General features: G+C 40.6%; 1 protein-coding gene across 1 annotated transcript; it reads right to left on the reverse strand.

Annotated features, from left to right (window-relative positions):
- Positions 1-108012: 108012 nt before the first annotated feature.
- On the reverse strand, positions 108013-229457 carry PDGFC (platelet derived growth factor C). Its single transcript, XM_063135760.1, has 6 exons — positions 229027-229457; positions 175297-175492; positions 145258-145438; positions 116820-117027; positions 110691-110908; positions 108013-109928 (listed from the first exon to the last, which is right to left on the reverse strand). The coding sequence occupies exons 1-6, from the start codon at positions 229142-229144 to the stop codon at positions 109812-109814; spliced, it is 1038 nt and encodes a 345-aa protein (XP_062991830.1). The 5' UTR covers positions 229145-229457; the 3' UTR covers positions 108013-109811.
- Between the last annotated feature and the right edge of the window lie 39575 nt (positions 229458-269032).

Below are 269032 nucleotides of genomic sequence, written 5' to 3' on the forward strand. Positions count from 1 at the left end.
GCTCAATACTGTCCATACTAGGACAGGTCAGTGCACCTCCTCCATGCCAGCCCAGTGGCACCATTGGATACTCTCCACGCCCATGATGGAACAGCTGCATGCACATAGAAGTCCCATTCGCATCTTCCTCTGAATGCACAGAGGTTGGGGCAAGTCCAGACTCTAGTAGCTGTGATCCCGCTAGATTATGTGTTCACGTAGCATGTAGCAATGGTAAGAATAGGCCTAAACAGTAATGAGGCAGGATACTCATCTCGTATACACAGTCACCTAATACTCCTAGAATAGCATAAGACATTTTGTGAGGCTATGTATGTGTCCTGTATATTATTAATCACTTATTCCTTCAAAGTGATATGTTCTTTGGATGTTGTGGAAGTGTGAAATTATTCTTAACTTTATTTAATTGTGCATCCACTTAGAGCTGGGTTTTTTAAAAAAAATTCATGATGGTTTAGAGCAGGGCTGCGCAACCTACAGCCAGAGAGCCACATGCAGCCCTCCAAGGCACTTACTGTGCCTAAGGATGCTGGGGGGAATTTGAGACGGAGTAAAATGAGTGTGGATTTCAGAGAACCCAACCTGCAGAACGGTAGGAAAATATGCCAGTTTCTGCGGAGACTGGAAAATATATGCAGGGGAAAGTTGAAAGGAATGGGGGTGGGGGTAGAATATGCTAAATGTTATGTGGTAATGTAAATTAAGTAAATTGTTATGGAATTATCTGTGTATTTTTTCTACATAATGGATTTTAAAAATTCAAATCCGTCTGTGAATAGATGCTGGAATAAACGATACTGCATAAACTATAAAATACACATGGGACTAATTTCACAAACTCCGAACATCCCTGACTGTGCCCCCTCAAGGGTGCTCTGAACCCCACCCCAGACACTGCTTTCCCCTTCCTAGTCCCCCACTGCCTACACTCCCTTCTCCTTCCCCCTGAAATCCTCATACAGAACACTCTTTTCCTGTCACTGCTAACAGTGAGGAAAAACCCATCAGTATCAGGATTGCTATTATGTGCATCTCTCTCTCTCTCTCTCTCTCTCTCTCTCTCTCTCTCTCTCTCTCTCTCCATGTCTGTATATAATTGTGTCTCTGTGTGCATGTATGTGCAACCCTCCGCCCTTGAGACAGCATCAGATGTAGTCCTAGGTTGTGCACCCCTGGTTTAGAGTAACAGAGGTAGGAGAGGCAATGCAGCCACTTTCCTGCTATAAGCCATACACAGCAGGGTTTCTTTTACAGCAAACAATGCTCGGTTTCACTTGTCTGTTGGGGCACATGTACGTGGGTCTCTCCTTGCGCATAGATTTTCACCCCAGTGAGATGAGGAGGAGGAGGAGGAGGAGGAATAATAGTAGTAGTACAGCCTTCCCCAACCTGGTGCCCTCTAGAAGTACTGGATGACAGCTCCCAGAACCTCCCCAGCCTTCCATCTATGTTGGCTGGGGGATTCTGGAAATTGTAGTCCAACACATCTGAAGGGTGCAAGGTGGGGGAAGATTGTAGTAGAACAAGGAGAAATATTTGTGTTTCCTTTTGGAAAGGATACTGGTGTGGAGGGTGGGGGGAATGGATTTTCACATGATTAAAAAAGAAAGAAAAGATAATCAAGCTCTGGCCATTTTAAAACTATGTGGAAAAATGGGACCCTTCACAGTTTTAGAAGACATTTGCAACTGGCTAATAGGCAAAAGGAATTTTCTCTGAAATTTCTCAGAACAGTTTCAAACATCTCTAAATATATATGGGGGGGGGGGTTTGCTTGGTTTTAATTAGTGGCAGTAAGAAAAGAAAGAACTATATAGGAGACCAATGAAAGAAACTGTGGTGCTGTTAATTGACCTGGCCACTGGGTGTCATCCTAAGAATACAGTTTGGACAGCTTTGAACCATTACTATGGCAACAAAAGTGCTATTTTTGAGAGGGCAAAAGAACACGGCCATGTTTTAACAAGCATAGTCTGCTCTGGGAGCACCTCTGACGTGGTTTCCTTTATACCTGTTCTATCAGCTTGTGGTGTACAATAAACTGAACAGTGAAAACTAATTCGATAGGACCCCTTGGCAATTGTCCAACCTTCGGAGGGCAGAAAGGTCTAGGAAAGTGGGGGACAGACCAAGGAAAGGAAAAGAAAGGACGGCAAGGAGAGGATAGATGTGAGCCCTTTAGAATGATTCAGAAGTGCATTTAATGAATGGGTGCACCATAAATGATAGCATTGTGGCAGCAGGATCCACCCCCAACCTATGTGCTTTCATTAGAATGCCTGAATAGATCAGAGCCGCCATGTGTATAACTATACTCCACCCACATGACTGGGAACCCTGCAAAATGTTATGTGTGGGAGTTCCGTTTAGGCATTGTTGGGAGTGGGAGGAGCCTGCCAGTCATCCCACACCAGGACCAGCCCTACCGTTAGGCAGATTGAAGCGGCTGCCTCAGATGACAGACTCTGGGGATGGACAGAGCTCTGTGTGTACAACACATCCCCCTAAGCTAACCTGCTGCTGTCAGCAGCCAGAGTTCAAGGAACATTCAGCTGCCAGCCTGGTTGGTTTCTGTACATGGAATTGGAGGTCACCATCTGGTCCTTTGTCCCAGACAGCAAACATCTTGGGACATCCCTGACCCAAGCATATTCATTCTGTAAGTAGAATGAAAAGGATCAGTGACACTAAGGCCTCAACTAGCACACGCAGGTCACCTAGACCAGGGCTGGGCAGGAGGTAGAGCTCCAGATGTTTGAGACTTCATCTCCTAGAAACTCCTGCCAGCACAGCTAATGGGTCAGAAATGTTGGAAGTTGATGTCCAAAATGTCTGGAGATCTACTTTCTGCCCACCATTTACTTAGATGCGGGTTTATCAGCTTGTCCACACCCAGGGGTTGTCTGTACATGGAGAAAGCCCTGTGGTGACTGTTAGACGATGCAAGTGCACCTTCACAGCCACCACAGGGCTTCCCCATGATGTTGTGATTTGAAAAAGTCAGGGATTTACTATTTCCAATATGTGACATCACTCCAGGGCTAATCTAGGGCCAGTGCCTGGTGGAATGTGACCATTGGCTGCCTTCTACCAGTAAGAGGGTGGCTCCAGGACCCAGATGGCTGCCCATAAACCCCTCTCTCCCTCCTCAGGGTCAGGATTACCCCACACTGCCCACGAGATGGAAAGCATGGGATTGAGGGCAGTCCACTAGACTGGCAGCTGGCCCAAATACTAAAAACCTAGATGGGCTGAGAGCAACCCTACCAAACACTTGTCTTGCAAATGTGCTTCCCAATACTATTATTTACAGATAAACTGAGCTGGCAAGAAACTTCAGCTTAAAAATCTAAATACCTATGTTTAACTGGTTCAGTAATTGATTGCATAATGATAGGAATATTTCTTTTGCTATTTTTTGAACAGCTGTGCATTACACTTTGACTGGATTCAAATGACGTTGACTATTTAACCCACCTTGGGTTATCGTGTTGTGTGGAGGGAGTTTTTTTAACCAATGGTTAGTTATTTGGCCAAAATAACCAACATGAATAACCAACACTGTGCAGAGTTGGCTATCTGAACCACCATTGGTTATTGAGCTGTATGGAGGGCACCTTTGGCTATTTCCTCGGCCACTGACGGTTATTTTTTCAGCCCCAGGGTCGCAAGGCAAGAGCAGTCAAAGCAGCAGCAGCTGCTGCTCTAGTCCAGCCAGCAGGATAGATTTTTGGCAGCAATGGCTGATGGGATACTAGTGAGACGACTGAGGGGAGAAGAGAGGATGGGGGATGAGTGAGGCAACTCAGCGTGGACTGACAGTCAACTCATCGCTGAACCTAATCCACACCAAAGTTGATTATCATGTCGTGTGGAGAGTACCCCCTAGATAAACAATAGTTGAGTTGATTATTACCCCACCATTGACTAAACTGCGTGCAGGTTCATCAGGTAACTATGGGGGCCGGGGTACAGGAATCATCCAGCACCACATGGTTCCCATTTGTGTGACAGATCCCCAAGCAATGGCACCCCTGTCTTTTCTGGATTTATTCTCAGCTTGTTTACCATCATCCAGCCCATTATCAAACTCAGGTAACATACATAAGAACATAAGAAGAGCCATGCTGGATCAGACCAAGGGTCCATCTATTCAAGGGTGTCAACTGCTTCCTTCCAACACAGTGCCTCCAAGACCCAGCCCTACCAGACAGTCCAGAGGGATACGATTGTCAACGATGTCAAAAGCCACAAACATTTTTAAAACTAGTAAGGGCCATGCTCTCCCTGTCCATTTCCCAGCAAAGGTCATCCACCAAGGTGTCCAAAGCTATCTCAGTTTCAATTGGGCTAAAAGCTGCCTACGACTGGTTTGTTGGATTCTGTTATCTTCCATGATCTCTAGACATTCTTGACCTTGCTGAGGGGGGTCGCTGATGCCATACCATGTACATCAAGAGCAATCAGCCACCAGTGGTTGGCCTAACCCTTGCACTGCTCCAATGATGCCAAGATGCATAGCCATAAGGATGTGGACTGGAGGAATGCATGGTACCATACCTGACCTTCCTGTTCCTCAAGCAGTGAAAGTCACTATGAGCCAGACCTAAATGATGGCTTTGTTCATAGCCATCTTCCAGCCTCGTGACTCAGTAGTAGCACTGATTTTAGACCTGAGCGCTACAGCACAGGAAATCTGGCTTCAGGGTGACTTTAGATCCCTCATTTCTCATGCCAGTGGGAAGATGACAACTACCTTTTAACAGAACCACATCCTAGCAGGACAGCTGGTCTTTGTTCTTTGCAAAGGCTGCCGAGAACTTGCCCCACCCTCTCCCACTCACCACAGCCACAGCTGTTTGAACAGATGCAAAAGAATGAAAACAATCTTTAAAAAAAATCCAAGCCACTGATTCTCAGCAATGCTCGGTAGAGGATTTTCAGGACTATTCAATTTTCACACACATTTAGGGAACATTTGCAGATACACGCAAACATGCATGCACAACAGAGTTTAGATTATTCAATGAGAGCCCAAATATTACACCCAGAATCACCTATAGTCATTGTCTTAAATAAATAAATCTGCTTAAATAAATCAGGGTCCCTATTTTAGGGATTCCTTAACACATTCTCTCCCCCCCCCCCCATCGTGTTCTTTAAAACACATTGTGTGAATGGAAATCTTGGTGGAATGAATTGGGGATGGTTCTGACCAAACCCACTAGCCCTGCCTCTGATCTCTGCACCTTCACTGGACTTGCTGAACAGACTCTATATGCATATAAGCAAACTCAAATCTATTCTACTAGAAGATACTGTTATTTGTTTTTAAATCTCATTAGTATCCTCCTTCCTCTACGGAGCTCAGGGCAACATGCATTGGTTATCAAAGAATGGGTTCATTCCGTCATACCCTCACAACAACACTACAAAGTAGGTTAGTCTTAGGCACTGTCTTACTTAGCTGTTGCTTTGAGGCTCAATGGGTATTGAACCCAAGTCTACCTGGCTTTGGCTTCAAAGGTATTTCAGAGTCCAACTGTGGCTTAATCTAAACCTACAGCCCTTTTGCAACAGAGGAAGGATATTCACGAGGTTTCCTGCTTCCACGATCGTTGCTCATGGGGCACACGCAAGGGAGTCGTTGCGGGAGGACATGGGCCCCATGATGGCGGTTCCAAATGTGTATCAGGAGAAGTGGGCAGGACTGGACAGATGGGTACATGGCATGGATTTTTTTTAATACCTCCTCCAAGGTGCGCAGTGGCACAGACACATAGCAACGCAGGGGGGGGGGGGAATAGGTACTTCGTTAAAGATGTGCTCCTGCACAGCAATATGTTTGTGTTAAATATACACATACACACAAACACACAGTTGGCACCAAAACACACCGATAGTCAATCAAAAAATGTGCCTAAAATGGCAGACATCCACTCCTGCACACCTCCGAAACCGCAGGACATACCCCTGACATCGGGTTGTCTGTTCACTGAACCGGGAGCTCGTGCCAAACAGCAACAGCTTCGGGAAGGGGGGCCACCCCAGCCACAGACTTCGGGATTGTAGCAAGACAGCCGGAAAAGTCGCTACAAATCCAGTCAGTGATTTTCCAGGAAAACTGAGTGGTCAACCCAAGATCACTATGGGAGTAGGTGAACATCATGTTGCCCAGTAGGGACAACTTCGATATAATCCCTGAATAAATGGCTGGTGTAGACACAGCCACTTTCTAGCCAGTATACCATTCTGGCCCTCAAGGTGTGTTAGGTTGGAGCCATTGGTTGTGTTTGGACGTCATGCTAAATTATGGGTTAGCAAGACCCATAAGCCCAGCCTGCTCCTGAGTTCACACACTACCCCCTCACCTTTCTTTGTCCTGCTTTTGCTTCTACTTTTGTTTAGCCATGGTTTGTGGTGTTGTCCTGATCAACGAAGTGTGGTTAGCATTATCAGTGGTTAGTTTAAATTGCGGTTTCTGAACCTGGCTCATTTAAACTAATAATCAAAGTTAATGGTAACCACATGCTGGGTTTGGAAGACATAACAAGGTGTGGTTAACTAAAAGTGGAACAAGGCAGGATCTACACTACTGCTTTAATACATTTTAGAACAGTAGTGACAACCGTTGGGAACCCAGGACTTACTCCATATACCGTTTTCAAACCATTTTCAAAGTGTCAGATCCTGCTTGGTGTAGATCTGGCCCAAAGTTTCCAAACTCATCCTGTCAACCACATGGAAGGGGAAGACTAGGAGGTGACTACTGGGAGGAGGGCTTTCTCCGCTGTGGCACCCCGGTTGTGGAATGAGCTCCCCAGAGAGGTCCGCCTGGCGCCTACACTGTACTCCTTTCATCGCCAGCTGAAGACCTTTTTATTCTCTCAGTATTTTAACACTTAATTTTAACTTAAATTTAAATTTTACTGTTCTTACTCTGTATTTTAATCTTATATCAATTTTGCTGCGTGGTTTTATCCTGGTTGTGCTTTTCATACTGTATTTTGTATTTGTGCTTTTAACATGTTGGTGGTTTTATTGTGGTTTTAATTTTTGTGAACCACCCAGAGAGCTTCGGCTATTGGGCGGTATAAAAATGTAATAAATAAATAAGAAAAAAGGGGGAGTGCACAAACCCAGGAGGAAGCAAGTTTCACTCACCTCTCATTAAATCATAATTTAGTGTGACATCTGAATGCAGCTATTGTTTGTTTAATTAATTTCTAACCTGCCTTTCCATCAAAATGGTGCTGTGACAGAACAAGTCCTAAAACAGAGGCTATCCAAAGTCACTTTTCTTTTGCTTTTATAACTTGTCGTTCCCTCCTCCACCTCCACGTTTGGGCCTGTTGCAATATTTCAAAAATCAACACAGGCAAGATGAGGAGAGACAGACATTTTGCATATGCATGAAGTTCCTATATTTATTGTCCCTCAAGAGTGTAGCAAACAGAGCTCTACATGTTCAGGTTTATTGGAATGCATTGACTCTCTTTCTAGAGATTTTTTCAAAGGGAAATAATGATGCAGCTTGACATTATGAAAACAGTACCAGGAAACAAATTAAGTGATTTACTCTCTTATTGGGAAATACTTATTGGATACCTGCACTAAAGTGTTTGTAAAGGCATGCTGGAGTGCAGGCCTGTCTCTTAACACATCTTAAATGGTATCTCAATGTAATCTCCTTTAAGGCTCACTTGAATTCTTTAGAAGTGCTTCCCAGATTAGCTAATGCTCTTCCCAGAATTGAGAATTCTTTTAGTTTCTCTCCTACAACTACAACTCTAAGACTAAAAAAAATTCAATAAAATAAAATGAACATTTTAAAATGTAATATTCCAGGGTAGTCTTCAGAGACATCAAGATCAGGAGGTCGAAGGTTAAATAACTGGTTTGAAACACAGCTGAGAATCAGGGCCACAGACCTTCTTACCTCCTTCTATTTAGAAAACAAACTGGGACCTGATTATCGAATCTGGATGGAAACAAAATGATTTTCTTTAATATAGTTGATCTGCTTGTGATAGGGTCAGGTAGCTGGGAGTATGCAACTTGATCCCAAACTAAATAAAGTATTTAATGGAATTTAGTCCTATCTCATGCAATGCAAAAGCAACTCATAGCGTACATGATGGAGAGAGTGATCCTTTGGCCCCTAGGGGAGCTATATGATAGTTTGGATTTCTGGATCCGAGCTTGGAGTAAGTGCTCCAAACTCTGACCCAGGAGACTGAGCACCTGTTCCCCTCTGCCTCCCAGCCAGCATGGAGAGTATCATGCCAGCTGCTTCTCCAAGGTTGCAAAAGTGACCTCGGAAGAAGGTTAAGGGGGTGTTTTAAAGGAGAAGGAGGAGACTGGGAAATCTGGCTTACAAAGAATCTTTTGGCCTCCTCAGCCTCCTTACCTCTCCCTCCCTGATAACTGAACTAGATGGGAGGTGGGGTGGGGGGGTTCCTCTAGATGAAATGCAGAACAGAAGGACCACAGAGGCAAAGATTGCCTCCCACTCTGCATTGCACCTTAATATACTTTGGGGCTGTGACTTCAAATAGAACTCATAGTCCACTTTATTCTTTGTCACTTGTTAAACTACTCAGCCAATGAAAGGGCTGGGGAATGACCAAAACCCCAGAGATCCGCTTTCAGTCAGTATAGAGCAGTGGTTGCCATACCTCCCTTCATCCCTGATCATTAGGCATGTTGACTGGGGTTGATAGCGCTTGCAGTCCTACAGTATCTGGGGATCCAGGGTTGGGAACCACTGGAGACAATACTGCATTGGATGCTCCATATGGTCTGATTTCATATGAGGTCCCTTCCAGTGAAAAGCCAATTCTTTTTATCAGGCTTGTGCCAGCATAGAATGCTGAGCTTAGAGGGACCACTTTTAGTGACAAACTGACTGGAAAATATTATTATTGCTATTATTTTAGCATAATGTAAGACGGTATGTTTGTGAGGAATCACGTTTTGCTCATTAGAATTGTGAATCAACATTTGAATTGATCTTGTGTCATTTTTGGTCATTGTCACACCTAACCAAAACAGTCAAGTAATTCCCTGCAGCTCAGTAGTAATAACTCTGGGAATGACCCATATCTACACCAAGCAATGAAGCATAACCTTGGCTTTAAGTATGTGAATTCAAATCAATGGTGTAGGCGTTATTTAAATGCAGTAAACTCTTCCCACATTCAGGCACGTGAGGAGAATATAAAATTTTATCTGCATTGAACAATGCCCAGAATAGAAATGGACAAAAATAGATTTTCATTAAGGGTGCAAACCTATGCATAGTTTGATAGAAAAGGGTTCTACTACTTCCACTTTGCCCAAGCCAGCATGGATTGCATAGGATTGTGCCCTAAAAGGCAAATTGTGTATGTGTGTAGGAGGGGGTGTTATAAATCATGCCCACAAAGAAAAAAATCCTGCATATAGCTAAGCTGGATGAAAAGTACTTTAAAGATTTAATTATAAATGTTGGCATTATTCTTTGTAAAGTGCATACACTTTTTTAAAACAAAAACAAAACACTGTTATAAACATATGTAGAAATATAAGGGGAAGAATCATTATAACAAAATACAATCCAATAAAAGAAATATAAGTGAACATTAATACTGAGGTATAAACACAGAACCATTTATTGTACAGTTGAAATATTAGCAAAACATTCATGCTGCAATCCTATACTCACTAACCTGGGAATAAAACCCCACTGGACACAATGGGGCTCACTTCTGAGTAGACATGTATAAGATTATACCAAGGTGGGCATTTTGTGCCCCAGAAGATTCTTTTGGCCTACATCTCCCATCAACGTGTTGTAATGACAGTAGGAACCAAACTATTCCATGAGTGAGTACATGCAGGGAAACAGTTTTCAGTAGGGCTGTGCAAGCCTCGGGCCTCAGACTTGGAAGTCCAAAGCACAGAGGCCATTTTATGATGGATCCACCATTTTCTTGCACAGACCTAGGCTGATAGGGCCCCATGCAGCTTACAACTCCCAGCATCTAGTGCATGGGAGAGCTGAACATTCCGGGGCCTCGCCGCCACCATTGCCTACTCTTTGCCGCCACCATCAATCTCCTCCTCTTTCACCTTCTCTTCACTGACGCGATCGACTCCTCCTCGCTGGTGCGATCGCTGGCTTCTGCATGTGATCACCAGCTTCCCCGCGAGATTGCCGGCTTCCCCTGGAGATCTCATGCAGAAGCCGGCGATCGCGCCAGCAAAGAGGAGGTGATCAATGGTGGTGGCGAAGAGGAGGCAGTGGTGGCGGCAAGGCCCCGGTATGTTCAGCCTTCCCATGCACTGGATGCTGGGAGTTGTAGGCTGCATGGGGGCCTACCAGCCTAGGTCTGTGCAAGTAAATGGTGGATCCGTCATAAAATGGCCTCTGTGCTTTGGGCTTCCGAGGCTTGCACAGCCCTAGTTTTGAGTAGCACTGGCAGGAGAACTCAAATCTTGAGCCGAAGCTATTTTGAAATCAGTATTAGTAAACATTTTATAGTATTAAATCACATTTGTTCCTCCCAGTGTCCCAACAAAGAGCTGAAGGCATTCTGCTAAGGTTTTGTGGGTCCTTCAGCTAGCTTTCCTTCCTGGCCTCCTTTCCCTTGGTTTAATTATAGAGATTTTTATCCTGCCATTAAACCACAAAGGCTCTCAGACCGCCTTACACAGTTAAGAGATAAGACATGTCTCTGCTCACAGGCTTACAATCTAACAGGCACAACATAAAAAGAAAGGTGATTGGGAGGGAGGAGGAAAAAAAGGAACTACAGGCATTAGATTCTTAGTTTCAAAGTTCAGCAGGTCATGGAGTTGGATCTAAACATAGTGGAAGTGCTGCTGCTTCATCATCTGAAATCCTAAGCAGTGACAGGTGGTAGCAGGAGGGAGGGGAGCTCTCAGCCACAGCTGTATCGAGGCATGATTGAATATGCCTGTCTGCTGCTTCCTCTCCTTCTAATCGCCTCAGAAGTCAAAGGTGTACACAGATGACTTAAGCCAAATATTTTCAGTTTAAGTAGGCTGTGGATTTAGCTGGAACTGTGTGCAATTTACATCCTTAAGAAAAGAATCTTGTTTTCATTGTTGCCATTGTGAACACAATTGTCCCTGTACTGCAGTTATGCAAGTTGTTTTGTATAACAGAGATTAAAATCATGATTATTAATAATAGGTATGATTCATGAATTAACCAGTGTCCCATTTCTGCTACAAGGATCTTGAAACACCTGTACTATCTTTCTGTCTCTCTGTTGCTGGAATATATTTTCTGTCTGTTCTCATGACTGTAGAGCATGTGCGCGCTAACTAGTGAGAAGAAGATAAATTTTTTTAAAAATATTATTATTATTATTATTAATAATAATAATAATAATAATAATACAGCTATCTGGAATTCTCTTTAGAAACTGGAATAAACAAGAATGAGATTTTGGATTGTTTGTTGTATGGGAGGAACTCCTTTTTGCAGTATTGAGTTTTTTAATGGAATAATTGGTTAGTTTATTAGTTAAAGTGCACAGTTAATTGACTAGAAAAAATCTTTAAGCCTTTGAAAGCCCTCATATAAGCACATGAGAGCAGAAAGATATCAGGGGTGAAATCCAAATCAGATAAAATCCTTGCATAGATTTCAGCTAAGTACTGAAGAAAAGGGAAAGCCAAGTAGTTTTCACATATAAAAGTCAAAGCAACAGCAAAATTAAGGTGGGATAAAGAAATATTCTCAAGCAATCAACCAGGAGAAAATACTCACTGGGTCATGGAAAGATGTTCTCAGAATACAATAGAGCAAGGCCTTCACAAAATAGATAGTGGTCCAATAAATGGTTGAAGTGAAAACCACAGGAGCTATTTGAACAGGAACATTAAACAGTAGATGAAGGTGTACAAAACAAGTTGAATAGTCTATGGAGCAACATGATTCTCCTGGGCTAAATGCAGGTCCCTGAGATACTCAGTTGCCGATCTAAACAGAAAAGTGACGAGAAAATTGTGTCCTCTGAACTTCCAGGCAGATGACCTTTGGTGGTGGAGGCTGAGGTACCTTTGACTCACGGTATCCATTGGCCCTCCAAGAAAATGAGTTGCTGACTAGGGTGTCCAAAGTGCATAAAAATAATTTATATAGTTGTCACATTTTTAAATGATCAACATAGAAGTTATAAATCAGAATTGCACTTCACCATCTGTGATGGTCTCTCTCTCTCTCTTTCTTTCTGTGTGTGCGTGTGTGAGAGAGAGAGAATTTCTGAAATCTTTGGATGGTAGATTCTTAAGAACTGTCCTAAATTATATTAATGTAGTGATATGGAACTCTTATCAATTTGACTGAATTTAATGAGCCCTTGCTGTGCCAAACTGTGTAAGATACAACTACATTTTTCTTTTCAACAGAACGTATTTCTTTTCATCGTTGTTTGTTTAGCTCATCCTCAGTAACAAGAGATCCTTTCTTGGAATGCAGAGGCTGCTGGAATGTGCGCTTACCGTGCTGTTTCAGAAAGTTCTGTTCTCTGGGAAGCAGAATATAAGAAATTCTTACATAGCTTATAAAAACTGGAAGGCGTCATAAAGTTCCTGAGGCACCATTTTACTTCCAAATTGAAGGCTGTAAAAATAAGGATTCTGATCTAATCTAACATTAAAAGTCTGCAGAAGTATGTACTTTTGGATCAGTGGCCGGGGTTCTGACAAAAGTAGTTTTGTTTGTTCTGAAGTTTAGCTGTCTTCATGCATATCAAGACTTATACCATTCTTCTCCATAAAGATCTCTGTAAAAATTACAAATAAAAAAATAGGGCAAGTCTGAAACTTAAGAAAACCAAAGGAATTGTGATTCCCCACCTTCGCAATGTACCGATTTCCATCAGATCTCTTTTATATATCGTTATGAAATCATTATTGCATACAGAATTATTTAGCATCTTCTCATACATTTAACCATTGGAGCAAGTGCTTGCTAAAAGATGCCCATTATAGCAAATTGTAAATAATATGATCAAAATAATAATAATAACAATCATGAGCTCAATCCAGAGTTAGGTTGTTGCATTTCGCGGTGACTAATTCAAGTCCCATTGATTTCCAAAGTATTTAGGCACAACTAACACTAAACTGGATTAGGGCTATTCATACTTCTTATTCTCTAGGCTGGCTTTACTATACCAGCAATCCAAGCAGTTGCTTGGGGCAGCAATATAATTTAGGCCATGAAAAATAATCTGCCGTCTGATTATGGCATCCCAAACATTTCTTGCAATATTGATTGAATGCAACCATCAGAAGCAACACAGTCACACCCAGTATCAGCACGCAACACACTTGGGCAGCTGCTAGGGCCCCAGAAGGACCATTAGCCTGATGATTGGACAGGACCTCCATGGTTGGCAGCCATTTTAATTTCCCACAATGCCGTGAAGCAATGCTACATCAGGGACATTATGGAAATGTTTGATCACCATATGCACCTGTGGCCACCTGCTAACCTCACAGCCAGGGGCCCACCAACTGACAAAGGGCCACAAAAGGGGACTTTGCTGAGGGCCCACTCAGATCTGGAGTCCATCCTTTACACCATTCAAGAATTGTAGCTTAGCATCCTCTGTAACATTGCAAGAGATGCTAATGCTTGCTCACCAATGACAAGGTGAGCTGTAAACAGACATTTCTATCCAACTGGTAGGGTGGCTAGGTGTCCTCTTTTACAGATGGCATTCCTCTCTTTGAAGGGCTGCCCAGTCCAAACATAAAGATAAAGAGCCACCAGAAGAGAGAGAGAGCTCGGTTTGAGGGTGAGGGTTTTAATGGAAATGTCTTAATGTGGGTTGAGGGTTTTAATGGAATTGTTTTATATGTTATTGTAAAGCGCCTCGATGCCAGAAATGGTGAGGCGGTGCTATAAAAATGCTTTAAATAAATAAATAAATAAAGTTGTCCATTAACAACATCTGTGCCCAATCTATATGGAAACAGTTTTAGAAGCATTTTCAGGTTGTATCCAGACTTTCATGAAATTGCTTCAGTCCATCAGGAGCACATGAAACAAGAAAAGCAAAGTATAGGCTACCTAAAAATCCGCCAAACGGCACTTGAAACTGTGCCATACTTCAGGGTTGGGTGGGCAGAGTCAAGCGAGTAGAACTGAATGTCATCAACTGCATAGGTGCTGATCAGCAAATGAGAGAAACTTGATCCACCCCTGTCCATGCTGTCCTGCTCAGGGAAGTTTAATGGAAGCACTGAATTAAGCTCTGGTATTTACCCCACTCAGGCCTCTCCCCTCTCATCCACCATAGGAAAATTGTGAAAGTTAAAACAATGCTACTGCAATATTGTGAATGGGTAAAAGAGGCTAATATTGTGAATAGGTAGAACTGGCTATTGGGATATTGTGAATGAGTAAAACAGTGTTACTGCAATATTGTGAAGGTAAAACAATGCTACTGCAAGATAAATTATTAAAGGTCCTGCTCCTCGCAGTCTTTGTACTGGTGGAGAATGAGTTAAGCAGTACAGCTGGGTATCTCACACCTTTTTTGGTCAGCCTCCATTCTTAAACAGAGCAACTGTGATATGGTGAATGGTTGAAACAGAGCTACTGTGATATTGTGAATGGAATGGTTAAAAGAGAGCTACTGTGATATAGTGAAAGGTTGAAGCAGCACTACAACAAAGTAGTGCTAAGTGGGAAAAGAAGCCTGTGTCCAAAGGCACTTTCCTGCCAATGGGGAAAAAGAGGGAATGGGGGGGGGGGAGGGACGACCCCACCCCTTGACTAGGTGACAACCAGATCACAGAAATGAGGCATGCCCAGGATTTAATGCAGGGGTGCAGGTTACACTGCAGTTGAACCACACATTTAAGAAAAATTAAAATTACTTTGCAAAAATATGCCTTTTCCAGAGAGAAGCTGCAAAGCAACAGTGGCAACAGTGTCATCTGTCATGAACAACCCCGACGTGCTCTTACTTCACACTAAGTCAGGCTGAAGACTGGGCCCTGGACAGCAGGCTGAGCAGGAACACAGGTCACTTGGTCATTGTCTTCCACACTATTTTTTTGATGTACTGCATTTCATTTTGAATTATGATAATTGTTTCTAAATTTGCATCAATACATATAAATTAGCATATGCAAATCGATGTCTTCTTTTTGGTGCTGCATGTTCTCTATTTTTGGCAATTCACGTGGCCACGCCAAAGGGATACTTTTTATCCAGAGGTCCATAGGGCTCTGGCCAGTAGCAGAGGCCAGAATGTCCGTCCCCTCACTACTGCAGTCACAGGACACCTGATGGTTGGAGCTGAGTGATCTTTCTGCCAGGGAGGAGGGAAGGAAGCGCCCTGCTGCTGCTCTTCCTCTGCCCAATGGCTAGGATCAGGCTGGTTTTCCTCTTGCCACCGAGTTCCTCCTTAGAGAGGAAAGCTGTAGAATCTCCCAAGAGGCTGTACGATGGTGTTATTTCAGTTTCCCGAACAGAAACCACTGCCAAAGTTTCTTGAAAGAAGAATGGGACAGAAGTGCACTAAAAAATAAACAATACATTACTTTTAATTCAGAATAGCGATTATCACAGATAATCACAGCTTTCAGTGGGTGGGTGGGGGATATACCCAGCAAGAATAGGTGAAATGCTTTCTTTATCACAGTGCCAATGTTTCTTTTATTCCAACCCCTGCAGTCCATGTTTGTTACATATCAGCTTGTGTAATAATGATGAAGTGTGCATAATATCTCTTTCATACTGTGACCCTAATCTACAAGTAGCCATAGAACGTGCAAAGATATTCACCCTTGTTTACAAATAGAGCTAGAACAGCTACTCATTGTAATAGATCTGGCTTTCCCCCAGTGTGCCATGAATGTAAATAGATTTAGAAGAGACACCTCAAGCAACAAAGTGCATTACCGCTTCTATGACACTATAGTTCCTTCGCGTCACCAAGTCTCACCCCCTCCTCCCCCAGCCTTCAAATTAAAACCCTCAATTAGCCTGCATTTAGAAGTAGTCTAATGAACTCATTTCCATCCCCAATAGTAATCATGCAAAGTATATTTAAGGGCACTTTCAGCACATGCTAGCCACATACAGAGAGGCCGGGGGGATTCTAGGCAACATCATAACATTCATCTCACATGACCATGATACCAATAATGGTTTATCGATTGTGATCCCAGAGAGGGCAATTGTTATCTTTCCCCAGCCTCTGTATATAAGGATCCCCCCTTCCAGTTTTCATGCCATGGCAGCTTATGCTCTCTTCACTGTCTGTTTTTGGTGGGGGAAATGGGCCAGGAGCAGCAAACACCCCGATCCCATTAGCCACTGTGATGGCAAAAGAAAGCTTTGGATGTCACAGAAAGATGCCTTTTCCAAGGTTTTAACACGTCATCAACCATGATGATGCTTTCATTTCATGACCCCCCAAAACGGCTGAGCACTGCAACACCAACAGTAGCTCTCAAAGGTCCACAAAGCTGATCCATAGCCCTCAGATGGGTGGAAAGCTGGCACTCTGGAGAATGAATCATGTAGCCGCCTGGAGACAGATCACCTATGCAGCCTCTTTAAAATATTTACTCCACCCTGGAGAATCAGGTGCATCCACATAATTTTATGCACACAGATAAGGTAGAAACATATTTCATTAAGACTGTTGATGCATGCTAAAATATGGGATGGGCCTCCTCTAATTTCTTTTCATAGGGTTCCACCATGGCTATGTCAGTGCAAAGCACACATGTTTATAGGATTGTGATGGAAGGTATTATAAATGTACATCAGTCCCTTAAACCAGCCTTCCCCAACCGGTGTCCTCCAAATGTGTTTGACAACCATTTCCATCATCCTCAGCCAGGAATGGTCAATGTTGGACTACAGTTCTCATCACTCCAGCCAGCTTGTCAAATATGACTGGGTGTCATGGGATATGTAGTACAACAAATCTGGAGGGTTGTACTATAGTACTGTGACATTGATGTTATTTTTATTGTTTCGTGCATGTGGCTAGTCAATCTTGCAGCAAGTAAGCCAAGGGTGGGAAACATGTGGCCTTCCAGAGGTTGTTGGACTACAATTCCCATCAGCCCTCCCCTGTAGTAGACCAAGGGATGATGATAGAACCATTACCATTTATGAGGTACTCACTCATTTTTATTGTCCCACATTTATGTCTCTGGTCAATCAAGGATTGGAAGCTTATGAAGTACTAGAAAAATGTGTAAAGTCTACAAATAGAGATGGAAGTGACATGAATATGCACAACACAAAAATATTTCTACCCCACCACCAGCTGCAAATTGTCTTAGCTTTTCCCCATGGGACACTTCTGGAGTGTGGTTCCCCCCCCCCTCCCGGCACCATGTTTCTCTTTACAGTTAGAGCTCTATATAATCCTGAAGGATGCTAGTCAATTTTCTTCAGTATGAATAAACAGACATTGGCCCCGTTCAGACACCACGCTAAACCATGCTGCTTAACCACAAAATGGTTAATGTATTCCGTTAACTATTTTTGTGGTTAAGCAGCATGGTTTAGCATGTTGTCTGAATGGGGCCTCCATTTCATGGCAGAGCACATGATGTGTATGCATAGGATCCAAATTTCAATCCCTGGCATCTGCAGTTAGGGCTAGGGAAAGTTTCTGTCTGAAATCTGAGAAAGCTACTGCCAGTCAGTGTGTACAATAGGGAAATGGTCTGACAACTTCCTATGTTCCTAGATGATCAAACATGTGAGTTGCCCAAACAAACTCATGCAAACCCCGTCACATTTTAGCAGAACAAAATGGCCAGAGATGTTCAGCTAATTACTGTATAGGCAAGTTCTTTCAGTTGGGCCCAGATTCATTTCAGGTTAATGACATCCTCAGTGAAAGAGTATATTACCATGAGATTAATTTGTGCCTCTAGAACTTGTGTAAGTAATAGGAAGTTATTCATGAATGTATTCTTCCTAGAGCATTAACGTTGCTATAGAAACAAACAAACAAAAATCCACCAAGATCATAAGTTAAGCTTAGAATTTTACTAAGTGAACCGCCCCCTGAGCCTTGGCATAAAAAGTACCTTTCCAACAAAAAAGAAGATGCTTTGGTCATCAGAAGTAAACAAAAATGCATAGGATTTTTTAAATATGTAACAAAGACAGGCCCACAAACAGCTACGCTAGTCATTTTTTCCATATAGCTATTCCAGACTACCTCAGGAAATGATTTTTAATTAGCCAGGTGTCCAACTCCTGATTTTTCTGCTTTTGAATGAAAAAACAAATCACTGGAATTTAAGTTCTCAGGATCAGTTTTTCCAGTCTAGCTGATTAATGTTTGGCATAAAACCTGTGAAGGGAGTGTGCAAAGATGGCTTTAAGCTAAATTTGCAGTCCTCTGGCTCTGGACTAGGACAAATTCTCAGGTAAACCTTTTCGCATACATTCTTCAGGCCAGCATGGACTGTTCTAAGGACACAAACAAACCAGAACTACAGGAAAAGAACTGCTTCCACCCCCCAAATCACTGAATAATTTCTTATGATTTGTGCCTCTATAATGAGATGCCTACCAGAAGAGGGGGCATTGAAACCATGGAAACATTTGTCCACATTGCCAAGGAAACACCTTAATTTCCACAAAGGACTACAGTGTCTCTTCATCTAAATCCATGCCTTCTTCAGTGGGATGCAGCGTCATCATCAAGTCAAGAAATATGTATCTATTTTTTCATGTTTCAAACTGTTTATTTATTAAAGTTATACAAATTGCCTTTTTGGTGGCAATGCGCAAACCATTAAAAACACAAAACACATACAAAATAAAAGCTAATCCAAACAACCAAGTTATTAAAATCAGTGTGAAAATGCCCTGTAAATACTAAGTGCCTGGTAGAACAGGGGCTTCCATTTCCCTAATACTCAATAAAATGCAGCAAATGGCCCAATCGGGAACATGGGGGATGCCATCTGGACACACTCTTAACTGTTTTTGCCTCTCTCATAAAGGCATCTCAAAGCTGCATTGCCAAAACATAAAAAGGGTATTCTACACTCTGATGGGAAAACCTTCCTAAGATATGAAATGCAGGATCACCATGCCCCAAGAAGAACTCAGGCCTGGTAAAGGATTTCCTCCACAAAGGGCTCATCTACACCAAGCAAGATATTGCACTATGAAAGCAGTATGAAAGCGAAATATAAAAGGTAGGACCAACACTATTGCTTTATAGCGGTATTGAAGTGCACTGCAGGATTTACACTACTGCTCTATAGTGATAATGAAGTGCACTGACAACTGTTGGGGCCCATGACACATCTAATATGGGGAACCTGGTGAAATTCCCTCTTCATCACAACAGTTAAAGCTGCAGGTGCCCTGCCCTCTTTTAAATCTGGTCACTCTAGTATAGCTCCTGCACTTTTAAATGTTGTGATGAAGAGGGAATTTCACCAGGTTCTCCATATATACAAATGACACTTGCTGAAATTCCCTTTTCTATGCAACTGTTAAAGATACAGGAGCCCTGTCCTCCTTTTCATATGGTCACCCTACACTGAACCTAATGGAATGTACTTCCGAGAGGACATGTATAGAACCTCTCTGTAAGAGTGCATCCAGATGGTATGCTCCCCTGCACCTGCATCGGGTGGCCATGTGTTCCTTTTACAGAGGACAGTCCTCTATCTGAAGGGCTGCCAGAGGACTGACCTCTATTTTGTCCTCTTTTTAAAGGGCTGCACAGTCCAAGTGTGGTTTAAAGATAAAGACTGATCCGAAGGAAGAGCTGGCCTGGAACCTCTCCATCAGCAGCACGGAGACAGCAAACTGAGCAAGGCGTGGAGGGTGCCTGCTCACAGTCTTCCACACTGTGGCAAGATGAAATGTACTGTGTCTCGATGTGAAGTATAATAATAATTTCTATATTTGTGCATATGCATATAAATGAACATATGCAAATATTATGCAAATCAATGTCCCTTTTTTTTTGGTGATACATTTCCTCTCTTTTGAAAATTTGTAGGTGGCAACCTGGCACTAGATGGGCCTGGTAACACAAGTGGGAACACCTAAAGTGTGCCAGAAGAGGCGAGCATTGCGCATTCCGTGTGTATCCTGCACGAGTCTCCATCAGCCATGTGGATCAAGGTTTTGGACTGTAGAAGCAGGAAGTGCCAAAACTGCCTGCAGTGTCTGTAGTTAGAACTGTCTGTAAATTCCCTAAGAGGATGCAGTAATGAAGACAGGCAATCCTCTAAGGCAATGCAAAATAGAAAGGCAATGGACTAGAAGTCGAGATGACAGAGACGCAGGCAGGCTCTCATTAGCAGTAGGAAAGGGTGCAAAAAACAAAAACAAAGAAGGTTCAGAATGAAAAGCATTGCTAGGGAATCTAAGGGCATGGGAGGTGATTATAACAGTAGGATGTTTATTTCCAAGTTTGTATTTTTCCCTTGCAAGTTGCAGACTCATCTGATTAACTCAGAAAATATTGCAGCCTCTGCCCAACTTTCTGCGGAAAAGAAACATTGCTTTTCACACTTTTAAGGAAAGCTATAAAGTGTTTCGCAACTGCCCAGCTCATTTCCAAAGAAAAGCCCAATGTCAGTTTTCCCAAAACATCTTGCTTCCCCCCCCACAAAACACCATAACCACAAAACAGCTGTCTTTGCTTTTTTTTAAAAAAAAAAATAGCCATCGTTCTAAATATCTGAACTGATATCTTCAATTAGGTTGAAAGGTTTCCTCCACCTTTGTGTTTTAAATGCAGAACAGCATGTTTTCTTCCAGTTTCTGTAGATCTGCACATCATATTTATGTGGGCTGCTTTCATTCTCTTGTAGATTGGAGCAGAATATGGGAAGATTACCAAACACTAAGTGGGAAACTGTAAGGCTGATTTGCCAGTGTATTATCCCAGAATTATAGTGTTTCCCCAAATGCAGTGCCTGACAAGAGGAGGACGTGGCATGAGAAGCCAAGAGGGAGGATACAAAAGGGGGTAAACAGAATGGAAGAAATTGTAGCTGTCCACATGAAAGTACCCAGGAGGCATATATCATCAGAACTGAGATGAAAAACAGTGGGATCTAGGATGCCCCTGGGCTTGATTCAGGGCCTGTGCTGGTATGTACATGGAAATATGGGCTATTTTAGATTATTTATTTGATGACTTTCTCTTAAAACAGATCCAAGGCAACTTACAACAACCTTATTTAAAACAAACAATGTATCATACAGCTAAAAACAATTTTCATTAAAATACCAAAGCATGATAAAGACAACAAAAACATCAGTAAGGACCATAATCAGGCAGGCACGTAGATTACCCAATCGTGCAGTTTGTTCTTGGAGGACAAAACAAAACCAACAAGGGCAATGGGAAAGTAGTCTTCATTTAACTATCAGCCCCTTGTACAAACTAAACTGAACAGCTTGAAGTTCTGCCAGTTTAGTCCTACCAAAGTTAAATTCCTCATATTCCGAATCCCAGTAGTTGCGGATGCGCTTGTGGGTGATATAGGTGTTGAAAACTTGTGTGCACCTGATGGTCCTTTAAAGTAGGGGTGTGCACGGACCCCCCACTCCGCTTCACTTTCAGATCCGCCATTTTCGGATCGGCCCGCTCTGCCCCGCCCCCACTCCGCCTGTGCCCACTCCGCTCCGCTCGGAGCTCCGGATCCGGATCGGAGCTCCGGTCCCCCCCCATAGGGGGGGTTACCGGGCCCTGCCGCCATCGCCGCCCATGCGGCGATGGCGGCAGAGCCCGGTAAGGAGGAGGGGGGCCTTACCTGCCTCCGTCCGTGGTCCGTCGCCGTCTTCAATTGAGCCCGTGGTTCCACCAGGAAGTCTGGGCCGCAAGTGCGGCCCAGACTTCCTGCTGGAACTACGGGCTCAATTGGAGACGCTGACGGACCGCGGATGGAGGCAGGTAAGGGAGAGGAGGGTGGGGGGCGTTACCGGGCCCTGCTGCCGTCGCCGCATGGGCGACAGCGACAGCGGCAGGGCCCGGTAAACCCCACTTACCTTTCCGGCGGAGCTCCGGATCGAGGCGAAGGTTCTGTTGGTGTTGCAGTGCTCAGCGGCAGGGCCCGGTAAACCCCACTTACCGCCGGCCCCCCAATCCTCTTCGCCTCCACCTGAAGGGCAGGCGAAGCCCCCCGCTCTGCTACTGCTTCTCCGGTCCGATTAGAAGCGGAGCACATCCCTACTTTAAAGCATGCTTCAGTTGCTTGAATGACGTATCCGTTGTCAGTCAGAAGAGGAAGGGTTCCCCCACCACCACTCCTGCATTTAAAAGAATCAACTCGCCACTGAGTCTGGAAAAGAAAGTAAATGGTTGAGATATATGCTGAAACCTTCATACAGCAGATCAAGCTTTGTTACAGTAATTTCTTTTTAAGGACTTAGAGCAGACCTTCAAGTTTTAGAATACTGAAAATGATACTTTGGCTTCACTGTAGAGCAGCTGTTTGTTAAGGAGTTCCTTAATAATTTTTGGAAAGTTAAGAAATGTCTATGCTTTTAAAAACAAAAAAAAGTTTGTTGCTAATTTGATTGACTGGCTCATATGGTTTTTAGAGACCCATTTGGCTACATTGGATTATACCATATCTAAAAGATTTAAATGTATTCCATCAGCACAGGAGATAAAAGGCAAGAGGTTTTGGATCTGATCAAGCAGGCCACAGGCAATTAGTCACATGTAGCAACTAGTAACTCTAGATCAGAGGTGTAGAACCTCTTTCAGCCCGAAGGGCAAATCTGATTTTGGATAAGCTCTCAGGGGCTACATTCAGGGTGGGTGGGGGAGAAGAGCCAAAAGTGAAAGAGCTGGGACAAAAATACCAGCATATTTTACCTTAAAGCTCTTACTGCCAGTAACGAAGCCTTAAGAGGGGCATTTCATCTTTTCTGAATGGGTAAAAATTATACAACAGCCAGGAATCCACCCATCGATCAGTAGTTAGAGGAAAGGGGCATCACTTTTGGGGGAACATTAGATCAGAACCCCTCAGAGAGCCAGATTTAGGCCCCAGGCCTGAGATTCGATGCCCCTGCCCTAAATGCTGATGTGCACCTCTATGTGCATTAAAAAAATGCATCTAGTCTCCATTACACATTTATTCCACTTTACACACGTGCATTCAGCAAGTGTGTGAAGTGGCCCTATATGTGCGCCAACACACAGTTCAGAGTGCCTCCATGCAAGAGGGAATCCTAATTGACCCAGAATTTCCCCTTGCATGGAAATACTCTCTGGGTGTGGGTTAGTACATACATAGGGTAGCTTCATACACTCGCCAGCCACACCATAGCAATGACAAGAATGAGGATGAGGAGGTGCAGCAGCTATTGACAATGGTGGTAAGAAGACAAGACTCATTGAGAGGGAGGCCACATTGTAGGAGTCTCGCCCAAGGGCCCTTCTTTGTACTACACCTACTTTTGAGAGAGAGAGAGAGAGAGAGAGAGAGAGAGAGAGAGAGAGAGAGAGAGAGAGAGAGAGAGAAGGAAGGAAGAGACAAACCAGGGCTTGAACTGTAATCCAAAACATTGTGCATGCCCTCTGGACCATAGCTTGTGACTGTACACACTATCCTCAGCAGGAAATTGGTGGGAATAATGGGTAGTGGCTTCTCGCCTTGCAGGTAAAAAATCAAGTCCTGAGTCAATCAGCAGAGAGAGAGGTCGAAAGTGTTTGCCCTTTTACCAGCCAAAACCTCTCATCTACAATCACGTGATAAGCAAGGGCACCTTCTTGGGGAGAGAATTCCAAGGCAGTGAAGATGATGGCATCCAGACTATTTTTCTTCAATGTGTGTGCGGTGGGTGGGTGTCAAAAAGAGAGAAAGAGAAAACGAGAGAGAGAGAGAGAGAGAGAGAGAGAGAGAGAGAGAGATAATAATAATAATAATAAGAGAGAGAGAGAGAGAGAGAGAGAGAGAAAGAGAGAGAGAGTTAGTTTACACAACAGATGCATGAAACTAGCATCTAAATTAAAACTCAGGTAATTCTGCATTCCAATAAAGCTGTCTTGGAAGTGCAAAGTCGTAGAAGAAATTATTTCAGCAGTTTGTTACTCTTTGTTCTATTCCCCCCCCCCCCCCGGCGCATGGTCCAAACTTTATGGATACCGTTCATTGAATCACTGCTATCAGGGAATCTTTTGTTGCAGATGGTCTCACTACGTGCGTTTGCCTGCTCAGACTCCCAATAATGTCTCATGCTTTGCTTCTTTAGGAGTTTAAAACTAAGTGATCTGAATCTACCCCCGCCCCCGCCCCCCGCTCTGTGAATTCAGTTAGACCTCTGCCACAGACTTCAGCAAAAGCAGGGTCAGGCTCTGAATCATCCCTCAGCCAAGGACAACTTTCTTTGAAGGGCTGTTTTCATGAGGCAAGTGAAAACTGACTGCCAGCTTCCATATGACCAAGGGAGTGATTAAATGTTAAAAATATGCAGAAGTCAACTGCAGGGTTTTTCCCTGTTAAATCTTTTATTTTTATTTTTATAGGCAATGGATAATACTTCTCAATTTAAAGACTTGGGTTTCTCGCCCTCCCCCCTTTCTTTCAAAAACACCTGGATATTTATTTAGAGTCTTCATCCCTTTCAAGTCCTATTGGATGTGTACCCTAAACTAAAGCCTCGCAAAGGGTTTTTTTCTTTTGCTGCAGTAGCCAACAGACAACAGCATATTGTGAGGAATACTGGCTATTTTGAGAGGTTAACGATGAAATATATTCCATGATTCACAGCTCTCACATATGTTTACAAGTCCACTTCTGAGTTCTGAGGTAACCAAATAAGGACTGAGAGTTTCCCAAATGGAGGCGAGTGTCACTGTACGTCTGTTGCAGCCAACCCAGCTTCTTGGCAGCTGCTGTGTGACCAGTAGCACTGGAAGGCTGGCCCAAAGATAATTGTATATGTTACAAAACCACTGAATATTATGGTTGCTCAAGAAAGGCTTGGCACTGGGACAGCAGGAATGTTGCATGTCAGGAGTGATGTGATTTGGCAGGGACATATGGAGAAGCTTACACAATGCTTGCCCACCCTCTGTTCTGCTCACGCCAAAGAGCTTTTAGTCTCCCCCACCTCCCTGTCTGCCATGAGGGCTGAAATCACTCTTAAAAACATCCAATATGTACTTAAAAATAGACAGAATCCCTACCTCATTTTTCCTTCAGCCTGAAACCAACCAGTTTAGGCTGCGCACATGTGAATAGCACATCCAAACACATAAAGAAACCACAATGTTTACCTCTCAAATATCAGTCGCACGCATGTGGTAGTGGCTGTGTGGTAAACAGATGTTGCCCCCACTCACTTAAGCTGGAGGGAGGGATGGGTGAGTCTGTTCAGCTCACATCTGTACAGGTGAGGTGGGAGGAGCCAATGAAGCACAGCGGATTGGACCAACTGCCAAGGTAACTGGACACACATCAAGAGTTCTAGCTGTGTGGGAAATGTTGACCTGGTTGCCTTCATGATCTGGATGCATTGTGCTATTGCAAAACTTGATGGTTTTGAGACATCAGAGAAATAAGGCAGCTACTCATACAGTGTGAGATGTGGCAAGCTGAGAAAGAATCCTCTGATGGCTTGGTGGAGAGCTGACCAATGAGCTCAAAGAGAAGGAGACAGGAGAAGCACTGGAGGTGGCCCAGGGCAGAACTCTACCCCAACATAGGCATAGTAGATAAAAGACCAAGAAAAATGAGCAATGCCATGGTTTCGTTTACTATTCATAGTTGTAGTTCATCCTGGACACCAAATAATTTGGGATACTTCCTCGCCTGCACCTTATCTGTAGCTCATTCTAGGCATCAGAATATAGAAGCAGTGTAACATCAGCTATAACAGCCTTCCCCAACCTGGTGCCCTTTCAGACTGCAGCTCCCGGCATTCCTGACCATTGGCAATGCTGGTTGGGGATGATGGATGTTTAAGTCCCTCTAGATGTTTAAGTCACAAATATCTGGAGGGAACCAGATTGGGTCTTGTTGGACTATGGACAAGAAAAAGTGGAATTGGGCATATTTGAAAACTGTAGCATTAAGCACGCAGATTATAAATGGCATTTGCCCAAAATGGCAGATACATACAGGATAGTCTCAATTTGTGCTATAGTAAACTGAGCATAACGGCTGGGATTGTGATCCCTGAGCATGGGAATTCCTGGTTCAAATCTCACCTTCACTGTGATTCATTAGGTTGGTTTAGGGAAGCCAGTGGTTAAAAGTGCTTCGATGCTGGGGGGTTTGCAACAACAACTGCTGAACTAGGGTAATCTTGGTCTGAACTAGTGAGGCACATGGCTTTAAGCAAAGGTGCACACTTAGTAAAACCTAAAGCAGATTAGTTATGCTTCAACTGCTTGGAGATCCTGAGTATGCACATCTTCTTTGTAGATTTGAAATACATCAGTGTGGCATGGTTGTACGAGTAAGAGTAAGAAAAAGCAGATGGTGTAAGACTAACCTTATTGTTCAGCCTGTCCACACTCCACAGACTGAAGGATCATTCCCCTTGTAATCTTCAGCTGCATGCTGATGGTAAGTAGCAAAATACAACAAGCCAGCAATATTTCATACCTCTCTTTCCAGAATGCCCTTGTTTGTGCTTGAGCCCCCAGCAGGTGCTCCAATAACAATTGCATTAAAACTTAATATTTGCTGCTTCTCATTCTGAAGCAAGCCAGCCATTTTTCTTCCAAATTACTGCAATGAGTTAATGTGCCTTTTAACCTTTAATAACATTGGCTAAATGAAATTCTGCAGTCAGGTTTTACAGGTTAAAAGAAAAGAGGGCCAAAAGCTGGTTAGAATTCAGTTTTCCTTTATTCAAAGTTCTATCTGCAGTTACGGATTTACGTCCTGGTTCTTTTCCCGGCCAATTGTATTTTGACATCCTGCAATGTAATCAAGTGCTGATTAGGAATATAGTGCCTTATGCTAAGTCAGACTATTGGTTCATCTAGCCCGGTATTGCTGGCGCTGACTGGCAGTGGCTCCCCAGGGTTTCAGGCGGGAATTTTTTCCAGCCCTAACTGGAGATACCAGGGATTGAAGCTGGGACCTTCCTCATGGAAAGCAGGTGCTCTACCACAGATCCCCAGCTCCACCTGAGAGCTAACATCAATGTACATTGATGGTGCTATATAAATAAATAAATAAATAATAATAATAATAATAATAATAATAATAATAATAATAATAATAACTTCAAACCACAATTTGCTAACGACTTTACCTATCATTCTCTGTCAATTCATTAAGAAAACATACATAGACGTTTGCTTATAGAGCTCTCTAAATGAAATAAAACAGGTTATACAGATTCAGCCATTCTAAACTCCATCCGACGAGCGTTTTACTGCATGCTTGTTACTGGGCACTCACGGATTGCTCACATGACGTCGTCTGCCTCTCACACATCTTCCGACCCTTCTGGCCTTTGCTGCTCTGCAACCAGCCCACCCCGAAAAAGTCCTGTTGCTGCTCTCTCCTGCTGGACTGAATGGGTCTAATTACTTCCTGTTTTTAGGAAGCAATGTCAGAGTAACGACAGGGAAGCAACGGGAGCCTTGCATTTCAACCGAGATGTAATGGGGCTCTCAGTCACAATAAGCAGAACTTGATAGACAGGAACTTTGCTGGAGTGTTACTTTTCTTCTGCATCACAGTTGAATTGGGCTCTATGAAGGCTCACCATGTTTCAGGGTTTTATCTTTTTCAGTGGCAAACGACATGCGCTAAAGACATAGTTTTGGCTATTTGTCACATTCTGTGTTGAGAATCAGGTAGCAAAAAACAACCACCGTCCCAGATTTGTTTGCTCATTGCCACCAGGTTTATAAACTATGAAATAAAATCATGATACAAAAATAACCACTGTTTGAAATTCCTGCCCCTCTACAAATATTAATTGGATGGATTTCAGTTTAAATATATGTGTGTTATATTCAAACAGCTATGCTTTTCTTGGTTGGCATGCTTTGATACACTGATTCTCATTACTATCTAACATTGCAATGCATTATTAAGATTTCTGTGCTGGCTGAGAGATAATAATTTTTCTGTTTTCCATGCCTTTGATTTTTAGCCTTTAAACTTTGCAGCCTTATACTTTAAACTTAATGGAGCTTTTGCTAGTGAATTTCTCATGTTTTGAGGTTCCAACTACTACTAATAAATGCACAATGCATACAAGTGTTTCCTTGTATGCAGACTGCTAAATAGAGTAAATGGCTGCTAGCTGAGTAATGTCTTACTCCCTTCCACCATCTACAGGGTTGGTCTTTCCACAAACTGATTTCCTGGTTCCCCATTTTAAATTCCTCCCCATCCAATTTCCCTACTAGGACATTCCATGTTTAGAATCATTTTTAAGGCTAATGCAAAACTACAGAAATAGCAGGTGCTACAGTTTTCCCTGGACTGTTCCACTTCAGAATAGAGGTGATTAATTACACATTTGATGCTGCTTCTCCATGTTTAAAAAATATTTTTTAGAAGTGTCTGTGTACAAAAATTTAGCAAATTAGGAAGGATTTGCTTTCAGACCTGCTAGCTTTCCATGTGCAGTGTTTTTAGTATTGGCCCTCAATCAAAATCAGACCACTACCTGCCATCTGAAATGGTACAGTTCTGAATGGACCATATCTTGTGTTATTTCTTCATGTTGATGCATTAAATATATAAATCCTGTCAATGTATGTATTCATTTCAACCTCACGGTGACAGCATTTACATCCATTTGCTATCTAAACAGAATATTGATTCTGTAAGAAACACTGGCTTTGAAAAAAAGGAAGAAAGAATCCTATACTTAGTGATCTCTCTCCCGATTGACTATCTATGAGGGAATCTACACGTCGTTGTGAGGGCGCTTGCATGCGCCCCCAGTGTGCCCCCCAAAACGACTGTGTAGATTGTGCCCCTGAAGAGATGGAGGAAGAGGCGGAGGAAGAGGCGGCTGGGGAATCCGGCCGTGTCCTTGCCGCCGCCGCCCACCTCCCCGCCGGTCTCCTGCTGCCGGCGGAAGAGCCAGCCAGGTCAGAGAGCTTCTTCCGCTCTCCGCCCGCCTTCTTCCGAAAAGCTATTCCAACCCGGCCAGCGGGGAGGTGGGCGGCGGCGGCGGCAGCAGCAAGGACGTGGCCGGATTCCCCAGCCGCCTCCTCCTCCGCCTCTTCCTCCGTCTCTTCAGGGCCGGCTAGGTTGGAGAGCTCGGCGGAAGAAGGCAGGGGGGAGAGCGGAAGCAGCTCTCCGACCCGGCTGGCTCTTTCGCCGGCAGCAGGAGGCCGGCGGGGAGGTGGGCCGCCTCCTCCTCCGCCTCTTCCTCCATCTCTTCAGGGGCACGATCTACACTGTCGTTTTGGGGGCGCACTGGGGGCGCATGCAAGCGCCCTCACAACGACGTGTAGATTCCCTCTTAGAGCTCCATCACTCCGGGGGTTAACATGCTCCCTACCGTCGCTTCTCCGCCCATGTTTTCATGCCTCAGTTACTTCCTCTTTTCAAAAGAGGAAGTACCCAACGAGCACGAGTCCCATTGAGTCCGCTGTTCTAAAGGCGCTGCTTCTCCTGCACACAGCAGGAGAGAGCAGCAATTCCGAGTTTAAAAAAACTATTGGACATAATGAGGTTTTTTTTGTTGTGCCAGGAAGGCCAGAAGGTGCACGGGAGGCAAACAACGTCATGTGAGGGACCTGAGCAAACTCCATGAGAGCCCAGTAATGAGTGTTCAATAAAATGCTCATCGGATGGAGCTTTTAGATGACTAATATTTTTTAAGTACAATTAATGCTGCAGCTCCTATTTTCCCCAAATCCCAAACCTCATCTCTCTCCCAACTGCCTAAAACCTTAACTGACATAATAACTCCCTCCTCTGCTGCTCCCCTCCTCCGCTTCTTCCCATTCTGTTCTGTTTCCCTGGTAACCAACCGCACTCAATGGCATTAAATCCTCTCCCTCATGCAGGATCATTCTGAGCATGCCCAGGGACAGACCTTATGAACTTCTGTAGGATAAAATGAGCTGAAAAGCATTTTGAAGAAAAATGACAACAAGTTACACTACAACTAGGGCACATAACATACTAGACCTTCCTCCTGACTTGGCACAACAAATGGTTTCCTGAAAGATGCTGTACAAATAGAGAAAATGGCCCATGAAGTTTAACCCCAGCAAAGTCTATGAGAATGAATACAGACAAATCCTCAAACTGATGAAGGTCACTCTTCACATTTTTAGCTCCCATAAATAAGCCATTTCTTATCTTTTCTACCTCAAAAACTACTCTCCTTGTGATTTTTTATTATATTGGTGGAATGTGATTCATCCAACTCACCATTACTGTGGGCCATATATTGCTGGGAATATTTCTGTGAGTGGGTGTCAGCAAGATATGAACGTAGTTTTGGAATTTAGCAAGAGATCATCCAAGTATGATAATGGAACCAATTATCTCAGGAGGTAGTGGGCTCTCCCACACTTGAGTTAGACAGCCATCTGTCAGGTATGCTTTAATGTGGATTCCTGCACTGAGAAGGGGGTTGGAATCGATGGCCTTATAGGCCCCTTCCAACTCAACTATCCTATGAACTCCCATTTAGGCCTTTTCTACACCGGCCTTTTTTCCAGGGATCATCCCTGTGCATCCAAATGACACACAGGGGATCCCAGGAGCAGGGAGGGATGATCCCTCCATTTCCCCGGGATAACTGAGACCTCAGTTATCCCGGTTTTACTCACGGTCCCGGGACAATCCCAAGGACTGCAGATGGTGTGGGGCCCATCCCGGCTTCTTTCCCCCTCCCCATGAGTAGCATGGGTCATAGAGGGAAGGAGCCAGGATGGGGGGAGTACAGGGTCATTGGGGAAGAGGTGGGGATTGACAACAGGGTGCATGTCTTTTGTACGTACTTTTGCGCTAGAGCACAACTGCGCTCCAGATTCTGTTTTTTTCTTTAAAAAAAAATGGTGGGCACAATATCCCTCCTCCCAGGGTCCTACAGATCAGAGTCTTACATGACTGCTTTTTGTGGGATGGGTGGGGATAGTGGCCAGTGTTAAGAACACCTTTATTTTTAAATGTAGAGCTCCGTTAGATGAGAAAAATCAGGTTTGCGTACCGTCACTTTTTCACCCGTGCATTTTCCCGCATTACTTCCTCTTTTGAAAGAGGAAGTAAACAACATGCACATGGCCCATTCAGTGGGCTGTTTTGATCCCTCTGCTTCTCCTGCACACAGCAGGAGTTAGCGGCAACTTCTGTCTTTAAAATAAATTGGACTTACTGGGGGTTTTTTTTGTGGCATGAAGAAGGCTAGAAGCAGTGGGAGGCGTATGGGAGGCAGACGACGACGTGAGAGGAACCTGAGAAAATATGTGAGTGCCCAGTAATGAGCATAAAATGCATCAGATGAGCATTTTATTTATGAGTAATAAAATGCTCATCTGATGGAGCTTGTGGTTTGACCCTAAATTAAATTGAAGAAGTTAAAAGGCAAAAAAGGAAGTGTTAGTGTTTACATACCAAAGACGTACTTTGAGTGTTCAATTTAAATGGGATGTGAATTTGATTTGTATAACTATTAAAGGCATGTAACTAAGAGTTGAAATATAAATTACATATCCAAGAGATGACTGGTTTTGACATCCTCCCTTAGGAAAGGCACTGTACTTATATTATGCTCCATATATAAAATATATTGTAGAGATGGACATTGGAAATTCCTTAGTTGTATGATTTCTTTTTATAGGGACCTTTAATAAGAAGTGGAATAAACATATTTCAGAGGTGGCCTGACAAACAGGTATTATAACACTAAAAGAAAACCAATAGCTTTCTATGTCCTCATTACTATGTATTTGGACCATGGACTTCCCACTCCAGACTTGATTTGCATTCAAAATATACTCCTAACCTTAGATCCCTGATCTCAAGTCTCCCTTTCCAGGGAAACAGATACTACCATTAGGCACGATCTACACTTCTGCTTTAAAATGGTTTATAACAGTAGTGATAACTGCTGGGGCCCAGGAAAGTTTTCAAACCATTTTCAAAGTGTCATACCCTGCTTGGTGTAGATCTGGCCTTAGGCTGAGTGAAGCCTAAGCCTGATTTTAAGTAGGGCAGGAAGTTGATAGTTTTTTTTTATTTATCACTGAATTATTATTGCCAGGGTGTGGGAGAGGCACATGTGAGATTTTCTGAGTCAGGAGCACTTTCAGTCAGGTCTATGCACTTTGACTTGGGAAGGGCAGCAAACTGTCTTAGGTCAGCCCTACAGGGAAGATGCGTGTGTGTGTGTGTGTGTGTGTGTGTAAGAGCGAGAGAGAGAGATTGTATTTTGTTCTGTAGGCTTGACTTCTTCCCCAGTGTTTCCTGCTGAATGACCTTGATTTTTCAGAAACATAAGCAGTATTGACATTTAATTCTGCTTGATTATAGTTATTATGGTTGGTATATAATCAGTCATACATACCCAAATGCACTCAGATGCATGTATGGATCTATTGCAAATGAAAGATCCATCATGGATTTCAATGGAGGAAACCAATGTACACATGCAAAGAAATGCACACGTATCATCTCCTTTAGAGAAGAAACTCTTCCAGATGTGGGATCACAGTGCAAGCAGTTGGAACCCCAACACCTTAGTTTGAACAAACATTTTCATGACTGTATCACAGCACTGTTGGAGAGTGTTACCCAATTGCACATTTACTGTTATGTGTCTTAAGCTACTGCTGCTGAAGTATATCCGCCAAACTTTTCTCTATCCATGAATTCCATCGGTGTAATTGAAATGTCAGCATTATTCTGGTACAACAGTAAAATGAACTCTCCATTTCACAGCCCACATGCAAGCTATAAATCCACCTCTTACTTATCTTCATTTATTGTGAGTGAAGGTTGCTAAATACTGCATGCATACATTTCATACTTGAAGGGCTTCTTTCTTTGGGGGAACTGCACTCGTTCACATCTTGTAGTTCTTTTTATTAAGCTGTTGAGTATTAGGGCCTGGGCAGACAGGCAGGAGGAGAGAATTTACAAGGACTTTTGGCCTGCACAGAAATCTTCTGTAAATCTCCACCACACATTTGAAAACAGAAAACTGCTACAAAATGCAGATTAGTGGAATGATGAAACACAAAGCTTCATCCGATGAGCGTTTTATTGCACGCTTGTTACTGGGCACTCATGGAGTTGCTCAGGTCCCTCACATGACGTTGTCTGCGTCCCGCACCCCTTCCGCCCCTTCTGGCCTTCCTTGTGTGACAAAACAACCCTCATTACGGCCGATTTTTTTAAAAAAACTCATAATTGCTGCTCTCTCCTGCTGTGTGCAGGAGAAGCAGTGCCATTAGAACAGCAGTCTCAATGGGCCTCATGCTTTTTGAAAGAGTAAGTAACTTGAGGAAGGAAAACACGGGCGGAGAAGCGACGGTAGGGAGCGTGTTAACCCCCAGTGTGATGGAGCTTTCAGTCAATATTGCTACTAGGATCATGACTTATGTTTAAGGCAATTGCTGTGGAAACGATCTGCAGGATATATGTTAAATAATTCAAGAAACACATATAGAAGCATATATCATTATTAGAGCTTTCTACTGAATAAGTCATACCTGTATGGTAAATACACCAGTGGCAATCCTAAACCACACTTGGATGGAGATTTCTCATTTTATCCTTTGAGAAGAGAAATGCTGCTGCATAACTATATGGGCTATCCAGCTTAGTAAACATTGATAATTTTCTTCCATGCATACAAGAATGATAGATATGGGTTTCCACATGTGCAATCAGAGACTGCAAATCGTCTATTCATTGCATTATTTAGTTACAGCTTTTTATTGATTTATTTAGTTAAGATATTTATATCCCACTGTTCAATTCAGAACTCAATTCACTTTGGGAAAACCAATCATAAATAAAAATAAAACATCATAAAATAAGCAGAAGAGGCATTAAACCAAGAAAAAATAAGATAAAAACCTGGAACATAAAATTTCCATAGCAGCAATAAATGCCATCACTGTTTGATGAAAAGCTCAAAAAATGTTTGGACCTGGGGCCTAAAACTAAGCTGGTGTTGGTGTTGGTGTCAGCCAAATATCTCTGTGCAGAGATATGTTACAAAGAGAACTCTGCTGCTGAAAAGACCCTGGTTGTTACGCACCTCACCTCTGAAGGCACCTCACCAGTCCAAGACATTTTTCTGCCTGAGACAGATCAGGAAGTGTCGCTTCCAAAAGTCAAGGTGAATAGTACCTAAAGCCAGCCACGTTATTTTGGCACATGCAGCAAAAAGTCTCACAAGCACTTCTCTCCAACCCTGGCAATAAAAATACAGTCACAAAATAAATAACAATTTGCTGCACTTTCATGACACCTCAAATCTGCTGCCTGAGGTAGCCACCTCACTCTGCCTAATAGTAGGGCCGGCCCTGCTCAGCAGTTATACAGATCGATAATGAGAGCACACTGGTGCTGAAATCCCAAAATTGCAAATCAGACAGGGCTTTAAAGATACATAGAAGTGTACTTATAACATTCCACTACATGTAAGCTATTACATGTCATGGCAATGCAGAGGTACTGTATCAGATGTCTACGGTGAATGATTTGAAGGCGTGAGGAAAGAGATTACCTGAAAGTTTTAAGATTGGGGGGCCCCAGCCTTTGGGGGTCAGTGGGCACATTTGGAATTTTGAGGGAGTGCTGCGGATGCACACACAAAATGGCTGCCGTGGTGGGCATTGGCAGTCACAAAGTGCTAATTTCCCAGAAGGCAAACTGATGAAATGAAAAGAAAGTTAACTTGCTCAAGAATAAGTACAAGGCAGAGATCTAAAACAGAAAATGATTCTTTTGAAATAAGGATGGCACAGGAGGGCAGCACTTTGCTTTGAAGCATGCCAACCTCCCAGTAAATTAAAAAAAAATCTTAAGAAGTAAAATAAAAATACGAAGAGAGCCTGGCAGGCATCAAGAGAGGTGCCCATGGGCACCGTGTTGGAGACCTCAGGTTTAAGAAATGGTTGGAGTACCTTTTTATGTTAAGGAACACATTTTGTTTGGGAAAATCTGTCAGAGGCCACATGTTGGCATGGCAAAGCCAAAGACAGTGGTGGGTGAAGTCAGTGTCAAAGTGAGGAGGGCACCCCTTTCCTCTCTTTCATCCATTCCTTTTTCTTTCTGCCTCTGATCCTCTCCCTCGTCCTCCATGCTGAGCATCCACTGTAATTGCACAAGGAAATGTATTTTAAGAGAACTAAGCATGAGAAAGTTAAAGGGGAAGTCCCACCACCACCTAAAACATATTTAAAGACCACACCATTAATAACTTAATTCTGGCATTTAACTAGGGACATATGAAAAAATCATTTCAATTCATTTTTGATCAGGATTTGTCCAGTTCACAACTTCCAGATTGATCACAGACTCAGAAGCAATCTGCACACAAAATCCTTACATTTCCAAGCTTGCAGTGGGATTCATGGTCCAAAAAGATTGTGTTCAACACAGTATACTTACATTTACAAAATGTGCATGAAAAGATATGTACTTTTGATAAATGTGCAAATACGCTTTAATCAATGGGAGAATTGATGTTTACACTTGGAAAACATGTATGGATTTCCGTGCGAAAAGATTAAAAAACAACACTTGCAATCAGACTTAAGGCGGAATGAGCGTTGAGATGGAATTAAAAATATTTTGGCAAGCCCAAGTCTGGCTGATTCACACATCCTTACTTTTAACTGATTTACTAGTCAATTCTAAGTTGTGTTTAAGTTGAGCGTCTTTATACAGTGAAGGCAACCATTTATTTCCTCTTGCATGAATTATCCATTCAGTTATGGAAAAATAACTAAAATATCAGTTGTACATGGAGGTACCAATCCAGAGAATGCCTTTCAATTCATGACCAAACTTGTCTTTTGCATTGCCTTTCCCCTGATTTGTGCATAAAATTCACACACATATGTGATTATGTCATACACACCGTGGGGAGGCAGATTTATATCAAGTGCCCCACCAAGAAAACAGGATCTCTGGCCCACAATTGTGTAAAATGGTCCTCTGAAAGTCTTGTGAACAAACTGTTAGCATTTTCCCTTTTTCTAAAAGCCACCACAAGGGGATCACCAAGAGCTCTCTTTGCTTACAGAGCAGCCAGCCAGCAAAAGGAAAGAAAGAAAGAAAAGCAAAAAACAATTGCAGTTTGTACCATTAGCTGTAAGTTCTCAGGCTAAGTAAGCACCCCCAGACAGACATCCGTAACTACAGAGAATTTAATTATTCACTTCTGTTACAGATGGACGTCTTGCACTGGGACTGTGCCAATGATGAAAGAATGTTTGAGCACCCTCTGAGAAATCAATATACATGATGAAGCTATCAATATGTTACTTTTTAATTTCCTCTGTTAATAACTTCAAAAGGTCACATTTTTAACAAGCCTAGTACAATATAATAAGACCAGAATTATAGATAGCCAAAAAATTGGCACCTTGAATATTACACATCCAATTACATTACCAAATAAAGCTGTCTTTTTGAGCGGAGTCAGGTGAATCATGTACCTTTCCCTCAGTCATTTCTTATTTTTATTCAAATTGGAAAGAAGAGAAAAAGGCCTTTCTACAAGACAGGTAGCTTAGAGGCATGATGGCTATCGGTAACCTCCTTGGGGTGATTCCAAATTTCCTCCCATTTCTCCACATTTGGTGAGGGATAAAAGCCTTCCACTATGATAGCTGTTTTAATTTCCCCACCTTCAATTTTCCTCCCATGGGGGCAGCTACATTTTTCAAGGGGTGCCCCCTCAGGGCTGCTGCCAAGCTGCATGCCTGAAGCTGAGATCTGCTTTTTAAAATATGAAAGGAAGAAGGAAAATTTAAAATAGCCCTCAAACCACACAAACACACACACACACACACTATTTGACTTCCATTCCTCCTCTTTTGTGGGGGCCAGAAGCTTTGTGGGGAACATTTAGATCAAACTTAGGGCATCCATCTTGAGAACCATTAGGCCTTTGGATACCAATTGCTCAGTAGCAACAGGGAGAGGCCTATTGCCTTCATGCCCAGCTTGTGGGGTAGGGTAGCCACTTATGAACTCCCACCTGAGAGGAAATGCATCACCAAAAAAGAAGACAAAAGAGGGCTCCAATTTGCATAAAATGTGCATGTAGACGTCTATACAAATTTAGAAAGAATTATTATTCTTTAATAATAATTACATTAAAATTAAATTAAAATTAAAATTTTAAATTTAATTAAATTTTAGGGTTTTATTCTTTTTTTATTCTTATTTTCATTTTATCTTGTACACCACTCCGAAATTTTTCAATGGGGAGTGGTATATAAATATTCTAATTAATTAATTAATTAATTAATTAATAATATACTTTAAACAGAAGTACAGTACATCTCACCAGGTGCTCTGGGTGCCTTGCTCAGTCTGTGTGCAGGTGCTGTTGATGAGCAACTTCTTGGCCAGTGTGGGAAACAGGATACTTGATCGATGGACCATTGGTCTGATCCAGGGAAGCTCTTCAGATAATGGAAGATAAGTAGGCCTCTCACTTAAACCAATTTATCCAGATAGAATACCGAGATGTCATTTCCCACCTAAGGCAATCAAAGCATTTAATATGTGATATCAGGGATCTTCACAATAAACATGCAAAGGAGGGCAGTATTAATAGCAGCATATTGTAAATGGAGGTGGCAGCTAAGTGACAGGCTTTCTGAAGGCCACCTCTTGCTTTAAGGCTGCTTCAGGCAGCAGAATGAAAGGGGTGTGATAGATGACGGAAGTAATAGATGTTTAAATGGTGCAGTAAGACTTTTAGAACTGTTTAAATTCGTATTTGGGTCATGTAGGAGGCAGGACAGATATGATGCTGTTTTGGGCCAGCACTGCACAGGACAAAATTCTATCAGTCATTAATTCTCAGTATATAGCTTTCCACATGAGCTCTTGTGTTTTTGTTATTTGGTACAGTCCGGGCTGACAAAAGCCAGCAAGAGATGGAAATATGTACTGGAAGAAGGGCATAGAACAATTGGAAGTATGCCAGCAGTTCATCAAGTTTTAGATTCATCCTGAAGCCTGGTCATTGCAGCCATACAATGGAATCCATGAGAGATGCAGGCGTATTATTATTATTATTATTATTATTATTATTATTATTATTATTATTTAAATAGCACCATCAATGTACATGGTGCTGTACAGAGTAAAACAGTAAATAGCAAGACCCTGCCGCATAGGCTTACATTCTAATAAAATCATAATAAAACAATAAGGAGGGGAAGAGAATGCAAACAGGCTCAGGGTAGGGTAAACAGGCACTGGGTAGGGCCCTAGTTTTAAAAGAACCCTCAAGTGATACAGACCCAGCACCAGAAGCACATGGGGAAGTAACATAACTTAACTTATAAACATCGATCACCTTGGTGGCCCTGGGCAGGATCTATACTGCTGCTTTAAAAAGGTTTATAACAGTAGTGACAACTGTTGGGCCCCAGGACACATTCCCTATACAGTCTTCAAAATCCTGCTTAGTGTAGATCTGGCCTTGGTCACATGATCCTGTGCCCATTTTTGTGGTAGAGAAATCACATCAGAGGGCTTCTGGAAGATCAGACATCAGTGTGAACGCTTCATCTAAAATGTTACTTTCCCCATGTGGATATGGAAATGAGGCTGCTCCATCTGGAGCATGTATAGACTGGTGCAGAGACATAGGCAGACATCTTAAAAGCTACTTGAGGCATGCCCATGTCTAATACAATGCAGATTCTCTGAGCAGCAGCAGATCACTTTTGATGAGTCCCCTAACTTTGAAAAGCAGTTGACCACACAGCATGGAGAACTGCTATTTGAGAAATACAAGCCCAAAGCTAGTGCTGTGATGAAAATTTCTCCCACTTTTTTAGATCATTCTCATTCATTTTGGTAGAAAAGAAATTGCTTTGGGGTAGGGGGAATCAAAGGAGAGCAAAACTTTGGAGAAATTCTCATGACTTGGGTTTGGGCTTCTTGTGCTTATTATTTATTTATTTATTTATTTATTTATTTTATTAAAATATTTGTATCCCACCCTATTATCACTGGGATGTCAGGGTGGTGTACAGATAAAATCAGAACAATACAAACATAAATAACTTACACAGCTAAAAATGTATTAAATCATTAACAAATTAAAACCGGTAGAAAAAAAATAAAATCAATAAAATAATTAAAATTATGTGTAACCATGGGGAATTTAGCCCTTGAAGGCTTTGATAAAAAGCCATGTTTTAACTTGGTACCAAAATGAAGCCAGTATTGGCGCCAGTCAGGCCTCCAAGGGGAGGCTATTTCCCAAGCAGGGTGCCACAACAGAGAAAGCCCTCTCGCACGTCCCACCATAATGTATGTCTCATGTTGGTGGGACGCCAAGGAGGGCTCCTCCAACAGATCTCAAATCTCAGGCAGGCATATATAGGGAGAGGCACTCCCTCAAGTACTGAGGTCCCAAGCCGTTTTGGCTTATCTTACATAGGTGTAGCTGACAGAGTGCACGTGTGTCCTGTCTTTTATTCTAACATCATCTCTCTGGCAGCCTGTAGCTTTCTCAGCTTCTCACACTTCAATTATGGCCCAGGGGAAGACATCATGAGATAATTCCTCCCATAGGGCTTTTTTCAGATCAGAAAGTGCAGGCAGCAGAGCTATGGAAAGATGTGTAATAGAAAGAAAACACACAACACCCTCAGTCACCTCACAGCGATTAGGTGAGCTCAAAAATAAATTATAAAACACCCTGAGAATGAGGCAGAACAATGGAAACCTCTTTCATGGGGGAAGAAAACTTCCAGGAAATTAGAGGGCAGATTTTGGCTCAGCAGTAGCTCCATCTCTTCCCTGGTGCTACACACAACACTGTCCCCCTCACATCTGCATTGTGGGGGATGCAAAATGTAGCTAGCCTGCCAACACAGTTGGTGGTCTTTCCAGTTGTAGTGGCAGGACAAACCTCCCCCCCCTGATCACAACACCCCATACAAAAAAGGAAGCTGTGTTACAGCTCCTACCAATGGTGGGCTCTACCTGTAAGAAACTGTTGAGAATTTCTCCTATCCCTGGATAAATTTGGTGTAACTGCCCCTGATTTCTCTGCCCACAAAAACGATGGGGGATTTTGCACACAGCTCTGCCCAAATGGGTGTACACAAATCATTTTGTGGTTCTTTAGCTTCTAGCCATAAAAAGAAGGGGAAATCCACACTGTTATAGATGAGGGATAGTCGACCTGGTGCCAACCAGGAGTTTTTTTTTGCATGCACCAGGTTGCTTTCTGCTGCTATAAATGATACAGTCCCTGCCTATAGCAATGAGAACTTTTGCTCAAGACCTGGGCCATAGCTAGACCTAAGGTTTATCCCTGGATCATCCAGAGGTCAAACCTGTTCATCTAGGTGACACACAGGGGATCCAGTGATCAGGCAGGGGCGAACCCTGGATGATCCCAGGATAAACCTTAGGTCTAGCTGTGGCCCTGGTGTACAGAGTTCTGTGTAACTTAAACCTCACCATCCTAACTCTACCAACTTAACTGCTCAACCCAAGAGTATCTCTTAAACTATTTTGAGAGCCATTTGACTTTTTTGTACAGACATGTCCTTTTTTTACAAAATAGCTATTCCTACTAAACATTTTATATTTCTGGTATTGCTACTGCTTTTTAATACTTAACTTCGCACCAATAGAGCACTAAACATTGAATTAAATGTGGCATGTTGCTATGGAAAGTTTATTAATATCATTTTTCCTACTTAATAATTATGATTTTTTAATTTTATTCTACTGTAAATTAATCCATACAATAGTTTGCGAAAAACAAAACAAGAAACCTTCATTGTACTCTTGACCCTGTAAATTCTTCTATCTGAAAACAGCCAAACATATTAGAATTACCCTTGGCAATGTACAAAAGGCAGAGAAAACTTGCTAGGTTGTGGGGGGCACTGTAAAATAAGACTTCGGCATTCTTGTCCATTAAATAAGCACATAAGCACCACAACGATATGAATTTCTTGGCCTGAAATGGTGTTATATTTCAAGGGGATTAGAGTTTTCACCTCCAGGGTAGCTGGTGGAAAATGGTAAAATAAACCCTTTTGGGACAGATGGAGATTTGAACACATGTGAACTGACAGGTTTCACAACTACAAATTTATATCCAGGTCCACAACAGTGTTGAGGCAGAATACTGGAATATTAACAAGTTCTGTGCCATTCGCTTCCATGAGATTAGCTCAGCTTATACCAAAGTGTTTTTACATAAATGAGTCATGGATCTAGCTTTCTAAATAAAGAGTAAAAAATGAAAAGCACTTCATTGTATCCAGTCCAAAACTCAACCTTGTGAGCGCGCCGCCATGAAGTCAAGGAATTGTTGTCTCTGGGGTAATGACGAATTCACCACTCTTTCCTTCAGCAAGGCACACTGATATCATGCATACTTTAAGTGTTAATGTCCTCTCGTTAAATTGCTTGCCCAGCAAATTATCAGATGCAGGGTGCTTCCAGATGGAGGGCTCCTAGCACTACCAGTCAAAAGGCATTGCACAATTATTTTGAGTTTACCCCTTAGCAGATTCTTTTGTGGAAAGAAAAAAAAGATGGGAAAAGCAGTGGAAAAACACAGGAGGGTTATGAACCAAAGAACTGAAGACATTGTCTGGACTCTTCTGCAAAATCCCATGAACAAAGAAGGGCAACTGCACAAGAAACACCCACACCCACACACCAGTCTCTATTACAGTTGCCACCTGGAAATGTGTTGTTAAGGGTTCTCCAAGAAACGGGCAGCCTTAAATCTACTGTGCCCTCAACACTTTGTGGAAAGCAAGATCATCTTGCAGAAGTCTGATCTGGGAAGTGAGTGAGTGGTTGCGGCGGGAAGAGTGAGAGCGGATGAGGATTAAGCATTCCAAATAACGGAACAAAATGTATGCTCATACATGTCAGGAATACTGCTGGATCAAGGGTATTGAGGATCTCATGCCTGTGGCCAACTAGCTGCATTGGAAGTGTGGTGATCCCCCAATAGATGGTGGGCTGCAGGGCTGGCATTAAGGGCAGTGTTGTTGGGCACCTGCTGAAACCCCACACCTCAGTAGGGGGCCCAATACTGACAACACCTGGAGTCCCCCGGACCTGCTTTCCTTTTTCTTTGTTGTCACTGCTTGTTTATTTGACAAGAATGAGGTGTACAAAATTATGCCTGGTGTGGAGAATGTGGATAGGGAGAATGCGGATTTTTGCATGGTGTGGAGAATGTGGGTTTTTCTCCCTCTCTCATAATACTAGAACCCAGGGTCATCTGATGAAGCAGATTGGTGGGAGATTCAGGACATCTAAAAGGAAACACTTCGTCACACAGCCCATAATTAAACTACGGAATTCACTACTACAAGATTTAGTGATGGACACTAATTTGGATGACTTTAAAAGTGGGTTAGATAAATTCCTGGAAGTGAAGGCTATCAGTGGCTACTAGACCTCCGATTTAATGATTTTTATTGTTTCAAACATCACAGACATACATACCATAAGATCATTACATAAAATACGAACAGAAATACAAACATAAAATACACACGGAAATACAATAAAAAAATCTAAGGTTAAGGTGTACTTTCAGCCTTCTTCATATCAGAAATGCAAACTATCTTCTCTCATTCCTTAATTACATTTAACACAATAATCAAATTAATTTCTTTCTTCTATCTTAACTATATCTCATACATTAAATCCACAGACAAATACACTTTCAACCTCGCCCCACCTCACTCATGTGTTGGCCTGCAACTCTCATCATGGCCAGTCAGCATGGGGAAGACCGAAGGGGGTCTTGGGTCTGAGAACATTGATGTACACCATTTCTTAAAACAGAATATGATATTTTATTTTTATTCATTTATTTATTTATTATTTATCATATTTATACCCTGCTCCTCAGCCAAAAAGGCTCTCGGAGCGGCTTACACTTAGCAAAAAAGACAGTCCCTGCCCTCAGGCTTACAGTCTAATAAAGACATGACACACAAGGAAAAGGAGTTCAGGAGGGAAGAGGTAAAGAGAGGATATCAGCTCAGTTCAGACAACACATTTCTCTACAGTGGTTTTAGAACTCCACAGTGGAGGTTTTACACTACCATTGAGAAATGTGTTGTCTGAAGGGAAAACTCCACCCCACGGTGGAGGTTTTTTTGTTTTTTTTTAAAAAAACACTCCATGCAGAATATCCATGCTGTGCAGAGAAGAGTTCCTTCACAACCAGTGTGTTGTGTGGAGGGCTCCGTGGAGTTTCCCGTTGCTTTGAGTGGACTTTTCCCACTGGCTACAAGAGCAACAAAAGGAGGGCGTGCCACTCTAGAAGAGCCACCAGGATTGGGTTTTGGGTTTTTTTTTCCCAACAATGACTGATGGGATACCATCAGGATGACTGGGGGAGGAGAGAGGGTAGAAGAACTGTCAATCAAATGTTGCATTGCATTATACCCAACTCCATGGGAGCCCACAGTCACCCAACGGTGGAGTTAGAACATGTTGTGTGGGGAGAACCCCCTACAAACTCAGCCATTGAGTGGAGTTTTCCCACTGCGCAGAGAAACGTGTTGTCTGAACTGAGCCATCGTCTGCCTTGCCCTTGGTTCTTTCGTTGGTTGTCTTTTCAACTTTACTGGGACAAAAAAAGAAAAGAAAAGAAATTGGCCTTAATCCAAGCACCTCCACTTCATGAGCTGTGGAACAGGGTGCATCTGAGCAAAGATACATTCTTTTCTCCCCGCTCTCTACAAAGCCCCATTTCTTCATTATCTGCTCTGCCAGCTGGCTGCCCTCCAAGATTCTGCAGAAGCAACTTAGTCCTAACGCTATTCCATGCACAGCTGCAGCAGGAGTCAGCCTGTCAGCACTCAAGAAAGAAGGTAGCGAACTGAAATGACAGTTTAAGAATATTTTGCCTTCAACCATTTGGTGCCTTCAAACCTAGACTGCATTTGTTTTTAACAGATATAATTCACGTTCTAAGCTTTGTACAATGGATAGGCTCTGATGCTCTGGGTTTACAAGGCAAATAATTGTAACCAGTGATGTCTTTAAAATTGACCTTTATTCATTTCAATTCCCAGCATGCAGATTTCAGGGGTGGATGGAAGAGGAATATGCTACTATTGCTCTGTTCTATAGTACCTCCCTTCTCTTTAGCCATTACATTTTATTTACCTCTCACGAGGAGTGAGAGGTAAATAAATCCTCTCCCATCCCAATCCTGAAACAAAGCTGGTGCCGGGGATTGAGTTGGGGCAATTATGCCCATTTGCCATATCGACCTTGCTTAGCATTAACTTTTATATGTAATTAATACTAGTTTTGAAGTGAAATTTTATCTGATTGTGGGCATTGCTAATGTTGACCTGATCCTTATCTGTCGAAAGAAAAAAGCAGTTGGTAACAGGCATGCATAACCCTTTTTATGATTGCCCACATACCTTACTGAAAATTATAAAAGGCCTATTGTGTGAAACGGACACTAAATGGACACTTGAGGTCCCAAAGACATGTTTGCACTTTCAGCTAGTGTGATCCGAGAAACCTATTAAATTGCACTTTGTTCCAAAAAGTCTGTAAAGATCAATGTTTGACTACAATATTTGAAAACACTTTTCCTATCTGTGGTCATTATCCTTTGGCCCAGAAAACATCATCCAGTGATGAAGATATTCTGGAAAAGATATTGCATCTTGATGCAACCATTGCAAAACATTTTAATCTCTGTCTGCACCAAATGTTTCACAATTTGTAAGTGGTCTCTGTGTTTGTGTTGTTGTTGTTGTTGTTGTTGTTGTTTTAAAAACACACAGAATACAAGTATAAACTTTGTTCATAATGCCACATTCCATGTTTGGTCCAAAATGTTAAGCTACATGCAAAACCAAAAAAACCAAAACCAAAAAAACTCACTTCCAGGAAGTTTAAACTGGATGCTTTCCCAAGGTTAGAGGAAGAGTGTGCTAATGTTTTCCACTTTGCAAACTCAAAATCAACTAATGTTCACATTTAAAAAGCAAATACAAAGCAGAATTTTCAATAGCTTTGCAGATGTTTTTATCCATATTAATTCTATAAATTGTCATTAGCTATTTAATATGCTAGAGATCCTGAATATTTTAAGGTTTTGGATTGTTGTTTTAATTACAGTTTAATACGAGATATAAAATTGGTTGAACGGTTAGAAATTCTTTATAGTCATGGCACTATAAAATGAAAACTTATACATATTCCATTGCCTGTTTCAGAGCAGACCACCTACTTTTAAAAAATAAATAAATTCCCGAAATAATGTTTTCTCTCACCTGGGCACCATGCCGGGAAGGTGAGAACAATTCCCTCCCCACACTTCATTTCACAGAGTAAATAGTGCTACATTTAAGTTTGTGTTAACTGAAGTACCGGTATCTTCAGACAGCTCACTAAGGCGGCAATCCTAAACACACTTACTAGGGAGTAAGCCCCATTGCAGACCATGTAAACACACAAGAGATTGCCCTGCACCGCACATCAACATACAGAGGTATGAGCCAATGTTCTGTGCGCACATCAAAGGCAGACACCCCTTTGCTTAAACGGAATAAATTTGCTCTGCATTGCCAAATGCAGTATGAGATATATCATACTGCTTTTTGTTGTCATTTTGCGTTAAATTTTGAACCATATCCAAGGGCAAACCTCTGTGTGCACCTGCTTCCCAGAGAGGGCCAAAATAGTCATTACTTTAAACGTGTGTCTAACAGCTATGTCTTGTTTCCATTTTTTAGCTTATGGTAAGTGCAAGGAGCACAGATCTAGATCTGAAAAGCCTCCTGGCCCCCATGACCTTTTCTTACCAATGTAGTTTGCAACAGTAGATCTACAGCAGGCTAGAGCCACCTGTCCTCCAGGTGAGCCGCCATCTTTAAGGAAGATGGCAGCTCTTCTAGAGGATGGGCAGCTCGCTGGCATAAGCTTCAGGTAAGTCCCCCAGGAGGGCAGGGGCAGCAGCTGGCCATTGGGCCGAATTCGAGATTTGGGACCGAGGCACTGCACACCTCCAGTTTCAATGAATCACTTTGGCAATGCAAATTACAGCCAAGCTCCCCTCCTGATCAGAATCAGGACCACATGGGGTGGGGCAAAGGGTTAAAGCCCACGTACTCCCCTCCCACACACACACTAAGGTTCCAATCTAGATTGGATCCCTTGTGCTTACTTTAGAGTAAGGAAGGAAGGAAGAAGGACACAACTGCTAGCTACATCTTCAAAGTAATGTGTAGTTTGGATAATTGCATCTTTGCCCAGGCAGGGAGTTGAACTTCATGGCCTTGTCCATGGCATACTGGCTCCTAGGGACAGCCTTTCATCCATAACCAGTGGTGACTCCTAGCTTCCTGCTTTTTAGAAAACATTCACAAATGATCCAAAAAGCTCAGAAGCTTAGCCTGACAACATTAAAGTGCTGGGGCAGGGGTCAGAATCACCAGCTGAGCTTGTTGGCTTTATAAATTTGCTCACCTCACTGGAAGTGTGTGTGCATTCAAAGGACTTCAATTAGATTAATTAGATCTCATCATATTCAGAGACTCATTTTACGTCCGAACAACATCACCCGTGTTTCAATCGTTTCTGGAAATGTGAGCTCCTCAACAATAAATAATCTGGACAGTAGATGTCCTAGTAGTCCTTTGGCAACACCAGATTGATCCATTAGCCTAGTTTTAGTAAAGCAACCAGCAATTACTGACCAAGATTTAGTTCATAAAGCAAAACATGTTTTCCATGTTCATGTTAGATCTAGTGAACAGAAACAGCAGAAGATGTGGTAATTTGCAAACTTGGATCACTCAGGCTGCAGGTGGAGTCGTATCATCTTGAATACTATTTTATTATACACACACACACACACACACACATACCTTCACACAGGATCACAGCTCCTGGGTCCAGCTTTCCTCAGGCTGGCCATGTATCCTCTATTACAGAGGACAGTCATCTATTTTAAAGGCTACCAGAGGACCATCCCCTAATTTGAAGGCATCCTGGCCCTGCATGAAGGGTTATCCAGTCCAAGTCCTGTAAAAAGATAAAACAAGCTGGGCCTTGAAGTAGACTGAGCAGACACACAGGCCACCTGGTCATGGCCTTTTACATTATGGTGAGATGTCCTGTATTTCGGCTTCAGATTTAATCATTCTTTCTAAATTTGCATCTATGAGCATATGTGAATACTGTGCAAATAGGCATCCTCTTTTTTGGTGATGTCTTTGTTGGGGAAGTTCATAAGTGGTCACCCTATTTGCCACATGGCCGGATCTACTGTCATTTCAATTTCTCTATGAGAAGCTATGTCAGGGTCATTGTGGACACTCCATAATTAAGCCTGGCCTAACCATCTCACCTCCTTTTTTCCTCCCACTTCAGAACCAAGTGCTCCTTTACCATTGCCACCACCATTTATGTACTAATTGTGGGCCATTTAAATGGACCCAATGGCCCAACACTATTCAGAGCACTAGTCCAGATTTTTTTAAAAAAGGCGGCCCAGGGCAGGTATACACTGTGGGCCCTTCCAAGGTGCTGTGGCCCTAGCAACTGCCCAATGATGCTGGCCCTAACTGAAACACCAAAAAATGAGCAGGTCAGGAAAAAAGCTAGACTAGAACCTTTCTCCCAACCATGACATCTGGTTGACCTAAGAACAAGAAATAGATTTGGAGGGTATCGAGGAGTGTTTTGAAGACATCAGTTCAAGCCCACAGCCTGAGGTGGACTAGATGTCCAGATGTATAGCCATGTACAATATGTGTCTTCAAGTGCAGCCCAAGAAGGACTCAGTTGGGTGTGCCCACACAAAAGGGGATGCCCACACAAAACCTTGCTTCTACAGTCACATTCCCCACCCCCACCCCCAGATGGAGTGGGACGTTCTGACTTCAGGCTCAATGATTTATACGACTGCAATGCCTGTTGCCAAGCAAGGTTTACTAGTGGGCGAAAAGGTTACATGACAAAGTGCAAATCAAAGTGAATTATACAAATTATACGGTACACTGTACAAAGCTAAGACTCTATTCCTGAAGCTGGTATTATGCATTTTTTGTATAGAAAGAGTATGTCTAAAAATAACAGCTGGGATTTCACCTGATCATTTTCTCAGAAACAGCTATTTGGAATCTTATTGTGTATGAAAGACTTTTTAAAATATATTGTTAATCACTGCATAGCGCTAACGAGCCTCACCACTTTCAATAGTTCAGATAATGAGGGCTGGTAATGCGTCACACAACAAATTCACTCACGTCTTCTAAAACAGCATTCTATGTCAATAACTCCAGAAGAAAATCACGCATGCACAGAATCATCTCACAGTCACTGACATGAATTAAAATCACTGCTCAGCGTTTTGGAGTCACCAATTGACAATCTGCAGGAAACCTCACACCCACCAGGAGTCTTCCTCTCCCCTCTGCATCCTCAGTGGTGTTAGCTATCAGCCCTTATGGGCAGAACCCTATGCGTGTTTAGACAGAAAAGTGTCTTCCAACCCTCAGCAGACCCCAGCCAGCGTGGCTGGCTGGGAAATTCTGGAGTTGTAAGACTTTTTTTTCTGCCTAAACATGTGAAGGATTCTGCTCTAAGTCTTGCTTGCCTTGTTTTATTATGGCACAGGCCTGGGGTGGCAGCAGCAGTCACTGAGGAAAACAAAGACATAGTTATAATAAACATTTTATTTTAGAGGTATAGCTTCTACCAAAAGACAGACACCAGCTTCTTATGAAGAAGACCCAAACTGTGTTACTTTTGGATATAAGACAATGGAGGTCCAGAAGAGCCTCTAGCTACAACAACTCCAACAACCATTTTAACCACAAGGAGGCTCTTCTTCCCACAGTGCACTTGGAAATGGATGGATGAGAGCCAGTGTGGTGTAGTGACTAAGCTGTTGGACTGGGAGTCAGGAGATTCTAGTCCCCTCTCGGGGTTCTAGTCCCCTCTCGGCCATGGAAACCCACTGGGTGACTTTGGGCCAGTCACAGACTCTGAACCCAACCTACCTCACAGGGTTGTTATTGTGAGGATAACATGGAGAGGAGGAGGATTATGTACGCCGCCTTGGGTTCCTGGGAGGAAAAAAGGTGTGATATAAATGAAATAAATATATAAATAAATAATAAACAGATGGCTCCTACTCCAGATATCAGTTCACAACTCACCACAGTAATGTTTGCATGTTCTTTACCACATGCCCAAGACAAATGATGGCCCAGTGTTTCCAGTCAGGCTATACCATTGGACAATACAACTAGCTATCAGTGCAATTCCACAAATATTCAGCTGGGAGTAACCCCATTAAGCTCAGTGGGACTTACTTTCCGAGTAAACATAAAAAAGATTGCACTGTTACAGTGGATTAGGGCACCCTTAACATACTTTTATCTAGGGTGACCATATGGAAAGGAGGACAGGATTCCTGCATTTTTAACAGTTGTATAGAAAAGAGAATTTCAACAGATGCCATTTTATGCATGCAGCACCTGGTGAACTTCCCTCTTCATCACAACTGTTAAATCAGCAAGAGCCCTGCTTAGTGTGGCCAGATCCAAAAGAAGGCAGGGCTCCTGCAGCTTTAATTGTTGTGATGAAGAAGGAATTTTACCAGGTGCTTCATGCATTCAAATGACACCTGCTGAGATTCCCTTTTCTATACAACTGTTAAAGATACAGGAGCCCTGTCATCCTTTTCATAGGGTAACCTTAAAACTGTATTTGTTTAGAATTTGATCTGTAACCTGAACGGCTTCAACATAGGTTGAAACTATCATGGTTTTATGAGTAAAAATAGCCCAAACTTCACATCACCTTTTTATATTTCTTAGGCCATTTGTATTTATCCAAATGCCTATATCCCATGTTACTCATTGGCATGCAGATTCCATCCATTCACACAAAAGAATCATTAAGTGTTATTACTAAGGGAGAAGAATATTCTGGAAGAGAGACATCTGTTTTTAGATCTGACCCAGGTCAACCAGCTGATCCCTCTGGTGGTTTTTTTCCCCCTGCCCGTGTAGCTGCTCCACCAACCCAGATAAACAAGACTTGTTATAATGCTTCTATTTTGGGTTTTATGTGTTGACCCAGGGTGTTAATTCAGTAGAAGAGCCCATTATAAATTAAAAAGGCAGCATAGTTGTTACTGCATCCTTCGTGGTTAACAAACATTCTTTTCTTGTCAGTGCGGAATCAAAAATCCAAGCTGTGGGTAAGTTGGGAAGGCCCTGTCATTTGACAAAGAAGGATTTGCAAAGGCCTTGGCTGCTGCAACTTTAACGCTCACAAGTCTTGCCTTTTGCAGCTAAAGCCTTTTCCCTTTTTCAGTAACTCACATGGGAGGGTTTAGCTGCTAAATCTAATTTAAACTGTTCCAGTTTCCCCCACCCCCACCCATGCTGCTGGTATGCTCCGACTAGCAGCACGAAAGGCAAGTAGCAGTCAGCAAACCGGGAAATGGCAGATGCCTGAAGACCATTTTCCCCATTTGCTTCAGTGTCCTTGACTCATGCATCCTGTCTGAGCTAATGTTAGTGTTCTGATTGCAAAGTGTCTGGTACACTGTAGACTCTCATCAAGAGCTAGAAGTGACCCAGAAAGTTCCTTCCTAGTCATTAGGAAATTTTGCTCTGCCCTCCAATATGACTCTAATTTCGCTGGCTGCCCCTGGCAGCAGAATCATTGGAGCAGATTATGCTCTTAGCGGCATACCTGGAATTCCTTGGAAAGTGAAGGCCAATTCACTTAACCATTGGGGCTTATTCCTTATATCTGTGAGCCTGAGATCAATAGATAGATAGATAGATAGATAGATAGATAGGCTGTCATATGAGCAAACACAGACCAATGACTTTGAAGAAGACATTTTGGAGTAGGGATGTCGCAGGGAACTGAGAAGGGGGGGGTTGGCATCTGGCAGACTACATCCCACTTGGCCTCCAGGACACTGTTCGCTGAGTTACCAGGCCCATTTGCCGAGCACCGCGAGTTCCAAGCAGCCGCTCGGCCCCCTCAATAAGCCATAATTTTGCATAAAATGGCAGCTTGGGTTCTCTGGAAATGTAATATTACCTAAATGGTGGCCATAAAGGGACCATTTATGCAACATTATAGGTGTAAAAGGGCTATGTACACCTGTAATGTTGCATAAAGGACCCCTTTACGACTGCCATTTACACATTACATCTCCAGAAAACAGCAAGATGCCATTTTTACACAAAATGGTGGCTTGTTAAAGGGATGGGAGGCCCCAGTGCTTGCTGGGCCATCTATCCGCTCAGGTGGCACAGCCAGCGGGGGCAGGTGGCAGTTCGGTATGAACCCGGCGAGCACAGACAGAGGTGAGTCTGTACAGCCCTATTTTGGAAAGTTTGTGTAGTGGTTTAGAGCATCATCCAGGAAGACTTCAATTTAAACTTCACCATAGCCATAGACTTACAAAAATCCTGTTCAAAGAACAATTCCACATGCAATCAATACACAGAGTAAGGGAAGCAGGATTGTGACTTGTGCCTCAGCCCTTGACCATGTGTTGAATGGGTTTTCTAGATAAAGTCTGTGTGAATACGAATTGAATCAGGCATTTTTGCAGGATTCAGAATATGCAGACCTCCTCTTCTGCTCAGCAGATGAGATCAAAGCACAGTGGGAAACAGTGGGTATAAACTTGGGATGGATGGAATTGTCAATTTCATTTTCTCATTTTCCAAAGAAGTTCAGTTGATACAAACACTGAGAATTCTTTCTAAAAGTTTGCATGAAAATTAATAAGCATTTCTCTTAATTCATTTACTTTTGTATGCATTTTTCCTAACATACACATCTTTTTCTTTTCTTTTGTATGTGATTTTCCTAATAGAATGAATTTTGGGGTGTTATTTCCCCTATTATATGCATGTTTGTATGCAGTTTTTATTGAAGAACCCTATTGCAAAATTCTGTGAAATGCAATTTTGTAGGATAACTGACTTTTGTTTTGCGTTGTGTAAACGTGCATTTATTTCTCCCCTTCCCTAGGATAACTCTCCTCCCTCCTCCCTGTGTTGATTTTACACTGAATTATTGTCTGAACAAGACTTGGGTCTCTTGCCTTTGCAAAGCCACAATCTCCCAGCTTCAGGTCACCATATTTCATATGGGGTAAAAATCATGACCTACATTACTAGGTTGTTGTAAAGCTTATTGAGGTCATATATGGGAGAAGACTAGAGTGAGAACCACAGTTTTCACTGAAACATCAGAGAGGAAAGTCCATATTTCCATAGCATTGTAAAGCAAGAAATGATATGATGTAGTGATGAACTGAATATTTATTTATTTACTTATTTACTTACTTATTCCATCTCTATACTGCTCAATAGCCTGAACTCTATATGGGGAATCATCTTCTTTAACAGTTATTGTACTGTACCTAATGATTTTAGGCACTTGTAATATCCTGGTGACTGTAATGATATTGAGATAATAGAATTGTTGCCTCGTGGTGTTAGCAAACATTCAGGCCCCAGGAGAGGAAAAAGAGAATCTGGGAATCTAAATGGAAATATATTATTGCGGGAGATAATGGCACACCCATCCTATTATATTTATTAAACTTTCCTATTATTATCTCCATTTACATGTGGGGTCCCAACAAGAAATGCATAATAGACCATCCACCTGCTGCTCATCTCTTCCATCCAGACTTTGGTTTCCTACTTAACGCAGAGATTTCCCTCTAGAGCTGTCCTTGTTTCAAAGGCATTCTGAATTTTGCAGTAGAGAAATCACAGCATGTGAAACAAGCATTGAGGAACAACATTGTGTTTCCCAAACGGTGGACCAGAACCACCAGAGTGCCATTACCGTCTGATGAGTTATAGGAGCTGCAAGGAATGAGCATCAGGGGGATAATGTAGCAAAAGGGCTTTGGATAGTAGTCAAAGTCAGTGGATATTACATGCGGCTTTGCAAAGCTCAAAGGCAAGGCCCCTCTGCAGTGGAAGCTGGTGGCTCCAATGTCAGTGGGGAGGTGAATCCACTCTGGGTTTCAGTCAGAACTCTAACGGAGTTATCCAAGGTGAATAACTTCTTTAGAGTTCCAACTGGTTTTCACAGGAACCTGGAGCAGGTTCACCACCCCACTGACATCAGAGCCACCAGCCTCCACTGCCCATCTGGGGGTCAAATTCTGATTAGAGCTGTGCACAAACAGCCTATTTCCCCACTCGATTCGTAGGCAGAGAAATTGGGTGGACCATTTCAATGAATTTCTCCAGAGGGTGGAGAAATTCTCCAACAGTTTCACACAGATAGAGCTCACCATCAGCAGGGTTCTAGCACAACCTTTTTTCCTAAGGCATTGTAGCTTTTTGCACTGCCTCTGCAAGTGGCAACAGCAGCAACTGTGTTGGCAGCATGGCCCCCATTTTGCATCCTCCACAATGCCCTGTACCCAGGCAGGTTGGAGAAAGCTGCAAGGGATTCAAACGAGTTCCATGAGCTTTTCTACATGAGACATTTATTGTGTGCTCATCATTCCTCACTCATGTTTTTAAACAGGTGCTTTAGAAGACACCGTGACCATCTAGTTTTGAATCTGTTTTTGAAGAGCACTTTCCCAGTGTTTTTTTAGATCAGGCAAAATGCAATATTATTTCTGAAAGCAAAACAAAACACATTTCCCCAGTTGTGTAATTACACTATTCTGGTATTCCTCAGTCCCACCTACAGATTATGTAGTGGGAAAGCAGGAAAGGAAAAGCTCTTTGTGTAGAGCTCAGTTCTTCAGTCTGCAATAAAATTAAAGTTGATACAACAGATTAACAGGTTTGTATAGAAAGCTTTATTTGTGTAGATTCTGCAGCAGCCCATCTTTTTCTGAGTAGTGCAGACAACACAGAGTTGCAGACTGTGTGTGTGTTTACTTTTGGGGAGATTAGTACAAATGTGCATTTGCAAACAGGAATGAAATTCTCATACATCCCCAAAAATAATCCGATTCCAGCAGTGAATGGACGATGGGACAAAATACACCTAACATTTCACAAAACACAGACAGAACAGTTTTAATAAAATCCTACACATTCTAGCAAAATCCTAGCATCTTTTCAGGTCATGGTGGGGAGGAGATGAAAGGCAGCCACTACACTATACTCCCCACTATCAATCTGACTGCCCTCATTTTGCACAAGCTGCATTTTGTAAATCACCTTCATGGGTAGACCCACATAGAGCACATTGCAGTGATAGAAGTATGCATTTTTCTTTTGCAGATGTTTGACTGCAATCCATGATAATAGCAGTGCTCAGTGAATGGCAAAGGAGATTATAGTGGCTGCCATTTTAAATTTCCCAAAATTAAAAAAGCACCTTTCTAAGCAAAGCAAAATGGTGGCTGCTCCCATTTTCTTCCTCTCAAAAGAATTTCACCTCTCCCAAAATACATCTGAAACAAACAACTGATTTTGAGGTGGGGGAAATGGTCCCTGTCAATTTGGTACAGCCCTAGTTGCCAGTAAATACTTCCATTCATTTCTTGTTTTCTTCTGCCAGTACTCCAAACAGATAGATGTTACACCCATTCCCAGTAATTGGCACGCTAGGGCTGTGCTGGTCCTCCAGGAGAAAGATGTAGTTTTCAGATACAGGGCTTCTCTAAACAAGCTATTTATAACAGGCTCATGACTAGGCCCTCAAGGAAGTTGCCTGGTCAGTTACATGATGCTGCAATCCTCCAGTGCCTCTCTCTCATTCTTTCTGTGGTTTAATTGAAAACAGAAAAGAGTAGTAACAACCCCCCTTCCATTTCACCATGAAAAGACAAAAAAGAGGCAGAAGACAGCGCTATCTTGTGGCTGTATAAATGAAACATATAGAACTCCTAGTTAAACAGGGGAAGGGAAGTAAATGGGTGGCTGAAAACTGCAGTGAAGTTGCAGGATTTACCCTTGCCATAGAAATACAGTATAAATCTGGAGCGCCTCACAGGAATGCATCTCTATGTGCCTTTATTGTGCTAGAATTTTGTTTAAATGTATGAAGAAAAAATAAGTTATGGTGAAAATGTTACTTTTACATATAGAATGAAATTATCTGAGATGCTGAGTATATAGGCAGGGGGGAGTTTATGAAGCTGTTATTTATGAGCTGTCAAATGCCAAATATGCCTGAACGTCTATATTTGAGATATAGTTATCTCCATTCTCCCGCAAATCAAGAATGTTAAGAATACAGTTATATTAATGCTTATAAAGTTTTCCAATCGACGGTGGACTATTGCCCAATCAGTCAATAAAACTGAATTCCAAGATTTTGGAATTGCTAAGTCTACTAAGTCTGTAGTCAGTCAGCAAACTCATAGTCTCAGCTGAGGATTTTAAAATCTGAAACACTGCAATATCTGATGCTGGTATCATAGAAAAGCTAAGAATGTGATATGGGAAGGCCTTATTAAGTCTATAGGTGGACTTATGCAAGTCCCAGTGCTCTTGGCCTCAGCTTTTCCCTTCCCCTAACTGCAATATGGGGTTAAGTAATATTAGTTGCTCTTAATAGTTATAAGACAAGCCAGTACTATTGTATGTGAAGCCCTTTGAATGCTCCAAAACAGCAGTTTTCAGGTGCTCATCTTGCACACCAAAATGTCACAGAGCCTTTTATGTGGCACCTTACAATATAATGGCAAGTGAGCTGTTTATTTATGGCAGCCTTCTCCAACCTGTGCCATCCAGGTGCTTTGGACTAAAACCCCCAGCAATCCTGACCATTGGCCATGCTGGCTAGGGCTGCTGGGAGTTGAAGTCCCAGACACTTGAAGAGCGCCAACTTGGAGAAGGCTTTTCTGTGTTCTCATCTATGGTGTTGCCGTAATATTAAAGGCCCAGCACTGCATGGATAGGTGGGTCCATGCAATTGTATGGATCTTTTTCCACCACATGATCACCTGGCTGGGATCAAGGAAAAGTCATGCATGACAGGCCTTCCCATGTGGTGGTGCTGGGCCTTTGAATGTTGAAGCAAATAACATGGTGTAAAGAAGGATCCCCAGATGGAGAATGCTGGAAAACCCCACTGTTTTAGAGTGTCTGAGTGTTTTACATGCATTATCCAGTAATTCTGACAACCACTAATACAATAGACTAGTATTATGGGTTGGAAATATTGCAGATTAGCAGCACGGTGTAGGGAAGAGGCGAAGGTGAGAGAACGGTGCCTTGCAGCTTGGGATAAAAAATCCGATAAACTTACAAAGGGCAGCTATGTGGCAAAGACTTCTGGAACGTGTTTGAGTGTACTAATTGTTGGTCCTTGTCCTCACCACCCTGAATGGAATGCACCCCGAATGTCAAGTTTTCATGACAATGCTGTTTTCTTAGATTATGATTTACTCTGATACTTGTACACCAGCTCTTGATCAACAATATAGCAAACCCAAAATACTACTAGTTCAACTTAAACAAAGCAAGACAACAATTAGTAAGGATGAAAGTCCCCCTCCTCACATCCCAGGCCTTTGTTGTTCCTTGGGTCATTCTGACCTACATTCCACTGCACATGAATTCCAGTTTACTGAGGCCTTTCCTTAAAATTATGTGCAGAATTGGGGGATGCAGAGTTTGCTGCAGCTTTCTGTTCCCATTGTTGTTCCATCATGTCCCCCCCTTCATCTTCTGCATGACAATATGCCAATGTATATTGATAAAACACTGGAAAAAAAAGCCATCAATGCAATAGTATGCATGTTTCCAATAAGGTTATTTTAGTGTTGTGTCTTCATGAGACACATATGGAGTTGTGTGCATTAATAAAAACACAGCACACAAAGCAAACTTGATGTGACTGCATATAGCTGCAGCTTGTGCAAAATGCAGCGGCCAGATTGATTTCGGGAACCAGAAGGTTCGACCATATAACACCTGCTCTGGTCTGCTTGCACTGGCTGCCTGTATGTTTCCGAGCCCAATTCAAGGTGCTGGTTTTGACCTATAAAGCCTTACACGGCTTCGGACCACAATACCTGACAGAACGCCTCTCCCGACATGAATATACCCGGTCACTACGTTCAACATCTAAGGTCCTCCTCCGGGTGCCAACTCCGAGAGAGGCTCGGAGTGTGGCAACGAGGGACAGGGCCTTTTCAGTGGTGGCCCCCAGACTATGGAATGATCTCCCTGATGAGGCTCGCCTGGCACCAACGCTGCTATCTTTCCGGTGCCAGGTTAAGACTTTCCTCTTTGCCCGGGCATATGGTGGCACATCTTAATCACCCACATATTTAGTTTTTTAACAGTTTTTAATGCTTTATGTGTGTATGTTCTGTGTTTTAGAATTTTAAATTTTGTATACTCGTTTTTATCTTAATTTTAGAATTTCTGTAAACTGCCCAGAGAGCCCTGGCTATGGGAGCGGTATATAAGTGCAATAAATAAATAGCATTCTATCAAGATTCTTTCTGTGGAGTGAGTTCAAGCAAATGAGTGTCAATAATGCATACAAAAATAATCTTGTTTGCTGTGTTTGCTCACAGTCTTTAAATGTGTATTTCCAAATTCTTGTAGCTCAGCTGTTGAGTTGTGTGGTCAAGATCAGGGCCAGGCCAGGCCTGCCATTAGGCAGACTGGAGAGGAGATACTGGGAGGGGGGAGGGGCAGGGTGTTAGAGGACAGACCTGTAAGTGCCACATGGCCTGCTCTGCACTCCCTAAGCTTGCCTTGGCTTCAGGAATGGTGGAGGATGCTGTGCTGTCACCAGCATTGAACTAAGGTTCAACTGGCAGCCAATGCGTATGTGGATTGGGGTGGAGGCATCTTGCCCTTTGCCCTAGGTAGCAAAATCTCTTGGGCCAGCCTTAGCCAAGGGCCATGGTACTCCGTGAGTGCCCAGCAAGAAAAAAGAAATCATACCCATCATCCAGCAACTACTAAAAAGCCAGAAACAAAACCCTGCAGCCAAAGAGGATGAGAAAGAAATGACCTGGTTTTAAAAGAATGATAAAGATCCACTAGCTTAAGCAAGCAGCTCTAACCTTCCCTAGTTGAGAAAATAAGTGCAGTTGTAATAAGATGACTGAGCAATTACTATGATCCCCTGTGGATGTCAATTAAAAATGTGCTTAGGGTAAATGAAATACCTTAATTAAGACATGCTTTGACCTTGTTTTGTACTGTTAAATGCAAACGATTTGTTTTGTTTTTACAAAGGACTTTTTTAAAAAAATGACCTGGCACACACAGAATCTCAGGGATGGTTTCTCTCACATTTGTGCAATGCAAGAGGTCACCCCATTAAAAGGACTGTGCACTATGGACTAGTTAGAATTAATGATTGGGTAAGAATTTCGTAGGCATGGTTGCAGAAGAAGACTTAAGCTGAAGCAACAACTGTTGCTTGAAGAAAATGGCTTCATGCCATAAATCATCTTTTGATGCTCTCTTTTGTGTGGAAACAACTGAGACTAAAAAGTGAGGATGACCACACTGTTTATTCCACCTTCTTTGGTTGTGAATGGACACACACCACACACACACACAATGTCTTTCGGAATTATCAGAAAATAACGAAGCAATGAGACAATGCTGTATTCCTTTATTTAATTATTACTTTTTATACAAATCTGGCCTGGTCTTGCCATGCTGAGTGATTCCTTTATTTCCACCCTTTGTTAATTTCTGGTCCTTCTTCTCAAATGCAAATGTGGTATCAGCCATAACTTATAGAAATCCCGCTCTCCGGTGGTTTGTTCTTGCTTCTGATGTGTTTGGGGGTAAAATTGATGGTTTGTTTTAGGATGTGCTACCCAATCCATGCACATTCTTATTCTTGAAACCTTTCTACACTATGCCATAGGCATGAAAAGAATACCTAATTGGGATGAGTAAGAATTTCATTTCAGTTTTGATCAGAATTTACAAAAACTTTGCAAACTTCTCCAGATCTGAAAGAAAAATAAATTTATTGTTATTTTTTTTTAAAAAAAAATCCTGAATGTTGGCGAAACTGAAAAATTATTTTATTTATTTATTTATTACATTTCTATACCACCCAATAGCCGAAGCTCTCTGGGTGGTTCACAAAAATTAAAATCATAGTAAGACAACCAACAGGTTAAAAGCACAAATGCACAAATGCCAGATTTGCCCATCCAGTTCCAGAGCTTTGAGTGCTTAGTTCTTCAAAGTGTGGATTTGAATATTTGGGCCAATCTACACCAAGCAGGATAATAACACTTTTTAAATGCTATGAAAACGGTATATGTAATGTGTCCTGGGCCTGAACAGTTGTCATAACCATTATAAACCATTATAAGCAGTAGTGTAGATCTTTCCCTTGTGTATTCAACTACATTAGTGGTGAATTAGGGCTGCCATTTGTTTGTTATTTTTGTTTGTTTTTCTGAAAGGCTCTTGATCTTTAATAGCTATATGGTAGGCAGGTGCAACATGGTCCTCTTCATACTGGGAATAACTATACTTACTTAATTTGGCTGTTGCAGATGGGTGAGAATTTTATTTTAGTCTGTATTTTATAAGAATTTACTAAATTTGCATATTCAGGAGAGTAAGAATTTAAGATTTTTTTTAAAAAAAATCAAATGTGGGAGAAAGTGAAACTGACAGGTTCTCTTATCCCTATACCTAATGAAGGCCATCCATTATACACTGTGAACTGCTGGAGGCTTTTAATGCAGAGCATCCTCATGAAGGACCACTTTTATTTAAATGTTGTCATATTTGTATCTTGTCCTTCCTCCAAGAAGCTTGAGGTTTGCCCCATCTGAATGGTCCATGACTGAATCTCCTCCCAGTTTTCTCTTAGCTTAAAACAGGTGAAAAGGGCTTCCAGCTTTGATCAGATCTATAGCTAGGGTTGGGGCAGAAAGTTATTTGGTTTGCGTTTTAATACAATCTGACCTAATCTGCATTTCCTGAACTAATATGCAAACTGGAACACAATTACCTTTAAGTTCTGTTCCTCTCTGGATGTTGTGATACATTTCTCTGATTAAAAAATGCATGTATTAGAGGAAATCATGCAGAAAGTTGAATACCTTAGCAAAAATTCATGCGTCTGAAGAAAAACATATAAAATTGCAAACATTAGGAGAAATGCATACTTTATTTTTGTACACATTTCTCTAAAGTATGCATTTCCCTTAATGTCTGCATTAGGAGAAATATTTACAAAAATGCATACAATGGGAGAAATGCATATGCATTTCCATGCTGAGTTTTAACTAAAAGAAATTGCAAAATGATGCAGAAATGGGATTGAATGAGCTTTTGTTTCAAACAGTTCAAATTGTAGAAACCGAAACAGACAGATTCCATCCATCCCTCACTGTGGCCACAGCTAGACCTAAGGTTTATCCTGGGATCATCCCGGGTTCACCCTTACCTTAGGTCTAGCTATGGCCTATATCACAGATGCTCCATGCCATTCCCCATCTGTAAATTCACTCTGCTGAAGCATTAGAGCAAGGAAGTTTACCCACTTCCTTCTCCAGCACTGCTGCTGTGGTCAACTTCAGAGCTCGCTCCTCCCTGTACCTATTTAACAAACAAAATCAAAACAAAACCACTGGGATTTCTGATTCCAGGACTCTCATAGGTCTGGTTTGGCCCTGAGCAAATGAATGTTGGTAAGTCTGGTGGATGAAGCTACCAGAAAACCAATGGAACAGAAATTTGTTTTAGCTATTGTCAGACATACAAATTACGAGGCAGGTATTGTAATTTTTGTTTTGTTTTTAAAATATGGCTGGTGAGAAACTGCATTTGGGGGTTTAAAACAATTTCCCAAGAAGCAGAGTGAGGTATCCTTAAAAAAACCCACAATACTTTATAAACCCTTTACCATCTCAGGGCTAAAATACGTTTTGTTTGCACAAGTATTCTTGAACCATGTGACATGAGCGCATGCTGCATTTTAAAGTTCAACACAGTTCTTGCACCTCTGGAGTAGCTGTTTGCCCCCATTTCTCCTGTACAATCCACCCCGCACACTCATGTCCTCTGGGAAGAATTTACTCCAGTAAACAAAAATAAGGCTGACAACTATTACCCAGAGGACCTTTTCCTCTGTCGCTCCCAGATTATAGAATGACCTGCTGGGAGAGATTCGTCAACTTAACAGTCTTCCGGATTTTAAGAAAGCTATAAAGACTGATCTCTTTCGGCAGGCCTACTCAGTTGAATTTTAAGATGCCTTTTAATAATGTGCTGCTTTTAATAATGTATTAGTTTTAAATGTTTTTATTATATGTATTTTATGGCGTTTGTATTTGTGTTGTGCCTCGATCAGGAGGGAGAGGCGGGTAACAAAAACAATTATTATTATTATTATTATTATTATTATTATTATTATTTTATCTATGCAACACCTATATGTAGTAGCTTATGCTAGGGATAGTGACGTGGCCAAGACTACCTGGTTTCTTCATATTACCATCAGATACGGAATTTTCACTTTAAGCCATTGGCATCTTTCTATGACATGGATCGGTGACTGAATATAATGCCCTTGTGGTTGGAAGGATGAGTGTGGAAATAGGATATAGATATCAACAGCTGCTTACATATGATTGAGATGGATACATCTAAATTCTGAACTTCCTCCAGACAGCTAGGTAAAGTAAACTTGGAACATTTATAATTGATCTATACAGGAAGCAATGGACATGTTCCTCAACTTTGTTTTGTTTCCTGAGGGACTCAGCTTTGCACATATAGTGAGGTTCCTCCTTCCCAAAGATGTCTTCTAACATGTCCAAACCATAGTTTTCAATTCCAAATGAAAACTACTGGAGCCTTGCAAAATATTGCAGATTCTCCAAAACATGAGGTTATACCCTCTCCCATACCCTTCCAATGAACAGTAGGATGTTATACATGTTTCCTCTGAAGTAAGCCCTATTTTATTCAAAGGGGCTTACTCTCATGTAACCATGATAGGATTACAGAAGAAATTGATTTTTTATTAAATTTTCACCCAAGTTCCGCACTCCAGAATTTGTAATACTACTGAATACAACAAATCTGAAGGTAGGCTTTCAGATTTCCAAAAATGAGGAACTTCACATAGACATTAAAAACTTCTGTCCAAAGTAATGAAGCAAGATTATATAATGAAATATGCGCAAGCCCGTGCCTAAAAGGCAAAAAAGCTTGGCAATCTACCAGCCCAATAAATGTAAAGGGAAGATACCATAACAGAAGTTGTTTCAGATCTGGTGCACACAGCAACTGATGTTCATGGTTGGAAAGTACATATTGTACCTTGTAAATATATATGTAGATTATGGAATTAATTAAGTTCTCCATCAAACTATGATGTTAACTACCTTTAAAGTAATTAGGGAGAATTAAGATTTTACCCAAATGTTTAAATGATTTCATCCTTGCCTACGGGTGTGCAGAGTTTTCCGGTTTCATTTGAAGCTGATGGGAACGCGAGAGCATTGTTTTTTCCAGTCAAGAACCTGGCTCAGCTAGGTCTTTGGATTTGTTCAGAACTCCGTATCTCTCTCTAGCTCATATAATGATTGCTAGGCCAAGAGATCCACAGGGGGAGCTAACATGAGTACCTTTCATATGCAGAAGCTTGCTGAGCTACAAAGCACTCCCAGAACGGAATGGATCTGGCAAGGCATTGCTCAGCATTTTAAATCCAATCCTGTGACGGAGTCCCAGTGTCTAAACATAGGTCCTTTTCAAATGCACTCAAGATTTATTCCCTGTGCCTTGAATAAGTGAAAATGGGTTTTGTTGAAACCTCCTGGGAATTAAATTGATTTACTATAGAATCTCCGCATTGTTTATGGGCTTGATGAAAGCATTAAGCACTTAATGATTCCCAGACTGCTCCAGGTTTTGGACCGGTGGGGGAGGGAGGAGGCTAAAGAGAGAAAAAATGTGGTAAGTGTGAAAATGTTTTCCTTACAGCAAGCTTAATAAACGGGCTTGCTTCAGGTGTTGAACATTGTTATGGCAGTCTAATAATGACTGACCTGCTAGATGCACTTTAAAGACACCTTCTCTTTAAAAAAAATTAAATGAAAAGAAATGCATTGGAAAATTTCATCCCATACAGGTGGACTTTGAAACCTAACCCTTTTCTTTTCATGTCCTTATAATTATCCATCTCTCTTCTTACACTCAGATTCCCCCACAAAAGAAAGTACTCCCATTCGGTTTCACAACCTGTTGACTCTTTGACCACATTTGGGTGGAAGGAAACGTGTAATGAATGGAATTATGCTAAACAAATTAGCCATAATGTGTATGGACTTCAAACTCTGTGACTTGAGTGGTAATAGAGATGGAAGAATCTGTCAATTTTCTCAGTTTCCCATTTTTCCATTCTTAAGTTCAGCTTGCCTTGAACTTCAATAATTTTTATTTTATGATTGCATGAAAATATATAAACATTGTTGTACATATTTCTCTCAATATATGCATTTTGTATGCATTGCTGCCAAATATACACATTTTAGCAAGCTACTTTCCTGATATAATGCATTTTGAACAGTATTTCCCCGAATATATGCATGTTTGTATGGATTTTTTAAAAAACTGAAAAACTTAAATACAAATATCAAAGAATAGCTGAGGCTTGGTTTGGAAAGTTCAAAATTAGATAATTTAATCTTAAAATGTGACCTGAATTATTTTCTCCCCCTGGACTATCTAATGTGTGCCTGTGTGCAGTCATTTTTGTCATATCTCAAAGAAGATACTGTTGAGATGGAAAAGCTACAGCAAAGGGCAGCCAAAATGATCAGTGATAAGAGCAACTCCCTAATGAGGAAAGGATGCAATGTTTGGGGCTTTTTCATTAAGAAAAGCCATCCGCAACCTGGTGCCCTACAGATGTGTTAGGCTATAACTCCATACACATCTGGAGGGCATCAAGGAGGGTAGTTGGGGGGAAGACAAGTAATAGGAGACATGATAGAGATTTATGAAGTCACACATGGTGTGAAAACCTTTTTCTTCTTCTCTTATAACACTAGAACCTAGATGCCATCCAACAAACCTGATTGGCTGGAGATTCAGGGTAGATTAAAGGAAGTACTTCTCCAGAAGAGGATTAGACCAATTCATGGAGAATAAGGCTATCAATGGCTAGTAGTCATGATTATATGCTTTTATAATCAGGCCCGTCATCTTATGATCACCCCATTGTTGAGTAAACTGTCCAGAAGTTCAGACAAATTTTATGTTAAGTTTCTGTTGGAAGATAAGTCCTCAAAAGTAACTTTGGCTGTTGCTAAATTTCTTTAAGTGGCGGCCAGGATTAGAGCTCTCTGTGTATTAGACGAAAGTTGACAATAGCTCTGTCTGATGTTTCATGTTTGATTCTTGTTTTTTCATGGATCTATGGATCGCAATAAAGATGTATGAGGGCTTTCTCTGCTGTGGCACCCCGGTTGTGGAATGAGCTCCCCAGAGAGGTCCGCCTGGTGCCTACACTGTACTCCTTTCGTCGCCAGCTGAAGACCTTTTTATTCACTCAGTATTTTAACACTTAATTTTAACTTAAATTTAAATTATACTGTTTTAACTCTGTATTTTAACCTTATATCAATTTTGCTGCGTGGTTTTATCCTGGTTGTGCTTTTTATATTGTATTTGTATTTGTATTTTTAACTTGTTGGTTGTTTTATGATGGTTTTAATTTTTGTGAACCGCTGTGGCGGAACCCGAAACCACGGGTTCCTGTGTGGTTCGCTGAGTGGTGGTCAAAGACTCTCAAGACACAATTTCTCTCTCCTTAGAAGGTTTATTACGAGCAGCGCTGCAAGGTGGCAGTCTGAGGAAACTGCCCAATAATTTCAGGAAATGTCAACATATTTATAGAGTCAGTTCCCCTTAGATACCATGGCAGAACTTTCTCACCAATCATAATACAGTTCTGAAAATGCAACAACCAATAAGAAGCTAAGCATTTAGGCATGTACAGAGTATGAGTGCTTCTCTGACTAGAAGATATCACAGTTACAGAAAAACAGAAAAACATCTCTATCTGTTATTTTCTTGGTTATCTTTCCTTGCAGGCATCCTCCACCCTCTGACTGCTGGGGTGGACAACGCCTATGTTGTCACATAGTTTCTGCATCAACTTAACTCTAAAAGCAAAAGCAATTGCAGCATTAAAAACAAGGTTTAAAGGAACAGGAAGCCATGAACTTTATGAACTATAGCTAAGGATGATAGGCCATTTTCTCATACCTATGGGCATAGCAAAAGAACCAGCTAAAATTCCGCGACACCGCCCAGAGAGCTTCGGCTATTGGGCGGTATAAAAATGTAATAAATAAAATAAATAAAATAAATAAATATGGTAAATGCTACTTCCAGGATCAGAGACAGCATGCCTATGAATAACAATTGCTGGCGAGTAACAGCAGAAGAGGAACTTATTGGACACTATTTTGAGATTGCTTGATTACTGGCTCTTCACTACAGCACCATGAGATCTTTCTTAAGAAATCTGGCTTAGCAGGAGACAGGGCTACAAGTAACTTTGTTTGTTTGTTTGTTTTTCCAGACTCGGAGCCTGATCTCATCCTAGACCAGGGGTGGCCAACTTGTGGCCCTTCAGATATTTGGCCTACAACTCCCATCATCCTTCACCATTGGCTCTGTTGGCTAGGACAGATGGGAGTTTTACACAAAACATCTGGAGTGTCACTAATTGCCCTAGACAAATCTTGAAACTGGCTTACAGAGCAACCCTATATGTGTTTACTGAGAATTAAGTCCCACTGTGTTCAATGAGGAATTCAGAAAATTGTGCTATTTCCTACCTGTGGATCCCTGATTGCACTCATAACCAAATAAGTTTAGCCACATTCTTATACCTCATTATTCTTTAAATAAAAAATGCCTTAAGATTATAGATATAAGCAAGTCAAAATCATTTTCCATCATCACAAGACATTCTTTCACTTTCAGGAATGTAGTTTTTGCATATTAAAGAGATCAGCCATTGGTGATTTCTCTTCTATCCTACATATCTTTGTCACAGATTCATATAATGCTGTGTTTACAACAGATGGTTCAAAAACCTCTGAAGCAAATTTTGTATTGAAAAAGTTGTTATGAAAAGCTTCTGTATCTCTTTGTGGTTTCATTGTAATGTTTAACTCTTTCTGAATGTACCTCAGATCCAAAGAATTTTCTCTTAAGGCTGTTGATGGTTACAGAAGCCATCTGGCAATTGAATCTACATGACATCTAAAAACTCCAAAATTCAGTGTCTAAAATGTAAGACTTGGACGTTTCAGTCTGTAGTTCACTCACTCACACACACAAGCTTGAGAACCTCACCATAATTTTAAGCCAATTGATATATTCTGTGTAATTAATCATTTTATGGTATCCAGAGTTTTTGCTGAAAATATGTAAATTTGTATTTTAAATTAAGGCTGTGCACAGTCCCCCTGACTCACCTTGGAAGCCATTTCAGAGCCTCCAAAATGCCCCTGATTTGACTTGGAGTGCTTCAGGGAGTTTTGGCCACTGTAGTTTGTGGCCATAGATATACTAAAAGTGAAGAGCCCCTGTGATTACTTTTACTCCTGGCTCTCAGGAGGAGGGCGCATTTGCAGGTAAGTCCTGGTGGCGGGGGAGCCTGGGAGACAGGGGAGGGTGGGTTGGGAGAGGGAAGTGGGTCCGGTGAGTACAATAGATTCACCTGGACTTATGGCTTGCCTTGTGCTGGCTTTCCTGGGTGGGTGTGGGGGAGCAGCCCTGCACTGCCCCGAATCGGCCCAAGGCACCAAAGCTTTGGGAATGATCTGCTTTGGCCTTGGGGCATATCAAGCTGACCTGGTGCCTAATTGGCCCACCTCACTTCAGATCCAAGGAATCAGCCTGAGGGGGTGCACAGCCCTATTTTAAATGCTTTGGTTCTTAAATACATGTTATCTCTCAGTTCTGCATACTTTTATATGATTATAGAACATATGCATAGAGAATTTTAATATCACTTTTAGGGTTGTCTAGTAAAAGTTTTTAATCAGTTAATTCACGGCAGTTTGGAGATGTGCATATTAAATGTTTTTATGTATATATTTTATATATAATTTTCCATGTATTTAATATTTTATATTCTCCAGTTCTCTTGATAAAGACTCACATTGAAATGCATTGGGAGCAACCAATCCAGCTGTCACTTGGGGGGGGGGGTTGGTCCCTGCCCACATTCCCTTGCATGGTACCAGGTGGCGGGTTTACATTAACCCAAAGGAAGAACTTCATTGAACACAAAAATAATGGCACTGTGCAAAGTCTTACACAAGTCAAATTAATGGATGGAGAAGAAGCAAGGCAGGCAGGGAGGAGTGGGCAACATGGCTACCAAATTTGTACCCTTTGCAAGACCAATTCATACCAAAGTCCAGTGCATACAGCAAGCAGGAAGCTGCCACACCAGAGTTCTGGCTTCCCTGGCCTGACGTCTTCCAGCTATGCTGACAGTTAAGGGCATTGTAGTCTTATCTGTTGGACTATGGATTATGAATGTTGTAGTCCAACACATCTGGAGGGCACCATGTTGGGGAAGGCTGCCAGAGATGTTTCTGAGAATCAGTTGTAAGTGTAATGCTATCCACCTCAACAGGAAAAAGTAATTATTGCCATATACTTGGCCAATGCTTCAGATATATATATATATATATATATATATATATATATATATACACACACACACACACACACACACTGTACCAAGCCCAAACAGACTATAGGATTCTGATTATGAACAAGATGATGAATAAATAGATTGCACCAGGAACTTTGGGGCTTAAATTAAGAGCCTCTACATTGGATTCTGTGAATTCTGGATCCTGTTCCTTTGCCAATTCTGCCTTTTATTTCAATCCTATAGATGGCTGTGAAAATAAAAAGTGGGACTTGAGCCAATCTAGTTACAGCAGTATCTGGTGAATGGACCAGGCCAAATGATGAGTCTGTGAGTACCACATTCTGTAGCAACGGGGCAGAGAAGTGATCAGTGCCTTGTGATCAGGAGATAGGAAAAGGAAGGGAACCTCTCGTGCAAGCACTGAGTCATTACTGACTCTTGGAGGGATGCCAGCTTTCGCTGACGTTTTCTTGGCAGGCCTTATAGCGGGGTGGTTTGCCGTTGCCTTCTCCGGCCACTATTACCTTTCCCCCAGCTAACTGGGTACTCATTTTACCGACCTCGGGAGGATGGAAGGCTGAGTCGACCAGAGCCGGCTGCCTGAAACCAGCTTCCGCTGGGATCGAACTCAGGCCGTGGGGAGAGCTTCAGCTGCAGAAACTGCTGCTTTACTGCTCTGTGCCACACAAGGCTCGATCAGGAGATAACCAAGCTCAAAAGCTTGAGATCAATTCCGAACTTAATACCAAATTCCAAAATGCCAATCCAGGCTTGTTAAAAGGATGAGCATTATAAACAGACGCGGTTCAACCAGTGAGCCAACTACCGTATTTCTTCGATTCTAAGACGCCATCGATTGTAAGACGCACACTAATTTCAGTACCACCAATGGAAAAAAAGCTTTGATTCTAAGAAATAATAAATGACCCGCGATTCTAAGATGCACCCTGTTTTTAGAGATGTTTATATGGGGGAAAAAGTGCGTCTTAGAATTGAAGAAATACGGTAATTATAAAAAAAATGGCAGCATCCCTACATGTAACACAGAACAGAGATGAATAATGTGTGGTTTCTCAGAAGTCTTCCAGCACCTTTCTCAAACCTGGTGCCCTCTAGATGTGTGTGGACAGCCATTAGCCAGCTGGGTCTGGGTGATGTGGGTTGCAATCCATCACATCTGGGGGCACTGGTTTGGAGAAGGCTGCTTTACAGAGACAGGAACCTTTACAGGTCTTCAAACTTTGTACAACAGTCAAAAATCCTAGTAATACTGCTGCAAGTGGGATGTCAAGAGCATAAAACTGAGCAAGTGGACAGTGCTTAATAGGTAAGGCAGATGTCATACTGCAAAGCATGAATCCTGTATCTTCTTCATCCAGCCCCCTCAAGCCCCATAGAAAACGTAAAATAGTACTTACTTGTTGTCCAGATTTGATTTCTTCAGCCAATTCCGCATGTCAATAGAGGATGAGCCTTTGCTGTCTTCCTAGGATTGTGTGTTTGTACTTGTGGTCTTTAATCTCATTATGCTCACTAATATAAAAATCTGAAAATCATTGTTAAGGGGACATTTGGCAATCTGACATGTATAAGTGTAGACAGAATCAAGTAAAATGTGAACCGATAATACCTTGAGACATTTCCTATGTCACTTTTCTTTGATAGTTATAGTCAATGGTTATAACACATTGGATTACATAGACCATCCAATCCTCAACACAATTAAGCAGAAGTTCTTGGATATGAGCCAGTTTAATCCCACTACAGTCCAGTAGAACTGAATTAATTTAAAGCGAAGAGCTTCAGCTTAACTGGGATGGGGATAAGTCTGGCCTCATAATTGCTCTATTTTTTTTTTCCCAGAGAGTGCAGAACCTTTAATGCGTGTTAGTGATTCTTTACACAAAACATCTGTAACACTTTTCTAAAAAATTATAAATGCTTTGGGATTGGGGACTCCAGCTGTTGCCTAACTAAAGGAATCCCCATGACATCAGCAGTCAGGAATTAAGTTTCATTTACCCCTTTTGCCATGGTAAAAAAAGAAAGAAAGAAAAGTCAACATGATCCAGATGGTCGTTCTGGGTATTAGAGTGCGCCTGCTTTGTGACTGTGGCCTGAGACACAAACCCTCTCTTTATAGTGCTGAAAGAATTGATTTCACCCTGCTTTCCAGAGAGGTAAAGAACCGAAGAAAGCAAAAATCTTCCATTACTCTTAAGGGTGGAGTACCATCTAAATGGCTTTATTGTTCTTCAAAATTCACAGGCTAAAAATATGATGTCATGTCATTTTCAGAGATGCCAAATCTTTAAGAAATAATATATCACAACTTCAAGCTTAGGTTGTTAAGCAAAATCACATTGAAATGCTATTTTCATTCTCGGATCCGGATTTGGTCATACATAGAGTAAACCCATTGAAATCAATGAGACTTAACTTAGTCAGGATTCGAAGTATGATTAAGTCTGGAATTATTATTTTTTAAGTTCCTTGTTGATTTATTTTTAGTACCACCAAATGCCACAACAAGACTCACTAATGGGTTAAGGGGCCCTTGGGAGAATGGCACTGGGCACTTTGTGGGTTTTACCATATTGTGCCTACAACTGGGAGGTGTATAAAACTGGGGCAGTGTTGTACAAATAAAAGACACCTGAAGTAGTTACAACTTAATCCAGGAATGAAAAATACTCTCACAAAAGAAAGGTAAGAGCAGATGTGCTGTTACAGCTAACTAACAGCTGCCAGCCCCTCTGGTGCTTTTGAGCCTTCAGTAGTAACCCCTTCTGCTTTCCCTCTGGAACTGACATGAGTTTGGGAAAACATTTCTTTCAAGCAAATTTACCCAGTGTCAATTTGCTTAGGAAAAATAATAATCAAGTAACGTGCCTTGTTTTTAAAAACAATATTCATTAGTACTGAGAGTGTTGGATTTAGTGATTTGAGAGGGAGCAGAGGGACATGGTGTAAAGCACTGAAGTCGGCATGTAAAAAATATTATTGCCTTACAATTTTATCAAGAAGACTAAACATTTAGGGTTGTTTTTTTTTTAGTTGTAGTTGATATTACATAGAATCATGGAGCTGGGAAATGACATGAAAGGGAAACTAGTCCAACCTCCTGCAGATGCAGAAAACCCACTGCTCCAGCATTCCTGATAGGTGACCATCTAACCTCAGTTTGAAAACCTATCAAAGTCCAAAGCAGTCTTTCCCACTATCAAACAGCTCACACCATCAGTTTAGTGACGGTCCCCTTTCTTGTGATTTGCACCTGTCAGTTCGGGTCCTATCTCTGGAGCAACAGAAAACAAATTTGTGTCTTCACCTAAATGACAGTCCTTCAGATACTTGACGATAGTTATCATATCTTCTCTGCTAAACATACTCAACTCCTTCAAGCTGTCTTCGTAGGACTTGGTCTCCAGAACCCTCACCAACTTTGTCACCCTCTTCTGAGACATGTTTGAAAGATCTATTTGTGAAAGGAGCAAAATGTGAGATGGAAAGAGGGCACTCAAATATGTCATAGTAGACAGTCTCTATGGGTTCTGCCTACACATTATGCCACCCTGTGAGATTCCACTCCCTGGGAAGACAATGCATCAAGAAATGCAGCTGGACCCGTCTTGTTCTCACTGTAAATGTGCTCTTCTCCAAGTAGAGATGGACAAATCTATCAATCTGGGTTTCTCTCAGCTGCTCATTTTTTCCAGTCTTAAGTTTGGTTCATCGGGAAGTATTGCCGGTCTTAAATTCAGTACATCCCAAACTTTGAGAATTTTTATTTTAAAAGTTTGCCCAACAGAGCAGTACAATCCTGTGCATGTTTAGACAGAAAAATGTTCTTCAACTCCCAGCATGTCCCCCCAGCCACCCATGCCAGCAGGGGCATGCTGCGAGTTTTAGGACTTTTTTTTCTGTGTAAATAAATATGCATAGGATTGCGCCCTTAATCCATATCCTTATTTGACTACACACTTCTTGTAAAAGAATGTGGTTTGGAAATTATTGTCATCTGGATATGAGTGCCACAGTGATAACATCTGTTTATAATTATCTTGTTGATGAATTAGGAACAGGATGTCCTGGCTGCTGAGGATCCAGTACAGTGACTGGCATGAGGGCATTACTGATCTAGATGGCATGGTCTTCTCACTCTCAACACACCTGCAGCATATAATAATGGCATCAAAATATTGTGGAGGAATCTGGATTCCTTTGAAGTCATGGATCAAGTTCCTCTCAATGCCAGCAAAGACAGAGATTCACCTGAAGAGTGTTGTAGGATTTGAGGCTGAGTTTCAGAATTTACTGATATAAACGAGCCTTTTGTTTACAAAGCACAGGGTAAGTTGCTCTGAGCAAGGAACCAAATTGACAGAAGCTGTGAAATTGTCTACCCACATCAGAGGAAAGGAATTGGCATTAAGCAGGAAGTGCTGCAAGGCTCAAAGCATGGGCATGAAAAATTCTATGGCAAACCAGAGATTCATTGCCAGCTGCATAAGCTACTGGAAGAACTCCCACAGAAACCTCCCTCAGGTTATCAGGAAGTGAAAAACCGCAATGCTCTTGAAAAATCTAATCTGTCACCAGCCAGATTGCCAAATTGCTGATGCAATGAAACTTATGTAGGTAAGCAACTGCATGTATAGGGTACAGGGTTAGAGAAGTAAAAGAAAGAGAACATGAGAGGATGTCAGAAGACAAACACCTCGAAGTTTGGACAAAGTCTCAGGTGCATCTGCACTGAACCAGTATGGCATTCTTAAATACATCAAGTTGTATAAAGACCCAGTGATGTCAGTGGAGTCTACTTTCGAGTAGAGTGGTTATTGGGCTGGCCGAAGAGGCATTGGACACTTAAGGCAGGAAGACGTAAGCATGTAAGTGGAGCAGTGCTGAATCAGATGAAGGTCCATCTAGTCAAGCATTCACACAGTGGCTAACCAGCTGTTGACCAGGAACCAATAAGCAGGAGGTGAATGCATCGGCACCCTCCCGCCCATGTTCCCCAGCAGCTGGTGTATAGAGGCATACTGCCTCTGATAATGGAAGTAGCTTAGATGCATCAGGACTACAGCCATTAATAGCCCTCTCCTCCAGTAATTTGTCTAATTCCCTTTTAAAGCCATCCAAATAGGTGGCCATCACTTCATCTTGTGGAAGTGAATTCTATAGTCTAACTAAAGCTCCTTTCATCTGTCCTGAATCTCCCACCAATCAGCTTCATGGGATGACCCTGGGTTCTACTATTATGAGAGAGGGAGAAAAAATGTCTCCCTTTCCATGCCCTCTAGATGTTTCCAGCTCAGAAACCCCAGCAGCAGCAGCCAGCATGGCCAATGGTAAAGGATGGGAACAATAGTCCAAAACATCTGGAGGATACCAGATTACCTACCCCTGATTTAAGGCATAACTTCTGGCCAGGGGAATCCATATGCAATAAGGGCTGGACCTTAGATCCACCCATAGAGCAGCAGGTGATGAAGCAGCAGCAGCAAACTCTATTTTATTCCTGCAGTCATGATGGTACTATGATTTCAATGAGTTTGAAATGCAAAACTGCACAACCTCAGAGAATAATTTTATTTTTATTCAGGGTTGGCAGACAGTTTTGTTGCTCTTCAGGCATGTCAGGCATAGAGAAGCAAGTGTAAACATTGAATGGTGTTTTGATGATGATGTTGGGAAAGAAAGATGTTAGTTGTGTAACACACATGAATGTCCTAAAATTACCTAGCTGCACTACTGAGGCAACAGCTTCCTATGCATAGATCTCAAGCGATCTGGAACTAATCTGAGAGCAGGGGCAGGGGAAAGAGGGCAGCTTCAAAATGATACTAAAATGATAGGGAACTTTAATGAAATAGTAAATTCCCTATCACATTTCAATGGATAACTTCCCTGGGGCAGTGAAAGAACAACAAAACATAATCAAACAACAATATAATAAATTATCCACACTAAACATCGTACATAATATTCACTGTCGGTAATTACACTCAGACGAACCATACAGTATTAACAAAATACTGTACAAAATATGGAATATCTGTTACCTGTACTCGTCATGTCCATCTAACCCAACATTCTCCAAATAATAGAATAAGTTAATAAGAGAAGGAGCGTAAGGTGGAATGGTAGGTGGAGTCAGAGTGAGAAACAGCTAGGGCGTGTCAATCAAGAGGAGTTAGAGGAAAGAGTAAAAAGGAGCAGATAAAAATGCTGGTAATCAAGGTGGTAGAAGGGGTAGTCAGATATGTTGAGTCATTATATTAGGTAGAAAAATTATTTCCTATTCTTACTTGAATTACTGCATGCTCCTTGTCATTGTGTTCCCTAAATTCAGACACTTGATATGTTTTTGTCTGGGTGGATTCCAGGGTAAAATATCTCACCCCACATTCTGGCCTTTGCATGCACAGTAAAACATGTTTAAGGAAAGGCCTACCGTTCTTGAGTTCAGTAGGGTGACAGTGGTTTATTTTGGATACGTTCATGGGAAGTCTGGACTCAGTGGACAGGCTGGGCTACCAGTCACCTAGGGAATCATCAGATGGCCGGGTGGGGGGGGGGAATCGTGTTTCCTTACCATCACTCTTGCTTCCTGCTGCTCTTCTGCTATATGGACGAGAAGAATCACACAGGAGAGAAAGGGGAAAGAAGCTGCAACCACATCGCACTGGCCCATGGCCGATTCAGTGTAGTGGGACAGCACCCCATAGTGGGCATTTTATAGTGAAACTTCACGGCAGGAAATGGCGACCAATTTCATTATAACTCAGAAGAGTCACATTTTGTTTGGACCATTTTACTATGAAAAAAATGGCAGAAGGAGCAGGAAACCAGCAGGAGGTGTGCAGGAGGTGGACGGCGTCATGAGAGGGACCCATGGAAATCTGTGAGTGCCCAGTAACGAGCATGCTATAAAACGCTCGTCTGATGGCGCTCGTTACTCTGGCTTGCCCAGTGACATGATTTGACAATGACTAGGGCCGACACATAATTGTTGTATGACAAGTCAAGGTCCTCAAACTTTCTACCTCCAATGAACCCTGCTGAGGAACTCTGAACATCTGCCATGGAACTCTTCTGCATCACACAGGACTCTATGGGCTAGTTTTTGGAAGGCCACACGCTTGAACGAAAACATGCTCAGTGTTCATCCATAGCTGTACATTGCAGTGGAAAATCAGAAAGGCTTTCTTTTGAAGAAGATTATCTGCCACTACTGACCTTTTCATTGAGGAATCTGTAATAAATTTCTGAAGGGTCCATAGTTCCTTAGAATGCCGTTTGGAAACCACATAATGAGCAAACCTTTGATTCAGCATACAATTGATATGATGCAACGATCACCGCAGTTATTTTCAGCATTCCAAGTTCCACTGAAATATAAAGGTTAATATCTGTGTTTATGAGAAGGGCACATGGAGATTTACAGAATGAAGATAAGAAGAAATACATACTTAGGCATTCAACAGTGCAAGGAAAGACAGAAACTAGTTACCCACACTTTCAGGAGAACTGAAGAATAAAATTCTTACATTCCTGAAGAGGTGAATAACTTTTCAGACCAGAAATAATTATCTATATCCTGTAGACCTCCCTGGTTGTTTCTCAGATGGTTTTTGTGCCACAAAGCTGGCTCATGCTGGTGAGAAGGAAATCAAAGGAAACAAAACGGTGTTACTCCTTTGCCAAGTGAACGTATTTTATAATCTGCTAACAGTGCAATCCTGTACATGTCTAGTCAGACATAGGTCCCATTGGATTCAATGGAGCTTCCTTCCCTGGTAAGTGGGTATAGGAATGCAGCTAATAAATCTTAACATAACATAACACATCATTTCAACTAGTGCTGTGCTGAAAATTTTGCTGCTCCCATTTTTGGCATTTGGGGGCGGTGGGGGTACACAAATGAAAACTCTGTTGGAAGAGGCTGGGGAGGTGAGGATTTTGAGTAACTTTCTCCTTGGGGAAGAGGACAGGATTTCTCCTTACCATTTTAAGGTGGTGGCTAAGGATCTGCTTTCTATTGTTTATTTTATTTTATTTTTATTTTAAAAACAGCTCCCTCCACCTCCAGCACTTGGGAGAGCCCAGGACTCTTCTCTAGCCTGGCAGCTCTTTCTGAATTCTCAGGAGACCACAGGACCGCACCCTCTCCTATAGGTGTTGGGGAAAGGCTCCCAGGCTGCAGAAGTTCTGGAAAGCAAGGACAAATGGGCTTTTAGAGCTTTGGAAACATTCTCTTCTTCCTTGCAGCAACATAGAGCCAGCACGATAGGAGTGTTTTCAAAAAGTCCATAGGCCCCATTTGTTTTTGGTTTGCCACAGACCTGGACTTTTTGCAAAGCTTCTGCAGCCTGGGAATTCTTCCTGAATGTCTATAGGAGAGGGTGAGGTCACGTATTTTCACAGGAGTTCAAGAAGTGCTGCCAGACTGGAGAAGCCTCTCTCCTGCTGGGGACATTTTCAAGTAAATAAGATAAAATAGAAAGAAGATCCTTCAGTCACCTCCCAAATTTAAAAATGTATATAGAAACCCAGTCCCCCTCCCAAAGGAGAAAAATCTCCAAAATTCTCCCCCTCCCTCCAGAAGAGGCAGAAAAAAACCAATGTCTATTTTGCAGGGAGAGAAAAAAAAAACCCAAAAAATAGGGGGCAGGATTTGGCACAGCACTAATTTGATTCACACATATCACCCAATAAAGACATATATATCACATGATTACTTAAACAATTGATGATTCACACCTGAACTGGCTCTGTCAATAAGTAAGGTTGCACTATATGCCTGCAAGCTATCAGCATCAACACAAAAGGGAGCTTTCAGAGGGAATGAAAATTACTACAACCCCTTCCCTGCAATATTTACCTTTCTCATACCTGTTTTCTGCTTCTTGATGGCCCTGTCAAGAGCTACGTCAACACATTTTTTTAAAGCTGCAACAGGAGCTTCATTCTGGGTACATGAGCCCAACTAATCAAATTTGGCTTCATTCCGATTTCACAAAGTCACTTCAGAGTGAGGGCAATGCTTTCTGCCCTTACTCTGAATGGGCAAACACTTTTGCCCTTGTTCACAATTTCTCCCCCCACCCACACACACACCAAATAACAAATGGGAGGCACAGCTCATGGGGGTAAAAGTATTCCTAAACGCTCCTCTGTTTTTGTCTGTATAACTGCTACACTGACCATTGTCTGTGCTTATGCAGTCCATTGTATGTTTGTGAGTTGTTGTTATTCTATTGTTTGGTAGTAGCCAGAATGGTTTTAGATAGGAATACACCCCTCTGCTCATATTACACACTCTCAAAGCTTATTTCTGCAGTTGTCATTACTGTGACCAATTCCAACATTCTATGCTAGTCTAAACACTCAGAAAATCCAGGAGTGGATACAATTGCGTATCATGGGGCTTTCTGCTGAAGCTGTGGAAAAAGAAAGTTGGAGCCGCAGCGGAGGCATGTCCGGGAGGTGCCTGGTGGAACGCGACCTGTGATTGGTCACCTTCCACCAGGAAGAGGGGGGGTAGCTCAGGTCCCTGCATGGCCACCCAGAAACCCTGTGCTCCCTCCTTGGCATCGGGATCACCTGACACCACCCCAGGGGAGGGAAAACGCGCATTTTCTGAGGGATGCAGTGCCAACCTGGTGCTGTGAAGACCAGCTGTGGAACACCATCCTGGCAGAGGTACAAGTGGTGCCAACTTTATATTCTTTTCAGTACCAGGCAGACAAAAGCTGTTTGTCTGCCCAAGCATATTAACCTGGTTTAAACTGAGTGGTATAGCTGCCTGTTATATATTTTTCCTGACATTTTTTTGTTGTAGTTTGTTGTAGTTTTATTCAGAATTTTTAATTTTTCAGTTATATGTTTTAAACTGGTACCATAAGATGAAGGGTGGTATATAAATATTTTAAACTAATTATAATGAAATAAAATTCCTCACAGAATTGTTGAAAAGAATTAATAACAGAATAATCTATGTATGCCTATTCAGAAGTAAATGACAATGCGTTTAATGAAGTTTACTCCCAAGTAAGTGTGCATTGGACTGTGCTGTGAGATAATTAATGTGAAGCATTTTGAAGAACTATAGAAATACTAAATATTATCATTATTTATTTCTGTTTATTGGAGAATCCCATTCTCATAATCGTTCCTTCTGTTACATTATTCCTTACTACAGTATTGTTTAATTTGCTTTATGTAATTCACAGATAGAGATGTCATGTGGCACTTCATTTGAAGATATCAGAAGGAATTTGCAATGTTAAAGTCTTAAAATTCTGCGACTGTGTTAATTTTTGTTTAAACAATGACTCCCTGAGATATTTCACATAGTATGGAAGATGTTTATTCAGCAAAAGCTATTTATCTCCACATTGTTGCAGGAACGAAACCCTTGTCCTGCTTATCCCCAAAGAAGTAAATCATACATACTTTGCTTTGAGGGCTTACTCTATATTAATCAATCAGATTTCAAGTCACTGAAATAGTTTCATAAATAAAATGAGATGAGGAAAAAGTTGCTTCTGGTGTAGAGCAATATGGAACCTTTTAGTTTAGAAATATAACTTATATGCCAAAAAACTTTTTTATTTTGCTTCAAGTAGCTATTTCTTACATTAAAACATTATTTTGGATATAGGGCTTTAAAAAATAGCAATAGTTTTATTGAAGGCAACTGGTTTGAGATCTGGGAGACATGAAATCTGAAGTAAATACCCATCCTCATTTCAAGCTAGTTCCAATTAAAGTTTCCTTCAAAAACAAGACCATAACAGTTATGCCAAAATCTGCCCTCCAATTTCCCCCAAATTTTCTTCTCCTGTGAAAGAGGCTTCCATTTGTCTACATCGTTCTTGTCTTTTGGTGGTGTTTTTCAGCTTACCAAGGCTTATGGCCTTTTTCTTTCTTTCTATTACACATCTCCCCAATGTTCTGCAGCCTTCTTAGCTGCCCACACTTCCTGCATAGCATCTTACCCTGGACTTCAGCTGAAATGCAACTCCAAAGAGCTCCAAATGTAACTTTTGTGCAAAATGCGCAAACGTCTGAAGAAGAACCAGGTGCACAGGAACATTGGGAGGTGGGCTTGCATGTGTGCTGTCTGCCCCCCACTACTTTTAAGCAGGCTGAACATCTGTATATGACTTCTCTGACTGTTCCTCTCCCTTTCCGCCCCCTCTCTCTTAGCCCCATCACATCTAGGTCAAAACACGCAGTTCCCGTTGCTTCTCTGTCATCGCTCCAACGTCGCTTCCTGAAAACAAGAAGTAATTAGGCCCATTCAGTCCGGTAGGGGAGGGCAGCAACCAGACTTTTTCGGGGGGGGGCGGGGTTGCAGTGCAACAATGGCCAGAAGAGCTGGAAGACGTGCGAGAGGCAGACAACGTCATGTGAGCTATCTGAGAGTGCCCAGTAACGAGTGTGTAGTAAAACGCTTATCGGATGAAGCTTTCTTTCACACACACACACACACACACACTCACAATAGCCCCAGAATGTTGTGTATCACTTGGAAAGAAAAATGGAAAGGCAGGGGTGGGGGTTGCACAAGCTTATTTCACGCACATACACACATGCTATAGTAGGGTATGGCTGAATGGAATGTACTAAATTAAATAAATAAATAAACAAACAAACCATGAACTGGAGCATTTTGTGTGGGAGTGAAAAGTAGTGCACCATTTTATTGCAGGGATTTATCTTTGTAACTGTATTGAATGCCAAATGCTTAGAGCAAGTAATAGTAAAAGAAAAGAAGAACATTCTGGATGGGATATTTAAAACCTAGAGGGTAGTTGAGCACATAATACTATGAAAGCAAAAGGCCTTTATCTATAAACTATTTAGAAGAGTGTAATGCACTTCACTTATGAACCAGGATCTACAGTATGGAAGAACAGTGCAATTACGTCACAGTTTGGGAAGAGTTTTAAAAGCAATCTGTGATATGACATAGGAGTTTGCTGTTCAAAGTCAAGAATCCCACAAGGCATAGAAAAGCCAATGGAGCTCTTTGGATCTTAGCCACAGTGATTAACTTCAGATTTAATGCAAAACCAAAGTTTAGGGTTATGTGAACAAGCTTGCTTCCCTGCACTACTCCTCTTCTGGCATGGCCACAAGAAGACTGGAAGCATCTGCTTTCTGTTTAACACCAATTTATTGTTATGTCTAAAATACCATGTTAGTGATAATTAAACTACAGGTTATATAATCATAAGCCCTAGATTGTATCCAGTGTTATTCCTACTTAGAGTAGACCCATTGAAAAAATGGGACTTCAGTTAGATTAACATTTATTTATTTATTTATTTTATTACATTTATATACCACCCCATAGCCAAAGCTCTCTGGGCGGTTTACATTGCATACAACCCCATATTTTAAATTAACCAACATTTGTCCTTTTGAGACATAATGATAAAATTAACCCACTATTTACTTCCCTGGAATGCCCCAGAAGAACAAACGATCTAGGGCATACTGGGAAAAAATGGGTGGCTGCCAAAAGATGGCAGCTGAAATCTAGAGAACATAAACCCACCCCTCTCACCTCCAAATGAATGACAAATAGGTACAAGTGGAATAAAGAAAAGGCAACCCACTCATACTTATTACTCATGCCATTACTTTTGTAACAAACGAAAATTGAACTGATTGGGGACCATTGCATTCACTTTGGGCTCCTTCAGATGGGGGAAAATTGTGTTCCCTTACCATGGCATCGTGGCTGTACTTCCTGCTTCTCTTCCACTTCTGCAACGAGCTGTAATTACATGAGGAAGAGAACGGTGACCACGTGGCTTGTATAGCCTCAATGCAGTGGAATTGGACACCACCCTCTAGTGGCCATTTTATAGCACAACTTTGCCTCCCTATGGCAGGAAAACCCAACATTTATCGATATATCCTAGAAAAGTCGGATTTTCTGCAGTTTTATTTTTAGCACTAAAACCAGAAAATGGAGCAGGAGATGCACAGGAGGCTGACGGTGTCGTCAGAATGATACACGAACATCCATGCGTGGCCAGTAATTGGCATGCTATGAAACACTTGTTTAAAGACACCCTTAATCAATTGTTATGAAATGAATGCACATGTCTATCAACGCCATCAACTAAGTTTAAAAAAACAAACAAACAAAAAAAACACCTTAAGAATGAAATCTACAGGCACCCAGTGACTAATATGGAAGAAATTGAAGTTTTCCATCTAACTCTCTCCTCCTTCTGCCAAGTGAATGCTTCCTACACTTACTGGTCAGAATAAAGCAGCCTTTCCCATCCTGGTTCCCTCCAAATGTTTTGGCCTTCAGCTCTGATCAGCCTCAGCAGCATGGCAAATGGTCTGAAATCCTGGGAGTTATCGTCCAAAGCAACTGGAGGGCACCAGAACGGGGAAGTCTGGAGTCAAGAATACCATCTGAACTCTTCAGAGTTTAGCTTTCTTTGGGAGTGCAAAGGCTACTAAAAAATGGCACTCACACATACATGGAAGAATATAACCTCTACTAGAATACAGGAGGGAAAAGGAAGTCTTGTGTTGCCATTTTTAAATAATAATAATAATAATAATAATAATAATAATAATAATAATAATAATTCTTACCTGCCTCTCTGTTTGGATCGAGGCAGGGAACAACAATAAGTATAAAATACATAAAACTGAATTAAAAACATAGTATACATTATTACAACTTCCTAAAAACATCCTAAAACCACCCTAAAATTCCACTGGATAAGCCTACCAGAATAGATCAGTCATTATAGCTTTCTTAAATGCTAAAAGACTATAAAGTTGATGAGTCTCCTCCTCCGGCAGGCCATTCCACAGTCTGGGAGCAGCAGAAGAGAAGGTCCTCTGGGTAATACTTGTCAGCCGAATTTTGGCAGACTGAAGTAGATTCTTCCCAGAGGACCTGAGCGTGCGGGGCGGATTGTATGGGAGAAGGCGATCCCGCAGGTAGCCTGAACCCAAACCATATAGGGCTTTAAAGGTAATAACCAACACTTTATACTTCACCCAGAAACTAATTGGCAGCCAGTGAAGAGATTTTAAAACTGGTGTTCTTAAGACTGGTGTAATGTGGTCACCCCTAGGTGTACAGGTGACCAACCTGGCTGCTATATTTTAATTAATTAAAGTTTCCGGACTAGGCACAAAGGTAGCCCTATGTAGAGTGCATTGCAGAAGTCGAGCCTCGAAGTTACCAGCGCATGCACTACCGACTTTAGGTCTTCCAACTATAGGAAGGGGTGCAGCTGACGTATCAGCCGAAGCTGATAGTAGGCAATCCTGACTGTTGCATCTATCTGAGCTGTCATTTGGAGCGACGAATCCAGAAGCACCCCCAAGCTGCAAACGCAGTCTTTCAGGGGCAGTGTAACCCTGTCCAGAACTGGTTGACACACCTCCAAACCCAGGTTGTGGCCTTTGACAGCGAGCACCTCCGTCTTGTCTGGTTTCAGCTTCCATTTGTTTTTTTCATCCAGCCCATTACTGCCTCCAAGCAGGTAAGCAGGGCCAGCCTCAAGAGGAGGCATGGTTGGGCTCCTGCTGAGGGACCGCACTCCATCAGGGGCCCACTGAAGAGCCCCCTACCTTGATTTACTCTTCCTCTTCACCATTGCAACCTGCTTGTTTGCCTTCCCCTTGCTTTGGCCCAGACAACAGTGGTGGTGAGAAAAAGAACCAGTATGCCACTGTCTCCTTGCTCATTGGCTCTCTGCCTGTCAAGCAAGCAAATGGCAGCAATAATGAGAAAGAGGAGGAGGAGCAACAGCGGCTGGTGACGATGGCAGTAAGAAGGTAAAATCACTGAAGGAGGGGGCCCGTTGAAGGTGCCTTGCCAAAGGAACCTCAAAAGAAGGAGCTGGCACTGCAGGTAGTCACAAACAACTCAAGGGAACCCCATGAAAATAATACCAACATGCTTTTATTTGTGGGACTGAGGCCAAAGGAAAAATACAACAGGTGTGAATATTTGAAAGCTGGAAGAGAAGGGGCTGTCCGGGAAAGGAGCCAGCCAACTATATTGCAGTCTACAGCTGCCTGTTATCAGTCTCTTCCCAGAAAAGCACACCTGGGATAAGTGCCCATGGAAAGTCAATCTTGCATTCTGTGTAGCCTGGTAGCAGTAAGACCGCAAGGCATTTCACACAAACTGCTACGCCCCTCACAAAAGCAGGTTTCCATTGGTGCTTTGCCACCGCTGTATCGCTTTCCATGATTCCCAGATTTTCCTATGAAAGAAAGCCAAATGATTTTTCATTTACTTTATTAGCTGGAAAGAATTTTACAGAAAGCGAAATACTGGCATCAAAAGAAATGGAGATTTCCAGCTGATTTTCTGGCTGTGTCTAGTATTGAGCTGAGAAACGAAAGCATATATATTGGACTTAAAATGGACTATGGGTAGGATATATGTCATGCATCATTTTGTTAATCGGATTTTGCACACTATGCTGCCCCCCTCTGCTTCCCCACTTCAACAACAAAGAAGGTTGTTTTATCACAGCTTTGCTCCAAATTTGGGGAAGCCCTTGGGCAAGATGCCCCAAGTAGACCCATCTCCTCCTTGCTGCTTTCCCTGCTTAGGGAAACTCATTTCAGTACATTTTTAAAATCAGGATTTATCCAGTTTGCACCTCACAGACAGATCACAGATTTGGCCACAATGTGCAGATGAAGACTGTATATTTCTGAGTTTGCAATGTAATTTGTAGACCCAAATAAATAAATGTGCTCGACAGCATATGAAAATGCATGCTTTTGAAAATGCTTTAAACTGTGTGAGAAGAATTGCATACATTTAAAAGATGCACACTGCTGATGTATATGTTTGAAAAAAAATACATGACATTATGCACAAATTTTCATGCAAACCAAAACACCAAAACACAAAGCTCGTAATCTGATACAAATATGAAACGGAAGGAGTTTCGAGGTGAAATTTGGAGAACTGATATGCTCGGGTTTTGCTGGTTTGCACATTCCTAGCCACACACCATCGCCTACATGTGGGCTGCCCCTATCCCAGGCCAGATGCTAATTTTAAGGTCTTCAGATGTTTTCATGAGTGCTGGCATCAGGACTAGGTACTATTGGGCATGCGATGAGGTCCACACCCAGTGCCAAGGTCCGACTGGTCTTGCTGCTGCTCCTCCGTGTTGTCTCTGCTTGATCCCCAGATCTCACTGAACATGCAAGCTGAGGCAAGAGTAAGGAGATATAACAGCATCCTTTACATGCCTGGCATTATCCCTCTGGGCAGTGGAATGGCTTGGGTCCAGGGGGAGAGGGAAAGTGAATAGGCAGCAGAATAGGGATCAGCAAATCAGAAAAAACTTGAACTCATCAAAGTTCTCTGAATTCCACCTTGAAACTCGTTCAGTCTCATGTTTCTATCATATCGCGAAGTTTGGGGGGTAGTTGTTGCATGTGCCTTGAGCATATCACCTCAGACTGCCATTTTCATTCATCAACCAAAAAGATTTTAATTACTGCATGTGAACAGGGCCTATATATCAGACAAGGAAATAACTTCAGGAATCCAAAATCAAGGGAATCCAATGAACAACGTGCACAGCAAAAGAGTGCATGTCCAATGCTAAGACCACAGAGCCATGGTCCTCAGCACTGGTAATCATTTCAAGAGGCACAAGGGAGTCTAATGGACTAGTGATTGTGACCATGGTTTGGCAGCACTGGGAGAATCAAGGAAAGGCAGCCAGCGTTTCTCAACTTTCACCTATTGTGTGCAATCTTAGACAAGTCAGACTTCTTTGAAATTCCATTTCCATGTCTGTAAAATGAGTCATTTTTAACCTCAAAAGCTGTGAAGTCATCCATTCATGGATCTGGAGAACATCACAGGGAGTATAAAAATATTCATGTCACTTATTGGTATTCTATTATTGAAATAAGCAAAGCAATACTGAAATGGCCAATATCTGATTTCAGCAAGTTCTCAGACATGCGGCGATGATGTTTAGTTGTTTCTTCTTCTATTCTCTCTGCTCTGTTGTGTCTTGATGTCTGAGGCAATCCCTTGGCTCTGTATTTTGAATTACGGATGGCCCTGCACAACTAGCCACTGTTTTGACTCATCGGGACAGCAGTGAGACATTTTAAGTAGGCTCCAAAGATGCTCAACGTTTATGTGTGGTTTTCAAAGGAAACGGCCTAACAGCTGCATTGGTGAATGATGTATACAGCAGGAACCCAAACCTCAGGAGCATTTTAGGGGTGTGGTTGCTAAGGCATCCAAGCACAATTTTTATGCTTGCAGACAAGAGATGCATAAAGCGACGTGCTTTATCTGGACTGCTAAAGTGTAGATTGTGCAGACGAAAGGAGACAGTACCTGCAATGGCAGCTCCTAGTCCCAAAAGGGAGTTGTCCAGACTGATCCATGTCCTGGCAGATTACTCAAAAGAGGGTGGCAGAGAATTTTCTCATGGTTCTCATTACAATCGCTTTTAAAGCAACCCCAGAATGAGGGACACTTCGAAAGTAGAGCAAGGAGCATGAGTCTGAAACAAGGAGTCTCGGTGTTTGTTTTGTATCTTGGAGAAACAGCAACAGGCTGCTGTAAAATCACACACTTAGTGGCTTTAATTTTAATTACAGTCTTCAACTCGAGAGGCAACTCTGATAGCACAGGGTTCCTGATCGTTCAGAGGACTGTAACCATGTTCTGATGAAAGCAGCTACAAGTTGTGGGCGAAAGAGGCAAGACTTGAGCACAAGTACCCATTTTCCCACCTTGATTTGAACTTTGAATACCCAAAAAAGAGCTTCCCAGGTCCAGCTGGTGGGGCAGAAAACGAGTTGAGGAGATAAAGAGGGTGCAGCCCTGTGCAGTTCTACAACTTCCAGCATTCCCCAACCAGCCATGATAGCAAGGAGTTGTAGGGCTTTTCTGTCTAAATATGCAATAGGATTGCATTCTAAAAGGCCCTTGTTCCCTTGCTACTAGGGTTGGACTAATATATCAGTTTTGGTTTCTCTTAGATTCTAATGTTTCTAATCTTAAATTTAGTGCAGACTGAAGTTTAAGAATTCTGTTTGTAAGTCTGCATGATTTTTTGTGTGGACATTTCTCTAATATACACATTTTGTATACAATTTTGCCTAATGTACACTTTTTTTGCAAGCCATATTCCACATATAATGCAGTTTTAATGCTATTTTCTCTAATATATGCATTTTTGTGTGCACGCTTCCCTACTATACACATTTTTCTGTGCTTGTTTTGATTGGAGAACTCCATTGCAAAATTCAGATAAGTGTGAATTTCAAATAACAACTGAGTGTAGATTTTTTGTATTTGTTTTAATGTGCTAAATTAGACAAATATGCCTAAAAATATGAACTAAACTAATTTCTCACCCATCCATACTTGTTACACAATCACACCTGCTACAGCTAAATTTTGAATTGCACATTCCTTCTTCTATGTTGTGTGAGGCTTGGCCTCATTTACCAATTCTGGGATCTTTAAGTTTAGCAAATTCAACATAGTTCTAGTGTTTTTGCTCCTGACATTTCTAAAATGGAAATGAAAAAAACATTTAGCTCGGTGCCCTGGATTCTGGCTTACTACAGTCATGTCTTTCTTTTCAGTGACCATTTATTCAGTTGGACTCATTGCATGCCTTTGCATTTAAGCAGTCAAAGAATTCCAAACATTTATCATTCAGAATGGTGCCTGGTTCTTGTCTCATTTGTGTGGTACAGCTTTTAACCCTATGTTAACTAATTGGACATGATTGGAGTTTATTTCAACTCTTAGTTCCTCATTTGGAGACTTCCTAATTCGGAGAAATTAGTTCCTAATTGAAAGAGTTGAATCTTTCGCCTTAAGTACATCCCTCCAAATAAAAACCTATTTCACACCAAGGGGAGCAGGTGTAGCTGAAAATAAGCTTAGTAGTACATCTTAATTGACTATCTATGGGCTGTTTCTGTGGTCTAAAACTAACACTTCTCAGGCTGTAGCTAGACCCTAAGGTTTATCCCTGGATCGTCCAGGGGTCAAACCTGTTCATCAAGGTGACACACTGGGGATCCAGTGCTCAGGCAGGGTCGAACCCTGGATGATCCCAGGATAAACCTTAGGTCTAGCTGTGGCCTCACTATTCCTTCAATAATGCAGATGTCTTATTTAAAAACAAAGCAAGAACAGTACTCATGAGAAGGCCATGCATATTTACATGGGGATGGTGTTCCAAAGGTGTAGGACCATTATTGAAAAGGCCCCATCTTTAGTATCTATCAACCTAACTAGGGATGGGTGAGAAATTTTCTCCATTGAGGGTTTTTGTTTGTTTTGTTTAAAGCATTTATCTACAAGGCCCGGAACCAAAGATTAAAAAAAATAATGAATGCCTTTTGCAGGTGGATATCCATACATGGATGCTTTCCGTGTTGCATTCTGTGAAAGCAAAAATGTGCTCAACAACATGCACACGTTTGAAAAATGCACATGGAAAAATGCATACAATTCTAAAATATGCCTTAGTCAATTGGAGGTACATCCACTGATGCAGCCATTAATGTGTCTATTTGAAAAATGTGCCCAAAAATGTGTACATAATTTTTTCTTTAAAATAAAACAAATATGCACAGAACTGGCCTGAAGGAGACATCAAGATGGGAGAAAGAGGAAATCTGCTGATCTGCCCACACCTCAATCTAAGAACTCTTACTGGCGGCCCACAGATCAGGGCTTCAGACACTGATTTTAATGCTTGAGCAGGCTTATAAAAGTGCAAGTGGTCCTTCAGATAACTTGGACCCAAACTATTTAGGGTTTCAAAGACCTTTGAATAGGGCCAAGAAACATATATGAAGCTAATGTAACCAGCAAAGAATAGTTTGCAACATTGCCCAAATGCTTATCTCCCACAAGTGTTTTAAGAGAAATCCGCACGTCGTTCTCAGGGCGCTTCCATCCGCCCCCAGTGCACCCCGAAAACGATCGTGTAACTCGCCTGCAAAAGAGCCGAGGAAGAAGCGTCCTTGCCTGCGCCGCCGGTGCCGCCACCACCCACCTCCCTCCTCGCCAGCCGGCTCAGAGAGCTTGGCAGAAGAAGGCGGGGTGGAGAGCGGAAGAAGCCAGCGAGGAGGGAGTTGGGTGGCGGCGACACTGGCAAGGACGCTTCTTCCTCGGCTCTTTTACAGACGAGTTACACAATCATTTTCGGGGTGCACTGGGGGCGGATGGAAGCACCCTGAGAACGACGTGCGGATTCCCCCACAGATGCCACCTTCTGTAACCATCTTCAAGGGCAACTCCATGTAGTCTGTTTATTCTCATTCATCAACGTTTACCTCTTTCTGTCCATCCCTTCTGCAAATAAATATTTGCTTTGAACATTCAAAAAACCTAAGAGCCTCTTGCTACAGAAGTGGAAATTTGAGGGGAAATTTGGGGATTGTGTGCAGTGAAAGAAAGACCCACATTCACATTTATTACACAATAAAACTGTTTGGGAAGTAGCTGCACCATTCATCCAGTATGTGCCACAAATACTTGGCAGAACATTTGTTGCAGTTTCGAGTATAAGGAATGGGACATAAATGAGCAAACCTTAAATAGTACCTGTGGAATAGTCCTAATCTGGCCTTACTAAATGTGTTCCTAAAGATCTGACAACTAATACTCTCTTGTTTTAAACTTTAGATAATTTAAGTAGAAGGACCTGGAACTACCTCAAAGGAAGTGGGAGGTCGAATGACAAATGATGGGTCATTTTAACTGGCTACACAAAGCACTTGGTATCTCTGCCATCAAACCATAAAAATGTTAATTTTATATGAAAGCCCTCTATGGGGGCAGTTACATCCCTGAAAAAAGTCTGGATACTAAATATCCGCTTACTTACAGTACACAAGAAGGTGCAAAATGAAACTGCGCCTTCTGTGAAGTGGCTAATTTGAAATCTAATCCGGCGTCTCTTAAACGTTTTGATCTTGCCGCCCCTTTTTAGGAACACCTGCAGCTTATATCGCACACATTTCCATTCAGGACAATCTGTAAAATTGTTATAGTGTAGTCCCGTACCATGTCACATTGTGGCAGTACCTTTGATCTCTGCCCTTGGGAAAGATTTCTTCATGTGGGCAGCAGCAGCAGCTGTAAATACAACAGTTAATACTATTGAGGTATTGAATTTCCCATTTATTTTGCTGGCTGAAGTCAAAAGGCTGTACTGCATTTCCCATACAGCTTGCTTTCAAGTTTTTGAAACTTGAATATAATCAAGTAAATGGATGGCCTTAGATACTTTTTCAGTGGTGATATAAAGGGGGCAAGCCCTCTTGATTGTTATTTTTAATCTAGGGAAATAAACGTGGGTGCTATATCATTACATATATCTCACCCCAAATTCACAATTTTTAATTTTTGACTTAATGGGAAACAACCAGTTGCCCAAGAGCATCATCAGGTGAGCGTTTTATTGCACGTTCATTACTGGGTACTCACGGATTTGTACGGGTCCTATTTGCAACATCTTTCACCTCCCGTGCATCTCCCAACCATTCTAGCCTTCTTCTCACAATAAAAAAGACCCCAGTAAGTCCAAATTGTTTTTAGAGAGAGAACTTGCCACTATCTCCTATTGTGTGCAGAAGTAGAGGCGTGATGAAAACGATCCACTGAATGGGCCACATGCATGTTGCTTCCTCTCTCTGAGAAAGAGGAAGTATTGAGCAACAAATGGAGCCAGGTAAGCCCCCCTCCCCCTCTTACCTGGCTCACCCCCTCCCCCTCCCCCTTACCTGGTTCCACCGCTCTCGTTGCCGCACGGTCTGTGGCGGCAGCCTCAGGTAAGTTCCCCCCTACTTGCTTCCGGCCTGATGCCTGGACCTCAGTTGAAGCCGCTGCCCGGACCGCGACGGAGCGAGGTAAGCCCCCTCCCCCCTGCCCCCTTACCTGGCTCTGCTGCCGTCACCGCATGGACTGCGGCAGCGGCAGTGCCAGGTAAGCCCCCCTCCCCCCCCACTTACCTGGGTCCAGAGCTTCGGAATGGTCTGAATAGTTTCGGACCATTCTGATCCACTCCATGCCGATCTGGACCTCCCCTGATCGGCTCCGGAACCGGGCTTCAGAGGTCCGGATCGGCCCGCTCCACTTCGGATCCGGGGATCCGTAACAGAGCAGAGCACAGCCCTATTCAGAACCTGAAGTGGAGAGCCTCCATGAATATTGGGAGTTCTTCCCTTCAGGAAACCACACTCCACCTCTGGAGGGCGATGGATAGAAGGCAGCCTCCCACTCACATGTTTACTTTTCTCAGTTTCATAATGCCTGAATAGGGCTATAATGTAGAATAACTACTTTAATATGAGAGATGAATTCTAATAATTGGGATGGGGGAGAGACCTCAAAAGGGAGAGCCCAAAGTCAAACTCCCTGCACAATGCATCCCTCATTGAGGTGTTCCCTTTTTGAAGAGACATCCCCCCCCCCCCAAAAAAAACTTTCATCATGAAAAAAACGTTTAGAGAGGAGGCAAAACTTGAAGGATACAGGCAAGGCACTGCAGGGGCTCTGCCTGGCTGAAAATTATGTAAAAAGCTTTATTTCCACAGGGACTTTCCTGTGTGGAAGGAAGCCCTTCACCACCTGTTACCTCTTCCCCTGCTTCTACCAGGTAAAGCTTTTTTTAAAGGTGGGGGAGGCAGGAAAGGGGGAAATGTGGGAAAGAAGTAACTGGGCTTTTTTCTGGTGTTTATATTAAACTTGCAAAAAATATCCCTTGAAGCATGAGTGCTCAACTAGAACACTAGAAAAGCCCAATTAATTGGAGACCTGCTGAAGGGAGCTCACACATCCCTAGATACTGTGGGAACAATATTTAAAGTCAACAGAAAGCTGCCATTGAGTTTAACAGCTTCTAGAAAGCATAACTGGAACAAGGGAGTACGTGAGCCTCAAATGCAAAGAACTGAGCCATGGCAACGAAGTGGCAACTTTTTCAGCTGTACATACTGGAACTTTGGTGCTTGTAGAAGCTGCTGAGGTTGAGGGCCAACAGAGGTCGTTTAAAATTTGTATCTGTCTAGCAGTGGTGACTCCCTCCTTTTCCTCCTCCTCCTCGATTAGGTGCAGGGTGTGTGTGATTTGGATTGGGACCCTAACTTGGAGGGTATTGGGGCTTTTAAGATCCAGATACCATAGTCTCTATTTATTTTTCAGGGATTAAATACGAACTGTGGTTTCTATGCACATTATAAACATTCTCATGCACCTTGTGCTTTGTAACTTCTGCTTTAAGATAAAAGAAAGCTTACTGCAGATCTAGAATCATAGAATCTTAAGTTGCCACTTGATACAAGTTTCTACATAGGAATAAATAAAAACCTCATGTCATGTTAATTTTCAAGTTGGAAAGCTTTGCATAATTTCAAACACACGTCATGCACTTCAACATGCACAGCTCTCATTTGCTCAGGAAACAAAATCATAAGCAGAAGAATTTATTTGCCCATTAGTTACCTGAACACTATTTAGGAAATGGTTACAGATAAAGCACCTCTAATACAGCAATATTCATTAAGTTCCCTTCTGTTACTATGAAGCTAGCAATAGAGATATGTTAGGTTCTGAATTATAGGAAACAATAGTGTGTTAATTATTATAAGTGGCTATATTTCTTCAGTAGATGCCTAATCCAAAGAAGGTCAAGGAACGTGGTATTTTTGGAATGCTTTGTGAGCAACTGCCAACTTTCGTTCTGAGGCATTGTGGCCTTTAATAACCTGCTTGAATACACACATAGTTTTGAAGTCTAGACTTTGTTTTTTTCTTTTTTAATGTAAACTTCAAGCACCCATTTATTATCAGCTTCCTAGTTATAGCTTTTTGTTCTACATGGGGCATATTATACGGCATGGTTCCTTTGATACAAAACTGTTTGTTTACACAATACTTCTACCATCTTTGGCTATACAACAAAGGATGTATTTCTAAACTGAAATCTGCTTCAGTCTGAAACATGTCCCTTCTGTCTTACTTTTATCTAAGATAAGAATCTTAAGATTTTTAAAAAAGCATATTTAGTATATTTCTTGCTTGATTTTGTAAAGAAATGGTATCTCTTATGTATGTTCTGTTGTGCAAGAAAGCTAGGGGGGAAACCTTAATTAAAATTCTTATTACTATATTGTTTTATCCTTCAGGTCTCTGTGACCTTTTTCAGCTCAAGGCCCAAATTTTGTTTCAGAAAAGCACTTGGGGAGGTTCATTCCAACGGTGGGTGGGATTGAAGGCAAACAATTGTGGGGCCAAAGGCAAAGGGGCCGGGGCAAAATGCTGAAAATACTAGCACAATTTAGCTTAAAACGCTTTCAGTCGGATTAAGTTCTAGGAGAGACACAATAACCTTTTAGAATGGAAAAGAAAAATGCAGAAAAGCTGGGAAACCAGCAAACAATCAGCAGTCAGGGGGGCAAAGCTACCTGGGAAATAGCTGGATTGGCTATGCCAGATTCAGACGAAGGGCCTGAGATTCAATTTCCCAGGCTCCTCCAGGGATACAGGAGGCACTCCTCTTCGGACCATCGCCCTACACAAGTACAGGGTGAGGGAAACATGTGAGGAAGGGGATAGGTCACGAGCACACCTTTTCCTTGTGCATGGAGTCTCCTCCTCAAATTCTGAATGCCTGAATAGAGGTATAAAATATAAAAGTTGGAAGCTTAAAAATACTATATAAAAGTACACCGTCTGGGAGCGGGTGGAATTTCCTCCCATCAGTATTTACAAGCAAGGCTAGGCCTTCAATCTTATATACTAAAGCAAACTCATTCTTCAAGTGTAAATCCATAAGTGGCCCTAACAGCACCACCCATGCATAAGAGGAAGATATCAGCAGGCTGTGGGTAACCTCCAAGCCTTCAGAAATACCAACAACAAAACAAACAACAAATCCTAAATTGGAACTCCAAAAGAAGCCCAATGAAGAGAGAATATGGACTGACTGTTGAGACTGACTCAGATAACAAGGGCAGGGGAGAGAGATGGAAAGGAGTATCCTGGAACATAATCTGGCTGGCTGGAACCCTGAACAGGAACATTCAACACTGCAACATTTTTTGCAGTTCCCATTTGTATATGTGCATAGTAATATATTATTACATTTATATATGTAAATATTATCATTTATATATCTATATCTTACAAGGAACCCAAGACAGCTTACCTAGTACTCCTCCACTCCAAGAACTTCCATAGGACTGTTGTTATCCTCACAACAACCCTGTGAGGTAAGTGACTCACCCAAAGTCAACCAATGAGCTTCACAGTCGAGTGGGGGCTAAAACTTGGATCTCCTCTGTCCCAGTCCAATATTGGCTCCCCAGTTAGTAATTAGTTGCAGACCAGTCAAATTTAATTTTGGTGGAATTGAATCACTAGTTTATCGAGGGTCAGGCCTTCCGGGGCGGGACGCAATTTTGTATGTGTATGTGACAAGGGTCCCCTGAAAATTCCATTGCCCCAGGCACCCAGATTACTTTTGCCTCCACCATATTACTTTTGCTTCCTTCGTGTTCCTGGCTTCAGCAGAGAGTCTGAGAATCACTGTGAGTTCACAATATTATGATAGTTGAACATTTTAAAAACACCACATCCTTCTGTTTCCCAAGCCCTTATTGATGTTGAGTTTCTTACAGTATGGAACACAAAAAGCAAAGGCATCTGTATTGGCCCAGGAGCAATATTCCAAAATAAACAGCAGGGTTTCTCTCTCTCTCAACCTAACAAGGTTGCGTTTTTCAGCTACCCGGTAACTGCTACATTTAATATTTTCAAAAATGGGGTATCAGCCATTGTGTGTCACTTTGTCCCAGTATCCCTACATGTAACCTGAAACCTTCCTAGCAACTAGAACAGCCTAATCGAATTAAACCTGCAATCCTACTCAACACTGATTTAGGACTAAGTATACTTGAGCTCAATGGAACTTACTTCTAAATAGACTTGTGTAGGATTACACTGTGGCCTTAGCTAGACCTAAGGTTTATCCCGGGAATGTCCTGGGGTCATCCGTGTTCATGTACGGATGACCCCGCTTGCATTGTGGCAAGCGGGCCACAATGCAAGTGGCCCGCTTGCATTGGCTGCCTATATGTTTCCGAGCCCAATTCAAGGTGCTGGTCTTAACCTATAAAGCCCTACATGGCTTGGGACCACAATACCTGATGGAACGCCTCTCCCGACATGAACCTACCCGTACACTGCGCTCAACATCTAAGGTCCTCCTCCGAGTGCCTACTCTGAGGGAAGCTCGGAGGATGGCAACAAGGGAGAGGGCCTTTTCAGTGGTGGCCCCCCGACTGTGGAATGATCTCCCCGATGAGGCTCGCCTGGCGCCAACATTGTTATCTTTTCGGCGCCAGGTCAAGACTTTTCTCTTCTCCCAGGCATTTTTAACAGCATTTTAACAGCATTTAACAACGTTAAGTTTGTTTTTAATGGACCCCACAATTGTTGTTTTTAAATGGATACTGTTGTTTTTATACTGTTTTTATGTGTGTGTGTGTGTGTGTGTGTGTGTGTGTGTGTGTGTTTAAATTGTATACTTTTAATGTTTGCTATTTTTAAATGTTGTAAACCGCCCAGAGAGCTTCGGCTGTGGGGCGGTATATAAATGTAATTAAATAAATAAATAAATAAATAAATAAATGACACACAGGATATCCCAGGAGCAGGCATGGACGACCCCAGGATGATCCCGGGATAAATCTTAGGTCTAGCTAAGGCCCGTGTCTTTGCCATCTCTTCCTACACTCCATCTTGACTTGGGACCAATGCAGACTTTAAGGCTTCAACACCAAGCCAGCTCCCCATCCCCATTGCACTTTGCCTGATGAAGTGTTCTGAAGAATTTGAAAGCTTGCTCACTGTTTTGTGACATTTTAGTTGGCCCCAATAAAGCTATTGCATTCCTGTGGATTTTGGAAATACATTATGGATGGTATTCATCATTTAAAAGAGTCATAGCCTAGAGGTTCAAGTCTGTCTTAACTCTCCCTTTACACTTACGTATTTGTTTGCAATAGCACAGGGATAGTTAATCTGAAATTAATGTTTTCAACCAAAGTAACAGCATAGGTTCTGCACAGGTTTCCTGTGTTTATTTCAGTCTCCTGGCCTGGCATCATTGGTTGAAGGGGTCACCAACTTCCTGGGTCAACCTGGTTTAAATTTATTGCTTCTTAGAATGCTTTAAAAAAAAAAGCCTTGTTGCCAGTAATTTAGCTTTGGGACTACATTCCTGTCATTCCAATTTCTTGAACAGTTAAATCTTGCCCAGAAGCAACATTCTAGGATAGAAGTAGCTGTTGATTTATAATTGATGTGTAAAATTGCAAAGGGAGATGTAAACTACTTTCCTCCTACTGAGAGGAGCATGATGAACTATCACTATATATGAGAAGTGGCTTAAAATATTATCATTGTCCCTCCAAGAACCTTGCTATACAGACTGTGAACGAAAAGAACTATGTTTTTGGACCATTGACCTTTTACCTTAACATACCCTTTAGGAGAGCTCAGAAGTGCTCAGGAGGAGGTGGCTGGTTCTTCAACGGAACATACACAACATCACATGGCTACAGCTTGTAGCTGCGACTGAGAAAGCAGCTGCAATCCCTAAACTGCAGACCATACCAGATAATGATAAAGGTCAGCTCTAGGTGTTTCACTACCCAAGGCAGGGTAGGGTGAGAATGTTCCTGTGTGTAAATAAAAAATACATGCAGCACTTACTTCCGCAACATTGCAGAGAATTCTGAGTACATCCACAATTTATGGCAGGAGCTAGGCATGACCAAGACAGCAGGAGAGCTCTGATTTGTGGGCAATTGTAGCATTATGTGTGCTTCCCTTGAATTATGTTGAACTTAGGTGACTGTGTGGTCTGGTTGTAAAACTCACTATCACAAAGAGCTGGCTGTAGATCCAACTGAACTGCTACTACAGCAGCAAATGCTAGAGCAATGGTGTGTGTCGGGGAAGGGGGAGATATCAAGGGATGCTGAGAGCGGAGGTGGATCAAGGATCCTTAACCATCTGATCTAAGAAGTCTGCCTTAAAGCGGTTTAATATAAGAGGTTGCTTTTAATTCTAATTCCAGTTCAAGATGCTGGTTTTAACCTATAAATCTTTACACAGCTCAGGATCACAATACCTGATGGAACCTACCCATACACTATGCTCAACATCTAAGGTCCTCCTCCGGGTGCCTACTCTGAGGGAAGCTCGGAGGATGGCAACAAGGGAGAGGGCCTTCTCAGTGGTTGCCCCCCCCCCCATTATGGACTGATCTCCCTGATGAGGCTCGCCTGGCGCCAACATTGTTATCTTTTCAGTGCTAGGTCAAGACTTTTCTCTTCTTCCAGGCATTTAACAACATATGCTGAGTTTTTTAACTGATCCCAGAATAGTTGTTTTAAATGGATATTGTCTGGTTTTGTTTTTTGTTTTCTGCTTTTAATGGTTTTAAATTTTGTATATTTGTTTTTAATGTTTACTGTTTTTAACTTTTGTAAACTGCTCAGAGAGCTTCAGCTATGGAGCAGTATATAAATGATATAATAATAATAATAATAATAATAATAATAATAATAATAATAATAATTGTTAGTCTCACTTAAATCCTATTCATTTCAATGGGTTTATTCTAAGTAGGACTAACATTGGATTCAACCCATGGTTAGAGAACACAATATCAGTAATGTTAACATTACTAGTACTGTACAACTGTAACATTTCCGGGGCACAATTCATTAAAATGCTCTCCTGTACAAAGTTCTCCCTCTCAAAATTAATTTGCAGCCCCATTCTTTTCAATAGTGGCTTTAATGGTGAAGGGGGGGGGGGGAAACTTCTCATTGGATTGTGCCCGTTGTATTTTTGTTTCTGTTACCAAAAGTTATCTGATAGCAAATCAGTACCTTATAGTCCGATATTTCTTCTGGTAGTCAAACTTGTTCTGATCTACTGAAAACAATTACAGAATATGGTAATGTTATCTACACTTTTTCTCTTTTTTTTTACAAACGACGAGCAAGAACTGACATGCAGCGAAACATTTCTAGGAAAGCCATTCAGCCACTAATCGAACATCCAAAGCAGCACACTTTAAATAAGCAACTAACAAGGAAAAGACACAATGGAAAATTTGAAACTCTACTTCTTTCTTATTATGTTCCCAGTGATTTCAAGGGCTATGAAAGTTTTGGGAATAAAATAATAGTATATTATGATTTATTTTATTTATTATAGTTTCAATATAATGAATACTACTTAGGAAGGCATTCCATAAATAGGGCACCACAACTTTAGGCAGAGAAAGGAGGTTTGTGAAGGTGGGGGATTGTGTGTGTATGTGTGCATTCGTGTGTGGTGAATGCACATGTACCTTCCCAGCTAACACTGGATTGAGTCCCTAGGATCAAAAAGGCAATACACCCCTCTTCTACATTATTGGTGTACACTGTGAAAAAGAATTCTTGATCTTGCACCACATTGTTTTTTTATCGAGTTTTTATCTGTGCTTTCTTGATGCACATATGCACCTCTTGTGCCTTAGTAAAATGCCACAGAAAAATAACCTCCATACAATTGACTACACCATCACATCAAGATTGTTTTGCACTTTTTTCAATGGATGTGCACATCACTAATGTGTGTGCATGTGATCGGAGATATGTTAATAAACTGAAAGGTGTGGCAAACTGTGTAAGCACAGTGAACTGAATGAAATTTGGAATAATGGGAGATTCCTAAAGCATTGTTTCCACTTCAGAAATTAAGTCTTGATTGCCAAGGCTAGATAATCTGGAATTCTAAAAATCTGGAGAGAAATCCAGTATTCCTTCTACAATTTTCTCTTGTTCTGTGTGCGTGTGCGCGCATGCCCCTACACACTTTTAGGTACTTTGTTTCAGTATACACAGCCAGATATATTACATTCTTAATCAAGTACAAATAACAACTATAAATGTAGCATATATTTTTAAAATGCCTCACATCAGAACTTTTGTTGAATCATGACTGCCATCGTGCTCGAGTAAAGACCAAACATTCAAGTGGAGAGAAGGCTGGTTCCAGCCATTTGACCATATAACATGGCTTCCAAGAAATGTCTTCCTTCCTTTCAAAGCTATTCTGCTTTCCATGATGTATACTTTGTTACAACGGAAGAGCATTATAGCTGGAGTTTGTCAGATGAAAGCCATGCCCAAATTTAGGAGTTTATGCTTGTTGGATTTATGGATTTGCTTTAGTAATCTTGTTTTAAAGCACCAGGTGTTGAAAGAACTGTATCATTTATTACAATTCGATTACAGATGCGACTCCATTGTTCAGGCTTCACTTTTAATCACTACAAGACATGAAGAACTAAAAGACTGAATAACTTTCCTTGATTGTGGTCTTAAGCATACCTATGTAAAAGTCAACTCCATTGAAATCAGTGAGGTTCCAGGCCAATTAAGTGCATTCAAGATAAAGATACGAACTGCAATCTTCAAACCATTTAGTCCAGTATAGACCAGTTAGAATCAGTGGACTCTTAGTTTAGACCTTGCTTCCCCACACTTGCATCCTCCAAATCTGTTGGTCTGTATACAACGCCCCGCAACCTCAGCCAGCAGGGTGGGGAAAGATGGCTTAGACTACAGACACTGAGATATTTTTGGGACATTGCTCCCACAGAGTATAAAAAATTATCTCAAATTCATTTTTTTTAACATTTATATCCCACCCTATCTATATCACAAGTATCTCAAGGATTTATATTATATCATATGTATCTACTTATATATACAAGAATATGTACTCTACAGCCTTCCCAATTTCACCACCCATTTCTCCGTCTCCCCAGAATACTCCTGGATGGTGTCCAGTATAGGATTTCCATTCTCCACAGTTTTTAGGTTTGCCCACTAGCTGAGAAGATTCTTCAAGAGAATATTAAATGTCAAGGCCAACCATCTGGACTTGGGCAAGGCATTTTGGAAAAATTCCTAGTGGGGTGACTTGATTGCCAATAAGTGGCTTAATTGTCTGTACAGATAACGTGTTGTGTATTTATGCCTAGTGCATGAGTGTTTCTTTACTTCTCTCTTGTATATGCTGTTATGTTGTGTCTATGTCTTATGATATTTTATGTGCCACGTATGCTGTAAATATATTTATCAAAAACAAGTTAAGCCTCAGTAAATGTTATTGAAGAAACTGAAGTGTCTGTGGTCTCTGGTTATCTCATTGTCTCTTCGCACACTAAAAAGCTTCCAGCTATTCTCTTCTCTTACAAGAGAAATATAGCCATCTCGACAGATGGAACTTCACTATTTGTCTACGTAGTGGCATTCAATCAATGCTGAAAGATATGGAAACAAAAGACCAGTTTAAATTAGGCATGTGCTCCGCTCCGATTAGAAGCGCAAAAGCAGGAGCGAATTGGCCTGCTCCGCCTTGCCCAGAGGCGGAGTAGAAGCGGACCGCGGACCCCTAGAAGCAAGGCGAAGAGAAGCGACCATTTTTCGGAGCTCCTCTTTCAGGCGGACCGCTCCGATCGCCATCTTGAAACATTTCGCCCATAGATAACTGGGTTGTTTTTGAAGCTATCGTTCTTGTGCTTAGACAGTCGTGGATGGGGGTCATTTTGAGACTACTCTCACCTCTCTGCGTCGTGCGGGTCGCGCGCTAGAATTTTTAAAAAATCGGGTCAACAAACAGGGACAGCACGGGTCAAACGGCGGTTTTCGCCCATAGGATTGCATTGCGGAAAAGAATCGGGGATAACTGGGTTAATTTTTAAGCTATCGTTCTGAAAATTTTTGTGCTTAGACAGTCGTGGATGGGGGTCATTTTGAGACTACTCTCACCTCTCTGCGTGGTGCGGGTCACGCGCTAGAATTTTTTAAAAAGTAGGGTAAAGGCGGGAAAAAGATTACCTTTTCGATTGCTGAGGGGCAGAGTCAACTCCCGGTCATGATCACATGATCCCAAAGTTGGAGGAGGGGATAGGCAAAACGGGTAACTTGGGATTCTGGGAAACTTCTCTTTCTTAGTCTGAACGGACTTTTCCCAGTGTTTTTTTAAAACAGTAGCCCCACCAAATGCACAAACACAACCTGTGAAATCATATACTAAGCCAATAATAAGAGATAGAAACACAGCACTGCTACCCACCCTAACTTAGGGGAACAACTGAAAAGATGTGGTGCAAGGGGATGAGCTCCCCTAGGGCATCTCATTGTGGACGTGCCCCTACTCTCTCCTGTACTTGGAAGGCCATCAGAGCCTTCCAAAGAGAGTAACCCGGTGGAGCAATGCCTATCATGAGTTGAAGTGACAGTTCCACTTTTCTGTTGTGGTGGAGCAATGGCTTTCATGAGTTAAACGGACAGCCTTGCTTCTTAAAAGACTGGTCACTACTAGGACCAGTCAAATTGGCAGCTGCTTCCCCCTCCCCTGGGCACGTCCCCCTATTACTGGTAAAAGACAGATATAACCTTTTTAAAAAAGTTCTTCTTGTTGTTTATTCAGCAACACTGCTGCTTTTAATTCCACCCCTCCTTCGTTTATTTATTTATTCCATTTTATATGCATTACTGGCTTATCCTTGGCTCACTTCCTTATGCCCCCAGAAATGTCTGCTGCCTGCCTGCCTGCCTTCCCTCTCTCCTCCCCTGCCCGCCTTGCAGGGATGTTGTGTGTGTCTGGCTTTGACTCAGGGGAGAAGTCCTTCCTGCGCTCACTTGGAGTTTTGGAAGTTCCAAATCCATTTTTCAAGTGTGGAAGAAGATTCATATAGGTTGATCTCTACTCCCCAATTCATGGCATGTTGGGATTTCCTTTGAAATGGCCCCATTGAGAGGACTGCAGGTTTAAGCCTCGCCAAAAAACAGGGGATGATGGGACTGCCTTGAGTCTCGGTGTGCATATGTATCCCTGGATAAGCTTTCATGGTGGCGAGTTTGAGGTTTCTAACGTGCAAATTGATGGAGCTATGGAAAGGGGTCTGAATGGGGTGCCCGATTTTCAAAAATTCCCAAAAAATCAGGGGATGATGGGATTGCCTTGAAACTTGGCGTCCATGTGGACACATGGATAAGCTATCATGGTGCTGAGTTTGAGGTTTCTAACGTGCAAATTGATGTAGTTGTAGAATGGGACAATTTGGGGTGAGTTAAGCCTCGCCAAAAATCAGGGGATGATGGGATTGCCTTGAGTCTGGGCGTCCATGTGGACATATGGATAAGCTGTCATGGTGGCGAGTTTGAGGTTTCTAACGTGCAAATTGACGGAGCTATCCCAAGGGGTCTGAATGGGGTGCCCGATTTTCATAAATTCCCCCCAAAATCAGGGGATGATGGGATTGCCTTGAAACTTGGCGTGCATGTGTATACCCCCATGAGGTGTCATGGTGCCAAACGTGAGGTTTCTAACTTGAACTGAAAAAAAGTTGTTTACTTTTTTAGCTTTCAATGCAACCCTATGGGGGGGGAAACGGAGCTCCGATCCAGATCCGGAGCTCCGAGCGGAAAGGAGCGGAAATGGGCGGAGCGGGGGTGGGGCGAAGTGGCCCGATCTGAAAATCGCGGATCTGCAAGTGAAGCGGAGCGGGGGGTCCATGCACACCCCTAATTTAAATACCTTAAGTGTTTTTCATTCTATGACCATTGGGTTCTTTACAGTTTCAAAGTAGCCAGGATGCCCAAGGTATTTAAAGATAGTATTTATTCAAATGGTCTGTTCACAAAGCATTTGCATTTTATTTCTAGGAAGAATGATATTAAAGCGCAAACTAATTGGAATCTACATGCCACTTTTGCTTACACTAGTGAGATTAATAGGAAAAAATATAGGGTGTATCTACACAGATGCAAATCTACATCAGTTGTGGATTGCCAGTATACCACTGTGCAACTGAGCCTTCCTGTAATCACTGTTCAGACAACATGCTTGCTAAACCATGATGATTAAGCATTTTGAGCCAAACATTATGGCTTAGTATGTCATGCAAACCATGACTTAGTGTATCATGTGAACCATTCCTAACCATGGTGGCTACATAACCACATTTAAGCACACTCATAATCACTTGCTGCAAAAGGGTTAGTGGCCTAACCATGGCTTAGCATGTTATCTGAATGGGCTCTTTGTTAACAAATACTATTTTTATTTATTTATTTATTTTTATTTAAAACATTTTTATAGCGCCACCTCACCATTTCTGGCATCGTGGCGCTTTACAATCACATATAAAACAATTCCATTAAAAACTCTCAACCCACATTAAGACAATTCCATTAACCCTCATCCTCAATCCATTAAAAGCCCTCAACCCGGTTTAGACCACCCCTCCCCAAACTCTTGTGAAAATAAAAACGCCCTACAAAGGCGTTTAAAAGACTTGAGAGTGGGAGCCTGTCTAATCTCCAGTGGCACATTGTTTCATAACTGGGGGCCAGCCACTGAAAATGCCCTGGTCCCCGCACATTCCAATTTGTAGCGGGGGACCATCAGGGCGCCCTGCACCTGAGAGCAAGTCTGCCAATGGTGAGACACAGGACAAAGCTGAGTACTCAGGTATCCAGGGCTCCAGCAATGCAGGGCTTTATACGTGGTTAACAAGACCTTGTAGTGCACCCTGGCAGCCACCGGCAGCCAATGGAGCTTCTGAAGCACCAAAGTGATAGAAGACCACTTCGGGAGCTCCTTGACCAACCTGGATGCTGCATTTTGTACAGCCTGTAGGCGTTGGATTTACTTCAAGGGAAGTCCTGTACACAACAGGTTGCAATAGTTCATTCTGGAGGTAACCAGGACATGGACTGTGATTGTAAGATCAGCCTCTGACAGAAAGGGGCAAACTTGACGGAGCATATGTAGTTGATAAAAACAGCTCCGGACCACAGCCCCCACCTGTGATGACATAGTTAGGGACTGGTCAAGAATAACACCCAGGTCCCGCGCCTCAGTCACAATCCTTGGTTGGATTCCTGAAAATGACAGATCTACGAGCTCCTGCATCAAATCTGCCAACCGCTGACCTTGGTCAATCACCATCAACTTAGTCTTCTCCGGATTGAGCTTTAGCTTACTTCTGGACATCCAATTACAGATCTCAGCCAGGCACGAAGATACTATTATTTTGTCCCTTGTTTTAGTACTGGAATTAAAACTGCTGCTGTTAAGTGTCACCCACAAATGCAAAGGGAATTATATAAAGTTTTTTTTAATGCCACACATGTGTGATGAGATATCATGATCTGTAAGCTTTCTGATAGTACAATCAGCTTTATTTTTATTTAGGAAAAGAAACAGATAATGCCATCTCAGGTTTTAAAAAAAGGATTTGCTCTTTTGGAAAGCAATACTGAGTGGGGATGAACACCACTTCTGGAAACATTGCAATACTAGCAGTGGATGGAATGAACGCTTGGGCTTACCTTCCTGTTCCAAAAATCAATTAACTATGCAGCTTTTAAAGGAAAAAAATGTAGCAGATATTAAACTGATAAGAACAGTTTAATTGAGAAGAATGTTTCAAGTTACAAGTTTACAGAAGTCCATTACATCAATAGCCAAATTACAATTAGATGTAGAACAAAGGTTGTATAGACTGATGGTTATAGAACTTGATATTAGTTCCAAGATAGAGAGAAATGATATACCATCTCAGTTTGAATAAGCTGTCAGCATGTGTTTTGTAAGACCAGCTAGATCCTAGCCTGAAGAAAAAGAAAACCAACATGTCTTCCAAACTCAGCAATTCCGACATATGAATCTTATGTAAACTGCTCAGAGCGCATCAGCTATGGGGCAGTATAGAAATGTAATAAAATAAATAAAATAAAACATACAGATGCAGATAAGCCCCATCCATACTCATACTTAGGATATTTAGTATATTCATCATTTTAGGTTTAAAATAATATGCCAAATAATTTCAGAACAATGATAGCAGCAATAATATTAGGTAAACAAAACAGATGGTATTTTACACATGTCTGACTTAGTTTATACCTGGCCATTTTGGAACCTGAACCATGATCTAACCTTTTGCATCACTTCAAAATCAGGCAACTTAAGGTAGGACAAGCAGGACTCAGTTGTCACAAAACTCAGTTGCCAGAAAATGCATGCATAGAAATTAGCTTATAGCAGCCTTCCAACACCTGGTTCTTTTCAGATGTTTTAGATTTCAATTCCCATCATCCACAATTGTTGACTATGCTGGGGGAGGGTGATGGGAGCTGTGGTCGAAAACATTTGGAAGGCAGCAGGTTGGGGGAGACTGCTTTATAGGCTTTACCAGTTGGTTCCCTGCGAAAAATCAAATCTAACGAAAGGTGTTTAAGAAAAAAAAGCTTTGTGGACATAAATAAACCCCCAATTTTGAATTATATGTGGAAAACTGTTGTTATTCATGGAATCTGCATATCAACACATTTCCCATAAGTGTACTTCATGAGAATCCGTCAACAGGAAGGTAATCAAAAATGGATGACAGACTAACTCTCAACTTGGAATTACATATAAGCTTGTTTGTAAGGTGCACTCAAGATTCATTAAAACTGTGGGATTGTGCCACTGATTTTCAAGAGCAGTCGTTTTTCCTCATAGGGTCCTGTATATGAACTGACCATTCCCCAACATACATCAAATAATTCTTCCAATTATTATTTCAGCAAATAGCCTGCTGCTAACTATTAAGAATGGTGTGATGGAGTAGCATTTTCCAAAGTATCAACAGCTTCATTCTATGACTTTATTCCTCTTGTCTGAAGATATTGAACTCATGGTTCCTAGATGAAAACAGAAAGAGTTAAGTGCACAATCCATACCCTTTGAAATAGAAAATTCCCATTGATTTGCATTGCTCTGGATTGCACCCTATATTTTCTTTATTCTCTGTATTTTATTTTCCATGGGAAGCAGAATTGCATGGGGATGTTATCTGGCAATAGTTCAAAGACTATCTTTCCTTCTAGAAACCTAAGCCAAGTTGAAAAATAAAGGTGTGATTTCACATAGGATTATTTTTCTAGGCACAGGTTCTCTGCTATCATGAGGCACACAGTAATCTCACATTCTTATCTTTAAGTTTTAACTCTATAGTAATGATTAACAAAGCAGATACAAACATCAGAAGGATACTGCAAGCTAAACTAAAGAAAAACTCTTCAGCAGCTATCAGATCATAAACATTACAAGGCAATGGAACACTCCAATTCTCCTTTTCTTAAGGCACAAAATGAATTTTAAATATTAATTCATAACCTTGTGAAACTGGAAATATTTCATGACACAAAGGTGCAAATTCATGTTACTCAGAAAGTTAATTTAAGAGAGTGCAAATTATTTGCAGTGTTGCTCAATTCAAAAACTACTCAATTCCTACTGAAGTGTTTCCTCCTGCAATACTGCAGTTACTTTTTTTTTTAAGTTTACTTGTTCCATAAGTACTGCCATAGATAACTCTGATAGGTTGGAATAAATAAATATAGTTACAAACAATAAGGAAAGCTGAATGCTTGTAGGCTTCACAGCTATGGAAGAAACGGAAGTACTTACCTGAGAACACAGAGAGAGGAGGTATTAGAAATGCATTGAAAAATATGATTGCATCTTTTTCTTTTTTTAGGAAGAACAGGTTTAGTCCATTCAAAGAATGACTAAAATTATATTATATACTATCTCAAGAGAACACAGGGTAGTATTTTTATAAGCAATCAAGTTCCTGTGGAAGGTTAATTCCCCCTTTTAAAATGACATACCTAAAAGAGCACAACCAGCCCAATCTAAAAAGATTGGGCATATGAGAATGTGTGTTAAATTCATCACCAAGCTTGAAATTGTGCCCCATATTCCAGAGATGTTACATGAACACGCCAGGGAGATATTTCATCATAAAGATATAACAGATATATACAGTCGTAAAGACTGTTGACAAATCTTTTTCAGATAATATGACATACTCAAGGATCATCAAATCATTTACACTAGCATATTTGCATAGACCACTTCTTAGGAGCTTTTAACACCTAGATGCCATTCTTAGGAACCTTAGTAAGGCTAAATTGCACCTTTTGTTGCAATGCCTTTAAGCAATGTGTGGGATGGAATTCTCTAAGCAATCTTGAATGTAAATTTCATTGAACTGAACAGAAAACTTGTGGCTTGAAGTGTGTTTGGGGGATTAAAACATCAGGCTTCTAAGGCTGAAAGCCTTAGGTTGGGAACAGAATAAACATGTAAAGGATTGTACTGTAAATGTACCTTCATATACCCTGTCAGTTATGGGACAATTTACATTATCATCTGTTAACTGGCATGGAACGTGATGGCATGAATGCTTTATGGTGACCACACATCCATCTTGGGGCAGAAAATTAAGCAATGATTTGGGAATGTGTGAAAATATAGAAACAACCATTTTCAGGATACAAAGCATATTTCATGGCATCTCAATATTACATACCTCCATATGCAAATATTATTATCATAAGAAACTGTACCCAATTAAAGCCAAACCACTCATAATTGTATTGCTTCTAAACACTGTAATGATTTAAATTGTTGATCAATACAACACATGCCACTGGAATGATGAAAACACAAATCATACATTCTGTTCCTAAACATTACAACATTTGGGAACAGCATCTGGCCAAAATTTTCTCTAAAAGCACACTACTATCTCCATTGTCATAACCAACATGTGCTGCCATATTCCTTATTTGAGTTAATACTAGGCATGTACAAATCAGTCTATATGTGGTCCTTGTCAATTTATCATGTATTCAAAAAAAACCTCATGAAAATGTGTGTTTATTTTCAAACACAGCTTTCTCTAGTACAATATATTGTGTGTCCCTAATATGCATATTTTTATACATGATTTTTCAGCGAAGAACTGTATCACAAAATTTTGGGAAGTGCAGAGTCCAAAAGATAGCTGTATTCCAACCTGCATCATAGTTGAGGAGGTATAAATTTGATTGGTTTGCTTAAAAATGTGGACCAAATGAAATCCTCCAGAATCCTTAGTTAATACTACATTTTGAGAAAATCAAATAAGAACTGCATACGGACATAGATATGAGCTCACTGTAGGTCTGCTTTCATGATGTTTTCATCTTCCTATTAGAATGAGTACAGGATTCTTTTAAAAGATTCTTCCTGTGTCCAGAAGCCAACTGTGCATAGTACTGATCTGCTGGCCCTTGTGATAATCACAGAGCCACTCCCCTATCCTAAGTTCACTTTTTTAAAAAAGTAACATATTCTTTTCTTTTTTTAAGCACCAAATAAAAGTTTAAGTGGATAGACATCTAGGCAATGGAAACTATTGGATTAGAATCAAAGTTGCACAAGTGGAAAGTCACTGATACAATGGCACACTGGTTTCTTCTTCTATCCCCCTGCAGCATCCTGAACTCCCCAAAAACTTCTCTGCAGAGTCACCAAATAGTGTGCCTCTAAATGAGCAGAGATGCCTCATGTAAGTAGGGGGAATGGGAAAACCCATTGCATGAGAAGCTCAAAGAATTTTGGATCCAACTTTTTTAAAAAAAATAAAACAAACCGTGAAGACTTGTCTAGGCCATGGATCAAATCCATGCTGAATTCAGCCAGATGTATGTGCCAGTAGAATAGAAAAGATGCCAGGGAAAGCAGAACTCAGTGGTGCAGAGCAGAAATGTCTGCACTGACTTCTGTGTAGAGGTAGGTATCTATATGTACACTAAGATGTGTGTACCCATCTGTGTACACACTATACTTGATGCTTCTTGAAAGTTATAATGTCACTGAGTAGGGTTTAAAAGGTTTCATTGGTAAGGGACAATTACAATGACAACAAAGCAGCATATGCTATGTGTGCTGTGTCCTTATTAAGCAATCTGTAAAAGAAACCAAAGCCAGTCCATTTTTATAAACCATCAAGGATAAAAATCCTTTTTCTGAATATGAACCACATGCCATGTATGGATATGGATAGCATTTCCTCTCTCCCCTAATGAGTACAATTACTTTGTGGAATTGTTAAAATAAATAAATCCAAACAGTAAATAGAAACACAGAAAAACACACTAGACAATGTTAAAGCATTTTACAAGCAAAATATTTTACTGCTTTTTCCCAATTGGCAAAGGGTGGGATAAATGTACTGGTTTACATATAGACTGTACATGAGAAAAAACACATTTCATGAAACTGTACTATACATCATTAAAATACTGGAAGCCCATTGTCCTTATGTAGAAATAACCATCAATAATAATATAAAAAACCCTTACACCTGTAGCAATAAATATGTGCGCCTTTTTTTCATGAACACATTATGTATTCTAGAGGCAAAAACACACTGAAATATCAGTGGTTCTGATGCTCTTGTCAAGATCTTTCACTTGTTAATTTAACAACAAACTAAGACTTCATTCTAAACATATTTACTAGAAAGCAAGTCCCAATGTACCCAATTGGACTTTATTCTGAATAAATCTGTTAGAACTTGGGCTGTAAAACAGAATGGGCTTCTCCATTCTGGATTTATGATTGTTTTGAAAGACATCGACATCCTGCACCATCATGTTACTTTTGCATAAGTAATTGATATTATGTATGATAGTTATGCATTAGCAATTGCACCAGAATGTGGATGGGAATGCACATTCAAATGTACAAATATGCATCCCACTGAAAACAATGGAATTTGGGCAAACAATATCTGCCCTCTGGTGTGTATCTTGATGTTTATCAGATTTAGACCAGTGGTCCCTGATCCAATAACTGATAGTTAGTTACTTATTTATGCGTGCTGAAGCCTGCTTCCGCGCGCAGACCTTCTTATCTGGATCGAAGCACTCGTTATGAAGAAGATGGATTTAACAGCTATTATGTGCACTCTTCTTATACCAGCATCATGGAGCTAGTTATACACAATTCTAAATTCAGATTAATATTTTCACCTCCCTTGTTTACCTTTTTACATGCAGATGCACCATTGATCTCCTTGCTTTATAGAAACAGCAATTCTTCCTTCCCTCTTTCTATAACTCTGACTGCAAAGTCTTACAAAACTAAAATGTAGTTTATCTAGGCTGTAATAAAAAAAAGAATATTAAATACCTTTGGTAAAAAATAGATATATTTAACAAGATTAGAAAAGCAAATAGTTATGCTGTTGAAGAGAGTATAAAAATGTACACAATAAAAAATATAAACAAACAAAAATACTTGCAGGCCATAGTGAGAAGAATAAAGGCACTCCTTGGGTTTCAATCTTTTCCTTCTTGCTCACATATACTGACCATTCAGCTTTGCTAAACAACAAGAACATTACTGGAAGAAACCACAGGAAAGTGTCCAGTTTTTTTCCTATTGTATCAGTGAAAAATGAAGTTTAACTCAGAACAAGACAGTCTGTAAGACAATTAACACTTTGATTTAGAATATACAGGAGTTGCTGAGTTGAGTTAAGAGAGAGAGATTCCAGATGTTCTGAACTGTAAGCCAGAAGTAACAGACCAGAAGCAAGACCACCAGAAGAGTCCAGGCTTTGGTTGAGCATTGTCTTTTGCCATACTCCTAAACTTAAATCTTTTAAAATTCAAGGTGAGTGAGAGAGATGATATTATATAGTCGTGAATACTTGGAGGAAAAAATCACATCCCTCATCAATGCCTTCTGTTCATCCTTATGGAGGGGCCTTCAAGTAACAGTGCTGTTACATTGCATACATAATCCCAGTTTGATTTCTTCTTCCCCCCTGCCCAGAATTGTCAATTCTGAAGACTGAAGATTCTCAAAGCAAACAACTGAGATTACAGAAGATTAATGCACAAGCCCCAGAACAGAATCAGCCATGGTTTGAACGTGCTGCAAAAGGAAGAAGCACATTTAGTTCATTTTATCCTTCTGTATTCCCTTTACACACACAATCACACTCCTCATGATGGTCCAAAGGTACATCTGTTAGAGATTTATGCAATCCTCTTACACCACTCCTGGGCTTCAGTTGTAGGATCTGCAAGGGGACAATACAACTATCATTTAAAATTCCATAAAATAAAATAATTTTACATAGACCAAGAAGCAAGCTACTAAACCTACTACAACTAAGGAAGCAGTGCCTGCAGAATTTCATTCTGCAACCATGTGATGATAACCCATGCGCCAGTTGTTCCCCATCTATTAAAAACAGGGCTGCTGGTGATTGTAGCACAGTATGATTATAAAGGTGATATTGCTTTTTGACCACAGAAACAAGCATAATGAATATTTCTGGGGAAAGCTGAAGCTTCCATAGAAAATTAGAATGAGCCCATGGCCTAGGGCCTATCAGGGGGCCCTCTACTAAGAATCTACTGCCTACTGCTGTTGCCACCTATTTTCTCACCCATCCTCTGGCTCAGAGGGGATGAGCAAGCGAGCAGCAAGGAGGAGTAGCAACATCTGTTGCCACCTGCTTACTCACCAGTTCTCTCCCTAGCAAACAGGCAAGCAGCTGGCAGTAATGGAGGTGAGACAGAAAAAGGGCCACTGATGAACATGGGATGCACCCTAAGACCATCTTGCCTGAAGGCCCCCCAAAACCTGGAGTTGTCACTGGCTTAAGCATGTTCAGACTCCCCCACCCCACAATCTGAAGAAGAATTCTTTGTAACGTGAAATCTCAGATGATACAATGTGAACATTGTTTGGTCGAGGTATTCTGCTAGCCTCTAAATTCTATGGCTGCATTTATTTATTTATTTATTTATTTAAAAAGGTTTAAAAAGCATTATACCTCATGGTATTTTTTGGTGACTTTTGTGGGGACACACTGGCACTCACTACAAGAATGCTGACAGCAGGCACAGTTTCCACCACAGCGTTTAACCAGCAGACAAGGTGGCCAAAAAATAGTATCAGTTCTCTTCAGCTCCTCCCGCAGTGACACCGAGTAGTTGCGTGGAGTGCAGCTATACATCCGTACTTCTTCCTTCAGAAGGTTCAAATCTACAGCTGAATAATTTTAAAAAGCAAACAGTTATTATAATTATTCATCAGATTATCTCAGTATAAATATCTGCTAGGAGTGAATGCTATGCAACTACTTTTTAGGAGGTATCAACTCTGTCCATGTCAACAGGCCTCATAGTGGGTTATTGAATTACTGAATTGTCAATATAATGAAGTCTACATGCTGGTAACACCACATTTTTCTAAATTAAGAACCCTAACCAATAAAACCAACATGCCAGAATGCCTGTGGCTGGTATATAAGTAGTTAGACATTATTTGGGGGTAGGGAAACAAAATTAGTTCTGTGCCAAATCCTGCCCCCTATTTTCATGAAAATCTTCTCTCCTTGCAAAAGAGGCATTGTTTTTTCTGCTTCTTTTGCAGGAAAGGGAAGAATTTCAGAGAATGTTCCTCTTGGTGAGGGATAGCATCACCACATATTTTTAAAAAGTGTATTGAGTTGTTTAGGGGTCTTCTTTCTAATATATAACACCTCTGGCACTTGGGGAGCCTGGCAGATCTTCCTAAATGCCTACTGGAGACCATGTGACCTCTCCCTCTCCAATAGGCATTCAGGAAGAATTCCTGGGCTCCTGCCAGGGATGCTTTTTTAAAAAAGTAATTAAAAATAGAAAAATACCCCTCAAAATTTCATACATTTAAAAAGGCATGTCCCCTTCCCTAAGGAGAAAATTCTCTAAAATTCTCACCTCTCCCAGCTTCTTTCACCAGAGTTTTTGTTTCCCCCCGCACCCTCCACAAAATGCCAAAAATTGAATAATTGTATTTTTTGGTACAGCACTAATCAAAATAACGAAAGGCTATTAACTGCAGCTTTTTGGATTAGATAAGAGCTTCCCTTCCCTTTCAAAATGTCCAGGTGAAAGGGAGGCCTGTGGCTTTCACCAAGTGGTATAGGGTTTTGTCTGGGTAATGTAGTTTTAGGGCTACAGCTGGACAGTGACCATACAACAGTAATGAAGACTAGCTGACAGAGGGCTAAGCTATATGATATGTTACAATACATAGCATGCAGCTTAGCCCATCTTTCTTTATAACTTTGAAGTAAGCATATGGGCCCCCAGTCCAGATTGGAATCACCATATGCTGATAGGAAAGGTAAAAACCTTCACCGCTTAGGCATTTGTTCTCCCTAAATTCTCCCCTCTCTGCTAAGAGCTTTTAAAAAATCCCTGTACCCTACATGGGCAGGAAAGCAAATTTAGGAAAATAAGGGCATGTCTAGACCTCCCGGCATTCTGGGAAGTAGTGGGGAGGATCTCGCGGTATTCTGCTCATGAGATCCTCCCCCTCAGTCCACATGCAGCACACAACGTCCCGGGAAGAAGGAGGACGTCGCGCCCACCATTTTTTAAATTTAAGATGAGCGCACGAGCACGCCATCGAAAAGGTAAATTGTTTTTTAAAAAAGATCCCGCTCCTCCCCTCCCACTCCCAATGGGCACAGAGTTCCTCCATGCCCGGTTCCCCGTGTTTACTCGTGAGGAGCCGGGGTGAAGCCGGGATGGCCAACCACACGTCCCGCGGTCTCAGGCCGATCCCAAAACAGTGAGAAAAAATGGGGTAAAAGCCATCCCGGTTATCCCTCCCTGTCCCTGGGAAGCCCTGTGCATCATGTAGATGCACAGGGATGATCCCTGGGCGATCCCTGGGATAAGGCATGGTGTAGACATGCCCAAGGAGGCTGGGAGGTGATAGTTTAAATGTCCCCTACCCATGCACAATGGTCTGGATTAGGACCCCACACACTTACATGGAAGTAAAAAAATAAAAAGGACCTAAGCTACATACTACTTGTTTAACATATTGTGTAGTTTGTGTCTGAATATGACACAATGCCAACATTGCTATCTTTTCGGCGCCAGGTAAAACTTTTCTCTTTTCCCAGGCATTTAGCAATATGTGACAAACTTTGGCTTTGGGGCGGTATACAAATGCAATAAATAATATTAATTTAACTTGGCTTTGATAATATGTTGTGCCCAGTTGTTGTTGTTGGTGGTGGTGGGGTGTTGCATATTTCCTAAATAGTAATAACCGCAAACTTTGAACCAACATACAGATTCTACATAAAATTATTTGGGTTCAGAAAACTAGATTTCATCAACTTGTCAAAGCACAGTAGGATAATGCCATACGCACCTTTCCATAATACATTTTACACGAATAGGCTACCAGCAGTTTCACATAGAGCTTGCATACACAAGCCTTTGAAATGAAAAGTTGTTCCATCCCCCCTTCTTTTCCATATCTATCTTACCCCCAAAATATGCTTTAACACATTGTAGGGCATAAGACTACATGAGAAAATGTCTCTGTGTGTGTGTATTCCTTTAAAATGTTTACTCAACCAAAAGAAAAGGTTATATGGATCTACAAAGTGAGCTGAGCTACAAAACCTATTATAAAGTGAAAATTTAAACACCCTTTGAACTGGGCTCCTATTCATTTATCAAGCTTGACACAGTAGTCAAAGAACTTTTTTTTTTAAATAACAACCTCAGAAAGAACACAGGGTTGTTTGCAGTGGCAAAGTGACTGTATGAATCAGAGCTATTACCTAAATCCAAATCCAACCCAAACAGGGAAATGCTCATACTGGGTGGCGTCAAATAAAAATGTTTCTCACAAACACTAATTATTAAAAACACAAACACTAATGACTAAAACAAAGTGGATATTTAAAAAGTGTGTGGAGCTTTCTGAGTAAAGGCTCATAATTTTGTTGCCATGCGGGATTCTAGCTCTTGCTGCATATTCTATATCATAGCACCGTAGGAAGGAAAGATTTTTTTTTTAATTTTTCTTAGAACTTTCTTATTATCTGTATGCAATTACTTTTCAATGAAGTTGGGGAATTAATATAGGATGCGGTATTAATTTCAAGCGGGAAATGTCTTTTTTTAAAAATAAAGGCCAAGGGCTGCCTCCCACATTAAGAGAAAAACAAGTGACTGATCCTTTCAGAAGCTCAGGGTTATGACTGCCAAGGAGATCTGCAGCCCAACTACCCCCAGTATAGTAAAAAAATAGGGAAATAAAAGCATGTCTTCTTAATAATGAAACATTAATGATTTCAGTAAAAAGTACATCCCAAAAGATAACTTGCTCATTTTAGTGCATCTTGGCCACACCCTTTTGCAAGATGCTTAATGTGAATTTTTAAAATGTTTTTATTATACATTGGTAGGCATTATACATTTAATAAATAAAATTACAAGGAGCCAACTCCTAATCTATGGATTTAGGACATTCTACCTTAGTAACATATAAAGAGACTGAAGCCATGACAGGGAATGTATTTTATAAAATCTATAATTACCACTTGCCTTCATATTATACAAAGCAGGTAATATCTGAAAGAAAATCATATACCTCCAGTCCCAATCCTAATTTTATTCACTTTAAAAGAGAAACAGTTTTCTTTTTAAGACTGGAATAACTCTTTGACCTTAGCATTCAACGTTGTATGGAGCTGGAATTTTACACTGGAAGAGGCAATAATATTCACCAAAACTCTTCAGCATTTCCAATGGATACAAAACTAAGATGTGCACAGACAAATATCAGAATAGCCTTTTCATGTCTCTTTACATTGTTGCCAGCAAAAGAATTGTTACAAATATAGTTATAATATAATGATAAAAAACAATTTATTTAAACATTTTCTTGTCTACCTTTCAGGGCAAAAGTCCTCCCAAAGGTGTATCTTATAAATTAGGATATTGGAAGCCAAAAGGGTATTTTCTATTAAATAATCAACACACTCTGGTTCCCCAAACCATTCCGTTCAGTTAGATTTTCAAAGAAGTCACCATATGATATTAAAAAAAAACCCAATTATGTCATTTCTGTAACCATTCCTTATGTCAACAATTAATAGTATGTCATCTCAACAGGACACATTTTCTGCCCTAGGCTATACTAACTCAGTAATGCAGTCTGAGGGTGGTCCTTTTAAGATGGATGTGGCAATACTTTCATATGTTTATTCAATGGCAATTCTGTATTTGTGTCTAATTAGAATTCTTTTAAAGATTTATTCTGATAACGTTTCCTTCTTTTGGGAAGTTGACGGTGGTGTGGAAAATCATTGTTTTGCTGGAGTTAGTTTCATATAGATGTTAACTAATGTCTGTGCTTCAATAGAAGACATTTTATTTGTATGTGTATACTATACACACACAAAATAGCAATACTCTAATAAGGAAAGAGCTATATGCATATTTAAAAAGATGGTTAACAACACTTAACCACCATGTCTCCAAGTGCAGGGTACTGTAGTTTTTGTGTACATGCTAGAAGCAATAATGTAGTCAGGAAGACAAACATTTACATGGCATCCAATATCTAAAACATAGTTTTGGAAGATTTCACTTAGCTCCCTTCTTGGCAGATAATCACTTGAGGTTTACCAGGATACTAAATTTAAGTTTAAATGCAACTCATAGGAATGCTTACATATTGTCAACGATCATTGAAGGTGATAAGCAGGGACAAGAATATTGTCAGCATCACTATCATTAATAACTAATACATTAAAGCTGCAATCCTATGTACACTTACCTGGCAGTAAGTCCCATTGAACAAAGTGGGAGATACATCTGAGTAGATATTCATAGGATTGCACTGTAAGTATGCAGTAGTGCCCAGCTACTAAAGCAGATTTTGTCTGGAACTAACTTCAAATGGAAGTGAAAGGAAACTCTTTTCCAGTACTGCATGCAGGTAAAGAAACAGGTTTTAACATGAAAACTGAACCCTATTGATTCAATAATGTAATTGCCTATCTTCATGAATGACATGATTATTGTGTTGGATAAGATGGAAGAGCAGCAGTGGAACAATCTGCCCTCAAGGTTTAATACAGCTATGATCCTACTTGCCTCCTTTACCATTCCAAGAAAGAAAATCTTTCACTAGTCAACATACTTTTGATTTATTTTATGTATGTTTAAGAGCATAAGAGCAGCCCTACTGGAACAGGCTAAGAAGCCTTTAGTCCATTCACAGCACAATCCCCTACAGCACAAACACAACACAATCACCTACTCAGAAATAGAACTATTGAATTCAATGCAGCTTACTCCCACCTAAATGGTATAGGATTGCAGTTTAAGATGTATTCTCCATGGATTTGCCCAATCCTTTAAAGCAAACTACTGGGCATCACCCATCACAGATCAGATCAGGAAAGGATCAGGTTTGACAGTTTGAACAAAGAGGAACTATATAAATCAGAGGTCCATTACTTCTAGCTTCCAAAGTATTCATTTTTCAGTCCTCTTTGCCTCTCATAGGTCAATTACATTAAAGGCTATGGATAATTACCACAAGCACTGTCTCTTATTCTGATATTAGGGATGTCAGAGAAATCCGGACCACAATCAAATAAGTTTGGATTCCTATAAATGTAAACTGGGGATTCCAGAGTGGACTGGCTTGTCCCAAGTCCCATGGATTCCATATATTTGCAGAGCAGTTTTTTTTTCCTTTCCAGAATTTTACACAAATTTTATCACAGAAAAATACGTGAAATTAAAAAAAAAAAACCAGCTGAAAATCTGCATTGTCCCCATAGGCTAAATCATGAATACGCACATTTGGGGGGGATTTATTTTGGGGGATCTGCACATTTTTGTAACAATTTTGGTAAACTGGAAAAAATCTCAGCAGACGATGGACCAAAAGGCACTTGACAATCTGCAAAATGTAGACAGAACATATTTTACAAAATCTGTATATCCCTAGCTGATAATGACTCTACAATTTGTAATGAATACATAGAAAAATACTTGACTCCTTCAGCTCTCTCAAGAGATCGAATATTTGTGTGCTAAAACAAAACCTGATAGAGCCAGAAAAAGAGAGAGAGGAAGAAGCTGGTTACCTTTAGATTTTCTCCCATGAACATATGCTTTTCCAAGAAGCTGCCAAGTTGGTCTGTATAGGTCTTCCAAATCTAATTGCCATCTGTCTGGCTCAAGATATCTGATAAGTTCCTCCACAGTACTAAATCCAGCAACAGCATTGTTTAGCAATTCTAATGGTAAAGATGAGGGTGGTAACACTGTTGGGCTGGCAGATTCTGTGTGGCGCTGTAACGAGACAAATTGCATCTTAAATGTATATATAATGATAGTAGTTAAAAACTACTTCTCCATAGCCTGATTTTCACAGAAATGAGAACTGTAAGACAAGGACTTGTACCTTTTCTGTAGTGATGCACATTGTTTAAAATGTGCTCCCACCAGATCACTTTAAACTACCCTCTTCAATCAGCAAACTAAAACTTGTTTTTGCTAGGATATCTTCTGTGGTTGGCTCAGAGTAACTGAACCTGGCGTAAGCAAACATCTTGACATGAGAAGAAATAGTTGCATCTTAATGGGCAGACTATAATTTGTCTCCAAGTTGTATTAGGTCATATAAAATAAAATAAGAATGGATGAAGATAGGTTACTGTATAAAGCAGGGGTGGGTAAGCCCTCCAGATGTTGTTGGACTGCAACTCCCATCATCCCTGACAATTAGCCATACCTGCTGGGACTTGGAGTCCAACATCCAAAGGGTCTCAGGTCACCCAACCATGCTATTTTTTAAAATGCTATAATTTGAAAGGTTTACATTCATACATCCACGGTATCGCCATATTTTAGTGTTCCCAGAAACTCTAGAATGCTAATTCTCTTCTGATCCAGAAGATTCTGAAAGGGCTTCAAGTTAGGAATCAAAAAGGAAAAGAAATTCTTAATGGCAGTGTATTCACAAAATCTAAAATGGCAGAGGATTCACCAAATCTGAAATCCATATACAGATATTCCTACCAGTGACAAAGTATTTGGAGATAGGAGTGAACAAAGAGCTAGTCAGCCAAGTTTGCAGATAGATGATTAAAATCGAAGAAGTAATGCAGACTGGATATATTTATTTATTTATGCCAGATTTCACATGTATGCTGTTAGAGGCTAAAACTGGATGTGATCACTAAGGAAAGAAATATTGCAGTTGTAGTGAAAAGCTCATTGGATGAGTCAACTCAGTCGACTGTGGTGGTGGAAGAGGCAAAGTCAGTCATAGGAAAGAGAGGAAAGGGGTTGAAACATAAAATAGTAGTCAAATGGCATCCTATTTTTGGCAGATGAGGCAGGATGTAATAAAAATATGTCTATAAATTGCCATTTTACTTCTCATATCTTCCATTCAAAAACAAACAAAGCTTCCATATTTCTTATTTTTATATAAAAATGCCATTTACATTTATTTTAATATGGGGAAACAAGTTTAAACACTGGATAGTTCAACATATTTTACCTCAGCCATCGTAGTATATATGAATAGGATAGCATACTAACCCATGCATAAATATGTTAGGCCTTCCACTGCCTTAAAGTGAAGCCAAAAATGACAATTAGTGTTGGATCAAGTGGTATTTCCTGTTCTCTTATTTATACTGTATTTTCCTGCATACATTTGAAGCTATCAAAATATAGTTGGTTTCAGCGCAGAGCAAACCTTTTCCTGCAAGACCTTTGTGCTTTCATTGAGGGCAATAAAATTATGCTCTGAAAGCCTAAAAGGAGCACAAATATTAAAATAAAGATTGTCTTGATTATTTTTACAGGAAAACCCTTCAAAACAAATAAAGATTCTGCTATTAGCAGCTTTTAATAAAACAAGTACATCAGTCATCAATCCACTTATTGTGCAACAGTCATATTTAAGACACTCCCACTATGCTGAAATATATAGTTTAGGAATTGCAACTGAATCATTCTGTATTTCCAAGCCAAAGCAGGAGGTTTGAGCACAATCGGGAACAACAATGAGGTTTGCTGATGCCCAATCATTTTTGCAAAAATCTCAAAGGGAGGAAACCCCCAAAGAGCCCCATAAGGACTCAATGGCATGGAATATTAACAGACTGAGTAATAGAAGAAAAAACTGACAACCAGAAGGGAGAGGCAATGGAATGAAGTGTCTGGAAAGGGAAAATAAAACATATGAATAAAAAAGTCTTGAATGAACCACTTCAATTACCTGGTTCACACATAATGATAACCCATGGTTTAAACAATCTATGGGTTGTCATGCATGAATAGGAGAGAGTCAGTGTGCTGCCTTGCACATGCCGGTCACTTCTGCTTTTCCTCAATAACCTAGGATTGGTTCATTTTGTAGGTTGATGAGTACAATGCATGAACCCAAACCAACGGGTTGTTTATGGCTAAACAACCCAGCTGTTAACCCATGGTTTGTTGCATTCACTCTCTCCCATTCATCCCTGACAACCCCTGGTTTCTTTAACCCATGGGCAGTTGTTATATGTGAACTGCCCCATTGGTCATTTTCCAGTTCACACTTGAAAACTATTTAAAAATATTTCCAGAGGCAAAAGTGAGAATGGCCCACTGTCATCAATGGATAAACGTACTGAATGTAGCTGCGAGTATGCACAAGTGTATTCACCCCCAAAATGGAGAACCCCAACCCCCACCTGCCCCAAACCCAATGAGACCTAAGCATGATCAGTGGGTATGGAATGCTGATTGAGTGTTAGGCCAAAAATAAAGAAAAGGGAGGGGGAAAGACTGATACTTTGCCTAGAGTGGCTGGAATCCTGAACAGAAACACTACACTCTGCAATGTTTTGTTGCAGATTCCCCCTGTATTTTATAATTTTAGAAGCATATTCTACAGTGCCACTGTGCTGGAATATGTTATTTGGGAATTGCAAGTACATACACTTACAAATCAATTTTATCAGCTGAATCTGCATTCAACACCAGGATAAAAATCCCTGGAAAAGCCAGATGTATTAAAGGTAGAAGTTATAGCCACACATTCTCTGTAAAATTGTATCACCTTGATGAGTCACTACTTTATTAAAAGGGCACAGTGAAAAAGGAATGGGAAATGATGATTCAGTCCAAGCAGCATGGCACAACCAATACTCTTTTTTGCTTTTGAGCTGCGACTGACAGTCATTAGTAGTCCCAAGTATATAGCCATTTTTTTAAAGGCAGCCAATTAATGAAAAGTTTGGTAAACAAATGGTCAAAGAACACCTAATTTCCTTGAATGAGTTCAAATCTCCAGGGCCCGATGGACTGCATCCTAGAGTAATGAAGGAGCTAGCGGAAGAACTCTCAGAACCTTTGTCTATTATTTTTGCAAAATCTTGGAAGACGGGTGAGGTGCAGGACGACTGGAGGAGGGCTAACGTTGTCCCTATCTTCAAAAAGGGCAAAAAGGAGGAACCTGGGAACTACAGACCAGTCAGTCTGACATCCATCCCTGGGAAAATTCTGGAGCAGATTATAAAGAAGTCAGTCTGTAAACACTTTGAAATCAATGCAGTGATTGCTAGAAGCCAACATGGATTTGCAGGAACAAATCCTGTCAGACTAATTTGATCTCATTTTTTGATCGGGTAACCTCCCTTGTGGACTGTGGGAATGCTGTGGACGTCATATATCTTGACTTCAGCAAAGCTTTTGACAAAGTGCCCCATGATATTCTGATTAACAAACTAGCTAAAAGTGGGCTAGATGGAACAACTATTAGGTGGATTCACAGTTGGCTACAGAATCAGACTCAAAGAGTACTTATCAATGGAACCTTCTCAAACTGGGAAGAAGCAACGAGTGGGGTACTGCAGGGCTCAGTCCTGGGCCCAGTGTGCTGCAACATTTTTATTAATGATTTGGACGAGGAGGTGCAGGGAACGCTTATCAAATTTGCAGATGACACAAAATTGGGTGGGATAGCTAATACCCTGGAAGGCAGAAACAAACTTCAAAGTGATCTTGATAGGCTGGAGTGCTGGGCTGAAAACAACAGAATGAAATTTAATAGGGATAAATGCCAAGTTCTACATTTAGGAAATAGAAACCAAATGCACAGTTACAAGATGGGGGATACTTGGCTCAGCAATACTACAAACAAGAAGGATCTTGGAATTGTAGATCACAAGCTGAATATGAGCCAACAGTGCAATATGGCTGCAAGAAAGGCCAATGCTATTTTGGGCTGCATTAATAGAAGTGTAGCTTCCAAATCACGTGAGGTACTGCTTCCTCTCTATTCGGCCCTGGTTAGGCCTCATCTAGAGTCCAGTTCTGGGCTCCACAATTCAAGAAGGACGCAGACAAGCTGGAGCATGTTCAGAGGAGGGCAACCAGGATAATCAGGGGTCTGGAAACAAAGCCCTATGAAGAGATACTGAAACAACTGGGCATGTTTAGACTGGAGAAGAGAAGATTGAGGGGAGACATGATAGCACTCTTCAAATACTTAAAAGGTTGTCACACAGAGGAGGGCCAGGATCTCTTCTCAATCCTCCCAGAGTGCAGGACACAGAATAACGGGCTCAAGTTAAAGGAAGCCAGATTCCAGCTGAACATCAGGAAGAACTTCCTGACTGTTAGAGCAGTACGACAATGGAATCAGTTACCTAGGAAGGTTGTGGGCTCTCCCACACTAGAGGCATTCAAGAGGCAGCTGGACAACCATCTGTCAGGTATTGCTTTAGGGTGGATTCCTGCACTGAGCAGGGGGTTGGACTCAATGGCCTTGTAGGCCCCTTCCAACTCTGCTATTCTATGATTCTAAGAAAATGATAATAAGTCAGCTACTGAACATGTGGTCCCCAATTCATGAATCCCTGAAATACATGTGATTGTGTGACTTGCTGAATATATCCATTTGATTTCAAACATTGACATGCAAACCAGTGCAAATGTAAGGAAGTGGGGAGCAAGTCAGTAAAGAATATGGTCAAGTTTCAGTGGCCTTGATGAAGAGAGAGAGAGAGAGAGATGTCACAATCATGGCCTAAAATGTACTAGAAGAAACAAGCCAGAGTTAGCAGGAGTAAACTCACATAGATGCTACTAACTTATTTTTCAACAATAGTAAAATGTAAATCTTAATTAATTAAGGTCTGCATTAAGATGTAATTGTAAAGTATGGTTTAGCATTATGAGAAGCTTGAGCTTTCTCCTCCAGGAGAGGAGTTTTTCACTTCTATTTTTATCTAACTGCAGTTTAGTGTTATGTCCAAACCCAGACAAAGGTATGGTTTGTGTTAGCTATGATTAACTTCAATATGAAACAAAACAACTTCATTTCTCATTTATGAAGATAATGTTTTCCCCGTAAACTATAGTTGAGACTAAGCTGTTTTCTGAACTAGGATGTAATGCTATATAAACTCTGTTTGATTGAACATGGAAGCAAAATCTCCTGATCTTTTCCTTGAACCATGCTGGAGAAGAATGCATGGACGGTGCACAAACCCAAGCCTTATGCATGTAACACTAAACCATGTTATATATTAGGGATGCTTTAAGGTGGATTCCTGCATTGAGCAGGGGGTTGGACTTGATGACCTTGTAGACCCCTTCCAACTCTACTCTTCTATATATATCTTAATTCTTTACTGAAAGAGACAGATTTTCTCTTTGCAGCTATTAATATCTGAATTATTACTGCCTTTATAAAAATATTGTTTATCTTCCAGTAAGTACATGGACTTTCCTTAGCTCTTTTCTTGCCAGTATAATTTTAAAATAGCTCATTTATAACGAGCCATTCTTTCCCACCTCAGACATAGACATACCCTTCCCAGAGAATGCAAGTTTACCTTTTGTGTCCTAGCAACAAGTGCAAAATATTTTGGTCTCTGAACTTCAAAAAGATTTATGCCTTGGCTCTCCTAAGCCAAATGTATACAGCGAGTTTAAAACTGATAAGATGGCTTTTCACCTCACACATACCTCCTGCAGGGTTAGTTAGGAATGCTGATTACCCTTACTGTATCCTTTGTACAGTAAGAAATGAAAGATTAATGCGGTAGGGATGCTGAAAGAGAGTCTTCCAAGTTCATTTCAATGCAATATATACATCTATTCATATTCAGTCATGTCAAAGCTTTATGCATTAACCTACATTTTAAAGAAGTTACGAGGAAGATGGGGCACTAATATGTCTGCCAGGAACTACACTGCAGGTCATGCTGAAGCATAAGTAGTTTTTTGTGAATTTATTTAACACTCTTCGGCCTTAGCTAGACCTACCTCATGGTCCGCGACGGAGGAGGGAAGATCTTGCGTTGTGATTAACACGAGATCCCTCCTCCGTTTACACATGAGGTGCAACGACCTCAGTAAGAGAGGCGCTGAGCCTGCCATTTTTTTATTTTTAAAGGAAGAGGAGCGCACGAACGCTCGTGCACTAAAGGTAAGGTTTGTTTTTTTAATTTTGAGTACTTTTCCCGCTCCCCCCACCCGTGGAGCCGGGTCAAACTGCGGCAATGGGCCACACGTTCCACGGTCTTGGGCTCAGCCCGAAACCGCGGAAAAAGCGGGCCCAAAGGGGAGGGCGAGATCCCAGGGCAAGGGAGGCATGATCCCTTCCTGAACCCAGGATCCCCTATGCATCATGTGGATGCACAGGGACGATCCTGGGGTTTGCCCCAGGATTTTGCCCGGTCTAGCTAAGACTTTCTTTTTAACCTCCCTACTTCACTAAAATGTTTCATTTGGAAGAGCAAACAGCAATGGGTTGTTTTATGTTGTCACTTTTTATCAAGGGAAACAAGCCAAAGTCCTACAAAAGCATATGATCTCTGTTCTTATCATGGGACTTGGAGGGCTATACCTTTAACAAAAAATGCACGCTTATTCTAAGTAACAGAAACAACCTAGAAATAAAACGTGATAACAGCAGGAATGTGTGGCCTATAAAAAGCATTTGGCATTGTCAAGTTTAGATTTTTTTAAAAAAGTTCTAAGGAGGTTTCAATAAATAGTGGTACCATGTCTTAAACCAAGTCAGACAACCTCTTTTTTCATTTTTTTTTAAAATAATGACATGTATCTTTATGCATAGAAATATTAAATAGGCAATTTGAGTCCAAATGCCTAAGTTATTACACTGGATAAAAAAATAATTAAACAGGCCATTATAGTTGAATAATTCACATCCCAAAAAAAGATGGCCTCAACCTCATAAACAGACTATACGCTGGAATTCTGGACTGATACAGGCTTAAAGCACCAGCTGTCTATACTCAGACAAACAATGTCTTAATCCACACCCATGCAGGACAATCTTGTTCTTTTTGGTAACAAGGTGAACAGATCAAATGTTAAGAATTAGGAAGGTAAAAAACAATAATGTTTAAAATGAAGTACTGTTTTCTTAAAATGAGTATTTGTAAAGCTGGCAATTCTAGTTAAAAGAATAAAATGAATTTGGATAAAAGGGGGCACCAATTGTACTTAAAGCAGAAGAAACATGCTGTCTAATATTTCACTCAAATGTATCAACATGCTTTGTACAGAAGTGGTTGGCAACTCTGCAGCATGTCATGGAAGACAATAGTAGAGCCAACACAATCCAGACTCAAATGAGTGAGTTCACATAACACAACAACCCACCCTGGTGAACAACCCACAGTGAGCCTGACAGACAATTCCCTCTTTCATTCATGTTCCTCCATTTAGCTCTCTTCCTCCTTCCTCCATGGTCCTCCCAGGAGGCTCTGTTGCAGAACTTGTCTTGTTTGTCCATCCTGTCCCTTCCCGATTGTATCCCCGTTTTTCATTCCCTGACTTATATTCACACACACACACACACAATTTTGTCAGCTTTTCGGAGTTGTGCAAGTGCACAGTTCCGGCTGCCAAATTATCTTGCACATTGCCTTGTATGTTTTAGTTGTCAAAGGAAATGAACTGCAGGATGAAACATGCAGCATAATTGACAAGACAGGACTGCATATAAGCGACTTTGACAGCTGTTGACAGTGGACAGGTGGTGAAAAGGGGTCAAAATTCTCCCCTTAGCAAAGTGATTCCCAGGGTTTTAAGTGTTGAGCTGACCCTTGGGGGAGCCCTGCTTCCGTTCCACGCTTGCCCAAGCCTCCAGCAAGTCCTTTTAAAGAAAGGTTGAGGGCCCACTCCTTTTTCACAGCTCTCATTCACAATAACTGCTCTGCTCAAGTAGAACAACAAGTGACTAACCCAAGATCAGCCCATGAATCTATGGCAGCGAATTTTGTAAAAGAAAGTTAATGATAGTTAATGATAAGTAAAACCAATTATTCCCCCTACCCCTAACCAGCTGCAGCAGCTGCCTTCTCCCCACACTTAGGCCATAGCTAGACCTAAGGTTTATCCCTGGGTCATCCAGAGGTCAAACCTGTTCATCTAGGCGACACACAGGGGATCCAGTGCTCCGGCAGGGGCGAACCCTGGATGATCCAAGGATAAACCTTAGGTCTAGCTGTGGCTTTAGAAGAACTGGAACTCACAGAGTATTGACTCTCATGGATTTAACTCTCACAGAGATTTAAGTTTCAGCATAATGCTTTAGATATTAACTTCATGTCCAATGTGAGCAATATAAAACTAAAGAACAGGTACATTCTTTTCCATATGTAAAAAGTCCATTGTTTTTGCCTTTCCTTGCAGAAAACACAATGTTCCCCCCCCCCACACACACACAACTGTCCTCCTTTACCCTTTCTTCTGATAGCAAAGTTTGCCATCCTCCACCTCCCAAAGATTTGATTTGTGCCATGACTCAATATATCTGCTTCCAATATCCTGATTGAATGTTCGGATATAGGACCAAAAGTAACACTTAGCATGTATAGAGTGCTTTCCTCTCTTGTTTGAACAATGCTATTTCAGCAACATACTTTGAATTCAAAGCAAGTTATCTCCAAACATATGCTTAGCAAGCAGCTTTCAATAACATAATTTACTAACGCAGTAGAAGTAATTCTTTTCTTTTTAAATATTCAACATTCAGCATATTAAGAATGTTAATATGGGTGGAAGGCTAAAGCAAGAAGTTTTGTTGTCCAAACTTCTCCTGGCCTCCGTGACCCACCCTTGCACAAGTTTGTTACAACTCCAGTTGGCTTTTTCCTTTATCACTCAACTAAACAGTTAGCTCTAATTCTCTATCACCCATTTATCTCCTCCATTTTTACTAATCTCAGTAGGTTGGGAGAAGCAGAGAGCATTTGCCAGTATTCAAAGCAGCTGTTTTGCATTGAACCCTGACGCTTTGGGATGAAATGTTCAGGGGAGTGGGAATCAGCTTTTAGAAGACTACATTTTAGGCCAGTTTCAGTGAAGAATATTAAGAATAAAGTGATTTTTATACAACTTTGGTAAACAGTTCCATTATGATAACAATTCCTTGGCTTCAGCTAACATAAGCATGTAAAATAAAAAAAAGGGGGGACATAGTTGAAGCAGAAAAAATATATAGATAAGAGTTATTTCAAAGAGAACATCTAAAAACTTAAGAACAAACAACCCAGGATACCACGTTATTATCATAGATGGCTATAATTGAACTGTACCCAGTAACTAAGTCAGTGCATACTTATATTATGGGGGATGTGGTCAGCCACAATTAAAGGATGCTTTCCTTTCAAGGCCTTTTCAAAATTACTCATCTGAATAAAAATATGGGAAACTTTATCAAAGCTAAACCAAGCTAAGTGGCTAGCTGCAATGTACTTGGAGTCTGAGAATGTGTTTGTCTTTCTCAGATTTCACATAGCACACTGCCTGTGAACTGATTATTTTGCAGTGCCACTGGAAGGTAGTGATCAATGTATCATATACCACAGGAAGGATGCACTAATCACTGATAAAACACCCATCTGCATATAAAATTGAAAGATGGTTGTACTTGATGCCACAATGCACTGAACCAGATTTATGATTAGTGCTGTTTAATGCCTAACTATTTGCGTATCTATTCGCAGAATCAGGAAGTGGGCAACAAATAGAATGTGAATTATATGTGATCTTTGAGGCACTTTGTATACCCGTTAAGGCTCTTCAAATCACACCTTCAAGACTGTACACCCTGTACACAAAAGTCAGTCTTCTTCCTTCACCCCCTGCTTGCCATTCCCGATGCCCACTCTTCTTCCCTCGCCCCCTGCTTGCCATTCCCGATGCCCGCTCTACCCCCACCCGCCCCCGCTTACCATTTCCGATGCCCGCTCTTCTTCCCTCACCCCCTGCTTGCCATTCCCGATGGCCACTCTTCTTCCCTCGCCCGCCGCTTGCTAGTCCCGATGCCCATCCTTCTGTCCCCCTCTCTCCTGCCGGGTCCGGCCTTCCCCCGTGGCCCCTATCTCCCCCCCTGGGATCCCCCCCAGCCCGATGGGCACAGCACTCCTATGAGCGCTGTGCCTAGTCTGTGACTTCTCCCAGCTACTCACGAGTAAGCGAGCAGCCACAAAAAGCCTTGGACCCTGCTAGACGTTCCAGGCCATAAGCAAATCCGGGCCATAAGACCCAGAAAAACCGGGCCATAAGCGAATCCGCTTATGCCGGGTTAAGGCAGGTTTTAGCGCGGCCTGACCCCAGATTCCCCTGTGCGTCATCTGGATGCACAGGAGGGAAACCGGGCCTCACACTGTGCTAACGCCTGGTCTAGCAACGGCCTTAGAGCAGTACGACAATGGAATCAGTTACCTAGGGAACTTGTGGGCTCTACCACACCAGAGTCATTCAAGAGGCAGCTGGACAACCATCTGTCAGGGATGCTTTAGGGTGGATTCCTGCATTGAGCAGGGGGTTGGACTTGATGGCCTTATAGGCTAGGGTGACCTTATGAAAAGGAGGACAGGGCTCCTGTATCTTTAACAGGAATGTAGAAAAGGGAATTGCAGCAGGTGTCAATTGAAGTGAGTGAAATTCCCTCTTCATCACAACAGTTAAAGCTACACTAGCTATAGTAGAGTGGCCAGTTACAAAAGAGGGCAGGGCTTCTGCAGCTTTAACTGTGTTGATGAAGAGAGAATTTCACCCTCTTCAATTGACACCTGCTGAAATTCCCTTTTCTACATTACAGTTAAAGATACAGGAGCCCTGTCCTCCTTTTCATATGGTCACCCTATTATAGGCCCCTTCCAACTCTACTATTCTATGATTCTATGAAATTATACAGGTCTCCACCACCACCGCCTGTCCATTTCATGTCCTAACGTGAATACTGTAGAGGAAGCAATATGTGTTCCTCAACTACAGTTTGGCTTAATTTAAGAGTCTTTTAGGAACCATCCTGCTGGATGAAATCAAAGGTTCTTCTGTGATCCTCTTGTTCTAATAGTGGCTAGACAGAAGTCTCTGGATCATCCTTTCCAAACCTTGGGTTCCCAGTTGCTGTTGGACTGCAACTCCTATAATTCCCAGGCAGCATGGCCAATGGTCAAGCACAATGGGAGTTGTAGTCCAACAACATTTGGGGACCCAAGGTGAATGGCTGTTCTGAATTCTCATAAGCAAATCATTAAAGTGACAACTATCCTATTTGTTCCCTGCATCCCGAATTCAAAACTATACCGCTACTGTACTGCACCAAAATGGTCCATTGCTATTGCTATTCCTGTATTCCATGAATTTATCATTTAAGTAGTAGGCATCCTCACAGCTTACAATAGTGAATTCCATGCATTATATGAACATATAATTTTGCCTATCCCAAATTCACCACATATTAACCCCATTGGCTAATCTTACATTCCATTATTGTTTGTGAGCTAGAAGAGTTTTTCCTCTCTATGCATTATCTGCTATTAATATGTCTAATTGTTTTTCAAAGTCATACAAGGAACTAGCATCAGCACACCCAGTGGTAGTTAATTCTAAAAATTATGTTTTGTGTGATGAAGTCCTTCTTTTTGACTCCCTTGAAACAATTGCCAATACATTTCATTGAACAAACCTGACTTGTAATGTTGTAAGAATATATATATGTAAAACCTACTATATGTGTATGTGGGTGTGCATGTTCCAATGTGTTTCATTTTGCATTATATTGAAAGCAAGCTACTATTAGCCAGATCCTTTCCGAATAATCAGTCTACTTAGAATAAATGTTCTATATTATAATACTGTGCACAATGAAACTATTATGCACGAATTCATGTGCAGGTAAGAAGCAATGGAGTTCAGTCCAGCTATTCATTGTGTAAAGGCAAAAGGTTGAAAGAGGAAAAAGAGAAAGCAGAAGGCAAAATCTCCTACCCTTTTCCCAGTTATCTTTACAGCATTAAAGAACAATAAGTTTATAAGAGCTGGGACCTGCTGCAAAAGGTTGAAAGGAAACCGATGAACGAATTTTGCTTAAAATATTAATTTGAATGCCATTTTGTTTGCCTTCCTAGGCAGGAGGAGAAAAACGATTTATGGCGTCTTGAGCAATAAGGGTTAGGATGTTGACATATTTTTCATTGAGAAACTATTCTTGATCATCGTTTATATAAGGTTTTTTTTTTGGATTTGGTAATGGACTATAAAAACCAACTTTTCTAGTGGTTTGGCACTTATTTCTAAGTGCTTTATACAATTCTAATGATTTACTATGTGCTTTACTATATAGCCTTCTTTCATGCAATTCTGTATTCTATATTGTGACTTCATCCTACCTTAAGGCTGTTCCTCACCTTGCTTTTAAAAATATACATACTTTTAAAAATACATAAAATTATCATGGATCTTTAAAAAGTAGTAGGCCCTTTCTACACCTAAGGATTATCCCAGGAAAATGGAGGGATCATCTCTGCCTGCTCCTGGGATCCCCTGTGTGACATTTGGATGCACAGGAACGATCCAGGGACGATCCTGGGGGAAAACTGTTTTTATGTTTTTTAAATTTTTGCACACTTTTAATGTTTACTATTTTTAATTGTTGTAAACCGCCCAGAGAGCTTCGGCTGTGGGGCGGTATATAAATGTAATTAAATAAATAAATAAATAAAAGGCAGGTGTAGAAATGGCTGTAGAGTACATATGTAAATTCATTTGTATGAGTACCCATTAGCCTTTCATTCTCTCTGACATTCCTGCTTACAAATACACACCTCACTCATTTACATGTACTACTCACAGGTAATTCACATACTGCTGTCTCAGTGCTGTCATAGACTTAAAACAGAGCCCAAACATTGGTCAACACTGAAATAGTACTGGCTGTTCCCTCCTCTGTTGAATCCCTTTCCGCAAAGAGAACACACATACACATCTGCCCCCTAGGCTTGTATTCACATAGTAGCTTAAGATTCAGAGAAGTTGGAATGTTCATAAACATTTCATTAACTCCTCAACAGCTGGGCCAATGGGAGGGCACATTTTAGTGAACTGAAGCCAATGATCTTATGGATAGTAGCCTAAGTTTACCTCATTTATTTTCTCCATTTGCTGACCATCTGATTTGGGGGTGAATTGGCAAACACATTATTTTTCGGCTAATGTCTGTGTTCAATCACTTTATATGAGGTCTTGTTCTTCTATGTCTTTAGAAATGGTCCAAACCTGGTTTTGATTCTACTGTCTTTGCTCGAATATCCATGAAGAGGACTGAGATGAGCAAAGGAGCTGCTCAGACTAGAGTTCCGGGGGGGGGGGGGAGTGAGCATTGTCTGTGCCTACCTTAATTCTATGACTTCTGCTACCAGCTCTCCATGTCCAATGGCTAAGTAATTTGCCTTTAGTTGGGTGAATTTAACACTCATACCAGAGCCAGGGTTTACCAAGGGGAAGGACACAAACAGCATCAGTTTCCTGCATCAGTCCAGCAATTTTCAGACTGATAGCCACAGTGCCATCCCAGGCAGGAATGTATCTTGGGGCTAGGCTCCCACCTTCCTCTGCTTGGCCCCAAGATACATTACTGGCCTTGCAGCAAGGGAAGGTAGCAGCAAGGCTTTGTGAACATGTCTGTGAGTATTCAAATACAATACTCACAAAATGTTGCATCTGAATGCTCACAAAGCCTTAATGTGTGAGCATCCAGAATGTAATCTATGTTGATATGATTTAGAATATCTACTGTGTGTGTATATATATATATATATATATATATATATATATATATTTGTTGAACTGATTTTCATCTGAATATGGATAATCACCAGTAGATTACATCCAATCGTGATCGTACACCCAACATTCCTATACAAAACATATTGCAAATCAGAGCTTGTCCTGCCGAAGGTAGAAAATGTCCCTTTTGAATCTACATGAAAAGAACTTCAATTCCATTATCACGCATCATCCCTGAGTTACAGGGAACTCCTCAGTATTCTTGAATTTTGTAAAACAAAATGCCACTATAATTGGAGGGATTTAGCCTGTAATCCTAAAACACATTTACCAGGGGGAAGCCTTATTGAGCTAAATTGAAGCCCTGGTTAGGCCTCATCTAGAGTATTGCATCCAGTTCTGGGCACCACACTTCAAGAAGGACGCAGACAAGCTGGAGTGTGTTCACAGGAGGGCAACCTGGATGATCAGGGGTCTGGAAACAAAGCCCTATGAAGAGAGACTGAAAGAACTGGGCATGTTTAGCCTGGAGAAGAGAAGATTGAGGGGAGACATGATAGCACTCTTCAAATACTTAAAAAAATGTCACACAGAGGAGGGCCAGCATCTCTTCTCGATCATCCCAGAGTGCAGGATTCCTGCTGGACATCAGGAAGAACTTCCTGACTGTTAGAGCAGTACAACAATGGAATCAGTTACCTAGGGAGGTTGTGGGCTCTCCCACACTAGAGTCATTCAAGAGGCAGCTGGACAACCATCTGTCAGGGATGCTTTAGGGTGGATTCCTACATTGAACAGGGGGTTGGACTCGATGCCCTTATAGGCCCCTTCCAACTATACTATTCTATGATTCTATGTTTCTTCTTCTGAGTAAATGTGCTTAGGAATGAACTGTTAGTGTGGAGTGTTCCTTTTTTACAACAAGACAGCTTGAACATATAAATACAGATGAAGTACATAAAAGACAAAAATACTATTGTCTCAACTGCCCGTGATTCACATGACTATAAATAATGTTTGGGTTTTTTTTTTTTATCTATCCACAACTTTTTGTATCTACAGATTGGATATGTGCATGATGAACAGTTTATGTGAATTCCTGAGAAACACAAGGGGCTGTATTGTCTGTGATGAGATCCATGACGAATCAATTTAGGAGATTAATATTCAACCTTTACATACACATTTTGAACCAAAAGAAAAGCAAGCCAAGCTTATAGCAGTGTGAGTCAGGCCATTTTTCTTTTACTCATCTGTACAGCTCGTGTGTTCTGAAAATTTGAAACTCCCTTATAGTGAAGCCAAATTAACAGTCCATCTACTAATTATTTATTTCATTTCTATAGCATATCAATGTGTATGGTGGTTTATAAAGCACAAGAGGATAGACTCCTGACCGAGGAGCTTCAAACCAACCCCTCTAGGGTTCCTCAGATAGCCACATACCCTTTTCCTGCCTTGTTCCCTTTTTCTTAACAAATACTCATTTTTGTGGTCCCTAGCTTTTGTGCCAGGAAACACCTCTCCGAAGATTGAAATGTTTCTCCTAAGGCCTAGCTACTGGCAGTAAGAGTTTTACGCTAAAATACAATGGTATTTTTGGCCCCACCACTTTTTGCCTTCAGCCCTACCCACCACCCACAGAGCCTCCTGGGCATTCGTACCTTGGGCAGAAAGAGGTTCAACATTCCTGATCTAGAATTTGACACAGAGGAAACAACAGAGGAAGGAGAAAGAAAGGAAGACAGGGGTAAACAGGGCAAGAATGTGTAATTTTAGTTACATGTCCTTAGGCTTAGTAAAAGGCTTATTTACAGTAGAACATGGGATCTAGCCTAGGAGCGTCCCTGTAAGATCCTTCTGTTTATACTATTTGTAGCTATTTTTTAAAGAAAGAAATTGATATTATCACCATTTTGAAAATAGGGGACTGGAACTGCATTGTACAAAAGTTACTCTATTTTCTAAAGTTCATGTATATAGTTGGTTGAAATTAAATTTCCAAGGTAAAAAGCAGAATTTTTCAACCTGTACAGAGTTACTCACTGAAGAGGTAATTCATACTATTAGCCTAGTAAAGTATCATATGACTTTTGAAATTCATTATTCGTCATATAGACAATCTATGTGTGTCTTCTGTATGATGGGGCAAAATGCCCAACATGAACAATGTAAAGCTCTGTAAATTAGCAACAGCATTCCTCAACGTATTGCTTAAGGACTGCATATTAGCTTTCAATAATAGAATAGAATACCGAATGACTGTTTTTCAGGAGTGGCATAGACATATGTGATCAAATGGTCTCCACATCACTTTCAATTGCATTTACTTATTTATTATTTATTTATTACCAACAGCTGTATGTTGCCCACAACAGAAAGGTCTTTGAGTTACTTATAGTAAATATAAAACAAAACAGTGGCCAATATTGTGTGTCATCTCTGACCCGCATCCGATATAGTGAACACTGCCTGTTTAAATGCCTATTTTGTTTGGAAGCTGCTGAACCCATGGCGGTGGGAACTTCCCAAAATATGTCTTTTCCGCTTAGACCTAGGTCAATAAGCTGATCAAACCTGCATTGAGTCTATGGGCATAAGCAGCTTGTCTGGGACATTAAAAGAGTCAGCCTTGGAACTAGCAGGGCCTGCCATTGCTGACACGAAGAGAAGGGGCAGATGTCATTTTTTGTGGACCACACAGTGACAGAAAATTGCAGCAATGGTGTGTGTCATGTATTTGTTTTGTCTGCCCTAGTCATGCAATTTTGAAATGCTGTGACTTTGCATATGTTGCTCAGATAGTGTGTGCTATACCTGTGCATGCTTTATATTGTTATATGTATAGTGCATAGATTAGGCTAAAATTAGGAAACTTCAACTGCTTACCAAAATTAACACTTCTACTGAAGTTCTCGTTACCCTTGTGTCTAAACTTCCAAGTTCAAACGTTTTTGCAACCACCTAACTATTTATATTGTCAATATAGCCACAAATTCATTCCTAATGACCTTTAAGCCTGCACTCTCAAGAAAGCTGGAGGCATTGTACTAATGCCATTTCCCTTCATTCATGTCATTACATGTTCTGTAATGTGCAAAATCACACAAAAGAATGAGTTCTCATAAAATGTTCCCCTTTAGTGGATATCTCAAGCTATCTTCCTTCCTCCATCAATCCCAGTATCTGACCTTGTTGACCAAAGGTTCTAGTTATCTGAACACATTTTATTTATTTAAAGTAGTTTTGTAGTTCCCTTTTATGTAAATGACCCAGAGATTTTTTTTATTGAAGGTGTTACAAGAATATATGAAATAAAATAGATATTTGTACCTTGATTTTTTCTTGAACAGTGCTCAAAGTGTCTTGAAAACTTTTAAAATAAGAATTAAATTAATCATGTAGGAAAACAGATCTGGAATGAGGAGCACAACTTGTTTTGGACAAAGTTTCACTTTCCTTGAAAATGCAAGTTCACAGCTTGGGAAATGCTGTTAGGAAATAAGGAAGCTTCCTTATATGAGTCAAACCTTTGTTCCTTTTAGCCTGATACTGACTGGCAGCAGTTCTCTGGAGGTTTCAAGCAGGATTCTTTCCTAGCCCTACCTGGAGATGTCAGTGATTGAGAACCTGGAACCTTCTGCATGCAGAGCATGTGCTCTACCACAGAGCATTCTATTACTCCTTCTGACTTAACATTGATTCTGGGTGTTCAGGTGGCAGTTGTGAAGGTGCTTTAGCACAGTTTAGACTCCTACACCAGCTGCACCTTTTGTTGGAAGTAGGAAGTCTGGTCAGTGTCACATATGCCCTAGTCCAGGAGCAGGCAACATGGTCCTCTCCAGATGTTTTGAATGACAACTCCTAGAATCCTTGATCATTGGCTTTGATGGTTAGGGCTTGTGGGGAATAGCAGTCCAAAGCATCTGGAGTACACTTTGGCCATAACGAGACCTAAGGTTGATCCCTGGATCGTCCAGGGGTCAAACCTGTTCATCTAGGTGACACACAGGGGATCCAGTGCTCAGGCAGGGGCTAACCCTGGATGATCCCAGGATAAACCTTAGGTCTAGCTGTGGCCCAAGTTGCCTGCTCCTGCTTAGTCACATCCAAGTTGAAATTTGCAGTGTACTCCATGTGAGGTCTTTGAAAAGTTTTTGGAACCTTCAGCTCATGCAATTTCCAGTAATGAGTTATTTTAGATCTAGTGGCTTCTCTCTTGATTGGCTCCTGGCTTGTTTCTATGCCTAACATATTATTTTATTATCTTTATATCCCTAAATGGCTTCATACAAGGGTACAGGCAAGGGTACAGGCAAAAGCCTCCTCTCCCCATGATTCTGCCCACTTACCTTGGTCTTAGTGGAGGCCCTGCTCCATGTCCCACTGCTGGTGTTTTTTTTACTTGATGGGTATGGTTGGTGAATACATGGGACTGGGTATTCTCTGTTCCAGCGACCAGACTTTGCTAGCACTGTGCCAAATTTTTCAACCTACTTATTTTCAAACATTGGGTGGAGGGGGGGGAATTTCTCACAACTGCACCCAAAAATTGTGGAAAGGGATGAGAATTTCTGATATTTTTTTCTGGGTACAGGACTTCAGTGGTTACTGTAATGTAAAGAGGTGGCTGGGGGGTTCATGTGTGCTTTTTCTTTTACCATTTCCTTCCATTCTGTCCTTGCAGCCTCTCTGGCTGCTTGAACCTCTTGGAAAACCCGCTGGAGGACTTAGCCAGGACTTCTTCCCTTGGGGTTTTAACAAGAACAACAACAACAACTCCTCTCTCAGCTTTCAGGCATTGAGAAGGCAGCAGCACTGAAAGCCCCAAGGGAGAGAATCCTGGCTAAATCTCTAGAGGGTTTCCAACAAGCTCAAAAAGCCAGAGAAGCTGCCAGGGCAGAATGGGGCAGGGGGGAAATGGTAAAAAAAAACCAACCCTCAGCCACCTCCTTAAAGTATGGTAAGCCATGAAGCCCTGCACCCAGAGAAATTTCTCCAAAATTCTCAACATCCCAACAAAAGAGGCAGAAAAACAACTGTCTCTTTTGCAAGGAAATGAAGAGCTTGTGAAAGTGCAGGTGGGGATTCGGCACAGAACTACTTTCTACCCTGTGATCCGTGACTGGCCCCATCATTTGTGGAGTGTACATTCATTGCAGTAAGTAAGTAAGTATATGGATTACAGCTAAGGCAGAGATCACTTGCCAGGGGAGGCCATGTTCAGTGGCATCTCGAATGTATCAACATTATGTGTATCAAAATTATGAGAGAATTCATAATAAAGCAGGGGAGGAAGAATTATACTATGTTTCAACAGTCAGATACAAAGAACCAAATCTGGCAAACAAAGGAGTTTTACTGTGGACAAAAGCTATTTTAGGTCTGGATGCTAGCTGCAGTAAGCCTATGTACACCAGTTGCTAGGGAACATGGGTGGGAGGGTGCTGTTGCACTCATTTGCATGGTGTAATGGTAGTAAATCTCTTTTTAATTTTGGAATGAGCTAGAGGCACTGCTAGGGGCAGTGATTTCACAGGAGCACCATGTGCTGAAGCTGTGTCTATCTAGCGTTCCTTTGCACATTTGGCACTCTGGAGGATGGTAGGATGTAGAAGCTGTGGAGATGTAGGGTGCTACCTGGCAATATAGCTTCTGCTTCATGCCAGTGAGTGCTGTGCAAAAAGGACAGATATGAACCATTTCTGTAGATAGTGCGTAGCTGCATGGGGCTGAACCATTAATTAGTTTGTTGAAAGGTTTAGTATAGTATAGAATCCTTGGACTTGAAGGATCATTAAACCATTCTTCACAACTCTCTGCCCACATGCAGACTCTTGCAAGCTAATTTTGCACTCTGTAGCTGCGGAACTCCGTAGCTGCGGAGAGACAAATTTAGCTTATTTGTAAAGTTAATTTTGACCATTTCAGTGCACTGTTGGTTCCCCTGCAGGAGTCACACTGGGTGTGTGTGCTGTGGGACTACTGTAGCAACAAGACCAGGGAGCAAGATAGTTCTTCCGTAAAGGCCAGAAGGGTTCCCATTGGCTTCCAAAGTCATTGCCAGGGTGGCATAAGGCCAGCCAATCCTGCCACCTGAAAGCTGTACTCAAGATACAGAGAGCACATTTTTATATAATTTACACACATATGAAAGAAAAGTAACTTCAATGACAAAAACATAAGACTTGGTCAAACCTGAAGAGATTGCCAGTAATGTCAATTAGACCAAATAAGGATACAGTATGCCACACCAAACTAGAAATTTATATTCTTCAGGGGACTGTTGGGGCATGCGTTATTGGACGTGGGGGAGGGGTTCCCACCTAAAACAACAACAATACGATTAGCTGTAGAAGTTTCCTGAACTAGGTCTCCTCACAAGCACAGAGCCCATATGTGCGATGCACAGAGACCATGAAGAAGAATCTGAAAACAGTACACTACCATCAGAGACACTGACATGCCTTTCCTGTCCCAAATCTGCTTGTTTATTTAGGGGGAAATGACAGGAGAAGTAGAAAGATGTTGCAAACGCCTGGACTATTTCAAGGTGTTGGTTTTTACTAAGTAAATGCCTGAGCTCTCTTGACCATACCTTTTGTATAGTTATCACAGGTATTTTGCGCATTTGTGAATGGGGAACAAATGACAGATCAAATCATAATCCTTCTGTACACTAATACAGCTCACATACTGCAGAGCTATAGCAGGTGCAAATCTAAACATTTCCACAACCTCTCTGGAGAAACAAAAGAGTTTCTTTTACCAGCCCTAACAATATCTATGCATTAATCTTCCCGTAGCCAGACGTTTGCCCTGGAGCCATTCTACGGTGTTATTATTATGCCAAGAATTTCCCATTTCCAAATGTGCTTTTAGCCCTTTTAGGCTGATATGTTCAGATACAGCTGCAGTATTTGATCTCTCATCTACTGAACTGTATTTTATTTCATTTCCACTATATATCTGCTCTTCCCTGAAAGTTCCTCAGAGACAATATGACAAATTATTAATTTATTTATAATAAATATCTTATTTTCATTTCTGTTCTCATCTTACTATCTTTCCATATTGAAAAGTAAATCTTATTTGTCTCAATAGTTAATTAATTACTATTTGCAGGATTTGTTATAGGCAAGAGCTGCTTTGACATGAATAGCATCTCTTCCAACAAGTGAATAGGAACTTCCTAGTAATACAAAAAAATGTAATTGCTCAACACAAAGACTATTTCAAAAACCACAACTAGGCTCATGCTACGGCATTCAGGCTGGCCCTGGATGTCTGTTTATTTATTTATTTATTTATTTATTTATTTATTTATTTATTTATTACATTTCTATACCGCCCAATAGCCGGAGCTCTCTGGGCGGTTCACAAAAATTAAAAATTAATTTAATTTTTGTCACCTTGGATTGCTGATTCTTTAAGCTAGAACTTTTCTGGGTGTCTGGAATTCCTTGATGAAAGTAAACCAAGAAAACCTGCTGAAATGTTATTTATGACAGGACATCTTCAAGATAAATTGTAGTTAGTGGTTCAGTAAGTTTCCCATACATGAATATGAATTAATTGCTAAGTACTCTATGGTTATTACTTTATGTGTAATTCTAACAAAGTTAAGCACCAAGTTGATGTATTTGCTTGACTTCAAGTATCATTTCAGAATAGGAGTTTCATGTATTTGGGTAGAGGCGCAATGAAAATGGTTTGAGGCCACTATTTGTTACATTTGAATGCCACTGGTCATATGACCTACTGTGATGATAGAAATCATTCACAGAAATGAATGATGGAAAACACTATCACAGGATATTTATTTTGGTTTATATTTTAATACAAGATTCCCCAATTCACCCTTTGGAAACAAAAGTGCAAACTAGAAAAAGATAATCCTTCAATTTACTCTTCCAAATTTTGCAAACCAGTTCTCCAATAAATATATAAAAAATAAAATATGTGTACAACAATATATACAGGTTTAATTGTGTATTTTCCTATGTACAAAAATGCTGCCAAGCATTTTCTGCCTGTAGAAATATATGCCAATTTTCCTGCATACAAAAATGCACATGAACTTTCATGTGTACAAAAATGTATACAATTTTTCATGAAGACTTTAAAAACATATGCAAAGTGATACAGGAATGGGATGAAGCAAACTCGCCCTTCAAAAATTGAAAACTTTATAACAGAGAAAGATATTTGTACATCCCTACCCACGGCAGCTGGTGTTGGTCTTGAACCTCCCAAAAATCATGCCTTGGCCCTGTATGGTACTGTTGGGATACACAAAGGCATTCACACATTCTGAAGAAGTTGAGCTATCACAGTGTTTCCTGAAGCTGATTTCTAAACAGTATGAAGCTTAAGTTCTTCTCAATCTCAGTAGTCAGGAAATTGCATTTTTCTATATATATCCCCCATAACAGTGTCAAATGGATAAATACCACTGCAAATATATCAGTGCAAATACATATACCAAGTATGTTATGATATACATGCTATACAGTGTCTTAGAGCAAGAGTGTGCAGCCTTTTTTCCACTGAGGGCCACATTTCCTTCCAAGTAATCTATCAGCGTCTGCATGTTGATGGTGGGTGGGGCCAAAGCAGCAGCGACCAGGGCCAGAGCTTAAAGGGGGGCTGTCCTTTTTCTTTCTCCCTCTTTTATTCTTTTTCCTCTTTTATTCCCACCCAGCAGGCTTAGAGGAAGGGACACATCACAACTGCAAAAGGCCTGAACAGGTCACATGCCGAGGGCTTTTGAAATTAGGCTGAGGAGGGCATCATGGAATTGAGGGCTACATTGGCTCACCTCTTCCTTTCAGGCATTATAAACCTAGAGGCATTATAAACAGCCTAGTATAGGCTAAGCACCAGGTTTGAGAGGCTCCTGGACAAGGCCAGCATGACTATTTTCCCTGTTTCAAGGGCTGACACCAAAAGACGAATTCCACAGGGCAGCACCCGGGTTCATTTGAGGATTTGCTAGCTCCTGTTGTGCAAATGCCACTGGTGCAACAGAACTAACAGAGGCACAGAAGCAGTAGTAGATATAGTTCACTGAGTACAATCCTCTGCATGTCTAATCATAAGTAAATCCCTATGCATTCAATGAGACTTAGTCCTAGGTAAGTGTGCATAGGACTGCAGACCTAATCAATGCACAGCAAAATTCCAATGAACATTTAACCTATGCAATGCTCCTTTCCTCATTGTCCTCTCAAAGTTGTCCACAAGACCTTCCTTTTCCTGTAAGGCCTATATTGTTATCTCTTAGCTCTCATCCTCAACTGAAACAAAATTTAAGGGTGGGCAGTTAAACTTGTTGCTTTATGTCTTGTTACCTGGCTTCCCTTCCAGTGCCCCAACTATCAGAAACAACTGTATGTTCTTGGGGCTGGGATCACTTTGTCCTTTTGCCTGTGTTATTTTCTAAAACAGCAAGTTCATTGACAGCATAATCATCATAATAAAAAACAGAAACAACATAGCTACTACATGTAAGGTACATGATATGAGTTCCTTCCCCATAATGTAGCTTTACAGCTGCCTTCAGTTATTTTTTAAAAAAAATTGTCGAGAAAAACAACACAGATAATTTTTCACTTCAACCTCTCACCCTCTGCCAGTACTCCTTGTCCTTACTGCTTGGAAAAGGCATCCTAATTCCCTTGTGCTGTGCATATAACAGCACAATGGTATCTTGGCTGCCTCCTCTCATCAACTATGAAAGGCAGCAACATTCAGTCCCTGAGCTTGTAAACAAAAGAAAAAAGGAGTGAATTCTCCAGATACAAACAAATAACTTGTTCACCCTAGTATAATAATTACTAGCCCAGAAGAGTCAGGTATAGAGACAATTAGAGTCCTGGATGCAACAGGGAGCTTTGGGCAAATACTATCCTCCCACTCTATTTTAGTCCCATACATTGCAAATGGTTGTAAAACAGCCCAGTCACAGAATCATAGAATCATAGAATAGCAGAGTTGGAAGGGGCCTACAAGGCCATTGAGTCCAACCCCCTGCTCAATGCAGGAATCCACCCTAAAGCATCCCTGACAGATAGTTGTCCAGCTACCTCGCCTCTAGTGTGGGAGAGCTCACAACCTCCCTAGGTAACTGATTCCATTGTCGTACTGCTCTAACAGTCAGGAAGTTTTTCCTGATGTCCAGCTGGAATCTGGCTTCCAGATATATTAACAGTCATATTAATGGAATAAAGATTTAAATGGCTAATATATTAACTGAGAAATACTAGGCAATACTAGGTAATAGAAATTGTTTTTTCCATCTGAAAAATGAAAACAAATCTCTTGATAGCAAAGTACTACATTTTAAAATCAATAATGTATATCAAACTATTTAAATAATTCATAGATGTTTCGTATGGAATTATTTCATATGGAATTTGGGGAAATTCTTGAATTCTATAGGAGATATTCTTGACTGATAGATCTCTTTGGAGTTTAAAGTCTAATCGCCTTGGAATTTAAAGTCTCTCTCTCTCTCTCTCTCTCTCTCTCTCTCTCTCTCTCTCTCTCAACTCCCCCACCACCACACACACACGTAAAATGATATTTTGAAATATTAATCTATTTCATTTCAATGCATTCTTATATTTCATAGACAAACCTACCAAATTATAGAAAAGACTTTTGTGTTCACACCAATTGTTACTTTGTTCATTTTAACTAATATTTAATATTTTGAATTTTAATGCCTGCTATATTCTCACTGAGGGCCAATGTACAACTAAATGCCTTCCTTTGAAGCAAGTGTGGGGATGGTCCTATGGTCATTGGTATCACAGCGAATGTGGAGGTGATATTTATCCCTTTCCTCCTCTGCCATAATACCAATGAAAATTATCACTTGCATGCCTGCTATTAGCTCCAGGAGGAAGCTCCCACTGGCACCAATAGGAGTCTCCCTACCCTGGGCCTAATAGCAGTATGTGTGTGTGAGTGGGAGGGGGGTAATCCAAATAGCTCGTAAATGGAAATCTACTAAAGGGGATCTATAATAAATTGGCCAAAAAGATCTGGCTTAAATTTGTATATAAAATCAAATTGACAGATCTGGTCAAATTTAAAGAAGGATGAGAAAATATATATGCTTTGACTATATACCATAATGCTACATATTCCACAGAAGGTTAGCTTCATTTAGAGTGTAATCTGGGAGTTGTAGGACTTTTTTCTGTCTAAACATGTATAGAATTGCACTCTCACTGATTTTTGGATGAGAATACTAATCAGAGCATTGACAATATTATAATTCCATGAAATACAGGATTAAAATCCATTCCCCCATCCCCTAGCACACACAATTGATCAGAAATGTGCAAGTCACCCAAATTCACAATGTTATTTTGACACACTACAGCTGACACAGGTCACCCACAAAGAACAATGTGGACAAAACACAAATTTATCAAAATTCAAGGAATCACATCAAGAATTATGTGATACTAGGTTTTTTTAATGCGAATATATTCTTAAAATGTTTGAAAAGGCATGGTAAGTCAAGTGGCTGATGTTATACTACTGTTTGGTTGTGCAAGTAATAAGGAGCGAATAATTAGTTTTATCCTGAGTGTCTAAACTGAGTATCTAAACTTCAGCTCCAGTTGCCTCAGGTTGAGAAATGGTTCTTAAGCCAATAATAACTACCTACCACAAAATTACAATCTCTCAGAATGAATGCTTGGTACATGTACAAAGCTTAAAACATCTGACAAAACACATTTCGAATTAGGGTGGTCATTCAGAAGCTTCTTGGATTTCCACCTTCCATCTCAGTTTCCACGCAAGAGGGTAAAGTGAGTTTCTTGTAAAGACATTTTGGCATGATCTTGAATGACAAATGACATACTACCAGGTGCCAAGATAGACTGGGGGGGATATAGTCACCCCCAACTTCAGCTTCAACTGGAGCGGCTTTGTTCTCAGTGCCCTGAATAATTAATAACTCCTTTGGCAATCAGTCATGCATTTCTTAATGGCACCTCAGGCATCAAGTGTCCCATTCACCCATTCCCCCCCAAGTAACAATAGACTTTACTACACTGGGTGTTCTATGCCAAGCTTGTAACTGACATAATTTAAACTAAACAAGTCACTAGAAGGAATATTACCCAGACCCAAATTGGAATCTTTTATCAGGTTTGTTTACATAGCATACGGTTGCTATGTAAATCATATCAGTATCGAAGAGATTTGGGGTAGACTTTCTTAACATATTTTTTTGGCAAGTCACTTCCCTTCTTGCATATCCAAAAGAACTTAAGTACAAAAATTCTATTATATAGCCCAAGACTTAGAATGATTGCATGGATGCAATAGATGAGAATGTCAATATACTTCATGGAATTCAAAACAATGTTTTCCAAGAGCTTTATTTTAAGCATGTTATTTCCAGGATTAACAAACTGATGAAAGGCTAGGAACCTGAGGTCTATATACATAGAAAATCAGATATTTCAATGTTTAATTTCTTCAAAATATTAATGTATGTAAGTTCATTAGATATACTCAATATCTGGGAATATACAACGTGTAGCACTTGCATAGAGGCCTTTTTTTTAAACTACACTTAGTGATTTCAGCTTTGCTCATTTTCCTCTCGTCTGGGCTAAGTCTAGGCTGATTTACCAATATCCTTCAGATGCTTAATCAACATAAAAGTTGTTTCTTTAAAAAGTTTACTAAAATTAAATAAATTGCAGTAGAATTAAACAAAAGTGCTTGTGAAAGAGCTCTAAGATGTTCTTCTCACTGTGTGTGGCCTCCAATAACAAACACAAGCTTGCACTGTTTTATTTCATTTTTACTTCATTTCTCTTCAAACAATCTTTCTTTGCTAATCCATCCAGTCCTTTCATCTGGCAGAATGTGAGAGCAGAGAGGGATGTATCTCTATTTATGGCCAATTCATAAAAATATGATTTGGATAGCTTTTTCTTAAAGAAAAGAAGAGAAAAGAAAAGAGAAAAGAATTACTTCTATAACAATGGTTTTTAAACTCTTTTCACTGGAGGTCTTCCTTTAAAACTTACCTCCAGTCAATATGCAAAGTTGTATATAGGTGGGATATAAACTGAATAAATAAATAGAATTTAGGAATTCCAGGTTATTATAAACTAAAAATTAACCAGTTTTAATGATGCAATGATCACGAAAGGGTCTTTTAGCATGTACAGAGTACCTAATTTCTGAGCAACATATGTCCATCCACAGACATATACAATTAAAGGCTGGGGTACAGTGGCAGCAAGGTTTCTAGGGTAGATGGTACGCCTCCTCTGACAACCACCTGAGGTGCAGGTGATCCTCCCAATTTGAGAAACCAAGTTTTATAGCAGGAGTGGGGAATCTGTGGCTCTCCAGATGTTGGACTACATGTCCCATAATCTCTGACCATCAGCCATGTGTTGAACAACAAATGGAAGGCCATATGTTCCCCTGTTCTATAGATATTCAGTCCACGTTTCTCAACAGATCATCCCTTGAATGACACAGGGGTATTTTAAAATTTGCGGTATCAATTCCAATTATTGTGATTGAGTAGGACTAGTTCTGAAGCTATTTATATAAAGCTTTATTGGCATCATATGATGATATCATGAAATTAACAGTACAGATTACACTAATTCAAACCAACTCAATCTTTGTTGAACTGATCACTACTATTCTTGGTAAAAGAAGTATTTTCAATTGGTTAATCATTCTAAGCACTTTTATGTCTTTGCCTTCAGAGCAAACAGAAAACCAACCCACCTCAAACACACACATACTACTACCTGCAGTGTCAGAGCTAACAATTCATTCTCTTTAGTGTATAAGGAACTACATTTTAAAGAATACTGCAAACAAAACTTGAAAATGTACAAAACTTGAAAATGTATGTCTTCACAGTTACACTGTATTAGCAAAGCAGAAGTATAGCATATCATTGAATCACAAGGATGACTGAGCCATGACTTTTCACAAAACCATCTACTTTCCAGGAAGACATTTGGTTAATTATGATACAGGCACAAAACTGCTTCTCTGGGTGCTAAACGACACATAACTTCCTTCAAACTTCTTTTCCAAACAAAAACAGCCTCTGGTGGTTGCAATCAGAAGTAAAGAAAAATAGATGGGAAAATCTCCCCCTGCCCAAAGATACTTTCCCTCTTACAAGGAGGAAACTAGGTAAACTGAAACAGGCTGGTGGTACTTCTGCGGATGGGGAAATCTCGTTTAAATGCACAATAAGCACACATGTTCCAGTGCTATGGATGGGAAGATTGCTTAAGGGCTCTGGTTTAAAACTCTAAACAAGTTAGACAGGATGAGAACATTTATTACAGTTATCTTTACTTATGAGTATTTTTTACAGTTATCTTTATTCCTTCATCAATACATCTTTAAAAATTCAGGAGGTATAAATATGATAGTACTTACTGGTGTGAAAAGAGTATAATGGATACAGAAGCCAGGTTCAGAAGGAAAATATTCATCAGAAACAAATCTTATCCTGATTTGGTTTCCTTTGGAAATCTGTTTGCCTGGAACAGAAGTTGAACCACACCATCGCCCTAAAATAGTGCCATCACTAGGCTCTTCAATTTCTATAAAGTCATACCTACAATAAACAAGAAAAAGAGACAGCATTTACTCAGTTATACTTTACATATAATCTCTGTACAGTATAGAAATAGTCATATAAACAAACACCAATAATTTCACTTCAAACTTTTTGTTGGCACAACCTTTTTGGACAAGGTTATTACCCACCCTGAAAGATTATGTCAGGGGTGCTCTTTAATTTATCTCTGCTTTTAGAGGCTAGGATGGCAAGACAGAGAATGCATTTTGTCAGTTTCAGCTTCTACATCAGCTACATTCTTTCCTACAATCGCTGGATCTTGCCATGGTCATTCATGCTCTAGTTATCTCCAGGTTTGGTTACTATAATGCTGTCTATGTGGGTCTGTCCTTGAAAGGCATCTGGAAAACTTAACCTTATCCAGTTGTTGGTTGGTACAGAACAACACAGCCAAAATTGTTGTCTGGAGTTAGTCATTCAGAGCACACTGGTCCCATTTTTATTTGATCTACATTGGTTATGTTTATTTCTGGATTCCATTCAACACATGGGTACCTAAGAGACTGTCCTTCCCCAATTAAGGATTGATGAATCTTTCAATTCCATTTTCTCTCAGTCTCTCATTTTTTCAATCTTAAATTGTTCTGTCCCATTTCTGTATCAGTTTGCTATATATAAAGAGTTCATGGGGGGGAGTACACACTTCTGTGAACATTTCTCCTATCATACACATTTGTGTATGCAATTTTGCCTAATAAAATGCCTTTGTGTACATTATTTTCAATTGTATAGGTACATTTTTGACTGGAAGTGCATATTAGGAAAATTCCCATTAAAATGTTAATTTCTCCCTTATTTCATGTACTCTGTTCAAAGTTACAGGTCTTGCTCTGTCTACCTCTTTTGAATGTGTTTTCAGTTATGGTGCCAATAGTGTGGAGTTCCCTCGACAGGATGGCTTGCCAGGCTCAGACCCTACACAGTTTTAGACTAAACCTTGTCTCTATTGGATTAAAAATGAGCATTTAGTTTAGTCCTGTTTTTGTTACAGCTGGCTGTTATGGATACTTATCTTTTGTTATTAATTCCTGCTGGTTTTTCTTATCTGTGTTTATGCTGTTTTTAACTTCTGTTCTTTTGACTGATTTGTTGCTGGTTCTTTTAATCTTTGTATTTTGTTAGCTGTGTTGAGGTTTCAGTGTTGCTGTTGTTTTCAACAGGCTATACTTGTCATCTAGGCCATGTCTAAACCATGCAGTTATCCTGGGATCAGCTCAGGACCCTGCGTGACCATTTCTTGCACAGGGAATCCCAGGAAAACCAAGGATGGGCAGAGCCTTTCCCCAGGATAACGGAGACCTTGGCTATCCTAGAAATACTGTTGAATTGAGTATACAGTTTCTGCTGTTTTCTGTCTTCTCAGGAGACGGTATAGCACTCTGGGCAAGCAGAACTGTTACTGAGATGTGGCTAGGAATATTAGTTAGAATGAAGACACTCCGGTCTATAGCATGAGAGGGAACATATTTCAGTGGCAGGCCACATGCTTTGCATGTAGTGTGAGGTGTGAGGTTCCATTCCCCTTATCTTGACTTGAAAAAGAGCCTCCAGTAGCTGGGCTGGAAAGACCTAAACCTGAATCAGAGGAGACAGAACTGCACTAGATGGGCCAAGGAGCTGATTCAATGTAAGGGAGATTCATGTACTAATCAATGTGATATCCCACTGCAATTAGCATGATGTGAAGAGCAGCAGCAGATACAATTAGTTGTGTGTCATCCCCTGCAATTTGCACAGAATTTTCCTTCTCTTATTATTATTATTATTATTATTATTATTATTATTATTATTTATATAGCACCATCAATGTACATGGTGCTGTACAGAGTAAAACAGTAAATAGCAAGACCCTGCCGCATAGGCTTACATTCTAACTGCATTTTGAAAAGGATGTAATGTAAAGTAGGTACAAGAGTGGCTTCCAATTGTTCTAGGAAGTACCACTAGTTAGTAAAAGTTAAAGTCAATTTTATTTATTATAACTTTGGATTTAATCAATTATTTAGAAGTTTGCTACTAACTAGCAGTCCTCCTAGGAACTATAGGAGGCAGGGGATAACTGCAAAGTTTATTTCTCATATATTTCCAAATAAATGCAGGTTTAACTGTGTCTCCAGACACATTAGCTTGATAACAAACTTTTTCTCTTTACAGACTGAACACACAAAGGCTTGGATCCTAACTTTCCTTCTGTAAATGGGAATCTAAGTTCATGAAATGGGAGTCCAAGTTCAGAAATACGTGTCCAAATCCATGGCTTTCTTGCCATCACCCCTGCATAACTTGTTCTGGGGATTGAGGGGTGTATGGGCTCCTTCAGGTAAGAGCAGAATATATTGACAAGCAAAACCAAAATTAAGAATTATAAATAATATGGCCCATTTATGATTATTACTTGGCTCTCTTGCATCACAATTTCTGTTCAACAAGTTATTAGTGTTCAACGTTTACAAATAAAACACTCTTAGCATCTATTTAGTACATATATTATAATTCTTTATTATAGTTCTCTTCTCAAAGTAGCATGTAGAGATCAAACACACACACCATCTATAAAAATCCAGCGAAATGGAAAAGTGATATGACATAACACCTGACACATGAAATGAAATGAACTATCACTGACAACCAGAACCACACATGTCCCCAGGTGATCATTTCAGAGACTTCGTAATCCCTGTAATACACCCACTGGTATTGTATTGCACTGTCCAAATCAGTATTTAAAGGATTTACTAAACCTGTTTTATTAGCCAATCAAATGCATGTTTCTCATAGCAACATGATACTATACGTACATAACTAAGTGTCTTATAATGACTACTTCTCAGACATCCTTGGGGACCTACAGAAGATTTATTTTCTTTCATACTTTAGAAACAAGTCTGTTTTTGCAGACAAAATGCCTATTCTGGTTTTGACTTCATAATGTTTCAAGATGGAGACTAGGTCTGCTCAGTCAAGGTCCTTCCTGAATATCCCAACTATATCAAATTAGAACAATGAATGCATGTAGACTGGAGGTCCCAGTGGCTGACTTCCAAATCTGTCATTTTCTCACCCCAGAGATCCACTAACATTTGAATTTTTGCAAGAGGGGGAAATAATGTTTTTAATTGTCAATTTTTTTAAAAAAAAACCTCCAAAAATCCTACATATTATATCACAATTAAAATTACTTGTAATAGCTACCAAAAATTAGTCCTAAGCAGGTTGGCTTGGAAAACCTCAAGAAACATGCTCAGACTTCAACTTTGGCAAGTCTCCAGAAGAAATGGGTTCTACAGGTGTATAGATCAACATCACAAAAAGGAATATGGAACATATTAAGTTGCTTTATACCAAGTGAGACCATTGGTCCATCTAGTTCTGTATTGTTTTTATTGACTGACAGTAGGTTCTCCAGGGCTTCAGTCAGGAGTCCTTCACAGCAAGGGACTGAATTTCTAATCTTTTTCATGCAAAGCATGTCCTCAACTATTGAGCTGCATGACTTCCTAACTAGTGATGTCACCAACAACTGCAGTGATCTTAAGTTTGGAAAAATGAGAAACAGAGCAAAACTGTAATTAACAGAATCACCCATCTCCAGGTCATGATGAGCAAGACTCATCTAGCTCTAGTCAGGATAAGCAACATACCACTTACATGTAAGAAAAGGCCACTTACTCCTATATTAAGGTGCCTGTATCCTAAGATAATCATTTCAGATCCTGATCTGGGTGCTCCCACCTTTAGCAGATAGGCAAGTGGTGGCTCAATATATACCTTTTCAATTATTGTGCCCTGCACCTGAAAGACCCTCTGTTCACCTGACACCATCCCTGTTGAGCTTTAAGAGCCAGATCAAGACTCTTATTTGGCCAAGCCTTAACAAAAAATAAAACTGTAGGCCAATTTTCTTTTAACTCCTTTGACTTAGTTTGGGTCAAAGCTAAACCATAGTAGTATATGCATAAGTTTGCTCCCAAACACCTTGCTCCAACGCTGACACAAGGGGGAGATCAAAAACTTTGCTTCCATTTCCATTTAAGTACAATTACCATTTTATCCTAACCGGGAACTGTAGTTAAACTGTAATTAAACCAAGGTTTGATCTTGGATAGTTTGGATAGACTATAAACTAACCACACAATTTGTTACAACAAGCCTGGTCTAGATGACCCTGAGGTTAACTGAAACAAGAAGTAGATGCTTCCAATCTCCTCATGGTAGGGATGTCTGATGTGGGGAATTCCAGCCCTCTTGGTGCTTGAGCCGCAGGCTCTTAGCCAGAACTTGCAGATTTCCTCTTTATTTTTCCCCCTGTAAAAATGGCAAGATATGCAAATTACTGCTGCAATTTTCATAACTTGGACATATTACAGCCAAACTAGCATTATTTGCACAGACTGAGGCTGTAAAGTGCATAGGTACGCGCAAACTGCAGCTGCAATTTGCACATAACGAAGCACTTTATGGTTGCAATTTGCGCAAATTACACTAATTACGGCAGCTACAATTTGCATGTCTTGCCATTTTTAGAGGGGAAAAAATAAAGTGGAAGTTCAGAAGCCAGCCCAACTCACATAGACTAAAGTCAGAGTCCAGGAGGCTGAGAAGCAAAAAGCTCTATGGACTTCATCCCCCGGAAGGAATCCTCCAGCATCCCTATCTCATGGCTAAACCGGAAAAATGTGCTCAAGGGAATGTGCTCAGGACTCATTCGTGCAACATTAAACTATGGTTTAGTATTATGACTAAACATGGGACATTAAGTTACTTTCATAGCTGTTTTCTTTTGCTCTTTTACTGGTCCTTTATTATTGTTGTTTAAATGAACTTATTCCTGATAATAAAAAAATCATTTTTCCCCTAAAACTTCCACCACCATTGTTTCTTAAGAGCTTAATCTAGGGATTGCTCCTTGATAGATAGATGGCTATGATCTTAGAACCCTGTGTCCATCCAAAGGCCTGTCAGCAAGAGTCATGGGCCTCTCAGCCCATCTAGCTGGTTTACCAGCAGTGGATGGTGATGGAGATGCTCTTGAATCAAGCAGATCCAGGCCTTTCTTCTGCACACCAGAATGACTTCTTTTCACCCTTCCTGATGTCTTCGGAGGACACTTTTGCATCCCTGGAAGAGAAGACTCTGTGGTGCTTTCCACAGGCTGCAAGGAATGGGAGGTACTTGAGTTCCTGCGCCTGAGGTCTTAGCTGTGTCTATGGCATCAGAGAGAGGGAGGAATCCACACCATCCTATGGCTCTCAGATGCTGCCTGAAAAGCTATAAGATTGCTCTAGTCACTTTCTGCATAAGGTATGATGCCATTTAATGGTTCAGGCTGGATGGACCTTCTTATTAGTAACATGAAATATGGCAGCTAGAATAGTCAGATAGTGGACAAAAATATGTAGTTTCCTTAGGTCTGATAGAGGTCAGTGAAGTTTTAAACATAATATGTCTCAATCTTCAATTAAAAAATTGAATATTCAAAACCTTTCAAAAATACCATAGCTCATTACCTACAATCTCAGAACTTCATATCAGATTTATACTAATAAAATTTACCTTAATTAAATTCACTTTCATGTAATTCAAGTCTGGGTAATTTGCTTTAATATCTAATTTACTCAGTTTATGTAATTTGTTTCCTCTGTCTTTGCATAAATGAAATTAAAATTGAACCCAAACCAATTTAGCAGAAACTGTTATAACTTAGTCATTCATGCAAGTAATCTGCCCTTCAGAATATGATTCATTATCAACCAATCATAAGTATGTAAATACATTATGTAACTCCAAATATGAACACAAAATTCTGCTTAATTTTGTCATCTCTATATGTAATGTTTCATGGCATTCTCAGCTCATATTAAGGGAGTTTGGTTTGCACCATTCAAATCCATTAATTTAGTAATAAGTCTCACAAAGCCATACAATTGTTAGATTATTCAATTTTAACTCTGGACCTAAAACATGTTTACTCAGAATTAAGTCCCACTGATCTCAAAGCAATTTACTTCCCAGTAAATACACTTAAGATTGTAGCCTTAAGCAACTGTCTGACATTTCAGATAGCTTTTTTTTTAAAAAAATATATCTAGGCAGTGTTCATGTATTGTTTGTTATTTCTGTCTAGCTGCCAAGTAGAGAATTGCCCTCAATACATATTATGACACCATGATAATATTTCCCCCTCTATTAAAGCAGCCTTCCAGTTAGCCACTCACCCGAGGCAAATAATTCCTTCTGGATGAGGTGCGCTGGCAGACCCACCAATCAAACTGCACTATGACATACAGGTACAGGGGAGCAGACTAGTACAAGGCAGTGTGGCCTGGGATTTAGTGGTGGTAGTGGTGCTTCGGTACTTGCATGCAATACTATATTAAAAGGAAGAATAAATCTTAACATAGGGATGGAAAAACCATCAGTTTTCGAGCTTCCCAAAATTATGTGAAATGCAGTTTCAAGCACATTTTGCCTTACTCCCATTTTCTATCTATTTTTCAACTCAGCTGAATGGGAAAAGTTCATATTTCAAAATTGGAAAATGTACATTTCTGTGGATATTTTTCATAAGTGGGCACTTTCTATCCATTAACTAAAGCTTCCCCCCCCCCCCATGAATTGGTGAACCTTTCTCAAAACAAATCTACTGCTCACACTCACATTCAGGATTAACATGATATTTTTGGATGATTTGCAAACATAAATGAAATTCTTGTTCAGCGCCCTATCTCAAACTATGAGGAAAGCCAACACAAACAGGGACAAGAAATAGAAGTGGAAAACTAAATAGAAATGTTAAATAGATTCAGAATTTCACACGTGGAAGAGTCATAGGCCTTAGCTAGACCTAAGGTTTATCCCGGGATCGTCCCTGGGTGGTCCCTGCCTGCTCCCTGGATATCCTGTGTGTCATTTACATGAATAGGGATGACCCTGGGACAATCCTGGGATAAACCTTAGGTCTAGCTAAGGCCATAGAAACAAAGATCTGTGTAGAGCAATATAATAGTAAAGTTACTGCTCCCATCCAACCACTATGATAGTGAATAGGGAGGAGACTTGTCAGGTTTGCAGAAAAAATTACTTCATTCACAACCAACACAAAACATTTTTTACATTGCGGTTTAAGTTTTATTCTTTAAATTGTACTTTACAGCTTTAATTTTTATGAACCGCCCAGAGAGCTTTCATTTATAGAAATGCAATAAATCAATCAATAAATAAAATCCATACACACAACAAGGAGACAAAAAACAAAACAAACTGTCCTAATGAGGACTGCAAATCCCTCCCATAGAAACAGAATGTTAGAAACAACTGACAGTGACAACCAATTTGCTCTGAGGAGAAAGCGATCTACCATCCATTTCCTCCTATCTCCATGCGCACACACAGTTGTGGTGGCTCCTCACTGCCCCCCAACTGCCACAACCCTATTTTTAGTACGGGAGAAAAGACGGAACAGCCTATCAGATACCCTGAATGAAGAAAGAGCAAAGAACAATGGAAGCAAACATATATTTAATTGCAATTGGTCTATCAACTAAGGCCTTTTCTACACCTAAGGATTATCCCAGGAAAATGGAGGGATTGTACTGGCCTGCTCCCAGGATCCCCTGTGTGTCATTTGAATGCACAGGGATGATCCCGGGACGATCCCGGGGGAAAAGGCAGGTGTAGGAACGGCCTAAGCCAACAATTAGTATTTTGACAACCTCAGAAGGCAACTATTATAAACACAAGATTTTGAACTGTGTTTTTATTGCAAGTTGCCTATGTCAACTTAAAAGTGGAGAGTAAATAAATACATAAATAAACAATGAAGGACAAAACCAGCTACACAATAGGCAGCCACAACAGAGGCATGGCTGTTGTGTTAGTTCATTACAACAAAAACAACAAAGTCTTGTGGCCTCTTAAAGAGTAGCACACCGATTGTGGCAGAAGCCAGGGGTGAGCAGCTTGTGGCCCTTGAGATTTTTTGGCCTGCAACATCCTTCACCCTTCACTATTGGCTAATGGGAATTGTAGGCCAACAACATCTGGAAGGCCACAAGTTGCCCATTACTGGCATAAGCTCTTGTGGACTGAGTCCACGTCATCAGATACACCAAGTGTTACCCTCAGCTGCAGGTTTATATAAATATATTTGGCGGCTTCCATAGCTGAGTGGGAACTAGAACCTGGAGCGGGAAGGATTAAATCTCCCTGAGCTTGGTGATCCTGATTACTTTACTTTAGAGTAAAGAAAAACAAGAAAGGAGCCACATGCTAAATATTTAACGAAAGTGTAGCTTGACCTAATTTATTGAATAATTAGGTAAGCTTATTTTGTGATAGTGTTAATATTCAGTACAATAGTAGTAGTCTTTAGCAGAGGAACATGTGTACATAATAATAATTATAGCAATAATATTTAGCATTTTAAAAAGTATAGAGTGACCTCCATAAGACAATTATGCATTGGGTGACATAGAAGTTGCATTCATCTATCCCAAATCAACTGTAAATCAATTTCATTGGGTAACCCAAAATTCCAGTATTATCAGAGTAGGATTCCCCACCCCCCATAAATGGTGTGTAGATATATTTTCTGCAGAGCGTGGGCTTATCTGGAAATTTGAACTCAGGACCTTTCATAGGGACAAACAAGTATCTGAGCATTAGCTCAGTTATCAGATGTACCTATGAACAACAGCCCAGATAGTAAAGTGTGATATGCCAGCTGCGCCCCTTCCTAGAGTTGGAAGACCTAAAGATGGTAGTGCATGCACTGGTAACTTTGAGGCTTGACTTTTGCAACGCGCTCTACATAGGGCTACCTTGGTGCCTAGTCCGGAAATTTCAACTAGTTCAAAATATGGCAGCCAGGTTGGTCACCAGTACACCTAGGGGTAACCATATTACACCAGTTTTAAAATCACTTCACTGGCTGCCAATTAGTTTCCAGGTTACCTGCGGGATCGCCTTCTCCCATACAATCCGCCCCGCACACTCAGGTCCTCTGGGAAGGGTTTACTCCAGTGAGCCACAACTAGGCTGGCAACTGTTACCCAGAGGACCTTTTCTTCTGCCTCCCTTAGACTGTGGAATGGCCTGCCAGAGGAGATTCATCAGCTTAATGCTCTCTCTGAGCTTAAGACAGCCGTAAAGACGAGTCTCTCCTGGCAGGCCTACCCAGATGAATTTTAAACCTAAGAATTTTAAGATGCTGTGATTGTTATTTTAATATTGTATTGGTTTTATATGCTCTTTGAACTAATTTTATTATATTTTATTTAGTGTAGTTCCCCACCTCGATCCAGAGGGAGAGGTGGGTAATAAATAAATATATTATTATTATTATTATTATTATTATTATTATTATTATTATTTAATGTGATGCAAAATACACATATTTTGTAATATCTGGGATAAAATTTAATATTCCAGTTTGAAACAATTTTTAGTATGGCAATGCCTAAACCAGTTCTTGACTGTTTTCCATAAAGAAACATTTTAAGTATATCTTCTAAGATATTTATAGGTATTCATAAAGATATTCATAGAAGATTTCCAATGCAAACAAGACAGCAGAAAATAAAACAACTAAATATTCATTATTCAGTTAAAATGTCTATGTGCCACTATGACAGATCATCAATACTGCTTTCTAAGTTATTTTAGCCTTTTATCACTTTAGTCATTGTACCACATACAATATTAAGAAGACAACAACTACAGATTAATGCAGCACAATCCATGTGATTTGATAAGCAGCACTGAAAAATTAGATTGAAAGAGAAAAGAAAAAATCTGGGAAATGGGTGAAGAAACTACTGTTTCTAAGAATAGACAGGCCTGCTATTTCTGCTAATTAAACAGCAGAATAAGCTGTTTCTAAAGCTAAGTGAAATTGCTGTCTGTAGGACATTTAACCTTCCAGTAACAGGAAAACAGTGTCTGAGATGTGCATAACTACAATATTTAGAATCTATACATAGTATGTTTTTATTATAGCACTTTCCATGGCTTTGCTTGCATTAACTTCTGACTTCACCATTTATGAAACCACACAGAAGTGTCTGGATTCCTGGCTTCAAATATCTGATCTGCACTGTACAACTAAAATACAGAAGGTCAGGAATAGAGAGTCTGGTTTTTATGTCCCTTTATTGTACTCATTTACTTGCATCTTTTAGTAAGTAATGAACAGGGAAAATGCTCCATCAACATTAATTGTTCCCAGAATCTCCTAGACAGAAACAAGATCTAAGAGTAGAGAACTCATTTTCAAGGAAAAATAACTTCTATTAGAAACTGAGCCAAAAACAGTAACATGAAACAATTTTAGAAGCAATAAATTTGGATTAGGTTCATTTACCAAAATATTTTGATACTGCAAACTAGTTTACTTCATTCAAACAGGCTGCTTGACATAGAACACACAAGTGAGGCATTTTAAAAATATATAACGTGTTTTCTAAACCAGACTCTGCAGCCAGTGGTGTGGAAAAGGAATAAAAGATTAAGTCACCAGCCCTTGTTAAACTAGAAGCAAAAACCTGATATTTGCTTTGAGAGAAGTTATCCATATATCTTTGTAAGCAGAATAGCTATGAGTAGCAGCAACCTTCTAAATATCTAAAGTGACAAAAATGTTCCTCTAAAATAGTTAGCCACCTGAAAAAGCAAGCATTTTTTCCCTTTCAGATTCTGTTCTATTTAGGCATTTTTCATTTTGCTTTGATTGTTTATGAATTGGAAAATTGATTGTGCAGACGTACCGGATCTCAAATTGTAAAGTATTTATTAAAAAGTGATGGATCTTGTCTACACCACAAGGGTGCAGAGGGAGGATCGCGGACTTACCGGCTTCCACAATCCTCCCTGGGTGTCTAGATGGCCACACGACATCCCAGAAGGACGTTGTGGTAGCCATTCAAATAAGAAAAAGTCGAGAGGAGCGCACTCGCACTCCAGCACTAAAGGTAAAGGGGAAACCCAACCCCACTCCCTACCCCCAATGGGCACGGGCTGCCGCCGTGCAGCTCCATGCCCATTTTACAGTCCCTGCTACTGGTGGGGAGGACAGGACAATCTGGGAGGAGCGGCCACATGGCTACACTCAGTGTGATGGTCCTGGAACTGCAGAAAAGTTGGCTTTTCTGCATTTTCTGACATCCCGGGGTAAGTCTCCACTAGTCCTGGGTTGCCCCCAGGATCCCCTGTGGATCATGTGGACACACAGGGACAATCCAAGGACCACTCCAGGATATAGGCATGGTGTAGACATGCCCAGGGATTCTTGAATTTATTATGAGCACAGATTGGGTTCCTAAAAGGGAAAGGATATAAAATGTTTCCCCAAATAGGCATACCCATATTTCTATTGCTAGTGTTTTTGTGGGGAGTGAGTTAATTGTTCATGTGCTGAGGTTAGCACAATATCCTGAATGATCTGGGAGTTCTGTGGAAAATTAAATTCCTAGGACCTACCACATATTTCCAATCAAAATTAAGGAACCTAGTTCAAAAGATTTGAAAGTCAGCAAAAGATTTCTTGTAATCACTGATAGTATAACATGAAATTGTGCATGAAGAACAAGTACGCTGTTTCCCTATCCATCATAGGACCATGCAGGACCATTCCATCCATCACAACCGAACACGGAATGTTTTGAAAATGAATTGTGTGGTAATCCTCTTCAAAATGGTACGAAGGTTTGTAAATCTATCATTGTAATCATTACCCTGACTGTGTTAAGTGTTGTACCTTCTTTTTCCAGTTTTAAAAATCAAAATCAAAAAGGTACAGCTGGAAGGGTCTAATTCAGGGGTCCCCAACCTTTTTGGATATTGTTGTTTTTATACTGTTGTTTTTATGTTTTTGATGGTTTTTAAATTTTGTATACTTTTTAATGTTTACCATTTTTAACTGTTGTAAACCGCCCAGAGAGCTTCGGCTGTGGGGCGGTATATAAATGTAATAAATAAATAAATATAAATAATTTTTTGGACCCTTGGGCACATTAAGCAATTTGAGAAAAGGCTGTGGGCACCACCACATTGTGGCTAACCACATAGTGGCTGAGTTCACACATCATGCTAACCCACACTCAATGGTTGATTGTTGTTGATGAACTATTGTTTGTACGTTGAACTATGAACCCAGGACATTTTCCACAGGGTGGCTTGTTAACCATTCTGAATAACTCAACAACAAACCATGGGTTCTCAGGGAGGCTTGTACAAGAAAAATAAGCCACATTGCATGATTAATAGGGGTACGCAAAGTGGGTCTTCTCTGCATTGAAATCTGATCTGGAGCTCCGTAGAGGTAATTCTCTGCCATAATTTAGGAGCCCCTCCACCCTCTCTGCCTTGTTGAATTACCCTTGAAGAACTGTTCAGTATTTGGGTAACTGGTATTAACAGTTATGCTTACAGCTCCCTCAATTTTAAAGATAAATAGATAAAACTTGGCACAGTGATAGCTCTTACGGAGACCTTTAACCCCACCAAGTTTGAATCAAATTGGTTCATGCTTTGATTGTATAGAAACATTTAAATGGAAATTTCAAAAATACTTACATCTGCGTAATTTTTATAGATAAACAGATGAAACTTAGCAAGATGATAGCTCTTAAGGACTGCTTTAACTCCACCAAGTTTGAATTAGATCAGTTTATGCTTTGATTTTTTGGTGTTTTTTTTAAAAAAATCCCCACTCTAGCCTTCTCCAACCTGATACCCTCCCGATCTATTGGACAGACACATATACCCTGAACTCAGGCACTGAAACAAAGAGCCTGCCTGTCATCTCCTCAGTTGTAGAAGCTTTCTCATCCCAGCAGCACTTTCACACTGTGGAAATGTGGATGATTGAGTCTATTAGTCTGAGCAGAAACACGCTCCCTCTCAGCAGCCATCAGTTAGTGTTTCCCACTTTCCTGAACACTGTGATTGGAGGAGAACACCGCTGTGGGCATTCCTATTGGTTAGCCACAGAACTTAATATGAAAACTACCCCTCATCCCACTCACCGTCTTCTAAATATGGAGATACACACACACACACACAGAGAGAGAGAGAGAGAGAGAGAGAGAGAGAGAGAGAGAGAGAGAGAGAGAGAGCAGGTTAATTTCGGAGACTTTAGAAGCGCTGATTGAGCACGTCTCTGCTCTGAGAGTATTCGATGGCTTTGGAAGCAGCCAATCTCTGTTCTGGAAGATCAAATGCTCTGCAGATTTTCACAATTACCAGATAATTGCTAGGGGTGTGCACGGACCCCCCGCTCCGCTTCTCTTCCAGATCCGCAATTTGTGGATCAGGCCGCTTCGCTCCGCCCCGCTCCGCCTATAGTCCGCTCCGCTCCGCTGCGGAGCTCCGAATCCGGATCGGAGCTCCGTTTTCCCCCCCATAGGCTTGCATTGAAAGCTAAAAAAGTATACAACTTTTTTTCTGTTAACGTTAGAAACCTCAAGTTTGGCACCATGACACCTCATGGACGTATACACACGCATGCCAAGACTCAAGCCAATCCCATCATCCCCTGATTTTTGGGGAATTTATGAAAATTGGGCACTCCATTTGCAGACATGGACAGTTCTCCGACGTTTTGACAGATAAAAAAATTGAAGTGGGCACCCCCCCAGCTGCCATCTAGACCCACATTCATGGCAAGCCTCAAGCCAATCCCATCATCCCCTGATTTTTGGCGGGGCTCTAACCTTTTAACTCACCCCAAATCAAGTCCCATGCTACAACTACATCAATTTGCACGTCAGAAACCTCACGTTCGGTCCCATGACAGCTTACCAATGTGTCCACATGGATGCAAAGTTTCAAGCCAATCCCATCATCCCCGGATTTTTGGGGAATTTATGAAAATCGGACACCCCATTTGCAGACATGGGCTGTTCTCCGGCGTTTTGACAGATAAAAAAAATTGAAGTGGGCACCCCCACCCCCCAGATGCCATCTAGACCCACATTCATGACAAGCCTCAAGCCAATCCCATCATCCCCTGATTTTTGGCGGGGCTCTAACCTTTTAACTCACCCCAAATCAAGTCCCATGCTACAACTACGTCAATTTGCACGTCAGAAACGTCACCTTCGGTCCCATGAGAGCTTATCCATGTGTCCACATGGACGCCAAGTTTCAAGCCAATCTCATCATCCCCTGATTTTGGGGGAATTTATGAAAGTCAGACACCCCAGTATCTCAGGGATTTAAAGCTGCAGACAGCTCAATGGGCCCATTTCAAAGGAAATCCCAACATGCCATGAATTGGGGAGTAGAGATAAACCTAAATATGAATCTTCTTCCACACTTGAAAAATTGATTTGGAACTTGAGCACAGGAAGGACTTCTCCCCTGAGTCAAAGCAAGACACACAAAAACCATCCCTGCGAGGTGGGCAGGGGAGGAGGGAGGGAAGGCAGGCAGGCAGCAGACATTTCTGGGGCACAAGGAAGTGAGCCAAGGATAGTTTCAAAGCCAGTAATGCATATAAAATGGAATAAATAAATAAATAAATAAATAAACAAAGGAGGGGTGGAATTAAAAGCAGCAGTGTTGCTGAATAAACAACAAGAAGAATTTTTTTAAAAAGGCTATATCTGTCTTTTACCAGTAAGAGGGGAGTGGACGTGCCCAGGGGGAGGGGGAATCATCTGCCAATTTGATTGTTCCTGTCTAGGTACGAGTCTTTAAGAAGCAAACTCTCACTTCAACTCATGATAGGCATTCTCTCCAGTGATGTACCTTTGGAGGACTCTGATGATCCTCCAAGGTCAGGAGAGTGCACTGGGCACGTCCACATGCCCTAAGGGAGCTCATCCCCTTGCACCACATCTATTCAGTTGTTCCCCAAAGTTAGGGTGGCTAGCAGTGCTGTGTTTCCTCTCTGTTAGTATATGATTTCAGGTTGTGTTTGTGCATTTGGTGGAGCTACTGTTTTAAAAAACACTGGGAAAACTCCATTCAGAGTAGAAAGAGAAGTTTCCCAGAATCCCAAGTTACCCGTTTTGCCTATCCCCTCCTCCAACTTTGGGATCATGTGATCATGACCGGGAGTTGACTCTGCCCCTCAGCCCTTTGAAAAAGGTACATTTTTCCCGCTGTTTTACCCGATTTTTCCAAAAATTCTAGCAAGCGAACCGCAGCACGCACAGAGCTGAGAGTAGGCTCAAAATGACCCCCAGCCACGACTCTCTAAGCACAAGAAGTTTCAGAAAGATAGCTTTAAAAACAACACAGTTATCCCCTATTCTTTTCCACAATGCAATCCTATGGGCGAAATTTTTCAAAATGGCGATCGGATCACGCCGCAAAAAGAGAAGTGCTCCGTGTATGGGCGCTTCTCTTCGCCGTGCTTCTACGGGTCCCCGGTCCGCTTCTACTCCACCTCTGGGCAAGGCGGAGCAGGCCAATTCGCTTCTGATTCTCTGCTTCTAATCGGAGCGGAGTACATCCCTAATAATTGCAGAGCGGAGTGCACACCCCTAATGATTAACGTACCACCCTGTGGAAAATGTCCTGGGTTTGGACAACGTGCTAACCCACAATTCAACAAACAACCCATGGTTCAATCACTGAGTGTGGGTTAGCACATTGTGTGAACCCAGCCAATGGCTGCTGTGAGGGCTTGGCTAGTCAAAAGTGAGCTAAAGAGGGGCAGTGAGAGAAATAGTGAGGTTAGAGGCTGGAAGGGAGGGAGAAATAACAAAGCAAAGAGGCAGAGAAAGAGCAAGGCTAGAGGATATAAGGGATAAAAAGAGTGAGCTAAAGAGGTGGGGGGAGGCTAGACACTGGGAGTAAGGGGGAAATGGCAAGGAAAGGGGGTAGAAGGGAGAGAAAGGGCAAGGCTAGAAAGGGAAATAAAGAAGACTGTCCTAACATTTCCCAAGACTTTTCTTCAAATAATTTTTCTGAAGGGGACACAGAGGGGAGAGCTTCATGGGTGCTGTTGGAGGGCTCGCAGGTGCCATGGTGTTGTGGGCACCATGTTGTGGAAGCCTGGTCTAACAGAAAAGACAACCAGCCACAGCCTACCATTTTCCTAAAGTATCTGGACAAATATCTGCCCAACCTTTATCCATACAGGGAAATCCATTACATCCTTGAGCTTCTTATTCCATTACTAAACTACTTTTATACTTAGGACATTTTCCTTAATCCTTAATATAATCTACATCCTGTATTTTAAATGCCATTGCTTCATTTCTTTTCATCCTGGCATCCTCTTCAGGATCTGAAAGCTGGCACTATGTTACCCCTTAAACCTTTTCTCCAGGCAAAATATATCCGGTTTCATAATTCTCTTCTGTAAGAGCATCTCCTACAATAGCTTACACCCTTTTATCAGATGTGTAATTAGGTATTTACCCACATGCCTGGGACATACAGCAATTGTCCCCTGATGGGAAGCAGACATATATGGAAGAAATATCACTGGCTAGGCTTATTAGTTCACAGGAATGGAGAAGTACATCTTTCCAAAACAAAGCTTTAAAAGTCTAAGAGTTCACTTCTTCTGTATGCACTAATGGGGCTTTATTCAATACTGGCAGAAAAATACTGCTCTCATTTTGATGTTTTGCAATAGTAAATCCATAAACAATCACAAAATATGTATCAACAACATTATGCTACGGAAAAAATAAACTAAAGTCCAATGTTGTTTTAGGCTTAGTAACAGGCCTATCAGTGAAGCTGAATCAGACAAGTTCTGGGGAGTTTTATAACTAGATCTTCCAATGTCTATTTTCTTAATAGGAGCCACAGAGCCCCACAAATTAACCCAGGCCATGGCACTCTGGAAGGGAAGAAGTAGATTTCACTGAGTAGGTTTAACTGAAGTAAGTTCTCTTCTCCTGGCCTCATTCATTGACCTGTATGCTGAATTTTTAAAGCAAGACCACACTTCAAGTGTTGTCAGGAAATGGAAGGATAAGACAGTTCTATCTGATTTTAAGTCTGGGAGGTACAGACACAGAGGCTCATCTACACCAAGCAGGGTATTCCACTATGAAAGTGGTATGAAAGCAGTATATAAAAGGCAGGAGCCACACTACTGCTTTATAGCATTATTGAGGTGCACTGCAAGATCTATGCTACTGCTTTATAGTGGTACTGAAGTGCACTGACAACTGTTGGGGCCCATGACACATCAACACCAAGCAGGATATAACACTATGAAAGTGGCATGAAAGTAGTATATGGAGGTGTCAATGGCCCCCAACAGTTGTTAGTGCACTTCAATACCGCTATAAAGCAGTAGTGTGGCTCCTGCCTTTCATATACCGCTTTCATAGTGGAATATCCTGCTTGGTGTAGATGAGCCCATAGATTTAGAAAAAAGGAAACTTGGATTTCTAAAGTTTTACTACCAATGCATGCAAAACCAGTGTATCAACACATTTCTTCACAATAACATTAGCATTGGCCAGTAATACCCTTCTCCATTTGATAGATTTTAAAAATTAGGGGGGGGGTGTATTTAAAACACACACACACACTACATTAGATTATCCAGAGCCAGGATATTTGTGTTATCAGAAACTTCTGATTTGTCAATGGCAGCTGCTAATAGTATAACTGTCATTGTCTGTACATTCTTCATTTCATATCTCTCTGACCTTCCCCTTCCCCTCACAGCCATAGGTGTGTGTGATGTGTGTGTGTGTGTGCTTGTGTACCCGCAGCTCAGGATAACACGTCATGCATCTGGCGAACTGGACTAGTTCACGAAATATTATGCAATAAAAAATTTGTTAGTCTTTAAGGTGTCACGAGACTCTTTGTTGCTTTTGCTGCTACATACTAACTGCTCTCAACATCTAAGGTCCTCCTACGAGTGCCTACTCTGAGGGAAGTAGATCTCAGAGGATGGCAGCAAGGGAGAGGGCCTTTTCGGTGGTGGTCCCCCAACTGTGGAATGATCTCCCTGATGAGGCTCGCCTGGCGCCAACACTGTTATCTTTCAGGTGCCAGGTTAAGACTTTTCTCTTCTCCCAGGCATTTAACAGCATTTAACAACACTAAGTTTGTTTTCTAACGGACCCCAGAACTGTTGTTTTAAATGGATACTGTTGTTTTTATATTGTTGTTTTTATGTTTCTGATGATTCTTAAACTTTGTATACTTTTTAAATGTTTACTGTTTTAACTTTTGTAAACCGCCCAGAGAGCTTTGGCTATGGGGCGGTATATAAATGTAATAAATAAATAATAAATAAATATAACAGGGCTGCCCCTTTTGAAAGTAAATCCTGGGTCTTTGGAAGCCTTAGAATAGGGGTCTTCAATGCAGCACCCACAGGGCCCTCCAATTGTGCCTACAAATCTCTCCCCTCCCTGCCCCTTCAAAAAAAATTGTTTGACGGTAAACTATGGCCTCATCTACACCAAGCAGGATATTCCACTATGAAAGTGGTATATAAAAGGCAGGAGCCACACTACTGCTTTATAGCGGTGTTGAAGTGCACTGACAACTGTTGGGGCCCATTGACATATACCACATACCACTTTCATACCGCTATATCCTGTTTGGTGTGGCTCCTGCCTTTTATATACCGCTTTCATACCACTTTCATAGTGCAATATCCTGCTTGGTGTAGATGAGGCCTGAGACTCTCCTCTGCCTTGCCTTAGTTCACTTTTGATTACCCCCCCTCCCCACCCCACGCCCCCATTGGAAGCCATTAAGTGACTAGCCACATCCCTTGTGGGAGCCATTTTGTGGTGGTGCTCTCAGCAGTTTCTCAAATTTGCAGATATGCTCATGAGCCCAAAAAGATTGGGGACCCCTGCTTTAGAAGGTGAGCTGAAACTCCTGCCTTTCCATCCTCTTCTCTGCAAACATGCAAGTCCTCACTATGTAGTTACTTGTATCCACAATTCTTTCAGAGCAGATGCAGATGTGACTTTTTCCATGGTGAACTATCTTCCAACCACACCACAAAGCGGAAATCACTTTATTTGTTATTTTTTTATGTGCTGTATTTCTATAATGCCCAGCAGCTGAAGTTCTTTGGGCGGTTCACAAAGATTAAAACCATAAAGTACAACTTAAGTATAAAACTTAAACCACAGTATAAAAGTACAACCAGAATAAAACTGTGCAGCAATGTAGAGATTTAAAATACAGATTTATAATGCAGATTTAAAACAGCAAAGTTAAAAATGGTAAAATGGTAAAGTTCTGGGGAAACAAAAAGGTCTTCACCTGACATTGCAAAGAGTATAAGGTAGGTGCCAGGCAGACGTCTCTAGGGAGCTCATTCAACAGCTGGGGTGCCACAGCAAAAAAGGCCCTCCCCTTTTTAAGTCTGCCCTGTTCTTAAGAAGGGGTGGGGGAATATGAGGGAACTTCATTGCCTTTGTAGCCTAAGTCTTTTCAGACACACACAGACACTTTTCTTCATCTGATGAGCAGAGGGGAGGGGCAAACACCAACTTGGTTGCTTAGCAACCACAGATATCTCCCCACATACATAGCAAGACCCCAAGAACATTCTAGCTCTTTCACCCTTCCTCTGAAATCCTCCTAGGCCCTGACTCTAGCTGATGCTGAACCATAATAGAAACACCATAGCAGGGACAAATGAAAGTTGTGCCACACCCTGGAAAAGTATTGTAATACATAGGCTAGCCCTATCTACTGTTAACAAGTAAAAGGAAAAGTATAGCTTTCTAATTTAAGATCCCATTGAGATGCTCAGATATACGCTGATGTATTCAACATGAAAGGATTAGCTCATATGTTTTTTATAATCCTTTGCTTCAGTGAACCCTCAGATATCCCGATGTTTAGTCTATTTATTATGTTTATCATAACTCACCACTCCATAGTACTTGCTTGATGAATTCAATAGTTAAGCAAATAATTTTTCATTGTGTAAGTACACACTTCAAAGGCAAGCAACATATTTGATGTTACAAGTTTCTTTCTGAAATATTTGTATCTTGATTTGAGGATGAGAAGCCACTCTAGAAATACTCTTGATAATGTTATAGCCGCCGATTTATAAAAAGGAATTAGTACTAAGGTGACAATCTCTAGAATAACAGTCTGTTGACTGTCAGAAAACAGGACTAGACTGATCTCTGCTCCCCACCCCATCACAGTTCATTCAAATCACCCAACACTAGGACTTCCCCTACAGACCCTTTACACCATTTTGCTCTTCCATATTAGCATTCTCTACTTCCCCTCACCTTGTTACTGCATATTCCCTTTTAACCCTCTTTACACGTCTAAGATAGTGCACCCTTCCCCTAAGCTGGTGCTCTCCAGATGTGTTGGGCTTCAACTCTCATCATTCCCAGGTTCGGGAAGGCTACAATGCAACTATGGTAAGCTGAAGTAGCACACTCCTTGGGGCAAACAGGCAAAGCCACAAGACTACAGCCCTTCCTAGAAATCCCCCTGTTCTGATTCAAGTGGGCAAAAGTCAACTTTCCTGACACAACATGCACTGCTATGGCAAACGCAATGGCTACAGCAGTACGGCTAAGTGCAGCATTCTACTAGCAAAGCTCAGCATAAGGCACAGGGCATTTGAACCATTGGTCTACTTCTTTCTTAGTGCCATTAGCTCCTGGCCATTCACTTGGCTTCCTGCCCTTGAGCTCACTTCTTAAGCTGACAAGTGTAAACACAGAATTGATGAACAAACTAACTGCATTTTTATTAGCAGAGAAAGACTTAACACTCAGATCATCTGCAAACTGCAAACTAATATTATGTCCCTCATGGCTCTTTCCTCCTGCATATTGCTTTACTGCCCTATGTTGATTCTAAGGATGCATTTGCAAATAACGCTATGCTAACCATGGGCAGTATCCAATGATGCCATTCTACAAACTCAAATAATGCTAGTGGAGTTCCATTGATTCTTTGGTTGTACAAATGGCTGCACATTGCACTTGTATAACTAGTTGTGCAACTGGTTGCACAAGCATAATGCACAATTCAACTATAGTTCGATTCCCCTCTTGAGCATACTTCAGAACCTAGTTTCTACTAGCACCACATCGTTTGTGTTAGCATAACAGCACAGTTGGATACTACTCCATGCTTTGTTATTTTAACCATGAATTATCTTGCAGACAGGGAAACAAAGCATGACTTTCTCCCCTTGCTTTTCATTTTTTTTCTCTCCTGCCCATTTTGCAAACATTCAGAGTGGTTTCATTTTCATTATTAAACCCTGGGTTGTCTCTCATCTGACAAGCCAGAGTTCCTTGTCTGCACACAGTGCTAAACAGACCTGAGTTGCTTAGCTATTCCTGTTTGCAGTGTTATACACTGTACAACTCTCTTTGTATAACTCTCTCCCCCGCTATTTTTTAATGAACGTCACAGATGACAGAAAATGACAATGATCTTATATATGTAATGTATGGTGTTTTTTTGTTTTGTTTTCATGATGTATTTTCTATTCTGTTTTGTTGATATTCACAACAGAAAATAAAAATTATAAAGAAAAAATCAACAACAACAAGAGAGCTTCGGCTATTGGGCGGTATAAAAATGTAATAAATAAATAAATAAATAAATATAAATAAACAACTCCTGTTTGCGGTGAGAATGATTGGGCAGTGTGTACTAGCCTGCTCACTCACAACAACATACAGCTTTAAAAATCCCAGGGATGTCCTTATGTCCAAACCAGGCTAAAGGCCCAGTTTATCTTAGGCAAGTGTCCAAACATTGTGTACATTTAGTTGTATTAATTCTCTGTTTTTTCATCATTATCTAGAAGCGCCCCCATGGCATTTCAGCACCATGTACATTGATGGTGCTATATAAATAAATAATAATAATAATAATAATAATAATAATAATATGTCGTGTGGTAGAGTCATCAGTGTTGGACTGGGACAACCTAGGTTCAAGTCCCCACTTGGCCATGGAGCTCACTAGCTGACTTTGTGCCATTCAAGGACTCAGCCTAGTATCTCAGAGGGTGGTTGTGAAGATAAAATGGAGAGAGAGGAACTTGTAGGCCACATTGGGCTCCTTGGAGGAAAAGGCAGGATATAAATGTAATATAAATAAATGCTACCTTGATACCTAAAATAAATAAACAAATGCTAAGTTTGACCCTATTCTTCTTCAAAATAGTAGATTAAATATGATGCCTAGCAATTCTTCCATCTGAGTGGAAGTGAGAGCCAGATCTGATTTCTTTCTACGTTTTATTGCTTTATCAAAAAGAATATCTTTAAACTTCTGTGCATCCTGTTCAAAATACTCAAGTTGTCTTCTCTCCCGCTCACTAATTACAAAGTTTTGAGGCCTAGCAACTCAGACAGGGTTTCTTACTAATTCCATAAAGTTCATTGTCCCTAATTTCATAAATCTGGCATCCAGACACTCCTCAATAAGATCTGTACCTCTCAGTAAGCCCAGGACCAAGTGTGTTGCTGCTTCCTCCAAATCAATCTTTCACATTCAGCAATGGAAGCATTTTGCCTCCTCATCATGATGCTTCATGTTCTCAACTGTGGCCTGACCTTTCCTTTGCTCCTGTACCATTGATCCTGAATTCTTTCTTGTCCCTTTTTATACTTGTACTACAGAACCATTAAAACCACATTGATACTGGACAGGGCATGCTGATTATTGGCTAGTTCAGAGACTTACCAAAACTGTTTGGCTCTGCACTTCGATAAACGAAGGAAACAAAATGTGACAAGTAGCTGAGAAAAGTTTATCTCTAAACTTCTGTATAAAAATTAGTCATCAAAGCGATTCTCAGCAGCCCAACTGCCTTCTCCCACATTCGCAGTACTTGATGTAGAGAGTTATGTAAAAAGAAACCTGAAATTAAAGATTGCAATGACTGAACTTTTCCAGGCATGCTCTGGAAAACAAAGTTTACTAGAAGGCAAAAATTCAAGTATTCAAAAAGGTTGTGATGATTACAATGACTGCAATATGATTTATTTGTTTCTAGAAAGTGACCAAAGATAATCTATGGCAAAATTTTGTCAGTATTTTAAGTTTTAAAAGGTGGGAAATGGAATCTTCCATTCTGCTCAAACGACATCAAAGATTTTATTGTGGATCTTGATGTCATTCACTGGACCAATCCTCCAGCTTTGGTTTTATTACAGGTCTTTACAAAATTGGCTAAGTACCACAAAACACCCTTTGAAGTAGCATCAAAGAGGGAATTTTCCTAGACTCAAAGTCTGAAATAATTTCCTTAACTCTCATGTGTGCTCCGTCTTCTTGAGTTTGGATCAAGAAGAATAAAGAGGTGCTGTGCACCTGTTTCATGCCTATCATGATTCATAGTGCCAAATGATCCAGTGCATTTCTTCTTTAACAAGGAACTCTCCACCATAGGTGATCAGAATACTTCATCACAATTTCAAGGGAATATGTACGAAGTTCTGCATAGGCAGCAGCCATCTGATAAAGTATCTGGGGCAAACTATCATTTTCTTCTTAATTAGTTAAATGTATTTTATGGTGTTTGAATTTGTGTTGTACCCCGCCTCAATCCAGAGGGAGAGGCAGGTAACAAATAAAATTATTATTATTATTATTATTATTATTATTATTATTCAGTTTTTCCTCACTCCCTACTGAAAACACACTTTCAAAAGTTGAACTATGTGAAGTGAATGGGAAAGAGACCATTGCTGGACACTTGTGTTATTTCCTTTTCTATAGCAGAGTAATTATGCAAAATTAAACTGGAGAAATGCATGAAAAGAACAGTCCCCTTCTCTTTGGGATGCAGTTCATGATTAGACACCCCATGTTAAATGGAGCTATATAAGTGTAGCCCCTGACTTGAGCTACAGACTGTCAAATTATTCAGAAGGTACCTCTCCATGGTGCCTCTTATGGCATAGAAGGGCTTCAGCACCCTCTATCTTTGTATTTTTGCACAATATAAAGAGGATCAATGAAAAGCCCCGTGTCAGCTATGGCATTGGGAGTGGGTGAATGAGGATTAAAGGTGCCATCAGTATCCCTCCTTTTATATTAGGTATGCAGAACCTTAGACTGTTATGTATTTTATAGATTATTGTAGCTGTAACACATTGGTTTATCTAACAGTTCAAATCTAAGACAAGACAGAAAAATCAAAACAGGACGGCTCACAGCCTTTCCTCTTAAAGTATGCAGACGCAATCCACACAAATCCAGAGAAGGGTGCTCAAAATTTTGTCTCCTTGATATAAATGGGGCTGAAGTATTCCCAATTCTTTCTGGATTGCACCCAACTGCATATGGCAATTATTCCTTCCAAATTTCTTTGATGTGTAAGCTTTGATTGCTTAATCTAAAAGCATTCCCAAGCTTGAACACTCAATCATAAACAGATGGATAGACAGTGTAGAACCCACTTTCTCATAACTCAGATCATTTGGACATTGTGGTTATGCACTGGTCCTAACTAATATTGCATTTGGTCACTCCAATTCTATGTGAAAAGCCCTTTCATTTTTCTAATTTATTTCTAGTCAGATGTTTTGAGTACATACTATATAATGTGATGCACTGTAAAAAAAAAATCCCAAAGTATTCATGTATTTTTTTACAGTAATGTAATTTCAATTTCACACAGAAATCTGAAGCAACACACTACTTATGATTAATCTTATTAAACCAATAGGCCTGCTGAATAATTGGGTTGTGCCCCCAAAGTATCTGCAGCATATTTAACTCATTGTCTTGACATATTCTCCAAGGGATATAAACAAATGGCTACTGATATACACTAGTCACAGAGAAAGACTGGAAAAGATACTAAGAAACCTACCCTTAGGCTTCTACATGCTGTCAGACAGAAAATAAAAACCAAAGCTCAGATAAGGCTAATTGCTCCCGCCAGGAAACCGAAAGTACTCCTAAACTTTATATATTACTAGTTGATATACCTGGCGTTGCTCGGACACCCTGAGATATATGGTGTGTGAGGTAATTATCTTAAAGTAGTAGGCCAGTGCTAGGCCTGTGAGCTTACATTTAAACGAATTAAATTCGTTCCCCCCCCCCTCACCCTCATGACAACCCCGCCAGGTAAGCCAGTGTTAGGCCTGAGATAACTTTAAAACAAATTAAATGTGTTTCTTTTTTCTCTCTCTCTCACTCCCGACACAGGCCAGGGCCACTTTGAAGCCCCAGCTCCCCATGGCCTGCTTGACTATCTTCTGCTGGGGGCTCTTGGTGGGCACCAGGAAGCCTCCAAGCGTGGCCAAGTTGAAGGCCTTCTCCTGCCTCGACCCATGCTTCTCACCCACCAGGAGGTTGTACTGAAGTGCTGGGGCACTTGCCCTGCTTTGTCAGGCCTATTCGGGCCTGAGGAAGAAGCCGCCACTATGATTTTTCTCTTCCCCCAAAAAGTGAAAACTACAACTCCTGGCATGCTTTTTGCCTTGGTGCCTGGCTTGCCTAATGGGAGTCCTGCTGCTGAGGCTCACAGGAAGTGAAGTCTGGCTGAGCAGGTCCACGCTGCACTGTGCAAGTGGTGTCCGTAGGTAGGCCATGAGGGAGTTAGCCAGCTGATTGACTGATGGAAAGATAGTTTGGTTGTTGCCATCAGTGACAGGCCCGGAGCTGCGCCCTCCTTCCCTACCACTCCCGATGGTGTCTAGCGACCGAGGCAGCCAGCCCCAGGTACTCTCCCTTCAGGCCCAGGATGGCAAACCACTTCTAGATGATGGTGGCCAAAGCCCAGTAACTCTTTCCTCTTGCCCAAGGCATGCTGGGAGTTGTAGGCGTAAGCCTAGGTCCCTAAATAATGTGTTAATCTTTAAACACCATCTGATGTGTGGTGGGAGACAGCTGGAGAGCGGGCCTTCTTAGTTATAGCACCCTACTTATGGATTTCTTTTTCCCAGGCAGGCTTGCCTAGTGATTGCATTGATGGCTTTCCAATGTCAAGTGATTTTTCCCCCCAAGGTCTTTTAACTTGAGATTTTTATGCTGCTTTTTTTCCCTGTCATAACTAAACCACAACATTCCAAGACAGATGCAGAAATTACTGAATAAAGTTTATGTTTTTTATGTAGAAGCCTGACTATACCATTGAAACAGAAGAGTGAATGGAGGAATGACTGATAGCTGAGGCTAGAATGGAATGGTGGGTGGGGAAGCCAGGTAGAAGGAGAACAAACACAGTTAGTGAGAGGTCAGAAAAGTGAGGGCTAAGTTAGGACTGAGAGATAGTGACGTGGTTTGCACATACTGACCTGGTTTGCTAATCCATGCTTTATTCAAAATCAGCCACTCTACATGCCAGTACTACACCTCCCAGCATGCCTTTGGCAGCCAACAAGTGCCCACGTCCTCTGATAGGCGGGTCTTACTCTCATTGCCAATGCTGCTCCTCGATAAACCATCGAGGAGTAGCATCGCCAAGTAGGGAAGGTAAGTGGCTGTCAGTGGACGTGCCCAGCTCTGGCCAAGTCCTGCTGGGACTGCCTCAGCCCACTCTTCTTGCCCACCAAGTGTTCCATCAGGAGTCTGTACTGAAGGGCGGAGGCCAGGCCAGTCACTTGCCCCCCCCTTCATTGGGCCTGTTTCTGGGCATGCACAGAGTGCCTCCACTTCCTCCCTCCCTCTTAAGGGCGAAGGCTGCATGCACGCTTTCCCTAGATTCTGAGAAAACAGAGATATCAGGATGGGGTGCCTTTCAGCAGGTTCAGAGTTCAGCCTCTCAAAGTCATGCTGTTGTATCTAGCTTTTGGTTTTAAAACAATGCACAGCGGGCAAGAGGAGGCACCGCAAATGGACACAGCCCATTTATGTTTGCTCTTATGTAGGAATTGGGTTGACTGACCAACCTTAGGAGTCTGGGTTGTGAAAGGCATGCAGCAGCCACCCATCCGCGCACTCACAATGGCCACCAAAGCCCAATAAGTCTGGCTTCCTGCCCAAGTCATGCTGGGAGTTGTAGGCATAAGCCTAGGTTTTTATTAAATTATCTAAAAATACTTAAAACCCAAAATTTAATGTTTTTAGATTTCTCTGGTACATTGTAGAGTCAGACCTATCAGCATGCCAAATATCAAGTTTCTAATTCATCTGGAAGTGGGTAAACATTTCTGGATACATCGCACACACATACTTTCTGCTTTATAGGTAGAGATTTTAAAAACAGTAACTATGTGTACCTCTCTCATGGCATGCAAACATAGCTTGCTTCAAGGATATAGCAAACATGCTTTATAAAACACTCTGACCCGTGCAGTTCAATCCTATACTTGAGTTTAATGGAACTATTCCCAGATAGGTGCATACAGGATTGCACCGTTAATGTAGCACAGAGTCCATGGTGTTATTTCACAGACTGAGCACACAAAAGTGAGTGGACCAGGTAAGAAATGGGCATTTTATTAGTGTGAATGTACAACAGTCAGGTAAAGAAAAGGTCTGCAAGAATGAGTCACAATTACACTGTTCACCCATTACATCACCCATCTCTGGACAAATTTCCAACCTGTGTCAAGTCAACTAAATATATGCCTAATTAAATATTTGTGTGAAAGTCCTCCACAAATTCTGATCCCAGCTTTACAATGATAATATGCAGAGTTCCTCTCTTAATGGGGAGCTGTGATTTGTGGAAGCGAGCAGGACAGCAGTGAAAGGAAAAAGGCTGGTAAGGAGCGGCTGCACAACTTCAGCAGTAGTCCCAGGAAAGGACTACTGAGCCAATCAGCATGTTGTTGGGATGGGGCCAAAGAGTGAGATTTCTCCTTTGTTCTGACACCAGTTCAACCTGAGGCTCCTGAAGGCAGACCTCCCATGTGGCCCCAGGATTGCAGTTGCTGACTTCTCCACCCACCCACTCCTGGTAGTAAGATGTCTTGCAATTGCAGAAGTAGTTAATGTGGCTGGGAAATAATTTTACCTGCATACCAACTGGCAAAGACTGTGCAGCACTTTTGCCTTCCTCATTGCAAGATTAATTCCATTGTAAATAAGTTGATCTGAACTATCAGTAAATTCTGTGTGGATGCTTCATTTTATAACATTTGTCACAACTTACATAGGCATGATAGGCATTGGGCTGGATTCATTGGTGAGGGGGAGTGGGATTGGGCTTCCTGCTCCCCCATGGTGAGAATTCCCATGAGGGATCTCAGGGACATGGCACAAAGACCAGAACAGCACGGGGGCTGTGAGCTGTTCACATCCATAGTGGTGAAAGGGGTCTGCACCGTGGTGTGCCCCTGGCCCTTCCATTCACCACTGCTCCTGGCATGCAGGCCAGGAAGGGGAAGCCGTCATCAGGTAGGCTGGCAGATTATTATTATTATTATTATTATTTATTTATATAGCACCATCAATGTACATGACAGGATCCACGCTCTGTGCTGCCACCAAGCCTATTCAAGTAAGTAAAAAAAGTTGTGGCCAATTTATTACCCCAGCTATGACTGCGTCTATTTGTTCTCATCCCTTTGCCAACCAGACCCAATTAAGTGATGCCCACACAAATATACATCCTTGTTTTAAATATAAAAATATTTAGGTGAAGTACTTATTCAAACTAAGTTGCATATCAATAAAAATGAACCCAAATTTATCTTATCCAAAATACATTTACAATTCCTGCTCATTCTTGATACAGAATGTATAATTAAAGCAAGTTTGCTTTGGTAATATGTTTAAAATAACTAAACCATTTATAGTCAAATTTCCAAGGCAATATCTAAGAAAATGTTCAAAGTAGGTCCACTGAATGTCAGCCAACCATGCCGCACAAGTTTTTGAGTACATGAATAAAAGGAGGAAACAGCTCCTACTAATGCTGTGCTCACCAAGGAATATATATTTGTCAACAGTCCCACAGAACTAAAATTTGTTTGCATTTCAATACTATGCTCCTTATCACAATTTGGTTCATGTAAACTGTAGACATATTGTCCTTTCTATGTGTAAAATTGAGACAATATGCTATAGCTGCATGAAAAAAAGTTTAACACAAAAACCTCTTATACATTAAAAATCAGTGGTGATGCATTTCATTCTGCTTATCTTACCCTGCATAGAAGCTTATGAAAAAGAATGGTGCCTGCCCTGTGTGACCAATTTTTTTAAATCTTAAATATCTTCTGTAATCAAAGACTGTACTGTAGTCTTGCATGAGACTGATATCTTTATGTTTTCATAATATTTGTTTATTGCTATTAATTGATTTGATTTGTATCCTGCCTTTCTACCAACAAAAACACCACTAATAAATACTGTAAAACCTAATTAAAACAATAATAAAACAAATGCATTCAGACACAATTAAATGCGCTAGGCTTTAAAGACCCTCTTCCAACCTCAGATACAAGCTAAATATATTTGTTTTTGATAGGTCACCACACCCCATTTCAAACACAAAAGATTGAATGTTTTAAAAAAACAAAACTTTTTGCTCCTAGTGGAGGATGACCCACCCAAAATATAGCATTTTTTCATAGTTTTCTGCTACATTTCATACTTTTTTTAAAAAAAAATATTATTTTGCCCTAACCTTTTGCCTATTGTTGCTAAGCACTGCTAAAGTGCATTTCACTTAATAGATACACATTTGTCAGATGGAGGTAAATTTTGAGTCCATTGTAAAAGATACCAATGTTTTAGAGAACCAAAACATCATACACAAATACCAAGAGATATTGCTGTCATGTTATAGCAGCATGCATACATTATACTAAAAAAGGTAAAAGTTTATACAAGCTATACAACATGCATCATGGGCAGGTCTAATTAAAAATCTAACATGATAGACCATGGTAAAGGCCAAGTTTGTAGCTTGTCATCAGCATATCCATCATCACTTCTATTAGGTTTATTTGAACACAGCAATAATAACTTACTTGCATATATCATCTTCTGGGTCCTCAAGCCCAAACCTTTCATCAAAAGTGAGCTGTATCAACACATTCTCCTCAACTGCTACTAATCGCCACACCAGTACTGTGTTGCGGGGATAAGTATATGGGAACTTTGGGCTGTGAATAGTTCCATTAGCAGACACCGTAATAATCTTCTCATGCTGTGGCTCTTGCACTCCTACAATAACAAAAAACACGAAAACAGAAGCATCAATAACTTATTCAGTCAAATGTACTCTCAACAACAGGATCCAAAGAGCTACTACATGCGTAACCAGTGGGATTCTGATTTTTTCTTTTGATTAGCAGACTGCTGTGACGTATCACAAACTGCTTATCAAATTCTTCTCACTTTCAAAAGAGTTTTGGGAAGCTCTTTAAGAAACATGTCCAAATTTCCCTTGGGTGTGCAGAACTAGTTACTCTTTTTGTTTGGTCTAGACCAGTATGCAAATCACCTAAACTAACACTAGTAGAACTGAGAACATTTGGTGGTTGCAAGAAAGGGAATGGGATCAGAGGAAGGGCTGTGGCTATCTGGAGAAATGTGGAGGGCTGAATTGGTAACTCAGGCAGGCCAAATTTTGTCCCCAGCCTGAGTTCCTACGCCCCTGACATATAACAATCAGGATACACTGGTATATGCCATTGTCATACAAACTGGTTTCTACGGACAAAAATACTGCTTCCTTGGCCAGTCCCCATAAAATTATACAATCTGCAGAATGCCTTAGTTGAAAGTCATACAAGGCCAGAGAGAAAAGTGAGAATAAATAATTATTTCTGTTACATATGGCAAAACAAAAAGAGTATGGCCATTCCTGGGATAACTGACTTGGTGAAATATTTGTCTAAATGTTCCTGTGTAACTCTAAATATTCCTGGAATTCTTTGGTGAGTCTGTAACTCCAGGGATCAGAGTGAAAGGATTAGATTACTATCTGGTTACTTCAGCTTTACCATTATATATATAAAAGTAAAACCACCCAAACAAAAAACTATAAATCGACAGCTGTAACATCTACTGAGTGGACAATAGTGTTCCAGTTCACATGTAATGATCCTGGTTCAATAAACAATGGTTTATCAGCCTGGAAACAAGCAGTGTGCCCTCTTGTCATCACCTCCCCACACACACACACACACACCTGCACAGCCAGCTTCATCACAGATATTTTAGTTCCTTAATCACAGTTTTACATGACATCAAAATCAGAAAACTGTAGTTGAAGGGCTTTCTTTAAACTAGGATATAAACCAGAACAGACTGCATGGCCACACAGCTTGCTCCTGGCCAATAAACCATGGTTTATCAGACTGGTATCATTTTCACTGAACTGAGTCAATGACTTCTTAAGTTTAAGAAGTAGTTACTTTGATTAAGAAATCTCACTGGAGTATTTAGCTCTACCTCTGTCAGCCTCCAATCTGTAACCAAATAACTAACTCCAAAGGGGTATCATATTCTTAATTGGCAAGTGGGAGGGGGCATTAATATGGAGCAAGTTAGTAAGAATTAGTTGCCCCCATTTCAGGACACACAGTTTTACAAATAAAGAAATTCAGTAATAAAAGATAACACGAGGTGCATAAAATTGCAGTCAGAGAAATAAAGAGTAAAATATCTATTGCTTCTTGTACCTGCCCCAGTTGACAAAACAGGCAGGCATTTACTTGGTTACAGAAAATCTACAGAAAAGGCCAATCCTTCCTAGGTCAGAAATCCAGGATCTTCCCCACCTAGGGGCAGAAGGTGCAGAAGAGTTTGTCTTTTGCCAGCTCAATGACTAAGTGAAGAGCCTTATGATAGCTTTGACTTATGGCAGTGAGCTAGCCTCAGGCCACAACATGATCCGGGATGATAGAATAATAGACCAGGGAAACACAGGCTTGTCCTCACAGGCAAGGCACATCTGGGTGTTATGAGACAATCTGGGTTATCAGAAACAAAGGCCTGGATTGTAGCCTGACCAATTAGAAATGAATGCAACTCTGTCCAATGTAGGCACAGACTTACAGGCAATTATACACAACTGAGACAACCGAATCAAGAATGTGTTTTATTTTGGAGCCCCTGCTCGTTGGCCTGCCATGAAGATCACTTGACTGGGTGTTAGAGACAGGGCTTTTCCCCTTGTGGCCTCTATCTTAAGGGAATGTCTCTTAAGGGATGTGCAATTGACCCCATCAGTGTCAGCTTTCAGAAAATGTGTTAAAAACTAATTTGTCTGGCTGGCCTTTAATTAAGATGTTTTTTTTATTAATGTTACAGCTGTTTTAGAGTATTCGTTTTAGTTGGCTACTTATTGGGCATTTCTTTATGTTGGGTTGCACATGGCTTTGAAGGTTTGGTAAATGTGTCATTACTGTTTGTTGATTGTTTTCTATTATGTTAGTCTTAATTGGTTTTTAGTACACACACTTTCCTCCAATACCAAACAGCAGTGACACCAGATAAGAGGATTCAGGGGATTATGGTGGTGATAAAACAAATTATATAACAATCCTATGGCATCTCAGATAGTGTCTATGGAGCCATAGGATGGTGTGGAATCCTGTCCCTGAGGCCATTGACACAGCTCTGACCCCATGGGTAGAAAGCCAAGCATGGATTTACCCCACCCCACTTCCTCACAGCAACCATGAGCTCCGTATCAGCTTCCCCACCTGCAAGCTCTCATCTCGAGTAAAGACATAAATGAGGAAAAGGGTGTGTCAGTGGATCAGGAAGAGAGGCCTTGTGGGTCCACAGGATCCATCACTCTCTCAGCTCCCATTCTTTCCCCCAGCAGTGCAACTCCACAAGGGAGTTGTCAAAGGGTATCTAGAGGGAAATCACCTGAAATGAGGACAGAGGCAGAAATAGCTTTCACTGGTCCTCCCACTCTGCCAGCATAGGAGATACAGAGGTTTCCACCTCTTGAGTGCCTAAAAGATCGGACTGCTCTCTTAGATATCTTGGAGAGAAAGAGGAACCACCCTTTTTTCCCTTAACATTCTCCTTTCACCTGTAATTGCCAATTCCAATCAATCTGAATCAAACCTGGAGATGTTCGCCTATTACACCTTTACATATGTCATTGGTCACCCAACAGGATGTTGCATCAAGATCCTCTTCACATATGCCTGCCATCAAGTGATAATGACTATACATACTTGAGTGAAAGAGCAAAGCAAACAGTACAGTCAAGTGTAACTGCTTTTGTGTTGAATAATCAAGTGATAACAGATCAATTGACATGTTTGTATGTGGACTAAACTGCACACTATGTTAAATATTTATTTATTATTTATTAAAACATTTGTATCCCGCCTTATTATCAGTTGGACCTCAGGGTAGCATACAGTTAAAATTAGAACAATATAAACATAAATAATTTACACAACTAAAAATGTATTACATCATTAACCAATTAAAACTCGTAGAAAATCTTTAAAAGCAATAAATAATTAAAAGTATGTGTAACCATGGAGAATTTAGCCATCAAAGGCTTTCATAAAAAGCCATGTTTTAATTTGGCGCCAAAATAAAGCTAACATTGGCACCACTTGGGCCTCCAAGGGGAAGGTATTCCACAACTGGGGTGCCACAACAGAGAAAGCCCCCTCCCACGTCCCACCATAATGTATGTCTCATGTTGGTGGGACGCAGAGGAGGGCTCCTCCAACAAATCTCAAATCTTGGGCAGGCATATATAGGGAGAGGTGCTCCCTCAAGTACCAAGGTCCCAAGCAATTGATGGCTTTAAATGTCATTGCCAACACGCTGAATTCCGACTGGAAGCATATAGGCTGCCAATGCAATTCTTTTAATTTATTTTATATTTATTTATTTATTACATTTATATACCACCCGATAGCTGAAGCTCTTTGAGCGGTGTTATATGGTCCGGCGTTATTTGGTCTTTAAGGCTAGCGTTATATGGTTTTTCTAGAATATTCCAGTGAAGTGTACAGCTGATCCTCACCATTTTGTTCACTTTAGTGTAAGCTCGTGGAGTCCCAATCTGGATTAGGAGCACTGCATGTATTTTCATATCCACACATGGGAGGAAAAAACAGGAAAGAAACCCCTCCACTAGCGCCAATCAAGGTTTGGATTCTGCCCCACCCACCCACCCAATTTTTAGTAACCATGGTGTCAGTGGTGAATTTTGGAAATGTAGCTGGGTCAGAAGGTTTAAACTTCCTGTTCCCATGATGTCCCACAAAATTACACTAAAAATAAATAAATAGTGAGGGCCTGTTGCATGCTATGTATTTAATGAAGTGTGTAAATTAGCCCTGTCTGTTCCAGCCCCAGGCTCACTGAAATAGTGTGTCATGTATGAAAAAGAAAATTAATCACTCAGTCCTCTGTGGTAATATTCTAAAATAAATTCCTTCTAGACTGTAGCACTGGTATCAAGTGTGTTGTCCTGCATGTCATCAAGAATTCCATTAGGAACAAGTCTGAGGCACAGATAAACACAAATGTTTTCCAAAATATTCATATAATCTGTAATTATTGCCATTGGCACCAATGTTTAATGTGGAAATATTAGCTTAAATATCTTCTGAAGGAATGTTTAACAAATTTGACAGCTACTAAGCAAATGAGGTACCTAAATTAAGAATCTCCTCCTTGTACTCTGTTTTTGCTTTATAGTCAATATTATTTTAGTTGTTTAGCTTAAGGTCATCTGTTTAAGTAAGTGTGCATGCTGACAAAACTAGTTAGGTGGGAAACACTTCTCAACTTCAAAGCAAAATGTAGTATTTTCAAATCCAAAAGAAACAGGATTTTTTTTAAAAGATACTAATGATCCTCAGGGCTCTGCCAGATATCTTGGCAAGCCACGTAAATTCTAACGTAATGAGGTATCTGGTTTCAGCATTTCAAACATCTACTGTATGCGCATAGGTTGCTAAAAGTGAGCTCACGTGCACACACTCACACACAGAAAGTATGTTGGGAGATGTGATCCTCCTAGGCATACCTTCTTACCAATAAGCCGTATTGATCACACTTCTGAGTAAAATATGCATAGGACTGCATCGACATATTTGAAAACCAAAAGGCAGGGCCATCATTCAAAAATAAACAAACATATTATTAAGCTTGCAGCGTAAAAGAAATGCATTGTTACCATTTTTACTAGTTAGAAGACAGAAAGTCAAACCAACTATTTATTCAAACTCATAGCAATTTTCTTTCAGATGTAAGAGCAGACAAATTGATATAATAGATCACTAAGCAGGTTGCAACATATACCACTAAAATCATATTACATATTAACCCCATAACCAAGCAAACAAAACTGAAATCTTGTCAGGTAGCAGAATTAGATAGTAATGCCTATCACAAATTCCAACTGAAAACCTTAAGTATATCATGTGTATCTCAAAATAGATATGATCTGGGTAGGCACAATTTATTTCAGAAAGAACACACCTGATTCTTTGGAAATATAAACACTTATTATCATCATGTATAATTATTACAATCCTCATTATAATCCTATAGAGATTATTTTGACAACACCCCAAAAAGTATATCAATGTTGGTATGAAGTTCAGGTTAAATTTATGTGAATAATGATGAAGAAGATATTCATGGTATAAGAGCAGCAATATCTAACTGTATTGTACACCAAGATGCATTTTAAAGCATGCTATTTGTTTTGAACATGTGGCAAAACACGGGGCTTTAAATTTATGTTATATTATTTCTTTAAAGACACAGGTAATGTGGGATATTACTGAATGTGAAGACTTGGATTTCTGGAACGGGGAATAACTCCTGCAAGGCATAGTTAGGAATCACAAGAATGTTCTTTATCTTATCCTGCTTTATATTCAAAAGCAAGGCATGTATGTGCAATGTGGTAGTGCTTGAAATGCAACCACGTATAGTTGTTCCATTATTATTATTATTAATAATAATAATAATAATAATAATAATAATAATAATTTATTTCATTTCTATACCGCCCAATAGCTGAAGCTCTCTGGGCGGTTCACAAAAATTAAAACCATGAAGAGCATAATATAGTTCCATGTAGAAAACCATTTCGGTGAAGCAGATCGTCACCACCTCACTATAACCTGTGAGAGTGTGTGTGTTTTTGATAAGCTTTGCCTGCCAGCAGGCCAACTGGGCAAAGAGGACGAGCTGCCAACACAGCAGCAACAGGGCCCAGCCTGGCCTGGGTGTGCACTTTTGATCCTCTGGGCTCCAGGCAGCTGCCCGCCTATTCCGGCCCCTGAGGCCAGGCCTGTGCACCCCATATCACTCAGGCACTGTGATCCTCAAAGCTAATGACACATGGATAGTTTGCACTCAGTTATCAAGCAATCTTAAAATTACAATAAACACAAGAAATGTTTAAGCCCTTCTGTATTGGACAGATGCATTGGCCGGGACCTGACATCAGGTATCATTCAGTCTACTTCTAATCAATGAAAATTAGCAGATAGTGTAACGGTGATCCTCGTTGTTCCCAGTGAGGACAGATCTGCTGTTGTTCCTTCCCTTCTCAGGTATGAGACTTCCTATGTGTGTGACAAGTTTGCTTCAGAATCTGAAATATAAGCTCTGTATATTGAGTAGAAGGGGGAAACTTTTTAAAGTTATCCTTAACTTAAAAGTATTTTCATATTTCATAGAACTCACTTTTGACAATCTAAAAGTATGATTTAGATCATACCTATTACTAGAAAAACAAGCAACTTGCCTTTAACCAAAATGATTTTAAAATGTTTAACTTTTGAACATGTTGCCAACTTTCACCTTATTTTCTGGCTTTCCCACAAAGAAGGGCAATTAAAACATGGTTTCACAGCTGAGAATTCCTGCAATAAAATAAACCCTGAAGATGTTTCCAAACCAAATTCTTTTGAAAAGGTTATCTTGGTTTCAAGCTCCTTAACATTTTTCCTGTTAGATAATGTTTAATTTTTGCTAAGTTTAAGCATTTCTTTTTATGTGTATCTGATGAGCCATATTGCACACAGCTGTAAAGGGCAACCTAGACAATATATAAAGTGTGAATGTATTTTTCACATCTGGTTTTTTTAAAAATAAACAGTTCAGCCCCCCATCCCCATCCGAACTAGAACCATGGCATGCAGAAACAGTGGTTAACACTTTCACTCATGTCACAGTCCTAATGAAAATGCCCTTGCCCATGAAGCTGTTGTTATGCTCTAGAAACACTCTGCCATTGGCACAAAACAGCAGCTCATCTAGAGTAAACAACAGCTCGGCAGGGGTCTTTTCATCAGGACTATGGATAGATAAACTTTTTGTGTTCTTTATAAGCCAAACACTGCAATTGCTAATCGCATACCTAAGAGTTGTCATCAAAGCAAGCAAAGAAAGTGTCAAGAAACACACTCTGTAATGCCTGATTGCATTTTGTCCTTGTGAACTTTGCTCCCCAAAGCTTTCATGATACCTGAAATTAGATAGCTAGTTCTCTATGAAGGGATGGGGAGCTACCCTGAGCTAGTAAGGGGTGTGTGTGTATACATTTCACCACATCTTCATTTTGTGAATTTTGCTCCAGTGATTAAGACTGCATGTGATACTTTTCTTCTGAAATTCTAAGACTCAGCCCTGGAATGGACACTTGAGGGCAGGGGGGTGGGGATCCTTTTTCAATCATTGTCCAGAAAATGAGTATATTTTTTGATCCTGAATCTGAAGCAGTATTGTCATCACCTCAGGAAGTCTCTCATTTGATAAAGGAAAGAAACAGCAGCATAGTTGTCAGCAGAGGAGGCAACTAGGATGATCACACTACCACTACCTGCTCATCCACTGATAAGAAGTGGATGCCGAGTGATGCAACATCTCATGCATGTGGAGAAGGAATAACAAGCTTCCTGGGTCAACCTGGACTCCTGGACTGTGTCCTCATGAGTACTAGCACAAGAAGGCAAGGACAGCTCCAGTTGAAGGACCGTGGCAAAATGCCCACTAGTGGGTCCCCTCCTATGAGGACAAGTCCTGGTAAGCTTACATAATAGTGGTGGGAAAGGATCTTCATGGGTTGTCCATCTCTGCCCACATTAAGACAGAGATGGACAACCCATGGCCCATATGCACCCTGCTGCCTAATTTTATGTGGCCTGTGGTGGTTCCCCACACAAGAAGCTGAGCAGCAGGGAAAAGGTGGCATGTGTGCTTAGGCCAGAGGAAGGGATCAGAGCACTTCATTCAAAAGTGCCCTCCTCCACACCCAGCACAGAAAGCAATGGTGTTGCCAGAGGGAGGGACAAAGCACTCTGTCCCTCCACCAACAGCCCACAACCTACTCACTTGCATATAATTCTTTGTTACCAGTAGCAATCAGGTGAATTGTTAAATACAAGGCTCTGCTATCAAGGAATGAAGGCCATTTACTCATCAAGATCAAACAAGGAACTGAAGTTCTGAGCATTTGGCAATAACAGCAAACAGCTTCATTGGTCACATCAACCCAAAATAAACCTTGTATTAATAACAAATGGAGTAAGCGTTTCAGGATAAGAGTGTCCAACTCATGCTAAAAGTGGGTATTACAAGCCCATTATTTGCTAACCTCCTCATCATTGGGGGGGGGGGAAGAACTCGGTTTTCTGAAGAGTTGCTGTTGGAAGTGAAGTGAGGGGGGAAAACTAGGAGTAGATTGCTGTGTAGAGGGGAACAAACATGTTCGCTATGTTTCTATTTTGCTGAAAATGTGTAACTTCTTAACCAATTAGTGAGGGGAATCAAATCTATAATGAACTCTGCTTCTTAAAATTATTAGTAATTGCGGGGAAGGAAGTGCATTTGCTCAGTAGTGATGGAAAGAACAGAAAGACTCTATAACTAGTTAATTACTATTTTTTGTTTAAGAAGTCTCAGACCAATTTTAGTCTAGTGCCTAAAGGTTTCTCATTTGTAGAATGGGACCCTCTATACTTTAAATGGTTGTGATGTTCTTTATTTATTTTTTACTATGATTTCATTATTGTTTTTAACCTACCATAAGCCATCCTGAACACTGAATTTAGTAAAGGAAGTATATATAAGTATATATAAGTCAACCGCCCAGAGAGCTTCGGCTATGGAGCGGTATATAAATTTAATACATTTAATAAATAAATAATATAGAAATACTTAGATTTGCCTTGTAGTTTGTGGCTGCTTTGTGTAGTTTGCTACTTGGTGCCATCTGCTTGGATGTACTTTTATAGTTGCCACTTTTGCTTGCGCACACTGGAGACCAGATTGTGTTAGTTCCAGTATTATTTGCTTGGTAAAGCCACTGGGGTCTGCTCTTAGGCCTACCCAGTCATACTCAGGTCAGTACATCCCCTATTTTCACTGGAGAAATGTGGAAATTTAGAAATGATTCACATCAAATGCACTACTACTATGTAAACATGCAATAAACCAAAAACAATCCATTAAATAGTTCTGGGAGGTCTGCATATGACTGGAAGCATTTTAGCACACTTAGTGCTCTTCTAATTGCAACAACTGATCGTAGGACTATGACTAAATATTTAATAACATGAAGATGATATTAGCATATAGCTGTAACAATGTTGTTTAACTGGCTAGTACTGCTTTATATCTTACTAATGGTAGGAGGAAATTCATCTTTTTTACATTACAGCTGACATTTCTTTACACCAGCTGGTTTAATCTTAATAAGTTTTTAATGACAGATCTGTCAAATGGGATTATGCAAACAGGGCACATGAATTCTGGAATCAATGACTGCTTCGTTATTACTCTCTAGAGAGCTGTACTAGTATAAAACAACAGTTTATAATTTTAACAATGCATTTCCAAATCAAAATCCGAAGGATTCAACTATGGCTTGCTACTTCAATATAAATGTGGAAAGGCTGGAAAAGTAACACTATGAGCCATTTCTCCAGATTAAAAGTGGAAAGGTTGTGAATTGGTACCAAGTCTCTCTCTCTCTCTCTCTCTCTCTCTCACACACACACACACACACACACACACACACAGAGAGAGAGAGAGAGAGAGAGAGAGAATAAAAGTGCAGACTGCACTAACTATTTGTACCATTTTCAGTGACAGATTACTCAGTAATTATAAGATTCTGATATACAGTAGACTCGAGTTGCAAATAAATCCACAGAAGTTAGTAACCTATGTTTCTGCTAGTCCACAATATAGTAGCGTGTTAGATCTTCTCGATCCTCCCAGAGTGCAGGACACGGAATAACGGGCTCAAGTTAAAGGAAGCCAGATTCCAGCTGGACATCAGGAAAAACATCCTGACTGTTAGAGCAGTACGACAATGGAATCAGTTACCTAGGGAGGTTGTGGGCTCTCCCACACTAGAGGCATTCAAGAGGCAGCTGGACAACCATCTGTCAGGGACGCTTTAGGGTGGATTCCTGCATTGAGCAGGGGGTTGGACTCGATGGCCTTGTAGGCCCCTTCCAACTCTGCTATTCTATGATTCTATGATTTATCACCCAGATTAACGAAAATAAGTAATTTTTGAAAAACCTCTCTGCCTCTTTACCTGGAGAAAAATTCTTTCCATTGGTTACCAGGGATGTGGTTTGTTTGCCTAGAATATAATAAAAACTGTCTAACGCTGCATTTGGCCTGAAACAACTAACTTGGGCTGACTTTCTCATGTGTTTTAAAGTGACAACATACAGCACAGAAGCACAAGTAGAATCTATAAAATGAAAGCAAGCAAAGTGACTACACATCACTCTTGTCTGTGATAACCCCAACCTTCAACAATAGAATGCAACCCTTTCATCATGTGGGAATGATGTGGGGAAGGAGGGAGGAACTGAATCACACCTAGTAGCAACACAAGCATCTAATAAACTTTTATACTTTATTTCTGTTTACACAATCCACAGTGGCACAGCATGAAAGAATTTTGAGCATTTCAAAATATTTAAGAGTGGATCTGAAACCATTATTAAGCTGCATATGTACTTGAACCAATTTTTTTATATCCCAAAGTGCCACAGTCAAAGCCAGATTCATATATAAAAAAGATATCTTGGATAGCATAACGGCTTCCAAAAACCTATGGCAGCTGTTTAAAGTAGGAGGCTTCAAGAAAGGATTGTAACGTGCCACATTAAAGCAAGGTATTATCTGTACATCAAAGCATAGCTGTCAGAAAGAAATACGAAGTGTTGGATGCCAAATGTATTCTGTCTGCACTGTAAATCAGAGGGTGGGAGCAAGGCCGCCCAAGTAAAAGTGTGCTAATGATTGTTTAAATAGAATGTATTTGCATTAAAACCAAATGCAAATACACTAATTGATCTGGGCTGTGATATAAGGGGAACGGCCAGTAACCATTTTTGTATGATCTATTTTATATATATATATATCTTGTTTTTCCTCATTTCTCTAATTTCACTGAAATATTTTGATTCTTGTATTGCTTACTAGATTAGAAAGCCATTTTTGTGCACGGGACTTTTTAAATCTCTCCCTTTTCTATCTTATGGAACAGTGTCACTCTGTTAGATTGAATAGCTTCAATATCCCAGAGATCCCTGTGGCACAACTCCTCTACACTCCCCCTGTGATGAGATTCTCATCTCCTCACCACCACTTTCTTGCCTTGCGAAGCACCTGTGTTGACATAGCTACAACATATTTTCTGGGGCGGGGGAATTACATTAGTTTTTAGGATGAAGTGACTAAGAATTTTTTTTCTTCAACACATTTCAAAAAAGCTTCCTTGGTTGCCCCGCCTACCTCTTCCTCTTCCTACCACAGCTTCACACCTGTGAAATAAGATTTAAATACGGATATAAATCTACACAATATTAGCCAATAGTTCTTGCTTTCACTGCAAGAACGTATCATGTGAGGAAACACCCAAATCTGCATGAACAAAAATTGTAAATCTTAATTTTCCATGATTCCCCATGGTTACACTTTTCCTTGCCTTTGATACTGGTCAATACATGCCGTCCTGTCCCTACGTCAGTACATGAACATCAGTGAAAGCTATTTATTTATTTATTTTATTTAAAACATTTATATCCCACCCTATAGCATTAAGATCTCAGCGCAAATAAAACATAAAAACAAAAACATACAGTATAAAACATTAAATATGCACAGTTAAAAATGAATTAAACCATGATGCAAGTTAAAACAATATATAATTTAAAAGCAGTAAAAGCAGTTAAAACAGTTAAAACAATGTGCCAGTGAGTTTAACCATCAAAGGCTTTGTTAAAAAGCCATTTTTTACTTGCCGTCGAAATGCAATCAAAGTTGGCATGCATCGGGCCTCCAAGGGGAGGGCATTCCACAGTTGGGGTGCCACAACAGAGAAAGTCCTCTCCCTTGTCCCAACATAGTGTATATGTTGCATTGGTGGGATGCGGACAAGGGCTCCTCCAACAGATTTAAGGTCTCGGGCAGGCATATATAAGGAGAGGTGCTCTCTCAAGTATCGAGTTCCCAAGCCGTTTATGGCTTTAAACGTCATTACCAACACCTTGAATTCCGACCAGAAGCGTATAGCAGTGCAGTTCCTCTGCCAATATACAAGTTACATTGACAGATCTTCTTCCATTACTTCATGAATGGCCCAAATCCACATAAAGATTGAGATTAATGTTCAGATGATGAGAAATCAAGTGTCATCTTCCCTACCCACTAAATGCATATCTTTATTCCATTGTTGGCTACAAATGTAGAGCGACTGTAACATTATTCTTGTGTCTATTTCTCTATGTTTCCTGAAATCTTAACTATCTACAGTATATAACACAGTATGGATAAAAAGTGTCTCCCACCATGCAAAGCAGGATCAATGGAGTGATATGCACTAGCACACTGTCTCATTCACGATTGCTGTAATGTCCGATCTCACCCTAAGAGAAAGCTTTCAAATAAGAAACACAAAAGGAATGATGCAAAAAATACTTCTGGTCTAGAAATATGTATGAAAACTCTCTTCTCTTGTTCAAGATCTTGGTGGTATTATGTAGCAATGGGTGACAAGACGGCTACATTTGCAGGAGAACTGCATAAAAAAGAAAGGCTATTTGCCACATTCCAAAATGTTAGTGCTTGATTTGGAACACACATGGCATCAACCAAATAGACATCAAAAGCATTTTGAAAACCAGCTTGGACATATGTTTCTTCTGCAACATAAGCATCAATTTCTTCATCGATCTATTAAGAAACTAAGGGGGAAGCTTAGAGGACAGGGGAACACTAGAAAGGAGTAGAAACTTTAACCACAGTTTGGACGCTCTGATGTCCTGCATATGGACTAGCAAACAGAATCTCCTAGACAGAATCTAGGAGGTGTTCTGGATCCAGCTTTGTTCCTGGATGGGCAAGTTGCAGCTCTGGCAAGGAATGATTTTGCACAGATTTGGTGGTATTATTGCTGGTGTTCCAGCTGTGGTCATTTAATAAATATTTGAAACGATAACTCATACTGAATGCTCAGGTGTTATCACTATACAGAGCATCTTGCTCCAGTTTTCAATGTCCCACACTGGCTTCCAGTTTGTTTCCAAGCCTATGACCTTTAAAGCCCTAAATGGTTTGGATCCAGGATATTAAAGGAATTACTATTTCCCTGTGAATCTAGCTTCATTTCTCACCATTCTCTCTCCCTAAGAAAGAGGCATTGTTGTTTTAAGTGTAGCTGATTGCTGACATGCCTTTTTCCTATTTTTTAGTTTTTCCCAAAAATAAATTTTAAAAAATCACCCTTTCCCTCAGCATTTAGAGGAGCCCAGCAGTTCTTAGTGAATGCCTATTGGAGACCATGAGACCCCCTCCCTCTCCAATAAGCATTCAGGAAGAACTCCTGGGCTCCTGAAAATGTGCTGGGTGTGCTGAAAGAAAGAAAGAAAGAAAGAAAGAAAGAAAGAAAGAAAGAAAGAAAGAAAGAAGACCCCTCAACAACTGACTACATTTAAAAAGGTATGCGGAAACCCTCCCCAAGGAGAAAGTTCTCCTAAATTCTCACCTCTCCCATCCTTTTTCACCTGAGTTTCCCTCCCCTCCAAAATGCCAAAAATGGAATGGTCGGAATTTTTGACACAGCACAACGTTAAATAATAATAATAATAATTATAATAATAATAATAATAATTCTTACCTGCCTCTCCCTTTGGATCAAGGCGGGGAACATTAGATCTTAAAAATTCTTGGTTTAACATTCAACTGGGTAGGCCTGCCAGAAGAGATTAGTCTTTATAGCTGACTTAAACTCGGAGAGAGTGTTAAGTTGATGAATCTCCTCCGGCAGGCCATTCCACAGTCTAGGGGTGACAGAAGACAAGGTCCTCTGGGTAACAGTTGTCAGCCTAGTTTATATAAACAAAAACCAAACAAAAAGGCAATCCTCTTATTTCAACAGGGCTTTCATTACTGATTCTCCCTTGCATCCATATTGGATTAAGAAAGTTGGTTATGATTGTACAAAGTTTATTGATGATTTATTTTGATGTATTTTAATTGTATTAGATTTAAATTAATCTGTGGGCTACTTTGGGAGTCTATAGACAAGAAAAGACAAGAAAAATGCTAGGATTAAGAACAAGTAAACCAACAGTTGAACTGTTGTAGTCAAAATTACATCAAATAAGCATTTATAGCATTCTCTAGTTCTTTTCAATTCTATCTATTTCTTATAATGATTCTTGCTTTGAACCAAATAAAACTTGGGGAATTAATGGAAGATGCAAAGCCATCACTTATTCTTGACAAATTCTGTACTGTACAGGTTCATAAAAAATGAAACACTGATCTGCCTTGGCCTGCTGATATTAAAACAATAAATAATTAGCAAAATAATAGTTCCAGTCTACAGAGCTATTTCCCCATCAATACCTGAATGTTTAGGCTAGGCCCGCAAGTTTGATGACACAACTTACTGGAATCCCTCTCATCTGCCATTGTTTTCTTTTATACCATTTACACTACAGCTGGTACTGTGGATTCATTCCAGATGTCATATAAAACACAGCTGCAAAAACTGGCCTGTGTCTGTTCTAAATCTCAAGCATACTCTTCACCAAAGGAGTGAATTAATTCTATATATGGTAAATTAGAGCCAAACTAATAACAAGGTCAAGTTAAAAATGACACAGTTTCTGCATAGATGTGACATTGAGGCACTCTAGTAGAATCATATGGCTTTATGTTCAGTTACTTACACTAGGTTCAAACCGGTCTCTACAGTCTGCAAAAGGCCAAAAATTCCTTCTTAAATGCCAATTACAGCCATAGATCTGGCTTCAGCTTATTGAAATGAGCACAGGCAAATTCTTAGCATGCCTAGTTGAATCAAAACCTGAGAGTTTAAATGTGATGAAAAGGATAACAAGGGGAGTGGACCACTGACAGTTAAGCATATCAGTTAACCTCAGTGAAAAGGGAAAAGGTAGGAAAGCTTATGGGAGGCAGCTGGGATCTACCCAACTAACAATCTGGCCACATGCCCACATAGGCAAGTTTAGTGCTGCCAAAGGCATGTCCAAGTCATCTGCAAGATCCTAAAATGTTTTCAGTAAAATTGCACTATCCAAGAATCTTACATTGTTGGATGAAACAATTCAATACTGCTTTTTAGAAGTTACTGCAGAGGCAAGAATAACTCATGCTTTGGTATGCCCACTGTGCCACAACTTCTAAATAAGTGGCCAAGGAGAATCAAAGAAAACAGCACTGTTAATATCTACCATTATTGCCCTCAAAAACACCATTTTAACAACCTGTTTGACAAGCATTAAGTGGGATGGAATCATTCTTTAATGATTTCATTAAACATTTAAATAGTGTACTTTAGGTTTCTCCAAAGCTTAACCTTTCCACTACAAGTACAAATTTGGCTCAGTACTTCTAATAGTATACAAGTATATAGTTACATGAAAGGAATAATCATACATGGCATGTCCCTGAATGATATCTTGATTCCAAAATGCACAGCTATTTTAACTATGTGGGTGTGCTTGTACATTAATTCCTGCTGCTCAACAAAATATTTTTATCTAGAAAAAGATCAAAGAGAATAGACAAATAAGAAAACACAGATGTGTACTTTGAATCTATTTTGTGTATTCAAGGTTTTCATACAAAGTCACCAATGTTTGAATCACCAACAGCATCCAAATTAATACAGGAAAGCTCCAGACATAAAACTGCTTACACTAGAATATTTCAGCTGATGTTAAAAAAAAAAAGTACCCTGGAGTAAATGGTTTTGAAAACTGTAGCTCAACTCTTTCAAAACTCAAGCTGCCTTGAGTCCCAGTATAGCCACCTTGAGTCCCAGTATTGGGAAAAAGTCAGGAAATAATAATAATAATAATAATAATAATAATAATAATAATAATAATAATATACATTTCCCTCAAATTCCTAAGCAAGACTTTACAAAGGCTGCCAACGTTTATGACACTTTTATTTTGTACTTACAGGATACAAACTGCAGTTTAAAGACCCTTAAGACTGCAGTTTTGCATGTTGCAAGTATACAGTTAAGGGTATTGACTTTTTATTGGATAGTTTTTTAGTCCTTTATATGGCAAATGGAACCTAATCAACAGGTTCTAAAACTCTGGTCTGTTCTGTGTGCCAGCATTGGGTGTGCAAATGGAGTTTGTAGGTTTTGTTCCCAGTATGCCCCCAATAGCACAATAGGCATGGGGACATGATAGTGATGAAGGCAGGCTAACTCATCAACTTGGGTGCCTGTTGAATTGATAGTAGCTGCTATTAATATATTCTAAATATTTCAGTTTACCTCCATTTTGGGAAACACAGGGTACATTTCTCTTCCAACCTCTGGTTTGATCATGCTACTGGTAAATACCAAGTTCATTAAAAAAATAAAGTTGCCCTCCACCATTATTTAGCAAAGGTTGAGGATGTTTACCTCGTGAGACCTATCCACTATCATATGCATGCTTAGACAGAAAGAAGTCCTACAACTTCCAGCATTCTCCAGCCAGCATGACAAGCTAGGGAATGGTGGGAGTTGTAGGACTTTTTTTCTGTGTAAACATGCATAGGATTCCACCCTAAGTCTTTTAGGCTGCAATCCTATACACATTTACTTGGGAGAAAGTCCCACTGATATCAGTGGGGCATACTTTCAAGTAGTCATGTATAGGATTGCACTACTAATCTTTTAAGGTAGAAGGTTTTCTATCTATTCTTTTTTTTTAAAGCAGCATTTATACTTTCTTTAAACTGAGCAGCAGAGGAATCTTTTCAACTAGATTTGCACTGAGCTTATGAACCCCTTTAAAGAAGGTAGAAGTTGAGCCTCTTTCAGGTAGGAAGTGAAAGCTGCAAGGAAAACCTATTTCTATTTTCTAACACTTAATATTTACATCACTGGGAAACTGTTAACTGCAATATAAGGCCTGCATATTGGCCTGTGGCCTACAACTGTCAGAGTACAGAAGTTTTGATATCCATTTTGGGAGCTTAAACTCAGTTTGACTTTTCCCCTCTCTAATGTAGTTCACCAAACAAGCAACTACTTTCAAGAGACCCAAATAAGCAGCAGAAAAACCACCTGATTAACTATGCTGATGAAATGAAGAAGGGGGTTAATAAAAATAAGGTGCTGTTTTGCTTTATTGTATATTTGAAGAGGAAGGCAGATTAAGGACTAGAATATTTTGAACTTGTGTGTTTGTGAAAGCAGCATCTGAACAAACTAGTTCATCACTCACCTTTAAGTTATATTGTTTTTTTTAAATCATCCAGAAAAGAAACTCATGAAAAACTACTTAAATCTTTGCCAGTAATTTCTCTCTCTCTCTCTCTCTCTCACACACACACACACACGAGTTCAAGATATTCAATCCTTAATCTGCCTTCCACTTCAAATATACAATAAAGCAATGGATCTACACTACTGCTTTAAAGCACTTTAAAGTGCTTTATAACAGTTTTGACAACTGTTGGGGCCCAGGACACACTGCATATACAGGTTTCAAAACATTTTCAAAGTGCTTTAAAGCGCTTTAAAAGCAGTAGCGTAGATCCATTGCTTTATCCCTATCTAAAGCTACAGTGTAGTTAAGATTATCGAAAGAAGACGTATAACTTTTAGTGTGCTGAGAAGTGCTTCCCTCTCACTCATAATAAAAATACCAAAGTAGCAGTGTTACTCTGTTGCAGTAAAACCATAGTCTAAAGGAAATAGTTTTGTTATTAATAGTTTTAGATTTTTTGCCCCATCTTCCAATACAATACAAAAAGTAAACCCTTCCTTCCTTCTGCCCCTATTCTCTCTCCTTTAGATTTCCTCCTTCCATCATATCATCATATTTAAAGAGTAAAGGATTCATGTCTATTAATAAATTTGATCATGGAAAATGGATAAATTAATAGTTACACGGGGAAAAAAATCAAAATAACATAAATAAAATAACAATGTAAAAGGGTTGTGTCAAGCACTTCTTGCTAGCCTGCACTGGTTTTCCAGTGGATCGAATTACCCTTCATGTAATTCAAGAGAACTTCCCCATATTAACTGAAAATTATTTTCTTTTAGTAAAGGTGATTTTAAGGTGCCACAAAACTCAGTATCATTTTTGTTTTCATTCAGAACTTTAATACAATGAGTCAGCCATGGCTACTTTGTCCTGAATGACACACTATAACTTTAAACCTAGGAGTTCTGTCTTCTTCTTTTCAGTTTCATCTCATATTACACCATCTGACCTCCCTTCCCACCCACCCCACTTCTTCTACCATTCATCTTATTAAGGCTGCTCCCACGGTGAGCAGGGAAAACATCTTTTGATGACAGAATTATGCCATCTGAGAAAATGATGGACATACTGCATATTGTCAGACTCTGGCAAGAAAGGGCAGCTTGCAGCTGTTGTGATAAAAAAGGCACAGTCACTAAAACTACTGTAAACATATTCATCAGATGCTGGCAGTTGGAATACGTGTCCCATGTTAAAATGTTCCAATCATTGCACAGGCTGTGCAAATATTTCTTTATAAGAGTGAGTTTCCATAAGTGCACCATTTATTAAGTATTCTTCTATGATAATATCTGCAAGTGTACAAGTTCCTATTCAAGGCAACACAATTACATCATCTTTCAAACCACTATGGTGTTATCGCTTTTATTTGACAACATGATCCAATAACGAAGCTAATTGCCTATATTTGCTTAGAGTGTCTACCTCCTGTACTACTAATTTTTTTCTTCACTTCTAGTAAGGCTTTCTAGGGAAAGAAGGCAAAATACTCCAGGTTAGCTTAGCTAATATAATTGGTACTGGTGTTATGATCAATGATGTATATTAAAATTAGTTCTATACCAAAATTTTCTATTCTTCCATTCTTAACATTTCGTGGGAGGGGTTGTGCTGAAATGAAAACTCTGGCGAAAGAGGCTGGGACAGGTGAGAATTTTGAATAACTTTTTCCTTGGGGAGGAAGACAGCTTACCTTTCTAAGTGTAGGTGGTGGCTGATGGGTCTTTCTAATATTTTTTTTTTAATTTTTTTTTAAAAATACTCTTCTCTAGTCTGGCAGCTTTCTCTGAACTCCAGGAGACCACGTGACCTCATCTTCTCCAATAGACAGCCAGGAAAGACTCCTGAAGCTTCTTCGCAATTGTTCTTTGCAAAGAATTTTTTTGCAAAGAAGATTCTTCAATCAAGGAGTTCTTCCTGAATGCTTACTGTGCAGGGAGAAGACACATGGTCTCATCGTAGTTCAAGTGCTGTCAGGGTGGAGAAGAGTCTTGCTGGGGCATTTTTTCAAGTAAAAAAATAGAAAGATCCTTCAGCCACCTCCCAAACTTAAAAAGGTATGTAAAATCCTGTCCCCCACCTCAAGGTGAAAATTCTCCAAAATTCTCCCCCTGCCTGCAAAACAGGCAGAAAAAGCAATGCCTCTTTCACATGGAAATATCCTGAAAATAGGGGGCTGGACTTGGCACAGCACTAATTAAAATAAAAGACTCCACAAACAAAACATCCATCAAGCAACTGAAAATACATAAGTAACTATACTGGATGTATGGACAAACAGACATGCAAAGTGTGTTTGCATCTATGTTATGTAATACTGAACATTCACAACTACACTGAAATAACAAACATTGCTGACCATGGTACATCTCCTTTTGCCATACTGGGTTGGACTACCTTACAATAGAGCAGATTTACAGTATTAAAAAAGTCACTATTTTTCATGTCCTTGCCCTGCCCTGCTCAGATTCATATGCTAGAGCTTTGTAATAGAGCCAAAAGTAAATTTATTGCTATGAAGCTAAACAAAATGAACAACAGGAAATTACAAAGTCTTAGGTTACTTTATAATGAACCAGTGACCACTCTGCAAGGTAGACAAAACAAAACTTCTTAGACCTGTAGTCTCCGTAACCATGCCTCATTAAACATGGGAAAAGGGAAATGTTCTTCAATCAGCCTCACTTTGGATTTCATTTCCCTGAATCCAGTTAGTGTTTAAACATATACACACTCCTAAGTTTTGATGGTCAGTATCAAAATACATGTATAGTAGTGTTAACTACAAGTCTTGTTTATTGCAAAGGACTAAACAAAGACTGTAAACTGCAGTCTAAAGAAGTAAAATACTAGCCTATAAAATATGTCAGCAGAATGTATACAGCTTAATGTCATTAGACAGCAGGACAAATTTCACAAATTAATTTGTTTTAGATGTAACAAGCCAATAAATCAAGATCTGGTTGATATTGAGGTGCACAGAATCAAGGTCCATCTTTACTCTCAAAGAGAGGGTTGCATTAGGTGCCTTAAAAGAGATCAGTTCACAGTCCAAAATCATCCAACACAAAATCACTCAAAATAAAATAAAATAATAAACACTTACATAATCAGTACAATATACTAAAAACTCATGGATTTCCCATATAAAATGAATACCCCAAAGGACCACAAGAACAAGGAAGAGTTAATATATTTCCCAAAGAGCAATAGAAAGAAGCTCATATGGCTGTCATAGAGGAGAGCAATTTAGAAACTGGGGAGCTACTGCTGAAAGTACAATATCCTTAAATGGAAGAAAATCTCATCTCAGATAGAGGAGACAAGCACTTGAAGCAGAATCACTAGGGGCACAACCTTTTCAGTAGTGGTTCCTCAATTTATCTCTATGACAATCATGATTGAGCCTCCATATTGGCCTTTGGGATGTATAAATCTGGTACTGTGCTAAAAAGTCTCCTACAAGTTTGAGCAAGTGTCCTGTCTTTCATTGTACAATGATCTCTCAGGAAGCCTGTAGCCTCCTTGGCTTCCCACACTTCAATTAAAGTCCAGGGAAAGACATATTGTGTTAATTGCTCCCACAGGGCTTTTCCAACTCAGGAAGTATAGGCAGCCTGGGAGGCTGCAGAGCAATGGAGAGATGTGCAGTAGACAGAAAACACAGACACAGCACCCTCAACTACATCTCAGTGATTGGCTAAGCTCAAAACACCACAAAAATACATGAAAGAACATGAGAATGAGCCTCTTTCATGGGAGAAGAAAACATTCAAGAAATTGGAAGGGCGGTTTTGGCACAGCATTTGCACCACCTCATCTCTGGAGCTGGATGAACCACCGCTCCCCTCACACCTACTGTATTTTCTGGTGTATAAGACTACTTTTTAACCCAGGAAAATCTTCTCAAAAGTTGGGGGTCGTCTTATACGCCCAGTATAAGATGACTTTTTAACCCAGGAAGATCTTCTCAAAAGTTGGGGGTCGTCTTATACGCCCAGTCGTCTTATACGCCGGAAAATACGGTACATTGTGGTGGGTGCAAAATGGGTGCTAGTTTCCTAACACAGTTGATGCTGTTGCGACTTGCAGTGGCAGCTACAAATGTCACAGGAATCTGGGAAGGGGTTGGAATCCAGAGGACATCCCCCCACTCAGCCTCTTGGACTCCAATCCATGGGCTACCATGGTTACCTACTTGGTCCTCCAAGCTGCCATTTTAAGTAAAAAAAAAAAAGGTGCTCATCCTTTTTTGTAAATGCACATTTATGCAAGTGGTGGCCATAAAGGGGCCATCTACACAAAATTACAGTAAGACTACTCAAAATTAAAACTAGTCTTTCTGGATGGCATTATTTGTCACCTCTGTTTCCCCCGTTTATTCTACAATATCAGTTCCACATAACTACATGCAAAAATAGGTTAGTCTGAGTTTTTAATATTTGTTCCGAATGCTTTGGAGTAGATATTTTTGCTTGTAACATTTTGATTCTTGTTTGAATATCCCTAGTGTGCCAATCTTTTCACCAGCTACAAATGGATAGATCCTAATCTAGGCCAAAAGCTAGACAGCTCCTTTAGGAGATGTAAAGAGCTTGCGCTTTTGACATTTCTAAGAAAATGTCCCAACCATATTATCATCATCACCATCACAAAGGGCTTCTGAAGCTAACATGCTTCGACAGAAATAAGTTTTAACACTATCTCATATGACTGATTATATAATTGCACATTGTGATATACTATAAGAAGAAGAACAAAGGAATAGTTACAACATTTAGAACATAAAGTAGTTGATAGGTTGTATTCAACAGAATCATTCCAACTAGCAAAAATTACGTTGTGCTGCTGGAAAAAAGTTCTGAACTATATGCAAGTTGTGCAAACCAATTGCACAAGAAAAACAACTAAAGTTCTGCTTGCACAATTGGTTTGCACAACTACTTGTAGATATTAAATTAAACTAACACCTGCACAACTGCATATATCAGGAAAAGGCAGTAGAACTCCACTAGCACAGCCATTTGTTCCACTACTGGTATACTAATGAAACTAATATGGAAATACACTGTCTGGTAAATGAAATGACCAAATCAGGAAAAAAACCACATCTGTTATAAGAAACAAGCATTTTTAGCAAAGTCAGATAGGCTTTCAGAGATGGAATAGTGCTGAGAGCTCATCTCGTTTACAGCTACAGGAAGGGCACAGCATGCACACAGGACTCTGTGAGTGAACAACTGTTTCCAGTTGGTGTAAACTGCTTTTATACAACAAACATTTCTTCCTCAGTTGAAGCAAATTCATTCTGTTGGAGGGGATAGTGATGCAACCAGTGAAATATATGCTATCAACCTTAAGATGCTTAAAATATCCAAGCTCATTAATTAATTCATCCATAATAACCAAATATTATTTCATAATCTATCTCCATCCTAACTAAACTTTAGCAAAAATGGAGAAGGAAGGGAGACTGAACATGCCTATGGGCACAATCCATGGTCAACATGGTGTGTTACTTAAGTCTTTCCCTATATATTTAAACTATTGAATATTAGTCTACAAATATGCAAAATGCTAAAGAAGCTAACAACTACCAATTAAAACACTTCAATAACCATGTTCAATTACACCTAGTCCATCAAAACATATGACAAATTTAAGATTCTTTGACTACAGATGAGCGCAACCAGTGCATAAAAAAGTGTGTGTGAAAACATAGGCACATGTGATTTAACACTTACCTCATTCTAACATGTATCTAGCGTTATTAGCAATTATTGAAACATATTTCTTGAACCACAAAATGCCTTCAAGCATAAAGAAAATAACTTCCAAATGTAATCTAAATTCAAACCAGTTATCAGTCATATTAACACATGAAAGTGTAAATACAAGCCAACATTTGGATAGTTTTATACTACAATTTGGAATATGTAGTACACTATAGGGGTGGGGCGGGGGGAGAAGAATAGTACATTTTATCTTTGTTCTATAAAATGTCCAAACCAACGTTCTGCTATACCTTTTACACAAACTGCATCTATATTCTGCATTGTGTCCTTGATAATGCACAATACTTAGAGAACAGTGTTTAGCCAACTTAAAGCGATACAATTGTTGGTAACAAAAAAAAAAAGATTAGTACAATGAAACAAGCCACTGGATACACTGGAGAGCACATGTAAATACTAAATAAAATCCACAATTACTCAATTATTCTTCCCTCTCTGCTCCAGACATTTCAACCCTGAACTAGGTTATTACTTCTGTTTCAGCTAACATGACTCATACCCAATGCCAGCAGCTCTTGAAATGCACATTTCCCAGTATCACTCTAACCCGGAACTGCATTTTTAGAAAGTGATTTTGCTCAGTAATTTCAACTGCAGGACACATTTATAAAAGGACACTATTCATTAAAGTATGCCCTTGCCCACAAAAGGAGGAAAAAACAATCGCTTTCAAATTAGAGGCCATATTCACAAGCCATTTTGTCAACCATGCCATTATCTGTGCCCAATGCAGCTTATCCTTCTCATCAAGATAAAACCAATCAAGTGGAATCTTTTCATTTTCCTCCATGTTCCCCTCTAGCACGTTTTATTGGGTACAGCTGTAACAAAACAGGCTAGTTTGCATGGGATTAGAAGTTTCACATTTCACTGTTACCATGCGTACAACTAGAAGAGCTTTATGTTCAAGTAATTTATGCTTTTAGGGGGGAAAGTTGTGTGACTTTACCCCTCTCTCTTTCACACACACACATGTATGTGCACACAAACACATACAGGACAAACAGAGCATCTTATTTATTCTATTTATATCCTGCCTTTCCTCCAAGGAGCTCAAGGCGGCATACATTGTTTTCTACTCCTAAAAACTTCTCTCCACACATCAATTTTGTGAGGTAGGTTACTCTGAGTGATATTTTATTTATTTTTATATATTGTCTTGTTTTCTAAAAAGCCATCAAGGCAGTATACAATTTAAAACAATAAACCTTAACATAATTAAAAAAAACAAGAACATTATAAACAGTAAACATTGAAACAATAGAATTTTAAAGGCTTAATGTGTCTTTGCTTCCTTTCCAAAATTGAAGAGAATGTGAGCCAATTTTAGTTCTTGTGGGGGCACATTCCACAGTTTGGGAGCAACACAGGAGAAAGCCCTTTCACATGTACCCCAAAAACAGACCTCTGTGGGTAATGGTATCAAGATGAGTGGTCCATGGTCACTCAGGCAGGATCTACGGTACTGCTTTATAATGGTTTAGAATAGCATTGACATCTGTTGAGGCCTGTGACACATTCCATATACTGTTTTCAAACCACTTTTGAAGTCTTATATCCTGCTTGGTGTAGATTTGGCCCCAGTGAACTTCATGGCTGAGTGGGTACTTGAACCCAGACGTCCCCAGTCCTAGTCTGACACTACATGTAGATAACCATTCTGTCATGCCTGTATGACTTGTCATGGCAGAGCACAAATTAGAACTGAGCTTTCCCTAATACAACTAAATCACACTGGCTCTTGAAATTTTATTTTTACATGTAATATTACTATTTATGTTCTGACCAATACTGGACTTGCTAATCAAGATTAAAAAAAAAGGTTGCCAGCTTTCCCACTCCCCATTTTTCCTGGCAAGGAGATCATACCTTCTTAGGTGCCACTGCTTAAAGGCTTAAGAACTGCCATGCTGGATCAGACCAAGGTCCATCTAGTCCAGCATTCAGTTCACACAATGGCCAACCAACAGCCCACAGGTAACCCACAATTACAGCAGCACTCTCCCTCTCATGGTACATAGCAAATGCTGAACATAGAATATTGCCTGTGATACTGGAGTGGAGGTAGTTTATAGCCATCAGGACTAGTAGTAGCTATTGATAGCCTTTTCCTCAAGGAATGTATCTAATCCCCTTTTAAAGCCATCCAAATCGGTGGCCATCACTACAACTTGTGTAATGAATTCCATAGTGCCTTGACAGACCACACAGAGGAGGGCCAGGATCTCTTCAATGGCCATGCTGGTTTGGGATAATTATGAGAGCTCTGGTCCAACTCATCTCGAGGATACCAGGAAGGCTGGTCCAGCATAAGTGCAATTTATTGAGTCTATGAAAAACAGAAGCATTATATCAGTCTTCAGGGCTGCCCTGTTACATAGTAAGAATTAATTATTTATTGATTTTATTTACTGTACTTTGAAACTTCCCAATAACCTTCATCCTCTGTGCAGTCTACAAAACATTAAAATGATGAAATCAAGTAGTAAAACAAAAAATAAAAACAGTCTAACATAAAACCAAGATAAAACCAACAAAGTATAAAACCATTGCAGCACATAAAACCAAATTAAAACCACCACTGGAATAAAGTACTAGAAGCACTAGATCATGCACTACTTTTATTTTAAGCCTGAAGCAGGGAACAAGGACCGGCAGTTCATCACAGACATTGGACTCCAGCTTCTGGCTCCAGGAAATACCATTTTGCATCTCACAAAGATTATCCACAAGGAGCACCTAGGTGATGGACTATTCTAGTTCTAGCTATACAATCTCTGCAATTTACTCAGTATGTTTTGTGCATGTAATTAACTTCTAGTTACAGCTTTATACAAATCATGAACAAATCTTAAATAATCAACAATCAATCACATGTTGCTTTCTAAAATACAAAATTAGTTATTTTATATAAGTAAAGGAATTAAGTGTTGGTAATATAAAGGCTCTATTTGTTGCCAATTTATTTTAAATTGCCAAATTATGAAATTTAAAAATTATATCAAATTATTTTAATGATTATTACAATGATCATATAGTATGTACTTTTATTTGAGTATCTGAAGTTTAAAGGTTTAATCAGAGAATGAGACGTTTTAATCAATACATTTAATCAATATGTTTAAATAGAAAGCTTTTCATCAGTAAATTAAGGCCAGTCTCCTTTTTCATTCATAATTTACATCAACCCATCCCATGATGTAGGAGAAATCAAACTCATTAGCACAGAGTGGAACTACATCTGGTGTGTGCAAGCAAGTCCTGGCACAGCTGGATTTTATACATTGCTATACTATGCAGTAAACATGAACTAAACATGTAAGAGATGTGGAGCAAGCATATTAAAATTATATTCCATACACACCTCTGATATTACCTGTTTGTATTCTGCATTAGACTTCAGGCTGCAAATGGTATTTAATAATAAGAATCGAACTACAGTTTAAAAGTCCCTAATAGAAATCTTATCATACAGAGAGGGAAGGCTTTAACTTGTATTGTGTCAGGACTCGGCGGCTTACGGTCCTCAGATGTTTTAGCCTACATCAGGCCTCACCACTTGCAGGCTAGGGCTAATGGGAGTTGTAAGCCAAAACATTTTTGTTCCCTGCATTTTTAACATTATTTCAAGGTGGAAGTTATTTTTATTTTTAAGGGGGCAACTGGCTAATGATAACTGGTAAATATTTGCTTCCACATTGAGACTTGATTAGATAGCATTGAGCATAGTGTCTGTTTCAACAGGCCAAGAAGATGTTACTCTGTCTATAGTGGCACACATTGTCACTATGAAACAAGCTTTCTACAACTCCACACCAAAAGCCAAGCTTCGCATGCCTGGTAGTTAGTATATAATACACACAAATATTATCTTCACTATATACAGCAGCTATTCCATGCAACAAAAGCGGATCATTTTATAAAATCTCAGAAGTCAAGGACATAAAAAGACCACAATCCAATCTCTTGTTGAGATACAGTCCATGTATCCCCACAACAAAATTAATTACTGAATTATCTAGATCAGTTTTAAAAAATGAGAGAACTGCAAGTTTGCTGCCAATGCTTCCATATAAAATGTGAGGAGGCACCAAACATTAGCACTGATCTTTCTTACTTTAGCTTTGAAATCTAATATTCTGACTTTGCCTTTGTCCACCTGCTCAGTTTCATTTTTACAGATATTTTATAAACAAGAGTTAAGCTGTCTGAATCAAAGCAAAAGCACTTTACAACTGAGTTATATCCTTTGCAATTTGATCTAGATCCTTTGCACTTCTGCATAAACTCTGGTGCTCCCAATCATTTTCCTGGTCAGTTCCAGATGCACCCATTAAAAGGGAATTCTAGAATTATTTAAATAGGCATTAGTAAACATTTTCTGAAAAAGACAATCCATGGAGCTTTTTTGTTATACAAAAAACAATAACAAAAACAGGTATTCGATTACCAGTTTTTAAAATGTTAGTAACCAGTCCAGAGTGAGCAACTGTGTAACTTCTTAAAGCATGACTAATGCACTGATTATTTAAATGGCATGAACTGTATTACATGAGCATGGATTATGTTCCTGATGCTTGGGAACCATCCATATTTCTTGAATAAATTCCTGCTTTTGCGGGGTTACATATCAGTTACAACTTATTAATGTAGCATAATGTAAATGGTTTTGAAGAGTATAGAGTCTAATGTATGTAAACTGAGGATGGGGATTATCAAAATATTACTGTGCATTAAAATTTATAAAATATTTTTCTTTCTTTTCTGCCTTATATCCGCCCCCCTGATACAATAATTCAAGACAGTTACTATACTTCAGCTGAACACACATGTAATGTACTTATAGTTACTAGATCACCTGCCTGGGACCTGTTCCAATAATAGATAAATGGTATCCAACCTTTTGGGGGGAAAGTATGGATGGAGTTATATTTGCTTTTCTATTTGAAATACAAGGCACTACAACATAAAAATACAAAAATGGTCAACAATCTAAATACAGAAGAAATACATCATGACCCAGCTGCAGCAGTAAAATAAAATAAACCAACCCCTACATCCCTGGGGTAAGCGCTATTGAACAGCCACATTTTCATTAAAGATTAAAAGGATTACAAGAATGTTGTAGAGGAGGCATTCCTGGGCAGGAAGTTTGAAATAATCAGAGTAACTATTGAGAAGGCCCTGCTACACCAATCTCACATTTTGAGCTATTTCTCCAGCTATTCAAAATACAAAATTGATTAAAGTGGAATTAAACACAAATGAAAATGTTATCCCTTACACTATAAAGAGCATCATCACATGGGGAAAATTGTGTTTCTTTACTGTCGCTTCTCCACTCCCGCTTTTGTCCCTCATTACTTCCTCTTTCTGCCTGGAGGGGAAAGAGGAAGTAAACAAAGACCATGTGGCCCATTCAGGGACTGTTTTTATTGTGCCACTTTTCCTGCACACAGTACGAGATCGCAGCACATTTCATTCTAAAAAAAAAAGTCAAATTAAAAGGGGTTATTTTGTGATGGAAAACCAAGCAGAAGGAGTGGGAGGCGCCAATGTCATGTTGCCTGCTTCACGTGCTTACACTTATCTCATTTTTCAATCAAACTCACAAAATTATAGATTTGAAACTAGCTGATGGCTTTTAAAAAAATTAATTCACATACACTTACCAGGAAATGCAAAGAAACTGATAGTTAAAACAGAAAAAAGTCCTGAAGAAATGGGAAGCTGAAAGATCAAACACCTTCAGAATGTGGACTTTAAGAACTTGAACCAAATACATGACACCCACCTGGGGCTGATTTCACATAACACCAACCCATCACTTTAAAAACCAATGAGTTGTTGTGTGCCTCTTCTGCTTTATTGCAGAACCCAAGATAAACTCACACATCACACCAAGCAACCTATAAAGAAGTCGGTCATAGGTTATGCACTAAAACCTTGAAAACCAGTAAGTTTTTAAACTGATGGGGTGTCCTTACATGTGAACCAGGTTACTGCTTTTTGGATTTTTTTTTTATTTATTTTTTTGGTGCTGGATGAATCTCTTGTATTTCCTATTGTTAAAACCTTTTTGAGTATCAAATGCACAGTTTGTGAACAGATTATAATGCCCTGAGTGACAAGAGAGTGTTAGGAGTTGCCTGAAGCTATTGCACAAAGAGATTATATTTCTATCAAACAGATTTCCAGGCATGAACTCCTCCTCTACCATCAAAAGAGAATTAACATTTTCCTCTGAAACATTATTATCACCACAGTCAATACAATCTATTTAACAGTTTCAATTTACTGATATATACCCACTTTTCAGAATTTGCATTCAAAATATTTAAACACAAAAAAAATCAAAAGAAAATAGCAATTAGATTAACATATTCATTTCTATATGAAACACTGATATCCCATATTACAAGTGGATGATCATCAAAGCATCCAACACCATCTGCTAACAAAATCAGAATTAATAGATTTAGCTAATGCCAAAGTCAAATTGGGCCCTTTCAGACTGTTTTTGGTGCTTCCTAGGCTAAAATGCTGATGGGAGGTAGAAGGAATAGGTTTAGTGAGTGACAGATCCACTTTCTAATCAAAGGGCACATCTCATCTTATTTCACTTTATTTAATTATTTAGTACATGTCTTTTCCACCCATTAGCCAAAGTTTTTTGGGTGGTTTAAAACAATTAAAATAATAAAAAACAAGATAAAATTTGATAAAATTCCCTAAACCTCACCCTGAAATTTAAGGTCTCCACTGACCCTTCTAAAATACTGCAGTTTTCTTACTTACGACCAGCTCTAGGCCATAAATTTGTCATTTTCAGAAGAATAGTCCACAGGAAACATACGGGGACAGCACATCCTTTTTTGGATACTCTTGAAATGTAAAGGCTGCTCTTGCACAAAAATCCCTGCACCCATTCAACTGAAACCTGGCAGCTTGATCCCCCCAGAAGGAGCAACTATCTCAGAAAATTTCATCCAATTCTGAGAAGAAATAAAAAGTTATAAGTAGTTCCCTTTAAAAAAATAAACGAATAAATAAAAATATAAGGATGCATAGCACAAAACACACTGCACATATTTTTCTCAGATTTGTCAGGCACAATTGCCTCCTTAAGGAGCCATTAGTTTGAAAAATTCATCCATGTCTGACAAAAAGACGTAACATTAGAGGGTTTTTTAATTATTTCCCATGATAGTCAATGGGAGGCAAGAAACTTCAGATTTCCAAATCTTGCCTCAAGTTGGGTACCGAAGCTGAAGGTGATGCCACCAAATTGATCTAAGAAAAAAATACCATTTTCTTAAGAACTGAAAAAGGGTCTGAGTCTAATTCTTGAGGTTGGTAACACTCTAATAATTAAATCATTTAAATAAAATAATAAGATACACTCAATAAAAGAATAAAACCAGACAGCCAAGGAAATAATAAGAACAGCAAATTATTTACTCCAATCAAAATACCCTCTTAAAAAGCCAGATTGTTGCTCTTCAAATGTGAACAGCATAGTAGAGAGACAGACCGCTCTAGGGATAGCATTCCACAGCTTAGGTTTCACAACTTCCCAAAATCCCAATCCCTTTGGAACAATTTGATTTTTGATCATGTACAGCGTTCATTAACAGGTTCACATGCAAGGAGATGATCCTCTATTGGGCCCCATTCCATTCAGGACCTTAAAGGTTAAAACAAACACTGAGAGCCAGTTTGGCAGAATAGCTAGAGTGTTGGTCTGGGAGTCAGGAGATCCATGTTCTAGTCCCTACTCAGTCATGGAAGCTCAATGGGTGACTTTGAGCCAGTCACAGACTCTCAGCCCAACCTACCTCAAAGGATTGCTTTAGGGTGGATTCCTGCATTGAGCATTGGCTCGATGGCCTTATAGGCCCCTCCCAACTCTACTATTCTATGATTCTATGATTGTTGCTGTGAGGATAAAATGGACAGGAGAAGGATTACATACGCCAGCTTGAGTTCCTTGGAAAAAAGAAGCTGGAATATAAATGCAATAAATAAATAATAAATAGGGGACCAGAAACAAACTGAAAATCAGTGAAGCCGGAATGACACTGGAGTACTATGATCCAAAAGTCTCCCCACCCCCCAAAAAAGAAGTATGGATGCTGTATTCTGGACCAACTGAAATTTCCTGCCCAACTGAAATGTCAAAGCCAGCCTCACACAGAAAATATGTCAATAATCTAATCTGGATATATATCAGTCACATCAACATGATAGCTAGTTTAATTAAGAGACACATGTTTCCATCACAATATACAATGATAGAGACTATGTTAGTTGCATTTACTTCCTATTTCACCATCGGACTACCATATATAGTGGCCATCACACAGAACTGTTGTTTAGAAGTTTCTATATGGATGCCACAGTGTAGATCAGCCTCAAATTAGCCCCAATTCCTTCCTTATCATACAATAGCCCTGCTCCCAATCCAATTATATTTTGCATGTTTGCAAAACAGAGGGAACACAAGCAACAGAAGGGTATTAAAATAAATGTTCTACATTTGGGGATAGCTGAAAATCCCAAAACGTAACCATGTAATTTACAAATAACAAGAAATACAGCCAAAGTTTGTCTAGATACTATTTTTGGAAATAGAAACAATCATTCAACTCAAATAGCCAGCAAAATGGAACCAGAAACTTATCTTTATAATATATTCATCATCAACATCGCAAAATCTATTCATACTGGAAGGGAAATATAGAAAAAAATAGTATTTCTGCTATTCCTTTTTCACATTTTAGATAACATTCATGAAGAATTATCCATTAAACTAAGAACATACTTGCTGTGGTTTCATATGTAACCTCTAAAAATGTAGAGGGGAATACTCTATTACTGACCATAAAAGGTCTGTGTGCATGTTTCTTAAGTGGAGAGTGAGAGAGAATTTACAAATATATAAATACGTATCATTCTTTTGTGCTCACATGCCCTCTTGAAATGAGCCAGAAAAAGCAAGTAACAGCAGAGAAGGTCAAAATAATAAATTTCTAACGTATTTGCACAGATTCATATCAGCTTCTATTTTCACATCAAATACTGTATAAAACATGTTGATCAGAAATTTTCAACCCTTTAATAGTCAGCCTGAAATGTAAATTATTATGTGGAAATACAAGGTACATATTTGAACTTCTGTTACATATTATAAGAGAGAGATAAACCATAATCTAGAGAGTTGCATACATCTGATTTTTTCCTGAGAGTTCCTGTACCAGCAAATGCTGGCACAGATCCAAATTGCTCTTTAAGGTCTCTTGCATTCAAAAAGGAGTTTAGGGAACGGGCAGCAGGGTTTTTAAAAGGAGAAGTGGAACTGGGTATTCTATGCTAATCAGTGTGTGTGTTTAAAAAACCCAAAAAACCCCACCAAAAGTTAAACTTCCAAAAGCTTTACAATAATACATAACTAGACATGAAGAACAATTTTGGGAATTGGGTTGGAAATCTTTGAATTATGAGCCAAACCAACTCCCATCCAAATTTCACTCCAGGTTGTAATGGCTCAGTACCAGCCCTCTCACATACCAGTTTCCTTCTCCTGCTGCCATCTTTCCCACCCTTTCACAAATTTACCAAGATGTGAATGGGGAAGAGAGAAAACAGCAGCTAAGACTAAAGCTGAGGGCTAACAGTAATTCTGGTAAATGTAGTTTTTATTTCTCGTGACTCATTGAGCAGGAAGCAAAAGAAGTGTGCCGCAGTTAACCGAGCAAGGGCTGTATCTAAGCAGTTCCAAACTCTGCAATTAAGATATCGAAGTAAGATCAGAGTCTTCACTGCTGACTTTGGGGTGTATAGTTTATATTCTTCTTGACTCATTTACTAGCAGGAATAATAATAATAATAACAATAACAACAACAACAACAACAAACAAAAATACCTAGAACTCCTGCTTACAATGAAGTGAAAGCCATCCTTGCAGAAAGGTGAAAACTTGAATTTGCCCTTGGCTTTTAATGGTCTTCTCAGGTTCCATGCCCAAACCCACACCAAGTGGAAGTTTGGGGAATTGGGGTAACTAGAATGGAAAATAGCAGACAAGTGGGAGGATGCTTTGGAGAACAGTAAAAAGAAAAGAAAAAGCCAGCACATTTTCTTGGCATTTTCTAAAAAGACTTAGAACAAATGAGCCCATTACTGCTCACTCTTCCACAATACATGATGGAATGCCTCTCCTGACATGAACCTACCTGTACACTGCGCTCAAGATCTAAGGTCCTCCTCCGAGTGCCTACTCCAAGGGAAGCTCGGAGGATGACAACAAGGGAGAGGGCCTTTTCAGTGGTGCCCCCCCCCATTATGGAATGATCTCCCCAATGAGGCTCACCTGGCGCCAACATTGTTATCTTTTTGGCGCAAGGTCAAGACTTTTCTCTTCTCCCAGGATTAACAGCATTTAACGACATATGCTAAGTTTGTTTGTTTATTAATGGATCCCAGAACTGTTGCTGTTAATGGATACTGTTGTTTTATACTGTTGTTGTTATATTTCGATGGTTTTAAATTTTATATACTTTTTAATGTTCACTGTTTTTAACTTTTGTAAACCACCCAGAGAGCTTCGGCTATATATATATAAACTATATATATATATATAAACTTAATAAAATAAATAAATAATGATATTTTTCTAAAAGGTATTTACATCAAGTCTGCCTTCCTTTTAAAGTAAATACCTGAAGCATGGTGAAGACAGTCTCAAATTATTCTTCAAGTGCTCAGAAAAGAGAAGGCCTAATTAAAGATGAAGGTTTTTATACAGAAATTCAAGACCGCTTCCCATCTATGGCAAAAGAGTGACACAGGAAATATTCACACTTACATTTCTATGTTATATGGCATGACAGCATCCTTGCATCAAACAGAGTTCTAACATTTTGGAAATTCAAAAGTAAAATAAATATTTAAAACTCCCATGTGTATTTATTTTGAATTTAATAAATATGAATTACAATTGATCTGAATTAACTAATCCTGAGATAAATTTCCCTTTCTTTTGGATTTCTCTTTCAGAATCTCTTTAAAATTCAGATTTGCACAGCTTTGATAATGCATGCCCATGTGTGTGTGTGCACACACATACACACTCTTCCCATTTTAAAGACAGGCAGCTGCTTCTTTGAACAGCAGGCAGTTTGAAACTACACTGTGAAATTTCAGTGAGGTGGTTAAAGAGACTCAGCCAGCTCTGTAATTGATGAATTTGTTCTCCAATGCTGTATGAAGAAGTTGGCAGCCTGGTGACCTCCAGATGTTTTGGACTACAACTCCCATCAGACCCACAGAGCAAAGGCAATGGACAGTGATAATGGAAATTGTAGTGCAAAACATTGGGAGACCTCCAGGCTGTCTACCCATTCTCTATAGGAATATTACCCAATAGATCTACCCAACTGTCTCCCATCATGCGATCATTTTTTTTATTTCACATCATGATCATTTCCCCCTCTTCTACATCACCCTCCAACCAACCACATTGTTTAAGGGATGGGTTGACCATATCAAATACCAGACTCTCCCTGTACCATGATCTCTGATGTCTTACAGTTTAAAAAATATCTGCAGCTTGCATCTCTGTTGGAGGGAAACGGACATAACTTTAATATGGAAAATAGTTTTCCCATAGTGAACCTGTTCAGACGACATGCTTAAGCCATGGTGATTAAGCATTTTGAGTTAAATATTATGGCTTAGCATGTCATGTGAACCATGACTTAGTGTGTTGTGTGAACCATTCCTAACCATGGTAGCTACATAACCACAGATTAAACACACTCACTAACCATTTACGGCAAAGAGTTAGTGGCCTAACTATGGCTTAGTGTATTGTCTGAACAGGACGATTGAAGTCTTTTATAAGAACAATTCAAGTGACACATCAAGCGGTATATTCATCATATTTGGCCAATACCCTTTTCATGCAAACTGCTTTAATACAGTAAAGCAGCTCTGTCAGTGAAAGATCCTTTCCATGTGATCAAGTTATCACATGGTAAGCGCATGTGCAGGATTTGGAGTGCCTCCTTTTGAAGTAGATCTTCCTCCACTAGAAGTCTCAACAGACCCAACAATAGCCCAAGCAGAGCTATTTAAACCATAAGCATGTCACCTGAGACAAGACAACAAGGCAATTATGGTGTTGTCTGGATGCTATTGCACCTCTTTCATTTTAGCTCTTGGTGCTAATTTAGCTCTTGGAGCTAAGGAGGAAAGCAAGCTATCAAGCATAGCTGAGAGGACATTGGAGCCCTAAGGAAGTAGGCTGGGATCCGTGGTGGCAAAGTTTGATCCCCGGCCTTGCAAGGGTGGAACAGAGGCTGTCATTGGTATCATTGGCTTGAGACAGCAATGTGGGGTGGACAATTTTCCAGTGCTTGTTTTTCACAGAAAATTTTCTATTTCATAAGTTTATTTGTAAAAATGACCATTAGTAAAAAATAGTAAAAAAAAATCCCCTTTCAAAACTTCATTATTAAAAAAGCATGTGTACCAATAGTAAGTACAATATTAGGCAAGCTTGGTCATTTCAAAGCTGTAATGTTTTTATGTGATATACTTAGCAAATTAGTGAGAAGACACATACATGTCATTAAAATACATATATGTCATTAATATATATGTCTCTAAGTGAAATGGAACTAATAAATTGCAATAAAACTGAAGACACCCCACCAACCTTAATGAGTGAGAGTTGAACTCTTTTGAAATAGATGAGCATCACCACATCATGCACATTTCAGCGGTTTCCTAAAATTAGTGTGTCAAAAAGCCCACATCACTGGCTTGAAGTATACGGGAAATTGCATTAAGGTGAAAAGGCTTTAAAGAGATATAGGTGTGCCCCACAGGCAGCCGGTCTTATTTCACTGCACCTTTATACCATCTTCACAAACAATAAGCCAGCTTTTTCCCTGAATCAGGATCAACCAAGTTGCCTAGGGCTATTTGAGGGGCTGTAGTGGAAATGAAGATAAGGCTCCATCAACAAAATCAAGGCATCCATCCTCCCAAATCATCTGCAAATAGCAAGCCCAGCTGCCTTCAAGCTGGAGCCAGTTCCTCCAGCCCAACTATTCCCATACAACAGCCCCACAGGTGCCTGCTGATGGCCAAAGGAATGTGACTAGATCCAGTACTCAAGCCATCTAAAAGCTAGATCTTTTTATATCTTGTGTAGGAATTAACACAATCATGAGACTTCCCTTCTAAATATTGGTTAGTACTGTGCTTAAGTCTTAATTCTGGCTTCCCCACCCCACAAACAATTAACCTCTAAATATATTTGGTTTATAAAAACACACTTCATCAATCTTTTCCCAGCATTTGAGACTTTTGAATCCCTTACTCAGAAAGTAAACTTGTCTTAACAAATCCTGCATGTCATCTTTCTAATGTAAGAAAGCAAGTTGCTTATTTCCCAATGCTAACAATATTTGTTTTACTTCTCTTTTAATTGAAAAATATGTTGTCAGAACTCCTGTTTTTCCCGTCAGGCTTAGACTATTACAACATATCAAACTAGAAACCAAAACCTGAATCCAAAACAGAGATTTCTGATTTTCCCCTTGTCCTTGAAACTTTTGATGCAATTTTTCACCAAATATAGCAGGAAACCTAGCATGCTACAACCTTTCAGTCATTTTACAGAACTCTCCACTTGGCCTTTAAGGATTCCCAAAGAGGCCCTTTACACTTTTCTCAGTTTATTTTTCCATCAACTAATATCCTTATTTACCCTTGATGATGTCAAGAGGACATGTTTTCAGACACTTTTAATGACTCTTTGCGCCAGTGTTCATTAGGTAAACAAATTGCTTCAGTTTAACTATTCACCAGCTTACCAAATACTTACAGATCATAGTTTTATCACATTCATATTTATAGTACAGTAAATTTCCTTGGTGTAGAACACTCATACTGCAAAGATAAGGAAAGGTGTTACAGGGTAGCTTTATAAGCTGGTAGATGAGGAACAATTACTGGATGAATGGGAATGCAGTGTACACAACATGTCCCTAAAAGATGACTGTTTACAAGAGGCAATTGCGGCAAGGGGGAAAATAAGAGAACAATTCCAGAACAATGAAGTCCTCTGCCAAATGTTCATGTTTCCTTTTTGGTATGAATATTGTTATTTAAAATAACATGAACAGGTGCATCAAGACATGAGTTACTTTCCATTCTCTATCATTTTTTTTCCACTTCTGATCAGAATCACTGTTAACCTGCTCTATTGTTGTCTCAGCACCATTTTTTTAACTTGAAAGGACACTGCCTGTGCACTTTTTTCATGGTCTTGTTACTGCGAAATGATCCACACATACTAAATCAGTCTCAGGTCCAACTGCAATGTTAACAGTAGACGATATTATAGGATTGACATAAGCCTCTAGCTGTATTTTCATGATAAACCATGGCTTATAATAAGCCTTGGGCTCACACACTCCAAGTGTGTGTGACCCATGAGATAAAAAACATTATTATTATTATTATTATTATTATTATTATTATTATTATTATATGTAATAGTGTTACATCTGAACCTTAAACAGCAGTTAATCTTAAATGTACTTTGATGACATAAGCCAGCTTCATAACCTGTGCCTTGTTTCAAACAAACTTTTAAGATTAACCCCAGTTTGTTGTGTTTATATGAAATGACAATCTGCAGTTAATTAAAAATGTTGAAGCAGGTTTAGATTTTGACCCCAAATCCCCCATATAAAACACCCTTAGGAAATAGTGTCAGTCCACTTAAGTTGTCCCTCCTGACAATCTTCCAGCCCAAATCCAGTGTTCAACCACATGCAAAAGCCTGGTGTTCTATTCATGTTCACACAACTGTGCTGTGTATGTAAATGTTTAAAAACAATATATCAATCACGTTTTTCATATGAAATAACAGCTATGTCAGAAATAGAATTAATCCATTTCTTTGTTGCTACCTTTTTTTTGTCTAAATTGACATGCTACTGCTAAATTAAAAAAAGAAGTTCAATTGCCATCAACATTCCATAAGTCCTGGAAGCTAAACACATCCTTGGGTCTTTTGTGGGGAGGTATCTTTTTTTTTCTTTTAATTTACAAACTTATAAGCTGTTTGTCACAGTAGTAAATTTTAGCAGTACAGGAAATAAAATATACATTACAGTTTCATAGTAATGTATTTGTCACTTTTCATCTAAAAATCCTAATAACTGAAAGAAAATTATTCCATCACCTGCATAATGAAATATTCTATATTTCATTTTACAGGTGAAATATAGTCAAGATGGCTGTAAAATAACCCACACTCTTGAGTTTGGATTTTAGATCTATCACTTAAACATCCAGTAAATGTCCCAATTTGTTTACACAACCCAGCAATTTTTTTATAGTTTTTCCATAAAGAAGTTATTACATCCATTCCCTTTATTTTGTTTTAGAGTGTTTGAATGAGATCCATAACCACAAGCAAGTTGAACAAGCTCTTTTCTGATGGAAGTGGCCTCATATAAAATTCACCACCACTGGTGAAATACTTGGAACAATATTTGCAGATTGAAAATACCATACAACCCCACACCAAAAGCATTTCCTGTGCCTTGTGTCATTCAAAGGACTTATAGCCACTGTAAAGGTTGAGTGCTATGGATGGGATTCAAAGGTGCATGTAAGTAAAGAGGCTTTTCAGCTTCTCCATTTAATGGAATTTAATGGCCCCAATTAAAGCCACCCAAAGGTCGGGGAACCCTCCAGAGCAGCATTCCATTAAGCTCAACAGGCTACCAGGAAAAGGGGGGGGATTAGTAATACCACCACCCCAGCCGGTACACATCCCAGACTTCTCTGGATTCCAGCCACTAACTGCAATCCACACCAATTTAGGAAACATTACACTAAATTTATACACTTCTGTCTTCCAACATCAAGGAGATTATATCAGTGTAAGATCAACGAATCATCAGGAAGCTGTCCCTTTATGTATGCCAAGAAATTAGATGGTATCATCCCTTGGCCGAAAGATTAAAAAAAATCAATTCCTATGAATGATTTTATACTATGCAAGACGTTCCTGAAAACAGTTCTCACAAAACTGTTTTAGCAGAAATCTGAATGGTTGCACCAAACTGAAGTACACCTTTAAAACCACTGAAAGCAACAAAGGAACTGAAATGTGTTTTTTCTAGCTGCAGTAATAGCATCCCTGTTGCCTTCCAGGTGTTTTGAACTACTACTCTCATCAGCTCTGGCCAGTATGGACAACAGTCAGAGAATATGGAAATTGTAATCCAAAACCTCTAGAGATCACCTCTGCCTTACTGAATGAATCTTCAATTTTACTTCTTTAAGAAAACTTAGATTCCTCCACTTTCTCCATTTAAAGTGCCAGAGAAACACTGCACAGGATCTTTTGGGCAAGTGTTTTACAAATGTATCCAGAGAATATGCCTGAGCAAGTCTCTACATTAAATGTCATTACACATACACACACACACACACACACACACACACACACACACACACACGTTCATTAGAGGGAGGAGGCCACTTTGCCCCAACATTTTAGGGTGAAAGCACAAAGCCTATGGCCATTCAGTTATGCCATGAGTGGTGCAGCTATCTGTCCATTAGAATGGGAGCTGTCAAACCATTGCTCCTTCTTCCCTTATGTCTTAGTGTGAAGCAAAGTGACAAGTGTGGTGTAGTAGCTAAGGTGTTGGACTGGGAGTCGGGAGATCCCAGCCATGGAAACCCACTGGGTGACTTTGGGCCTGTCACAAACTGTCAGCCCAACCTACCTCACAGGGTTATTGTTGTGAAGGTAAAATGGAGAGGAGGAGAAGGATGTATGCCACCTTGGGTTCATTGGAGGAAAAAATAGGCAGGATATATATGCAATAATAAATAAAGTGACAGGCGAAGAGAAATTTATTTTGGTACATGATATAGTTATATTTATTATTACATTTTTACACTGCCCATCAGCCCAGGCTCTCTGGGCAGTGCACAATTAAAACCATAAAGTACAGCAAATACAGATAAATTTTAAACATTAAAAGTTTATTTAAAAAGGATATAAAACCCGCTAATTTAAATTCCAGGGAAAGCCTGTGTGAAAAGGTATGTTTTCAGGAGGTGTTTAAAAGATGTTATGTTTTCCGCCTTCCAAACCGCATGAGGGAGAGTTTTGTAGAGGGTGGGTGCAACTACAGAGAAGGCTCGCCACCGAGGATCTTCATGGTGACGTTGCATTCATTTCAGAATGACCAGCAGGACTTACCATGCTGATATAATGATTTCTTCAATAATAAAGTATAGGTGAATGTATTATTACTATCCCTTAATTACATTACAGGAATATTTTGTTTTCAGATTCTCTCTCTAAAATATGAGTTATTAATTTCTATTTGAAATGCTGAGGTCTGCATACTGTTTTTAAGCTCAGATAATAAAAACTTCCTATTATTTACTACAATGTTGATGGCTTCTATTTCTCACTTTTATTTTATGTTTTCCAATTTTCGTAACCATCAAAAGCTATGCTATATTTAGGTACCTCAACATGCAGCTGCATCTCTAACATTGAGTTTTAAGAGAATGAAGTAATTTAGACTTTCAAAGTACATAAATAAGCCAAATGCCACAATTTTACGTAGTTACATATTTGATTTATGGCATGTTCTTAAATTAATAATGTTTGGGTTTGATAAGAAAATATTGCCTATAACACCAATTCTGAACTTTTAAAAAGCTTTTTTCTCTTTGTTTTCCCCACGAACTCAAAATTCCTTTAAATTGTATATGTTACATATCTGGCCCTGCACCTTATCCCAAATTTGGAAGGGGGCGCCAAAGTCCTGCTACACCTGAGGGGCTCTCAAACTCAGTTGCAATTCAGGAAAGAGTACTCTGACATTAGACTTCCACAAAAAAGAATTTTGGTGAATTATGCAGAATCAAGCATCTGTTCCGTTTACAAACCAACTTTCATCCTCTGGAGAAAATCTCCACAGAAAAGTCATTTAAAAAGAAAAAAGAAAAAAAGTATGATTCCTTTAAGGCCAAACTATGAATTACATGATGATTACTGTACCCCCATTACTGTATCTCTGTTGCAAGTTATGCTTGGGGAAGACCACTTCACAAAAGAGGCAGAGATAAAGGGTGCTTAACATAGGGTCTACACACCATTTCTCTCTTGTAACCCCCACAGATGCATATTTGCTAGGTAAACACGAGTATAGAATACTGGCAGCTGTAGCAGCTAGAGATGTGAATTTTAGGGGAAATTGATTGGCAGGGAAAATTTCTCCTTCCCAAAAGTACTTTGCAATGGAGGGATCATCAGGTGAATGTTACACACGGGGTGTCATCAGACGAGCATTTTATTGCACATTTGCTACTGGACGCTCATGGATTTTTGTCTCCAGCGCACCTCCCACCCCTTCTAGCCTTCTTCACGTGAGAAACAACACAACCAACTAAGTCTGTATTATTTTTAAATATGGAAGTTGCCACTGTCTCCTGGTGTGTGCAGGAGAAGCAGTACAATGAATGGGCCACGTGCACTTTTTAACTTCCTCTTTCCTCTTGCTAAGAGAAGGAGGAAGTATCGAGCAGGAAAAGCGGGGTGGAGAATCGATGGTAGGCAAGCATGATTTCACCCCGTCTGATGGAGCTCAAGGTTGTAGTTCAACATGCAGCTTGCTCTTAGACGACTGTAAATAATAACACTGATCATATTTACAGTGCTCAAGTATTGTAACAAAATGTCAACAAAATCACCTGCTAAAGAAATTAAGGTGCTGTGCCCTCCCTGCTCTGGTGAGTTAATGGCGTAAAATAATAAAAAAGAGACTTTAAAACTGTACTATTATTTGCGTCAGATCAGCTTTAATTCAGAAGGTATGGAGATTAATTGGCTCAGCTACATCACTCTGTAGATCGGGGTGGGCAACATGTGGCCCTCCAGATGTTTTGGTTTATAATCCCTACTATCCATCCAGTATGCTAAGTAGAGAGCTATAGGTTAAAAAAATCTGGAGGGTCAAAAGTTACCTTCCATTGATGTAAATAACTGCCTGTTCAGTTATCTTATCTATGTTAATCTCTGGAGCAAACAGAGAAGCCAGTGGAGCTCAAAAAGTAGGTGTTTAATATTCAAAATAAGATATATTTGAACCGAATGTTATGTATAAGTCTTTTGCACCCACAAAACAGTGTTCCAGTTCAGGAGTTGCAGCAGCAGTTTGGGACGCCAGGCTCCTTTCTCCCCACAGAGGTCATTCTTGCTAGTGCTAACCACAGTCTTCCTGTTTCAGGCATGGTGGCAAATTTATGGTTCAAGAATATCAGGAAAGGGAAGGGGGAAAGCTATGCATGAGAAGGGAGGAAGAAGAAGGGGGTTATGAGTCTGCAGAGCATTCCCAATCATTTGTCCATCAGCTACTGTAACATCAGAATTCAGTTTAATAATACAGCAAAGTCCCTCATAAAATATTAATGAGAGCTTTAGAACGTTTCAACAATCTGGAATTCTGGCTACAAGGCAATAAGAAAATTAAGTCACAATGTATTTGCAATCACATTTGCAATCACATATTAACCAACAATTGAATATTAACACATTAAGGGTGCTATCCTGTGCAGGTTTAGACAGAAAAAGGTTCTGCAACTTCTAGCATTCTCCATCCCAGCTATGCTGAAAGTTCTGGGCATTTTTTCTATCTAAACTGCAAAGGATTGCACAGTAACATCCTCTCTTGCATAAATTTTCTGCTGTACAAAATGCAACAACTGCAGGAGGAATATTCACTCTTGCTACAGCAATAAGCAGTGAAAACAATTAAAAATTAACTTTTTTGTTCTTATAACTGTGCAGACATCATGACAATTACTTGCACGCTGGCATATATAGCACCTTTGACATGTATATTTCTCTACTCCTGAAATGAATTAACAGGCAGAAGGGGCCATAGCTCAGTAGTCTCAATTTTAGAATTTCTGTAAATTGAGAAATACTGTAAATTTAGAAATTGAGATTTCTAAAATCTCAATTTTAGAATTTCTGTAAACCACCCAGAGAGCTCTGGCTATGGGGGAGGTATATAAGTGTAATAAATAAATAAAATAAATAAATAGTAGAGCATCTGCTTTGCATGCAGAAAGTCCCAGGTTCGATCCATGGCATTTCCAGGTGGAGCAGGGAAAAAATCCCAGGGAGCCGCTGCCAGTAAGTGTCTACAATACTGGGCTAGATGGACCAATGGTTTGACTTGGTATAAGGCAGCTTCCTATGTTCCTACCAGGACTCAATCCACCCCTGTCCAAGATTCCACTCTGAAGACTGAAAAGGCCATAACTCAGTGTTAGAGCCCATGCTTTGAATACAGAAGGTTTTGGGTTCAATCCCTGGCATCTCCAAATAGGCAATAATGCAAAAACAGGTGCTAACCTTAACCAAAACCAAAATATAGATAACGAAGAAGTTAAGGAAATAAATAATAAATATATAAAATTTAATACAAAGTGGCGCAGAGCAGTAAAGCAGCAGTTTCTGCAGCTGAAACTCTCCCCACGGCCTGAGTTCGATCCCAGCGAAAGCTGGGTCTCAGGCAGCCGGCTCGGGTCGACTCAGCCTTCCATCCTCCCAAGGTCGGTAAAATGAGTACCCAGTTAGCTGGGGGAAAGGTAATAATGGCCGGGGAAGGCAACGGCAAACCACCCCGCTACAAGGCCTGCCAAGAAAACGTCAGCGAAAACTGGCGTCCCTCCAAGAGTCAGTAGTGACTCAGTGCTTGCACGAGAGGTTCCTGTCCTATCCTGTAATTATCAAAATTAATACTTGATATAATTTTCCAAGAGCACTTATTATACACATTCAAAACCAATAATACAATAAAAACCATGCTCAATCATCACAATAAGCATAGGCCAAACGCGTTTCGACAGCTTGTCTTCTTCAGTGGCCAAATAGCTGAAAATATACATAGAAGACAATCATCATCATTATCATCTCAGATACAGGACAGGAATTATCATTGAACCTACCCAGGCTTTTATGTACTTCAGAGCAGGTCGGCCCCCCTTTTAAAAAAAAACTGCTCTGAAGTACATAAAAGCCTGGGTAGGTTCAATTTCTTCCATATTATTCAAATAATGATAGTTACACTTTGTTATATCTCCAAACAGGCTGTAAAAGTCGCCTGCCTGAAACCCTGAGCAGTTGCTGTCAGTAACAATACCAAGCTACATGGACCAATGGTCTGACTTTGTATAAAGCAGCTTTCTGTGCTCCTAATAGTACTAATTCCTCCTCTCTAGAAAGCAGAGTAAATGAAAACTCTATCTTTGCATGCTATTACTTCTTCATTGTGTGGAATGCATTGCTATACATATAGTGTATACAAAAGCATGTATGCATTCCTGAATATCCCCTAGGGAGTTTCTAAGCAGTTCACCTTTTCTCATATGACCATTGTTTTGTTATAGAATAATATTGATAGGACTTCCAAATTAATAAAGAGCTTAACATTTGCTTTATATAAGGAATTACTAAATTACCTAGTATTTCATGTAATTTCAGCCAAATATAAAGTAGCTCTCCTGCAAAAGATTTTATAAATGTTCCAACAAAATATATTGACCTGGACTGAGAAACTAGAATTAAGACAATTACATTTTGTTTTATCAACTCTTCTTTTTTACATGACATATTTCTAAGTACTATTTATTTATCTTTATGAATACAGAAAGAAATTTGCCACCCACTATGAGTCATTGAGTTTCTTGGCAAGATATAGATTTACAGTGCTTAAAATGTTCTCAATTGACATTCAACTTTCAACAGCCACATTCCTCACATTTTTATTGCATTACGTTTCCTGAAATTTGCATGGGTATGATACACAAAGAAGGCATATAGAGCTCTTCCTCCTTCTCTGTGTTGAGGTTTAATGCCGACCTTCAACACTGACACCTCCTGTGTTGGAATTAGCCGCCAATCCCCAACCAACCTCATGCTCCCTCTGGAGGTATAAAAGTTGTCATCAAATAAAGAGATGGGTATTCAGTCTCTCTCCCTACAGACATGGGCTGTTTCCAGTGACTGTAACTATGGCCTTAGCTAGACCTAAGGATTATCCCAGGCAAATGGAGGGGTCGTCCCTGCCTGCTCCCGGGATCCCGTGTGTCATTTGGATGCACAGGGATGATCCCGGGACAATTCTGGGATACAGGCCTGGTCTAGCCATGGCTTAGTGACTTAGTTTAAATCTATTAAATAGGGCAGGGGTCCCCAACCCCTGGGCCACAGACCGGTACCAGTCTGTGGCCTGTTAGGAACCAGGCCGTGCAGGTGAGCTGCTTTCACTCACTCACCCCCACCCCCACCCCCACCACAGCGTTCCTGGGTGCGGGGCACCATCTTGCCTGCCCAGCTGAAGCAAAGCCAGGATGCTGGGGTGGGGGTGGAGGCTTCGGAATGGTGCACCCGGCCGGAAGCTGCTCTGGGAGAGCGACTTCCGGGCGCGCCGTTCCGAAGCCGCCCGTCTGCCCCAGCATCCTGGCTTTGCTTCAGCTGGGCACCCACCCAGCCAAAGCGAAGCCAGGACACTGGAGTGGGGGCGGGGCGGGCATGGATTCCCAAAACCATCCCCTCAACAACAACACCCCCCTGGGTCCATGGAAAAATTGTCTTCCACGAAACTGGTCCCTGGTGCCAAAAAGGTTGGGGACCGATGAAATAGGGCTTCCCCCAAATCCCCCACCCCCAGACCCTTCAATATTCCACTTGCAGGTTACAGAGGAGAAATCTGTATTTTTGATAGGGGCAGAACACTGAAAACCATGGTAATGTATTTACTACATTTATTGTCCGAGTGAGGGCAAGGCGTTGTAATAGAATGAACCAGATGAGATTCATCTGCATGATGGCATTTGCAGTGGCCATATCAGAGTGAGGACAATGCTTCCTGCTTCACTCTGATATCATCTGCTTAAAAAAAAAAGCACGGGGGGGGGGGGGGGAGGAATGGCATTCAGCAGTAGAAGCATACCAGGATCACACAAACAGGCTACAAAAGGCAAGGGAGGGCTTTCTTGCCTGAGAACTTTTGGTTCAGCCCTAGTAAACACAAGGGTCCACTGAATTATAGTTTGCATATGCAATCATCCATGTAAGGATTCTTAAGCATTGCTAATTTGGTATTAAGTTCCTTCTGGAAGACAGTCAGATGCTGGAAAGAGATGGCACAGGCTTTACTGTATACCTCAGTCTTGCTAGGCAGGATTTGTTGGGTGAAGCACCTTTTTCATTATGCCATTATTCAATGAAAGGGGATATGTTATATCCATTGTTTTTCTTCCCAGTATGAAAGCAAAGCTAAGGAGAATAATGGAAGCAGCAGTGGGAATTGTAAATAAATGAACTGCTTTATATAAACCAGAGAAAATTACTGCTGTTTGAAAAGGCTATTGGCAATGCACTGTTGCCAGGACAGCAAAGTTCTACTACCATTTTTGTCTGTCCTTTCACAGATCACCTTGGCTTAAACCAATTTTCCTCTTTGCTTTCCCTGGGGAGGTAAGCCTAGCAAAGGCTTGACTGCATAGGGCAAATCAAGCTGTAGTTTCCCAGCAAAAATGTCTTTTGTTAAAAAGGCATCTTACAATATTTTTCCATTTCTACATTTGGGCACTGCCCTTCCAGAACCATTTTACAGTAACTTTTGAACTCCCGATCTATAACTGCCTTAGCAATAAGAATTTGCTTAAGTTCAGTTTCTTCCAACTTAGCCAAAAAGAGCTGTTGCCTGTCTGTTTGTGAGAAGCCACGTGGTGCCTGCTTCCACCCCTCTGAATCATTTCTTTCTATTCCAGCTCCCAGACAGAATAAAGAAGGATTGGTAATCATCCTCTTCTCTTCCTTTAAATTTCATTTTCTACCTTCTCTAACTCCTATACTAATCATCCCCTTCCCTCCATTTCTCTAAAGGAAAAAGCCACAATGTGGAGCTGCACCAGCCATCTAACAAACCCCTCCCTTTTCTCTCTCTCTCTCTTTTGGGAAACTAGTCATACTTTTTTTGAAACTAGTCATAATCTTTCAATAAAACATTTTCTTTAAAATCCCCAACCCCAACCCCTTTGCCTTCCAGGGGTACCATATAAAGGCACTCTGCTTCCCAGGGCGTCATGAGACGAGTGTTTTATTGCACACTCATTACTGGGCACTCATGGATTTTCACAGGTCCTATTCACTACATCATCTGCATCCCACATGCCGCCTGCCCCTTCTAGTCTTCTTCAAGCAACAAAAAAAGACCCCAGTAAATCCAAATTATTTTTGAAACAGAATTTGCCACTATGTCCTGCTGTGTGCAGGAGAAGCAGCACAATCAAAACGGCCCACTGAATGGGCCACATGCATGTTGTTTACTTTCTCTTTCAAAATAAGGGACAAAAGTATGGGCGGAGAAGTGATGGTAAAGAAACACGATTTTCCCCATGTGATGATACTCCCAGACTGAACAATCCCAGTTACACACACTAGGCTCCTTATATTTTGATTATAAGGTGCTATTTCTGGATGGGCTTTACTGAACAGCCAATAGCCTGTCCTCCAACAGAACCAAATGGGTAGTGGTTCCCTTAGCACACTTTTGAGCTGAATTTGCCCATATTTTACAAGGGCTTATTCACTGAAATAGAGAAGTAGAATTGCATCTTGAGCATGCATGATAACTTTAACACAGTGAGAGCGCATGTTTTGCATACAGAAGGTCCCAGGTTCAATCCCTGGCATCTCCAGGTAAGGCTAGTAAGAATCCTGCCTGAAACATGGGAGAGTTGCTGCCAGTCAGTATTGACAATACTGGGCTAGATGAACCAATGGTCTAACTCAGTACAAGGCAGCTTCCTATGTTCCTGTGTTCTTAACAGCATCTACAGCTACAGTTAGTGTTCCTCTTCATTCATTCTAACCTACAGAAGGTGTTCTACGAGAGGGGACATAGTCGAAGCTCAGCAGCTGTCTGTCCCATTTATTTCAATGGAAGATAGTTGGGAGAGTTATTCACATCCTTAAATAGATTCCATTGAAATCAACAGGTTTTACAAATGTTTAACCTGGGCTAGATTATTCCCAGAGAATGGAGAAAGATGATGTGCAACTGTTACTGGCAAAACATTAACACTTTTTTCTTACAACATCTTTATTGCCCCCAGTATAAAAGGCTTCAGGTTGCTTTTGTCTGTTTTCCTGAAAACTTTTGCAGTGTTTAACCTTGAATAGACTCTTTAACAAATATTTTACATGACCTTCTGTCTCTCATTTTGTCATCTCAGGATTATAATTTTGGCTTCAACCCTGCAAACATAGATGCTTAAATTGCAAAGACTCCAACTGGATTTTAAACAAGCTAACTATGTGCAGGATTGCAGACTTATACTTGAATCTCTCCCAGTAAATACAATTTAGACAAGTCTTCCCCAACCTGGCCCCCTCCAACTAATGGTCAGTAATGCTTGGGAGTTATAGTCCAAAACATACAGAGCACACCAGGTTGGGAAGGCTGATAGTGGCCCTTTCTACACCTAAGGATTATCCCAGGCAAATGGAAGGATCATCCCTGCCTGCTTCCGGGATCCCCTGTGTGTCATTTGGATGCACAGGGATAATCCCAGGATGATCCCGGGATATAGGCATGGTGTAGACATGCCCTTAGACATTAGCAATGAAAATAGCATAGTAGTTTAGGACTTCGTGACCTATTCAAGCAAACCAGTCTTTCGAGATTTTTGTGGAATAGATTGTCTCAGATATTTTAAACTTATATTTGAAAGCCATGGAAGCCCTACCAATATTGTAATATTTTATGCAGAAACTGAAAGATCCAAAACATTTGTGCTGAAAATGACAAACACTATGACAAGTAACATTCCACATAAAAACCATACCTTTTTGAGCCAGGCCTTTGGTATATACATCACACACCTTTCATGAACACATTACAATTGTTCTAGCCAGGGTCTTTTTATAAACAAAGGTCTTTGAAAAAGCATTAGGGGTTTAAGTTATTTTTCAGTAAAGATATGCCAGCCTCATTACACCATTCAGTTTAAATTCCTGGCAGCCAGTGGCAAAATGCATACTTCTCATACACCGCTAATTATACAGCAGGGAACCAGACTCGGAAGTTGCTATGGAAAATATCATTCCTCATGTGTAATGCCAGGTGAAAATGTCACATTACACCAACGATTAAGGTAGCAATCATATACAAATTTACCTTCAAATAACCCCATTCAATTCAATGGGATTTCCTTCTGAATAGACATGTATAGGATTGCATTGTTTGTTTATTGCCTGATTTATATACCACCTTTTAGGGTGCAGCATAGAACATTTCATAAAACTTAATAAAATAATAATCTAATTAAAACCATCTTACATTACCTTAAAACTGAGTAGTAGCAGCTAGAACACAAACAGCAATTCATAAAACCAGCAGCAATTCATGTGAACCGCCCAGAGAGCTTCAGCTATTGGGCGGTATAAAATGTAATAAATAAATAAATAAATAAAATAAAATAAAAAACAAACTGACATTAAAGTGTTTTATGCTGCTTTAAAAAAAATTCAAAAGATGGTACCACTCACATATCCCAAGGGAGAGAGTTATGGGGCCCTGACCAAAAGGGCTCTGTCCTTGATATCCATCAACTAACTAGACATTGCAGATCCTGAACTACACATTGTTTAACTAGACACTGCAGATCCTGAGCTATAGTTACTGTAGCCATTTAAATGGTATAAAAGACAGGGGAGATTGTAGTAGCTTACACAGAATACTGGCTAAGGAACTGAGCTATGTATCAGCAATTCTCTACTTCAAAATTTTCTCTTCCATGAACTAACTAGGCAGCCTTAGGCATGCTTCTCTGCTCCAGCCTCATCTGCAATATAGAGATGATGATGATGATGATGATGATGATGATACTGACCTTCTTTACAGGATTTCTGTAAGGTCAATAAGATACTGTATATGAAGCACTTTGAACATTTTAAAGCATTATACTACATTATTATATATTAGACAGAAGCTGCAACTGATGGGGAGGAACCACAGCTCAGCAGTAGAACACATGCTTTCATGTGTTCCCAGATTCAAGAAGTTCCCAGATTCAATTCCTGGCATCTCCAGTTAGAAGAATCAAGTAGCTGGTCTGAGAGCTGCTGTCAGGCTAGACAGAAAAACATTCTGGTTTAAGACAGGTCCCTATATTCTATGGATATCTACTATTTAATCCCATGTATAGGACCAGACTGTGAGGCTGGACTCCTATGTATGTTTGGGAATAAATTCTATTGATTTCAGGGGAACATACTCCCAAGCAAACATGCATACAATCTAGCTAGGAAAAACCAAAAACAATCCCAAAAAGCCTGATAGTATTGTTATGTATTGTATTGTTATGATTGTATACACTTGCTCTTAATAGCAAGTTATGAGTAAGTTCTACTTCGAATTTCAAGGAGTTTTAACCTGCTCCTATCTAACAGACACAAAATGTTCAAGTTGCAGTAGAGTGCAAAAATCACTCTAATTATGTCAAGTTGCAACTAGTTCAACCAGCATTAACAAGATCCCATAAATAACTGGGAAGTGTTAAGAAAATGATGTAGTGGTTTTACTTTAAATTTTACATTAGAAGTTGTACCATAGTAACAAAAGTAGAAACTATAAATCAAAGTAGCTTGCAATGCAGATGTGCAAACAGATTTATACACAGCAAAATTACAAAATGGGGGTGGTGATTGTTTTCCTGATTAATTTATTTACTTAAGTTCACTGAAGACTGTGTGATGCCACTATCATACTCCTCTCTATCCCAGTAGTCCATTAGAAAAATAGATCTTGGAAATGAATAACTCTATGTGAGCAAAATGAAATGCTATCAATAAAATTCTGTTTAATTCACTATTGAGAGTGGTACCATTCGAGTGATTGGCACTTTGCCAACTTTAATACTTCTGTTTGCACATTTGGGCAACTGTATACATTTAAACACTAGTTCTACTATCACATAAGATATAGTTTTGTAGGGAAAGGAGACTACTTAAATGGTCTCTCTTCGTAAAAAGAAAAAAGAAAAGAAAAAGCTGATGTATGCAGGTATTCACAAAATGTTGCTCCAAGTTCCTTAGGAAATGATATGTTACAAATTAAATGAATAAACAGGGTCTCATATGATTTCATTGACAGTGCAATCCACAAAGTACATAAGCCACTTTGACCCCTTCTTCCACAGAAAGAAACTCGCTTAAGAGGATGTGTGCCAACTAGACTGGTTGCAGGACTGCATCATAAAATGTATTTTCAGCTTATTGGTTATCATGGACATCCTACAGAACTCTGGAACAAATTGGTGGCTCTCCAGACACATGGCCAATAGTCATAGATGATGGGTTGGTGTCCAACAATATCTGAAGGGTCACAGATTACCCAGCTTTGCCCTGAATGCTCCACTCCACAGGAGAATTAGAAGATGAAAAGAATCTCTACTCTCAAGCAAGGTAGATGCCTTCCTTTGCTCAAGGACAAAGGTTAGTGTGCTCAGTTTCCTGTGGATGCAGAGCTGGGTTTCTGACTCTTTTGATCACTTTCTTCTGGGCCCTCTGCAGTCACTCTGGTTGGAGATTGATCCTTGGGATGTTCTTTGAACAGCAGCTCTAGCAGTCTACAGGTGCCACATGTTGTCACCTTAGGAATCAGCAACAATATGAATTTCCCTTGCTAAATTGAATAGCACAATGCACAGTCTACAAAACCATACAACAGCAAGAGGCTACTTGGTTCATTTACTTTGTAACACTATATATAAGGAAGACCATTTTTCAGAAAACACAGGAATTTGCACTGGATTGAACTAACATGTCCAAAACTGAGATATTATTCAATAACATGTTCATTTTTCCCCAAACTGCAAGTTTAAGACTTCTCCCCCTACCACCACATCTTATTTATGTCTGTTTGACTAGTTTGTGCCTAGATGAAATCATGTCTTTCAGGCTAACAAGGAAACTACTAAAACATTTTTCCCCTTACATTACCATACACCCATGGAAAACAGGGTGTTTAATAGCCTAAATTTAGGCAGCCTCTATGCATGGTGTGGTTTCATGTGGCATATAACATTTCTGTTTGCAAAGTATTCCTCTTTCAATGACTTAGTAACAGAAGATCAAGGGGGAAGAGGGGGAGGTCTTAAAAATCTGAATAATGTAAATCATAGGGGAGTTCAGAGGCTAAGCAAATTACACACCCTGAAGCTGCCCTCTGTATGAAAGGAGCCTTTCTCCAAATCTGCACAAACCCAGCCCAGGGGAACTTGCATTTGAGAGTTTTCTAAACATTTCAGGTACACTTGAAAGCTTTAAAGTTATTCTCATTTCCTATGCAGATTAGCTGGTTTCCAGCAGGTACAAAATAAGAGTTCATTGTCCACCAACATACACTAAACAGAGACGAATTGTGGGGAGGTGGGGCAAAAGGGAGTGATTTGAACAGTGACATCAGAACCCTCCCTCACACACAAATATAGACGGAGGGGTCGGAGAGAAAAAGACTTAATGAGGTCCCTCTCTTTTAGCTTCTTAATTGGTGCCCTTTTACCTATCCTGCTTCAGTTAACGAGGTTGACAAGTTTCCTGGAGTGACAAAAAAACCACCGTGAAGTCAGATCTGCCAAGTCTCATTCATGTTGGCTTCAATCCCTCAAGGCTCGCTGGCGAAGGGAGATGTGTTTTCCCCTCCCACGGTGCGAGTTTCAAATGAGATCTTTACAGCCTCACTGTAAAGATCTCAGGAGGGAGAGCTTCTTGTTTTCCAGCGTGGAAACACAGTCGCCCCTTTAAAAAAAAAAAAAAAAAAGTCGCCCAGCAGCCGCTCTACGACAACCCAACCCCCGAGGCTCTGCAGAAGCAGACGGGAATGCAAATCCTGCCTGGCTCAGCAACTCCTCCTTCCCCAGCGCGTGTGTTGCCGCAACTACAAACATTTTTATGTCTCCTCGGGAAACAACAAAACACACACACAGAGAAAGAGAGAGAGAGAGAGAGGAACGCCTTACCGTTTTGCTCCTTGGCACTGGAGAACTGGAACTTGCTGCTCAGGTTGGATTCGGCTTGGGTTCCCTGTCTTTGGCCGACCAGGGCAGATGTCAGCAAGAAGAACCCGAAGAGGAGCATTTGGCAGGCTGGGGTTGGAGCTCTCTCTCACGCACACGCACAACACACGCCCAGCACTTGCAGAGAGAGAGAGAGATCAAGTCCTTCCCGAGCTGTCCTCCCCTTTCTCACCACCTCCACCAGCCCGCCAAGGCTGCACTGCCGGGGAGAAAGCAGCAGCGACAACAACGCTGAGCCTGATCGGGCACCAGAGAAGAGCAGGGTAGTAGTTTCCACATAATCCCATTCAAAACTTTCTGTTCGCCCGCTACAGCCTTTATTTTTCCGCCAGGATTTCTCTCATGGTCTCGCATAAGGTTCAAAACATGATCTGGGGCGCACGAATGCAGCTTCCTAAAGAACGCAATAATCCTGACAAAGTTTGGAGAAGGGGGTGGTGGGAAAGGAGGTAGGAAAGGGGGGTGCGAGAAGAAGTGGCGGCTGCCTCCAAGGAGCACCTGTCAGCTTCGGCAACTAGAGACTTTCCGACAAACCGAGGGAAAGGGGTGGGGAAACGAGCCCCCTTCGGGAGGGAAAGCGCGCGCGCACACACACACCACCTTCGTCTTGGGTTCTGTCTCCTGCTACTGAGCTGCCCAGTCAGCCAGCCGCTTTCACCCCCTGTTAAAACTCCTCGGGTTTTAGTGCTGTGTCTTTTCTTCTTCTTTTCGCTTTCAAAGGAGGGTGGGAATGGGTGGGAAAGGAAAATAAAAATGAACAGAAAGCTAAGACCCGGGCAGGCAGGGGAGAAAAAAAAGAGAGAAAGAAAGAGCACTCCAGACTCCTGCTCGCTTCTCCCAAGCAGCAGCTGCACTACACTGCCCAACAGCACCTGGTTTCAGTTTTACGCCACAGAAGTTTTGCTTGGAGAAAGAAGGAGGGGGGAAATAACCACATTAACGCGAGAGTCCCCTAAAAGCAAAGCCTTCACCTCAAAGCTTCTGCCTACCTCGTCTTCTCTCTCTCTCTCTTTCTCTCCCCCACCCCACAAGTATTTTCTGCTCCACCCCAAATTCTTGCGCGCCCTCCCTTTTCGCTTCAACTCTCCTCCTCACAGAGCCTTCTATGGTCTTATCACAGCCCAATTCGTCCCTGTCTCCCTCGCTCTTTCAACTCTCCTAATAGTATCCGCTCAGAGCCGACGACCCGAACCTGCCCTCCTCCCACCGTCCTCTGTCTTCAGGTCTGGCGGGAAAAGGTGGTGGTAAGAAGTATCACACACACACACACACACCCGCCCGTTCACGCGACAACAGGAGGGGCTGCCGCCTCAGCAGGAGTGCGCAGGAAGCCCTGGAATGGCTGGTCAGGCGTGCCCGGCTGCAGCACAGGGTGACGTTCGCTCCTGCTCAGCAACAGGAGGCGGCGGCGGCGGCGGCGGCAGCGGCAGCGACACCACCACCAGCCACTGAGAAGTCGTGCAAAGTTCAAGCGAGCTACTGGATGTCCGTTTACGCACCCTCTTTCTCTTCTCGATTGCCAACTGGCCATGCAACAACAGGTGCTGTAAAAGAAAAAGAGCAGCAAGACAGGTTTCTGTCAGGGTGTAACTTTGCAGAAGGGCTGTACCGCAGACTGTTTACAGCGAGTACCTCTGCTCACTGAGCATATGCAGAGTCCATTTCCTTCCATCCAATACCTCCACTGGCTTCCCATGTGTGGGAATAAGAGTACAAGGTTTCCTTTCCAAATAGTTGCAGGCCATTTTTTTTTTTTAGAGAGTAGGTGTTGCAATGGTCATTTCAATTCCCCAGGAAGCTATGAATCGGCGCGGACTCCACGTTTTTGAAGGCCCTCAAGGAAAGTAACTATCAATGGGTCTCCTTCCTTCTCACCTCCATTGTCATCAGCTGCTGTGGCCAAATAGGCGGTGGCATTTACTCCTTCGCACCCACTACCATTGTCTGGGCCAAAGCAAGAGGTTCATGAACAAGCAGGTTGCAAAGGTGGAGAGGAGGAGCGATTCCAAAGAGCTCTTGTCATTGGGGTCCTGTTGGATACGAGCCCTTGGCAGGTGCCCAACCACGCCTACCCTTGATGCCAGCCCTGATACAGATATTACAGGATGCTTTACTAAACCATGATTGATGATCAGACCCTTTCTTAGCCTCCTTCCACATGCCTGGGAGACGTTTAAGCTAGAGTTCCATATAACTTCCAACTTGGGAAAGGCTGGTTTAATGTTGGTTTATCAACCAGTATCATAAGCCAGGATCTGATCCAGGATCATCGTGTATAAACAGGCCTAATATTTGAAGTTCAGCCCCACCTCTCTGTTGGTAATCATTGCTCCCTAGGTCATTATGTTGTGGTGACAATTAACAGAGTTCCCCTTCTTAAGGGGGGTGGCTAGTGACTACAATTTCTGGCTTGGCCAATAAGACCAGCCAAGAAGCAAGGAGCAAACCAGAAGGAGGATGAACTGGAATGAAATAGGTCTCAAGGGCTAGATGTAAAGCTCCTATAAGCTAAGGTTTGTCCATATTTGCTCCGTGGCTTCATGGAGCTCTTATTTGCAGCTAGGGAATTTTGGGTGGGAAAAGGAATGTATGTGTATCTTTTCTGGGCAGCTGAGGGGCAGGCTGAATAAATAGCCTGGCACTGTAGCCTATGATGGAGCTGATTCTGTACTCATCAACCTAACCTGGACATTCTATTGATGAGAGAGTGGGTCTTAAGGAAAATACCTGGCCAGAACCAGGTGGGTTCCAGAACTTTAATCGGGTTTGCCCCTCAGAGGTGCCAAAAAAAGATGCACATGACCAATGCAGCCAGTGCACCTTTGTTAGCACAACTAGAAGCTAGCACCTTCCTAGGATCCTGCCTCTCTTGATTTTCATTTTATTTCTTATGGTTGGTATGCTGTAAAACTAAATTCTTTCCTCCAGTTCCAACTTTATTTAAGTTCAAAAGATTAGCTTTTTGTTTAGGGGCTCAGATTCCACATCTGTCTTGTAATTAGGTTCTTGGGCAGCTTACCTCATTTTGCAACAGCGCCCAAATTCCAAATGTGCCCACCGACCCAAGATTCAAGACCCTGGAAATGAGCCAACATGCACATTTCTGGAATGGGACAGGTCACCAGAGCTTTCTTCTGCTGGCTCTGCTGACCTTTCTGTTCTCAAAGCAAGCATTTTGGCTCATTTCCAGTTACTTAGGAAGTACTAGCTTCCCGTTGCGCTAGCAGTGGGTTATGCGGGCACACAGACAGCATTGGAAATGTCGACATTTCCCAACTTTTCTTAAGCAATGTTACTATGATCACATTATGATAATGGTGGTTTTCCTGAGAGAAGACTCCCACCTTGTTCTCCATTATCAGTAGAAGCTGCAGCACTACATATACCAATAGAAAGAAGCATCTCTGGTCATTTCCTGGCATACCCTGACTGCGCTTCCAGGACTAATGATACAGGACAGGCTGTGTCAAGCAAAAAATATGTGACAGGGTATGAGATTCATATTCATTTTTTCTTTCACATACAACTGTTCTACTATAATGATCTTTGTGCAGTAACAACAGTCAAGGTGCAATCCTATACACACTTGAGAATAGACCCCATTTATCTCAGAGAGACTAGCTTCTGAGCAGACATAAGTAGACTTGTTCTGTTAAAGCCTAATCCTGAAAGCGACCATGCAAAGTGTGTGTATATGTTCTTTTTCAGGATTACATCCTAAAGTTTAAACATACAGTTTATAATAAATAAGCCAAGGCTGAGTATACTGCAAAGAGTTTGTAAACCAATTATAGTTGCCTTTTTAGTAAAGATAATAAAATTCAATTATACATTCCTGTGAAATATGTTCCAACAACAATTCCTTTCAGTCTAATACTAGGGAATATTTTATGTGGGAGAGTTGTCCAACCCTTAGGTATTATACGAAAAGTACTAGCTGTCAGTCTGAAAGTAATTTTTTTAAAAAAGGAATGCACTGTTTTGAAGTAAAAAATGTAAAGCCTCCAGTAACAGTAGCTGATCATAAATTATTAGTAAAAGTAAACTGCTAGACTATTATGAGACAGTGTAGTTTCAATAAGTTTCTTATTTATTTATTTTTTAAAAAAACTAATCCTAATACAGACAACTAGTTCAATTTGAATATGTACAACTTGGGTAGAACAGTCCCACTAAGGGTTATATCAATTTACGTCTTTAAATAATTTGAACCATCTGGATTAGCCTCTACAAAGTATGTGTAGATTTGAAGCCTCTTTCATTTGCTTTTTAAAATTCTTAATATATATTATTTTAAATGAGATCAGTTACATCTTGTAGTGCTATGAGGTAAATTCATTCTATTATGTCTCAGAAGAAAATAACCATCTAAGAATCTGTAACAACAACAACAACAACAACACACTGGCAAATAAGCAATCTTCCAAGGTCTTTTTTAAAAAAAAACTCAGGGAGGTTCTAAAATTAAGCTGTATTACCTAAGGTGGTTGTTTTAATATGTACTTCAGATTAAATCCTTATGTAGGCATGTCTTGCAGATTAAAGAAACTAAGTTAAATTTAACCCTTTCTATAACAAGAATGGCTGTTTCTAATATGCAAGGAGAGTGCCTGTCAGGTAGAGTTAGAAATATACTGTATTAAGTTACATAAAATCCTGTTTAAATTTGTACTTTCGCTGACCAAAGCAGCCTCAATTTTCTAATAGTTCAGGCTGTGTGTACTACTGCTTACTTCTGGTCTTCATTTCTTATAACTCCAGACGGTATCAAAACATCTCCAGATGTTTATTGGCAACTCCACACGATTTTATGTATTGCCACTGGGACAAGCCTGAACTTGCCTGGTCTATTATTCTATCATGCAGGGTTTTGGTTATGCTCTGGGCTAGCTGATAGTCCAATCTAGAGCCAAGTCCATTGTTAGAAGCCTGGGATTTAGTTTTGGAAACATTCTTGGAGAGGAAACATTCTGCACAGTACGTCTCTACCCAAGAAATAGAAGAGAACCTTGTGTTTCAAACCTAGAAATGACTGCCTTTGAAGTGGGCACAATGCCCCACAAGCAGGCCTCCTGCTAAATCTGTCTCACATCTCCAAACTTCCCCCTCACCTTAGAAAAGGCAAACAAGGTAGCAGCTGCAAAGAAGGTTGGGGGTGGGATTAGTGGGCCTTTTCTTGTAGAGGCAAGTAATGCTGGCAGTGTCATTTCATGCTGCAGATCATTGGGTTGATAGTTGAACCCCATGGTTCTTGGCTGTAAATGACAATGGCAGTATTACTTGCCAGGATTTGGAGAGGCTGACCAGGTCTCCCTTCTTTTTGTAACTTTCTGCCAGCTACTACCCAATCCCGCTTCACAACAGTATTTTATTTATTGGAAAGGAGTAGTATGACCCACTTGATTTTTTGATAGAGTACCAGGTTGATTGCCCATTCCTTGATGTTGTTGCTATCATTATCCAATTTTTCTTCCATAGAACTCAAACTAGTGTACATAGGATTCCCAGGCAATCTCTCATTCAAGTACCCAAACCTGCTTAGCTTCAGCAAGATTGCTCTATCATGTGCCATCAGACCATGGGGGCACATGATAAACCATTCTAATTAATGACCATAATGATAACAAATCTAATTATATCATCTTCAGTGACAGGTACTTCAAGGTAGAGCCATGGTATAAATAAAACTTTGGAAGGATTTATACCCATGTTTATTTGCCAGGCAGACATGGAACATCAAGGAGCCAGAAATAATGTCTGACCTGCAAAAAGATGTGGCTAAAAGCAATTTCAGTAGTTTTCATCAAGGAAATGACCTGTAGTGCCTTTCCATGGGTCAAATGACTAATGTTTGAAGCAGCCTTGATTCTCAGACTTGCCAAGATAGTTTGCAAAAGCTTGCACAGTTTAAGAACAGAGTACAGAATGTTAAATGGGAATGGAATAAGGAATTAGAATGCTCTATACAGTCTAATCAATGGAAAGTTGCCCTAGCTTTGGCATGTACTATTTCTATAGATTTAAAATTGAGGCTGATTCAACAAAAATGGTGTTTCATGTACATTGGACACCACAAAGGGTTGTTAAGAAGAAGCTGGCTAGCTCTGCTACATGCTGGTGATGTAATGCAAAAAATACTTCATTGAGGCCTGTGATGTGGCCTTGTCCTGTAGTGGCTTTTGGTTGGAAGTCAGTGCTCATATACATTTTGTTCTTGGAAAATCTGTGATAATTACAGGTGTTTGAGCATTTTAAAATTATATCCCCGGAATATGGGGATTAACAGATGGAGAGCAAAATGACACTGAGAGCTTTTACAGTGGCAAAGAGACTGAAACTTCAAACTTGGAAGGATAAATGTATTCTGTGGGATAAAAGATGAATTTCCCCACATAACAGTTCCTAGCCACTCAAAGCATCTCTTGTCACTAACATGGGGGGGGGGGGTATGAGGAAATGCCATGGAGTACCTCATATCTTTAAGCTCTTGTTCAAAAATGCATAATTTTCCTGTTTGCAGGAGGGCAGAAATGGTCATGCTCAGGAATAAGAATGAGGTGAGATGAGGTAAAAAAATTGAGAACCTTGAGGAACTTGAACATCTTTCATTCTCACATCCCTGCTGTGAGGGCTTGCAAGCTACTGTGATGTAAATTCCTGATTTATGTGTCAAAATAGGGAAGCTTCCATAGTTGCCAGAAAGAGCTGAGAGTTTAATAGCATTAATAAGGAGATATTTGCCTTGCTGAATTGTGGAATCTCTTGATCAAAGATGTCAGATAACACAAGGTGGTAGCACTGCAGATTCCACATATCCACAGCCTGAATGACAAATAGAAAGAAAGACGGGGCACCATGGCCTACCAAGAACAGGAAAAGTGAGAGGAAATGTGCATCTTGTAGAGAAAGGCAGCAGCTTCATTTAACATCCAGTTTCCAGAGCCACTTCCATTTACAACCTCTGTCAGTGCCCCAAATGGAGGCAAAGGTTTGAGAGCATCCAGATAGCTTCAGGATTAAAAAAGCAAACTGGAAAAGGAGCAGATTAACTAATGAGGGTAGGCAGATGATATCCTACTATCCTTCAGGCTGAGTGAAGAGGATTAAAAAAAAATAAGAAAGTGATTGGAAGTTTTGAAAAGCATTTCATTGAAAGGCACAATGTGCTATATGTAATTCACTATGCAAAAAGAAAATGACCTTGGGTGATCTGATTACCCTTTTTTATACTCCCTAGCTCAGCATTGTAAATACTGAATGCTTTCTGCAAAGATGATCAAAGACAGAAAGGATGTGGGGGTCAAAGATCTCAGAGTGTTGAAAAAATGCAGCTAGATGGGGAGCTCAGGCTAGGGGGCGGGGAAGGAAGCATCACTGTGTAAGGCAGCATCAGAGTGTTAGTAAACAACAATTAGACCCACATAGCAGCAGCAGTATCCCTCAGGTGGACAGTGTTCATACTCAATGGGAGAGGGCAAGGCCATAGCAAAGAGGAGTTATGTGGGCAGTCCAGAAGACAACCCCACAAAACAGGGAGGAAAAATACCAGAATGACAGAAAGGAAAATTGTTCAGCCAAAGAGTCTGTTTTCTACAATTGCAAGAAAAAAGGACATTTTGCAAAAGCATCCTTTCTAGTTATTGCCAAAAGTGGGAACTTGCTATGTCCAGATTGAAAGAAAGGCACCGTGAATCACATCGGCATGTGAACATACCCAAGATTTTGTCACTGATCATAAAGCATGTTTGCTATGGAGTTATTTTAGATTAGGGTGTGATCTTAGATTAAACTGCAGAGTTTGATGTAACCTCTTCTATAGAGCATTTAGCCATGGAGCATTTTAAGACTTCTACTAGCATCAAGTACTCTTTTCAAAATTGCTGAAGTGATAGATGTCAAGGGAGGATTTAGTGATAGGGTATTAGGGACAGCAAAGGTAATGAAACTCTGATAAGAAACAGCAGGTCAGGTAGCTGTCTAGAAAACAAACAAAAATATCAGCATAGACCTGAATTTTCTAATGAAGCAATGCTGATTTAAATCAATGAAATGTTTTCCTGAACTTCTGTAGGGCTCTTACTGGTTTTGTACAACAATAAATAGGTTGAAGTTTCAATTTCAAGGAAGTTTTAAATAAAATAAACTGTACAGAATGTTGGCCTCCAGAGATGTGAGCTGTGCTTAAAAATGAGAGATCTATAGGGAACCCATGATTTCTGCCCTGAAATTAACCCCCCTTCTCTTAATTGTAAGTCACCGAGGACGGGGTGCAGTAGCTCAGCTGTAAGGGAAAGACGTACACATGCTCTGAGATAGTTTACTTTATTATTATTTCACACATTCCAGGACTCATCCCTGGTTGCAGAGCCTAAGCAAAAATTATACAGGAGCTGAGGGGTGAGAATTAATTTTCTCAGGACAGCTTGCCAGTGGCAAAGAATAAAAATCCTTTTAAAAATAGGCAGCTTGAAGAGAGGTGAGGGGTAGGAGGTTTTTGTATGTAATAGGGTACGTGCTGTGTACCAATTGTAAGGAGTGGTGACTGTTCTTTAAAAGGAGGTGGATGGCTTCAGGCTTGCATGGGAGCCATGACCTCTTCTCTGAAAATGATAGTTTAATTATTGCAATTTGTCTGAACATTTTTTTTTTTACATCTTGTTATTTATTTTTATGTCTTCCAAAAGAGTAGTATAATTCAATTCCAATACCCCTATTATCATTTTTCTGTCTTTTTTGATGAGCAAATTACCATTAATACAATTTGTGTTCACTTCAGCCTATAGTATATACTGACACTTCCTCCTATACTTTTCAACAAAAAAGGAGTAAATTTAAGGCACAGTCCTATGCATGTTTAGACAGCTAGCATGGCTGACTTGGGAATGCAGGGAGTTGTAAGACTTTTTCTATCTAGACATGCATAGGTTTCCACCCTTAAAGATTCTTCATGATTCTTCATGTTCATTCACAGGCAGCATGTCTGGCTTATCTTAAATTCCCTGCCCCTTTGATATTACTTTGATATTTTGGTGTGCTCTTATAATCACTAAGTTTTCTGTACTTAAAGCAAAAAGAATTCCTGAAAGAGGACAAGTTTGTCCTGTCCATTCATCTGTATGCTTCAAGTGTTTTAGGGATAAGCAGTAAAGTGATATTTGCAGGTTTATTTTCCTTTCCTAATAATCCCCAACAGGGAACATGTCTTTTTCACAGCAACTGCACACTGAGGTTTGTTTGTTTTGTAAACTTTCTACCACAACCAAAAATCCCTTTATTGTTCAGCCATGAGCTCAGAATTCATCAGCAAATCTATGGTTAGAATCTTTGCCCCATCACTTTGCCTACCCAAATCTTGCAGCCAACACTGGGCATTAAATTCCCAGCATGCACAGGCTACAACTGTGAAAAATAAATCCAGGATTGAGGACTGGATAAAGATAATAAGAGTAGCCTAACCAATTCTTTATGTGTACTGGTATACATAAAAAGCCTCATGTGGTGCAGAGTGGTAAGCGGCAGTTACTGCAGCCGAAACTCTCCCCACAGCCTGAGTTCGATCCCAGCAGAAGCTGGTTCTCAGGCAGCCGGCTCAGGTCGACTCAGGCTTCCATCCTTCCGAAGTTGGTAAAATGAGTACCCAGCTAGCTGGGAGAAAGGTAACTGCAACTGGGGAAGGCAATGGCAAACCACCCCACTACAAAGTCTGCCAAGAAAACATCAGCGAAAGCAGGTGTTCTTCTAGGAGTCAGCAATGACTCAAGTGTTTGCATGAGAGGTTCCTTTCCTTTCCTTACTGGTACAGTTAACTTCATTCTATTGCCTGTTTGTTTAATGGAAATATAACCCAAACTGTTAAAAAAAAAAGGAGGGGGAAGTGTGTGAGTTTTTTCCACCCAATATTTCTTTAAAGGTATCCTGTTATTAATCACAATAGTTTCAGGTTTTCCATGAAAACATATTAAGGATGATATTGCCAACATTTTTCTTTATTGATTATACACTGGAACCAAATCCTAGTGTCTTATTCTTAAAGCAATATAAGAAAAAAAAATCTTGCAGGAACGTTCCCCCCCCCCCCCGCCCAATCTTACCACCATCTGGATCACAGCTTATCTCATAAAATGTATTCATGTTGACAGTATGTGTTTAAAGGGTCATTTTAACATTCATTTCATATTATAGGCTTTTTGTTGTTGTTTTTCTTGAGAAAGTAGCACCCAGTCAGTCTCAGTGGAAAGAAGGAATTACAATACAAGTCCTATAAAATATTGTGTCCAGACTTTGGAATGAATGTCACAGTAAGGCCTTTGAGAAGGATCTAAACTATGGATCCTTCTGGAACTGTCTAAGGTTCTGTTCAAAGAAGTATGCAAAATGTAGTGGTAAAAGTCCTCCCATCAATGGCACCACTTCCAAGTTTCACGTGGAGAAACATTTGATTTGAGGCATGTCAAAACAATTTTGAGAGAGATGTCTCTTTCACATGGTAAATCGTTCATAGGAAAAATGATAACCCATGCACATGAAAATTGAAATGCATGATATGTGTATGACCTCATTAACAGGGTAATCTTATATATGTCAGCTCAAAGTTAGTCCCATTCTGTTTAATTGTATTTACTCCCATATAAATGTGTAAGATTGCAGCCTTACTGAGTTTCAATCACTGTTAGGATCCTGTCTTAAGTGCGTTATTTCTTTTGAATTTTATGACAGGCCATAAATTACCCATAACTGTTATAGTACAAGAGATGATATAAAGAAATGTTTCTTTTAAAATGTTAATTACTCACTGATTAATTTGCCACCCAGATTGTTTTTCTTAGCTCCATTTCAATGTTGATGCTAATGCTGGTGTTCACTAAAATGAATAATGCCCTATTCCATTTGCAATCTTTGCCTTGGGGGCAGGCAGTCCTACTTGTTTAGAGACATTAAGAATTTTGCATGATGAGATACTGATCTAAGAAGACATTTAAGCATGTGCTCAAATAATTTATTTATTTATTTATTTATTTATTACATTTCTATACCACCCAATAGCCGAAACAAAAGCTAAATATAGACATAACACAGAGATTTGCAAAATTAGGGATTTAAAGTATTCCTTTTAGAAATTATGGCAAACAAGAGATTTCAAACTATTTATAAATTTTGGAATCAGGCACCTAGTGTGCCATTCTATACTAGTTTTATTTTTCATTAACTGGAATTAAGTAACAAATAGGAGTATTGAGTTTTCTTTTAAGTTGAACCATAATTAAGTAGTATTTATTACAAAGTCAGCTTGAACAACATTAAGGGATAATTATCACTGATAGATGCATATTTTGGAAGTTGGTGAGGTGTTTTTTATCTTTTTGAAAGTCTATATAGACTGTAAGTGTTGTAGATGTATAAGAATGTTTGAAAGATGTGGAGGTAAATATGTCTGAAGAAATCATTTGTTTTTTTAAGGACAGTTATTTTAAGGACAGTGAGATATTTATTATTTATTTATTTATATTTATTTATTACACTTTTATACTGCCCAATAGCCAAAGCTCTCTGGGCCATTCACAAACATGAAGCTGCAAGCCGTACATGCATGTAATTAAATTGCTTGATCATCCTTATATACTCACACATATCATAAGTCACATTGAGGCTAAACTGGCTGAATGACATCAAATGGGTTGAAAGGCATTTTGGCATCCTCTACAGTAACGGGTAATACTACTCTAGATGCATGCCTCATGCTCTGATCAGTTGATGGGAATTATGCAGAATATATATCAAATGCATACATCTTTAATTAAAAAAAATCTTGCAAGATACATACTAACTGTTGACAAGGTTATTTCTAATAAACCTGTACCATTAACGACCATTACAAATGGTCGTTAATGGAACTTCTAATTTCTTGTCACATAGAAACATTATTTTTTGCTGTGTTAACCACAAGCATTCCATCATTATTCTTCCTTTTTTTCAGTCATCATCTTTAGGGAAGAAGAGAGGATATGGAAAACAAGATAAGGCACAAAGTGCCTTATAGGATAGTCAAGAATATGCCCATAAATTCAAAATAAATGTGATATTAGGAGGAAATGACTATATCTGCTAGACATCATAACTTCTAGCTGATGAGACAGAGTGGCAGGATAATAGCAAATGCCACTTTCATTTCTACCCATGGTAAAAAAGATACTGCTGTACTTCAGAAATGATACTGAAACATTCTTTTGGCATCTGTAAATTTTAGCTCAGACTGCATCAACTAAATGCAATGCCTTGTCTTGATTAAGTTAGAAAGAGCACCACTAATTGAATAGAGTGAGGGGAAACCATCATTCACTGCACAGGTTAATTCAATATTGTTAATATAATGTAATTACTGGACGTGAGAGATTTGGCCTAAGTGAGTGTCATTGCTGAGTCTGTACGTTCTTCTCAGAATACTATGGAATTACAAATAGCAGGTTTACTCTGTTAACAGTGGGTCAAGGGCCAATATATTTAGATGGACACCACCATTCTTGAGCACTGTGACCTCAAAGGTTGAATGGCTTGGTGCTGCCAGGAGCCCCCTTGGCACCCAGGACACTGAGTTGGCAGTAAAGCTCAACAAACATATTCTTATCCATTGCTTCGAGCCACAATGGGTTGCTTGGCTAAGGGTGCAATTCTAAGGGATGGCTGTAAGCCTCCAAATTTATGGCCATCCAATGCAGAGCAGGACGAGTGCCAGAGGTGATCTTCACCTCTGGGTTCTTCCCCCTCCCCCCACATTTATTTATGTATTTATTTATTTATTTATTTATTTATTTATTTATTTATTATTGCACTTATCTCCCGCCTTTTTTCCTCCAAGGAACTCAAGGCGGCATACATAATCCCCCTCCTCTCCGTCTTATCCTCACAACAACAACCCTATGAGGTAGACTGGGCTGAGAGTCTGTGACTGGCCCAAAGTCACCCAGTGGGTTTCCATGGCCGGATCTCCTGACTCCCAGTCCGACACTTTAGCCACTACACCACACTAGCCCATTTTAGCTAAATGGACGTTTTACCTGTCTACATGAGGAGTTGGGGAGGGTAAGAGAAGAGGAGGAGGCTGGGGAGGCCTCTGGTAAGACAGTGCTATCTCTGACCTCAAGTCCAAGAATCCAAACTATCCTAATCTTCACCCAGACTCTGTCTAGAGGCCATAGTATTGTTCTTACCATCTGACAGCAGGAACTAATATTCCTTGCTCTATTCTTAGGGACGATCCCTGTTTCTTTATTTTCTCTCCCTGATAAATTATTGCCCCCTTTTTTGTCCTTATTTTTGCTTTCAGCATATTCTTGTTATCATCAGCCTTGTTACATTGTGCAAGTTGCTAGTATTGTCATCCTACATGGTTCCGCTCCCTTCTAGTTCTCCTGAGAAGTTAAATCTCTGAGTGAGTGGGTAACCCCATACAATGTAAAGCAGTTTTCCCCACCTTGGTGCCCTCCAGATGTGTTGGGACTATTAACTCCTATGCTGTCTGGGGGATGCTGGGAGTTGTAGTCCAACCTATCTGGAGAATACCAGGTTGAGGAAGGCTGCTGTGCAGGCTGCCATTGTATTCATTGCAACTGTTGATATGTATTTTGAACTGTTGATAATATAAAACTATTATATGTACCCCCTGCTAGTATAACTTTAACCAAAAGCATCAACACCACATAACTGGAGGCCAGTCTCTTGCTGAGTAAATGAATGCAGCAGGTAGTAAAAGAACCTTTGGCAATGTGTAGTAGTTAGAGGTGGGGCTCACAAAGTACTATTTGATATGAGAAGAAGGTTGTTACAAGAATATTCCTTTTTTCACATGTTGGAGAATATGCATTTGCATCATATTTGAAGCTAATTATTTAGTCAGATTTCTGTGCCACCCTATAAACGTAATAAAAGTTCAGTTATAATAATTAGCAAATAGCAATTAGATAATTGCAATGAGCAATTATCTAGTGCTTTAGAGTTTTTGAAGTGCTTGATATATGTTCTTGTAATCCTCACAACAACTCTGTATGTTAGGTCAACTTTATTATCCCGGGAGTTCTGAAGATGAGAGTGATTTGCCTAAGGCTAGTTAGTAAGTTTAATTTAATAGATTCATGGCAAAGGTGAGATTTGAACCAGTGGCTTCCTAATTTGTAGCTAAGTCTATTAGCCATATTATTTTATTTAGTTAGTTATTTACAATATTTATATACCACTCCCTGTTCAAAATTTCAGAGCGGTGGACAAACTAAAATAGAATAAAAACAGAACAAAACACATTAAAAGTACATTTTAAAAGAAACAAAGTGCAAAATAAACCACAGTTGGTCATTAAGGGAAGGCTTCCTGGAACAATGACATTTTCAGGTGCCTGCCTGACCTCCAGAGGCAGGGAATTCCATAGGGGGGAGGCCACCACACTGAAGGCTCTTCCCCTGGTGGACTCCAATCGCACGATAGGTCTACATGGAACCATCAGGAGCATGCACTCGGATGTCATCAGTGACCAGGCAGGTTGATAGGGAAGAAGACACTCTCTAAGGTATCCTGGTCCCAAGTTGTTTAGGACTTTGTACACTGCTCTCTGTTGTGTGCCAGTTAAATAAATCATATGAAAAATGAGTTGAATAAATAATGTGAAAGAAAAACAAAAGTTGAAGAATGCACTTTAAATAATAATTTAATAAGAATTAGGGGTGTGCTCCACTCCGATCGGATAAATGAATCCGGAGCGGAGCGACCCGATCCACCTCTGCTAAAGGCGGAGGTGGATCAGGTCGGGGGAGCAACGGATCGAGGCGAAGTGGTTTGCCTCAATCTGGAGCTCTGGACGCAGGTAAGTGGGGGGAGGAGGGGGGCTTACTTGGCGGTGGCGGCGCAGTCCGTGCGGCGATGGCGGCGGAGCCAGGTAAGGGGGAGGGGGGCTTACCTGCCTCCGTCGCCATCCATCGCGGGCTTCAATTGAGGCCCTGGCTTCAAGCCAGAAGAGGCCGTGGCCTCCTCTTCCGGGTTGAAGCTGGGGCCTCAGTTGAATCCGGTGACGGACGCAGCTAAGTGGGGGGAGGGGCGCTTACCTGGATTCGCTGCCTGCCACCGCGGTCCATGCAGCGGCAGAGCCAGGTAAGGGGGGAGGGGAATTCAGCACCCATTTTTTCCCCTTCCCCACTTACCTGCCTCCGCCGCCCGCTGCAGAGGCAAGGAAGTGGGGAAGTGGGGGCTAAATCTCAATCTGCCCCTCCGGATCTCACTCCACGGAGTGGATTGGGGGAGGGGCAGATCAGCCCGAAGCGGTTTGGGCCCGATCCGGAAGTTCCGGATTGGGCCATGAAGCGGTCGGGGTGGGTGTGTCCGTGCACAGCCCTAATAAGAATCACTACATGTATACTAGTAAAAAGTATACTACATGCATTCATTATATAGATTGGGGCAGAGATAGGTCAGAAGGTACTAACAAGTTATTCTTAGCAATTGCCACAAGAAATAAGGGAGGGGGAGGAGGCTGTCCTATTGGTTTGCAGGGCTAACACTATTCTGAGCTAGATTGTGGTTCAAAACTATGTGCTATAGTTTCATTCTTGAGCCCCCACCCCAAGGAGCCATGCATGTATATCTTCCGAAAGTACAACCCTTTGCGTGCTTACTCAGAAGACAGTCCCATTGTTTTTAGTGGGGTTTACTTCTATGTAAGAATTCATAGGATTACCAACTTAGTTTTGTAGTTATCCCATCTCATTTGAAGCAGTATAGTGAAAAAAGTAGTATGTTTGTTTCATTACACTAGCAGCTTTTTGTTGCTGCTGTTTGTACCAATTTGCTGTTCTTGGCCTTTGTGCCTCATTGGAGGCTTCCTTCAGTCACATAAGGAACACAAGGAAATAATAACCAATGCAGCTAACCACATTTGGCTGTGTGATGGCATCACTTGGGCCTGTGAAGCCCATGCTTTCTCATTGGTGTAGGGAGGGAAGGAAACATCCCATTTCCAAGACAACCACTTTCCTTAGGCAAGAGGGACCCTTTCTTGCTTTGCAGTGGTTTCATCACAGCACAGTATGGCAAGGGAGGAAACATCCTGGATGTATAAGAGAATGTTTATCTATCTGCATTAGATTTGCCCATATGGGACCTGAATGCATGCCCATTCCCATTCCAATCACATATAACGGCATTTGTCAAATCACACGTAGCAGAGCTTGTTTACTTTAGTGTAACCCTGTATGGCCACAATTCAGATCAACACTGGCAGTCCAGAAGGGGGAGGTTTAAGGATTTTCCATCTCAAAATTCCACCCACCCACCCAGGGGAGTTAAAAATAAAATAAAAGGGGGTCCCCATTGATTCCGTTTAGTTTGGACCTAAGTATGCACAACTAGAAAACTAGTTTGGGGCTAGGATCCTATTGCCTTGGTAAAAGGAGGGCATTCCTCAACCGGTGAACAGAGTTCTATGCCTTTCAAGCTCCCTCCAAATTGCGGCCAAAGGGGATGATTTTGAGGGACACAACTATATTCAATAAACCTGTCACTCCCGGTTTGGTGCAGCTCTATTCAAAACCAGCAACATTAACTGTGTCTGTCAGTATCTCTCACACACCATGTTCCTAGAACTCTTGCTATGGCTGCCATCACAACATAGAGGTGCCTGAAAAAGAAATGGGGAGACCAAAGCATGCACCATAAAACCTTTGCAGTAAAATGTTTCTGGTTGGGTGGGTGTTCTTTAGCCATTAGATCCACCACAGCTTTCTTTTAATAACAGTGTAATAACTATAATTCTGTGATTTTAATGACAGAACCAAGCAGCACTTTTTTCAGCTATACCCCAGAGGAGCCTTTTGTAGTTATCCCATTTCGTTTGAAGCAGTATATCTGGAAAATGGATATTACTTCACTAGCAATTGTGATATTTCAAGGCATTTTCCCCATGCTGTTAACAAAGGGATTCCAACCAGTCTTTTGGAACCTTTATGGGAAAGGAATTTATAAAAGCACAACAAGACAATAACTAATATTTTAAATTGCCAAGAGCTGCCTGCCTGAATACCACATTTGCCTATGATTATCTTCCATTCTGTTACTACTAGTAGAAATGACATATGTAAGTTCCAGATAATTTCTACTGCTGGGTTCAAGGAGCTCTGCCAAACACTGGATGCTTGTGGAAATTCAGCACACAGGGCTAGAATCATTTCCTTTCTAGAGCTGAAGTTGGAAAAGGTGGATCTAATTTCAAAGATCTACCTCATAAAATATCCAAAGGATCTGTGATTAAATGACCCTCATATCATACCCCCTGTGTCTCAAAACGATAATTTGAGTCACATTTGAAGAGTACCTGATGGGTGGTGGTTTGTTGGTTTGTCTTTGGTGAGTTGGAGATGACATTTCCACCACCACCTCCACCCATTTCTGACAGGAGCTGCAAAGGTACAAAACCTCTGAAGTGAAATGAAACACCCTTGTGAAAGAATGCAGAAAACACTGACATGTGGGTTTAATAAGAATGGGAATAAGAAGATATATGTTCTCTGTGTTGGGTCAGGTCCAGGTGGCTCTAATTTGAGGGATTGTGTACACTGTCCCAACTTTTTAGTTCCCTATAGTCCAGATGTGCTGGACACTTCAATACGTGCTTGATCATCCATTAGTCCAGTGATAGCAGCCAGCATATACTGTGCAGTGTACATGGTACATGATGGAGCCTCCCCGAGTAAGCATAGGGGTGTCGCTGAGGGAAGGGTTTGTTCCATATTCTTTCTGCACTCCTCATGTATACATGAAGTGTCATCCAAACATGCCCTTACGGTGAAATGATCCCAATAGCAACTCAGAAAAACAGAGGTCTTCTTAGCCCAGATCATCTTTTTCATGTTAGCATTGCAGTTACCGAGAAGGCAGATGCCTGTCTCATGGAAATGCTTCTCCTCCAAGGATATCACATTTTCCCATTCTTTAAATCTCAATATGTGGTTACTGGGAAAATGCAATTTCCCCTCCTCCAGTCAGTGCATCTATTGTAACTATGAGTGCTAAGTAGGACAGTACTCTGGAACAATCCTTTGCCATTGAAGGTGATAAACAATACATTTCCAACAGACCATCTCCTGCCCAGGCCATTTGTGAACATTTTTAATGTTTGGTTTTCTATATTCTTGCTGAGATACATTATAGCTAATATTTTATAGATGGCATTTCTTTTAACCATGTCAAGAAACAATGAGGTTGCAGGAAGACTAAACTGGTACAAATTCGGAATTGAGCCTGAGTGCCCTCTCTGAACAGAAGTAAGTAGTGTTTAATAGTAGCTGTAGTACTTAATAACCACCCAGGCCAATAAATACCCACCATCTGTCTCTAAAATTCTTGTGGCTGCCTTGCAATTGTAACTTATTTCTATGTGAAACCTGGATCACTGGAAGGTCTGGAAGTAGCAGCAGATGTGTCTAATATTAGTCTGTATTGTTAGCATTTCCAATATAAATCTAGTTTTTCAGGAGTTTATAACACGCATCATAAAAACTTGCTTCAGGGTGGACTTGGCATGAATAAGAACAATTTTAAATGGCAATATGAATTGTGTATAAAAAGCAGCCACTGTGCATGCCCCAACATTTCTTTTTTCTAGTGTTATGAGCTAATAATTATGTTGTAAAGGTCCGAAAACACAGATGTGGTGCCCTCTCCTGGCCCTAGCCTTGTGTATGTCTGGCTGTTATGCATTTGTAGGGGGAAACTAGATTAAAATATATCCCATTAACATATGATTAAGTTGTTACTTGAAAAACCTTTTAGAAGTCCTAGCTTGTGTTCAAAAAGAGAAAAAAATGTGATGATGTAAGGAGCCATTGTATCGTATTGGATATTTTTCTTGGTTTTGAAGAATCTAATGTTAAACATTTAAAAATGCATCAGGGCACCTAGTTGAATGGTGTCATTTTCTTAATGGTGTCCGTGTCTTTATTCTATGCTTCCTTCTCCACTCACAATGGCATGGCACCATGACATATGTAACTGAGAATGCTTTGAGTTTATTTCATTTTTTACAACATCTAAAATAAATACTTCTAAAGCTTTTTTGACATTTGGAGATATCTTATTTTGGGTGTGTGTGTGAGAGAGAAGAGAGAGATCCTTGGAGCATAGCTTCAAAGGCTGTCCAGGGTGGTTTTAAACGGCAACAGGGTGCTAATTCAGAGGGTTTTTAAAAATCCTCTATGTTGCTTTTATGCTGCTTGGTGTTTGTTATTAAACCTGCTATCAGAGGAATTGTTTTATTTATTTTTAATTATAATTTTAAACATTTTGTAAACTGCACTATGAACTTGTTGAAAGGCATGGTATAAATCAAACAAACAAACAACCTTCTTTCTTCTCAGCCTTTATAGTGTTTCCTCTTTTATCAAACCTATTCATGATCCAATGAAAGAACCAGAAAATAAATAAATCAGATCTTTTGCCCTACCATTAAGTCTCCCATTCTTTTAACAATCACTTCTGCATGGAGGTTATATACAGGAAGCAAACAAAATCTACCAAGAAAATTGCACTTTTCCTATATCCTATGAACTTTGAAGGTACACCTGGGAATTGTTAGACTCCCATGTAGCTTATACATTCAGCTCCATTCCAGGACTACAAAATGAAATACTTTATTAGACGTTCTTGCTGCCCAGATAAATTATATATGATGCACTGTAACTGATTCCAGCAGGTGAAGGAACTGTCTTCATCAGCATAAGAACTCCCTGAATTGGGATGGGCGTGGAGGAAAGAAAATTTTTGCAAAGCAAGATCTTGAGCTAGACTCCTTCCGGACAAGATTCTGGCTAGTAAATTTTGTCTTTTTCTCTCTGTCCACCCTTCTCACCCAAATATCCTGTTAATTTATATGTTTATAGTATTTATTATCAACTCCACATCTAACTTACTCAAGAAGTTTGATTTACCCAAACTTCTTCATGTTTAGCTGGAAGCAAGTGCCATTTAATTCCATTCAATTTACTACCATTGAACTACATAGGAATATGACCGCTGTCCAATGTGAGTTTACTTGGAAGTAAGCCCCATTGATGTCAATATAACTACATAGGATCGTGGCTCTGCCACCTTGCAAGCTTTCTAGATGGGAGAAAAAGGAGAAACTGCTACTGTGCTGCCACCCTGGTCTGGACCTCAGCAAGCCCTGCTCAAGAGTTCCCTCTATCTTTGCAACGAAGCCATCTTGAAAGTTGTTGGAGACTAAATGGACAATAGGCTTCTTTGCAAAGATCACTACAGCTGCTGAAAACCTGTCAACTTTGTGGCAGGAGCAGTAAAAGCTACAGTCCTATGCACAGTTACATGGAAGCAAGTCCCACTGCAACCATTTAGTTTACACAGGCTTTGATTGTGAACAAGACTCTTCCACTCATAACACACTGTCAGTCTGGATTCCTCCTCTGAAGCACTGTTTGTGGCAAGGCCTCACTGACACAAATGCATTATACAGAATTGTGCAGATACAAGCATGCTTTACTAAATGTAAACTGGACTATATGTTTGTACCTGGTGGTCCCACTTTTGCCTGATTTTTGTTTTGTTTTTAGAGCTCTCATCCCAAAAACTAATGAGAGGCAAACTAAACCTGAATGTTTTATGACCAATTAGGGACCTAGCTGCTTGTTATGGAGGGCTAGTGATGGGTATTTTTTACTTACCTATCATTAATACATGTTTACTGTTTAATATGATCCCTAGGCAGTATTTGAGGTAGCAATTACTGTGTCTGTAGCAATTTCACCTTCCTCGTGAGATTCAGCTCTTTTCACCTTTTTTCTTGGCTCTCCAATCTAGCTTTATCTCTCCCTCACCTCCCAGCTCTTCCCCCCTGTTTCCTGCTTTGCAGGCTCCATTCTCATTGACCACCTAGTTATGGTCTACCTTCTCCAACCTAGTGCTCTCGAGACGTGTTGGAATACCAACATGCTGGATGGGGGTAATGGGAGGGTTTTGTTTGTTTTTTACCTTTTGGGGGCTGGAGAAAGCTCTGTGTGTGTACAAGATGAGCAGGCCAATCCTATGTAGGCCTATTTAGAAAAAAATCCAACTGAGTTCCATGCAACCTTAAATGGGTTCTCTGAGGTCACATGTGTGGATTGGCTTTGGAGTTCAGACTTCCTCTGCTTGTACTCAGTTTCTTGAGTAAATTACTTGTCTTTTGATTAGCCACCCTGCTCCCCTTGCCTCAGCAGCCATTATGTGACTAGCCACCTGCTCAGTGGGAGCCATTTTGTGGTGGTGCCTGCAGCAGTTCTCAAATTTCCAAATGTGCCCATGGGTGCCAAAAGATTGTGGACCCCTGGTATATACTAATAGTCTTCAGTAGTGAAGACTACTGGAGCTTCAGTAGCAAAAATCACACCATCCACACACAAGAAGGAAGTATCAGTAGGCTTAAAGAAACCTCAAGGTTTGCAGAATTATAAAAAATATTTATGAAAAAAACTCTCACCATAACAACTCAAAGATGTCTGAGCCTGCTCAGTGCACATGGAATAATGACTGTTCCTGTGTGTGTGTGTGTGTGTGTGTGTGTGTGTGTGTGTGTGTAGGTAGCATGAAGGGGGACTAGAACAGAGTATCCTGGAAGAGGGCATGGCTTGCTGGCTGACTGAAGCACTCGGCACTGCAACATTTTGTTGTAAGTCCCAGTTGCATTATTTTATTTATTTATTTCATTTATATACCGCCCCATAGCCGAAGCTCTCTGGGCGGTTTACAAAGATTAAAAGACTGAACATTAAAAATCAATATACAAAATTTAAAAGCATAAAAACATAAAAACAGCTAACGTTTGAAACAATTTTTAAACAGTCAGGCCAAAGCTAGTTCTTAATCATTATGATGATTAAGATTATTGACTTAAGCCTTAGCTAGACCTAAGGTTTATCCCGGGATCGTCCCAGGGTCGTCCTTGCCTGCTCCCGGGATATCCTGTGTGTCATTTACATGAACAGGGATGACCCCAGGACGATCCCGGGATAAACCTTAGGTCTAGCTAAGGCCGCAGTTTATCCAAAAGTAAACACATATTTGGTTTCATTTATTTCAATAGAAAGCAAAAGGCTGTCTTAAAGTCAGGCAATCGACCATGCCAAAGGTGTTTATAGGAGACACAGTCACCCCAGTCCAACAATTCTTTGCTGATGTTGTGGTGTAACCACAGAACACCACCATCAGCAAGGGTTTCCCTGTTCAATTCAGTGGAGAGGACAGCTGTGCAGCACATGGGTGCACGTCACAAAGATCCTCAGCCAAAAAATTAGCAAGATAAGCCAGACCTGGATCGTTAAAACATCTCATTTTAAAGAACTAATGTAGATTGCAGTTATTGAGTTACTACCAGAACTTGAGAAACCGTGGAAAGGCTTCATCAACTCTGCTTTGTGCTTTAAAATACATCTGAAGTAAAAGCCTGCTCTTGTTTCTGTTAAGAATGGATGGGAATTTTCTGTCTCAGACTGTCTGAGTGAAGATCAAACAAGCTCTCACAGGCTCTTTGGTTTCTTATGCATTGCAAGGTCATTGCTAAGCTAATATCTCCCTGAGAAAGAGGCTTGTGATGGCAGCTTGCAATTGATTCTTAGATGAAATGAAGTCTGGAATTAAATGTTATGTTTGTATAAAGGCTGACAGATGAAACCTCTTAGGATTGTCAGGCATCACATGTTCTGCTAAAACATATAATAAATAACAACAACAAGAAGAAGACCAACCACAACACAGACATCGTTAAAATATATCTTTACGTTATCCTTCTCTGTTCACATTGTGTCTAGTCAGAGAGGAAAGCGTTAGCTGACGTTTGGAAGTTTGTGTTGGCTCATCAGTATTTTTTTTAATGTTATTTAGTTGCCTTGAGTTCATTCTACAGTCCCAGAACAGTGGCATACAATAGAAAGGAATAAGGATGTTGATGAAAGAAGTGGCACCAGAGGGATCTTTGTTATTCTTGGCGGCAGACACTTCCAGCCTCAACAATAGCTTGTTTTCTTCCTCTGTTTCACCACCATCATATTGTCAGTTATTCAGGGCAGGAATTTCATTACATTTCAGATGTGCGGAAAAGCAGCAATCAGATGTCTGTGGCAGGTAGGCAGGAAATTTGCCATAGGTTATCAAAGCTGAGGAGTGAATTGACGCTTCTGGTCAAAAGACATCTAAAACTGCTCTGAAGTGTTGCTTTAACAAAAAAAATAAAAAAATAAAAATGAATTTTCTTATGGCACAATGTTTTATCTAATGCTTGCTTTGTTAAAAAAAAATGGAGGAAAAAAGCATATGTAACTAGGCATACTTATAATGCACTGTAAGAAGTCTGGCCTTTCATTTTTAAAATAAAGTGCCAAGAATTGGTATAGGGCTGTTGTTGTTGTTGTTGTTTAAGCTATAGTGAAAGACATAGCATGGTGCAGCATAGTGTAGGACCAATTTGCACATGTATGTTCAACACAAGCAGAATTGCAAGAATCACCTAAACATCTTATAGGCCTGACTTATCTGAATGTATGAGCAACAACTGCTGTATCAAAATTATAAATGGGCAATATATATTAACCTATTCCCTATTTTTCTCTTGGTTATCTTTTTGCCACACATAAAAACAGATTCACAAAAAGTTCTTAATGAGGATCTTTTTTTAAAAAAAACAACAACCAAATTTACAAACCCCATATCTTTAGAATTCTGACTTGCTACTTATAAAATAAATAGGCTAGGCTAGTTTAGGAATGTAATCATATAATAGTAAAATAGTAGCAAAAGAATGAGATGCTGTGTAAACTAAGGAGGATTGAGTATGACCCCCAAAATAAAAATAACTAAACAAAGTTATATGAAAGTAGATCTCATTTATTTCAGTGATATTTACATCTAGGAACACAGCACATATGTTTCCTACAGCTACCTAGGGAAAGAGAAAGAACTTACAAATACCAATCATTATACATGACTGCCTGGAAATCCAGGTATTCATTACAGTCTCAGAACTGGCATGAATACCTAATGTATAGGAAGTGTACATTTTTAATAAAAGATGTAGCTTAATGCCAGACTTTCTTTGAAGTGTTTGAGCCTCTTGGCTCACAGAGTAAAGGAAGTCAAGGTAATCTTCATTTGATCACGGATGAAGTCTTCTACAGGTCCTTCGAGATGAAGTTTTATCACTCTGCCTCAAGCATGGAATTTTACAGGATGTTCAGATGATGATGTCTTCAATTTGTAATCCTCCCATGTTTTTCCACCATTTCTTCCATCATTTTCCAGAACAGAAAAAAAATTGTTTAGGAGGAAAAGACAGAATTCTTCCACAATGTCTTTTGATTGGGAGCACTATGATCCATCCATCTGGAGCACCCTATGTCTTCCATCCCTTTACTTTAAACAGCACTGCCGATAATTGTCATCAGGACTGCAGCAAGAAGGGAGTGTTAAACCTCACTCCATCAATGCTGTGGTCCCAATCTTGATCGATCACACCCACCCACACAGCCACAGCCACAGTGTGCTGGCTCCAGGTTTTTGAGGGTCCTTGGCCAAGGCACGATCAATGGGCAAGACACCATCAAGACCTCCTCATTGTTATTGTCACCAGCTGCCTTTGCTCCTCATTGCCTTTCTCATCACTGCTACCACTTGCTTGCTTGACAGGCAGAGAGCAAGTAGACAGTGGCATTCACTGCTCCTTCTTCTACCACCACCATTGTCTGGGCCAGAGTGGGAGTAGTTTGCAATATTGAAGAAGAGGAGCTGGGGTGTGAATCCTTGGGAAGTGCCCAACTATGCCTATCCTTGATGCCAGGCCTGCACACACCCATCTTGCAATTTAAATGTTTACACACAGAAACGCAGATGCAATGACATATTTAACTTATCATATTTTGACTTTGAGAAACTGTCAGAGAACAGCTGACTTCTTTGGGAAAAAAATACTAATATGCTGCATGTCTTGTGGAAATAAGAACTTAAGGGTGCAATCCTATGAATGTTTTGACAGGAAAAAAAAATCCTGCAACTCCCAGCACTCCCTAGCCAGCATGATGCATACTTAAGAGATGTATACTTTTTAACTCATTATTCCACTCAGTGTGGACTGCATAAAGCTCAGGGATGGGCACAACATACATTTGGATCTATTAGTAGATCTCTAGGTGATTTGCAGTAGATTGGCAAGGATTTTTTGACCACCAATTATTTAGCAATAGCAACACAAAATGACTCCCCCTCTCATCCTAATTTATACTGCTGAAATGAAGAAAGTTTGGTTAAGCTCCATTCAGTTCTGATACTCAAAACAAAATTCTGGGCTCCAAATTCTTTAATTCTAAGTGCAAGTCTTTTGCAATAGGATCCAGTTGATGGAGTTCTAGTAAAAAAACAACACCCCAGAGTAAATCCTGGAGTCTGCCCACCCCTGATCCAGGTAAATTTATCAACCAGAGTTTTGTGTGTGTGTTTGAGTTTTAAAAATCAATAATAACTGAAAGAACAAAAATGGGGACAAATAAATTATTATAGCTAAAAGAAAACATAAGCACCATTCATCAGTGACATGTCATTAAAATAAATGTTGTCTTAGATGAAGAGATCTCATAAGCTGGAAATCCCATCAGTTGGGAACACAACCTTGACGGTGCTGAGCTTTTCTTCTTGTATGAGCTGTCTTCAGTCAAGAACTATTTTTTGTAGACTGTTATTCAGAACTGAAGCTAGAAGAATCTAGTTACACAAGCAACTTTAAACTCCCTATTTGTTGGCTGATGACATTTCTTTTCATTATAGTGACAGCTGTTGGACAAAAATGTCTTAATCTAAAAGTTTTGATCCATAGGTTGCTCTTGGCAAGTCCTTTATGGTGTAATTTCTCAGTAGAGTGTCTATTTTTGGATAACATTGATGGATTCTTGTACTCTTCTCCCTCTCGGATTTGACCAAGCAGGGAAATACTTTGTCTGATGCAAAACAAGGTGATAGTCCCCCTTGCTTCAATAAATCTCCTTATATCTGTGGAAAATAACTAGAAAGAGCTCCCATGAAAACTGTTTAAATCATCTGCACCAGATACAAGTAGATAATCTGTGTGTCTGCAAAAGCCATTATCCAGGTTCTGTTATTACAGTATTTGGCTCTGTACATCCAGAATCCATATTGTGAATTGAGCTTAGACATTCACTATTTACTTTTCTTGCCAGTGCTGCTCCTCTTGTGGTGTTATTGTGGGAAGGAACCATATAATACACCCATCTGATGTAGTCCCCATAGTTCCTATATTGCCAAAGCAGAGTAAGAAGCAGCCACGTGGAAATACCAGCCTTGCCACTAAAGTAATATGGCCCTTTGTGCAGTGACATTCAAAGTGTGGAATGGGCAATCCTTGAAAGAGGCAATGGGAAGGGTCATGAAATTCCAGGAAAGATAAGATACTGAAGCAGGTAGTGCCTTTGTCCCCCATGAGCAAACATCTAGTTAGGTTGAGAGCTCCCCAGCAATGGACCCTCATGACTCTACACTGGGGCTCATCTACACCAAGCAGGATATTCCACTAGGAAAGTGGTATATAAAAGGCAGGAGCCACACTACTGCTTTATAGCAGTATTGAAGTTCACTGACAACTGTTGGGGCCAATTGACACATGCTATATACTGCTTTCATACCACTTTCATATTGCAATATCCTGCTTGGTGTAGATGTGTCATGGGCCCCAACAGTTGTCAGTGCACTTCAGTACCACTAAATAATAATAATAATAATAATAATAATAATAATAATAATAATAATAATAGTTACCCACCTCTCCCTCTGGATCGAGGCGGGGTACAACACTAATAAAAACACCATAAAATACATACAACTAATTCAAATGTTTAAAACCAGTGCAGTAGTGTAGCTCCTGCAGCGTACTTCAATACTGCTATGAAGCAGTAACGTGGCTCCTGCCTTTTATATACTGCTTTCATACCACTTTCATAGTGGAATATCCTGCTTGGTGTAGATGAGCCCTGGATTTGTGTTTCTGGACTCAGTTTAATCCTACGATGCTGAATTGGTGGCTAGAGTGCTGTTGCATAACTTAAGCTCTCAGTTCTTTTCTCCTCATATCTGTTCCTTATGGCTCGTTCCAATCTCGTCTCTCCTAACTTAGTTCCTATCCGGTGTCTCCCCTCTTCTCAGCTGCCTTTTTCGTGTTCCTTATGGAACTGTCGCTCTCTTGCTTCTAAGGCCCCTGTCATCCAGGACTTGTTTATCTCTAGGTCTCTCCACCTCCTTGCTCTTACTGAAACCTGGCTTCCTGCCCATGATACTGCCATCTCTGCTGCCCTCTCTCTTGGAGGACTCTCTTTCTCTCACACTAGTCGCCCAGAGGGTCGGGGGGGTGGTGTGGGTCTTTTATTATCTAGTTTGTGCCAGTTCCAGCCTCTTTCCATTCCACCTTCACATTGCTTCTCCTCCTTTGAGGTACATGTGGTGAGGCTCTTCGCTCCACTGCGACTGCGGGTTGCAGTTCTGTACCGCCCCCCAGGCTCGTCCTCAAAATTTATCTCTGATTTTGAATCGTGGCTGTCCTTTTTCCTCTCTGACAACTGTCCTACTCTTATCCTGGGTGATTTCAACATTCATGTGGATGACCCTCAAAATGCTGCAGCTCTACGATTTCGCTCATTATCTTCCTCTTATGATCTTAAGCTTTGGTCTGATGCACCCACACATTCCCTTGGACACTGTCTGGATCTTGTTCTCACTCGGAATTGCTCTGTGTTGGACTTTTCTACTGCTCACTTTCCGCTGTCAGATCATCACCTAGTTTCTTTCAATATTACTCATAATCCTCCTCCTTCACGTCCCGCTTCTCGCTCTTGTCGTGACTTGCAATCTATCAATTACGAGGCTTTTTCCCAGTCTCTAGCCTCCTCCCTTCCTTCTGTCTGTTCGGCTGTCTCCTTGGACTCAGCTGTCTCCTTCTTTAATTCCTCCTTATCTTCAACTCTTGATAATCTTGCTCCATCTACAACTCGGATAGTTCGCCCTTCTCAACCCCAACCGTGGCTCACCTCTTCCCTCCGCTACCTTCGCTCTTGTTCCCGGGCAGCTGAACGCCTTTGGCGTAAGACCAGGGACCGGGCAGACTTTGTCCATTACAAATTTGTACTCTCCTCTTTCTCTTCTGCCATCTCACTGGCCAAACAGCAGTACTACTCAACGCTGATCCAGTCAAATGCTAGGCATCCTCAGCGGCTCTTTGCGTCCTTCAATTCTCTTCTGAAGCCTAATCCGCCATCTCTCCCCGCCTCTCTGTCTGCTAATAACTTTGCCTCTTTTTTCAATGCTAAAATCCAAACTATCCGCTCTGATCTGGCCAGCTCTGCTCCTCTTCCAGTTCCTGTTCCTCATCTGTCAGCTCCTCCTGCAAATTTCTCTGCGTTTCCTTCGGTCTCTGCGGATGAACTGTCTACAATACTGCGCTCTTCGAAGCCTTCCACTTGTTCTCGTGATCCGATTCCTTCTCGCGTCTTTATTAATCTTATTCCTGCTATCCTCCCTTCCTTGCTACATATTATTAATCTTTCTCTGTCCTCTGGTTCATTTCCTTCTGCTTTTAAACATGCTACAGTCTCTCCCATTCTCAAGAAACCTACTCTTGATAGGCTATCTCTGTCTAACTACCGACCTGTCTCTTTGTTGCCGTTTGTTTCAAAGATCCTGGAGCGTGCGGTCTACTCTCGCTGTCTTGACTTTCTTTCTAGTAACTCTGCTTTGGATCCATTTCAATCTGGATTCCGTCCTCTGCATTCCACCGAAACAGCCCTTACTAAGATCACCAATGATCTCCTTACTGCCAAGTCTAAAGGCCATTATTCCGTTCTTATTCTCCTTGATCTAACTGCAGCCTTTGACACGGTTGATCATGATCTTCTCTTAGATTCCCTTCATGACCTTGGATTTTGTGGCTCTGTCTATAACTGGTTTGCCTCCTATCTAGCGGGTCGCTCTTTCAGCGTGTTGACTAATGGCAGCTCGTCTTCCTCCTTTCCCCTTTCAGTAGGGGTTCCGCAAGGCTCGGTGCTTGGCCCGTTGTTGTTTTCCTTATACATGTTGCCCTTGGGCAAGCTTATTCAATCTCATGGTCTCCAATATCATCTGTACGCCGATGATACACAACTATATCTGTCATCTCCGGAACTTTCTCCTGATGTTCACGATCGTATCTCGGCATGTCTTTCAGAAATCTCAGCTTGGCTGCTTCATCGTCGCTTGAAGCTTAACATGGCAAAGACTGAATTGCTTGTTTTTCCTCCTAAACCTTCTCCTCATCTCTCATTCTCTCTTACTGTCAATGATGTTACGCTTACTCCGGTCAAGGAAGCTCGTAGCCTTGGCTTTATCTTCGACTCCTCGCTCTCCTTTATTCCTCATATTGAGGCAGTAGCTAAATCTTGTCGATTTTTCCTGTATAATATTGCCAGGATTCGATCATTTTTGTCTGTCTCTTCTGCCAAGACGCTTGTTCATGCACTGGTTATTTCACGGTTGGACTACTGCAACCTCCTTCTCTCTGGCCTTCCTTCTTCTCACATCAGCCCGTTGGTTTCTGTTCACCACTCTGCCGCAAAGATCATCTTCTTAGCACGCCGCTCCGACCATGTTACTCCGCTTCTGAAATCTCTTCATTGGCTTCCAATTCACTTCAGAATCCAATATAAACTTCTCCTGTTAACCTTCAAAGCTTTTCACAGTCTAGCTCCTTCCTATCTCTCCTCTCTCATCTCACACTATTGCCCCGCTCGTGCTCTTCGCTCCTCTGATGCCATGTTTCTCGCCTGCCCAAGGGCCTCTACTTCCCTTGCTCGGCTTCGTCCATTTTCGTCTGCTGCCCCCTACGCCTGGAACGCTCTTCCAGAACATTTGAGAACTACAAGTTCAACCACAGCTTTTAAAGCTCAACTAAAAACTTTTCTTTTTCCTAAAGCTTTTAAAACTTGATGTTGTGCAGACTTCTACTGTTACTTTCTACTGTTAGTTTTTCCCTACCCTGTGCCTGCTTACCCTTCCCTGTACCTGTTGGCATTCTCTTCCCCTCCTTATTGTTTTACTATGATTTTATTAGATTGTAAGCCTATGCGGCAGGGTCTTGCTATTTACTGTTTTACTCTGTACAGCACCATGTACATTGATGGTGCTATATAAATAATAATAATAATAATAATAATAAGCTGATGTGTCAACTACACTCCTTCCTGGATAAAGCAGATATAGCTGGCACCATACATGTCCTGGTCTCATCCAAACTGGATTACTGTAACACATTATGTGCTGTACATAGTACTGCCTCTGAAAAGTGTTTGGAAACTTCAGCTAGTGAAAAATGTGACAGCCAGACTGATTTCTGAAACCTGCTTTGCTAACCATATCATCCCAGTTTTGTTTCATCTGTATTAGTTCATTTCTGAGCACAATTCAAAGTACTAGTTCTTGAAGGGCCACCTCTTCCCATTCGATCCTGCCCACACACTGCATCCGATATCACACTATTTATGGAAATGGGATTGGTTAGGATGTGAGGCAGGGGGCTTTGTGGCGGCAACCACTTTGTGGAACTCCCTCCCTAGAGAATTTCGGTTGGCTTTCTCACAAGCTTCAAGTGAGTTGCTAAGACCTTGTCATTTCAGTGAGCTTTTGATGTTGCCTAAAGTTTTACCTCCCTGCTTTTATGCTGAATGGTTTTATACTGCTCTTGGTTTTATTGTATTACGAGTATTTTACAGCAATTTGGACTGTTTTACTGTGTTTTATGGAGTTTAGAGACTTTCTTTATAAGCCGCTTTGAGTTTATTTTATTAAAGAAAAATGACATTTTAAAATAATAATAATAATAATAATAATAATAATAATAATAATGAAATATGAATAGCCTAGGATATTCAGGTGATGTTCCTCAATGTGTACTAATTCTTAGAACAGCCAGACCTGGCAGTAACCAGATGTTAGGACTACAACTCCCAGCATCGTTGACCATGCTGGCTGGAGCTGATGGAAGTAGAAATCCAAAACATCTGGAAGGCACCAGGTTGGGGAAGCCTGTTTCAGAAGATGTGTCTTGACATTTTGTCAGTGGGAGAAACAAATCAAGAAAGGAGATAAGGGGGCATACTTTTCCTCAGCCCAGCTAAGAGGGATATAATAAAGGCCTCTTTGAGTGTCTGTGAAAAAAAAACCAAAAAACAAGCTGCAGTTAGGGCCAAGGAGCAGCAGAAGTAGCTTTGAGCTCCTGGATGGAACTTTTTTGGAACACTGCTTGGATGTCTGATATGTGGCAGTGGAAATGCTGCTGAAATGTTAACCCACACCTTTCCTATGCTTTGATAAACTCAAATATTGCACAAAACATTGTATGTCTCCTGCCATCTCTTCCTCCATAGTAAACTGAACCCAGCTAAGCACTGCACCCCTAGAACATTCACATTGCTCAGCAGGGGCATTGCTAGGCCTGAGCCCCAAAGGGCCCTGAATCTATTCCACCCTGGTGTCCATTGGTGCTAATAGAAAGTTGCTGGGCATTTTCTCAGCTGAATTGCCATGCAGGGGGTGCAATTTTCAAAGGGGATTGCACATGGTGAGGAAAGGATTAACTTTCCCCATGCCACATGCTGCAACACCCCCTAAAAAAAGTATTCCCCTGCATAGAGCTGGGTGCAAATTAATTGAAATTATTTTGTTTCAGACGTTTTGGATGAGAAATTAATTGGCTGACTTTGTGTCCTGAGAAATGTCAACAAATCCTTGTAATTATTTCAACATTTGCGTATAAGTAGCATATGCGGATTTTATATGGGTTTGTGTTCTATGGGGCTGGGGCCTAAATCTTTGTGCCTAGCAACACGCCTGCTGCTCACATAACACGTGAACACAGATATTATAAGAATGAAAGCTTGAGAACATAAGAGCCGTGGTGGATCAGACCAAGGGTCCATCTAGTCCAGCATTCTTTTCACACAGTGGCCAACCAGCTGCCCATGGAAAACCCACAAGTACGACAAGTGCAACAGCTTACTTTCCTAGGTGAACATGTGGCAACAGGTTTGTTAAAATCATGTTGGATTTATTTCTTTTATTTAAAGCATCCATCCCCAACCTGGTGCCTTCCAGATGTTTGGGATTACAACTCCCAGCATTCCTGACCAATGAATGTGCTAGCTGGGGTGATCTGGAGATGATATCCAAAACATCTGGAGGGCACCAGGTTGGGTAGACTGATTTAAAACAAGCTTAGCCCATTCTTCACCTGACAGTCGAATGGACTATGCTGCTCCCAGAGCATATACATAAGACAATAACGTATAGTCAAAACAGCAGTAGACAGCTATTGAATAAAGAGGCAGCAATGATTACAGTACACCTTGATGGCTTCTTCTCCTGTCTAGAGGGCAGCTTGTTTTAATATGGGGATGGTTTCCCCCCTAGGTTGTTGCTTAGTGGCAGCAGAGTAGTTCCTTCAACTGTCTCCATGCACCTGTCCTGCTACTCGATCAAATGCACAGCTCTTCACGAGGAACAGAAATGTATGAAGTTGACTTATACTGAGCCAGACCATTGGTCCATCTATATTGCCTGCACTGAGTGGCAATGGCTCTCCGGGGCTTCAGGCAATGGTCTCTCCCAGACCTACCTGAAAATGTCAGGGACCTTTGTCTCCAAACCATGCACTCTACCATGGAGCTATGGCCCTTCGCCTGCATAGATTTCCATTCAGCAGTTTTTCCTCGAGATATTTTGGTCTTCAACTCTCATCTGCCCCAGCCAGCATGGCCATTGTTAAGGAATGGCAGGATTTGTGGTCTAAAACATCTGCAGGGTGCCAAGTTGGGGAACGCTGTCATGCCGGATCTATTGAGCCTGTTCTCCTATTGCCTGTTCTCAGCCTCTTCTGAGAATACTGCAGTGCATTCAGTTATTATCTTTAGCTTGAGCCCCTTCCATACCTCACACAGCGGTAGCTAGTAGCCCAATTTTTCTCCGTCCTATCGTTGTGATGCTTGGTTTCAAAAAAGAGTACAGCTGTAGCTAATTCTCAGCAGAGATATATTAAACTTTCTCTTATAACAAATGTAATAAATTGAATTAATGGCTATTTTTAACTTCTGGGAAAATAGTTCCTTGTCATTTGCAAATATGCATTCTTATGGGTCATTCTAAAGTTTGTTGCTTTGCAGATGGAGCTTATGCAATAGTTAGTCAGAAGTGAATTTCACTGATTTCGATAGGATTTAAGTGTGCACAAAACTGGATTTCTAGCCTTAATTTTCTCTTGTTTTTTGGTGGGCTTTATTGTTTGCAAAACAATGAACAATAATCTTACTGTTTTAAACATATGATCATCTTTTAGGATGCTTCTTTGCTCAGACCGATTGAGTTCATTACTTCTCTGTGGTTCCCTTTTGCCATTTTTTTTTAAAAAGTATGTACTTACATTATGATTCAGCATCCCCCAAAAAGGGCATCCCCCCCCTTCAATCAGTGTGCAAAATTCTTCTCAGAATACTCCCGTGCAGCTTAGCAACTGGTAGAGACATTCATTCCCAAACTAATGTTGCAGGCCAAGATAATGACTGGCAAACAACCAAACTGAGCTGGTATTGTTGCCATGTCTTTCACATCAACAAAGGAAAGCAATGCAAATTCACTTCTGGTAGGTTCTGACTTTCCTGCTCAACTGAATGAAAGAGGAGAGCTTGTCTTGTTTGAATAGGAATCAGATTTGCTCCTAGGACTCAACCCTAATAGATCCACTGACCTGGTAGTAGGTTGTGCTACAAAGATGTGGTAAGATTTGCAGAACTTAGTTCAAGACAAAAAATATATATTAGTTCAATACCTTCATGAAAGGTTACATGGTCCTGACCACCTGTTCCTAGGTGAGAATATGTAAGCATGCTAACATGTGCACCATGCAAACATAAACTTACCTATAACATACCCATTACCTACTGTCTCATGGGGCAGGGGTGCAGGGGCCAAATTCAGCTGGATGGCCATGCCCCCTTTCCCCAGTTACCAATCATTTGGTCCTTTTCTGGCATGTCCCCCCTCTCCATTCTAAATAGTTTAAATAAGGCTTAGTTAGTGGCAGTAAGGAGGATTATGTACACCATTTTGGGTTCTTTGGAGAGAAAAGGGCAGGATATAAATGTATCAAATCAATACATTAACTAATAATTACACTAAAATATGCTGGGGGGTTGTATTTTGGCCCTACCTCTTCCCCATATGTATTGCCTCTTCCCCATACTTCCCCACATGTCCCTTATTCCTTCCTGCATTATTCCCACTCTGTCTCCTTCCCTTAGTGCTGCTACTAGTACAAGCACAGACAGTGGGGAGCACCATCTACCATGTTACTTCTCTGACACCATTGCATCTGCTCAGTGTTGTCCAGTGGAACTCTTGGGTAGACAAAGACCTCTTGGGTGTTGGCTATAGAACAAAACAACTTGAACCCTCTTAGGCCTACTGTGACTAATTGACTAGACAGTTTGAAGATAAAGTTGCCTGTATTTGTGCTGACTTGGCAACCATTGTTTTGACAGAGTCTGAGATGGATAAAGCTAGTGCACCATCTAGTCATGTTATAGATAACTTTCAGAATGTGCCACCTGAAGATGTGGAGAAACTGCTTGGAGAACTGAGGCCTACTACTTGCTCTTTAGATCCTTGTCCATTCTGGCTTGTGAAATTGGCTAGAGTTGGCCTGGGGACCTGGACCTCTGTGGTGGATAATGCCTCCTTGAGGGATCACAAGGTCCCCACAGCTTTGAAAGAAGAAGTGGTGAGGCCTTTGTTGAAGAAACCAAATCTACATCCTATGGTTTTGGTTAACTACCACTCTGTGTCAAATTTGCCATTCTTGGGTAAAGTACTGGGACATGTGTCAACTTCACAACTTTGGGCAGTGTTGGATAACACTGATTATTAGATCCATTCCAATCAGGTTTTAGACTTGGTTATAGGAGGGATTCAGCCTTGGTCACCCTGAGTGATGACTTATGCTGGGAAATGGATGAGGAAGTGCAACTGTATTGGTTCTTCTGGTCCTCTCAGCAGTTTTTTATATCATTCATAATGTTATCTTTATGGATCATTTACTTGGATTGGGATTGGGAGGCACGGTTTTAAAGTGATTCTGTTCCTTCCTGGAGGAGAGGTCCCAGAAGGTGGCACTGGGGGAACTTTTGTTCCATCCCATGGCCAATAGTCTGTGGGTGCTGCAAGGTTAGATCCTGTCCCCCATGCTTTTTAACATCTACACGAAACGGTTGGGGGAAGTCATCAGGGGGCTTGGGCTGAAATGTCATCAGTATGCAGATGATACTCAGCTCTACTTCTCATTTCCATCTACACATCCAAGGCAGGCTGTGGAACTCATGAACTGGTGTCTGAAGGCTGTTTTGGGATGGATGACAGTAAAAAAAGCTGAAACTTAATTCAGACATGTCAGGAGGTACTATGGGTTGGGAAACCAATTACTCTTGATGAAGGTTTACAACTGGTATTAGATGGGGTTGCATGCCCACTAAAAGACAATTGAATAGTCTGTGAGTCTTGGACTCTGCTCTAACTGGGGAAGCCAAGTGGCTGTGGTGTCCAGGAATGCATTTTAGCAACTTAGGATGGTACACCAGCTGGTACACCAGCTATCTGGAGAGGACAGACTTTTCCTCAGTTTTCTGTGCATTAGTGATGTCCAGGCTGGGGTAGTGTAATATGCTATATATGGGGCTGATTTTAAAGATATCTGGAAACTTTAGCTGGTTTAGAATTCGTCCACCCGAATGTTGATCGGGATGTGGTGATCCAATCATATAACACCTATATGTGCCAGCTGCACTGGTTACTGGTGTATTTCAAAGCCCAATTTAAAGTGCTGGTTTTTACCTTTAAAGTCTTAAATGGTTTGGGACCAAATTAGCTGAAAGACCGCCTTCACCCATATCAGCCTTCCCACACTTCAAGATCAGCAAGAAAGGCCTTCCTCATTTGCCACCTGTGAAGGTAGTTCTCTTTTGACAAAATACTCAAGAACTGGTGGAACCATTCATTGACTTAACATTTCCATTACCAGTCCTCTTGTCAGTGTTGTTAGTCGGGGTGGGTGAACTCACCTGTGTCCAACTCGTCTGATGCTCGCCGCAGTACCAGTGTCTGCTACTGCTCGTTGGGCCATGCAAGCTTCTTTTGAGGCTTGGCTCAGCCTGATGAGCACTTGGCAGTTGTCTGCCTTTGCTGCTGAAATTACGCACTTCTCCCCACTGCGTCAATGGCAGCTGCCATTGAGGCAATGGAGGAAATTGCGCACTTTCCCCATTGTGTCAATGGCAGGTCCTGGGGTGTGTGTGGATGTGGGGGAGTCCATTGGACTCCCAGACTCAGTCGAGTGCTCATGACATCCTTAGTTTTTAGAGGTAACGGGCTTGTTTTATCATCTTGGTCACATCTAATTTTATTGGAGTGCTACTTGGAGGATATAATGGTGAATGGCAGGACAGCATCTAGTTCCCACCACCAAGTTCTCTAACAGACAGTCCTAAGGCCATAGCTGGCTCAACTTCTGTATACCTATTGCCTCTAAGTTGGCTACCAGGGACCCAGAGCTAACCATTTATTTATTTATTTGTTTGTTTGTTTAGTACTTTTTATACCGTCCAATAGCCGAAGCTCTCTGGGCGGTTCACAAAGCTCTCTGGGTGGTGGTAGCCAATGTTGCGTCCCTTTTTCATAATATTATATTATTCATTAGAAGTAGCCATTGGATTAGGGTTGACATTACTCATAATAAGCTAAATTTTTACTACCCACAAAATGGGCCAAGAAAGAGGGTCCTGCAATTTTTAGAGGTGTCGCTCTGTTGACCTTGGGCAGCTGATATCTTGCAGGTAGTCAATGGTTATGTTGACTGTGTCTAAATCAAGAAGTAGTTCAGACCAAAGCTCAGTCAAAAACATCAGGAGCCTAATAAGAGAGTAGGCATGCATTGTGGTCAGTAAGTGGAAACTTTCAGCTTCCACTTCATTGGCCTGGTTTTTGCCCACATGTGCAGCCCTATAATTTCTTCATGAGTCAGTGAGAGTGGTGTGGTTACTGCTGAAAGTAAAAATGTGCCCAAATCATGCATTTCATGTGGCAATTGGCATCTCTGTCTGGACATCATCTGCTTAACTTCTGAAGCAGAATACATGCCCACTTTCTTCAGAAACAAGAGGGGGAGGGGAAATGAAATGGAATGATAGGATGTCTGCAGACATTTTACATCCAGTTTGTGACAACTGATAAAATGTGACTTAGAATCATAGAATCATAGAATAGTAGAGCTGGAAGGGGCCTATAAGACCATCGAGTCCAACCCACTGCCCAATGCAGGAATCCACGTCAAAGCCTACCTGACACGTCTGACCAGCTGCATCTTGAATGCCTCTAGTGTGGGTGAAACCACGACCTCCCTACATAATTGGTTCCATTGTTGTACTGCTCTAACAGTCAGGAAGCTTTTTTTTCTGATGTTCAGCTGGAATCTGGACATCGGGGGGGGGGGGAACCTTGAGACTGCCAAACATTACAAATCAATATGTGAAATTCAAGAGCTGCAGCATTTTGATTGGGTTATAAAATGGGCCCCTCCCCTAGTGCCCTTTTCTGAGTGATGCCCATTACCTATGTTATGCGCATGCACCCCACTTTCAAGTGGTGAGAGATTTGAGGGGTTCCATTGCTTACCCAATGTTCTGTTTTCTTAGAAAGAAGACACTGGAGACAGAGCATTTCTGCAGTAATAAGGTTTTTTTGGGGTGGGGCGGCGATTACCCATACATAAGGTTCACAACATTAAACACTCCAACAGATTGCTGTTTCCTTTCAAATTTCTAGGAAACCCACAGTGCTATAGGATTTTCTGTTGTTTTACATCATGAGATGATTCCCACACAACCATCTAGTAGTGGTGATGTCTGTGGAATCTTGCTACTGAATGGGATCTCCATTATCCATGAATCCTTCCAGTCCTGCCTGACCATGTGCCTACCTAGAAGCAAGACTTAAGGTGAGATCACACATCAAACCTGGTCCATTTTGAAACAGTCATCCTGAGTTGATTTTTCCCCAAAGGTGAATGAGTTGATAGTGTTTCAAGTTACATTTCTCTGAACTGTGAGCTCTTGTCAACACAGTTTTGGCACATTTGCAAAGACACAGTGGAGATTTGAAAATGATATAATCTCCATGGGAAAGTCTGAGTGTTTCCAGATGAGATTTTTCTGGTGCCATCACCCTGCCTCATTCATGGTATTTTATGGGGGGTCCAGACAACAACATCTGCTTGTGGCCCTCCCAAGTTTTCCTCACTGCGTCGTCCATCTTTTTTCTTACTGTAAAAAATCTGTTAAGTAAGAAAAAATAGAATAGCTGTAAAAGGCTTCCTGTATGCTGGTGCTAGGACCCCTCCATCTGGAAGCACCCAGTGCAGCAAATACATTGTGAAGCCCATTCACATGTTGAAAAGGAGTAGCATAAAAGTAACCATGAGCAACTCACAGGGGGGCAAATGTGGAATTCTAAGGGGATCCAGGTAACATCTTCCATTTTTAATCCTCTCGTCTTTGCCCATGCTTCTTCTGACTTTTTTGTTACTCACCGCTAAGACGGGAATCACTGCACAATCCCTTTTGATTGTAGCTCTAGGAGCCTTCTATTTAGAAGCACCCACACAATTCCACATCACATGACTAAAGAAGGAGGATGTGTGAGAGACTCAAGCATCCGATACTGGTGCTTCTTTATATAACCTCTTATGATTGCAACCCTATACATGTGTACTCAATAGTAAGTCCCATTGAGTTCAGTGGGGTTTAAACTTGTCACTTAAAATGTAATGCTCATTAGCCCTTATTTTTTAAACCTTAATTGGCAACTGGCAAAGCATTTACAAGAACCAGACTATGATCCAGCCATTACCAGGTGAATGGAAAAAATAAAACAAAAGCCAGTTAGCCCTGACAACATTTTATTATGATTTCCCAGAGAATCATAAAGATAGAAAGGGTACTAAAAAGACCATCTTATTCAACCCTCTGCTTTACAGATGCATCTTTCTTCTTTTTTCTCTTATTTTTGCCATGGGTGAAGGGGACGGTTCAGTGTGCATTTGGAGAAGAGAACACCATTGTGCAGGATAATATTTGGTCCCCATATCTTACTATATTAAAAAACCGCAAAAAAGTTAATTGTCTATCAGAAGAGGGAAGCATTCCTATGGGCATCCTGTTGGAATGTGCTCTCCACCTTTATGTAAGGCAGAAGGTGGATGTCAAATATTCGGGTAAAACAGGGATGGACAGGTCAATCTGCAGACATTTTGGACTTCAACTCCCAGCTATCTGACCAGGGGTTTCTGGGTGCTGAAGTCCAGCAACATATGGAGAATAATCTTCTGCTCACCCCTTGTAATAAACTCCTGCAGTAAACCAGCCTTCCCCATCCTGGTGCCCTCCAGCACCTACTTTGCCCATGCTGACTGGGAATTATGGGGATTGCAGTCCAAGACAACTGGAAGGCACCAGGATGGGGGAGGTTGCAGCCTCATTCATTGTATTCACAAAGAGTGCCGCGTTTATTGCTTGCTGACAACTATTACCTTCTGAGGTAAAATTCTCTGTGTCGCCTATACGCCACCTTTCCTAATCTGATGCCCTTCAGGTATTTTGGACTTCAATTCCCATCATTCCCAAGCAGCGTGGCCAATGGTCAGGAATGCTAGGCGTTGTAGTCCCAAACATCTGGAGTGCAGCAGGTTGGGGAAGGCTGCCCTATGCTAATAATACTATTACGCTATCCAGCTGTGTATTGGGGTGGGGGGTGGGGA

This window comes from Elgaria multicarinata, chromosome 10 (assembly GCF_023053635.1).
Source record: "Elgaria multicarinata webbii isolate HBS135686 ecotype San Diego chromosome 10, rElgMul1.1.pri, whole genome shotgun sequence".
Classification (NCBI taxonomy): Eukaryota; Metazoa; Chordata; class Lepidosauria; order Squamata; family Anguidae; genus Elgaria; species Elgaria multicarinata.

Excerpts from the sequence above, each read along its gene's own strand:
- PDGFC (XM_063135760.1), bottom strand. The coding sequence starts at position 229,144 with ATGCTCCTCTTCGGGTTCTTCTTGCTGACATCTGCCCTGGTCGGCCAA. Across the intron at positions 117,028-145,257 it reads ATTATACTCTTTTCACACCA|CGCCACACAGAATCTGCCAG; the intron begins GTAAGTACTATC and ends GTCTCGTTACAG. Across the intron at positions 109,929-110,690 it reads TCACCAAAAAATACCATGAG|ATCCTACAACTGAAGCCCAG; the intron begins GTATAATGCTTT and ends GTCCCCTTGCAG.